This window comes from Dasypus novemcinctus, chromosome 6 (genome assembly GCF_030445035.2).
Source record: "Dasypus novemcinctus isolate mDasNov1 chromosome 6, mDasNov1.1.hap2, whole genome shotgun sequence".
Taxonomy (NCBI): domain Eukaryota; kingdom Metazoa; phylum Chordata; class Mammalia; order Cingulata; family Dasypodidae; genus Dasypus; species Dasypus novemcinctus.
In genome coordinates this window covers 70,391,541-70,679,898 of record NC_080678.1, presented here as the reverse complement: position 1 = coordinate 70,679,898, position 288,358 = coordinate 70,391,541, and the positions used below count along the sequence as shown (strand labels likewise).

The following is a 288,358-nucleotide window of genomic DNA, read 5'->3' as shown; positions in this document are numbered from 1 at the left end:
AGTTTTCAGTGCATCTCATCAATTTGCTGAGCCTACTTCTCAGATGTAATGGTTTTGCTGGGATTCAGAAAGCTGTAGTGGACCAGACTGGCAGCACACCACCAAACAGTGACCATGACCTTTTTTTGGTGCAAGTTTGACTTTGGGACGTGCTTTGAAGCTTCTTTTCGGTCGGTCCAACCACTGACCGGTTGTCATACAAAATCCGGTTTTCATCACAATCCAATTGAGAAATGGTTCATTGTTGTTGCACAGAGTAAGAGAAGATGACACTTCAAAATTTTTTTGATTTTCAGTCAGCTCATGAGGCATCCACTTATGGAGCTTTTTCACCTTTCCAATTTGCTTCAAATGCCTAATGACTGTAGAATGGTCAACGTTGAGGTCTTTGCCAACTTCTCGTGTAATTGTAAGAGGATTCGCTTCAATGATTGCTCTCAGCTGGTCGTCGTCAACTTCCAGTGGCCAGCCACTACACTCCTCATCTTCAAGGCTCTCATCTCCTTTGCAAAACTTCTTTGAACCACCACTGCACTGTATATTCATTAACAGTTCCTGTGCCAAATGTGTTGTTGATGTTGCCAGTTGTCTCCACTGCTTTATGGCACATTTTGAACCCAAATAAGAAAATCACTTGAATTTGCTTTTTGTGTAACATCATTTCCATAGTCAAAAATAAATAAAAAATAAACAGCAATAAGCATTAGCAAAAAACCATAAAGCAAGAAATGCACGTTAAAATGTCGTATAACATAACCACATTTATTTAAGATGTACGCCAATATCAAATGGCAAATTTCAACAATGCAAAACTGCAGTTACTTTTTCACAAACCTATAGATGAGCCTAATAGTCCCCCTGAGTTAATCTTCCCACACCCATTTCCCATTTGCTGGGGGGAGGGAGGGGAAGGGATTTTGAACTTACACATTACCTTAGATTTACTAAACTTATCCCCTGATAGTGAGGGGAACTCGGAAGTCATCAAGAGTATCCAACTTTACCATGTCATCCACAGACAATGGTACCTAGCCAGCTGAGTGGACTGCATATAGATTTGGTCAAAGGTGGCTTCTGTCTTCTAGGAACATATCAGCTGATGCAGTGAAGACTGACCCTTTCAGCATATTTTATTGCAGCAAAGTCCATACTAAGATAGGCTGATTGGGTAAAAGGTAACCTTACTTAAGAGACCACATTAAAAAAATGGTTAGGAGTATGGACTTCAGAATCAGACAATCCTGGGTTTATATAACAATTCAACTACTTTCTAGCTTCAGAACACTGGGTGGATTACTTAAACTCTCTGAGTTCAAGTTTCATGAGAAATACAAAGGAAATAACAGCCCCCACAATACATCATGTAGTTGTCACAGGGTTAAATTAAATGATGTATGTGAACACAATTAAAACAGTGGCCTGACAACAGTAAGCATTAAATAAAAGGCAATTTTTAAAAAAAGATTTATTTATTTATTTCTCTCCCCTTCCCTCCCGCCCCCCCTGGCCCCAGTTGTCTGTTCTCTGTGTCTATTTGCTGCATCTTCTTTGTCCACTTCGGTTGTTGTCAGCAGCACAGGAATCTGTGTTTCTTTTTGTTGCATCATCTTGTTGTGTCAGCTCTCCATGTTTGTGGTGCCATTCCTGGGCAGGCTGCACTTTCTTTCACGCTGGGCAGCTCTCCTTATGGGGAGCACTCCTTGCGTGTGCGGCTCCCCTATGCGGCGAACACCCCTGCATGGCAGGTCACTCCTTGCATGCATTAGCACTGCGCATGCGCCAGCTCCACACGGGTCAAGGAGGCCTGGGGTTTGAACTGCAGACCTCCCATGTGGTAGACGGACGCCCTAACCACTGGGCCAAGTTGGCTTCTCAAAATAAAAGGCGATTTTAAATCTCCATTTAAAGTCTAAATTATAGAATATTTGAAGTAAATACAATTTTAATTAAGAAAACTCAGTTAACAAAATCTTCATGAATAAGCTCTTATGGGACCTGTGATAACAAAGAGGAGAGAATGTTTCAGAATTGCTGTATCAGAGGTTGCTTTGAAAATATTTTTTAAAGTTCTGAACAAAACACTTTTCAGACTAACTCAAGTGTAGGTTCAATACTCCCCTTGACACCTTTTTTAAGTCCTTATTTCAGTGTAGCTGTCTCCATATTCCAAATTCTGAAATTGCAACGTCTGAATTCCTGAATCTTTACCACTATCTAGAACCTTCATTTCAGAGAGTACCTGCATGCTTTAAATCTGAAATAATGTAGCTTTACATCCAGTATAGAAGACCTAGAATATTCTGTGAGTGACATGATTCTGAGGTATAGGTCTTGGGGTTGGTCATCACTAAGATAGTGAGACAGATGATAATAACAATACCTTTGGCATTTGCCCTTTGTGGAAATTATTTCGTTTGCACTTCACAACAATCCTGTGTAGCAGAAATAAACACATATTATTACCCACTTTTAGAGTTGATGAAATTGAGTTTTGGACAGTTCAGTCACTTGCCTTATGACACTTGCCTCAGTGGTTTACAAATATTTATGTAGCTATTTATTTGAAAAACTTTGCAAGAAAATGAAATATTCTCTGAAAGAGAAAAGGTGAACCAGGTAAGAGGCTACTAGCCACACCCTCCTGCCTGTCCTGACAGTCACTGATATCCTGTCTGAGATGGGATGGTGGCTTCTTTGTTAATGGCCATGGGTAGCTATTGAAAGATCAGGAGAGAAAAAAGAAGCTCTTTGTTTTCTGAATTCTCCATGGCCTGTATATCTCAAGAGAGTGCCCATATGAGTTCTACTCTGCTAAGGCTATTGGGGCTGCCTTAGTGGCTAGAGGTGATTTGGCATGGTACCAAAGGCTGATGGACCCTGCCCTCTGCCCGCCCTCGGCTGAAATTCTGATTCTTGCCTGACAGATGTGTCTGGAGAGTGCTAAAAAGAGGAAAGAACACAGTGTTGGTGGTGGGAGCACCTTCGGAGGGGGCAAGGAAGAAAATTTGGTGTTCCTCAGTTGGGGAAATGGCAGTGGCCAATGGGGAATGGGAGCCAACTTTATAAAATTATTATTATTATTTTAATAAAATTATTTTAACAGTCTCCAAGATAGATTAGAATCCTTGGCTAATGGATGGTGATGGTGGTAGCACAATATTGTGAATGTAATTAACAGCACTCAAATTACGTATGTGAATGTGGTTAAAAGGGAAAAATTTAGGTTATGTGTATGTTACTAGAATAAAAATTAAAAACAACAACAACAACCATAAGACTATACAACACAAACAGGGAACCGTAATGTAAGCCATGGATGATAGTTAATGATACAATTATAACAATAGTCTTTCATCAATTGTAACAAATGTACCACAATAATGCAAGGTGTTAATAAGAGGAGGGTTATATGGGAACTCTGTATTTCTTGTATGATTCTCCTATAAACTGACAACATCTCTAATAAAAAATGATATTGCATATTCATACCACTCTTACTGGTTTTGAACATAGGCACAGATTAGCAGGCACCTAGCTAACTAGAGAGATAAATGAACGTAATCATCAACCATGTTGAGTGTTTTATGGCTTACAAAGCACCACCAAATATATATGCTCATTTTATTGTGGCACTGCAACCTATTTGGTGCTTTATCACCATCTGCAAAGCAGATTTCTCTATCCGTATTTTATAGATGAGGAAACTGAGTGATGAGGTGATGTGCCTGAGGTCACATAACTGGAATAAGGTTATCTGACTCTGCATCTGGTGAATTTTCATTACACCAATGCATGCTCTCATTGATACCTTTGTCAGTGCAACACGAAGCAGATTTTTAGTGCTGCAAAGAGGCATGAGCCTAGTTCATGCTTTTCATTTGTCTATAAAGAAACTTGGGTGAAGAGGAGTTTACGGCCAAATGGAGACATGCCCTCTCCCTCTAAAGAGATGTGGATTCTATCTTATTGCATATGAGATGTTCTCCTGGGATCATATAATTTGTGATGTACATAAACTTAGAGATGCACAAAAAGTACCCAGGAAAAGTGCAAAGGTATTTAAGAGAGAGAAAGGTGAGCTGGTTCTAGAAGAAAAAGGGATCTGGGGCAGTAAGTGTTGCAGTAGCTACTGTAACAAACCCTAACAGTAGTTTCATGCCTTAAATTTTTATTCTCACTCATGTAACAGTCCAGTGCAGGTGTTGCTAATTAGGCTGCTCTATGCCATCATTCAGGTATCTAGTTTGACTGAGTCTCTGCCATCCTCAGTGTGTGGCTTCTTAGGTCATTCTGGGAATCAATAGACAGAAGGTGAAAAGGGAGGACTGTGGGGGATCCCTTGTGGGAGTTTTCACTGGCCAGACCTGGAACATATAATTTCTTCTCGCATCTCATTGTTTAGAATTCAGTCGGGTGGTCATATCTGACATAAAAAAGACTGGGAAATAGAGTCTGTTTCGTCTACAAGAAGAAGAGGAACGAGGTTTGGTGACTGGCCAGCAGTCTCTGCTACAGGATCCAAAGGCAGGATGGACACAATGGGGTAGCAGACAACTTCCTCTGGGTTGGATGAAAAAAGTTCCTTTGTGCCTGGTGTTTCGTTGGAATTCTTGGAAGATCAAGATTCTAGCCTACAGCTTTGGCCAGAAAGAGTGAAGGGATAGAGGTAAGAATGTCCAGATGATGTTCTTCATCTAGCGCCCAGATCACAAAGTTTTTCCTGGTCAGCTGAGTAAGAAGTAATCATTTCTCCCTCAGGTTCCCATGTAACTCTACTTCCTCACATCCCACACACTTTTCAGCTTTCCACAGTCAGGCTCCCACCTCTTTTCTTACCTCTATAACCTTTGAAATATAGACTACTGGTTAAGAGAGAGATCTCTGGAGCTGCACAATCTGGTCTCACATCCTTCTTTACTGGCTGTGTGACCTTGGAAAGGTATCTACTTCAGTTTCTTCAGCTGTAAATTAGATTACTTTCTAGGGCTGTTAAGAGTTTAACTGAGATAATACATGTGAAGTGCTTAGAATAGTGCCTGGGGCATAGTAAGTATTTAATACATGTTAATTACTGACATTGTAATGCTGTTGACAAGTTCTTGAAATTCTTTCTTCCCTTGTGTAGCAGTTTGATTTGTTCATGAATTCCCAAAATAGATATTGGATTATGTTTATAAGCTGGTCTGTTCGTCTGGGCAAATTAGATTGTATTGGATTCAGAGGTTTCCCTTTTACTTGATTAAATACTGATTAAGGCTTTGACTGGGCCACCTCAGTAGGATGTTGAGTCTCCACCAAGGAGGTGGGGACTCACAGAGAAACCACACCAGAGAGAATGGAGGTTGGAGTTTGGAGCTGGGGCCCCAGGAAGTAAACACATAGGAGAAGAACACAGAGAAAGAGAGAAGGCTCCATCAGACAAAGGGCAATGTCTCTGGAAGAGAGGCAAGCCATTTGCCTGATAGTTTACAGCTGACCTGTGGAGCGAGCAGAGCAGCTGAGCCTGGAGGGAAATGAACCCCGGGAGACGAGACTTAACCAAGCCACAGCTGATAGTGGGAGAAGCTGGGACCACAGAGCCTTAAGAGGAAGAGGAAGGCTGAGTGTCAATAACCATTTTGCTCCAACACATGGCAACAGACTTTGATGAGGGAAGTAACTTATGCTTTATGGCCTTGTGACTGTAAGCTTCTACCCCAAATAAATACCTTTTATAAAAGCCAACGGATTTCTGGTATTTTGCGTCAGCACCCCTTTGGCTGATTAATTCACTTTGGTTTCCATAACATGATGCTTTCTTGGATCTTTTCCTTCCTTTCCTTCTCAGTCTCTTTTGTGACTCTCATTCCACTTTACCCCACTAAAATTTGTAGTTCCAAGAATCTACTTTTTGAAGTTTCATCTCTTTCCCTCCTCATGTTCCTTCTGGGTGATCTCATCCATTCATGTCTCCACCCATCATCCTTATACAGATGGCTCCAGGACTATGTCTCAGCACAGATATCTTGACTCAAATCCCAGCCAGTGCAAACAGGTGCCAAACAGATATTTCTATTCAGAGTCTCCAAACTTCTGAAGACAAACCTATGTAATTTTTGTCTTCAAAACTTGCTCCTTTTTCTATACTTCTGAACTTGGAGAATCATCATGTACGTTTTTCCCTAAGCCAGAAACATGAAAATCCCTCTAGCCTCCAGTCTTTCTCTCCTTTCCAATATTCAAATGGTAACTGTGGAGGATAATATTATTACCTTTCTTTCAAAATATTTATTACCCTTTTTACTACACCCATATGCACAAGACCTCTTCCTCTGTAGGACACCCCTCTCTGAAAAGAGAGTATATTCCAACCCCACTGGTGTCAAACTCTGCCATGTGCGTTGATTTGGCACATGGGATGTGAGCAGAAGTACCACGTGCTATGCCTGGGCAGAAGCTTTGGAGTCATTGCTTTCTTCACTCTGCCATGAGAATGGATTGTTCCAAATAGGAACTGATCCCTGAGCCTGGATGCTAGAGCAAAGAAGACCCATGGAGCAGACCTGCAGCTGCCCCACAGCTAACATATAACATGACTAAGAAATAAGCTTTTATTTTCACAAGTCATAGAGATTTTTACTGTTGTTTTTTAGCAAAGCTTTGCCAAAATATGTGTCATTTGGGTTTTGGAAATAAGCAATTAACTGTTATTGGAGGCTGGAAAGATGGCAACCCTTGTTACACAGAGGAGAAATATTTGCTAAAAATGTCACCTGGGATTACTTGGAAGTATAGGAGGTTGGGAAACAGAATATTACTATTATGCTTTGGTTTTATTGGCTGCAGTTGACAAGAAAAAGATAATCTTGGAAATTAACTGGCAGGTTTTCAAGCAAAATCAAAAGGGCATATATAAGCCTCCAAATTTCAGGGCTTATGGATAATGGAAGCATTTCTCATCTACAACTAGTAAAGCACAAAACTAAGAGGGCCTTGAGGGGCAAAGTTTGATTAAAACTTGGCCTCTTACAATAAAATATTAATACAAGTTTTCTAGAACCATTGAATGATTATTTTTGTAGTGACCCTTACTGGTAAGTTGTGTTTGACCCACCACCCACCTTTTCCTCAGTTCTTTATCAAGTTTTACTTGGAAATGGAACTCTGCCCTTAGAGATTTTTTTTTTAGGAGGTACTGGGAATTGAACCTGGGACCTTGTACATGCAAAGCAGGCACTTGACCACTGAGCTCCACCTGCTCCACCTTAGAGATTTTGATTTTTTTGTTTTAGTTATAAATGAAAGGAATCATAACATGGTTTATTAATTTATTTGTTGAATATTTATTGAGTACCTACCATGAGCCTGGCATTGTTACAGGTAATCAGGAGACAACAATGAACAAAACAGACAAAATTCCTGTGCTAATAAACCTTGCAGTTTTTTGTATGAAACAAACAATAAAGTTTAGCAAAAGGAAAGCAGATTCTGGGAAGTAATTGGTGGAGGGACCAGAGGAGAGCTGGTCAGTTTGGAGTCAGCCGAACAGGGGACAGCATTTGTAGGCACTCTTTTCAAGAAACTTTACTAAAAGGGGGAGTAAATAGGCAGGCAGTACTGTAATGAAGAAGTTGGATTACTGGGTCAAGAGAGGTTTCCTGTTTCTTTACTACTTATTTGATTTAAAGATGGGCGATAATAAAACATATTTTAATGCTCAACAAATGGAATCTATAGATAAGGAAAGGTGGGGGATGCAAGAGGGAAAGGGGTAACTGAGGAAGTTATGTCACTTAATTCACAATTTGTCCTTGGGCAAAACTTTTCAATTTTGGATTTTGGTTTCCCTGTTTCTAAACTATGAGAAAAGGACTAGATCAGGGGTTTTCAAACTGTATTTAGGGATTTTGCTACCATTTCATTTCAATTTCATTTTAATGTATCTTTTTAATTCAATTTTAAGAATTATAATAACAAAAACCACACTCTCCCAAATTCTATGCATTGAAGCCCAGCGACCTCTTCATTTGTGTGTTCAGGTTACCTTGTTTCTGTGAAGACCTTGAAACAGTGACCTTTGATATTTGGAATTTTAAAATGAAATTTCCTGATTAAATTTTTTAAAATATAAAACTATTATTTACACTGCTCATTTTTGTGAATAGCAATGCTCTTGGTAGCAATAAACTGGGTGCTGAGGAAGATATTAGAATGCTAACTATTATTTAAAATCCTGAATTTCAACATTTTAGGTTTATCAAATCAGTCTTATTCTCACTGATTAAATTTATAGAAGGTACAGGTGAAAATTAGGATAGTTTTCTTCCTTGTTTTTAAAATAAACGTGTACCAGTGATATACTGTTAAAACCTAATTTTATGTTAGAGTTCTGTATACAATTTCATTAACAAAAAATTTAGCAAGTTTGAAAGCTGTGAGACAGGATAATCTCTAAAATTCCTTTAAAGCTTCATCAAATCTACAGTTTTGTTGACCGAACAATATAACCTGGATTTACAGGATAATTGTCAACTTTCCACTTCACTTTGTTTTTGGACCAACCTTTTGAGCAAGAAGATGGAAAACATGGCTGAGTGTGGAGAGGGAGAATTCAACTGAATTTACTGAAATTGACTCAGTGCTTCCAGAAGATCCACTAAAGAACCAAGTGGCCAGCTTTAAATTACTGTTTCCCATAGTGAATCAGGAAATGGATTCTCCTTTGTGGATCATTTCTGTCTCTTGTAAATGACTCTAATTCAGTTGGTCACATGGGTAGAAATGGCATCCAGGGCCTGTTTTGAACTACACCAAACTGTTATCTAACCCAACCCCTAATTTTCAATCTGTCAGTGTGTAAGTATATGTTTTTTGCTTTTTCCAAATTTGCATAAACTCCAGCAATCTTTTTTGGGAGATGGAGGGGGGTTGATAATAGTGTTTGTGTTAAAATCACACCTTCTTTTGATTTCTTGCATGCATATAGACTTTCCTCCTGTTTGTGGACATAAGTGCTTTTATCTCACTCTGTAATCAGTCACAACCCAGGGTGGAGGCAGGGAATGTTTGGTACAATATTTCCTATATAAACAGTTTCACTGTAAAAGGAACAATATGGCTCTAATTTTGATGTATGATCAGTTTAGAAATATGCAAACACATTTGAATATACATCCTGACATGACATCGGCAATGTGAAATTGGATATACAAAAGGATTTTTTTTTCTATAGTGATTTCCCCAGTCTTCCCCCAACCAGATAATATCAGCTTTATTTCCAGGCTTTTAAGTGAAAATGTCTGCTTTGATAGCTTTCCCAAATGGATAAAAATATATGTAGTCAAATAGAATTTTTTTAATGGTCAAGTTGTCCCCTGGCATACACACTTTATCTTACTCTGAATACAAATAAAAGCAACCAAAATTGATGAAGGCTTAAAATTTTTCCAATGTAGCTGTGAAGTAAAATTGGAAGTGGCAGTAGTAGACACACAGCCCAGGGATACTTGCAATGCATTTGTTCTGTGTGGGGAGAAAAGCACTTGGATCATTAGGTCCTGTTGGAGTGTGCCAGGTGGAAGGGAAGCCTTTGTCTCTCCCTGGTTTGGTCATAAGCTGCCCAGGATGGTTCAGCAGTGATCGGACAGCCCTTGCCTGCCTATCTTTTTCCCACAGTATACCTGTGAGATTGAACAGCAGAAACTCTGTGAATGCCATTATAATTGGTCTGCTCCTTCTATTAATGAACAAATATTCATTTTTTAAAAGGATAAAGCATCACCCATATTCCTACCACCTTAATACTAGTACTATTTATTGCAAACTTACTAAATACCAGAGACAGCTAAGCCAACCAATAAAGGTTGGCGCTGTGATTAATATCCCCATTTTTCTGACAAGGAAACTGAGGCTTCGAGAAGCAATGTAATTGGCTTAGTTAAAATATTATCAATAAATAATATAATTTGTATACTGCATTGGGTAATACAGCTAGGAAATGGCAGAGGTAGGATTAAAGTCTAGCTCAGTGGCCTCAAGAGCTAATATTCTTAATGTCTACTCTAAACTGCCTTTCATTACAGATTTATTTATCTCTAGTGGTTTTATTTTTCCATGTTTTTACTTATCTTGGTCCATAAACATATGTAACCTTTCTTAATTGAAATCAGAATGAACATGCAAACTCATATGTTCACCACTAAAATATTTTTTAATTATCTTAAGGATTTTTTGATGTTGCTTTATCGTCTCCATTACTATGATTTTGTCATTTCTAAGGGCTTCATAATTCATATTAATATATATTTACCATAGGATTTCAAGTATATGTGGCATTATGCATTTATATACAGTTGTCATTTTGTCTTTCCCCTTGCCAAAAGAAAAATAATTGAAGTATATGTTATTATCTGCATTTTGCAGATGTGGAAGTTGAGAGTCATAGGACTTTTTAAGTGATTTACCCAAGAGCACACAGTTGGTGAGCGGTTGGGCAGAAATGCCAAGTTAGAGTTTTTTAGTTAAAGCCCAGTGCCCTGTTTATTACCCCACAGCTGCCTTCAGGAAATGAGCAAACCAAAATGCCCCGCATTTGGTGCACGGATAGATATCGTGTCCTTTGGGAGCAACAAATTTATGGCAGCCAAATGTAACAATGAACTTTTATTTTCTTCTCAAAGCTTATCCCACAGATTCCAAAGATAGGATGTGTGCTTTGAATGGGGGGGGCGGGGGGTGGGGTGTGCAGCGATGATGGTGGACTTGGGCAGACCTGCCCTGGCCCTGTTAGCAAGCTGTGCAAGTTTACAGAGTCTGTGCCTTAGCTCTCCTGGGGGTCTGCTCTGGGGACAGGGGGACGTCAGATGGGAATCAAGGCTTCTCGAGTACCAGACTTGGGCACTTCATTTGGTGTGTGTGAGAAAGTCCATCACCACCATTACATGCAGTTTAGAAGCTCTTTTTCTTCAAATACCAAGTCTAGCTACCATTTCCTCCTCATTTCCCCTTCCTGTTTTTTTTATATATCTTAAGGAAGGGTTTCCCAAAGTGTGGGGTGGGGATGAGCCAATTTTGAGGAGTACCCAGGTGAACATTTTCAAATTTTAATAGCTATATGCTAGATATAGCGGTATAGAGCTAGCTCATTAAGCAGGCACTTCACCAGTATTATTGCTTAGGATGAGGCTAAACTAAAGTAAAAGGGTGAGTCATCTAGAGAAAAATATTAGGTAAATAATAATACAGATGGTAGTAAGATGTGGCAAAACCCACGGAGGTGGTCTGTGAGCAAGGAAGTAAGGCAACACTGCTTATTAGACGTCTCCTTTTCCTTCCTTTTCACTCTTCCCCTATGGCTCTGTCTGTTACTCCAGCTCCGCGTCTCCATCACTCTTCTGGTGGGAATCCTTCGAGGTGGGAATCCTGCCTTGCTTGCCTTTTTTTGTTGTTGTTCTTGAGGTTCTGGAGGATTGAACCCAGGGCCCTGTATGTGGGAAGCCAGCGCGCAACCACTGAGCCACATCAGCTCCCCTGAATTGGTGCCCCTGAGTTGGTTTTATCGCTTGTTTGCTTGTTTGTTTGTTTTTAAGAGGCACAGGGAACTGAACCCGGACCTCCTATGTGGGAAGCAGGCTCTCAACCGCTTGAGCCACATCTGCTCCCCTCTTGCTTGCCCTTTGATGCAGTCCCTTCTCTACCCTGCACTTGGCCTTGGCACGGTGCCCAGCACACAGTAGGAAGTTCATCTGGGCTCTTCGGTTTCCCTGATTGTAAAATGGCAAGCATGCCAACCTTTGCCTGCTCCTCAGCTCTGCCTCTCAGCGGCAAGTATGGAGATCTGGGCTCTTGAAGTCTGATCCTCAGCAAAGCGATGGGAGATGAGGGATGGAAATAGAACAAGAAATCTTGAACACAGATAAAAGGCTTTTTGATATTTGCATGAAATATGCTTCTTAAAGAGGAACTATTTTTATAGTGTTATCTATTAGAGATTATAGGCAAAAATTAATTTTCTAAGTCTTTATACTTAAAACAGTCTGTGCACAGAAGGAATTTAAATTCCTCTTTAAATAAAAAATCGGGCATTGTCCTGCAGGCAAAGGGCTAGGTTTCTTTGTGTGATTACTTTCTGATTTCTGAAGCCAAGAGAAATTTGTAAAATGCTGTGAGAACTGCTGTGCTTACCTCACTACAATCCAGACCTTGTCTATGCTTCCTCATAAGGAATTATTTTTTGGGGGGGAAGGGCAGAAATATTACAATGTGGCAATTCAACAAAGTGTTGTAAAACCATAAAATACAGCAAGGATGGGAACTAAAGCTTTCTGGGGGAAGGGATTCAGGGGAGAAGCGAGGCAGGACTACTTGCCTGAACTAAATGGCTAAGGAGGTCAATCACTGAACTTAGAACAAACTCTAAGTTGACCCAAAGGCATCTGAAGTGTTAATTTATTAAATAACCCTTTGCTTTCATGACTTACAATAAAAAATATTTGTGGTCAGGAAAGTTAGGAGACAGGAAACTGAAGTCTTCTAAACCCTTTTTTATGCTTGGACTGAAACCAAACCTTTATCCAATCATAAACCTTATGTGTTTATCTGCAAGGGAGTGGAAAGGGAGAAAGAGAGGGGAACGGTATTTGATTTCTCTTTAAAGTACCTCTCTTCACCCTGGGTTTCGGTTCTATTGGGGTGTCCTCATACAGGGCAGGGGAGACGTCTGTCTCCCCATCCTCTCCCTCGCCTTCACCCCACAGCACCCACCCTCTGAGTGGCTGTGCCCGCATTGGCTTCCTTTCCTGCTTTGGTGAAAATTCACAGGGAAGTAGGGAATGGTTTAATGATCAAAGCTGAACTTGATCTGTATCAAAGAGATCTTTTCCATCCTGGAAATCTGAGCCACTTGAAAATAGTTTAGATTTAGGAGCGAGACCACACGACTGTCCGCGCAGGCCAGCCTCAAAGGAGTCTGGGGCGGATCACCAGCTGTGACCTGCCCAGTACAACCGCGTGAAAACCAACGGTCTGATGGAGAGCCCAAGCTGCCGGCCTGGGGCTCGTTTTCAACGGTGCGTCCTGGGCTAATCTTAGTGAAGAATTTGACAGGGAAGAACCCCAAAGGCCAGGACAAAACTATGAGTTTCTTCTATGGTTGACAGATATTCTTATTTGATGGATGAGGAAACTGAGACCCCAGGAGGACAAATGACTTGTCCAAAGTAGCAAGACAGTAATGGTGCGTACCTCCTGAGGAATGAGGCTGTGTGAACTCTGGTTCAAGTAGAGTGATCCTGAGCAAGCGACACAACCTCCCTAAACCTCAGTTTCCCCATCCTTAAAATGGGGATGGTAAGAGTTTCCACTTCTTCGGGCTTATAAATGTTTAAATTCCTGATTCCCACTCAGGGCTGCTTTATTTTACAGCACGTTCAGTCCTATACCTTTGTCTTCCTTTCAAGGTGCAACATCTCTCTTCAAAGAGAAAGAACTTTATAGGTTTCGTATAATCTGCCCCCTCTTTATTCATTGGCATGATGGGGCAAGATTGGTATGTATCAGGCACTGGACATACATGATCTCATTGAATTCCTGCCAAAACAAAAGCAACTTTAGGAGGTAGGGTTAACTATTCTCATTTTCAGTTAGGGAAATTGAGCCTCCAATAGCTGAAGTGACATAACCGAGGTAGCACAGCCTGAGGCAGACCAGATTTAAAACTGGGTCTCTCTTGTCACCAGTTTAGACTTTTCCACTTGCAATGCATTACCTTTGCTGGTAGAACAGTGGTGCTAGTGATGGAGGTAGAGAAGATGAGAAAGGGGGACTGGAGCTGATTAACCTGGACATCTGGTACTGTCCAAGTATCTTGAGATTCCCCTTGATCAGATACTGAGGATGGGACAATGTGAATCAGATTTCCTGACTTGCAAGGAACAGCCAAATTACATGTTCATCTCCTGGGGGAGACACCCTCAAGACTGCAGCCACTGACTGGGATTCACTGGCATCACCCATGTACCTGGTTTAGATGCTTTATGCACATGACTCTCAATTACCACACTAGCCCAAAGAGGTGGGCATTATACAAATCCAGGCTTAGCGACACTCAGTGGCTCACAGAGAAAGATTCCAACTGGGTCAGATGGAATCCAAAGCTGGTGTGCTTCATCATTTACTTCCATTACTTGTCAGGATAGCACGGTTCTTAGGAACCCTGGGTCACAAGTTCCATCTTTCGGGCCAATTGGGTTTCTCCGGTGGGAAACGCCTTTCAATGGTAATTGCTGGAACATAGTACTGCATTCATGGGCCACGGGACATTTGGGAGACTGGGGAGCTTTGGACTGGACTTGGTGAAAATCTCTATGGCTGTGTAGTGTAGAAGCAAAGAGCATGGGCTTTGGAATCGGTCATTCCTGGCTGGAGCCCTAGGCTGTCTCTATCATGCTATACAGAGGGAGTCACAGGCTTCCTCTGAAAGGGGGATCATAATAATACTTACCTTAAAGATTCAACGAGCATAAGTTTGTGAAGAAATAGCAACCTGGAGAAGTGTGAGTAGCCTACAAATTGTTTTTAAAATATTTTAAGTGTGTACTAACTTCAAAAAATCGTAAGATATTACTGAAATATGTATCTATTCAACTATCTATCTCTGTCAATCATCTTATGTTAATCTATCAATCTATCAATCCTCTATCTATATGATCTGTTTACCTACCTACCTATCATTTCTCATCATCTACATCATCTATCACCATCTCCTCCTTCCCCAGCATAGAACCATGATGCAAAGATTTTCTTTTGAAATTTCAGAACATCTGACAGCAAAGGGCCCTCATTCCCTTGAGGTAACAATCAAATAAAAACAGCAGCTACTGCCCTAGATAGGGCATGCTTGCTCCAGTTTTCCACAATCTCCTGCACTCCCTACTGTCTGCTTTGCTCATCTGATCCCTGTAGACCCTACAAGTGCTCAGGAGTCTGGCGTATTGTATAGTATTGTGTAGTAGCTAAGCCAGGATTTGAACACTGTCGGTCTGACTCCAGAGCCAGAGTGATTAATCACTCTATTTTCTGGCTTCACTCCTCAGGTGTGGTCCCTGGACCAGTAGCACCAGCAGCACCTGGAGCTTCTTAGACAGGCAGGATCTTGGACCCCGCGCATACCTACTGACTCAGAATCTGCATTTTAACAAGCTCCCTGGGTAATTCATAAGTATATTAAAGCTTGAGAAACACTGCTCTGTAGCTCTTATGATTAACTGAACGTTTGGATCCTCAGCTTTACGGATAAAAGCTAGATGGGACACTGGCCCAGGAAATGAGAATGGAATTCAAGTATGTTTGCTTTGTGACTTTGATCAGGTCTAACTCTGGGCCTCATCATCCTCTGTAAAATGAGAGGACTGAGCAATATTTATACTTTGCATTCCACAAAAACACTTACCAGCAGTGTGACCTCTGGGCAAGTGCCTGCAACACTGAGCCAGGTGCTGAGGGTACAAATTCCAACCAGGATCGGCAGCCCGTGCCTGGTCTCTGGGACTTCTCAGTTCATTATGCCAGAGGGACAAACAAATGAACAATTAAAGCACTTAGGACAAACATGCGCCAAGGTCCCACCGATGCTAATATTCTGCTCCCCTAACACCATCTACGATGCGCTAAATGGTCCCCAGCGTTCTGACCCAGGTAAGAGAGCCTCCCTGTGTGTCTGAGCGGCTCCCCAGCACAAAAACATGCATTCAGTGAAGAAATGGAGGTGCTTTGTCTACAGCTCTGCAGCGAGGGGCATCCTCAGGGGAGAACCTAAGTTGGACCAGTACACGGTGAAGAATATAGATCTCACCGACCTTTATTTATTAACATTTTTCCCGAAGGTAGAATGCTTTTATATCTCATTGTTGTTGATTTTTTAAAATAAAATAATGCCTCTAAGCTAGCACTGAATTATAGATAGTGCTAATTTGCTTCAATTATTTTGCTCATTATGGGCAGAAACACAAGTGACATTACAGACCCAGGACTGAGAAATCACGTCCCAGATTACTCACATGCAAATACAAGAGGGATTTAGGAATGTATCAAATAACTAGCTGTCATACCTGATTAATACCACCCGATCTAAGAGAAGCAGCCGCTCTAGCTTCTAAAATGTCATTAAAATATCAAAAAAATAAAGAGTTCACATAATTAAAGTAACAGTATTTTGTTCACACAGCCTGAAAAAATGTGATTAGGCAGCAGTTCTGAAATGGTGATATTCAATCAGGTGGGCGTTTGTATACCAGCTGGGAGCAGATACTGCTGGTTATATGAAACGTTGCCTTGTTATATGCAGCATTAGAACAGATGCCAGGGAGAGGAGAGATGGAGGTGAGGGTGCCTGGTTCGTTTGTTCTGAAGTGGCAAGAGTGGAGTTTTGTGTGTGTGTTTCAAAGCCAAGATAGCCTTGTTTTACCAAATAAGCTATCGGGGTTACATTTCCTGTCAGCAAAGAAACCGGATCCACGTTGATGCTTGGGCTCCAAATAAGATTGATTTAGTTATTCTGTTACTAAACACAAGCTAAATTTCCATTCAACAAAAAACAAGAATAATTGGCTTGGTTTTAGAAAGACAAGCAATCATTTTTCATCAGTGTATGCGGGAATGAAGCATGCTGTTGGTTGCTAATGTATGTTCACAATGATGTCAGGGATGGGCGTGCAGACTCCATCGAGCAATCTTTTTCTACGAAAAAATTTTCTTAACACAGGAACTCTGTATATAACTGAGTCTCTTAGTCAACACATCTATGTTGACACAAGTCGTTTGGCAAAAATAAATTCCTGTTTGTTGTGTCTTGCTCATGGTAGGTACTCAGTAAATGTTGGTTGAATTAATTTGCAGGAATATGAGTAGAAATTGGTTTAAGGAAACATTTTCTTATACTCTGTGGGCTGCGCAATCTAGCCCTGGAAGGAGAGGATGACAAGAATACTGATGCTTCATAATTGAAGGTCTGGTTGGAGTGTGCAGTCGGCCTTGTCCAGGTAATGTATTTCGGGAGAGAACGCACTGGAGATTTTTCTTAGCACCTGGGCTTTCCAGGACTGGTCAATGAACCAGCTATTCTTGGTGTGTAAGTGAGATACTTTGTGAGAAATATTCGCTCAAGCAGTGTGTCCATGCCAAAGCAAATAGTTTGAAAAGTGAAAACTCAATCAGTCAGACAAGTGGTTTAACCTTGGTTGCCCTGAATTCAAGAATGCTTTTTGGTGTCTGTGAATCCCAGACAAAATCAGTGATAGCTGCCAGACAGTGATTGGTGGCTCCCTGGATGGGAATAAGAAATACTCAGGTCAGCCCTAGCTCCAGAATGTAGGTTAATCCTTGCCCATACCCGAAGGGAGTTATTGTGAAAGTTAGGCAAACTCTTGGCCATTGGAAGCCTAGCCCATTAGACCAGTGGTCTCCAAAGTGGGGTATAGGAGGAAACTATTGAAATTGTATATATTGTATTTTGGTCTCATTCTTCTTACTTTCTGGTTTGCATGTGTGTTCTTCATACTATCCATTTTTGAGAATAGCACAAGCATATAATTTTAAACAAGTAGTTTTTTACACATTTATTAGGGATGTGTACTCAAAAAAGATTTTCTAATGAGGTAGAACAACTAAAGTTTAAAGATACTGTACTTAGTTAAACTCTGTGGGGACAAGGATGATGCCTGTTTTATTTATCTCTGTATAACCAGTTTCTAACATAGCACACAGAAGGCCTTTTTACACTACATGCTCCAAAAGAGAAGTTTCTTTTGTTTTTGCTTAATTTTATGTCCCCAAACCTAGGACAGTCCTTGAAATTTAATAGGTGCTCAAAAATATGTCTTTTAATGAACGCATGCTAAACTAATCAATTGTTCCAAGAGATGACTTTACTAAGGTTCTTTATATGGTTGAGGCTCTTCACCTTGTGAGATTTTTGGAAGTGTTTTAGACATATTGGATGTTCTTTTTGCCCAAACATTTGAAACAGAGGGTAGGAAGTACTGTCCTTTACAATGTCCCGTACAATGCCAGGTTTCCCTCTCTTTAGATTGTAAGCCAGACTTAACCAATGGATACCCCCATAAAATAAGAGTTAACTAATAAAAAGTAATTAGTCCCCACTTGTTTAGGAACACTTTCATGTGTTGTTGTGAGGCAGATCTTCAGAGTTGTCTGATGTAAAAGCATGTCTTTTTTTTTAAAGCTGTTTCTTTGTTTATATATTTATTTTTCTTCCCCTCCCCCTTCCCTACCCCACTGTTTTTGCTGTCTGTGTCCATTCATTGTGTGATTTTCTGTATCTATTTCTCTTTTTGTCTTCTCTTCTCATCTTTCTTCTCTAGGATTTCTGGGGATTCGATCCTGGGGACTTCTGATGTGGAGAGAGGTTCCCTGTCAATTGTACCACCTCAGTTCCTGGTCTCCACTGTGCTTCACTTTGACTCTCCCCTTCGTCTCTCTTTCGTTGCGTCATCATTTTGCTGTATGACTCACTTGTGCGGACACTGGCTCACTGCATGGGCACTTGGCTTGCTGCGCAGGCACTAGGCTTGCCAGTCAGCACTGGCTTGCGGCACAGGCACTGGTTCACCATGAGGAGACTGGTTCACCACGTGGGGACTCACGTGGACACTCAGCTCACCACACAGGCACCAGCTCACCACACAGGCACTCAGCTTGCCATGCAGGCCCTCATGTTGGCACTCAGCTCACCACGCAGGCACTGGCTCACCATGCAGGCATGCTTTCTCTTCTTCTTTTTCACCAGGAGGCCCCAGGGATTAAACCCAGGTCCTCCCATATGGTAGGCAGAAACCTTAACACTTGAGCCACATCCGCTTCTCTAGTGTGTCTTGATTGGAAAGAGGAGTAGAATAACTCACAAAGGTGACTTTAAATCTCAACATAAGGTATAAAGTTCATGTATGTTTGTGTTCGTGTGTATTGTGCAAGATTTTTAATCTCATGAATGAAAACAGCAAAGTATAGAGTTAGGAAATTCCAAATTCAAATCTTAACTGTGCTGTTTATTAGCTGTAATTTGCTAATTTATTAGCTGTAATTTGATGTTTTGGAGCCTTAATTTCCAATAATTATTTTCAGTAATACCTCCTTTATGGTGTATCTTGAGAATCCTTTTGGTTGGCAAGTTATAGCAAACCAAATTTCTACTGCCTTTAGTAAAATAAGGGAGTCACTTTGCTCATGTAAATGAAAAGTTCACATTATATGGGGTGGCTTCAAGCGCAGCTTAGTCTACAGCTTATCCTATATCATCATCATTTGAAGTCTCTTCTTTTGGCTCCTTTTCTGTGTTGGCTTTATTCTGAAGGTGGGACAAGGCTGAAAAAGCCCTGACAGTTCATTTTCTGGGGAAGAGAATATAAGTTCTTCTTAGCAGTCCCACCACAAGTCTCTTTGCCTCTCATTGGCTCATTTGGTCATGTATCTATCCATGAAGCAATGACTGTTATTGGATAAATTAATTAGTTATCCAAGTGAAGAAATTAGGCAGGAAACTGGCTTTCTGGCCAGCAGAACAATGTGGTAGAGGTGGAAGAGCTAGAAAATACACAGTGTGATTGTTGAGGGCAGGGGTGGAACTGGGGACTATTTGCTATTTCTGGTGTGTGAAGTTGTAGGCAGACAGTGGCAGGAAATGAGGCTGAAGACATACTCATAGGGGCCTAATCTCAGAGGTCCCTGTAAACCATGAACAGGAGACTGGGCATTATTCTTAAGTGATGGATAGCCACTGAATGGCTTCAAAAGCAGGGGAGTGACATGTTCCAATTGGAACTTTTGAAAAATTACTCTAGCTGGAGTTGGGGAATGGATGAGATTGTACCCAGATGAATTTCAGGGAGCTCAGAGAGAGATTGTTGCAGTGGTCCAGGAGATGGTTGTGGGAGGGGCTGGACTGGGAAACTGGTGGTAGGGATGGAGTGGAATAGACAAAGGAGAAGAAGATGAGGAGTTAAATCAGCAAGACTCAGTGACTGGTCGTATGAGGTGTGGAATTAGGTTGAAGGACGGGTTGTCAGATGGATGACAAATATTGGGGGTGCATTGGGCCCATTTCCTGTCTGATAAAAGGCAAAAAGAAAATCAGACAACTGAAATTGGACAGATCCATCTATAAGGGATTGGTTGAATACCTATTGGAGTTTCCATATGGTAGGCTAAACGCACTCTGCAGATGTCAAAAATAATATTTTCATAAAATGTTTAATGGTTTAGAATATGCTTGTGACATACAAAGTGAAAAAAACAAGCTATAAAATGGAATAGCAGTATGATCCCATTTATAAAGAGTTAGTTATAGAAACATCTGTATTTCATACTTCCAGATGACTTGTACCATAATGTTAATAGCTTTTATCCCTGAAATGAGGGAGCAGCTCTGTATTTTCCTTTTAAAAAACAATGAGGGGAGTGGATGTGGCTCAGGAAGTTCAGTGCCTGCTACTGGTGCAAAGTACCAGAAGTCTGTTGGCATTTATAAAGGGTATTTATTTGAGATGGAAGTTCACAGTCACAAGGCCCTAAAAAGTCCAACTCAAGGTACATTAAGAGGTTCTTCCTCACCCAAAGTTTGTTGCTACATGTTGAAGCAAGATGGCAGGCAATGTCTGCGAGGGTTCAACCTACATTCCTCCTCTTAAAGCTCCATGGTCCCAGCTTCTTCTGATCTCAGCTATAGGCTGCCATAAGGCTCGTCTCTCTTCTGGGTCTTGTTTCTTTCCAGGCTCAGCTGCTCTGTTCTCTTCACAAAGTCAGCTATAAACTATCAGGCTCGTTTCTCTTCCTGGGACCTCTGCCTTGTCTAATGGAGCTGTCTCCTTTCCTCTGTGTTCTTCTCTGTGTTATCTACTTCTGAGTGAAAGCCTGTTTTATCGGCCCACCAAGAGGGCAAGGATTTAACCCTGTACGCCCTAATGACACGGTCGAATCAAAGTCCTAATTTTGACTTAATAAAGTAAAAGTGAAACCCCTGAATTTATTACAATCAGAGGGGTATCATGCCCAGAGAAACAGACCAGTTTACAACATAAACTATATTTCTTTTTGGAATTCATAAGTAATATTAAACTGCCACATCCTGGGTTCAATCCCTGGCCCCTGGTACCTCAAAAACAAAACAAAACAAAACAAAACAAAACAAAAAACAGAAAACAAAACAATGAACTTGCAATATATCTTTTCTGATATGTCAATCTTCCAGGAAAGAGGCTCCAAGAGAAGATGGGCAACTGGGCTTTGGCCTTATGTCCAGAGCATGAGGAAAGTGTGTCCACTTTCAGCCCTATGCATTGGTGGTGAGAATGGTCACTTACCTCATGGGTTTTGAAGAGAGAAAGACTAATGCCCAAAGTATTTAGCCCATGGATGCCTAAAATCCATTACTTGGAATTGATTAAGCATGAGTTCCCCTGTACCAAAAGGCCCAGGGGTCAAAAGTTGTGGATGTGAAGCATACCTCTGTGGCTTATAAACCATGGGATCATGGACAAGTCACTTATCTTTTCCAAACCTCAGTTTTCTCATTTCTAAAATGGGGCTAATATTACCTGCCTTACATACTTCATGAGATGGTTGCAGGATTCAAAAGAAAAGATGTGAAAGGGCTTCATTAAAGATGAAATGTTATCTACTTGTGAGCTCTTACTACCATTTTCTTGTGATATTTTATAGTTCAGTACCAATTCCTCTCACCAAGGTTGTTCTCTGCCCCAATAATGTTGATACTTACAGGCTCAATTAGTATGTGAAAAAGTTGACAAATGAATCATTACTAGCACACTCTACAGCAAATATAGAATGCATCATATTTTCCTGCTAAGAACCATGGGAAAGTACATTTACTTTTTCTACTTTTCTCCAGTGATATCTGCTAGCTTTGCTTCACATTTGTTCTAATGAGCCAGAGATTGCAAAATTCAAAAGGTCACATGACATTGGACATAAAAAGGGAAGGGACGGGACACCTTTGGAAGAGATCTAGGTAAAAGTAGTTTTTAAATTTATGAATATATGAATAGTGGCATTTCATTTTTCAAAAGCTTATCCTCAAAGGTATGACAATGGCAGTGTTTCAGGGAGAGTAATTTGCCTCAAGAGATGTTGTTCAGGGTTTCTATGGCTACATAAAGAACTGCTGTTAGCTCCCCCTAAATGAGTTGCCTTTTGCCTTCTTCTGGATTTACCTGTAGAAGTGAGATTTCACTGGTGAAGGTAGACTACGGATTGCAGTGTATATGTCATTCCTTAGAATTTTACCTGCACATCTGTCCATGGTGGCCCTGAAAGGGAAGTCACATGAATAGGTGAAGAAGTGGCAGCTCTTGGTTTTCATCAAATATTAGTTCAAATTCTAGATCAAATTGATTTGCCATAAATGCTTTGGCTCCTTTACATAGATGTGTGAATGCAGTATTTGCAATACTTTTGACCACATGCCTTGGTTTCATGGGTTCACTTAGGCATTCTGGGGTCCTAAAAGTCACAGCTCTGAAAAATGGCATTGGTGGTATAGCTTTGGTGTTGGGCTGGAAATAGAGTATACTACAACCTTTAGAAGAGTCAACATATTTGATAGGGAAACACACACACACACGACTCATTTCTAGTGGTCTCAGCATCTCTTGTGTTTGAGATTATGAAGATCCTCTGAAATGGTTTTAAGTGTCTTTTTTGATGTAATTTCATTTCACTGCATTATTTTCCATCTTTTTTGACTTTTCCCATCAGGGTCAACAGAGAGCAATTTATGCTGGGAATGTGGCATCTGGCACGGACAAGAGAGCCCTGAACACAGGTTCTGGGGCATGACTTGGGGAAAGTAATATAGAGTCATTTCAGTGGAGCATTAAAAAGAGAAGATGGCTTCTGGGAGCTTTTAGATCATTACTCCCAGGATCCTTCCAGGATGTAGGGAATTTTGTCCACAGAGACAAAAGGAAGATAAGTCTAGCTGAAAAACAAAATCTATTCTTCTGGATTTTTCAGACAGAATTAGATGGTCTGTTCTAATTCCATTCTTCCAAATCCTATGGACAATTCCCGTTCTAAAACTTGCTCGAACTTTAGCGAGGTTTTGACTTATTTGCTCACTTGACTTCTGGAAGATCTCATTCCTCTGGTCTTCCACCTATCTCACTGGAATCTTCCTTTTAGTCTTCTTTTCCCCATTTGCCAAGGGATAATGTCCAATCTCACTTGCTTCCTGGAGTGCCTTAGAGCTCAGTTAGTCCCTTTCCCTTCCAAAGCCATACCATTCCCTGTGCATTCTCATTGTCTCATGCTGACTCCCAAGTATGTGTCTTTAAGCCTTGCTCTCACAAGCACAGAGTCCACCAGCCTACTTAGATCTGTGGTTGGATATTTAACAGACAACTCTAACTAAATAGTCCAAAACAGAATTCTTCATTTCTAAGCCAAACCTGTTCCTCCTCAAGTTCTCTCCATTTTGGTAAATGTCACCATCTTCCACTCAGTTACTCAGAACCTTGAAATCATTCTTGTTTCCTCCCTTTCCTTTACATCCCACATCTAAACCATCAGTTTTGACTTGACATCCCAATTCTGACTGCTTTTTTCTCCACCTCCACTTGTCCTACCCTAGCTAGTTTAAGCCACTATCTTCACCTTCCTAAAAACACTAGTTTTGCTTCTTTATAGTACCCTTGCTTCTATTCTTAAAAACCCCCTTGATAGACTGCTGTCTACAGACAGAAAGCCAAGTGATATTTAGAAAAAAATAGTGACATTTGTCATTCCTCTCTCAAAACTATCCATTGACTGTATTTCAAAGTAACCAAGAGTTGATGCGAGAGACTTTCTCTTTATAAAAAGTATCCCTGCAAATAAATAAAGAAACAATGATAGAATTAGCATATCACCACTTTAAAGTCTCCCTAGTGAAAAAATAATCTAGGCGACAATCATCAATGGCTTCTAAGATAATAAAAAATGAGACAAATTGACATAATGTGTAGAATTATACCCTACCACCCATGAAGTTTTCTTGCCAAAATATTGAACTTAAATCTGATCCAGGCTCTAGTCCTAGCTACCAATTTATAGAAAATGCCAGAGATAAAAGTACCTAATAAATGACACAATGGGAATGCATTTTGCAAAATGTAGACCGTGGGAAACTCCACAAGATAAATAACTTGTCTACTTCAACAACTAAATAGCAAGAGGTGGGGGAAACAGGGTGAACAACTAATGCCTGTTTGTCCAGGACTTCCTGGTTTTAGTACTGAAAGTCCAGTGTCCAGGATCCCCTTAGTCCAGGGGTTCCCCTAGATCTAGGGGGAGGAGAGGCAGAACCTAGGATTAAAAGAGGCTTAAGGGACATATGGACTTTATTTGGACCCTGACTTAAAAATAAATTTTGGGGAAAAAAAGAAAAACTCTGACTGGATATTAGATAATATTAAGGAATTAGATTTATTATTAGATATGACTAGCATTGTGCTTACTCTTTCTTTAAAAATATAATTCTTATCTTTTAGAAATATATGCTGACATATTTATATATGTAATTATATGATGTCTGGGGTTTGCTTCTAAATAATACCAGGGTTTGGGGGAAGTGGGTTTAAACAGAATTAGGGCATCTGAGTTGACAATGGTTGCAGCTGAGTGATGGGAAGATGGAGACTTGCCATAACTATTCTCTCTAGTTTTATAAATGTTTGGAATTTTCTATAATAAGAAGTAAACATGCAAACAAACCAACCCCAAATTCCTTCCAAGGGCTTCTCTTTCCACTGAGAATATAGCTCGTACTCTTGGGCATGGCCTACAAAGTCCTGGGTGGTCTTGCTCACTCACGCTGGCCTCCTGGCTGCTCTTCAAGCACCACGCTTGCTCTCACTCAGGCTTTGGCATTTGCTATTCTCTTTGTCTGAGGGTCTTCCCCAGACCTTGCCTTCTTCTGGTTTCTGCTCAATTCCTGCTGCTTCTCTGAGCCTTCTACAGAGTACTGTCCTTTCCCTAAACTCCAACCCTCACCCTCTATCTCCTTACTTGGCTCTATTTTTTCTTTAGAGCACTTACCACTACCCAAAAGCATTGCTCTGTCATTTTTTGTTTATTTGCTAATTGTCTATCTCCTTTGGTCATTGAGAACAGGGACCTGTCTGTCCTGTTAATCCCTTGACCCCCAACACCTAGAACGGTACCTGCCACCCAGTATTCACTCAACAAAATATTTGTGGAATGAATAAATGAGAGAGTAAGACCCATTTGCTGCTTGGAGAAATGGAGGTGCAGGGAGGGGGAAAGCGCATCGCAGCAAGCCCAGGGCACATCCTACTTTAACAGTCATCTTGCAAGTTTTCTTCTTTTCAGGACAGAGGAGGGGTGATCTATGATTGTTGGCATTTGGTGCAGAAATTAAGATCTTTACCTGAGCAAATTGTGATTTCAGGTTCTGAATCCTGGTTTCAGTATTTACTGACAATGTAACTTTGAGCACGTCACAAAATCCAAGATCCTCAGTTTCCTCATTGTAAAAGTGGAAAAAATAATAAAGAATAAATGAACTGGAAGCAGCTGTGGCTCAAGCAATCAAAGTCCCGGTTACCATATGGAGGACCTGGGCTCAATCCCTGGGACCTCCTGATAAAAGAGAAAAAAGGTGTCCCAGACCTGTGCCTCATGGAGAGATGCAGGTACCTACCTGGCAAAGTGATGTACCAAAAAAAAAAAAAAAAGGCTAAAAAAAGACGAGACCACCAGACAGAAAAAAAAAGAATGAATGAACTAATGTGAGGAAAGTTCTTAATATAGCACCTGGCACATGGTAGGTGCTTGAGAGATGGTAGCTCTTATTACTTCTGTGGTACCTGCTATCTTGCCTGCTCTCTCCTCGGGTTAATTTAAAAAGTAGGAAAACTGCTGAGAAGACAATCCTAGTGTACTCTTTACTGGTCAAAACACAATTGGAACATAGTAGTCCTGAATCCATTTGTTAAAATGAACACTAAGAATCAGGAGGGCATCTGGGAAAGGGCCTCCTGGGAGTCAAGCAGTCTGGAAATAATGTCATAGGAGGGATGGGTGACACACTGGGTGTGCTTAGCCTAGAAAAAAGAAGACTTGAAGTGGACATGGTAGCTGACTTCAAGGTAGATCATGTGTGGCCATGGAGTTGAAATAATAACCATATTTTATGGGCTCCAAGGATCAGACCTGTTCTCATAAGTCTATCTGAGGAAGCACCATCTCATACTTGAAGGTGGCTTGATACAGAATGGGCTGCCTCCAGCAGACTGCTAGCTCCCTGAGGCAGGGCCCAGGTCTGTACCCTCACAGCATGCCGAGGGCCCAACATTAAGTCCAGTCATGAAGCATTTGTCTCATGAAGGATAGAAATAGACTGGATCACCATTCAATGACTCTAAGATCCCTTCTAACTCAACCTTAGCTTTCTGTGGTTCTATCCCAACTCTGCATGTTCTAGAGAATATTTGGCTTTCTAGCTCTCAGGTAATTACCTCTTTTATCTCACAATATTTCTCTAGTAAAACAATTCAATAACTATGGGTTTCTCTTAGATATCCTCCTATGTATTATCCTAAAATTACAGTATCCTCCTATGTATTATCCTAAAATTACAAACACGCTGAAACCCCTGAAAATATCTACTGACATTTGAGATTCACGACATGTCTCATGTAAGTAATTCTATTATCAAGGAACACATGGAAATATAAAGCTGTCAGAATTACAAGGATTTTAATGGTCATCCGGTTTAACTGCCATACGATACTTGAATCCCCTGCGCAGTAACCCTGCCAAGTGGTTGTTAAGTCTGTGTTTGAACATCTTCAGTGATGGGAGACTCACCTCCCTGGAAAAGAGCTTGAGAACCTGGGCTTTTGAATAGGTTTCGCATCCTATTGGGATGTGAACCGAGGTGTTTGCCATTGCTGGGCTTTTCCTCTACACAGGGGAGTTATGTAACTTCTCCCAGCCTTGGTTTTCTCATCTGTGAAGTGGAGAAAATAATGTTGCCTCTGTTGTAGGGTGACTCTGAACATTAAGTGAGAAATAAAACACGTGTAACATTGCCTGGCACATTGAGTAAACCCTTCATAAATGGTAGCTCTTTTGCCTTTTGAGACAGAACTGCTTACTAGATAGACTTTTAGAAAATTTCCCCTTACATAGCTGACGTTCATCTTCACGAAGTATAGTCCTTGTTCCTGAAGATCAAATACGTTTAATCTATAATGCCATTCTCAACTGACTGACAGCGGCTTCCTGGAGATGCATGTTCAGTGGGATCGTAACGCCCTGTCCTGTGGGAAAGAAAGACAATATGGCCCAGGGATGTCTGTGGTGGTGTAGGAGTGGGGGATGGGGGAGTAAGTGCGAACATTACCGTGGCTCATGTACTAGTTCTACCTAGTTTTTCCTTTTGGAATCATACAGCATGTGCCTCTTCTCTCATGTCCCCTGATTCTTCTCATCTTGTGAGTGCTGCAGCCAATACTTAAACATTATCTTTTCTGATCTGTTGCTGACTGGCTGTTCTCACATCAATAATACACCTATTATTTGGAGAGCAGGAACAAGCTCTGAGTAGCTGTCATAAGTCCTTGCTTTTTAACCAATTTATCAAATTCAACAATGACTTATTGAAAGCACTATATGAATAAAGAGAGGCAGGTCTCACTTTGTGATGCTAACAGAGTGACAAACACTGAGTCAGAAAACATGGTGCTCCAAAACAAGACTGAAGTACTAAAAACACAGAAATCTTAGACGCTTTTGGTTTTGGGGCCAACAACCTCACTTTCTTTGATAACTCTTAAGGATTTCTTTAAATGATATCAGAGTACAATACTTGATGTACCTAAAGTTTCCTGACTCATCAGGAAAATAATACTTTGTAATCATACTATGTTTAAGAAAGCAGGGACGTTTGTATTGCTCTTCATAAAGGTTATCAACAATTAATTAAAACAAGGAAATTTTATTGTTGAAATGAAAGCTCAGAATATTACATTATGTGGGTCACTCCATTCTTTGATGATATTGCATAATTATAAATGCTTTTAACCCCAGCCACATTTAGGTGGCATGTGAATTTAAAGGCAGCAGCAATCAAGTGCTATAGAGAAATTATAAATTAAATAGAGGAGAAACAGTAAATATCCGGAAAAACGAAGAGTTCATTAGGAGAGATAGTACATATTCATTTTCTTTTATGTCTGAAAACATTTACTGAGCATCTATCATAGGTCAGACACACTGTACCAGGGCTCAGGGGTCCAAAAAGGAATAAGATGTGATTACTTGCTCAGGGAGTGCATAGTCCACCAGGAGAGTCTGACATACAGAATAAATATAGTGTGAATGAGGGAAAACAATTCTGCTGGGGGAAGGACAGAGGCAGTGGCAGGGAAAAGTAAGAGATGTAATAAATATTTGAGTAAGGTATTGAAGGATAAGTAGGGATTTGCTATTTGCCTTGTATGCAAAAGGAAGAGAAGGCATCCCAAGAAGTCATAACTTTTTCTGTTCTGGAGACCTCACTCCCAGTCATATCACCATAAAAGGAACAAGGAGCCCAAAAAAGGTTTGGTTGGATGAAAAATGGGTTTTGAGAATGCTTAGAAAGGAAGGGAATATGGGATGTGAGTCTGGAAATTTTCTTCAGCTATAAGAAGTAACATGGAGATGCACTAAGGATCAATGAACCAAAAGGATGAGGGGTGGGGGGGGGTGCAAAATGTTTAGACCAAATGAAAGAGTAGAGATGAAGTTGAATTTATATGGTGGAGTAAAATAGGTGACTGGATCAAATCAGGAGAACCACATATTCATGGGATTCTAGCCCTGACTGCTCTATGATATTGAGGAATGGCCACCTAATCGCTTCTCAGGTGTTTAATAAGGGCCTGAACCAGTTTGTAATTCAAAGTTTCCTTCTAGATCTCAAATACCCCAGTATTCTCTCAAGACCAGCAGCAAGGAACTTGGACAGTGGCACTACCTCGAACACAGTAGTTGCTCTGTAAATGTCAAAGGAATGAATTCACTGCCTTTCCTTGAAGATCTGGAGGCATCTTGTGAAGTCTTCTGAAAGAATTGGATTGGCCTCAGGCTATGACAAGTGGCAGATTTTGCCTGGTAGCTTGTAAATAGACTGGGGGCTGGAACTCAAAGAGGGGTGGCAGGTAATGAGATGATGACACTAATCAAAAGGAAATATCTGAGGAGTTATTGCCCTGGGGATGGAAAGAGAGTAGAGAGCACGGTACTGGTATGAGTGTCAACATTCAGGAATGCTGTTGTGGTATTCATGGAAGTGGCTTAACCTGCAATTTAGCATTTAGGTCCCTTTATTGAGGCTGTGACCCTGATCCATGTCCCCAAGGGTTGGGTTAGATTAACTTTATATGCAATGGTCAAGGGCTTTATAAATAGTCAAGGATGGGAAACAGATGTGGCTCAACCAATTGGGTTCCCATCTACTGTATAGGAGGTCCCGGGTTTGATGCCCAGGGCCTCCTGGCGAGGGCAAGCTGGCCCATGCAGTGAGCTGGCCCATGCAGAGTGCTGGCCCATGTGGGAATGCCGCCCTGCGCGGGAGAGCTGCCCTGCGTGGGAATGCCACCCTATGTGGGAAAGCCACCCCATGTAGGAGTGCTGACTGACATGGCGAGCTGGCACAGCAAGATGATGCAACAAGAGATACAGAGGAGAAAAAATAAGAAGACGCAGCAGAGCAGGGAGCAGAGGTGATGCAGGAGAGTAATCGCCTCGCCCACTCCGGAAGGTCCCAGGAGCAGTTCCTGGAGCCGCCTAATGAGAAAACAAGCAGACAGAGAACACACAGTGAATGGACACAGAGAGCAGACAATGAGGGGAATGGGGGGGGCGGGGAATAAAATAAAATAAATCTTTAAAAAATATATATATATATTCAAGAAGGTTGATGAACCTTACATCCTCATTGTCCTGCAGAAAATGTATAGACTTAGAGGGGAAGACAGGACAGGTTTTTATGCAGCTAATGGAGAGCATTAAACCTAATGCTGGCCACTAACCTTTCTAATGCTTCTGATTATATTTTATATTCATAACAATTTCCTGAACACCTTGATAAAGACTTCATTTGACTAGCCGTGGCAATCAATGAGTGAGTATCACGGGGAAGAATCCCAGGAAACCAGCAATGATTTGCAGTTAAGCAGTAGAGCTCAGCATCCTTCTGAAGCTTTCTGGGTTGTCAGAGGCAACTAACTTCTTGGGAATGGGTTCCCACAGAAAGGTGTCTCAGGGCAGGAAAAGGGGTAGCTCAAAGAACCTTTCATCTTACTATGATCTCAGAGGCTTTGAGGGCCTAGAAGCTAAGAAATGGTGCATATACCAAGGTTGGTATGAGGAAAGATTGTTCTCGAGCACAGTACTCTTATCTGTACCCGTGATAGATTTATGAAGGAGGAATTTGATGGAGCCATGCTGAGCTCCTTGATAAATGATAGAATTTCAACTAGTGTTGACCTTGGTTTTATTTTTTATTTTTTTACCTTACATGAAAAATCAAGAAGGAATTAAAACTGCTCAGTTTGTCGCCATTTTTAATATCAAATATATGAAATTAAACATAAAAAATTTAAAGTTATGTTCCTATTCCATACCATTTATCAAAGATTTTCACATTTGCTGTGCATCTTTCCTGAGTGATTTTTAAGTCTTTCCTCCCTCCCTTCTTTCCTTCCCTCCTCCCTTCTTTTATCTACCATCTATCATACTATCTATCAAATGTATATAATATTTATACACATGAATGGTATTATATTTGTTAGTCTAAAACTATGGCTATTTTTACATATTGGTAGATATAAAATTACATTAAAAACAAGCCACATAACATTTCATAGTGTGTACTATAATTTATTCAATCAGTGCCCTACTAATGGACATATAAATATATTTTCCTAATTTTGTTATAAACAAGGATGCAAAAAATCCATATATATATATATTTAAAATACTCCTGGTTTCATTTCTGATATAGTGATTCCTAGAAGTGGGTTCCCAGAAGTGAAATCACTATATCAAAGGATATACACAAAAAATTTTTTACTTTAAAAAAAGTTGGTTTAATTAGCATTCCAACATCAGTGTATGAGCATGCCTATTTCTGTTACCTCTGGCACCATTTGAAGCGCAACTGTCACATTTTTAAACTTTTGCCAACCTGAAGACTAAAACTAGTATCTCAGTGATTTAATTTGTAATTCCCTAACAGCTAGCAGGTTAAACATTTTTCTGGGTTAATTCTACATTTGTATTTTCTTCTCCTTTAATTGTCTATTCAAATCCTTTGTCTATGTTCCTACTGCATTTGTATTTTTAAAATTAATTTGTAGCAACTTTTTAATATATTGGATATTAAATCTTTATTAGCCCTGTCTTCCAAAAGCAAGTGACTTACAAAAAATTTTTTTAAGTAGCAAAACTTTTTATTTGATAGACTCAGTAAATACAAAGATAAAAGTACTGGTGCAGAATGTGGTCTTTAAATATCGTTGCTCACTAAAAATAAACCAGGGCTCTTTGGAAAGGTGGCTAATTTCAGATCTCAGGCAGGAAACGTACAAAAAGCACCTGAAACATCTTGACACACTAGAAAGGAAGTTATCAAAGACTACAGTGATCATATAACATGGACCCAGGAACCAATCTGAGTCACCTTCCACTGACCAAAGACGGAGAATGTGAGAATCAAAAAGGACATTAACTGCAATGAATAAAAACACATCAAGTTGTTTAAAGCCATGGGCTTACAATGATACTTAGAAAAACCTACATTAATCACATTTGGATGTTGCTAAAGAAAAAACTCATTTTGAAAACCGGTAAAGAAAGAAATTAATCATTTATTCTTCCTTTCCGATATGAACTTGTGTACCTCAGGTTAACCAGAGAGCTGAGTAAAATTAGAATATCACCCTTTGAAATAAGGGATCTAACACAATGATCCTTATGAATCCTCGTGGTTCACAAATTGTTCTGTGGATTCCTAATGATCCAGGCAAGGTCATCCCTGGCTGCTAACATCATGAAGAGATCAACATTAAGCAGATCCTCTAAGTCTCCTGATAGACTTTTGCAATATTCTTGCAAAAAAATCAAAACCAACTCTGATCAAACTTCTGGCTATTACTACCATATTATTGGAAATACAGGGGACAGAGGAGGAATATGTTAAATGATACTGTGCAGACACAACAGCAAAATCCAGACTTACAAAATAAAGGACACACTCCAGCAAATAAATTTCAAGACAACAAAATTTAAAGAGATGGACCAGAAACTTCTAGATTATAAAATGTATGAACTAATTTCAATGTTTGCACCTTATTTAGATCCTGATTTGAATACATAACTTAAAAAATAGGAGACTGTTGAGGAATGTTAACATTGATATTAAATTTGATATTAAGATATTAATTTTCTCAGTGGATAGTGCTATGTAGCTTTTTTTTAAAAAATAATATCCTCTATGCTTTAAAAATATCTGCTAGTAATATTCACAAATAAGATGATATGTTGCCTGGAATTTGCTGCAAAATAATCTGTGCGATGAGGGTGAAAGTGGGTATGAAAGAAGATTGGCCATGGGTTGATAAGTGGTGCAAGTGGGTAACAGGTATGTGGGGGTTCATTATACTACTCCACTTTTGTATATGCTTTAAAATTTCTATAGTGAAAGTGTTTTGCTATTTTGTTTTTTTAAGTGTGGCTGTCTTGTTAAGTGAGGTTGCAGGTGTTCAATTCTCTGTTGGCTCAATTCCCATCTTCTTGCCCCCTGATTCTTCTGGAAAATCTCTGGGACACCACTAGAATGACGCTCCTTTGAGGGCAGGGATTTTTGGTTAGTTTCTTCCCAGTTGTGTTTGAAACAGTGTCTGGCACATAGTAGTTCCTCAGTAAGTATTTGTGGAATGAATGAGTGGCTCTCAAACTGACTGATATTAGGCTAGTTTCATTAGGCTCCCTCAGGAAAAGCTGGACACAAGCCTGAGATCATGCATATCATGGGTCTCTTCACAGTCTAGAAACTATTGGGGCACACAAATACACTCATGGCTATTTTCAAAACTGGAACAAAAGAGATCGGTTTCCTCTCACAAGCTTAGATCTTAAATTGCCTCTTGTCTCCAAGTGGCAAGGCTGGTCCCTCCCATGGGTCAATGCAAGTCCCACTTCATTGCCTTCAAATCGGAGCTTCTCAACTTCGGCTGTGCAGTGACCTATAAGGTGCATGTTAAAGGTTTCGAGAACAAATGTGGCTCAAGCAGTGGAATGCCTGCTGTCCACATGGGAGGTCCCAGGTTCGGTTCCCGGTGCCTCCTAAAAAAATAAAAACAAGCAACATGTAAAACAACAACAAAAAACCAACTCAAGGGAGCTGATGTGGTTTGATACTTGGGCACTGGTTTTCCACATAGGTCCAGGGTTCAATCCCCGACCCCCAGTACCTCAGGGGGAAAAAAATATATATATACACACACACACACACACACACACATACATATATATACACACACACTCACATAGACACACACATATGTTCCTGGGCCCCATCTTCAGAGATTCAGATTCCAGAGAATACTGACTTCAGACAAACTAATGTAAAACAAAGCTCCACTGGTGATTCCGAGGGTCATAAGCACAGTTACCCAAATTATTTCCTCAGTCTTGGCCTGGCCTTGGACCACAAAGCTGTGGTCTAATAAAATCACTCCTATATGATCTCCCTCTTGGCTGGAGGCTGAATCACTTTCTCACAGAGCACCTGAGAACTTTTACCGCACATACATGGATGGAATTGCAGGTCCATCATGAGCCTGCTCCTCGGCTCCTCTGTTCAGCTGCCTGGATTTGTTTTCTGAAGTTGAAACATTTTGCTTTTATGGGGCACTTACTCCAAACTCTCAGTAGGCAGCCCTTCTGCCTCAGAGCTGAATTGTCCCGCTTCTTTGTTTTTAACTAGCATTTTTAACTAGTTTCTGGAGGTGGGGCTTCCTGCTGCTGCAGTTACTCTCTGGGCTAGTGCGTTCAATTGGTATTCTCCCTGCAAGTTAACTCACAGATAAGATTCCTCCCTAACTTTCAAGTCTGGCTGATTCTTCCAGGGGCCTTGACCGACTTTTGCTTTTCTATTATATAACCTTATTGATTAATCAAAACTATTGCTCACAGCTGCTGGTTAATGGATGATGGCTCTGGAGTTTGCCTGAATACAATTATTTATTGCTTTATTGATGTGCTACTTATTACTCTGTTAAGTACCATAGGGTGTTTAATTATGTGAAAGGGAAGTGCAAAGGCAGCTGCTGAAAGCTGGAGTTAAAGAGCCCCAGTACCTGAGTTCCTGACAATGTGTTATAAAACAGCTTTAAAACACATGCACACACAAAGGAAAAACCTCATTCCAGAGTTTAATGAGCTTGGAAACAGAAAGGGCTGGGGAACTGCCATGCCACTTTGGGGCCTGATATTAGCCACAGCACAAGCAATGAAATCTGAATATTTTAAATGAAAGGGGAACTTTTTTTCAGGCTTTCATGCATTTTCTATTTGTTGCTATTGATTGAAGTGGCACCCATGATAAAGGCAACAGCTAGAGGGTAGATAGGACTGAAAAGTGGCACTTGTTAGGTGGGGGGAGCCTAACCTGGCCCACGGGTTCCAAGGAATCTGGGTTGGTTTCTCATGGGTAGTCAACTCTTGCCATTCCAGAAGACCAGAGAAGCTTTTGAAAGAAACATAACCGGTAGCCTGCTGGAGTACTCACCACACTTTGAATCTCATTCTCAATGGGATGAATTCCTCATCACCACGGTGACGACTTCTTTGCCTCAAGGGGGTTGGTGAAGTGGGAATTTGTGCCTGTGTTTGAGTAACATTCATATTCCTAAGTCTAAGCAATCACCAACAAGAGAAGAAAGTTCCATTATTTTGATAATTTAGACTGGAGGTTTTCAAATTATGTTCTGGCCAGTCTTATTTCAAAACTGGGCAGGCTCATTCACCATGTGCTAAACTGAGAAAGCTGAATCTTCGGACAAAGACTAAGGGGCTGGGAGCCAGTGGGCAGTCTCCCTGGGAACCCAGCACTCCACCCCCACTTCCGGCAAGCCTGGGGCTTCACCACCTGTAGATCTCCTCTGCCCTAGGAATCTCTTGAGAAGGTACCCCCTCCACAGTTTTTGATTTTGGGAAATTGGGAGGGAATATCTTTTCTAATTTCCTATCAAATCCAGAACAAACCATAAGCAAATAATCAGAGAGACACGTATAGATATTAACATAAATAATTGGTGTGATGGATTTGTGTTGTAGTATAAAGAACTCTCGGTGTGGATTAAGAAAGACTTGAAAACCCACCTCTGCCACTTTTCAGTTGGATGGCTGGAACAGTCACTTAATTTCTCTGAACCTTGCTTCTGTATTTGTAAAATGAACAAAACAATAGCTACATCATAAGCTTATTGTGGGCATTATCTGAGATAATAGATATAAAAAGCACAGCCCTGTTCCTGACACATGGTGGATGAGAAAATATTATTGTTCAACCTTTTTCCTGATAATAAATGTAACACTCTTTTTAGATAAGAAAAAAAGAGATCACTTTTTGATTTTTAATGTATTCCTTTCTAGACTTTTATCCATGCTGAATATTATACAGATTACGTACTTGTAATCTTAAGTGAAAAATGCCAGGATATAAATTTCATATAAAATATTTTCTTTTTTTAGAAGTATATTTTTACAAATATATTTTCTAAATATTTTTGAAAATATTTATAAAATTGGGAATTATATATCCTAATTTTTAAAAAACCATTTTATCATAAACAGGCTCTTTTTGGGGGAAGGTTTGTTTGGTTTTGGAACTTAAAGTTGGTTCTTAAGAATTCCTGGGAACTAAATTTTTGCTCAAGAACATTAAAAAAAATTGTTTACAATACTTAAAAGCCTAGATTAGTCCCATCTGATAGGGAAGGTCTATATGAAAACGGGGACTTATCCATCATAAGGACTCAAGCCTTAAGGGGCCGCATATGACTGTGGGTGAACTCTTAGGTTATAGACACAGGCAGTCAGCATGTGAAGCTCTGCTCTTCAACTTATTAGCTTTAACTTGATCTTGGAGAAGTTCCTCAATGTTTCTCAGCTTCAGTTTCACCATCTACAAAAAGGGATACTAATAGCAGCTAGTGCAGAGGACTGTTGTGAGGAATAAATGAGAAAACATAGGTAATGCCCAATGCCGGACACAAAGTAAATGGACAGTGAATAAATAGAAACTTAGCGATTATTATTTGATTCTTGGAGTCTCCTAAATTAAAGCAAGCTCATTGAGATGCAATGAAGGTAGCTGATTGTATGCAGGACTAATTACTTAAATTTTCTCTTGTTGACTTGGCTGAATTCTTCTGGAAGGCTTAGATTTATCTTAGTATGAGAAAAATCATTTGGAGGGCAGTGATCATGGCATTTTCTTCTCTTGTAAAGTATATTCATATTCAAATGATCAGCCCAATGGTAGTTAATAGTTTAAGATATTATTCTATCAGGAAGCTGAAAGTGAAAAAAATTATGAGTTAATGTTTCTTTATTTGGTTTTTATTTACTATAGTTACATTTTGAGTGGCATCATGGTGTTCTGACATTGCAGGAAGTCAGTGTTTTAAAACCCTCTCTTTGGCATCAGGCAGACCTGGGCTTCAGTTTTATGTGGCATGGACAAGTAACTTAACTTCTCTAAGCCTCAAAATGATCATCTTTGAAATAGGGATAGTAAAGGGGCATTCATCTTTGTATTCTCCACTGTTCCCGGCACATAATTAGTGCTCAGTTCTGAAGGGAGGACTTTCTGGCTAAGTTTTAGGCTTCTGTCTCCTGGTTTCGTGTGCTCGAGGCCCTCCTTGCCTGCCCATTCCTATCGGCCCCACTCAGATCACTGGTCGTAGGAGTTCATGGTTCAATGGCTCCTGCTCTAAATTCTGTGCTTGGTTCAGTGTGAATTGCCATGAACACTCTGTTCTGAACCTGAACCTGCAGAATCTTTTCCTGATGGAGATAGACTTTCATGCCTGTTCTGACCAACTGGCGAAGCCTCATTGATGAGTTGAACTCCAGTCCCTCTGGGCACCTGTGTGCATCCCTATAGGTCTCTGGACAATCCTAAAGTCTGTAAACTCATCTAGTCACAAATCGGACTTGGGGCATTTGGAGCAATGGAGATGCCGTCCCCTGCATTTGCAGAATGATTGGTGCATTCAAAACCCTTTCCTGCTTAGAAATGAGGTGTTGCATAATAAAGGACTGTGTTAAGGGTTGTATAAAGTGTCTCTCATCTGTGATTTAATTCTCTCATGATATCTGCTGAGGGCCTCATTCTATGGAAAGAGCAATGGGCAATTTTGTCTCTATTTTAGACATGGGGAAATGCTGCATTCAAGAGGTTAAATGACTCGTTTTAAGATTTATGGATAGGGAAGCAGACTTGTCCCAATGGCTAGGGAGTTTGCCTACCACATGGGAGGTCCGCGGTTCAAACCCCGGGCCTCCTTGACCCGTGTGGAGCTGGCCCATGCGCAGTGCTGATGCGCGCAAGGAGTGCTGTGCCATGCAGGGGTGTCCCCCGTGTAGGGGAGCCCCACGCACAAGGAGTGTGGCCCATAAGGAGAGCTGCCCAATGTGAAAGAAAGTGCAGCCTGCCGAGGAATGGCACTGTACACACGGGGAGCTGACACAGCAAGATGATGCAATAAAAAAAAACACAGATTCCCGGTGCCACTGATAAGGATAGAAGCGGTCACAGAAGAACACACAGCAAATGGACACAGAGAGCAGACCACTGGAAGGGAGCGAGGAATAAATAAATAAATAAATAAATAAAAGCAATTAATTAAAAAAAAAAAGATTTATGGATAGTTGGTGGCAGACATGGGATTTTAAGTCAGGAAGTTGGGAAGCGGACTTGGCCCAGTGGTTAGAGTGTCCGTCTACCACATGGGAGGTCCACGGTTCAAACCCTGGGCCTCCTTGACCCATGTGCAGCTGCCCATGCGCAGTGCTGATGTGTGCTAGGAGTGCCGTGCCACACAGGGGTGACCCCGCATAGGGGAGCCCCATGCACAAGAAGTGCGCCCCGTAAGGAGAGCCGCCCAGCGGGAAAGAAAGTGCAGCCTGCCCAGGAATGGCGCCACACACACAGAGAGCTGACACAACAAGATGATGCAACAAAAGGAAACACAGATTCCCGTGCCACTGACAACAACAGAAGCGGACAAAGAAGATGCAGCAAATAGACACAGAGAACAGACAATGGCAGGGGGGGGGGGCGGGGGGAAGGGAAGAGACATAAATAAATAAATAAATTCTAAAAAAAAATTAAGTCAAGGAGCTGACTCTTGAGCCAGTACAATAGCAGTGAGCACTTTCCATGTGCCAGTTATAATACCAAGCCTTATATTGTTTACTTGTATGTCAGAGCATTTAATTTTACACAGTAGGCATTTAACCATGGAATAACTGGGACTCAGAGAAGGAAAATAACTTGCTCAGCTAGAAAGTGAGATTTAAATTTGGATCTGTCTGCCACAAACCTGAGCTCTTAACCAACGTATCATAGAGTTTCCTGAGAAAAGTTTGAGCTTTTTGACATTAAATAAACAAAGCATAAACCATATGTGTGAATCATTTAAAAAATCCACTAGCTGATGTCATAGTCTGTTCTTCTTTCATTCAACAAATATTGATTAAGTCCTTATAATGTGTCAGCTACTATTCTAGACATGATAAAGGACTGCAGTTAAATTTCTCAGAAGTTATTGCTTGTATCAAGGCACGCCACCAAAGGGGCCTGTCAGAACCTGTCCCATAGTTCCTTACCCTTACGATGTCGGTGCACGCCAGCCTGCTTTCCACCTGCCAGCACCTACATTTGCTTGAGAGCTTCCTTTGGCCATCAAAACCTGCTTTGCCTGCCTGTGTGGCCAGCCTCAGTGCCAGGGAATTAACTCCTCTTAGGAAATGCCTCATCTGTGATGGAGGCTGGTATTTAAATACCCCAGTTCCCTCCTTGCTGTTGGGATAACTGAAGAGAGTGCTGTGTGCTGGCTCCCAGGGTTTCCCCGTTGGGATTAGGCGCAACCGCAGTGGTTGCTGGTTTGATAATAAGCCTCCTGTTGATGGCTTTCCCTATTCTGTGTCACTTTCCTACTCCCCTATTGGTGTTGCCTTTTCCTCTCAAATAAACTGCTTGTAGTCAAATTCATGTTCTCAGGGTCTGCTTTTGGGGGTATCCAAACTAAGACAGGGGTCATAAGATGCTTGTTCCATCCTTAGTATATGCCTTCATTCTTAAAAATATAGGCAGCCATATTTAAGTTGTCTTAGGAGTTAAAGTTCTTGGTCTAGTAGTGGCCTAAATTTACCTCAACTTCTCCATGAGTTATGTTGGACAGAGAGCTGTCCAATACCCTATATCCAGGACCCTTAGTATATATTGAAGAAATGATGTAACAAATTTTCTCCCAAGAGAAAACTCTTCCTATTTTGCAGGGATTCACTTTGTGAGGCCTACTGGGATAAAGGATACTTAGAGAACAAGGTGTTTGAGTATGGTATTATTTTCCTTTTCCTACCAAGGTTTACCATTTCCAAGAAAGCCTTTATTGCTCCTACTGAAAAGGGAAGTACTTATCTATTCGTCATGCTGGTTTTTAAAGTTTATTGAATTTCAGGGGTCTGACACCTCCCATCCCTCCCCGCCCCCTCCCCACCTCCACCCAAGCAATTGGGAACACTATCTAACATCGAAAGTGGGTAAAGGGCACAGTCCTTGTAGGGATTCATGGAGCTGGGGACAGCAATTGGAAGATCCTGTTCAGGGTCCATTTAGTGATAATACAGTCCATCCTGGAGAATAATCAGAATAGCAAAATAACTTTGGTAAGTTTACGTGGTTTTAAAAATATAATCTCAGGGGTTGGTGGTGGGAGTTGGAAACGTCCAGTCTATGGAGACAAATGATTTTCAACCTCAAAATAGTTTGTACTTTATTTTTACTCAGCCAACAAACATTCTCTTTTGGAGTCGTAACCTAATTTCCCAGAGTTGCCTGGCCTATCTTTCTCCTTTAATTTTAATGTTCTGCCCGAGTCGTTAAGGTCTCAGTTGGTTAATGTTTAATGCTCTCCACGACCAGTGTTTGATGTTTACACTTTATTGGGCTAACCAAATTTGTAGAGCAAATTAAAAGTGTGCGGGTCTTTGGCAAGCCACGTTTAGATATGTGTTGCTCAGAAACCTCCTTGTTCAATACTGCATGCCCCAAATAGTTTCAATTAAATATTCTCCTTTCCTGGCAGGATCTGTAGCTTTTCCCATCGCTTTTGAGGAGCTATCACTTCCTGGATTTACAGCTGTCAGCCTCATGACCCTGTGTTTCTGGAGAGCATGTCACAGTAGAAAGCTCAACTTCCGTGTGAAGTGAGAGCATCAGCAACAGGTAACCTATTAAACCAGATTGACCAAAAACCGGCAAAATACCCTGGAGGAAGAATGGGGGTTTCTGGGGGAGGAGGGTTGGTGTGGAGAAAGGAGGTAGGACTGAGGGATTGGTATCATTGTTTAAAACACACAGACAACACACACACATACTCTGCAAGAAAACCTATAGGTGTAATAACATAGTTTAGGTAAAGAACCATTCTGTAATTACCTGAAGAAACATATTGTTTCTCTTACCCGTGGTTTTTTTTTTTTGAACAAACTGAAAAGGCAGTTGGGTATGGCACAGCAGAGAGTTTTAGGGGAACCAAACCTTGGGTTCCAGGCCCAGCTGGGTCAGAGCTCCCGGTGTCCTTGGCGGAGCCCTGTGGTTAACCTTGCTGGGCCTCATCCATCACAGAAGAGGGTGGGCTCTGAACAGGGTGTCTCCCAATGTGGACATTTTGCAATCTAATCCTCTCTTTAGCCTAATCATAAAATTCCTGAGGAGAGGAAAGTAGGGCATACAAAAATCTTGAAGGAAACAAGTTTCCCAAATGATCGCCCATAGACTACAAATTACCTTTAATTTTACTCGGAGATTGAGTTCCTTGTGGCTGATTGGTGGCAAACCCTTCTCCATTCTTCTGAACCAATGTTCTCTTTCATCCTTGCTGGAAGATACCCGGTTTCGACACGGTGTGAGAAAATGTTAAGGTTCTGGACTTTAATCGGCAGATGAACATGAGGAATTCCCAAACTGGAGGGTCATTGATACACTTGTGGACTCAGGTTTCCTCTGTCTCCTCAAGGCTACCAGGGAAAGCCAGGCCAGGTCCCAGCGATAGCTGCTTTCCTGGCACGTCAGCAGCGGCTGAACACTAACGTGTTTAACAGTTGGGCTTATTTTTAATCTACTGTATTAGGAGCACAAATTTAATCAAGAACAAAATGTTACCAATGTTATTTTTTGTTCCCGCATATGCATATATCTTTAACACTGTTTTGCATTCCCTTGTGCTACAAAGCTCTCCATCTGACATCTGACTTATTTCATAACATTCTTTTTTTTTTTTTTTTTAAGTGCAAATATATGTGGAGGAAAAAGAGAAACAAGGAGCTGGATTTCCACTCAATGCAGCCCCCCTGCTTAAAGAAATAACTGCAGTACAGATTTTAACAATTAACATTCCTGCAGTGAATGTCGTTAGGGATGGAGCTAATAAATGTTTTCAAACACTCCTCAGCTCAAATCCACGTTCAGCTTATTTTCTGTCATTTGATGGCACGGGTAGGTAGAGACATTCCTCTAAGCTTCCCCCCCCCCCCCCCCAGTCAAAGAAAGAGATCTTATCTCCCTGCCCACCCTAACTCCCCACTCACCCCTTTCTTCTGCCCTCCCCTCTCTGCTATTTTACTGAAACTTGACTTGCAGGCCAACAGGCTGGTCACAGATTAATTTTACTCTGTGAGGAACACCAAGCATTTTGGTCAGGACACATGAGAACCCTGTTATAATATTACCGTTTTTCTAAATTAAATATTAGGAAAAATTAAACTGAATTGTAGTGCGCAGTGCACTGGAAAATATTCCTCTGCCAAACACTCCTCTGTGATAAATGCCTGAGTAAGTGAAATCACAATAAATATGCACTACTTGAAAAACCTAGATTATTCAGGTTTTAAGACTTATAGCTAAAAGTGGTTTAATGTTTCATGCCTAATAATAGATTACTCCTATCACATTTCTAACCTTTATTTCTCCTCGCTTTGAAGTCCAGCCATATAAAGGTTGTTTGTAGAACCACACGAAAGTTAAAGCAAATATTACTTAGAGTGATTCATGCTAGCAAGAATTTGCAATGAAGGCGGAGGCTTTTTTTTTTCTTTCTGGTGTGTGTGTATGTGTGTGTGTCTGAATCAAAGGAAATGAAATGTTTGTAATATTTTTTGGTTGATAAATTTATTAAAATATTTTAGAGGCTTGTAGTAAAGGCACAGCTGACATAAACAGACTGACTGGAAACAGATTATATTCTGCTCTGTGGGGGAGGAGGAATTTAAAGGGGGGGAAATTCCCTGGATTTCAAAAATTGCCACCAGGTCACAGCAATACTTAATTAACTGAATACATTAACGGAGGGCTATACCATAGATGCTAAAAAAAAAGAGAAGGGGTAGTCAAGTACATTTAATCCCCTGTTCTTTGCTTACAGATTAGCCTTTCAGAATGAGCAACCTGATTTTTTTTTTTTAAGGATCCATTTACCTTCCAGAGCTTTTCATAGCAAAACATTTTGCATGGTTGCAAAAGAAATTAATTTGTTGCCAGTTGCTCCATACTGGCAGGAATTCTGAATAAAGAATGTAAGCAATCTATCTTTGTTTGCAAGATATAATTAATCTGGCAGTTAAAATTCTTTGGAAACATTCTGATGACTTATGTGGAAAAGTAACGCAGCATTTTCAAAGAAAACTCAGAACTGAATGCAGGGGAAGATAAAAGATATATGAAGTGTTTGTTCTAAGCGATACTATTCATTTAAAGATCATAATGTAACCCCACCCTAGCAATTATTGTGAAAAACAAGACAAATCTCCTTATATAGCTTTCTGACACAGTTTTGATTTGAGAAACAAAATAAGCACATTACTGTTATAGTCTAATAGACTGCAAGCTGTTTTATTAGAGTCAGCTGAATCCTGTTTTGCATAAAAAAGAACTCTGTTTGCTATCAAGAACACATTTACATTAATATGACTTTGACAAAGTAAAATAAAATCGCATTAAGATGATGTAAGTAGATAAGACAATGAAATCTCTGTGAGAGAGTTTTGGCACACTAATTACAGTCAAGTCCCTGCAGGAAAAGAACATATTTTTACACCAACTATCCGTGTGTTTGAATATGTAGAGAACCCAAAATGCAATCCTTGGTTTAGGTATTTCCTGAATATATTGTGTTTCTGTTTTTCTGAGGTAGTTTTTTTTTTTTGTTGTTGTTTGTTTGTTTTAAAAGGAGATTGCCTGATAAATAACACTTTCATTTACAATAATATAAGCAAGTTTCTTTCTGAATACTAGCCTGTAATCATCCTGATTATTTTAAGGGACTTTCCAATATAGGGCAGCTGAAAACAAGGTTTTAGATTACATGGTAATTTAGGAATGCATGAAAAGCTAAGCAGTTACCACAATAGGGTTCTGGATAAACTTCATGGTTTTATAGAGCAAAACATAACAACATATGTTTTGTGATTTGTTTCAATGATTTTTCTATATTTTTTTGTTCAGGTTCTATCAAAATATTTGGAGGCCTCATCTGTGTACAGCGTTTTTACAACCTTATTTTGAAAACTTTGATGTCTCTCTTTTTAGTTTAGTTATTAAAAGAGAGGCCATGATGGATGATGATAATGCTGTGGATTTTATGACTAATCAGTTCTTGGCAGTGGCCATATTTCTTCCATAGTGAAACTTTAATATTCCTTTGGCCTTGTATAGGCTTAAAAACTTTTTTTTGGAACTGTGCTACACCAGCTACTTATTAAGTATTACTAAACAGTTATTGCACAAAAGTTAGCACTCTGATTTAACATCTGACAAAATGAACTGACAAGGGAATAAAGGCTTTCTTCTCTTCCTGGGCTTCTCACAGATTTTGGGTGCCTCCTTTCTCTCGCTGTTTTCAAGGCAAGGGAATGCAGAAAAACGAATAAGATGGTGACAAATTTGCGTGGGAAGAAAGAGTTCCTAGGGGTGAGATGGGCTGCCATTTGCATTTCCTCTTCTAGAATTCTCTTTGTGAATATGCAATTTTTATGAGGAGTCTGACTTTCTGCTTGCAGCCTTTGATGTATTGTTCTTGAAGTTGCAACAACAAACACCAGGTGTCTCCACTTAGCTGAGCTAAAGGTTCTGAAAAGGAGGGCCAGTTTGCCAGGAAAAGATGAAGCAGCCTTCCCTATCCCTGGTGTCCCTGGTGGCTGTCATTGTAAGCCCAGAATGGCGGGCCTGGAGGTAGGAGAGGGGAATTCACTCTTTCATGAGCTTTCAGTTTAGAGCCTGTTGACTCATATCAAACCTGTAAGGAAACCTTATTTTCGTGTGGGAGTCATGAAGGCTAGCGCCCTTGGAAACTTTGGTGTGCTGGGAAAGGAAAGTGAACCCGGCCGCTGTGACCAAGATTACATTCCTGGTCTATTCTGATAGGGACCCACCATCTTGAAGGTGCGAGGCCAGTACCGGATGGGTGGGAACCTTCCTCTTTCGGTAAAGACAACTCCAATCGGCCTTCTGCTTAGGGACAATTCTGAAGGTACAGCAGCTTATGAGTTGGGTCAGATGACTTCTTCCCTACTAGTGGCCAATGCCTCAAATTCTAACTTGTGAATTCCATTAAAATGATTCATTTCTTCAACAAATATTTATTTAATCCCTACTGTTTGCCAGGTGCCATCTTAAGCAGTGAAAAAAAACTAGATTAACTGCTCTCCTAGAGCTTGCATTAAAATATACCATTTATTTCTACATGATACCTGGGTAACACTTGATGCCAGTGTTTCCCAAAATATATTTTGTGGCTTCCAAAGACAGTGGTAGATGTTGTGCTGAGAAAAGTTTTCGTATTTAATTATGCTCTAGAACTGCTGGGTTAAACAAAAGTTGAACAGGTTTCTAGATGCAAAAATTCTCAGTTGCCTCTATATGCTAATTTGCATTTTCTTCCTTTCCAAGAGATATCCTATTTCTCAAATGTATTTGGCCAAGGAATCATTTAATTTTGACCTAGAAATTACCTGAGGTGCAAGTGAATATTTTGAGGAACATACTCTGGGGAAAATTTCTGTATGTGGTGGATGCTCAGAATCTTTCTCCTTCCCGAGGTAAGCATGAGGTAAAATATGGACAGTGGAAGGAAGCAAAAAAGTCAGGGCTAGGAGGCCACATGTCAGAGGAGGGCAAAGTTTTGTTTTGGAGAATGTAGCAGTGGGAGCTGTACTAGTGTCATTATCAGAGAAAAGCTTAGTTTTGTTTTGGGCAGTTGTCAAAGATGAGATGAGATAAACTAAGAGAGATAGGTTCTAAACTCAGCTCTGCCCCTAACTGGTTATGCAATCTTGGGTAAATCACTTATTTTCCTTAGTTTTATTTCCTCCTTTATAATGATAAACATTGAATATATATTAAGTCATTTAATCAATACTGGCCTTCAAGTTAGGTCTCAACCCCTGTTTTACAGATAACAAGTCTAACAGAAAGATCAAGAAACTTGCCCAAAGTCACACTGCCAAAAAATGATGTAGCCAAGAATATCTAATGATAATGTTGGGTGAAATGATTTCTAAGGTCCCTTCAAGATGCAATACTCTAGGGTTTGTGAGAGTGACTTTTGCTACATCTCATATCTATTGAGATTGTGAGATTGATATTCTAGGCAGAAATCATCAGTCAGCAGATTTATTGAGCACGTACTCTGTGTCAGCTACTAGCTAATGTCCTAGGGAATTCACAGAGAGCAAGAAATGCCCCTGTCCCCTGGAGCTTATGGTCTAATGGAGAAGGGCTAAGCCCATATGTGTAACAAAATTAATTATTGCTAACATTTCTATATTGATTCATATTATTAATACATAATAGTATACTGTTAACAATAGCCAAAGAGTGGAAACAACCCAAATATACAACAACTGATAAATGGATAGGCAAAATGTGGTATATTTATACAATGGAATATTATTGGTCATAGAAAGGAATGAAGTACTGATACATGCTACAACACGGATGAGCCCTGAAACAGTATGCTACGTGAAAGAAGCCTGACACTAACGGCCACACATTATATGATTCCATTGTACGAAGTATCCAGAATAGGTAAATAGGTAAACACATGTTAGTGGGACCGGGAGAAGGAGACATGGGAATGACTGCTTCATGTGTATGGAGTCTGGAGTGATGAAAAGTTCTGGAACTAGATAGTGTTGATGGCTGCACAATAAAGTAAATGTCACTAATGGTAAATTTCATGTCATTGTGTATTTTACCACAATAAAAAATTGCAAAAAATATATAATTGTAGATAAAGCCAGGCATATTATTCCCATTGCAAGTTAATAAAACCCTGTTCATCACCTGCAATATGAGGAACGGGGTCAGTGGTGCTGAGGCTAGAAAGGTGAATCTAACACTTGTCCTTAAAGAGCTACATCTACATGGTGGAGGAGACAGAAGAAAAACTGTGAGTTACAGTAAGGCATGACTAAATCCGCATTATCACTGCAGAACAGACTTCATGCTAAGGAATATTTGGGCAAAGGAAACGATCAATTTTCAGCTGAGGTTACTGGAAAATCCTCATGGAGTAGGTGGCTACGGCACACATCTGAGAGGTCGAATAGGAATTCAGTAGACAGAGAAGAGGAAAGGGAGAGTCAGAGAGAACAGATAACTGACTGAAGGTCACACCACAATGCCAGTGCAGGAATTGAACCCTGGGCACGTTTCCTAGCTGAATAGATTCTCATGATTGTCTCCTCCCAGGTTTGGAATTCTGTCATTACTTCTCCACTCATCACTCATCAACCCCCCCGACCCAGCCAAACACACACACATGCTTGCACACACATGTAGGCATACACACGTGTGCGCGCGCACACACACTTCTCCCCAGGACTGGCTACATAACTTGCAGGGTCAAGAACGAGGTGAAAACATGGGGCTTCTAGTTCAAACTTTATTCCACGCTTTACGACGGCCCCAGTGCAGCCGCAGCCGCGTGGGGGCCCCCGGGCATCGGCTCGCGTGGGGGCCCCGGGCATCGGCTCGCGTGGGGGCCCCGGGCATCGGCTCGCGTGGGGGCCCCGGGCATCGGCTCGCGTGGGGGCCCCGGGCACGGGCGCAGGTTCGCGGCCGGGACGCGGGCGCCGCTTCTCCCTCCGCCCAGTCGGTCATGTCCTCATTTCAGTGCTTGTGTTTCTTTTTCCTCTGGGAAGAAAAACTGATAGCTATTTGAGATAAGGAGTTTGCCAAGCTGTGCGGACTTGCCAAATGTCTCCGCGGAAGAGGGCAATAAGCTCGCAGATGCGTGGTCTGTGACCCGGGGACAGAAGGGTTGGCTTGGCCTTTGACTTCCTGGAGTCAAGCAACTTGGAGGGAGTTTCATTTTCTCGCTGACAACCGGCCAGCTTCATGTGGGCTTGCATGTCAGAGCAGAACAGCGTGTCAAGCTCCTCTCTGCCTCTCCCGAGTCCCTGGGTCACCTTCCTCGTAAGGAGGCTCCGTAATGATTTGCTAGGTCCCAGGTTAGCCTCCTCGACGTTGCTGGTCAAGGCTCCGGGCTTGGCAGCCTCCCGCAGGCTGCCTTCACTCGAGGACTGTGGACGCTCCAGATAGACGAGGAGACTTCCAGGACAGAGGCAGTGGGAAGGCGCGTCATCACCTCCTCAAGTGGACCTGCTTGGCTCGGAACTGGTTCCTTCCCAGAGCTGTAACTTAACTCTTCAGGGAGGAAAAGAAGAGAGGGGAAGAGCGGTCATTCAAAAGCAAATCACCCGAAGGCAGATTTCTGGAGTAGCAGCTCATCTCCCCTCTCACTCTCTCTCTACCTCCAAAGGAAGGAGGAGTGAGATGAGATGGGGAAAGCCCTGCAGACTCCCGAGGGAGCAGGCTGGATTTCCTTTAGGAAGGCAGGGCGCAGGGAGTTTTGCTGGGTTCTCTAAATGCTCCTCTGCCGTTTGCACCTTATAGCCATATCTCACAAGGCTTTCAGAGCCATCTTCTTCCAGCCTTGACCAGGTAGGAGGTCATGGTGGGAGGGAAGAGCAGGTGGGTGCTGACGAGACAGGCCTGACCTGACTGCACGGGGTACAATATGGGAAGAAGGGGCTCTGATGCTTTACCTGGACTGTGGAGCCAGACGGGGGACTCCTTTGAAAGCCAGGAAAAGCTAATCAGACTCAGCATGGAAGGTAAGTGGGGACCACTGTAGGTTCTTGAACTGGGCTGCGATAGTGTGGGAATGACTCAAGCAGTGGCAGAGAGGATGGAATGAAAAGAATATGCCAATAGAGGCAGGGAGACTAACAGGGGCCTGCGCTACCATGGGAGTGCAACGGGAGGGCCTGAAAAGGATTTGATGGCAATTGGATTAGAGGATGAAAATAAGGGAGCAATAAGGATAGGGACTGACTTGATAGTAAAGTTGAAATTGAAACATGTGTATATGGGGAAGAGAGGGGGTGTCAGCATGCACATCCGAGATGAAAACCTCAGTTTAGCATGTACTGAGTTTGAAGCTATGCTTGGCGTCTAAGAGGACGTGTGTTCTATTCAGGGTTAGCAAACTTTTTCTGTAAAGGGCCAGATAGTAAATATTTTGGGCTTTGTGGGCCATACTGCCTCTCCTGTAAATATTTAACTCTCTGTTGCAATGCAAAAGCAGCCATGGACGATATATAATGAATGGGCATAGCTGTGCTCCAATAACACAAAAATAGTCCTGGTTTGGCCTGTAGTTTGCTGACTCCTGCTCTAGATAATTGGACATAAGATATAGCTATATGTTAAAAGGAGAGAAAACAGAAATCCTCGAAAGGTTGGTTTTGTGATGTCTTTTGGAGAGAAGAATATTCAACATTCAATGGGAATCCATAGTGCCAATTGAAATGCCATTTATTATTCATGCATGCAGCAAACTTTTTATTGAGAATCAACTAGGTGCCAAGTGTGCTTGCATGTTATCACAATCGCTCTTTACCCCCACCTTCATGAGTTGGGCAACTGTCATTTCCATTCCCATTTTTCTGAGGAAGTTCACAGTTAAGCTCCTTGAACTTTCTTCCTGACTGGGAAGTTTAGCCAATCTCTGCCTTCCGCACAGGCAGGACTTCTGGCTAGGCTCCGTAATTTGCACGAGGCAATATCAAATTTAACAACTGCTTATGTATTGTCAAATTTTTAACTCTGCACTCAGTGGTCTTCTAGGAAAACGGCCCTCTGTGCTCTTGCTAGAGAGTAATGTCTTAAAATTGTTTAATATCTGCAATGTGTCAAGTTCCTGGAAGAGAGAAAAAATTAGGGAAGACAATTTAAGGCTCATGTAATTTGCCCATTACTCTAGATCACCTACATTTTTTCTTTGATTAAGTTGCCTATACGGTCCCTCAAAGAATCTTCCTCATGGAATTTTATTTCAATATATCATCTTGGTCTCTTAGCTAAGATAGCTGCAAAAAGTTAGGTGTATTTTGCTCCTGTTTTAGGTAAGAGTTATTGAAAATATTGTTTATTATATCCCCACATCTATTGTTTCTTGTGAGAAAATTATTTCGGAGTTTGACAAGGACAATTCTTTTCTTCTGGGAAGATATGTTTCTGCTTATCAGCTAAAAAGAACCGTGCAACTAACTCTATTTCCCTTGTTGACTGGGCTTCCAGAGAGCTCAGAGCCATTTAGGTACAAATGCAGCAACTATTGTTACTTACTATTGACTTACTTTCCTATTTGTTAAAGGTATATATATCCCCATTTTTTGGTTCTATTTTAGTAGTTATCCTTTCCCCTCTACCTGCCCCCCCCCCCCATAAGATGCTTTAAATGCTTCTTGGAGAGAGATGACTATTTTAAAGAATAAATTTAAATGGAATTGATTCAGCGTCAAGGTAGAGAGTCTTTCAGTCAACTTGCGCTCCATTAGACTCAGGAAAAAATATTGAAAAAAAACCTTTATGATTAAGAGCAGAGTAGGTCTTTGTTTGGGTAACTCTTAGAAGCCATGTTGCTTGCCCTGTGATGACAAATGGTTTTATATCTGCTGAGTGATTTGCCTAAACAAACTACTGTTACATTTGCCTCGATGCTAAGTGCTGGGCGAGGCACTGAGGAGCTGGAAAAAGCACAGCGCTTTGAGGTAGAAGATCTGAGAACTTGTTCCAACTCTGCCACTCCTCATGTGAGTTCAGGCAGGCCATGGCACCTTACCTAAATGATTCTGAATGTCCCTTCAAGTGTAACCCTCTCAGAACCCATTGCATACCTGCCATTCTTTGGCATTCATCCCTTTAAATTGTTATTAAAACGTTCCTCAAGCGAGTCTTCTTTTCCTAGGAGAACCGTAGACTTCTGGGAGGTCAGGGTCTGCATCTGTCCTAGGGCATCTGTCCATCTTAGGCATATCAATTTATTTTTATATATATTCATTGATTTATACATGTTACCTTATTTCAAAATGATTCTTGGTGGCTTACAAAGATGCCCGCAATAGGATGAGCTAAAACAAAGTTAAAATAAATGAAAAAAAAAGGTTCATGTAGAAGGAAAATACAATTAAGATGGTGGTAGGTAGGTAAGTTGGTAGCCAAGTAGGTGGTGGGGAAGCAATGTTGAATAAAACACCAACATCCATCTGTCTGCAGAGAGCACAATTGGTTTCTGTACAAGCATAAATTGCCTTGGAAACTGAAGCAAAAATGGAATTAGAGTGTAAAGAAATCTCTTTGTTTTAAATTAAATTTAACCATCACATAACAGAAACGTAGCACATATTGATTGAGTGTTAAAAATCAGTTGCTGAGTCATTGATCTATAAAGGTCCTTACTGGATTTGGTAGATGGAAATTCCTTCAGTTAAAAAGGACCCCATAGAAATTCAGGAGGGATTTGCTTCAGCGGGACAATGAGAAAAGAGATTTCCTTTCTGAAGGAAAGTATTTCACTGGGAAGAAATTTTGGCTCATGGTGGCTGCCTCCAGCTGCCTCAAAATAAGAGGCTGCTTCAGGAGCAAAGCAGGTAGTAGCTGCAAAAGGGAAAAGTAAGGAATAAGCAAGTTGGGAGAATTAAGCAAACAGTGCTCCTAAGGAAGTTAGTGGGCAATAAGGTAATAGAAGGAACTGTTCCTTTTTTATGGGAAGTATTCTCTGGTGAGTTCTTCAAATGGAAAAGTCTCAAATACTGTAATGCACTGATATGAAAGATTTATGCAGCAAGAGGCCTTAAAAGGTAGCAGAAGAAATTTGAGGCTATGAAGGGTTGGCAGCCCTGGCCATTAATACTTCATTCTTTTAACAAATATTTATCGAGCCTTTACTATGTACAAGATGCTTTGCCAATCACTTGAGGAAATGGGGCCAAGGAAGCAAATGATGAGTAAGATGCCATATCTTTCCTTCAGAAGCCCACACACTAATGGGGGTGATGGCATGACATAAAAATTATTAATTCATTAAGCACTGAGATGTGCCAAGGCTAGTGCCAGATGCTAGGAGTATAGTGGGGAATTAAAATGAACACAGTCTGTTTTAAAATGTTAAATTAGAAGACTGTAAATCAGGAGACTTTGATCTTTTGTTTTGTGATTTCTGTCTCAACAGGGAATTAACACAAAGGCTTTGACTGCTGAGAACAGTGGAAATTAAACAGAATTAGAGAGGGTCCAAAAAGACATATGATAAAGCAATAGGAAGAGAAACAGGCCAGAACTTAGAGGTTTCTTTTCTTTCCTGGGCTATTTCTTGGTATGCTTATTATGAATAAATATTTTTCTATTTTTACAAGAAAATTAAGGCTTTCTTAGTCTTGAAGATTGAAGTTGTTGGTTTCTTAAAACAGGGACCTCACTCATCTAGTGACTGAACCTGGAAAAATGACCTGGGTTGTTATGAGAAGAGAATCCAGGGATAGCAGATATGGAATATATGTTCCAACACTCCATGACCCATGTCCATGGCAGACATTACTAATAGATCACAGCACATTTTCATCCTAAGGCCAGATGTGGCTGCAGAATCCTTCTCATTGTAGTGTACCAGATGGCTAGGACTGGCCTTGGCACGTAAGATAAAGTCTTTTTGCCCTTTGTGTGCTCTCTGGTCCTTTATATGCTTCAATCCTTTCTAGTATGAGAAATGGCTGAATACTTTGAGTTTCTTTTGTTTTATTTTTTTCCTTGAGTTTATCTGTCTCTTTCTCTATCCTGTTCTTTAAAGTTGGTTGATATCACTGTTTTGACAGTTGTTGAAATGTGATGACATTATGTTATGACTCAGGACTTTCGCAGCTTTAGAAAGTAATAACAATAATTAAAAATTTTTAATATATATAATAATTTATATAGTTTTATATAATACTGATTTTATTATATCAATTGCTAGCATTAATTAAGCATGCACTATACTAGGCATTTTACATATAGATTTTATTTAATATTCACTCTAACCCTACAAAATAGGTGCTATTACCATCCCCTGAAACTAATTTGCCTGAGGTCCCACCTCTATTACGTAGTAGAACCTGAATTCAAATCCACATCATCTATCTGACTGCAGAGCTGAAGCTCATCCCTAACTACAGTGTCTGAAATGGGAAACTCCAGGAAGTAAGACTGTTCTTAATGAAAAATTCACCCCTTGATTTCTAAACTTAAAGGAGCTGTTTGTGTTCTCCAAAGAAAGCACAGAAAGAATTGGGCAAGCCCTTCAAACTCTTAGTCCACCACCTTAACCCTACAGAGGAGGAAACAAGGTGTGGAGGCCCAAGTGTCTGTGCCTGAGTTCCTCAGCCAGTTAGTGGAATATGGGCATCCAGCCTCGCTTCCGCCCCCAGCCCTTGCCTCCATCCCCAAGCTCTCCCCTGCCTATGGCGATCACTGGGGGGCAACAGCTGTCATGGGGAAGGGGACTAAAGGCTTGGATCACAATTACTTTTTTCTTTATCAAGTGCTGTAAAGAAATTGCTTCAAATTTCATTTTTGCCTCCTGTCCTATATTTATTTTTTGGCAAAACAGACAACAAGTCAAGGTAGGCATTAGAAAGGAAAGACAAGAAACAGAGGTTGAGAGAATCTTAATCTCCAAATGAACAAGGGTTGACACTGGAGGGGGAAAATTTCATTTTCTGACCAATCTTCACTTGGATTGAATGAGATAGTATAGGAAAGGACAAAAACAATAATTCACTGAGTTGTTCGTGTATGTCAGGTACTTCTTTAAGTGCTTGGCATGGATTTATAAAAAAAATTGTACAGCCATATGAGGTGGATATTATTTTTTCTGTTTTATATTTGGGGGAACAGCTCAAGGTGACACTTTTAAATTGTCAACCCAGGAGTCAAATCAGAGATCCTCCACCTCTAAGATTCTTAGCCAATTTATTAAACTTCACATAAGTGAAAGCGGTCTCTTAACTATCAAGCACTAAAAAGTGAAATTGCTGTGAAGCTAGTGAAATTTAGGCTTCAAGGATCTTGTTTGTTAGAGCCCTGGGATGGCCTTAGTAATTTTGTATTCATGGTTTTGAAATCTTTGACTTTTACTTTAGAATTCCACAAAACTTGAATCTTCCCTTGAAAATACTGTATTATTTTAGGCTAGTCATCACATGGTCCTTCCACGCCTTATCTTCTACCACCCCATGGAGAATTTTGTTTGAATAGAGCCTTCTCTTCTCTTGGGTATTATTAGTCATCTACATTTCCAGTGTTTTTCTTTTCTGGAATTTCTTATTATTTAGACAGCAAGTTGTGTTGGGGGATGACAGCTTCCAGCCACTTAGCAAAGAAGTATTAATCTTTTGCCTGACATGTCACATGTGACATCACCAATGGTGATGTTTGTAATCCCTAGTAAAAATGGACAGTCTTCTAATTATGGTAAATACAGTCAAGGAAAAGGGCCCAGACTTTAAGCCAATAGCCATGAATTCTACATTTGCATGTCATGCTCTAAAATCATCTTTTTCTGCATCACTGATTATCTATTTAGGTCAAGCCACAAAGAACATTGTGTTTTGTTAATTTGGGGTCTTTGGGAAGAGAAAAAGAATTCTAGTCAAATATCCTAAGAGATTCTGTACTTTTCAGAAAAGTAAAACACCTTGGTAAATCCTTAATAGTTCTTGAGTGACTACCCATTTCAGGTAAGAATATATTCATGCTAAGTGAACTGTTTCCAGACTATGATAATGTAGAATCATCCAATTATTGGGTGATTCAGTTAGCACTTTAAAACATGGAATAATTGTAAAACTTGATTTGAAAATAAATTTGGGAAAAAATATTTATTTTTTACCATTTATTAAGAAAAAAACCAACAAATCAAGTATGTATGAGGAAGTACCAGTTTAATCAAGAGCAATGGGTGACCTTAGACAATGGTGGTGGTGGTGATGATGATGATAAATAAATGTTAGCCTTTATTGATTGTTGACTGTGGGAGGTACTGTGCTAAGCACTTTACATCCATAACCTCAATTAACCTTCACAACTCTAACCTTCTCCCCCTGATTCGGATGAGTATTGAGACCCAGAGAGGTTGATTGTCTTGCCAAGGTCACAAATAAGTTATATATGTGGGTTTGGAACAAGGTCTGTCTGATAGCAGAGACCAAGCTCTTTACTACTCTGGCATCATTTTACCTCTTTGGGCCTCAGTTTTCTCATCTGCAATAGGAGGGGCTTGGTCTTGCTGATCTCTTCTATTTTTTTCTGGCTCTAAAGCTCTAGGATGCTCTGATTTCAAGTTGTAATCCTCTGGCAGCAAAAGAGCTCTTGGGTTTTTACTAATATGTTTGTTTTTCAAATTGATCTCTACCAGCTCAGGGTAATTAAAACACCACGGTTCTTATATTCCCCAAATAAACACAGGCGTGCACGATCACCCTCCCTTTACAGCAATGCACTCAGCTTTGTTTATGCATGGCACCTAAGATAAAAACCAAAATATATGGTGGAAAGTAGCAAGCTCTGCATGAACAGAGAAGCAGAACGTGTGCCCAGCCGAATGTACTGTAAGTTTCTGCTTATTGACATTCAGCCCAAGTGTTGAATGACCCCACCCTGGGCTACCAGAAACAATCTCAAATGTTCTGTTGGTAAATAGCACTTCATATTCATGGTCAATATGTGGTGGAATTGTGGGTTTGGAGAATGTAGAATATCATTCAGCAATTTGCGATCCAGGTAGCCATTTATCATGGCCATCAAAACAGAATTAACAATGTGAAAAATAAGTTCACCCTTTCTGGATTAATATCTTACCATGGCAGCGTCCTTCGTGCACAGCCTTAGTTACCATGGAAATCATGAATAGAATGTGCAAAATTCTTAGCAGCTCTGGATTGTGAGTATTTATTTACCTTTTGTATAAGGATATTACGCCTGAATGGAGACAGAAACAGAATTGGGTTTCCAAAGTGGAGCCTGATTGAGGCATCTCACTAGGTAGCAAGGGTTCTTTAAGTACAGCCTGTCAGGACAAGGAATAGGAACTTTTGTTCATTCCAAAAATAGTTATTGATACTTCTTTCTTGGCTTTGTGTAGGGGGCTGATGGCACTCTTAAGATGAAACAGATGGGGCCTTGCCCTCAGGAAAGTATCACAGGGGAGGGAAGACGTGCCTAAAAACTATCTGTGTGCTTATCATGGTGGCATACTTTCTTACCTTGTTTAAAAAAATACTATGGGGATAGATGCAGGGAGAGGCATTATGAAGATGAAAGGTGTCATGGGTTGAATTGTGTTGCCCAAAAAGAGATGTTGAAGTTCTATGCCCCAGTACCTCAGAATGTGGCCTTATTTGGAAATAGGTTCCTTGCAGATTGAATAAGACAAGTTAAAATGAGGTCATATTGGAGTAGGGTGGGCTCTTAATCCATCTAACTTGTGTTCTTATAAGAAGGGGAAAGGCGACACAAGGAGAGAGCATGGACATGTGATGGTGGAGGCAGAGATTGAATTATGTCACAATCCAAAGAATGCCAAAGATTGTTGGCCACCCCGAGAAGCCCAGAGAGAGGCATGGAACAGACTCGTCCCCATCGACTTCAGAGAGAGCATGGCCCCCAAAACCTTGTTTTAGGACTTATAGCCTCCAGAATTGAGGGACAGTAAATTTCTGTTTTTTTTTTCCCCAGCTACTCAATTTATAATACTTTGTTAAAGCAGCCCTAGGAAACTAAGACACAAGAGATCAGCACAAGAGATCAGCTTGATGGTGTATCTTTTGGATAAATAATAGCTTCAAAGAAGAGGCAATATTTTAATTAAAATCTGAATGATGGGTAGTTTTCTGGAATAGGAGTGGAAGGGGAGGCACATTCCAATAGAAAATTTAGAGATGGGAAGAGTAAAAGCATTTATGAAGAACCTAACTGTATGCCAGATATTTTAGTATGTGTTTTATTTAAATCATCTCATTTATTCTTTTTAGATCCAATGGGGCAAGATTACAGATGAGGAAATAGCCCTGTGGAGCTGTGACTTGAATCCACGTCTATCTGTCGCTAATCTGGTAAGAATGTAAGAATGGTAATAATAACAGGAAACATTCTTCTCTATCCACTTGTGAAACCCCATTCCTCATGAACTGACCACCTTCCTGATAATTTTCCTTGTAAAACTCTGCATTAAGTGCTCTTCACATGCCCTCGTTAGAGTAGATATCTCACTATATTGTAATTATCCAAGGACACCTGTTTGGAACAGACTGGATCATGAAGTTGAGGAGAGGGTTGGTGTATCTGATGCCTTAAGCACTGGAACGGACTATAGGTGGTCCTTCTTTGTGTAGCCATCTTTCAAATTCAAAGTCTCCTGTGGGATCATTGGACCAACTGCAAGAATGGTAAAGTGAGTTTCTGGCATCAGTTTTGCAGTGAGATGAATTAATAAGGTGTGAAAACTTGCAACATAAGTGTGATGCTCAGAAGAGCAGAATGTCTAAAAAGAAATATGGAAGTCCACTAGTGAAGGCAAACTTGTTAAATCAGGCCTGAAGCACCTCTGAGTGAAAAATAGACCCTCATTTGGGTGTGGGTTATGGGTAAGGGAATACTGGGAGAAATGACAAATGATTTACCTTCATTACAAGGGTTCAGATGAACCACCCTATGTGGAGGCAGCAAATTGCAGAGTTTACCTCCTCAGGTGTGATATATGCTCCACTCATGGGACACAGGATGATTATTGTGTTATATGAACAGATTTAAATATATTTTAATAATTATGTATTTATTTCAATGTATATCACAAAAATAATATAATTAGTACATCAAACCTGTGAGTTTGCCACTATTACTTCTTAGCAAAAGGTTAACATAAATCCAGTTTAAAAAGAGTAATTCAATATTAAAAGGAATAAGGTAAAAATAATACAGCAGGGGGAAACGGATGTGGCTCAACCAGTTGGGCCCCTGTCTACCATATAGGAGGTCCAGGGTTTGATGCCCAGGGCCTCCTGGTGAGGGCAAGCTGGCCCACATGGCGAGCTGGCCCACACGGAGTGCTGGTCCATGCGGGAATGTGGCCCCACGCAGGTGTGCCGCCCTGTGTGGGAATGCCGCCTTGCATGGGAAAGCCACCCTGCAGAGGAGTGCCAGCCAACATGGAGAGCTGGCGCAGCAAGATGATGCAACAAGAGACATAGAGGAGAGAAAATAAGATAGCAGAACAGGGAGCTGAGGTGGCACAAGAGAGTAATCACCTCTCTCCCACTCTGGAAGCTCCCAGGAGCAGTCCCCAGAGCTGCCCAATGAAAATACAAGCAGACACAGAAGAACACACAGTGAATGGACACAGAGAGCAGACAATGGAGGGAATGGAGGGGGGGGGGGAGAAATAAATAAAAAATAAATCTTAAAATACTAATAATAATATAGCAGGAGGCACCTGGATATTGCATGATTTGTGAAGGTAGCACAGGGATGACTAGAGTTTGGAAAGCTCACACACGGAAGCAGGCAGCCAGAACACCATTCACCACCTGTGTCTTTCTTTTCTCACTGGGCCCCAGTTTCATACTTAAATGGGGGACCAGTACAAATCTCAGCTTCCTGAAGGCAGGGTGAGGACTAGACTTCTTGTTGTGTCAGGTTGGTTGGTTTGCCATGCTTGCAGAGACTGCTTGTCAAGTTTTGGGACTTGATCTATTCATGGTCATCCTTCGGCCATGCCTGGGAGATGTCCGATTCAAAGTTCGTCTTTAAACATGCACCCATAAATGAATGGCCTTTGGTGGAGGAGTTGATGTGGGTGGGCATGTTTCTGAATTTGATAAATGATTTAAGCTCAAGTTTTGATTTGGTTGAGATATGGTTTTGCTCCCTGGCTCAATTTGTCCTTTTCTAGCTTTCCCATCCATAAATCCTTCCTTTGAGTTCCTGGCTGCTCTCTTTCAGATTGTGAAAAAATGGAGACATAAGCATGCCCAGTTTCTAGCTCCCAGTCAAGCTTCGTCATTGGTGGATGAAGAAGCAAATTCCCAGAGAGTAGGCCTCTGTCTACTTTTTTGAGTTCAGCTCTGAGGAAATTGTATGAACTTCTTTTACTCCCTCTTTTTCCCTTTAAGACTCACTTAGTTATTTATTCCTTAGGGACGTTTATGGTTCAGCAAGACCTGCTCCTTTGGGAAGCCAAGAAAGAAAGGAAAGTTGACAGGAAGAACAACGTAGGGTGCAAACTGTAGAGTGGTTTGCATTTGGTAAGCTATTGGAGTAGTTTGGGCATGAGGAGAATGTGACTGAAAATGGCATTAGAGCAGTGAGGACCACCTGAACTCATTCCTCTATGTGCTTATGAAATGGTTAAAGAAAGCTCTCTCAAACTTGGATCTGTCTATAAGAGGGAAACATGAATAGTTGCCTTACATGTAGGTTCTATTTAAAATCTTAAACATATTGTAGCTTGGATGTTGCTGACAGGGGTTTTTGGTTTCTGCTAGTTAAGCCAGGTCAACTCCTAGACTGAAGAAAATGGGATTAAAGAGTATATCCTTAGGGAAGCGGACATGGCTCAACGATAGAGCATCTGCCTACCATATAGGAGGTCCAGGGTTCAATTCCCAGGGCCTCCTGACCTGTGTGGTGAGTTGACCCATGCTCAGTGCTGCTGCCACATGCAAGGAGTGCCATGCCACTCAGGGGTGTCCCCACGTAGAGGTCCCCTATGCACAAGGAATGTGCCCTGCAAGAAGAGCCACCCCGCATGAAAAAAGCACAGCCCGCCCAGGAGTGGTGCCGCACACACGAAGAGGGTGACACATCAAGATGATGCAACCAAAAAGAGATGCAGTTTCCCAGTGCCACTGGATAATGCAAGCGGATTCAGAAGAACACACAGCGAATGGACACAGCAGACAATGGCGGGGGAAGGGGAGAGGAATACATAAAATAAATCTTTAAAAAAAAGAAAAGTATATCCTTAGTAAGCACCTCAGATGAGTCTTTGGGTAAGTTATCTATCTCATTTTGTCCTCTAGTTAGTAAAAGCCTGGTTGATGATATTACTGCTCATCAAAGATTCCAGTTTCCTCATGAAAACTTTTCTGCAGGCAAATTATACATTCCCACTTTATTAAACTCTCGAGTGACCCCATGATTTGGTTTAGCCAATGAAATATGAGCAGAAGTGATATGTAACTGGGCAAAAGCTTTAAGAGCCAGCCTATCTCTTTTCTCTCTGCTGCAGCAGTGAGCAATATTCCAGCTTGGATTCCAGAGCAAAGATGACTTGGAGCAAAGCCACAGCTGACCCACAGCGGACATGTAGTGAGTTCAAGAAATAAACTTTGTTGTCAACAACTGAGTTTTTTTTTTTTTTTGGCCTGGTTTGTTTTGGCGGCAGAATCTAGCCCATCCTGGCTGAAAGAAATAGTAAAGATAATAATCCCAACAATAAGAATATTCCTTTTTATTAAACACATACTATATGCTATATTCTGTGCTAGCATTTTACAACCTCTCTCTCACTTAATTTGGAAACAACCTTGTGAGATAGATATAGTTTCCCTGGATCAAAAATGAGGAAGTTGAAACTCAAAGAGATTGAAAAGTTTTCTCATGGTCGTGTTGCTAGAACGTGTGAACAGGATTTGAATTGGCCTTTGCTCTTAACTGTTTCACTTTAGAGTACATTCCCATCCCAACAACCTTTGTTAGCCATCATCCTGCACCTCCAGTGCCCTTCAGATTCTCAGATGTGGATCCCTGCAGGGAACAAACCTCCAAAAGCAAGGCATAGCCTCATTTAATGTGGGGCTGTTCGTCTTGTAGAGAAGACTAAGACCATATACACATAATCTCTTATTATGACACAATGCCCTAAACCTGTAAAACTAACTTCATAATTGTATTATACTACTAACTAATATGTTGAAAATAGTATAAGGAGCACAAATATTTATCACCAACAAAATGTCATTGTTTAATCAAATATGGGGTGGAATATTTATATAAAATGTACTACATATTTGCTTATATAAAATTGGCTAACCTAAAATATATAGTAAATATTTATATATATATAAACATGTACATTTAAAAATGATGGTCTAAATAATGCTTTAAAACCAGTGGTCTGGATGATATATATTTAAACCAAAATATATATGTGCTTTAAAGTACAGATATTGAAAAATGATAGATAAAAATTTATAGGTGTAGACATGAAGTATTACACATAGCAGGGTTCACTAAGCCACCCACAACAAACTAAATTAATAATGATGTAATGAAATCACAGTAATTTGTAATTAAAAAACAAGGAGATCATCAGTTTAAAAACAGCAACCAACCAACCCAAGACTGTACTGATAATACTCTGACAACAAAGGATCCTTCCTGAAACTTGTGGGTATTCCAGCTCCATGTATGTGAGCTTGTGATGGAGCTTGCTGTGTTGCCAAGCATTGTATGGGAGCCAGAACTGTAAAAAGAGCAATGAATTAGCATTCTCAATAAATTCATAATGTACTACTTGAAAAATGAAGACTAAAATTTAGTGACCCCTAATTGTCTACTTAGTAGTAAGCAGTCCTCATGTTTCTAAATTAAATCAGGATCAGTTTTCATCCATTCAGATGATAGCCCAGCCATGGGTCACACTGATCGTAGTTTGAGAAATTCTGTTCTAGAAGGCTGGTGAAATCGGATTTCCCAACTTTTGCCACTTAGATCCCTGTTTAGACAGACCTACTGGCAAATTCCTTCCCAACATGAGGCACGAATCTGTTTTCTATACATTTTCAAGAAGCTCTTTGAGCATCTATCGATCACCTCTGAAAATGCATTTGGTTTCCCAGGTTCTTCAGTATTGAGAGAGAATTGCCTTATGTGTAGGGCTTGCCATGGTTTACCCTAACCTAGTGGTTAGTGGTTAGTATCACGTGTGCTAAGGCTGGGAGAATGCCAGCCCATTCCTGGATCAGGAGAATGTTATAACCATCCTTCTTCATAGAGGCGGTGTTGAGGAGACCAGACTTCAGAGACCAGTGGAGAAACTTCTGTTGGATCCTCAGCTGAGGCAGCCTGGCTAAAAGTCTTTATGTGGGCTTTTCACCAGGACCCCTCTCTGGACCACTATCCAAGTAACTTTTATTGTCTTCACTGTTCCCCTCTCCATTCCTGTACCCCCACTTCCCTGTTGCTCTTAGGTAGAAGTGAAGGATAACAAATGACTTTGTACCTATTCCAATGAACATCACCTTCCCCAGCTGAAGATGCTGTTTTTTTTTTAGGTTCAAGTTTGATTATTCTCAGTTTAAAATATCCTGGTCATGTACCTTACTCTTTTTTCTTAGTATGTATGTTACCACTGTACTCCCGTGAACTCTGCTGGTAGTATTAATTCATTAAAATTTAATTCAAATTAACAGGTGCCTATAAATAAATTCAGGCAGATCTGGTAATGTCTGATAATGGCTTAATGTCCTTCTCCTTTCCCAAGCTCTCCACGTCTCCCCTTCTCCACCGGGAGCTACTTTCCATTTATCCTACCATCTTTAAAATGTCTCTCAATCCCCTCCTGTCTTCAGTTTGCTCTCTACCCAGCTTAGACTCCATGGATGATCATTATAGTTAGTCATCTTCTCTTAATCAGCCAATAAACATTTGTGTTCTTTCTACTTTTTCACTATGAACATTCATATACAAGTTTTTGTGTGGGCATAGATTTTCATTTCTCTTGGGAATATATCTAGTAGTAGAATTGCTGGTTTGTATAGTAACTCCGTTTGACCTTTTGAGAAACTGCCAGACTATTTCCCACAGCAGTGGTGCCATTTTACATTCTCACTAGCAGAATATGAGGGTTCCAATTTTTCTGCATCATCACCGATACTTGTTATTACCTGAATTTTTGATTACAGCCATCCTAGAAATGTGAAGTGATAATTCATTCTGTAAAGAGATCCATTTAAAATGTAAGTTGAATTATACAGTGCCCCTCTCTAAATCCAACAATGGTCCATCACTCATGGTAAAAGCAAATGTTCTTACAATAGCTTTTTAAAAAATATATATTTTTAATTTATTTTTAAAAGATACTTAGATTACCTGAAATATTACGTAAAAAATATAGGGGCTCCTCATATGCCCCACTGCCCACCCATCGCACTTTTCCCACATTAACAACTTCTTTCATTAGCATGGTACAGTCATTGCAGTTGGTGAACACATTTTGGAGCACTGCCACACAGCATGGATTATAGTTTACATTGTAGTTTACACTCTCTCCCACTCCATTCTGTAGGTTATGGCATGGTGTGTAATATCCTGTATTTGACTTTGCAATGTCATTCAGGATAATTCCAAGTTCCGAAAAAGCCCCCATACTATACCTCTTAGCTTTTAAGGTCCTATATGATTTGTTCCCACCTCTCTATGCCTGTTCCCAACTCAGCTCTCTTACCTCATTTCCTGCCACTCGCCCTCTTGCCCAACCCGCTCGGTTTGGCTGTATAGCCTTTGTAGTTACTGTCCCTCTGCTGAGCATGTGCTCCCCGCAGATAGTCACATGGTTTGTTCCCTCACCTCCTTTGGGTCTCTTTTCAATTGCCACCTTGTCAGTGAGATCCTCCCTGGTCACCCACTAACTCCTAGCCCTTCCCAGCCACTTTTCTTGCTTTACTTTTCTCCACAACTCTTACCACCATCTGATAAGCTGTGTAGTTTGTTTGTTTATTGTCAATCTCTCTCCACAAAATTTTAAGCAACCTTAAGACCAGGAATTGCATCTTTTTTTTTTTTTAATCTCTCCCTATTACATCTCTTATGCTTAGAACAGTGCCTGGGATATGTCAGGGACTCACAAAATATTGAATGACTAAATAAACGAATTGCAGAAGATACTGTGCAATCTTTCTTTAAGCCAAAAGAATTATGATTGTTTTGGAATTTTAGATGCCACAGTTGGCAAATATTTTGGGCCAGGGAGACTTTTCAGTAGGTACCTCAAACCATATGAATTCAATAGCCTATACCTCCTTCCTATGAGGTCACACTGCCTCCAGCCTTGACTAACCTTGATGCTTAAATTAAAAAAAAAAAAGATTCCCCACTACCACCCTAGATTTTCTTTTTCTTTTTCTTTTTTTTAAGATTTATTTTTTCTCTCCCCTTCCCCTGCCTCCCTCCCCATTGTCTGCTCTCTGTGTCTGCTTGCTGTGTGTTCTTCTGTGTTTGCTTGCACCCTTGGTGGCACTGGGAAACTGCATCTCTTTTTTGTTACGTCATCTTGCTGCATCAGCTCTCTGTGTGTGCGGTGCCACTCTTGGGTGGGCTGCGCTTTTTTCACGCAGGGTGGCTCTCCTTGCAGGGCGCACTCCTTGCACATGGGGCACCCCCATGTGGACCAGGCACCCTTGTGTTGCACGGCACTCCTTGTGCGAGGCAGCTCTGCATGTGGGCCAGCTCACCACACGGGTGAGGAGGCCCTGGGTGTCGAACCCTGGACCCTCCCAGGGTCCAGTTGAGCCATGTCCACTTCCTCCTGGATTTTCTTAGTTCTTTTAGGATGAGGAAAAGTAGGGTGAAGTGGGGATGGGTACTGGGTAGGCTTTCAGCTTATCTGCCAGAGGACAGTTAAGTATTGGAAATTTGGCTTCATTTATTGCCTAGGCCCAAAGAACAATGATGCCTTGTTACTATGTGGAATAACAGAGGATGATGCACATGTGGGTATGTGGAAGACTAGGGTGAGTGCAGGAGATGTGCCCATAAGGCAAGGGTTCTAATTCCTGCTTTGTCACTAATTTGCTGTGTGACTCTGAGTCAATCACTTAACCTTCCTGAGCATATTTGTAAAACAAGTTATTGGACTATATGATCTTGGAAGTCCCCTCCAGGCCCGGCATTGTATACCTCGTCACAATTTTCATCTAATGAGATATTAACTCCAGTATGATTTTAGGCCTTGGGGTCCTGGGAACTGGTAGCTATCAACAAAAAATCTCCACATGCATTATGAACACAGTGGAGCTTAATGTATTTTTTTATCTGGGCTATGAGAGATCAAGCTTTGAGTTGGCAATATGGGTAATTCAGTTACTATTTTTGACAAGTGGTTGGACCTATTGAATGATCCATTGCATCTGGCAGCATTACTGACGAATCAGGGAACAAGAACAGAGTTAAGAATTTCAAAATAGTTTAAGGGCCTTAAAAGATTGACCCTAATGAGGACATTGGATTCTTTTAAGAACCACAGGGTTTGTCTTGCAAAACCCCTTATTATGCAGAATGAATTACTAAAAGCCAGAGGAGCAAAGAATGAGGGTTGAAGAGGGGTTGGGAGGGAGAAGAGAAATTCTGGAGGGATGGGGGCCTAATGGACCTGGCAAGAGGACTGTTCCTCTCACTCATATTAGATCAGTTGATTTCTTACTGGCGTATGCTTGTTGGGAAGGGAAGAAAGTGTACTCATGTCATTGTGAGGGTATGAAGGTTGGGGGTGGGGGGTGGGTCTTTGTGATGCTTGTGGAAATAAAAGGTTTTATTCCTATAAAACAAGAGGGCCAAGTAATAGCAGGCAAAGGTCTGAGCTAACTTGAACTGATGTGATGACATTGTCTAAGATTGACTTTCTCTGTGACAGACTCACTCTGTGTTATTGTTTGACATGCCCTTGGGCCACCTCCTGGGATTCCTTAGTGGGGCTGTTTGGGAATACAAGGGGCTGGAACATAGCTTATGGATGGGATCCATGGCCATGGCCTACCAAGAAGTTTAGAGGGTGAAGGACCTTGGAGAAAGTGGATGGAGGGGGAGTACAGCCTGGAACCTCTGCCTCAGCAACTGGGTGTCCTCACAGTCCTGCTGATGCCATGTGTCCTAAGAAATCGATACATTTGAGTCATTGGGGGCTGCCTTGGCTTGTGATTCTCCATGCATGGCTGAGCTTACAATCATAGCTTCTTGGTGCAAGAAGGGACCTTTTTAGTTAAGAAGTTGATCTGTATGTTTCATGTTGACTGTCAATGTTGATTAACAAGTAATGACAACTGATTAACAAGTAATTAAAAAGTAATGGAGCACTGTGTTGAGAAGGAGTCTAAGTTTCTTATCTAGGTTCAATTGAAAAGAGTACCTTCATGGATTAGCAACGCCTCTGATAAATAAGAAGGTTTAACAGATATGTGCAAGCCATGTATTTGTAATATGTGACCCAGCTTGTTCCATCTTACACTTAGGGAGAAACTTGAGGTCCTGCGGCACTTTGATGTTATTTATGAATTCCCAAAAGAGATACTGATTATGTTTGTAAACTGGTCTGTTCCTCTGGGCATGATGCCCTCTGATTGATTTAAATTCAAAGGCTTTACACTGATTAAATGAAGATTAGGGCTTTGATTCAACCAAGTCATTAGGGTGACTCAGAGTCGAGTCCCCACCACATTGGCGGGTTATATAAGTGGATGCTCAACCAAGCAGAGAGAAGAAGATACACAGAATAAGATACACACGTGAAGAGAGAGTTCCACAGATGTGGAAGAGGAGAGGACTTTAATACTGTGGTCCCGGGAAGAGAGATGAGCTATTCATCTCTGGCTGGTAAACTGGTAGTTTACAGCTGATCTGTGAAGAGAACAGAGCAGCTGAGCCCAGACAGAAATAAGCCATGGGAAGAGAGATGAGCCCCATGCCACGTTACAGCTGGGATTGGAAGAAGCTTGACCCATGGAGCTGTAAGGGAGAAAAGGAAGACTGAACCCTCACAGATGTCACCTGCCATGTTGCTTTAACACATGGCAAGAGGTTGGTGAGAAAAGTAACGTTGAGTAAAATTCTTGAGGGGCTTATAACTGTAAGCTTTTACCCCAAATAAATACTCTTTATAAAAGCCAACAGCTTTCTAGTACTTTGCATCAGCACCCCTTTGACTGACTAATAGAGGTCCAAAGAGGAGAAGTGACCTGGTCAAGGTCACACAGGCTAGTTAGATAGTTCAAACTAGACCCAAGTCTCCTTCCTCTGATGCCAAAATATTTTGTACATGCCATGCTGAATGCCATTTTCATATAGGCTTCTGCTCCATGAGGATATTAACAAAGTGCATAGGAAAACATGAAGCTGAGGATGAATGGGCATGTGACAACACAGAAATCCCTGGTTTGAGCCATAGCATGAACTCTGCTTTTGTTCATGGCTCAGCAGGGCCCAAAATAGCACATCTGCTTGCTTTGTCTGTGAAAGCCGCAGTACTGTGAAGGACATGGAAACACTGTTTTTTGAGCAATTAACCTTTTTAAAGAAAAGTTCATTGTTTTATAGAGGCACATCAAATATTTAAATTTCCTTCAAATATTTTATCCTGGTAATTTATATTTTAGACTTTTATCCTTTAGAATTCTCATACCTGCCTTTCTCCTAAAGGTGAAGTTGCTAGACTAGTCTTTTGAAGGTTGCATTTTATTATAAGGATTTGTCTGAATGGATTCTGTAGTGGATGCTGATCCTATTTAAGACTGGGGCACTCATGTTCCCAGCTACTGGGAGTACAGGTTGCTTTCCAGGAATTGCCTTTGGCTGAAGGGGACTGATTTGTCCACTTTGTATCCCCACCCAAGGGACAGTCTGCATCCAGGGACTTATTCATGCAGTGGTTCAAAGGCAATTCTGAAGGGCTTGCCCAGCTCCAGTTCTCCTCATCGGATCAGCTGAGACCTTGTGTCATCCTCCAGTTTTGTCCCAGTGCCTCTTCCTCAGCACACACCTATGGCCTCATGAAGGATTTCTTATGACCAGCTGTCAGAGAAAGAAAGATGGATCGCAGATGGGTTGACTCAGTGTGTGGGTGGATACTGAAAACGGATTGTTGCTGCATTATGGCCTTGCTCAGTGAAAGGCAGTAGTGAGGAGAAATACTCTCAATCCTAGAGCTTTGGGGGTCCACTTGGTCTTCCACCTTGTATGGAAGGAAAAGTGGCCCAAGGTAAGAATATTCATAGAAATAATGTACATGGATTCATAATCATTGGCAAATGCTTGGGCTAGTTGGACAGGGGCCTGGAGGGAGCAAAATTGGAAGGCAGAAGGCAAGAACTGGTGAAGAAATATGTGGATGGACTTACGGGAGTGGACATGAAATATGAAGATCTTTGTATTACACATTGATGCCTACTTGGAACATCCATCCCAAAAGAGGCACGAATAACCAAGAATATTCCTATTGAGAATCTTGGACATTGCCCAATGGATTGACTGTCTTACCAGCTGGGCTTCCTGTTATTTGCTGCCACTTCACAGAGAACTTCCTTGACCACCTTAATGAAGGGCTTTCTCTTACCACTCTACTACATTGCTTTGTATTATTTTCACCATTACACTTATGTAAAATAGTTGTATTTATTGTAAATGTCTGTATCTTCAATCAGTCTCCACCTAGTGGAGTGTGGACACTTTTGTGTTAGAGCTGGGATTTGAAACCAGGCTCCAAAGTGTAAGATTAAGCAGTAGAACTGGAATTTGAACCTGACTCTGACTGGACCTTTAGCTTTGGCGAAGCCTCTTAAGTGGCATTTTTGAGGACACTGGGAACTTGGGAGGAGAGGAACAATAATGATAAAGGGAAATGGTAGGTATTTGATGTAAAGTTACCTTTATAATTTCACTTGTCCTTGGGTATTGAATGCCTAATATACAAAAGCACAGTGGAAGGTATTATGGAAAACACCAAAATGAACATAGTATGGTCTGTCCTCAAGCAGTTCTTGCCTTCGGTTGCAATGTTTCAAATGCTTACAGCCATACCATGGAATCACAGGTCCTTGGGGGCAGTGCAGGGTCAGGAAACATCTTTTTACCAGGCTTGAGGATCGCTATGGTCCTTTTACACTGTTTACATATTTCCCTAATCCAGATGCAGAGAAACATCGGGAGAAAACCTGGAAAGTCTTCCATTGACTTTTTTTTCTACCCCATCTTCAATTAGTTCTGTAGGACAGCAGTAAATAAAAAAGAAAAGACTTCTCTCTGCAAGAAATCTCTCAGGAATTATTTTTTAACTTTTTATTGTAGTAACATGTATACAACTTAAAATTTCCCGTTTTAGCTACTTTCAAGTGTACAATTCAACAGTATTAGTTAAATTCACCATATTGTGCTACCATATATCAATATCTATTACGTCAACTTTTTCATCACCTCAGACAGAAACTCTACACCCATTAAGCAGTTACTCCCCCACTCCCACCCCTCACCCTAGAACACATAATCTGTCTGTCCATGAAGTTTGCTTTTTCTAATTATTTCATATCAGTGAGATCATACAATTTTTGTCTTTTTGTGTCTGACTTATTTCACTCAACATGATGCCTTCCAGTTTTGTGGCAAGCATCAAAACTTCACTCCTTAGATATTGACTACAAATTTATTTTGGGTCCTGTCAATGAATTTGTCCTGCAGTCTGCCAGAGAAAGAACTAAGGGTAGCTTCCTGCCCTGCAGTCTACCAGAGAAAGAACAGAGGTACTAAGGGTACCTGTCCAGCTGGGCACTTGACTTCTAGAATTCTGCATGAAGAAGACTTTAACACTGACATGAGAGAAATTTATGGGCTGAGACTGCATATGTTTATACCATTGGTTGATGGAAGCCCATGGCAACTTCTTTTTCAACTGAAACATGATTTTGGGTGAATTGTATTTAATTTTGCCTGTTGGTTTGTGTCAGCTTTGTTTGCCAAATACTCTAGAGAATGCTGAGCTTATATTTGCTGCACAATTTAACTGTGTTATGCTGTTTGGGTTGAAGCTTTCCTTTACTCCAGCATCAAGGAAAATAATAACAAGGGCCATTATGCCTTATTTTGTGGGCTCATCCATTGCAACAGCCATAATGGATTCTACAGTTCTGAGAGAGGGAGGATGATTTTACAAAGGCTGCTAGGAGAGTTGTTGTTTTGCTAATATTAGAAATATGGTCCTTTTTAATGAGGATTTGTGTGTAAATCCAGCAGCTTATTTTGTTTTTCCTTTCTCTCTTGGCAACGTAGTGTTGGCTTCTCCTTTGCTCTTGGTCTCAGGAAAGGTTGTATATTGTTTTAATAGTACGTGTATATAGTGCCCATTAATACTAATGGGATGTGTTCCTTCATCAGGACATAATTGCCAATAGCAGCAAATCAGCACATTTGTTCACCAACGTTTACTGACGGCTCCATTCTTGGGTAACATATGGTCTCTAGTCACCTCCTCACTCTCCTCTGAAAATTTTCCATTACACATCTTAATCATCATTTTTTTTTTGCCCTCTGCTAAGCAAAGAATTAAAGCAGTAGTAATTGGGATGACAACCATTTTTACCTCGAAAAGAACCTCCTTTCCTTGCTGCCAAAACTCACTGTTGCGTTTTTCTTTTTCTTTTTTTTTTTTTACGTCACCAATTAGCACCTCAAAGTGATTTTTGCGTCTGGCATGCATGGGGTGTGAAAGATAAAGATTCTAGTTTTAAGCTCGTTTTCCTAAGTTCTGTGAAAAAAATTCCCTTTATCAAGAAATTGCTCAGGCACTAGGGAGAATAGTTTAAGATATATCATGAACAATATTGGCCCAGAAAGTCAAAGTAATTTTAGAAAATGTGTGGGTCTGATAAAAGCTAATCTGGTGAATACACAGAAAGAAGGAATTAACATTGAAAGAGAACCTCCTATGTGCCAGGTATATTTGCCTTATACCATTGCATTTTGTTAATACACTAGGCAACTAAAGTAACTTTCCCAGCTTCATTTGTATATTTAGACATTTCTTCTTTCAACCAAATATTTTTTATGGGGCACTAGTTTGTTCCAGGCATTATGCTAGACACTGGGCAAGTATGATAAACACCACAGACTTGGTCCCTGCCCTCATAGGACTTGCAATATAGTTAGGAGGACAGATAAAAGATACCTAAACAAAGAAAAAAAGCAACTTGAAAAGATACGGTAGTAAGTGCTCCAAAACCAAGAAATAGGGTGTTGAGATAGAAAGTAATAGGGGGTACAGGGTGAGAAGACCCCTCCTGGTCACAGCACCACACTGCAAGTAGGGATCGCAGCCTTGGTCCAAACCCGAGGTGGTCTTGTCCCAAAACCATTCTTCCTATTACATATGTTTCAATTGGGCTGCTATGGTCTGAGTTTTGACTGTGAGTGTTATTGCTAACATTTCCTGAGTCCCTACTGTGTGCCAGGGCCCATGTAACTTCGTGTGTTTCTTCTGCTACCTTTTGTGGTAGGAATTATTTTGTCCCCTTTTCACAGATAAGGGAACTGAGACTTAAAAGAAGTTAGCAACCTGCCCAAGGTGACATGGAACCACTTTCTCTTTACATACAATGTTACATTCTGTTTTTTATTTTGTGGCACTTTCCCATATTCACAAATATTTTTCAAAATATGTTTAATGTCGTATGGCCATATTTTGTATAACCACCTCCTACTGTTGCACATTTAGCTTGTTTCCCTTTTTTGGATATTATAAAAAAATGATGCAGTGAACATCCCTGTACATACATCTTTCTTCAGCTTTTAATTATTCCCTCAGTTCAGATTCCTGAAAGAGGATGACTTGGTCATTCCTCTCAGAATTTTTGTCACCTCTGCAAACCTTTGGTGGGATTGGAAAAAAAAAGTAAAGTACCCAGATGTGTGGCAGAGATCTAAATAACGTATGTGGGGAAGTGGACTTGGCACAGTGGTTAGGGTGTCCGTCTACCACCTGGGAGGTCCGCAGTTCAAACCTCGGGCCTCCTTGACCCGTGTGGAGCTGGCCCGTGAGCAGTGCTGATGTGTACAAGGAGTGCCCTGCCACGCAGGGGTGTCCCCCCCATAGGGGAGCCCCATGCGCAAGGAGTGCGCCCCATAAGGAGAGCTGCCCAGCGCGAAAGAAAGTGCAGTCTGCCCAGGAATGGCACCACACACATGGAGAGCTGACACAACAAGATGATGCAACAAAAAGAAACAGATTCCCATGCCGCTGACAACAATAGAAGCAGACAAAGAAAGCGGACAAAGAAGACGACGCAGCACAGAGACTCAGAGAACAGACAACTGGGGTGTGGGGGAAGGGGAAAGAAATAAATAAATCTTTAAAAAAATAAATAACGTATATGTGGCACAGATCTAAATAACGTAAAAACTCAGGGAAGTTAGAGATCTGGGTGGGCTGAGGAAAGAAAATCAGGGAAGGCTTCCTTAAGGAGGTGGTAAATGAGCTGGGCCTTGGAAAATGCCAGGCTGGAGGCTGATGGTGGGGAGGAGAAAGGAGGGGAATGATGCTGTAAGGCTCTGGCCTCTTTGCTCCCATAAGCCAGTTGACTCATGCCACGGACTAGTGAGAGAAGGCTTCACAGAGCAGGATCTTCAAGGATAAAAAGGAATTTGCAAGACCGACAAGGGAAATGAGGAAAGGAGGTACATGGGCCTTACAGGCAGAAGCACAACACAGGGAGGCCCAGAGGGGTGAGAAAACGTGGAGGGTTTGGAACCAAAGATAGTTGATGTAGTGAAAATTTGAAAGGTAAGCTGGGAGGGGGTAGGCAGGTGCCAGAGCCTGAAAGGAAGATGGACTTTCTCATAGAGGCAATGGAGAGTGGCTGAAGGGTTTGGACTTACAGAAAGACATGCTCACATTTACATTTTTGATAAACTATGGTGTCAGGGTGAAGAAGGGACAGAAAGGGTGAGGCTAGAGGAAGACCGAGAGGGAGGCCGTTTTGGAGACCCTGAGGAGGGTTCCCGCCCTGACATAGTCCCGCTTCCAGGAGCTTTGCCTGCCGTAAAGCCGTGAAGCTCTCACTGTTCCTCAGGCCTCACCAAGAGAATATTTATACAATACTGACATGGAAATGAAAAAGCTGCAGAGATGAAGAGCACAAACACTTCCTGTGTGTTGTTGAGAGTTAACATCTATGAGAAATACACGTGTTTCTTGGAGGAGAAAATAACGAGGCAATATACTTCCTTAAACAGATTCAGTTCATCGCCAGGCCCCAGCGAAGCGGGTGGGGCACGGTCGGAGGATGCCCTCCTAGCTCGGCGCTGGCTGCTCTTTCCTAAGCGGACAGGTCACTTGGTGCGTTCTTCCAGGCAATTATTTTTGGGATGACTAGAGATTTCGAACAACCAATCAAGCTTTTATAGAAGCCACTTCCCTTGATTATGTCCCAGATCTTTAACTCAGGGATTTTCCTCAGTGTGGCTTGACAGCCTCAAGTTTTCAATTAATTTCTCTCTCCCCACCTCCCGTATCTAGCTTTTGTTTTTGGTTGGGGAGCTGCAGTGTGTTCATAGGTTCACACAAGCTCTGGATAGGGGTGTGTGTGTGTGTGTGTGTGTGTGTGTGTGTGCGCGCGCTAAAGGCATCTGAAGCCTCTTTCTGGCCTTCCCTCAATGGGGAATGTTCTGTGAAAAGGCAGAGAGACTCGTAAGCATGAAGCTGGGTGAACAAAGGGAATTGAGGAGACTGCACTGCAGGGTGTAGAGGACTGTGTCCCTACGGTGGCTGGATTCACAACCAGGCCCAGGGGACTGCAGAGTGAGGAGTATGGACCAGGGTTTCCAACTGCAGGAGGTGGATCCCTGCTTCAAAATATGCTGATGAATATTTTGAAGTTTAATGACTATGGATATATCTTGGTGTGATTTATTCCTGGAAATTATTGCTTTCCTCTTAAAATAAAATTATTTGCATAAGACATAAATGATTTAAATAAAATCATTACGTAAATATTAGTTCAGATGTTCTGTGGATTATGGCAAAAATCTTGACGGTGGCTCATAAATGCCTTCAGATTAGGAAGCCCTGGTATACTAGAAAGAATTTTGGAATTGGTGAGACATGGGCCATCTCCAACCTCCACCCATTACTAAACTGTGACGGTAAGAAAATTACATCTCACTCAGTCTTAGTTTTTTCACCTGCAAAATGGGAATGCTAAAATCTACTTTTAAGCTTTGTTGTAGGATTTAGAGATTCACTCATCCATTCATTTATTCATTCATCCAATCATTAAATATTTATTGTCTACTATGTGCCGTTCACCTTTCTGGGCACAGGGATACTGCAGTGAACAAAACAAAGTCCCTGCCCTTGTGGAGCTCACCTTCTTTTCATGGGAGACAGACAATAATGAATAGACAAATCCATGATACACTGTCAAGTACTTAGCAAAATACGGCAGAGTAAAGGGATAGAGAGAGTTGTGGAAGGGGGTTTCTCTGGGAGGGTCAGGCCTCCAGGAGGGGACATGAGCAGAGAGGTGAATGATGTGATAGAACAAGGCTTGTGGCTTTCTGAGGATGAGGGTTGCAGGTGGAGGGCACAGCAGAGCCTCCGAGACAGGTGTGTGTGTGACGGAAAGGAAGGTGGTCACAGCATGGTGGGACTGGACAGAGGTGGAGGGGGAGAAGCAGGAATGAGGCTGGACAGGTATTCAGCTGCCAGGGTAGACGGTGCTGGGGAGGGGAGGGCAAAGACCACAGTTATTTTAATTGTGATGGGAAGAGGCGTGATCAATGCACATTCCCTATCAGTAATGACAAATTCAGTTGATATTTGAAAAATTATTTACTGAGAACCCAACATATGCAGAGTGCTACACGGGGGCTCAAGGTTTGTTGGGGATACCAAGATAAACTGGACAGAGAACCTCAAATTCTAATTGCGGAAGCAGTAGTCTCTCTAGTCAATTAATATCAAACTTTCCTTAAGTGTTTACTGTGTGCCAGGCATAGTTCTAAGTGTTTTTTCTTTTAATGTGGCAGCTCACAGACTCCTTATAAAACAAAAGTCCATATAAATTATTACCCTATTTCAAACATGAGGAAGCTAAGGCACGAAGTCTTACCCACGATACATACTGTCTCCCAACTATAAAAGAAAACAGAATGAAAGAAATGTGCTACCCATGAGGTTCAAAGTGCAGCGAGAGTGCAGAGCGAAGATTACCCCAAAGAGGGAGAGCAGCCCGTCCCCCCGTCCCTACCAACTGTGTGATGGTGAGCACATTTCCTGTCCTTGCTGTGCTTCAGTTTCCCCTCTGTGTAATGGAATCGGTAAGAGTATCCATCCCACAGGTTGTCATGAAGATTAAATGGGACAAGGCATGTGAAGTGCTTTTACACAGAGCCTGGCATGTGATAAATGTCTCTCAAGTCTTGGCCACACCCACGTGAGGGACTGGGAAACACTTCAGAACTGGTAGCCCTGGACCTGGGCCTTCAGACATGAGGAGGACTTTGGTAGGAAGCAGGTGCGGACAAGTGAATTTTAGGTTGATGGAGAACATCCCAGGAAATTATCATAGAGCCCTGAAAGGTCATGGAATGGCTGGAGCATTGAACTTGTATTGGGCGAGGGTGTACTGGAAAATTCGGCTAAACCCTGACATTGAGGAGACCTTGACTGCCATCCTAAGGAGAGTGAACCTTTAAAAACAGGCCAGAGGGAAGCTTTGATGGTCGTATCTTAGGGGAGTCTCAGATCTGACCTGTGCTTTGGTAGACGTGTCCATCAGCAGTGCCAGGAGAGTACTGCCAAAGTCCAGGTGATAAACGCTGAAAGTCTGACCTGGCACCAAAGTGTGATGGTGGAGGAGAGGTGAGACATGAGGCATTTTATAGGTGGAATCTACAGCCTGATTTCTCTGACTTCTAGAAGCTACACAAAAAAGCAAGTGGGAGAAATCCAGATTCACCCCCCACCCCCCGCAGTCTCTTTTCCTGTCCCTCAGGGATGAGTCTACTTATAGCTCCTTAGTTTTCCCATCTGCTAAGTGGGAAAAACAAAAGCCGTGTCTCGTGGCTCCCAACGGGATATAGTCATATGCTACTTTAGCACTGTGGAAATGCAGACCGGTTTCATTCCTCCTTTTAATAAAAAAGCTGCCTTTCTACAAGAATACACCACCAACAAACTCACATTCTCTGAGTTTCAGAAAGCACTGGTTTGGGTTTGAGCTAGTCGCTCACTTATGATCTAAGATTATTCTAAAAAGACTTTGCAGCTTACTCTAATTGGGTAATTGGGATGTTTCCAGATGAAATTCGACTTGTATTTTCAAAAAATGCTTTGAAGAGCTGGTTGCCATGGCGCTGTTCTGCTGACAAGATCCTCCACTGGCTCCCACTGGGCAGCCATAATGGGCTTCTGTTTATTCTAAGTGTCAGGTTACCCCACCTGAACATCCTTCTGGGAGGAAGCTAGGTGTGAACTGAGGAATTAGTGAAGTCCCTCCTTGACGGGGGTGTGTCTTAGCAAATCAGGAGATTTGTCACTGCAGGGGCAGAAGGGCTTAGGCCTAGTACTAGGTGGAGGCCCAGCTCAGTGATGGACTCCCACGATCGTTTTGCTCCTGGGCAGCCGGGAGTCCAGGAAGAAACCACTGGAAATTTGCCACAGTATAAGCTGGACGGCTGCTTTAGGGTATGAGTACTAATCTTTTCCTGTTTGTAGGCAAAGAGGTATCAGGCAGAGAGAATTGTCTTTCATTTACAAAAAACATGGTTTAAAAATTAATATTCGTGTTTTTACAGTGTGACTGTTTTAAATTTGAGAAGACCTTTGTTCTAAGTCAACTTTTCAACCTAATGGATACTATTTTTACCCGTCTTTAAACTTTTTGTACCCGAGTGTTTATTATAACATGTGAAACATCTTCCCCAGATGCAGTATTTTTGGCTTCATTAAAAGTTTTTCTAGCTCCTCTTCAGTCATGTCAATATTTACCTTGGACAATTCTTTGTATCCTTTTGTTTATAATTCCAGAATTCTCCAAGACAAACTGATTATTCATGACTCTCTGGCCTGGGTTACAACTTAAACATACCTTATGTTGACATTTTAAGAGCACGGGTCTCCAAAACTATTTCCTTTCCTTCTTCTCATATATTCATAATTCATAATTTTCGATACTCACTTCATGCCCTTTATTTTTTTTTTCTCCTCTCTGGTATTTTCCAAGCAAGTCTTTTTTCTTGATTATATTCTTAGAACATTAAAACATGAAAATTTTCCTCCATTCCTTTTAAAATCCCAGGATCCCTCTGTCCTGCAGGGATGTTTTTACAACACTGTGTTATACCCATGTCCTTTGAACACTTCCATTGTTTTCCCAGAAGTACACTTTTCCTTGCTTGCCATCCACTCCTTTTTTTTTTTTTTGCATTTCTGGCCTCAATACAGAAAACACGTGACCTCTGTCTTCATTGTCTAGAGACTATAATTTAAAACTCCCTAAATGAGTAAAAGGATGCCTCAGTGGCCAAACAGTCATTATATAAGGCTTACACACTTTTCCCCTTCAGAATCAGTCATCTTTCCTTAAACACTTAGGATTTTACAAATCTATGCACTTCTTTCGGTTTTCTGTCTGTGCCTTTCACACGAGGACAACTTTAAATTCACAAAGCATTTCACGTACAGTATTACACTCGATCCTTACAACGACGTTACGAGGGAGACCCAGAGGATTAAAGGGACCTGTTCAGGATCACGAAACAAGTTGAATACGAAACAGCTCTTGCCCTTGAGGATATTTATATTAATAAATGTTACGGTTTTATATAAGTCTTTCTGTTCCTCTAAAACACTACATTTTTCTTGATTTGGGGACCTTGCATGTTCTGGTTCCTTCATTTGAACTACCCAACTTCTCCCTTTGACTAGCTAAATGCTGCTACTCATTTTTCAGATCTCAGCTTTGATTTCACTTCCCCTAGGAAGCATTCTCCGATCCCCCAATTCTGGGCTAGGATTTCTTCCTTTGTGCTCCCTTAGCACCCTTAAAACCACGTAAACAAGTTTATCACAGTGTCTGTCACCTAAGGAACACTTAATAACCATGAGTTGTTGTTTTCATTCCCCATCCTACCTCTCACCACACTGTATGCATCTCGCTTGCCGTTGTATCCCCAGGACCTCTCTCTGGGGAGGTGCTTAATAAATAGTTGTTGAATAAGTGAATGATGCACATTGTTGTGGTTGATGTAGTGTTGGATCCTTTAACTCATGAACAAATGCCACCGGGGTGCCGAGAGTGTCTAGAGAATTTTAGACTTTTCCAACTTCAATCTACAGAACACCATCTGAGCACTGATAGCTAAAGTGGATCTCTGTGGTTTGCTGGTCCTGCTCCCTTTACCCTGACTTGTTCATTACCTTCCCACTTCTCCTTTGGGAAACTTCCCTCTTCCTCACTCTTAATCAGTATTTTTCATGTGAGGCCTCCCATGTCGTGGGTCCAGCCAACATGAACAGCCACAGCCAAGAGATGGTGAGAGTGGAGGCATGATGAAGATCATTTCAGGCCTTGGATTTAGCAGTACCTGAAGTTCAACATCCCTTGAGTTTGAAAGTTTATTAATAAATATATTCCCTCTTTGGTTGCAACCAGTTTGAATCATGTTTCCATCAGTTGCCAACAACTGACAGAGTTCTGACTAATTCAGTGGTGAACAAAACACCATGGTATATTTATTACTGATACAAGTGCTTTCTGTTCCTCAATGGCGCTGCCTTATGCTGGCACTTCTTCACATGCCTTCATTAATTTGTCTTGGATGCTTACTCATGAGAAGAGAAAGCAAGCATGTGTTTGGCTTATTTTTCGAAGGTCCAATTCCTGATGTGAGCCTGTTGAGTGCACCATGTTTCATATTTGAGCCGAGCACGTGCTTGGAGATCTTCTCCCAGGACTGGTGATGATTTGATGCAGATTCGTTCACACTCTCACACCCTACCTCTTGGCCACCCAGGTATACTGCCGGGGGGTGAACTGGCTGGGATTGGGAGGGTGCCCTGTGATCTCAGAATAATGAAAAGCTCCTGGATTTGTGGGATCGGGGCCTCAGAACTGTATCTGACTGAGCTTCATGCCCAGATCTGGGCAGTCAAGGCTTCCTACCTTTTTAGAGACAAGTTCCTGTCTGCTTAGGGGACTGAGAACTCAGAAGCACAGGCTACTGAAATTTCATGGGTTTGAAGCATGGTGGTGACACGCAATGACCTTTTTGTCTTGGTGGACCAAACAATGGAAGACATTTGACTTTCCCTCCTGGAAGTGCCAATAGCTCCCTATGGTGATTGTTTACCATAGGCCATAAATTCATCCATTGCTCTCTGTACCCAATTCATGGAAGACACATTAGTATTTAAAGCAGGGAGGCAGGGATTGCATTAGGAGAAATTTAGTATTCACATTTTGTCAAAATATATTCCTGGACCCTGGACTGTTAAGTCCATCACAATATAATGGTAATACTTTCCATTCAACAATGATATATTTGGGAGGTGTGTTCCTGAGCCAGGCCATGGCTTTAATGATATCAGAGATGACCTTTCATTGTCCCCAAATCCAAGATACAAACTGCAAAATTTTAAAATAATGGGATGAGACTCTAATGCCTATTAAATGGCAAAAATTTTAAATGAAAAGTTTTTAACAAGAATAAACATTCCATGCCCATCGTTTGTGTAAGTGCCTCAATTCTACATGAAGTGTTCATATGTCACCTAAAAATCCATTTTATTATCACAAGGAAAACAAAAAGGAATTATGCTTAGAGAAGGAATTCTTCATAGATTGAAATAATTTTGCTTGTTGTTCTTAGAAATTTGAAGGTTTTAAGGAGGAAGTTTTGGTTGAGTTAAATCTCAAAACTGCTGTCCTGTCATCTTTGAACTAGGCCTGTCTGTTCCATTTCCCTCCCGCATGCTCAGGCATGGTAGTTTATGGCTGTGAACCACTGTGCTTGAAAATATTTGTTCATGATGATGGCAATGAGAGTGACGGAGGTGGTGTTATACTCCTTGAACCTGGTAAAGACATGGTGAGGTGCCATGCAAACTGGTGTTTGTATAGAGCAAAGCTTTAATTAACAAAAGTATCAAATGATCCATTGAGTGGAGTCCATTTTCGCTGTAAACCATATTTACAAATAAGAGGTAAAATCTGCTTCCCCCCTTCAGGAGGGCTGAAGCAGGTAAAGTTTAGGGCTCACTTTCATGTGGGACATAAGGTCGTTTTGCCCTTTCTTCTCAAGGTGCCTGTTCTTTCCTCTGCTCTTTTTTCCTCTGAAATCTTAATTTTAAGTTTTAGGTTTAGGCTGATGGGCAGGAAGAGGACCCAGAGGTCCTGATTAGAGACATGGTCTCCAGGTCACCCTGTCAGAGCACTCTCCTTCAGGGCTTAGGACACCAGCACAACTCACAATCAGCTATTGTTTGTTTTCTTTTGTCAGGATTTCCGTTGCTTATGAATTCCCAAGAGATTGCTTATGGACCAGGGTTCCTCCTTGGGTCCCCAGGACAAAAGTCATTTTCATTACATCAATATCATATATTGGTTCCTAAAAAAACCAAAAGGGAAAAGGTTTTCTCTCTGGCCCCCAGTGAATCTGAAAATTCAATTAAACACCATCCTCCAAACACCACAGTTCATCGAAGTTTAACTATGCACAGTTCTTGGAAAGGCCAAACTAGATGAAACTGACATTTTGAAAGAGGTTTATTTTGCATCAAAATAGAAATTGAAATAGGAATGTATTTTTACTTGCTTGTTTTGATAGCATTTTACTGATAGGAAGTTTGGGGAGAAGGGTGTGAGAGAGCAAATACTGAGCCTTTGGTTTATTATCAGTGAACATTTCACCCAAACTGTACCCTGTTCCTTCGTTTACCAATGGAATTTAACAAACTAATATTTTTGCTTTGGGATCCCATGGCTGCTTGCTGGCTTGCTTACCTAGAAGATTATTGCATATTTGAGGGTTGCAGCAACTGAGATTAGTGTTGACGTCTGCAATGGAGGATTTTTCTTTAACTTTATCTTGGAATTAATGAGTACAACAAACAGCTGTGCTGATAAACCCATTCTGCTTGGTGACACAGTCTTGCCAGAGCAATTGGCAGATGGTCTGTCTTGCAAAGGATTGCAGCGGAGTGGAGGGACTGGCTGTGAAGTGAATGGATCCTCCTTAATGTGAAGCCAGGTGGCTCCATTTTCCTCCTGGTATTTAGCAGCCTGCCTTCTCTTTTTGCCCCCCTTTAACTAGGTGGGCAACCTCTTTCTTCCATTTATGTGTTTACATTTTGATTGTGCTTCTCATTCAATCCCAACATTTTTCTTCTGGACATTGAAAACTCTGCCCAAACTGCTTTTGGATGAGTGTCTGACAGTGCTATTCCATAAGAAGTCTACAGCTTGATTCAATCTCCTGATAAAATTACAACTGGCTAAACAGCAAAGTGAATAGAAGGAGACAAGAGGCACTAACTGAGTGACAAAGGCAATCTTGTCACAACAGTGTTATTCAAGCTGATGCTATACTGGACGCAGGGCAAGCCCCTGTTCTGTGCTGTGTACGGTGTTGTTTTTTATTTCTTTGATTTTTATTACCATGCCTTGAATGCAATCACCTGCTGCATATCTGTGTTCTACTTGGAATGTGTTTTGTTCCCTTATGTTCTCGGCCTTGGAATGCAAGAAACCTATAAATATTTTCAAGTGTCTAGAAATCTATGTTTCTTGTTGTGTTGGAGTTTTGGTTTTTTTTTTGGTTTTAAAATCCCTGAAGGAAAGGAAAGGAAAAGAAAGAAAGGAAGCCTCCAATTCCTTTTAAGAAAAAAATAATCCCTGCCCTCCAACCGCCTGTTGGACAGCTAATGGCTCTAGAGACAGGTGTGGTCATATCTAGCTCAGAATTTTATTTTTGAGTTCTTTGTTTTATTCTATTCATAGACATTAGTTACCAGCCTTTTTTTTTTCCCTTAAGGCTGTGGAGAATTTTCCCATCCCTAAGAGGACATTTTTATGTGGGAGTCACTTTTGATGGTTTCAAGATGGAAAACAAGGACTCTGAAATCCAAAGACTCCAAGGTCCTGGAGCTATCTTTGTCATTTGCTCCCAAAGAATATTCTTGGAATTTGGGCACCAAAAGGAAAGTGCACATTTAAAGGTGGGGCAGCAAGCCCTAAGGTGGACTGTCAGGGATTCCTGAGACCTTATGGACACTTGGCCTATGTGACGTTAAGGGTCCCTTGTGCTTCCAAAATTATGCAAGCAGGTAAGAGTCCCTTCTTGCACAACTTCCCTTGCAGGTGAAGGACAACCAGCTTTTACTCACTAGTATTTGGGGGTTCTGTAATTCAAAAATTCTGCCTCACAAGTCAAACTTTTCCTCCTACTCCCTGCCCGCCCCCTCCCATAATTTCCACTGAGCCTCTCTTCTGCCCTCTGAAGCAACTAAGAGCATGTCAAATCCCTCTTTGCATGATAGCTCCTCTGTGCTGCCAAGTCTTCTTTACATCTTTCTTTCTTGTACTGAATAGCCCTAGGGGGCTTACTGCTGTCCAGACTCTTCATCATCTTGACTATCCTCATCTCTAGAGGCTCCAAGTGGGCAGCATGAAGACCTAATAGTATTCAGATAAATAGAAGAGTAATGTCCAACTGAGGGTGGTGTGGATTCTAGATATGATCTAACCAATGCAGAGAAGAGCAGACCAAGGCTAAGGAAGCCTCTTCTGAAACTTTCTTATGTTCTTGTTTTTGGAGAAACATCACCTATAAGTACTGAAGTGATCCAGGCTCATAGATAGTGCCCAAGACTTCTACTAGATATTTCCATTTGGATATCCAAAGAGCCATTTATACCAAATTTATCCAAAATCCAAACCATAATCTCTAAACTGGCACCAAATTTGGTTCGTCTTCTTGACTTTGTTATTTCTAAGGGTGAGATTTAAATTCTTCCAGTCATCTCTATCTCTTCCTTTTCTTCCATCAACTTCTTCCACATGGTTATTATTTCTCCTTCATGAGGCATATGACATCCGTTCTAGTCTTCCTGTCCCTAGTATTTTTCCCATTTCCAACTGATCCTCCAGCTGATATTGGGAATGTGCAAAACCCTAGAGTGTTCCTGTATATGCTATAAAATTAGACCTTCTGGAGAGTTCACAGTGAGGTGAAGTTTCCTGTAAAGACTGGTTCTTTGGCAATGCTATCTGCATTTTTCTAAAACATATATGCAAGAGGGAAAGTGTACATAGGGCAAGAAGAAGATGGGGAATGGAGTTATCCGTCTTCTCAAAGGGCCTTAATTTTGAAAGAGCCATGAGAGGAAAACATTCTTAAATGGAATAACCATTTACAAATAGTTAAAACAAAAGTTCACTCCTCTATGGCTGTACCCAGAGGAGTAGGACAGAGGTTCTGATTGAGAACTTTGATTTCCCACATATTGTTTGAGTCTTAAATGAAATTTGGAAAGGTTCCCTGACATCAAAGCCTGCTCCTTTTGGCTAATCAATTGAGTATGTTGGGCCTGTCCTCCCCTACCCCCCTCACGACTGGGAACATATGTCAGATTCTCTCTTTGCCAGTGATTTGGGGATTCATGACAATAAAATGTCCTCTTTTTAAGTAAAAGAAAGGGTGGTCCTGGGGAATGTTAATGCGGCAGAGAATAATAATGATTTACTCCCCTCTGAAAAAATAAAGCCGGATCAATCCATGTCTGAGTATCATCTACATAATTTGAAAATAACACATTGAAGGGAACAGGCCCAACCTCACTATCCTGTTCACATTTACATCTGGAACAGCTGCCAGGGCCTCTCAGAGTTGATTTTGTTCAGTTTTGCAGAAACGACTTGAAACCCAGGCAGAAAATGAAAGTGAGCAAATTTACCTCTGGCATTCAAAGAAATGCTTTTGGTCAAAGTGAGTATTTCTGACCATGACTCATTTTCAAAAGAAGCATTGAATTCGCTTTGTCATCTTTGCCTGGATCAAGCTCAATCGGCCCTTTTATGATTTTTAAAATATCTTATATAGCCGGATGGCATTTATTAGGCTTCAGCTATTCAATATTGCATTTCAATGTATAAAAGTCACTGTTCAATTGAATATTGAGTTTTCTAAGGAAGTAAACGTACAGAAAAGAAATTTGCAAGAATCTAAAATAAATGAGTTTGAGGAAGATCAAACTGCCCCTTTGGCTGTTTCAAAGATCAAAAGATCTCTTTTATAGAAATCAGGAGCAGTTTGAATAGCTTCTCCCTCTACCACAAAGCCCCGCTTTTTCCACAATCACTGATAGCTTGGGACTGTACCATAATGGTATAAAAAGCCCTGAGGAGGAGGGAAGATGGTTTCCTTCCCAAAAAGCACCCAGGATGCTAGCTTCTGAAGAAGCAGGTTTTCAATTTAATTTAGTCAGGAGCCCGAGAGTGTGAGTAAATGAAAACCCATCCTCAGCTCCTTCAGGAGGAGGGATGGCTTTGAGCCTTTTGGGAAGGCTGGTTCATATGCAAGAACACTATCTTTGGGTTCACCCTTGGATATGAATCTTCTGCATAGCCTTGGGAAGTTACCATTTCCCCATGTTTAAAATCGAGATAATGTGTAACTCATCAGCTTAAGCTCCTTCCAACCTCAGGACCTTTGCCCATGTTCTTCCTTCTACCTGGCTAACTCATCCCAGCCCTTGGCTCAGTGGTATGGCTTTTCTTCTGTCAAGCCTTCCATGAACTCCCAGACCTGCATTCCACATCATCCCCATTAGACAGTCTGCAATGGGTTTCCTTTGTAGCACTTGCCTCAATTATGTCTGAGAACATTTTGTGTGAGCATCAGTGTCAGGTCCTGCTTCCTCATAAAGTAGCAGGAAATCTAGTTTATTCATCTTAAAACAAAAACCAAAAAAAAAAAAAGTTTTTGAATGAATGAAACGAATGTAAATAAAGTGCTGATTCAATTCAATGCTTGTAAGTGATTACAAAATGGCAATTCCTATTGTTCACCAGGGCTGTGAGTGCCAGCAGGCCATGACGAATCTATCCCTCCACCCTGAAGGTTTCACATGGCACCTTGGGAGAGCAACTGATTGAGGAACGTCTGTGGGCATGGACATCGTCAATCATCTCTTTCCATCCAGTTGCCTTCTTTCCCTGTATGCCTGTCTTTTCTCTGAGAGCACGTTACTGACATTCAGAGAGATGCTAGAAATCTTGTTCATCCCTTAATAATACAGGTTTTCTCTTTCCTAGGAGAAAACTTTACTGAGAGTAAAATCTCTCTGAATTTGCTGAGAACTTTCTAGGAGAGGGCTTCAGTGAGAGTTGATACATTGATGGGTTTTCTAGCCCTGGTTAGAGGAACACAGCAGGCCTTACAAATGAGGTCAGCTCTCTCAAACTTTTAAATATCATCACCACCACCACCATCATCATCATCATCATCAGTGACAACCAAAAACTTCTTTATAGTTAAAAAAATACTCTGCTTTCCTATTTAGGAAAAAAAGACAATAGCCCCATCAATATTGTAGGTCATTGATGGCTACAAATTCACCATCACAATCTTGTGCTTTGGTTAAGGCAATTACCCATAAGAGGTTACTTCATTTGTCATTAACTATTTATTGTGAATTAGTTTATCAATCCATTTTATCTGAGAAGATGGGAAGAAGAAGAGTGAAGTCACTCAGGAAGTGTTTCTTCAGAATTTTGTTGTAGATAACAGAATGCAGTCTGTAGAGATGTATTATATGCAAGGAGTAAGGGGCTTACAGAAATATCTAGAAATGCTGGAGGAGTAGGCTTGATGCTGAGTTTTGAGAAATCCAACTCCAGAACATCTCAGAACTGGCCCATTCACACTTCAGGAACTGCTACATCTGCCATAATCAAGAAGGTGGATAAGGAAATCACCTTGACAATTGCTGGTTCTTGGGCTTCCTCATATCTATCCCAACATGCACCAACAGAATGCCCTGGCATTTCCTCTTAATAGCCATAGAGCTAGTGTCTGGACCCAGGGAACATCAGCCAGCAGGTCTCCACAGGACATCAGCCAGCTGGCTAGCAGAGTAGCAGAGAGCAGCCTCTATTTCACAATACCTAGCTCTACCTGCTAAGTCTTGTGAGGGAATGTCTGTTTGGCTGAAGCTAGGTCTCATATGGAACTTAAGCTATAGAGGATTCTTTAACTTTTCAACTGCTAGAGGGCCAGACCATAGCTTCAAGGTAGTCGAGGTGGAGTAGAATGAGCCAGCCTGCAGATTCTACCACAGGGCTTTGTGATAGTGTGCCAGGAAACCATTTTGGAAGGAGAAATCGAGAGGGAGCTGAAAACAACCTTGACTCACCTTATGACTTTGCCTAAGGCTGGTCCTGGATTTTAGGATGGGGCTTTTAAGGAATGTCACATCAGGAGTCGTCACTATTTTCTTTGGGCAGGTGGCTTTGAGGTCTGCGTGCGTTGAGTAAATGGCTTCCCTCTCCTATACTCCTGACATTTATGGTAAGGATGTTTTAGTTCCCTCCTAAGCAGGAAGAAAGGTATGCCTGAGTCCTGTTTCATCTTACCTGCAACTGGGGACCCTTCACTGGGACTCCAGGCTGCTGTCCATTTGGCTTAGAAAATGCTGCCGTGGCAGTGGCTGAAAACAGAAGCTTTAGATGCTGCTACCCAGGAATTTGTGGTATTTTTTTTTTTTTTTACCTGCTGGGTAAATCATTAATTCTCAGAAGAGGAGATCCAGAATGAGAACTCAAAACTCCTGTGGGTTTTGGAAGCAGGCAGTCAGTAGCTCTATCCTGCCATCTTCTTTTTAACATTCAATCCAGCAAATACCTTAAGCTTTAATAAACATCTTCTCCTTTAATAGTGTTGACTCCAAGCTAATAAGGCAACTAGCGAATCAAGTGAAGGTAAATTTCTCATTAACAATTTATTTAACTCTGTTGAAGAGAGCAATTCCAACTTGTGCTAATTGAGTTTGTAACAAAAAGATGGATCCATTTTATTACCACCCCCAGGACCTTAATCAAACTCCGGGAAAGGTAAAGTAACTCTCATTAGTACACTAGGAGGTAAAATCCAGGATGGAAAGGAAGATGCCAGAGCCCCATTAAATTCCAGAATCTTCAACAGAATTACAAAGCAGAGGCACAGACTGGCATTTCACAGTGTTTTGAATTTTATTTGCCAGAGGAAGGACCCTATTGTCTTGAAGCTAAAGCTACGTGGAAGACTTTGAAGATGCTGGCTTTAGTCTGTGGGTGATGTGTTCTGTTTCTCCCCCTTTATTTAAGATCCCTCTGTGGGAAAAGCGTGCTGGGTAGACTTGTAAGAGAACTTGCCCTTTTCAGCCTTTCCCTCTGGCTCTAGGAGGTGGCTGTAATTTAGGAGTTTCATAACGAAGGACTGAGCCAGGCTGCCTAAAGTGACAGTCCTGTGGGCAGAGAGACATGTGGTGTGTCTGCGATCAGCTAGTGATTGGATTTGAAGGGATTTAATAATTCTTCTTGAAGTTCTCTGCTTTTTCCTCAGAGTTTCCTCTGGAAGCCTGATTAAATGCATATTATTTCTTCTTAAGTGATTTTACAGGTCGTTTATTTTGGATTTATGAGCATCAACACGTTTTAAAAGGTATTAGCGAGCTGTACTGCTGGATACTGGTTCTCTAAATCATTTACTCTACTCTTTATTAACATCAGATAATAAGAACTCTTTCAAATATTATTTTGCGTTTTCTTCTTTGATATTCATTCCGGCAACAAAAATATTTTAAACACTGACTGGGTACCAGGTGCTGTGCTGGGTTCTAAGAATAATTCCCATGAGCAAGACAGGCATGGTCCTTGCTCTCACAACATTGTAGAGATTTAAGACAAAGCAGGTTCATCATTATGACATCACAGTGAATGAATTTGAATTTGGATTAATCTTTTTCTCCCATGTAACACTCCATCCACTGAATCGAGGTGTGTATGGAGAGGTGGGGAGAGGGACATGGACGCCCCTGTGCTTTTTATGCCATATCGTGTGGTGTGGTGTGGTACTGGAGATGGGAAGGGAAAGCGAGTGGGAGTGGGAGGGAACCCCTTATCCCCTTGTCACCTCCTCCCATATCCCCCAAGGTACCCATTCCATAGAATTTAAAATTGCCCAACTGTTCTAACTATGGAGTTCCAGAAGGGAAAATATTTCTGATGTTGGCAGAAATGCATCCATGGCCTGTTTTGGGAGGCATGTCTCACTCGGCCTCCCATAGCTGCCTATAGAACATTTGTGTCCCATTCACAGGCCTGGGGTGTAAGGTGCTGAGACCAGGTTGGACTGGGGAAAGGGAGCATGATTAAGCAGATCACTTGAATCATGATGGAGAAGGGAATCACTCCAGACCAGATATCTGGTGCTAAAAGCTAAGCTAAAGGGGTGAAGCAAACAAAAGCAAAACATTAGTCACAAGGTCAGGAGAGAGAGAGAAGAGAGAGAGAGACTGGCTGCCATTTTGCCTGGCCACGGAGTCCAGGACTGCCAGCAGCTAAACTTTGGTGAGACAGCATCTCTTGATGATGCCTTGATTTAGACATTTTTTCACACTCTCAGAACTGTAAGATTTTACCCAAAAAATTCCCATTATAAAAGTTCTTAGCAAACTAAAACAGCTTTGATGGAGCTTGAGATTTTACAAAGTACTTTCCTGCCCTTCTCATTTGACCTTCTCATTGGCTTTGGGATGCAGATAGGTAGCTAGAGGGAGGTTCTTCCTCCTTGACAGATGATGAAGCTGAAGCCAACGAAAACGTGTGTGAGTTTAGGATCACATTACTATGTAGGGTCAGCCTTAAGGCTTGATTCCAAATCTACTGAGTCTAGGTATAATTCTTTTTTTTATCATGGCTTACTTAGTATTCAAATGACATGCAAAGATAAGCAAATGATGAAAGGGCATTGCAAACATATTAACCCATTGAAACCCAAGTTTGAGGTTGTCTACTCCAGTCCCCTTGATTCCTTTGGAAGCTTTGGCAAACCCCCCTGGCCAGCTCCTTTCCCCTTCCTGGCCCTGATCAGGCACTGGTACGAATGTGCCTCAGAGCAGTTACCACACCGGCCCCAGCCCAGCCTGCACTCTCTCAATGACCACCACCCTCGGGCAGTTATGACAGTGGAGGACCAGGAAAATTTGATTCAGTAAGCGTCCATTCTTTTGCCTATTCAGTTGCCAAATAATCTTCCAGGAGTAAATCAGAAGATTGTATCATTCTATTTGCTTGTTTTTCTTGGGAAATCTGAGGGAAATGAGTTTAATTTACTCTTCACATTTCTCTCTTAATTAAACTTTTTACATTTCTGGCTTTTTGACAGGAAATAAAAGCCAGGAAACATGGTGTTTAAGGCAGCTTTGAGAAGACATGATCTGTGTGTAATTGCTTTAGAGTGACAAGGACTAAAAAAAGGCAGCAACAAAAAAATTGCTCATTTTTGCTCACTTAAAAAACAAAAACAAAAACAAAGTCAAACCATCTCCAAATGTAGTTTAATCCATTTTCAGATTCTATCCATAGTGCATCAAGATTTTGTACAATAGGAATTTTGAGAGGAGGATTTGCATGAAACTACTTTGGTTGGTTAAAAGTGCCGTTCAGTGTAGTAGACCCAGAAAGCACACGGGATATTTTGAGAGTGCTGCCTACTTCCTTTATGTGCATAGTTTCTACTCCTCTTAAATAAATTTTTAAGAATAAGAGGCTTCCAGCAGCTATCTTAAAAAATTAAGCAAGGGTTTGGTCTTCCTTCCATTTAGCTTAATAATGACTATGAATGTTTTGAGGACAGAAAGCGTAGTGGAGAATATTGATCTACGCAGTTTTTTTCTGTAAATCCCGACGTCCTTTCAGGCAAAACCATCTAATCCACAGTGAAAAACCTAATGGGAAAAGCCATTCCCAATAAAAGGAATTCGCAAGTGTGACTTCTTCAATCTGGAGTTGAATTACCGCAATGGTAAACACCTGGATGCATAGCGCAGTGTCAATCGCCCAGATTGTTTCAGCTAGTGGATGGCAAACATCATGGAGAACACATCTGGATGTTTGGAGGGCCAATGGCATTGTGTTTTCTGCTGTTTAATTATTGGGTGGTTAGTATCTTGGAAACAAAATTTATCTATTTACACTTACCAAACTGCAGGAACATATTTATAGCAATCAGGCAAGGGTCAGGAGTATCCAAAGAACAATCCATTTCTGGACTGTTAATGATGGGAGGTCATAAATTGACAGGAGAAGTCTGGCCTGAGGTATCATTTCTGTTAGAAACCGTGGACTGTCCAAACTATCTAAAAGCATCTGAATGTTTCTATAATAACTTTTCTTTCTCTAAGTGTTGAAAAGTCCCTAGCAGCATGGCTAGTCGCCTGGGCTACAGTGTTGTGTTGACAACTCCTGTGCTTTCCTTGGCAGCCAAAGATCTGGACAGTGACCAATGAGAGGGCAGCACTGTAGTCTCAATTTTCCATTAGGTTGGTGATTCATTTTGATACCCACATTTTATAAATGCTGTGAATTCCATGCAATGTAGCTGTTGAGGTGTCTACATTCAAATTGTGTTTCATTAACTTTGTGGTATAATTAAATGTCTGAATCATGGGGACTCAGAGTTGAATTTATGAGCCTTCTGAAAGCACTCTTGAAGACTGGCAGTTTTGATGAGTGTCATTTGATGCATGGGTTTGGAAGAATAAACCGAAAGAGGTGTCAGCTCAAATATAACAAGGATCTGAGTACCAAGATTTGAGAATTGGGGGTAGGGAGAGGTGGTCACTCTCAGATGTACAGAGCAAAGCCATAATCCAGCTTGTATAGTTTTTCTTCAGAATCTTCCATTTTGAGTAGTAAAAGGGACTTTGTGGTCTTGGCATTGTGGAAGTTTTCAAAATTCAAAGGCTCAGCATCAATTGGGCTGCTTGTCGAAAATGCCAATTACCAGGTGCAACTTCTGATTCTGAAGGGCTGGAGTGGGATGTGGGAGTTGTAGACCTGACGTTGAAAAATACTATTTCAGTTGTTTTACATTTGGAGAAGCAATTTGCCTCATCCACAGCCTGGCTCACAGCTAGTGGTAAGAGAGCCAAGATATGGAACTAGATCTCTTGATGTTTTCCTCTGGGATCTTTCCATCATCTACTTAGTTTATGTTCAGCAGGTTTGAATACTTACGACATAGAAATTGTCAGCAGTGTGTGTGTGTGTGTGTGTGTGTGTGCGCGCGCGCGCGCATGTGTACATGCTGTTAACCATTGTTTAATGCACCTGGTTAGAGGATGATTTTTTTTGAGTAAACATTTAGAATTTGGTGTAAGGTACATGTGCCGTGCTAGAAAAGTAAAGAAGAACATGGCGTGGTGGAGAGAGTAAGCAGCGTATTGCAATTTACCAAAATAAATTCTGACATCTCATTTGAAAATTGAAAGTTTTCCTTAACTCATAGTGATTAAACAGGAGATGTCCAATACTTCCCATATTTGACTCAATTTTGGGGAGTTCCTAACATAGCTGTACACAAAAAATTTTTCTCTATGAATTTCTCTGGCTTTAAATATACTGAATATATAGTATTTGGAAATTCCAGGGTTGGTGAAATTAAACTCTTTTACATGATTGCTTTCCAATCATGATTATTATTATTATTATTATTTTGTGATAACTCTTTTACATGATTGCTTTCCAATCATGATTATTATTATTATTATTATTTTGTGATACTTGTTCAGGTCCTTTACAATTTTTCTATTGAGTTGTTAGCATTTTTTGGTATTGAATTTAAAGAACAGTTTATATATGAAAGTTAATTCCATGTCTGTCATACGTCTTGCTGAAAATATTTCCTAATTTGTTGTTTTATCTTTGATAGTGGATTTTTTCCCCTAAAATGGAGAAGTTTAAATTTTTTCAGCTGTTAAAGTTGTTCTTAGGGCCATTCTTTGTGATGTGCTTCATTACTATTATATATGAAAGCCTTCCTCAGCATAAGATCAGGAAAATAATCACTCATACTTTCTTACAGGTATTTGTACTTTTAATAATTGCATTTAATGTTTTTAGTCTTTTGGTATATTGTATGAAACTTCAAATATAAATCTATAATATATAAATACATAGCATTTTTCTTCAAATAGTTAATGGTCCCTGCATCATTTCTTATGGATTTTTAAAAACTTTCCCATTGGTTTGTATAGCATATGATAACTAACATTATTGTGTACTTACACTTTGCTTAGGTGATATGCCAAATATTTTAATCTATATGCACTTAAAAATTTTAATGTATGTTGATTTGATTTGATCCTTACAAACACACTCTAATATAGTTATTTTGTCCCCATTTTACAGGTAGCTTCAATGCGGCTTAGCTAGTCTAGGCTGCTAATCATTCAGGGTACAGAGTCAAGAAGGGATCTGGGATTAAGTGACTCAAAATCCGTAATCTCAGTCACCCATGTAAATTTAACCATACACCAAATTCTTAAGTACAAAGGCCATTTCTGGAGTCTCTATTCCATTAACTTGGCTGCTATTCTTAAAATTATTTTAAATTTATTTTTAAATTTAAATTTAATTTTAAATAAATTATTTATTTAAAATTATTTTAGTTTTATAATGTTTTTACATCTGAAGGATCTTGCTCCTTATTCTTTCAGTTTTTTTTCACCACTCCTCTTACTGGTTCAATATTCACATGGACCTTAGACTAACTTTAGCAAATACATAAATTCTCACTGAGATTTTCAATGGAATTGCATTTAAAACTTGACATCTTCACAATATTAAAACTTTTCATCTAGCAAATTGCCCTTTAGGAATGTTTTATCAATATCCCCAGACAGGTCTTTCTCATTTCTTATTGTCATCCTAAGAATTTTTAAGATTGTTGCTCTTGCTTAGAGATTTTTTTCCATTATATTTTCTGACTATTACTCATTGAAAATCTATATTTAATATTTATCTTTATTTGACTTCTTATCAATTTTTAGAGTGAGTTTTCTCATGGGTTTTTAATATAGACAATCTCATAATCTATACATAATGATTTTTACCTTTTTTATTAATTACACTTCTAATTTCTGTATATTGTCTTATTGCCATGGTAGGGAAAGCCTAATAATAGTTGTGACAGCAGCATGACTAACTCCCTTTTCTCTTCCTTCCACAAAATATTTATTAAGTACCTATCTACTCTGTGTCAGGTGTATTAGGCCTTTGAAGTATAGCACTGAAGAAGACAGAAACAAGACAGCCCTCCTAGAGCTAGAGTGTGGGGTGGGAGATAGACATTAAACAGATAATTACACTATCAGTTTATTAATTGCAACCCTTATCTTATTCTTGACTGTAATGGGAATGCATCTAGTGTTTTACTCTATGCTGATTAAAGATATTCTTTAATGTATTAAGAGTCTTTCCAAGCCTAGCTTTCTATTTTTTTTTTTTTGTTTGTTTGTTTTCAGTCAGGGATGTCTTTTGAGTTTTAGGAAAATTTTCTCAATGTTGCCCCCTTTTACCCATTGTCGACCCATCCATTTTTATAAACAATAAACTGGATACTCAGTGGGATAATGTGACTCACCCAACATCATGCAGCTGATAGTGACAGAATCCTCACTGGACTCCTGCTCCAGATGTTATCTTAGTACCACAAAGATAATGTGTCTATCTGCCTGATACCAACTTGATTAGAAGCCTCTTCAGAGCAGGGACCATTTTTGGAAGCTATCTGTGCTTCCATGGTTGCAAACAACACCTGCTGCTTTCTGCTGACAGTGGCAGTAGAGACTCCCTTGCTGCCCTAGAGGAGGCTTGGGAAAATGGTCAAACTTCCCTTGGGTTGATCCTGAAACTGGCAAAAGGGCAGCAACATTGAAGGCCATGATATAGCATAAGCCTGTCAGAAGTAGTGTTTATTTATTTCTTCTATTAAGTAAAAAAAAAAAAAAGTTAGTGAAGAAAGTATGGAAAATTCAGAAAACATAAAGAAAATAGCACCTGTAATATGATCAAGAGATAACCTCCATTTTATTCTTATGCTTTTTCTTTGCCTGCCTATCAATTCCACCCCCAACTTATACCTACTAAATGACAGATTTTTGCCTTTTTTCCCCATTTTGTATTATACATGATCAATATCCCACTTCTGTAATTGCCTCATCTTTTTGTTTGTTTGGCTTCCTCAATTTAGCCCTAGTCATGAGTTTTGCTTTGCAGTTTTCTGATATTCATCTGGCTAGTCATTCTGAAACAGTTCTAACAAAGAAAGGGCGCTTGAGGACTCCTTGAATAAAGACACTAAACTAAATCTGAAATGGCCACACTTGGTTGAATGAGTGATGATCTTGTCATCAACATTTCAGCAGAAAGGATAAGGTAATAATAATTCAATATGATGCCAGTACCTTAACTGCTGAATAGGTTTGGTTTCAAAATTTTCAATTTTTTCATAGACCTGTTATATGTGGTAGCTTCCTCCATGGCAAACACTTTTAAAACCACACCCACATATAAAGATAATTATCAGCACATGTAGCATCATCTTTGAAAACAAAAAAAAAAATTGGAAATGAAGAATTCTGAGGATAGGACAGGCAAACTTAAAAAATCCCGTAGGAGAGATATCACTTTTTGGAGTGGAAATGGCAGTTGCCTGTCCAGTAGCCATTATGTCTCTTTTTTCTCTTTAACAAAATCCAAATTTCGTTCAGTTTATTGACTAACCAAGTGTTTCAGGGCCACTCACCAGCAGGGCTGCAGCTGGTGAGTCCTGACTTACCTACATCAATCATGACATTTGTACTTCCCTTACCAATCACTTGTTTAAGGTGTCCATGTGACACAATTCTGGCTAAAGAGACACTCCTGGAAGGCTCTGGGAAAGGTTTTTCTTGTTCCTAAAAAGATATATAATACTGGTATAAGAAATATCTAGAATAGGCAAATTTATAGAGATAGAAAATAGATTAGAGTTAGCCAGGGACTGGGGAGTGGGAGATAATGGGAGTTACTGTTTTGTTTTTCCTCTTCCCCTCCCCAGCCCTACTGTTTTTGCTGTCTTTTTTTATTCACTGTGTGATCTTCTGTATCTATTTCTCTTTTTGTCTTCTATTCTTGTCTTTCTCCTCTAGGATTCACTGGGATTTGATCCTGGGGACCTCTGATGTGGAGAGAAGTTAACCTGTCGATCGTGCCACCTCAGTTCTTGGTCTCTGCTGCACTTCACCTTGACTCTCCCCTTCAGCTCTCTTTTGTTGCATCATCATCTTGCTTCATGACTCACTTGTGCAGGCACTGGTTCACTTCATGGGCATTTGGCTTGCTACGTGGGCACTCGGCTCACCATGCGGGCACTCATCTCGCTCTGTGGGCACTTGGCTCGCCACACATTCAGTTTGCCACATAGGCACTGGCTTTCCATGCATGCATTGTTCGCCATGCGAACACTGGCTCGCCATGCATGCATGTTTTCTCTTCTTCTTTTTCACCAGGAAACCCTAGGGATCGAACTTGGGTCCTCCTATATGGTAGATGAAGGCCCTTTCACTTAAGCCATATCTGCTTCCTGGGAGTTATTGTTTAATGGATACAATAGTTCTGTTTGAGGTGATGAAAAAGTTTTGGAAATAGATAGTAATGATGGCTGTAAAACATTGGGAATGCAATTACTACCACTGAATTGTACACTTAAAATGTTAAAAATGATGACTCTTATGTCATGTTTCCTGCCATCTTGGGTCTGTGAGGGGACAATGCTGAAGAAAAGTCAAGATGCTGAAGATGACACCAAAGATAGAAATAATTTGGGTTCTCAATGATGTCATTGATGCTCCTTGCCTCTAGTCTTCCTTTTTTGTTAGTTTACATAGTACATTTTTGGTTATTGCTTGAACAATTTTGAGTTTGAGAATTTGCTTACTTGTGTCCAAATCAATCTAACTGATTCTGTTGGTCCCCTCTAACAAGAGTGCATCTAGAGACTATGTTTGAGGGAGGAAAAAATTAAGTCCTGTTTCTTTTCCCCACTCTATCTGTGATCAGACTGTGTCTTTTACTTTAACTGATTGAACTGTCTACTACCCAAACCAGAATAATACTTCAGAAATACACATTTATCTTTTGAATTGGATATAGTTAATATTGATAGTAGCCAATATATCAACATGCACTGCAGTAAGGGCCTTAGCTGTTCCTGGAGTAGATATTTAGTCAATAGTATTTTGTGAATTAAGGAATATTTCATTTGAAGAAAAAAACTGCTAGCAAATTAATAATTAAGGGTATTGTTTTTACCCTTCAAATTGTATTAGAGAAATCTCAAGCTAACCATAAACATTTCAAAAATTACTAGCTGCAGTTAAAGGAGAATATATTTAAGGTATCCCTTGTAGGAATACGTCACATTTGTGAGGGTCAGTCAGTTATTTCACAGAATGCCAGGGTAGGCAGGACTGTGGGTTTATATAAACTATTAAATAATTACCTTATGTAATAAAGCTGCAAACAGCCCCCAAGTTAATTAATTTTCCAGTGATCTTCCCAGTTTATAGGCATCGACCCACGTAAGACATGTTGCATATGTATAAACACAGAGAGATATATTAACTGAGTTAATTAGAGCAAGCTAAATTGCAGTAATAGATAGACCTAAAATGGAGTGGCTCTAAGAAATGGAAGTTTATTTCTCATTCATAAGACAGTCTAGGCGTGTGCTCCAGGTTGACAAGTGTCTCTTGCCATGCAGTCATTCAGGAATCCAGACTAACGGTTGCTTTGCTACTTTCAAAGGGTCACTCTTCTTACTGCCATCCAGCTGGCAGAAAGCGGGGGAAAGGAACACTTCTGCTTACTTTCCATTGGCTGGAAATTAGTCACATGGCCAAGTCTAACTGAAAGGGAAACTGAGGAATGGAATGCAGCTATATACCTTGGATTTTGATGGATAGCTTCTTACACATATGTGGAATAGTAGAAAGAGCACTGGGCTGGAAATGTCTCCTCCTTTTGGTGACCCCATCCTCTTTGGTCTTCTCCATTCTCCCCACTGCAATAAGAGTCATCTTGGCACAGCACAAATGTGTTTGTTCCTCACCAACCTTTTCTAGGTCTCTGCTTAAAGCCTTTCAATAACTTCTTATTGTACTTAGGACACAGACAAACTATTTATAAAGGCCTACAAAATTCTGCAGAGTTTGATCTCTACTTATCTATTCATCCTCAAGTTTGGAAAATTGTTCCTTCTCACTTACTAGGCTCCAGCCACACCAGATTCCTTTCACAGCTTCTACTTTCTATGTCTCTCTTTCTACAGGGTTCTTTCACACTTGCTGTTCCTTTTGCCTGAAAAACTCTTTCCTCCCCTCTTTGCCTAATTAGCACCTATTCATCCTTTAAGTGTGATTATCCCTGTGGAGATTTCCTTGATTTTGTCAACTCTTTTTATAAGCTCTCAGTGCAGGGTACATCTTTTTTTCTTAGGACCCATCAGAGTTATTCCTTTATAATTATTAGTGTGGTTGATTAAAGTCCACCTCTCCCACTGGGCTATAAATTCTATGAGGTCAGGGGTTATGTTTGTTTTTGCTTTTGTACACTTAGTGTAGCTCTGACACACAGAAAGTACACCGTAAGAATTCATTGAATATAAGTATGCTTGAATGAATGGATGAACGAATGGATGAATGAATGGATCCTGCCACAAATTAGCTGTGTGACACTGTAGACTTTTTCCTTTTCTGGGGCTCAGTTTCTTCATCATGAAAGGGTTGAACCAGAGGATGTTTAGGACTCTCACCATCACAGTTCTATAGTCCTAATATTTTAAAATTGAATCCTGTGGGTCATTGTGTTTTTTCAACCACTCATTTATGTTTCCTAAACAAATGTAAAAAGGTCCCACAAAGTGGAGTGAAAACACTTTTATTCTTTCATTTTTAATTTCTTGACTGCTAAAAATTCAGTCCAAATTTTAATTTTAGACTAATCCGTCAAGTCCAATAACAACCAAAAAAGGGGACTGTATCGTATTAATAAAAAATAATAGCATGAATTATACTATAGAAAAGATAAGGAAAGAAAACCCAGAAAATTTTGTTGGTCATTGTAAAAAATATAAATGAACTCCTGTGTGGAACTAGAAGTGAGCAAGCACAGTATTACTTTTATTCTGGTTGAATTTGGGCCTTGTTTGTATGGAGACCATGTATCAATTATATATATATATAATTATATATATATAATATATATATAAAATTTCCATGGGATAAGAACAGGGGTTTTTCTTCCATTTTATTTCTAGATTGATATTCAAGAAAAATTATTAATATTCAGGCATAATATTCTTTCTGGTGATAGAAAGGCAGGTAATAATTATATGGCCTGATTTTAAGTTCATGGGTAGCCCACGCTCATTTTTTTTTTTTTTTCCAACTATGAAGTAGGCTAGTAAGATAGGGAATCAATAGATGGATCTGGAACCTTGCAGAGTCCATGTGGACATCGGTAACCCCCAAGATGGTTGCTGGAAGATTCCCCCCATCCTCAAGATTCTGCCATCCAGAACAAAGACTTCTGGATGCAAGGAAAAGCCCCAGGTGTTCCCTAGGGACTTTATCATTGGGTCCCCACTGGGGGATTGATGGGTGGGTGAACAATCAAAACAGCAAACAGCTGGAACCCCTCCCCTGCCATTAGCAAAGGAGTGGAATAATTAATGGTTTAAAAAGCCGACTGTGAGACCTGATCTCCCGTGCTCTGATCTCTTGCCTCTGGACCCGTTCTGGCCCTCTGTGCCATTTTTCCTGTGCTACATGGCCATGCAAGTAAACCTGGGGATTTATAACCTATAATGAGGAATTGTAGTCTGTAAATCAGCCCTCTTTATCCCTTTTCACCCCCTTCCTCTCTACCTGGGACCCCTGATCTGTTATTTTTTCCCATTTCTGTTCCTTGCCTACCTGAATAAATTACTGGCCTAACTCACCCATTTCTGCAGCATTAAGTGAATCTTAGCAGGATTCAGAGGAGACTTAGCTCACTGGTAGCAAGCTTGAGGGACAGAAACAGTTCTTCAGATGGTCAATCGTTTTATTTATGGTTAGCCAACAAGATTAGATATTATGTTATAGAGAATTAGGAACTTAAAGACATCAACTTACTCTCTGCTCTATGAAGTATGCACACTTTTTATAAAGTTTCAAATTTTACCATGGAATGAGAAGGTATGGAGAGGCCCATGACTATTGAAGTTTGCACTTTCCTCCTTGAAATGGGATTTGTTCATCACTTCTTGATGACCATGTGTTTTTTTCCTGTAGTTTGCCAGATGGCTTGATCTCATTTCTCATGTGTCACTTAAAAGGGAGGTCGGTCATTCCGTGAATGATAAAATCTGGCTGTGGGCATCTTTTCTTTTAATTAATTTTGTTTTTTGACCAATATACTTTTTTTAAAAAAAATTCATACATCAATTTTAGATTTACAGAAAATTTGAGCAGATGGAGCAGGGAATTCCTATATGCACCCTTCATCAGTTTCCCCTTTTATTACTAGTTATTATTATTTTTACTACTCTTACTTCATATGGTATATTTGTTACAATGAATTAACCAGGCTTCTCCTGGTTTCTGGTTTATGCTGACTGACTATATCCAAATTTCTTCTCTTTATAAAGCCTCCAGTAATATGAGTTAAGACCCACCCTCATTCAGTTTGGCCACACTTTATTAATAACATCTTCATAAAGTTCTAGTTACAAATGGGTTCTGACCTACAGGAATAATTAAGAACCATCTTCTGTTGTGGTATGTGGCTCAGCCTACCACACTTGGGATCCTTACTGCCTGGACCACATTTCCTCCCTGCAGCCGTGGATGGCTCCTTTGCCTACTTTAGTCTTAGCTCAAAAGTCACTTTTCCAGAAAGAGTTTTCCGAACATCCCAGTGAATTAGCCTTTCCACATCTTTGAACTTTCTTTCCTATGGTTCTTGTATTATTTCATTCATATCATTTATTGTCATCTAAAGTCACCCTATTTATCTTGTTTATCATCTGCCTCTGGATTATAAACTTCATGAATTCCATGAACTCTGTGGAGTCAAGGACCTTATCCGTTTTATTCCATTCCAGTACCTAGCAAGTACCCTGAATGAATTACAGGATAGCTCAAAAAGAAAAACAAAACAAAACAAAATGACCATTGGAGACACCTGTACTGAACATTTTCTGAAGCCAAAACTTAAATAACACAAGCTCTTTGGCAGCTCATACAAATGAAAAACAATAGGCTGGTCTTCTCCACTGTTGTACTAGCAAGAAGAAAGTGATCTTATATACAAAAGGGATTTTTAACCGTCTCTCTTTGTTTTGGAATTTGAATTCCAACAAGATGGGATTATTTTGATCTAGACTCCATTTTGCCTAAGAAACTTACGTTAATAGGCATTTTAACTGGTGAATGGGTCTTGACTTCTCTAATTTCACAAATCAATGTCTAGAAAAAATTACTTTGATGTCCAGAAGAGGGACGTTTTCCTATGACTCTCTGAAATTTGAGATGTCAGAAGTATTTCTCCTCTACAATTGTTGGGAAAAGGAGCAAGTTTATTCTCTAGGGGAACTGAAGCATAATGAAATGCAATCTAAGAACATGCAAACTTATTATCTACCAGGATGGTTGAATGGTTCCAATCAAATGGAGGGTAGAAATAGAGGCTTTATATTCGTATTTTGGAAAAATGACTCCACAGTTATATTTAGGTGCAACAGTGCCTGTAAATACCTGGAGTCATGGCAGTCTTGTGGATTGTTCGTAGCCTAATACGTATATTTGCTCTTTGAAACTTATAATAGGGGTTTGGAAGAAATTTCCCCAAAGGATTCCTGCAAATGGAAGAAACATATCTTACCACAGATGATAAAAGAGAGGCTGCTGCTTGTCTATGTGATTGGTAGCTGTTATTTTTTAATTGGCTCCTCTGAGATCACCTTTGAGACAAAGATTACTTAGAGTAGGGGGAATCAATGACTTAACAATTCAAGATTTTTCTTTATTTTTTTTGGAAATTTTGGAAATTGCTAAGAAGTGGAGCAATGGCATTATTATTAGTAGGAATGTTTTTTAATTTTTAAAATTTTTTATAAGAACACTTTTTTCCCCAGGTCTCCATGGATAGAAGTCTTGGCACTAGATGGATGATTTGAAAAACTCAAATCTGAAGTCACTAGCTACTTCAGATTTTCAACAATTTCCCGTTGCTTTTAGGTTAAAGATCATAATCTATAACATGTTCTACAGGACCCTGTAAGAACTCTGGCTCTAGCCAATTGTTCGGCCTTATCTTGTGCATTTCTTTTTGCCTGAAATGTGTTTCCCTTCATCTTCCTTTGTCTAGTTAAAATCTACATGTCCTTCAGATTCCAGCCCAAATGTCAATATCTGTGGGAAGATTCCCTGACATCCTAGACTATACCAAAAACCCTTGACCTATACTCTCCCAACTCCCTGAGGTTTGTCTTTATCACAGTTGCCTAATCTCCCTCCACTAGATTAGGACAGATACTATGTCCAGTTGGCTCACCACTCAGCGCCCTGGCATATAGGTGGTACTTGGTGCCTACATATTGTATGATGAAGCAATGAATGGACTGGGTTGTACATTCCATCCTTGCATAAGGAAGTTTGTTCCTTTTTTAAAACTAATAATGAAAAAGGTCAGTTTTCACTTTATTTCATGTTGGCTAGAGATCACTAGAAGAGGATAGAGGTTAAATATGTGGTTTTGTAAACAGACAGACCTAGTTCAAAACCTGGTTCTATTACCTGGCTGTGAGATCATGGAAAAGTTACTTATAATTTCCTGTGTTCTTTTCCTCAACTGTAAAACAGCTCAGACCTGGGTTTGAAGTCCTACTCCTCTATTTATTTATTTTTATTTTATTTTATTTTATTTTATTTTTTACCATTTATTAATTGTGCAACTTTGTTCAAGTTCATAATCCAAGTTTCAGATTCCATAGGTATAAAATGAAGACTAAATGAGAATATATTTCTCAAAAATCCCATAGAAGTAAAACAAAAAAGCAAATTAAGACAATAATGTGGCATTATTTTCTGTCACAACACCAAAGACAGAAATTGGCCAGTGCACACTGTGGGTAACAATGTGGAGAGGCACTCTCATGCACTGTTGGCAGCGTGTGAATTGGTGAAACATCTTTGGTAGGCAACTTGTCAGTATCCATCAAAATTGGAGATGGATGCAATAGAATTTGGTACAGAAATTCCCCTGCTAGAGATTTATCCTAGAGGTATAATCATATATATTTACAAAGACATATACACAAAAGATGGCCCATGCAGCCTTATTTGTCATAAAGAAATATAAGAACCAATAAAAAAGTTCATCGATAGAACTAATTAAAAAGCTTTATGGAGTTGATAAAATGAAATACTATAGAGTCATTAAAAATGTACTTATAGGAAAGCATCTATATATTTTTTAAAAATAAAATTTTACTGAAGTGTATCATTCGTATATGAACACACACCTAAGTAAGTGTATAGTGAAAGTTGTGAATTTATAAACCAAATATGCAAATCATCATACAAGCCTCCCACAACTACCCCCCACACCAGCACTTGGCATTGTTGTGAAACATTTGTTACAAAATATGAAAGAGCATGGTCAAATATTACTACTAACTATAGCCAGTATCTTACATTTGGTATATTTTCCCCCCAACCCACCCAGATATTAATACTCTTATTAGTATTACATATTTGTCATCATTCATGAGAGAATGTTTTCATATTTGTCCTGTTAACCACAATCCATCTTCCACCTCTGGATTCCCTGTGTTATACAGTTCCATACTTTACACAATCCATTCAAAGTGTACATTCAGCGGCTCTCATTTTTGTTACAGAGTTGTGCTGTCATCCTCACTCAATTTTAGAATGTGCTCATTACTCCAAAAGAAAAAATTCCATATCTCCTTTTACCTCCCTATTGTTTTCTCTTAGAATTGAAATAATATCTTCTTGTCCTTGTTGTGAAATATTGCAATATTACTGTTAACTATCATTCATAAGTTATATTAGTTGTAATTTTCTCATGTATCACCATATGCTTAGCACTTTGAAAAAGAAGAGCATTCTTATATTTATACTATTAACCACAATCTTCATCCACCATGGAAATCACTTTTTTAAGGAAGTATGTATTATTTAATAAAAAATGTAAGAACAGTGCATACTGTATGGGCAAAAAGATTCCTCGGCACCCTAGGAGTCTTATTCCAAAGGCCCCATCCTTAGACATCTTTATACTGTATTATCTCTGTACTGTGTCTAGGGAGGGATCCAAGGGCTATTTTTCACTCAGTTTTAGACTCATGGTACTCTTGCTCATAATAAGCATTCCTTAGTAGAAATCCAGGTCCACACTCTGCCAGTGATTTCATGTGAAGCTGTGTTTAGTGATTCCTAGATACTCCATGTCTCCTTGTTTGTGGTTTTCCCAGTTTCACCTCTCTGTTTTCCCAGGGGAAAAGACTGCTGGACTTAATCCAGACTTGTGAGCCTTCCTAGTGGCCTTCTCTGATCGCCACCATTTTCAATTAGGAAGGATAGCTTGGGGCAGAGACATATCTCAGCAGACCTCCATGCCTTCCAGACTTGGAACCGACATGGTTCAGTCTTAAGGGCTATTCTTACTTTGTTGACCAGTGTAGTTAGAAAATTACCAAATGCTGTCAGATCTGTCTTGGCCCCAAATGAATGTTTTGTGCAATTTCTCTGTGATGAAGATGGTAAAGTTAAAGCCCAAGGTTAGAGGACAGAGAGAATATATTTAATCTAGTGCTACCAAGAAGTAAGTACTGCATAAATCAGAACATCTGGAGGAACTGCCCCCTCCCAGAAATGTTCTCCATTCTAGACTACTCTGAAGTAAAAGAAATTTGGAGACAACTGGCCTAGGTACGAATGATTTTAATTTGTAAAACCAGGGACGAGCAGTTGACAAATGGATATTTTCTTTTGAAATTATATTTTAATAAAGGTATTTAAAGGCCGGAGACATTTTTAATCATTCTGCTGCAATAAAATGGTTGATTTTAGAAGCTCTGAGGGTTTGATTTGTATTTAAGATTTTTACAATCTATATATAGGTTGGTCTTTAATAACCATTTATACATTGCTTCTTTTTATATAGGTCATGTATTCTCCTGGGAGAGTAACAAGATTAGAAATAACAAATACAGCACAGAATAAATTAAAGTGCTTCAAACTGCATTATATAATTTCAGAAAATTGGTTTCACACTGAAACATTTAAATAGGAAAACCAACTGATTTAAGGGAAAAAACCCTTATATGTGCATTTGAAGTGCTATTTTTTAAAGCAAGTTTTATCCTCAGCAGTGTGGTACTGGTAACTTTTCACAATGCTCCAGCAATTCATTTGGGTCAATATGGATAAAATAATAATTATTTTTCCTTATTTCAGGTTATTTTTAAAAAGTTGGCTTCATTCTCCTTGAAGATGAATAGTGTTTATTATTTAAGATGTCAAAGGCGTACCATAAAAGTAATTGTATTTTTATGTATAATTCTCCAACCTCTTGTATACAAAATGTTCTTATTACACTTGGTGCAATACATTTTGAGGCTATTATGGGACAAGAGATAGCAAATTGGGGCCAATACTTTTCTAATTATTTAGGACAATAAAAATGGGACTTGGTATTTCTCACATCACTAAATGAAGGAGGTACACTGCTCTGGAGAGTCTATTATTCCTGCTGGTTTTGTTTGTTTCTGTGAAGTTTAGCATCATCCCCTTGTACCGAGTCCTCAGGCCTTTTTCAATTTTTCTATTCTTGCATTAAAGGCCGCTTCCTGTATTTGCAGCTTTTCGTTTATCTCGGTCTGTGAAGACAATCATAAAAAAGTGGTTACGATGGAGCTATCTTTTGCTGCACATTGTCTTTGCGGTTTTGACATACTATAGTGCCTGAAGACAGACATTATCCCTCACACACCTTCCTGTTTTGCAGACACAGCCGTGTTTCAGCCTGTAGTGATGTGATAACACTTTATCATATTTCTCTGCACATTCCCAATGTATAGCATGTCTGCTATGAACAGGAAGTGGTATTTGGACAGCCATTTTTCACGTAGCCTTGTGTTGGAAGATAGGATAATTTATCTGTATTTTCAGACAGACTTTACCAATAAGCACCAAGTCAGAATAACTGCTCTGGGCTCAATTACTGTCAGTGTTGGGGGTGCTCCACCCGTGAGCAATGGGTGTGATTGTCTCCCATGTAATTCATTCTAAACGGGATCCCAGAAGGCTTCTGGTGGGAAATAACAACACAAATAATCTCACAAGAAGAACAGTTCTCACAATTAAGAGTATTCATCATACATTATAACTCTTGGAATTACACCACTCTGCGGTATATTTTTGGTGAAAAGGGTAAGCTATTGCTGACAGGATTTCATGATTGCTGTGGCTGTGATAGCATTTAGCCTCTGGCAGTGATATTCTGTGGACTATCACTGCTACATGTACAATTCTAGAAATGCTTTCAGATTATCTGAACATTTGTAGCTCTGGAAATGTCTTCCCTTTTTTAACAGTGGATAATAAAATTAAATACAGAGAAACCAGTGCTGGGTGACATGGCAAATGAGTGCTTTTGTTGTTGTTATTTAGGTTATTTTAAAACAGTCTACAGGTTTTTGGGGTTAGTTGTACATAAAGGTTTTAATAAGTAATTCAAAGTTTGGAATGCTAATATCTATAAATAATTTGAGTACTTCAGGGTAATTGTATTTTAAGAAGTTTTGATTAATTATGAGAGAAGACATTTTGAAAAAAAAACAAATATTTTTTTGGTCCAGATATAGTCTTTATTTGTTTCTTTGACTCTTTCTTGTTTGCTTTCTTGCTCTTCATTCATTCATTCATTCATTCATTCATTCATTCATATATTTATTTATAAGAGGAGAACTATAATAGATAGCATTGAAATGTCTATCCTGGTTGCCTTATTTGTTGAGATTTTCTTTTGCCTTCACAGTTACAGTTGATATTTCTGAAAATATCATATTAGTATCAATAATTCTGAATTTTTGCAAGAATGTCTTTTCTGGTTCAAGTTTTATTAAGCTCTTGGATCAAGCTCTGGCCCCTGGCTTCTTATCTTTTCTTTTCTTGATGGAAAGGTAGAAGAGGCATGGAGGGATGAAGAGTAGTCCTCCAGGGTTAAAAGGAACTCTGCCATATCTCAGGGATCACTAATCCCCTCATGCGGTGATTTCGGTAGACTGAAAGGAGCACTGGACTAGGAGTCTGGAGACTTAGGTGGTAGTTTAGCTATGTAGCTTGGACATGCCAATTAATTGTGCTTTGTATTAGTTCTTTTTTTGAGAATTATATAGTTGGACTAGATAAAATGTAACATACCCTCTTTCTTTAAAATTCACAACCCCAACTCCTAATTTTGTGACATGCTTCACCAGTGCCATATTTCATGATATGATGTCATGAAATCTTTAAAAAAATATATCACACATACTTCATTAAAATAAACCTATGGCATACAACATATTGGATCATACAGGGATTCCAATGATTTGAAGAAATCATTTCTGGTCACAATTGCAAAGAATTGGGAACCATTGCTCTAACTAAACAATTGGCTCTTCTAAATTAAAATTAGTTTTCTTCTGTGTTCACCAACAGTCTCATTTCTTTTTAGTTAAGGAAAAATAGGCTATCATCTATCAGCTTCTGTTTCACTACCTCACCAGCGTTTTCACATTAACCTGAAGACCTTTCTGGAATTTTATTGAAAGAGAATTCATCTAAGCAAGTGCGGGCCTCAGGGAAAAGGTCCATAAAGTTAAGGTACATGTCTAAAAGAGTGGTGTACTACGAGAGGGCTCAAATTTCAAACGTCTAAGCCATGATCAGTACTTCAGTTGGCATACAATCAGCAGAGCCTGGACCAAAAGACTGTCTGAAATAGCCAAAAGATGGAAACAACCCAAGTGTCCATCAGCAGATGAATAAACAAAACGTGGTACATACATGCAATGGAATACTATTCAGCTGTAAGAAGAAGTGAAGTTCTGAGACAACCTGCAACATGGATGAACCTTGCAAATATTATGCTGAGTGAAATAAAGCATATACAGGCAAGTACTGTATAAGTTCACTTATATGAAATATGTAGAAATAGCTAATTTGTAGAGACAGAAGGTAGATTAGAGTTTACTAGGGGAGAGGGGAAGGGGATAGAGGGAGTTGTTGTTTGGTGGGTATAGAGTATTTGAAAATTTTGGAAATGTTCAAATAAAAAAAAAAAGGCTCCTTGTTTGATCAAGAACAAGTTGTCGTTAGCTTGCCAGATGTCATTGCTATTCCTAAGAAGACTGCTGAACAGACACTATCATAAAACCACACTAGAGTTGGGTCTGGTTCTGCTTCCTTTTAGGAAAGAATGGACAACCCATGACCTCAGGTTCAATAGCCTCTCACTGACCACTACCTTGAGGTGATCTCATTCTCAGTTTTTCTAACCTGGAAAATTTAAGTTGACCTAAAAATACCTGGAGTCCCTAAGTGGCAGCTTCCCTCAAGGTTTTCATATTATTTCACCCTGTTGCTTAGAGCCAATAGCCAACATCTCCTGCAAGAATTTAATGTTAGCATTCATATTTCTCTGAAATGTAATTCTTTAAATATATTAAACTTTGCTCTATTGGGTATAATTTTTGTTCTACAGTTTAGGGCCAAAATAACTTCATTTTGAATGTGTTTAAAAATTTAAAATACTTAAACTATATAAGCTTTAAATTTTTGCTCTAGTCAGTGTAATTTTAATTAACATCTCAGGGCCAAGAAAACTTCATTCTTAATAAGTCTCTAAAACTATAGAGTGATTCAATGGGAAACTAAATGGATTTACATTAAAAAAATATTAAGGATTGACATCATAGTTTCAAAAATTTCTGAAATATGGAAAGTGAAATATGCCTGTAACCATGCTGAAGAAGGAGCTCTGAAAAAGTTATATTTAAAATTTGAATTCTCTACTGTATTTTCCTCCAAAAACTACAATAACACTATTGCTTTTTAAAAAAGGAGAAAGACATATGAAAAAGTTTAAAACATCTTATAAATACTAATTCATTCAATTTTCCTGCAAGCAGGAAAGCAGGTCAGTGTCTTTAGAAGGCTTATATAACACTGCCCACTGACTTGCAGCTACATTTGAAAAGGAATGTAGCAGTTTTTAGAGTCAGGAACACTAGAAGGCAGGGTTTATTATTATTATTATTATTATTATTATTATTATTATTTTTGAGGTACTGGGGCTGGGAACTGAACCCAGGACCTAAGATGTGGGAAGCCTGTGCTCAACCACTGAGCCACATCAACTCCCCTAGAAGGCAGGTTTTAGAAGTGGAAAATAACTTACCCGTCTAAAACGGGAACAGAAATTTAGGTAAGCAGAGAGTAATTACCCAACTTGGAATCTGACCAAGACACAAACGTAAACACTGAAAAAGTGCCACACCACAGGAGTATTAAAACCCAAAGTAGTCTGGTCGTGATATTAGAGGTTATGTGGTTTCTGTGGATAACACTGGAATTAGAACTAACTCTGTTCACAGCTTCCATACAGGACTTTCATCAGTTTCTGACCCTGGAAGCTCTGAACAAGAGTCTTAGTCTTTCTCTGTCTCATATTTCAATTTGATCATCAGGGGTCGTGCCTGCATGGGGTTTACTAGGATTATTGAAAGAAAATACATAAAGGGGTTAGCTATCTTGAGACATTGTATAAGTCCACATCACCGTGTCATTTCATTAAAAATTTGGCAATAATTTGGCATGAATCCACTTAGTATGGAACGATCCTGGCACCTAAAGGAAACACATTCCTCAACTCTGATCCAAGTTTTCCTATGCCTAATTACATTTAGATGAGGAAGCTAATGAACGTCTAGGCCCAGGAAGGACGGCGTCAGGCCAAGGGGACGATGATACACACAGCAGTTGTAGTCTTTCTTTTATAGAGCAGGGGTATAAATGCTGCAGACTCTAATATTAAAAAATACAGATATATATATTTCAATGAATAAGCACATACTGCTCACTACATGGAACATGGCCTTGTTAAAGATGTTTTCAATTTTGTGGGCCTGCAAACAATTCAATTACTGTCTAGTAGTTCCTCAGCAATAATTTCAGAGCCATGGAATTGCAAGGAGCCCAGGGCCATGATTATACATAAACTATATTTAGATGAAATGTTATCAAATCTAAAAAGGAGATACGTTCAGAATTCAGTTTAATTCAGCTGCCCTCTGCCCTTTCACACAGTACCCAATTATTACATTCATGAGGTTGTTAACAATAAAGCTTTGTGTAAAACGTGTTCTTCCACTATTTCTGGTAAATACTAAACACTCCTTATTAAGCCGAGGACTTTGGCTAATTCTGTTGGCACCAAATCATTAAGTGTTCATGTAAACAGTGCAATAACATTTGATGATTAAACAAGTAACAAGGTATGCTTATGCCAAACTAATCTTTTGCTCTTTCTAAATTAGTTGCAAGAACAGTGAGCTTTTTATATATGGTCTCATGTTCAGATAACAAATCTTCCCCTGAGATGCATTAATATTTTAAGTATGTGATAGGCTGTTCTACTGAGTCATGGTAATTTCCATAAGAAATTGTAAATTCACTCAAAATTTGCACTTCACTTATTTAATCATTTTGACTATGAAATGATGTGAATTCCAGCAAGTCTTTGGGTTGTGGCAGAAATGTTTTTTTTTGGACAGAATGAAAAAAAATGAAACATAAAGCTAAGCAGCCTGATGAATCATTGGCAGCTGCTACAGAGATGGCTGCTGCTGTCACCATTTTCATGCAGCTTCTGGTGTAAATTACTTAGCTATTAGTGATATGTGAAAAGGAACGAACTATCTGAGAGGGAGTTCAAAGACTTGAAAGGCTCTCTTTGGAAATTGGTGAGAAGACGTAGCTAAGAGTTATGATTTGCTTTTCAGTGTTTACTCTTTAGAAATGTACTCAGATTATTCTTGCATGAGTAATATTTACAGTGTGACAATGCACAAAGTCCTCACCATGTTGTATTTTGAGTTTTGATGCTGAATGATTTTATAAACTGATAACAATTGCCAGATACTAGATCCTGTTAGCTAATCTCTTTTGTGATCATAGTGAATCTCAGATGACTAAGCTGAGAGTTTTGTGATGTTAAATTGAACTCGTCCATCAGAAGCCACACTTGCTGGCAGAGGGTGGATAATGTTTACAGTCATTAAGGTTGAGGTTGGTTAATTAACCAGGAATCGAATAACTGAGCACATAATCAGTACTAAGTACCTGCATGGTGATTATGTCCTCTGTGACTTGACCCAGCACTGATTTTACATCTTCAATGGTGAAACCAGCTAAAGGATCCATGTCTGAAGTGTCGGTTTCTGCTTGGGACTCATCTGGGCCTTGTTCTTGATCCAATGCCTAGAATATCGAAAGTAAACAACACTCAAGTGCTTTCTGGAGCATTCAGTGATTTATATGTAACCTCAAACTTTTACTGAAGAGCAATGTCAATCTGGAAGGAGATTTTGATTTGACGTTACCATTTTCAGTATCTATCAGTGTGGACCATGACAGATAAAGTCATGGTTCCCAGACAGGGTCTACTTTTGGGAAAGTGAATGTGTTCGTATTAGGGATGATGGGGTGGAAGGTCTGAACCACCTTCCTCTGGCCCACCTTTGAAACAACGCTAAAAGACATATTTTTATTTGGTTGAGAAAAATCAGAGGGAAAGAAAATGGAAGAACATTGAGTTCCATTCCTTTCTCCTTTAGAGAATGTAAGGCTGAGATAGCATGAGTTAAAAGAAAAAGGAAGCATACCTTTATTTCTGTATCCAGGGTTGGAGGTGGCACTATGAATGCTGAATAAATATCAAATGCAATTCCTTCTTCTAGAGGTTCTGGGAAAGGGTCATCTGTAGGTTTTATAACCTCTATCATTTGCTGGAGGGGAAGAAAAGAGTTGTGATAATATAGCCTTTGTTGAACAACCACAATTTCAGCCAATTCCCTTAAAAATGACCCATAGATCCAAGTCTATTATCCTTCAAGTGTCTCTTCCTCTGTGGATTCTTGAAGCCATCTACCCTCTTGGTTCTCTAGTGCTTTTTTTGCTCCATGCCTTACAATTAGCGTTTTGTTCTAACCCCTACCTTATTCTTTTTCTCCACTCTTTGATTTAAGACTTCATTTCATACTGCCTTGGTCTTTAATTTTAGTTTCATATGTTATTGTCCCCTTCCTCCTACCTACAAGCTCCCTGTAGCTAGAGAGCATGTTTAGACTCTGTTATCTTCTCCAGTTCTGGCACAGGATTAGGCACTTAGTTCACCCAATAACAGCCAGGTGGTGACTGATATTACTCAGCAGAGTATAGTTGCCTTGGGGCAATAGTGAAATGACCAGTAAGAACTGGATGATAAGGACAATAAAGGCTTTAAAGCCTGTATACAGTAGATGAGAGTAGAGATTAGAAAAATAATAAACAATAGGGCCAGGATAAGCCTTCACTGTAAGCACTGAACAATTTGCAGAAAGAACATGCCACTGGTGGGGGGTGGAGGGGTGATGATTAGTCAACAGTAGAAACGAAGAAAAAGGAGAGTAGCTGACTTTGGATATGCCCATCCTTCCATGACTTCGGGGAGATGAGGGGACTGATGGCATTAAATATCTGAATCATTTAATGAGTTCTCCTTGTTCTGATTCCATGTTTAACAAGCAATGTTTTGATAATAATTTTACTTCCCATCTCAATTGATCTATAAATATATGCCCACTTGAGTGCTCTTGTTTTCATGCCTATTATATTCCTCAGTGTAGATCCATAAATTGCTGTTCTGGTTCATATAGTAAGCTCACATGGGCTTGTTAATGTGACCCTGAGATGGAGCCACCCATCGTATGCTGACAAAATCACAGTCTGAGCCTACATGTTTGAAGACCAAACTCTGAAAATGCATAAACCCTGAAATCATCTATATTCAATTTCTAACTTATCCACAATATCCCAAATATACTTATAGGTTGTATTTCATCATTTGAGAATTAATTTTTTGATTTATTTAGGATGTAGGATGTACTGGAAGCTAAGTTATTTCTTGGCCTTACCAATGGGTATGCTTTTTGCCTTGAATTCATATTATTAATTTCAACTTGATTTTATAGCAAGTTGCTGTTCGGTATGAATATATAGAAGCACTGTTGTGTCCTAATTTTATAGACAAGGAAATATGGAGACAAAAAGTTTAAATGATTGGCCCAAGGTCAAATAAATGCTTAGTGACAGGGTTGGGACTGTTAAACCCTGATGTACTTCTTGACCTATGCAGTTTCAGTAAACTGTAATGGGTTATCACATTCTCATACTTAGAAATTATAATAAGCACTTAATTTTTATTCTATTAGGTGATATCATTCCAGATTATTTATCTTAAGTTGACTAAATGTTAATCAGAATATTGAGAAAACATATCAGAGCTGTTCCTTTCTCTTGTTAGATTCATAAGCCATTTCTTCCCTCCTTGCTTACAAGTCTTTTCATCTTTACAAAATTATTTATATTTTTTCATCATTCTTGTTTTTCATCCTCCCACATCTTCTGTTACTCTTTATTTCACCAAGGTAGATAAGAGACAATACTTAAGATATTTTTGTGCCCTCTGAAACCTTAAAGGTAAAGTAAATAAGCTGTACATAGAAACCCAGAAACAAGGAAAGATAATGAAGTATTTATTTAGAGGTATACTATTTAATATGGGATGAAAAACAGGGAGTTTGAGGGAGGGAGTGAGACTTTGAAAAAAAGAGGAGAGAAAGGAATTTAATGGAGTGTTTTGAATTTGCAGGCACTGGGAAAAAAGCATGAGCTAATCTGCATGGTTTTAAGAAAGTATTTTATTTAAATGAAGCAAAATTTAATCTTGTCTGCCATTGCCATATTTGTCATGCTGCTATGGTTTTCTTTTTCCTATATAGGATAGGCCTTTCTACTACTCTGTTCTTATCCCCTGGTGGAAGTTCTTAATAGATTGCCGCTCCATCTTGGTAGTAGCAGAGCCTGCCATCTGGCCACTTACACCCTTTCTTCCATCAGATGATACACTTCAATGTAAACAGGTATTTGTGTTCAAGTCTCTCATTTTATACCTCATACCCCCTGTGATCTGGATTTCCTTGTCAGGTTCATCTGAAATGATGGACAACTCCTGGCGTTCCTGGTCTTTGGCACTGTGTGTGTGTGTTGGGGCAGTGGGGCTGGGGATTGGGCAACAGGCTGGAACCTCAGTACTCTCTAGCTCCACATCATCACTTTTCATGGAGGAATGAAGATCACATTTAGCCCAAGAAACTGAAATTCTGACCTAAACTCTCAGAGAGAGCTGGGCTTTCCTTTTCTTAGATATTTATGAGTATAGGTCATATGACTATTAATTTGATTTAATTTGTGCACAAAAACTGGGGTGAACATTTCTTTTTGAGGGTGTTTGCCGTACTGTTTATGAACCAAATTATAGCTATGTTTTTCACTTTCATGAAGAATTACATTTAGCTATGTTAGTAAAATACTTTAAGGGAAAGAAATTTCACAATTTCAGACGAGGACAAATAAGTCTTTTCATTAATAAAAAGGTACACTGTCAAATATATAGTTTGAAATAAGCACAATGCCCAGAAATATCAGTGATTATTTTTCCTGTAAGCAGCCTTTTTAAAAAACAACCTTAAGGATAATTAGAAACAATAACTGTGAGAGCACAGAGCCAGCAACTATGTTTAAATGATACCGTCTGATGCAATACTTTCTTAAAAAAAAAAAATACAATTAGGCCTTTGTATTTTTTTAACAAAACCTCATGTTTTATAACATCATTGGTTCTGTAATAAAATCTGTTTAAAACAGAGAGACATGGTCAGCTTTATTAAGTTATATTTTTCTGAAAGAAGAACGTTATAATTTCCTCAAGTCTATGAATAGTTGAAGCAAATTAAATAAAGCTAGTTTTATAACTATTTTTATACATTCCTGTAGAATTGTAATTGTCTCATTTTTTTTTTCTCAAAAGTTTAATATGTTGCCTCTTAAATCTGGAAAAATAAAAACAGAAAAAAGATCAAGTATATTTATTTAAAAAAATCAAAACACTCCTGTTTGATACCTTGATTTAGCAAGCCCTCTTACTCTGTATGAGAGTAGCACCCACAATCTTCAGATCAGGAAACAAAGGGAAAAATTTTAAGTGACTTGCCTGAGGCCTAATGCTTGAGATTAAAAATCAGGAGTTTCTGATTATACACATACATCCATTTGACCAAATGATTGGTTTTGCTTGACTTTCAAATACCCCCTAAATATTACTTTGAATGTAAAGCAATAAATGTGCTTCTCTTGCCATTTTTGAATGCTTGCACACAAATGGATATAATAAAAACAATCATGTTGTTCCATGTGAATGCCATTTATATTTTTTCTGATAATGAGCAGAACATTTGAACCAAGGTGAGTACATTAAAGGTACTAATAAAGAAGAGAATAGATTTCTAAACAGAATAATGGGCTGTTAAGTGAACATACAATAAATAACATCTATAGATGTGGTTGCTAGAAAATTAGTTTTGCATAACTTACTAGTGTACATTTTCCCCAGATGTTATCTGTTACATGAAAATTAACTTAAGTTAGTTATATTGTTCATTATGTGCACATTGCATTAGTGTTATTTAAGAAGGTTTACAATCTGAGCTTTAGTTGAATTGTGCTATGGTATTTAAAGAATATCAAGTAAATGGCTTTCTGGCATAATTTAATACACATAAGCACAAAATTTCATTGCCGAACATTATGTAGATTTAAAAAGTCCGAGGTCTTTACTTACAAGCCAAATGAAATGAATAGGACTCTTTTAAGATTTTACATATTCAATATGAAATGGACATTTGCCATAGGAAAAAATGATAGGTATTTTGAACCCTCCTGGAACTAAGTATACGGTTAGTTTGTGTCTAAGGACATGCTTATAGGATTTAGAGCCTTCTTCCAGACCTGACCGTGTCTGACAAGGAGTATAAGGATTTTATCTGAAAATTGTATTACTTCATGCTTTCTTTGTCTACTCTATGTGTTAGCATTATCGATGGTATTAACTCTGGTGTAGTTTTTCTTTAGTGATGCCTCTTCGGAGACATGGTAGGTAGTATTTGTATCACTGCATTCTGTCATTAAGGTGACGATTATTAAATTATTCGAGATTACAGTTTTGTACTATCTCGAATGCAGGAAGCAAGAGAAATCTGTTCAACCCTTTTTAAGCTACAGGCACAGAGACAGAAAACTGGCTCATTTTAAAAAGACATTTGTTTGGATTTGTCAGCTTGATGACTTTATAACTTATGAAAAAAATGTGAAAGTTTCAAAAAGACAAACTTTACTGAAAGTTTTCCTCAACATTAAGGAAAAAGGCACAAAAATTCCTGTAATGCTTTAACTTTTTTTCCCACTTGAAGAAAGGCATCCATTTGCAAGTCTAATTAAGAAGTACTTGCGTAGTTCTGGAAATTTTTAACAAAACATTGTAACCCATTGCCCACAATATACTACACTTAAAGTAACAACATATGAATGCCATCTGCAAAATGCAATAAACTCTGCTAATATCATAGGGAGGCCATAAATTTAAAATGAAAAGGCAGGAAATTCAAAAGCTAGGCGTATCAGAAAAACTTTAATTAATCCAATTTCTTAAGTATTTTTCTTTTGCAGTAGGGCCATTACAAACTTCTAAATATAGTGTGTAAATGTAGAAGATCAATCTACTGCAAGAGTCCTCCTTTCCCTTTGCATTTTTGATTTGGGAATAAATTTGCAAATGCAGCACATTAATTTTTTCTCCCTAGGCTTAATATGCAGTATTTATATTTTGAAAAGGTTTAAAATGTTGCCAGGCTTCTGCAGGGAATGAATAGACAAGTAATAGCAACTTCTATTTTTATCTACAGCATACTGGTAGTTTGAACATTTATAACTTAATAGAGCTTTGAGACTATCAGATCCACACATGTTAATCACTTAAATAGGGAACAGTAACATGGCACAAGTTAGGACAGGAAGCTGAAGTTGCAAGACGGAATTTAAGTTGGCAGGCCACGGTAAACCAATTTGCAATCTGGCTAGGACACTCCAGTTAACACCTTGTGTCCATTTTTATTTATATATCTTGATTCAATCTTGTTAAATTTGTGCTGGATTTTTAAAAGAAGTTGAAACTGATTCCGGAGTATACTAGACATCTTTAGTATTTCTAAGTGTATTTCTGAAAAGAAATCTGAGTCCTCCCATCTTAATGATTGTAGACAATAAAATCCCCTCTAATGTAGCTGAAAGAGAGAAACTCCTTGTAGTGTAAATGCAATTTAAAACGGAGAAATGTTTTGATCTGGCTGTGGTGCAAATGTTTCCTGAGGGCTAAAACCCTTCTTCAGATACCCAGATATTTTCAAAAGATGTAATAATCCAATAATCTGGCAGATAGATCACTGAATTATGGGTTTTAGACTTGGCCCTTTTCTTAATTGTATGATGCTAGGAAAATCCCTAGGCCTCAGTTTATTTATCTGTGGAAGGAGGATAAGGATAATTGCTACCTGCTTACTTCATTGAATTGTTTCAAGCACAAATCAGATAAAGTAGATAAAAATGCTGGGCGTTCTTCAAAGAGAAGGCATTATTAAAATCCAAGGTGCATTATTATTATTTATAATGATGGTCATTATTGAAGGGCTCATCTTTATAATGTCAGCCTTGGAATACAGACTAGAGTACTCCTAGTAAGGACACTGGTCTATGCTATTTCTACATGTAACGTGAATGCTGCCCAAGCAGCGCAATTAACTTGGAAGAATTTGTTAAATGAGGACATGCCATTATTCCGTTTCAATAGAGTCACAGTCTTTAAAATAACCCAATGTCATCCTATATAAAGAGTTTCTTCGACCCAAACAATCTCTGTTTTGAAACCTAGAACGGTGTGGCTCGTTAGGTAGCTATATGGCACCGTCAGGACTACTGCAAATCACCTAGACACAAAAAGCAGAGTGTTGACATCTAACTTTTTAAAATTATAAAAGCTGCCTCTCCCTTTCCCCCACCCAATTTGTCACTCTTTCAATCTTTTGGTTTTCAGCATTAAAAAAAAAAAAGTGACACCCATTGTTGCCCAGATTCAGCTCATTTGAAAAAGATTCCTTTTAACAAATTTTGTCAAAGGTGAAGAGAGCATACAGGGCAAACTTTCAACACACTTTCTTGTGAAAACTGAGATACCAGAGCTCTTGAAACTATTAAATTCAGATTGTACTTTTGATTCTTAGGTTGACTTTATCTTGCAGCTTTCTCAGGCTCCATTATAAATAGTTAAGAAATATTTACTGCTTTCCAAAAATATTTTTTAGAAGCCACTCAAATAGTATGTTTACCCTAACAGGCTATCTTCTAGAATACACACCCTTGAATACTGAGTAAAATATCTCAAACAGTTCTGATCAAAGGCAGATTTTTTTTGTTTCATCTAAGGAGTTCTATTTAAACTTGAGTATTTTAATATTTAAAATTGTGGAAGTACTCCGCATTAGGTCTTTTTTCAAAAAGGGTTTGAAATTCAAATACCAGTATCTCTTAGTCAATATAACAAAGATGGGTTATGCAGTTATCTTTGAGGAATATTTATTTGGTAAATTCTAAAACATGAACGTTAAAATTTAGTTTTACATGTATTAGGTTTTAGTTACATCTTATGATCGCATATAAGAAGATGAAGCTATCTCAAAGTCTTCATATTTGAGTATACTCTTTGAACAAGTAACCCTAATTTGCAGAAACCATGTGCGAAAATAAATCGATAATGGTTAGAACAGAAACTACAGTGGAAGAACCCTATGTCCTTGGTTCTAATCTTTTTTCATGAGCTTCCTGTTATTTTGACAGTTTAAACTATCTGGATAAGAGGACGTTGAAACTATTTGGAGAAAGCTATACACGTAATGTACTTAACTTCAAAGTATAACTGATTGAACTACAATTAGTTGTCAGTGGGAAGGAAAAAAAAAAGGCAACCCAAACTTCTTTAAAACTGTATTGAAACTAATTTCAGCTAGAAATAAAAAGTTTTTGGAGGCCAAGCTAGCATGTTTGTAAATTGCTATGAAATCTTTAAAGAAGTCAATGTAATATTGTTATTTCTGACCTCCTGGGCCCACAATGTCTATTTTAAGTCATCTGACATTAAAAATGTGCTGACAAATATAGATTTAAAAAACAACACAGGAAGTTGTAAATCAGTTGGTAACCCTTAGCATCAAGGAAATGAGACCACGAAAACGTAGTCATTTACTTTAGTCGTCCTCAACCTTAATTTTTAACTAAAGAAAATTTGCAGAAGGCTCAGTGTTTATATTTGGGATATTTTATTCATAGTTTGTGTGTCTCTTCTTTCTCCAGTTGACTTACAAATTATTAAAAGGAAACGTTAACGGGTATAAATATTTCCCTCTCTGCTAGCTGCCCTCCTTCCCCCATGCCTCCTTTTTATTAAATAGCCACTAGCTGAATCTTTAACTGCATTAGGCACTTCTTTGGTCAGCAGGACAAGATTCTCTTGCTTTGGAGGAAACTGCTGCCAATTTACTCCCGTGTGCCTGGTCATCTAGGAAAAGTGCTCTAGCCGGAGGCCCTTCCTCTCAGGTTTATTCAAGGCAGTGCCTCATTCCATATGCCAGGTGTCATTATTTCAACAATCTAAAGGGAGTCATGTCTTCCCTTGTAAGGAACAGCTCAGGTTGCTCTAGAGTTCGGAGGCTTTCTATGGAATCTGAATTCTTGGAGATTAACTACAAAACTTGACTTTGTAGACAACATTATAAACAGCAATAGATGTGCTCAAAAAAGACCTTTCATTTGTAATCTGTAAAACATATTTGTTTAGTCAAGAACAAAGAAACCAAAAATAACAACAGCAGCTCTGAGAAAGTTTGGTGGTATCTTTATTCCAAATTTGAATGTTTGAGAAATCTGGATTTCTTTCCCCCTTAAATGTGTAACCAGAGCCCTGGATAGGCTCTGCCACTCAGTAGAGAGATGTGGTTTCTTCATTTGTAAAACTAAGGGGTTGGACTAGGTCATCTCTAGTTCAGTTACAGATGTTACATTCTACATTATTGAATTTCAAGTGACCTTTTCTCTGTTTATCTAAGACTCAATGTCACCGGCCTGTGTAGATCCACAGATTTAGTATTTTCCTGCCATGATGTAGAATATTTGGATTACACAGTCCTTGATTATTGGAATGCTTGACTATTTATTTCAAAACTTAATTATCTTCCCCAAACCTGCTCCTCCTCCATTTTCTTTGTATCTCAATGGTATCACCAACTTCTTGGTAACCAGTTGTCTTCAATTGTTCACTTTCCTTCATTCCTGACACTGTCATCATCAAATGTTGGGGGGCACCTACATAATGGCTGTATGACATGCAATGACACCTGCTCCTTTCTTTTCAAGACCTTGCCTACCCTGTAGCCTTCAAACAAAATTTCTTGCCTTCCCAGCCCTTGAACTCCAGCCAACCTGGGCTACTCACTCTTTCCTAATATGCACAGGGCCTGGAACACAGTGAGTGCTCAATAGATACTTGTTAGATAAAAAACAAAACCATGGTTGACGGTGCTTTCCCTCGCCCCTGGCCTGCCTGTGCTGCTCCCTCTGGTGGGACTGTTCTCCCTCCGCCCTGCCGGTTAACATGGCCTCTGCCCTGCCCGGCAAGCTCTTCCACATCTCCAGCAAAGTATTTCTAAACTCCCTTGTGCTCTCAGTATTTGCCTTGTTTCTCTTGTATGGTTCTTGCTTGACACATTGTATCTTGAATTACTGCCATGTATGAGGGATCTCCTCCTATTTTGTGGAAGCAGTTTGAGGGCAGGCACTACCTCTTATATGCCATGAGGGTCCCTAGTTCAGGTCTCTGTACGTTGGAGGCATTCATTAGATGTTGAGAATTCCAGTAGGGAATTCATTCATTTAATAATTGTCAGGGCTGCCAGTTTGTTTGCTCAGCTACAATTATGTTCAGAACATTTGTGATGAAAAATGATAACACTCAGAGAAACAAGTCTAGTGGCTTTATTAGTACATCCATGCAATACCTGCATTTCCAGTTACAAAGGAGCCCTAGAGTGAGCATTTGTTTGATTAGCATAATGCCAACCAGCTTCTCACTGATTTGCCTGCATTGCTCAAACTGACTGATAGTTGTTTTATAGACATAAAGAACTTAAGAATTCTAAAACTTCCCTAGCATTATGACTCCCCCCACCTAGCTCCGGACAGAAATAATATCAAAAGAGCTCTAGAGTGGTGCTGAGGTGCCCAAGTTCAAGGGTTGTGGTTCATACTTTTTGTACCTGCTCCTCCCAGGAGTAAGTGTGAACAGAAGACACAGGAGCTGGATGATGGGGAAGCCCAAGGGAAGCACTGACCAGCTTCCAGGAAGATAAATGTTAATGAAGATGAGGAAGTTATAAAAAAAAGCAGCTCCTGTTTATTGAGAATTTACTGATGCTTGGCATTAGAAAACATATTGCAAGTTTTAGGTTCTTTACATTCTACATTGGGAGAGAGGTTTTATTTATTGTTTCCAATATTTAGATGAAGAACCTAAAGCTCAGAGAGGTTAAGTAACTTGACCAAAGTCACACAACTAGAAAATGGTAGATTCAGGCAGAACTTGAACCCAGATCTATTTGACACCAAAAGCCCATGCTTAGGGTAAAATAGAACACTGCTGGCTCTTCATGGTTCCCCAAAAAATGTTTATCTCCAATTTATAGGTGAGTAAATAGAGATCCTGAAAGGTAAAATGATATAGACACACTAGGGACCAGAAAAAATAAGTTCTCAAGTCATTTCTGAAAGATTTTGTTCACTGGTTCCTCCCACACTACAGTGTATTGCTCCAAATAAGTAAACAGATGTAAGGTATGGAGGATAGAGTGTTTTTAAAAAAGATTACAAGATATAAAAAGCACTGCGTTTAGAAAGAAATCTGAGAACATGCTTAATTCATTTGTGTTATTAAACTGGAAAATACAGGAGCAGAGGTTACGTTTTGGTGACTTAAACTGCATGTTCCTGCTCAAATAGCAATTTGTCCTATTTGTTGTAATTGTAATTACTGTTTTCATTGGAATCACAGTTTTCTCTAGGAATAGGCACGCAGAAAAACAACCAATAACCTAGAGAGCTGAAAAACACATTGAGAAGCCGGCATGGCTGTGTGAACAAATCTCTTGTGATTATTCTTCCACTGTGTTCAGAATGTGCTTTAAATCCATTTCCATATTTTTAATTAACACTACTTCCCCCCAAAAAAAACTTTCTGGAGGACATTTAATCACAAATTGGAGGGGGGGGGGGTCGACAAAATTTACTTTATCAGAAAATTGACTATAGACTATTTTGGTGACTTTTTATTATTTTTACATTTCAATGATTAAAATTAAATATAGTATGATTATTCATGACAGAAGACAGTAAAATAACTCTCATGGCTGATAAAATTTTGATGTCAAACCTGGGTGAATATGATATTAATTCTGTTGTGGCCCAGTTTCATTGTCTATCCTGTGACTATAATTTCTTATCAGTTCCTCCATTTAACGAAAGGAATTATACAGCTGCCCAGTGGCCTCAACAATAACTGACTATCTTAACAATTGCTCTGTAGCAGGGGTTCTTAAACAGGGTGCCAAGAGCTTGAATTGAAATTCAAAAAAAATATTCTTGTGGGGATGTGTTGGTGTGGGTGTGATATGTTTATTAAATAACACACAGTACAGTGTGGACTTAGTGAAGGGTCTGTGGTTTTTGCCTGACTGGCAAAGGGGTCCGTGGAACAAAAAAGGTTAAGAACCCCTGCCCTATAAATGCCCATGTGCTGTGTTCATCCTATGGATTTTAGGCATCTATTTGGATTTTAGGCATCTATTTGTACGGTTTGGAATCATTCATTTTTCTGAGTGGCAGAGAATTCAAACCCACTGCCCCAATCTTATTTTAAAACTCTTAGCCCCCCAGAAGCAATATTATTAGCTATATTGAAACACTGTCATTGTCATAAGCAAAACTCATGACTGCAGAGTTCTAAGGATACTTATTCATCACTGGGTCCCATGGCAAGGGTCCCTGTTTCCTCATCCAGAAAATAGAAGGAGCTCTGTTTACCCATGCTATGGGCTTTTGTGAGGATTAAGGCAGTATTAACTCAGTATCTGCAAGACATTTACAGTGTCTGACAAGAAAACTTAAAAGTGTTTTTACAAATAGATTTTTATGACACATATTAATGTCTGCAGTAATGCTTAAATGGAAGCTCTCTGATTGCAGGGACTTGATCTGTGTTGTCCTCCACTTTGCTGCCTTGGCAAGTGGCTGATAAATAGTGTGAAAGTAATAAGTGTTTATTGAATAAATAAATGTAGGAAATCATTGTGGTCTGATATGTCAATAAATCACCTTTCACTTTTTGCTGCGAAAGAGTCTCTTGACGTACAGGTGCCACATTTAGATTTCTTTCCTTATTCCTTCCCTCTCGCCCCCCCCCCCATATGTCCTATAACTCAGGCTGCTCCTCATCTGGGTGCCCACCCCTGCTCTTGGACCTCTGCTAATTGTTAGGTGCTTCCAGAGGCTGCCCAAGCTAGATGGAGCTATGTAAAATGAACAAACTGTCGCTATAAGACCGGAATATTGAGGATGAGTGGAGGCCGTTGACTGATGAGAGAATTATTCAGGCCAGGAAGGGCCGTTCTGGTTTTCACACATCTGTGAGCACAGCCTTGGTATGTCGGGATGCTAATGAAGCCAGTGAATCGGGCCCAGCATGTCAATTTACTCCATTCAAGAAACTTCCCAGTATTTAGAAATGAACTCTGTACAGTAGGTAACTGATATTTAGATGAGAAAATCAAACACAAATGCTACAATATAGTGCTTCAGCAGATTGTAATATCAATCAGCTCTAGCTAAGCTAATGTCATACAAACAAGGACAATGAGCTACTGTTTCAAAATGCTTCTGCTAATAAAAGAAACCCAGGCACAAAACATTCAAGTAATAAATGTGCATTGCAAAACGAAGGCTTAGTATTAATTGGGTTAATCTAATTATACAGCCTACAGTTAAGCCTTAACATATTTCAGATTGCTAGTATCATTGGAAATATCAGCCACCTGATTATCATCACTGCCCCAAGAGAAAATGAAGGTTATATCTTTGATGAATCTGGTATTTAAGGCATGTTTTGAAAAAACAGATTACCAAAATGTTATGAAAAGACACATTCTTTTTCTTTAGCTTCTGTTTGTATTTGAAACATTTTATTCTCATTCTTCCTGACAATGATGGTAAATACTAAGAAATGATTGGGAAGATAATATTATTACAGTAATTCTTTATTCTAAAATAAAAATACCATTTTCCTATGAGGTTTTAAAACATTATAGTTGTTTTCTTGGTAAATAATTTAATTTTGGTTTCAGACACAGAAATATAATGTTGTGTGTGATATATTCTTTTACAGATTGATTTTTCTATTGGTAGACCATAAGACATTTTATTATTTTAACAAGAATTTTCTAAGTGTTTTGCTGTTGTATCTATGAACCTCACCATCACACTAGCATCTGTCAGATTTAATCACCTACAGAACTACCTTATAAAGATTACCTTATCAGAAAAAGTGTCATCTTGTGAGTTTAGGTGTGAAAATTGCAAAATAAAGCTGAGCTACACTAACAACTGCTGTGCTAATTTATTGTAAATTATGGTTTTTTTTTTGTTTGCAGAGATAAGCCATGAGAAGTGTTTCTATTTAAATTCATTTCCTATTATTTCGACATAAATACCAAACAGCTCAACAAAAAGTGAGAACATACAAGATTCTTTAAATAGGTTCTAGTGACAGTGAAATTTATTTTCTAAGCTATCAGTACTAGTCATATCACCCTGTTCTAGGTGCAGAATCTGACAGCACAATTAAGACAAAACATGGATGCTTAGAATGCTAGATGGAAATTGCTGATTGTCATGTGAAGAGTGATGATTTATAGTATATGAACTGGAAATAATTGCATAGCAAGCTGATCTACAACAAAGCTTTAATTCACTGGGTTGACACTGTAAACTCATAATCTGTCGATCTGGCATCATCCATGATAGATTACGGCTGCTCAGAACACACAAGCATGTTCCTTTCATGAATATTCTGGGAACCTTGGTTCAGTTGACCCCAGTAAAAACCACTGCAATGGTTTCGACCAAGCTGGTCCTCTAAGAAATGTAAAAATCACAATGAGTCATGATATTATTAAAATTCAGAGGGTGGTGGCAATGAATCACATCAAATTTTCACCACTAAATCATCAAAGAGCATGTATTGGGCCCTATAAAGCACTATGTATCTGAATGCATTTTAACAAGATGAACCTTATATGTAGATAAAACTTTTATTATTATATTTATTATTATTATTAAAAACTAGAGTTAAATTTAGGTCTCATAAAAGTGAAGGGCTAATGGTGCTGACTCAAGCCAGAAAGAATACAGGCCTGTACTTCGCGGACTCCTTTATATAACTCTGCAAATGTATTTTGACCTATTCTTATTCTTATGAGTCAATGTCAAACATAGGAATTTGTATGATCCTTTAGAAATACATTAGTGGGTGGAATATTTGATTAGAGGCCCTTCAATCTATTTTGGTCTTTAACCCAAAGTAGGATTTGAACTCCAGTTTTAGAGTACCAGGTATAAATTCATGCAATTACTTCATTCTGTACCCCCTCAAAAAAAAAACTACCCTTTTTACTGTAGTAACATATATACAACTCAGCATTTCCCACTTTTTAACCACTTTCAAGTGTACAATTCATAGAATAAGGAAATTCATTAAGACAGAGAGTAGATTACAGGTTCATCTTTTTAACACTTTGGGTCTTTCAGAGAAATTGGGATTGAAATATCATTTAAGAAAAAAAGTGAAAAACCGTTTTTGCTATATTTGCTATGACTCTATGATGATAAATTTTACGCTGTACAAGCTCACATATTTAAGAGTTTTGCCTCTTGCATAAGATTTAGGTTTTGGTTCAAGTCAATGAATCTGGGTACATTCCATGTACATCATAGGCAGGATTCCTGCCCCCACAGGGCTTACTGTCTGGAGGTGGGGTTAGAAGACAGGGGATAAGACATGTGTGCAACCAACTGTAATGCTATGTGAAAATGACGACAGGTGGGCTAGATAAGGGACTATGGGGTTAGTCACCCTTACTGAGCTGACAAGTGAAGGAGGGGCCATTTAGGGGTCAGCCAGACAAAGAAAGGAGCAAGGAAGGGAAGGGTCTGGTGGGTTATCTGGCATGCATGACACCATTGTCAGCTACTCCTCAGTTAGCTACTCTCCAAAGTGCCAGAGGAAAAGCTCCCTTAGAATAGAAAAACATGTCAAAAAAATAGTCTCTCTTGAAGCTAAGTGTAATTGTTAATTTCTGATAAAATTACCTTGAGTATAAAAAACAGAAGCAATACTGTATGTAGTTGGTCAGTGGTTATTTTTACTTAAAGTGTTTATAGTTGGATGGATACAAATAGACCTCTCTGGTCATGGATTATGGAAAATACATTTGATAGCTAAATATAAAAAATCCAAATATTAATAACTCCTGACATTTACGTAGTCTTTTCCTCCCAAAGCACTTGACAAACATTACTGACTATACCAAGCACTGAAATGCTGTTACCCTTGTAAAGGATTAGACACTAATCCAAGGGAAAAAGCAGGGAATGGCTGAACTACTTAAAAATATAGTTCTGCAAAATATGGGTGCGCGTTTAGAGATGCCAACTCACACCACAGTCCTTCCCTCCAGAAGTGTTTGTCACATTTTATGTACAACTGGTCTTATTTAATTCCATTCTCTTACTAACAAACTCACAGTTTTTGTACTTTTTTTCTTAGATGGGTCTTGAGCTGGTTTTTGATTGCTGTGGAGCAGTGAGTACCAGGGCTATAGCACCTCCGTTCGGCTGATAGCAGCTTTGGCTCTTTAGCGCCTCCTAGCCCACGGAGGGCCAATGTGCCTCCACAACCCAGGAGTGCCACCTACTGAAGGACTAGTTATGTTTTTATCACCAAGCAAGATTGTCCTAGTTATCTGAGAAAAACCATCTGGTTCAAACAAGTTTCAATTATTAGTTATGAGATCAAATGAGTTGTTGCTGGGATGCTTGATGACACTGATGAAAATGATGCTATGTTTGTCATACTTCTTTGAACGAAGTGTAAATTACATGGAGATAATAATTTTTAAAGGCGGAAAGCATAAAATGCTTACTATCCACTCTTAGAACCCTGACTATGAAATAATTATTTTACTGCATTCTCAAAGTATGCTGGCATTGAAAAAATAGAAATTAAGGTCATTTATATTTTCTATAAATGATGTTATAATTTGAAAATTTCAATTTAGGGCTTATTCCAAACCACTTGCCTTAAATTTTAACATTACCCCTCTTCCCTGTAAATCCTATATATCTTCAAAAGTTCAGATGAAATTCAAGCTCTTCCTTAAATCTTTAATAATTATTTTCAGAATATGTTAAACTCTGTTTTTAAGACTCTCATCTATACATTAAATTTTCTTTTTTTCTTTAGGTACTGGGGCCAGGATTGAACCTAGCACCTCATATGTGGTATGCCAGCACTCAACCACTTGAGCTATACCGGCTCCCAATACATTAAATTCTCAATGTATTTTTACTAAGCATGTGCTATCAGCTAAGCATTGTGGCCCTGCGGATTCAGACAAACAGCACGCAGTCCCTAACTTTCAAGGAGGTCATAATTTAGTGTGCATATGAGGGTGGGGGCTTGGTAGGTGTTTTTGTTTGCTAAATGCTGCCCAAGCAATATACCCGAAATGGGTTGGCCTTTATAGTGGGGATTTATTAGGATAAAAGCTTACAGTTCTGTGGCAATTAAAGTGTCCACATCAAGGCGTCATCAGAGATGCTGTCTCCCTGAAGGTTGGCTGCAGGCGATCCTGGACTCCTTCCCCATGGCAAGACACAATGGTGGCTCCCTGGTTTGGGTCTCTGCCTTCTACTCCAGGCTCACTTTCTCCCCAAGCTTAGCCATGAGCGATCAGATATCTGCCTCATCTCTCCCCTCTCCTCTGGGTCTTGCCTCCTTCAGTCTCTTGGGAACCTCTTTCCATGCCTGCACTCTGCTGACTCCAGCCTCTGGCGTCCAGGACCTCTCTCTCAGCCTCTCGGGGATTTTCTGTCTCTACTGTCTTTTCTCTGTGTGTCCACTGCTTTCAGCTCTCAGTTTATAAAGAACTCCAGCAAGAGGACCAAGACCACCCTGGTCATGCCTCACTGAATCAATCTAATCTAAGCCCCCCACCCCCAAATGAATCCGATCCACTCAAAGGGTCCCATGCCCACAGGAATGGATTAGCTCCAAGAACATGATCATGGCGGCGGACTTGGCCCAGTGGTTAGGGCGTCCGTCTACCACATGGGAGGTCCACAGTTCAAACCCTGGGCCTCCTTGACCTGTGTGGAGCTGGCCCATGTGCGGTGCTGATGCCATGCCACGCAGGGGTGTCCCCCGCATAGGGGAGCCCCACGCGCAAGGAGTGCGCCCCATACGGAGAGCCGCCCAGTGCAAAAGAAAGTGCAGCCTGCCCAGGAATGGTGCCGCACACACGGAGAGCTGATGCAACAAAAAGAAACACAGATTCTCATGCCGCTGACAACAACAGAAGCGGACAAAGAAGACGCAGCAAATAGACACAGAGAACAGACAACCAGGGTAGGGGAGGGAAGGGGAGAGAAATAAATCTTAAAAAAAAAAAAAAAAAGATCATTTCTGGGGTCCAAAAAAAGTTTCAACTGTCTTGGTAGAAATCACATACAAGGTAATTTGCTGAGTGAAATAATTATTAAAAGTATTGCAGAGTGCTCTAGAATATAGTGGAAGGGCAACCAATTCATTTTGGTGGGAGAGGAGAGGAAGGGATTTAAGGCACGCTTACAGGGGAAATGGTGCCTGAGTGAAACTTGAAGGATAAGTAGGAGTTAATATGTAGATTGGGTTGAATAGGGATACAGAATCCTAATCAGACAGGCAAACAGACGAAGTGGCATAAACAAAAGCATAGAGGCATAAGATGACCATTCCAGGACACAAGCTGTACATTGTGGTGGCGAAGAGGTGGGGCCAGACAGGCTTGGGTTCAGGCCCAGCTCTGGTATTTAATTACACAATCTTTGGACAATTCATTTAATGTCCATAAGACTTAGTTTCACCACCTATAAAATGGGGTTAGTAACCTGACAGTCATCCAATTGGTAGAATTTTCCTGACTTCGTGGGAACATTTATCAATAATTCAAAATTCAGAACAATGGAAAAAAAACACCATGAGAAAGTCTAATGACAACCACATGAAATTTAGTTTGAGGAGTGCTAATGTTATAAATATTTAGATGTTGTAAATGTTTTAAATTTTAAATGTGTTCTACAGTCTTTTAGAATGAGTCATGTCTAGCAGTAAGTGTATCTTTGTCTTTTCTTATAGCTACACTAAAAAGATGGAGAAAAAATAAAAAAATAAATCAAGGAATTTATTTTCTTTATGCCCTAACAATAACCAGCAAATTTTAAAAACAAGTTTAGCAAAAGTTAGAACGATGTATTTCCCTCATCATTTGCTAAGAGGAAGCCTGCTTGATTAATGTAATTAAAAGGTTGCTTGTAACTCAAGACTCAATTAAAAAAATAAATTTGGCCTTATTACTTTACTTCCAACTGGTGGTTTTCCTAGTGTGATTTTTGAGCTAAAATCTGTGGCTGCTTTGTTCATGACACATGAATTGTTTTAGCACATCCTTTCCCCTGCTGTGCATATGATTAAGAAAGCAGAGGTTAAATAGTGCAGTAAAGAATTGGGTAAATTCATTCTATTTTTGCTCACAGTGCCTCGTACCCATCCCTCCCCTACCCCTTTTCAGCACTGGAAGAGTGCAGAATCTATTCTTTTCTCCAAAAATTTTGAGATGTGTTCTTATGCTGAAAATGTGCCTTTTCTCTCTGAACATTTCCTAGTACACTGATTTTGTGATGTCTGTGATATAGGTATTGACTGTATTGGCAAGAAAATTAAATGCAAGTGCATCCTACCATTTATTGAGTGCTTGTGTGTGTTGGGGACTGTGATGAGCATTTTAAATACATTCTTTCAGTTTTTTCTTTATGATAACCATATGAAGCAAGGGTAACCATTTTCATTTTTTAGATGAGAACAAGAGGCTCTGGGTGGTTTGGTATTTTCCCAATGCCCCACCATTAGCAGGCGACAGTATTAAGGCACTAAATCTGTCTCCAAATCTGGGCACTTAAACACTTGCGTTCCTCTATAGCTAGAGTTTGATTCAAAAGATTTGAATCTGGTTCTGGTAGAGTGTCTTGTATATAATGAGTGCAACTCATGTTATTAATAAATTGAATGGAAATCTTATGCTCATTAGGACAAAGACCATTCAGTCCTTACCCTCTCTGAATTTACAACCAATGTGGGTGTGACTATTTTATAAGTGTATAATATGATAACAGCATGGATTGCAGTGTAATGTAGTGGGGAAAACGTGGCAAACTCCAACATGTCTAAAGCAGAACTCTTCATTCTTTCCCCAGTCCTCTAGGTAATGGTGTTGATATCCACCCAGCCGTTGAACTAGAATCCTGGGATGCATACCTGATTCTGCTCTGAAGCATATTTGAAATTCAGTTCCCTCTACATTCCCTGTCCCCACTCTGTTCCAAGTCACCCAGACTATAGCTATCACCTTCTCACTGGTATCTCTGTTTCCCCTTCTATTCCAATAAGAATCATTGTATAAACAGCAGCTGGAATAGGCTTTGTGGCACCTGAAACCAAATTATGGTGCAAAAATAGGAACAAAACAGAAAATATAGCATTCACAAAAAATATAGAGAAATATTTAGAATGAGGAGAGAAATTACAAATAATAAAAAGTCAACAAATCAGACAATATCACACAATTAAAAATAAACCATTAAAAACTATTAAAACTTATATCTATAACACATTTTCCTCCACCTTTTGGGTTCATACTCTTAAATTACCTTTTCATGTGATATTTTATAAAATTATTTTCTGCAGGAAGAATAGAAAAATTATTCAGTCTTTCCTCTAGTTTATGGAAGTCTTTCCTCTATTTAATGGAAGCTGCTTTCATTACCAATAATTTAGGAAAATTTCAGTTTCACAACTCATTTTGGTGATGTATAAATTTTTTAGCTTGATATTAAATTTCAAAAAACCTCTAGCACATTTCCTTCATACGTGAATGGGAAGACATAAAGATTTTTCCGGTTCTCTTATGCAGTGAACAATCTTAGATTGTGCTGATAGAGGCATTCTTCTAGAGGCATTATTATAAATTTTATGTTGTCCTCATTGTTGTATTTTTGTAATAATGCAAGAAATTTAAATACTTTTTACAAAGTGTTCATGTGATTCATTCCTATTCATTAATTGAATTATCAAGCAACCCAGAAGTCAATTCACTACTTCTATTTAAAATGTGTCTCCTTCACAGAAGGGGCACAACAGCGGCATGGGGGGATCATTGGTGCAGGGTGTCAGTGAGGGGGTGATGCATGGGAGGGGGTTCACCTGGGTATACCTCTAAGTCATATGAATGTATTCAAGTGTTCATGGGGCATTGCCATAGTGGGTGGAGATCCACACAATAACTGAAAAAGTATTGACTTTCCACCTTGGGGAGCTCTACCATTTTCTCTAAATGGGACAGCAAGAATCCCCCGAGTACAGGGGCAGTGCCTAGTGATGGAGGACGATCCATTGTGATGGGTCCTTGATATTGATGATTGTTCTTAGAAACCTTTTCTTTTGAAACTGAAACTTAGCCTAGTTTTATATGTTGCCTAAGAGTTACCTCCTGAGGAACTCCTTGTTGCTCAAATGTAGCCTCTCTCTAAGCCAAACTCAGCATATAAATGCACTATCTTCTTTGCCTGGTGTGAGACATGACTCCTGGGGATGATCCTTCCTGGCACTGAGGGATTATTACCAAGTACCAACTAGCAATGTGCCTGGAAAAAGACCTTGACCAAAAGGGGGAAAGGATAAATATAAATGAGCTTATATGGCTAAGAGGTTACAAAGGGAGTCTGGAGGTCATTCCACAGGTTTTGCTTATGCATGCCTCAGCAGATCCCACTGATTGCCACAGTAAATATTGCCACAAATAGTGGGGATCCTGAGGGCTCTAGAGACATCCAGACACTATAAGCAGGGCAGACAGCTCAGGAATTTGGCACCCTGCCAATGGGCCTTACTTTGGAATTTTATGCTCTCCAGTGTGACAGAGTTGGACTCATTTGTGGTTTCCCTGTACATGGCTCTTCTGTCCCTTCTATTTTAACCTATAGTTAGTACTATACTTGATGGGTATGTCCAAGAGACTTAAATCTTTGGTCTGTCCATGTGCCATTTGGGCCCCGAATCTCAGCAGAGTTGCAAAACCCACTCTCCAGTTCATTGGACTCACTCAGGACAACTAACAAGAAGATGATGATGGATAATGCCCATCCCAAGGAATAGAGTCTGCAACTGCAAGCAAGATAGTCCGATCCATCTGCCCCATGGGATCTAAGCCTGCCTCTCAATTAGAGACATTGTGGCATCACCATTCCAAAATCCTCAAGATTGGGGAATGAACAATGGACTGAAGTAGACTTACTATTATTCTAACTATAGACTTATTGTTATTCAAGCAATGGAAGAACTTTTATCATTGATGTGGAGGCAGTGGCCAGTGAAGCTTCTGAGGGGAAGGAGAGTGAAAAATAGGTGTAATATGGGTGCATTTTCGGGAAATTGGAATTGTTCTGAATGGCATTGCAATGATGGATACAGGCCATTATATATATTGTCATAAGTTATAAAATTTTAAACTATAATGTAAACCATGATGCACAGTTAGTGGCAATGCTTCAATATGTGTTCATCAATTGTAACAAATGTACGACACCAATGAAGGATGTTGCTAATGTGGGGAAGGGTGGGAAGGGTGGGAGTGGGGTATATGGGAATCCCCTATATTTTTTATGTAACATTTATATAATCTAAAGTATCTTTAAAAAATAAAATTTAAAAAATGTATTTAAAAATGTGTCTCTTCCTTTTATTGGATTACTACTTTTGGTATGATCTGAATTTTATGGGGTTCCAATTCAGTTCTTGATGCCAGTTCTTAAATTGCTCTTGTTTCATCTTCCACTTTTTAAAAAATTTATTTTTTCTCAATTCCTTAAAAATTATTTTAAAGATAACAAAAGCAAGCATCATGCATATAAGTCCGAATGAGAAGTTGTAATTTCTCACTTGTTGAACTAAAACATCCTGAAAGTCTGCCTGAATTGCATTTTAAATGATATATTCAACATTTATTGAATACAATGTTTGCATCTCATTTGCACTGGGTTTTTATTCCAAGTCTTCAAAAACATATTTTAGAGTTCTTAAAATGTCATTGAACTCATATTGTAAGACGTAAATAGCTTTTTATACATCTGATGAATAGAAGAATTTTCTGTAGACTAGCCTCCAGCTCCATATATTTCAAACTTGATTTTTCTTCCACCACTCAAACATGTCCAATGCCTGACCCAAAGACATGCTCACACTCCAGAATGACCTTGGGCCCTGTACCCTTGTATCATGGTGTCACAGTGGCTGGCAGGAGAAGATAAACCTGTACAGAGATGGCTATATGTTCACTATTATATAAGAGTTTTATCCCAGTTTAATCAATGACCTTCTAATATACTTCCCCAGCCCCATATGTCCAAGTGTCTATTGCCCTCAATGTATTTAAGACTAAACTCATCATCATAATCCTTATTATTAGGAAAAATTGCTTTTCTAATTATGTCAGTGACACATTTAAATCCTTTTGCTTAAAGCTTTTTAAGTTTGATTAATCTTAACATCTTACTCTTCCATATTCAAATGGTCACCAATTCCTATGTTGAATTTCTTTACAATATGTTTTCTTATATATGTCCATTACTTTCTATTACATTCTAAAAACATTCTAATGCTGTTTTGTTTTTAATTTCTCAAAAGGAGATTACTAATTAGTCTCTGTCCCTAATCACTTTAATTTCAAAATGTTGTTTATTCTATTGCCAGTTTGCTTTGCTGAAATGCTGATTTTATCATACCAGTCTCATGCTTAGAAACTACAATCTGGAATTGCTGTTTGCAGCATTTAGATGAGAGTTCTTATTAAAGATGGAGTGAAAAAATGAAGTGATATTTCTGAAGAATTAAGATTATTTCTATATCTATCAAATATTATTAATTTGGATGAAATGGGTGGAAAGCCAGTCTGAATTAGAGAGGAGTCTGAATTATGGAATATTTTCTAAATAGAACTTCACTTTGAAGTGGCAGCCCTTCTCAATCTCTCAGCCAGGATTTCCAGAGAATTAAGATGTCTTGAGGCATCTGCTGTTTGTAATGAATTAACTTCTCTCTTAAGCATCTAGAATGCCACTAGCTGGGTACCACCCTTGAAAGAATTAAGAAAATAGTCATTGAAATCATTTTCTTAGGACTTAGAATCCCTGTTAAGATTAAGACTGGTATAGTGACTCAAATAAAGTGGTAATAAAATGTTATAAGTGGAGATTTTTGGATCTACCTTAATGACTTAAAAAAAAACACCTCACTTTATTTATAATTATCAGTGTCCATTTGCGTATAAACAGTGAATGCCGCCAAATTCAAACCCTGTCCTACTCAAGAGAGCAAGAGGTTGTTTATAAACGGGCTCCATGTAATATTGTCCACCTTCTCAGTGTTGCTTTTTATAGAGCAAAGTTTACTATTAGTGCAGGCCAGGTTGATACATCTGAAATTCAAAGTTATTTGAGTTTGAATTAATGAAACTTTTATTGTACATACTTTATAAAATGATTTAAACTGCTACAACATAAATTGTCCAATATAATGACTAACAACTAACAGAACTCGAACTACAATAATTTTTAGGCTAGAATTATATGAAAAATGAATTATTTTGAGAGGAGAAAATATAAGTTTGATTCTTGAGCTATCTTGAAAATGTTTTCTAAAAACATTTTAAAATTAAAAGTGGGTAATATCTGTTTACTAACAATATAAAGTAGGTACATTGGTGTATTTGGATAGCATTTAGCTATTAAAGTGACAGAATATCCATAATTATAGCAACTTTAGTTAGATAATATTTTATCTTATTTTCACATAAAAGTCCAGAAGTAAGCAGTACAAAGCTGTTATTGTGCTCAGATTTTCACAGTCTCATGGGACTTAAATGCTCCTTCTTTCTTGTTGCTTCCCTATGCTGGCCTCCATTCCCAAGATTACCTCATGGTCCAAAATGGTTGCTCTAGCTGAAGCCATCACTTTTGTAGTCTAGGGAGCAAAAAGGAGAAAGACAGAAAAAGGATATGCTCCCTCCTTTTAAGTACACTTCCATTAAGTTCCACACTTTATTTTTGCTCATGTCCCATTGGCCAAAATTAGTAAAATGGCTACACTTTAGTGGAGTCTGAGAAGTGAAATCTTTATTCCAGTCAGCTATTTGCACAGCTAAAAATCTACTATTAAGGGAGAGAGGAGAGAATGGATGTTAGGAGGCAGCCAGGAGACACTATCACATATTGTATTGTCATAATCTTTTTTTTTTTAATTCTTTTTTTTAATATTTATTTTTTTATTTATTTCTCTCCCCTCCCCTCCTGTCCCCCGCCCCCGCCAAGTTGTCTGCTTTCTGTGTCCATTCACTGTGTGTTCTTCTGTGACCGCTTCTATCCTTATCAGCGGCACCAGGAATCTGTGTTTCTTTTGGTTGCGTCATCTTGTTGTGTCAGCTCTCCATGCGTGCGGCACCATTCTTGGGCAGGCTGCACTTTCTTTTGCGCTGGGCAGCTCTCCTTACGGGGCGCACTCCTTGCGCGTGGGGCTCCCCTACGCGGGGGACACCCCTGTGTGGCAGGGCACTCCTTGCGCGCATCAGCGCTGCGCATGGGCCAGCTCCACATGGGTCAAGGAGGCCCGGGGTTTGAACCGCAGACCTCCCATGTGGTAGGTGGACGCCCTATCCATTGGGCCAAGTCTGCTTCCCATCATAGTCTTGATGTATCATAATAAACCACATAATCTCAATTCCTGTCTCTTTGAGGGAGAGATGGTAAGTGGATTTATGCTGGCAAATTACATCTAGTTATGGAATGGAAAGTTTAGTCAGCCATGGATATGCATAAAAATCACCACAGAGCTTTTAAATCTAAAGATGCCAAATCCTATCTCAGACCTATTGAACTAGAATTATTGCAGGAAAGATAAATAGTTTATTTTACAAAGTACTACAGATGATTCAGGTACATGGTCAGGTAGTAGAAGCATAGGTGAATGACATTACTTCAGAACTGGTAAGAGTAGAGAGTAGAGGAAAAACGTAGTCTGTGCTGTTGACACCACTTCAAACCTCGTTTTCTCCTTATTTATGTGACTTGGTTACCCATTCTTCCCCTTCCTCAATTCTCATCAAGTCTTCAGAGTAGTTTTGCCACAGTTCACATGACAGAGGAATTAGAGAGGAAAAAGAGTAATTAAGGATTGGAAAAAAAAAGACCTGTGGTGAAAGATAATGGTCCCATTCACAGCCATAAAGCGAGTTCCAGGGCCCTCATCTTTTTCCAGAGGCGTTCCAGCACACACGATGACCTGGCACAAGCTAGAGAAATGTTGGCATAACTAAGTTGTACTGGTACCGGATGGGACTGTTTAAATCTGGCTGCTCCAGGGGTTCCTGGTGTGAACCTAGGACTCAAGGTTGATGGATTACCGTTACCAAGTCTTGAGACTTTCATCTAGCTGACCATCTGATTTTATTCACAGAAAACTCCTCTGAGACCTGCCTGGCATCTCAGAGGAAAGCTGATCATGTACTACTCATACCAAGTTAGCTTCTGAGGAGTCCCATCGGTTCCTTTTTGACTATGGGCCATCTGATCCCAGTTTGTAGGAGGTTTTTGGAGTTTCACCTGGATCCTTTTTAGGGAAAAAATAATTTTCTAGCTGGGTCTCCATTTATTCCATTGACTTCATACAGTTCTACAAAGACACTTTATTTTCACCTTTGCTCTTCAGTGACAGTTCCTATATTCCTGACTTGGAAAATCCCATTCTTCTCCTGGATTCTCACAGGGATTCTTATACAGGGGCCCATGGACCCCCAAGGGGTTGGTGGAAAGATTTCCGGGATCTGCAAGCTTGAACTGAAAACTCAAAGAAACATTCTTGTGCGGATGCGTTGGTGTGGGTGTGATATATTTATTAAATAATACACAGTATAGTGTGGACTTAGTAAGGGGTCTGTGGTTTTCGCCTGACTGGCAAAGGGGTCCATGGAACAAAAAAGTTAAGAATCCCTGCTTAGAGGGGAGTGAATTTGGCTCAACTGATAGAGTGTCCGCCTACCACATAGGAGGGCCAGGGTTCAAACCAGGGCCTCCGGGCCTGTGTAGTGAGCTGGCCCACGTGCAGTGCTGATGCATGCAAGGAGCGCCCTGCCACGCGGGGTGTCCTCCGCATAGGGGAGCCCCACATGCAAGGAGTGCACCCCTCAAGGAGAGCTGCCCCATGTGAAAAAAGTGCAGCCTACCTAGGAGTGCTGTCGCACACACGGAGAGTTGATGCAGCAGCATGATGCAACAAAAAAAGAAACACAAATTCCCGGTGCTGCTGACAAGAATGCAAGGGGACACAAGAACACACAGCGAATGGACACAGAGAGCAGACAATGGTGGGGGGAGGGGGGAAGGTTGAGAAATAAATAAAAATAAATCTTTAAAAAAAAAAAGAAATCCCTGCTTAGAACTTAAAAGAACAAGTGTGCTTTGTATTAAGCATACTTCATCTAAAATTTTAAGGTTATTTTTGGGTCAGTTTGAGTTTGTCAGTTATAATTCTAATCTAACCTGTTCTCACTAGTTAAACATTTTAAGGGGTTGGCTAACATTGTTACTAAAATAAACTAACACCAGCCTCCACTTTGTTCCACATTATTTTTGTGTTTCCTTTAAGATTTTGTCCAATACTTGTAATTTGGATGAGCTTACTCATAATTTCTTTGATCATGACCATTGCTTCAGCAAGGGCTCTACTTACTTCCTATCACAGAATGTTGCCAAAGTACCTAATAGACTATAATTATAGACATTTAAACTTCGAAAAACCAGTGTTTTCCCTAACCATTTGCAGGAGACAGATTTAAAGGGATTTATGTGAAGGGACAAAAATCCACTGTAATTGTTGTTGACATAAAATGCTGCAGATAGCTTTCTGGTTTTTCTTTCAACTCTTCCATTTTTTAGAATCCTCCACTACCCCCAACCCCTTACTTTAGGAAGAAAGTCTTAATTAGATTCTGGTGGTTTTTAACACCTGTTTAACTTCCTGTTTAAGGAGGAGGGTGGACTTTAGGTTTTGAGTAGTTAACAGGCATCCTTAACATTAGCAAATTAGAAGAGGATCAGTATTGAGTCATGGGCTAATGGAGGAAAGACTAAATACAAAAGGAAAAACGCGACCTTTAATCCACCAATCTGGAATTTTGTATACATTGGAACTTAATTATAAATGTGTACCAAGACTAAGAAGTTCTTGGAATGAATAAACTTGTGTGTGAAAGTGTGTGCCACATATGGTAATTAAGTTTATATTTCCATACCTCTGAAACTAAGTGTAAAAGAAGATCTAAGGCTGAGAGGAAAAACAAACCAATCAAATTGTTTTGAAATAAATACCTAATAAATAATATTTTATCTTAAGGAAAAAAAGTTAAATCTTAAACTGGGGGAGAAAAAATGCTTAACAGTTTGAAAAACATCTTTTGCATATTTTGACAAATATAATCGATGAAAATATTCTAAATTAAACTTTTATTGTAATTTTTTTCTTTCGTAATTTTAAAAGTCTTTATAAGTAGTCTTTGTGCTTTTAACAATAAAAGTAGGGTTTCATTACACAATTCTGAAAATGTCTTGGCTGAGGAATCTATCTTTCTTGATAAGAATTTGATTATGCTATTTTCTCTTTAATTATATAAAGCAAACATCAAGGGAAATCCATCCTCAATAAAATAATTAAGAAATACAGATAAAAAGCCAACGTGCTTCAATTTTTATTTTGCTCTGTGAATCTTCTGAACTTTGCGTGCTTTTATATTTTAAAAGTAATTTAATGTCTACTTATAAATGAAATAATGAATCAAACTATATTGAACTTCAATAATTCTGGATATGATCAGTGTGTCAGTATGGAAGTTATTCTCATGGACACAAAAAAAGTTTTAAGCAAACCTCCACAGGAGGGCACTATAGTGTGACTCTGGTATAATTTGCAACTAGAACAGCCCATTCTGTCATCTGTCTCTTGATTAAACATGTAATATACTGAGTCCTTCTCCTGAATTAGAAAATCCAAGTTTTCAAAACTCAAAATAGCTAGTTTCCATATGTGGTATTTCCCTTGGTAAAAATGATTGTAGGTAATTTAATCCTTCTCTTGAAGTATATATTCAACATGAAAATTTATCTCAAAATATAGCAAAATGGGTAGGATGCAAATGAAGCAAAATCTCAATAGGTTAAAATTATATAAGATTTAAAAATTTAACAGGACTATTTTATAACTATCAGACTAAAAATCAAAACTGAAAAATATTACAACAGATGAGTGCATTTATTACTTATAAATAACATGTATTTTTATGTAATATATAAATATGTTATATATAACCGGTAATACTTATAAATGGTATAAATTACTTATAATGGTATGTCTACTTAAGTAGACAAGAGATTGGTACATCAATCTTAGTGGATGTAGAAATAGAATAAAAATATAAATATCAAAGCATTTCTAAGCTGGTTCACTTCATTCCAATAAAAGCTCTAAAAGCATTCACTCTCATGATAAAGATGGAGATTTAGCCCAAATCAAAATTCTAAAAATGCCCCATTGCCCTAACTTTCAATTTCACAAGTATATTTCCAGGTGATAAAATATTTTAATATTTTACTACAGTTAACATAAAAGTAATTTTAATACTGGCAAATTGCCATGTTTCTTGGTGAACCTTGCCTTATTATTTTGAGGACTATCACAATGCCATATAATTTTAAGAAAGCTATATGAAATAGAGTCACTTAATTTGAAAAGTAACAGGAGCTGTGATTATAGGTATAGATTATATAATTCTAATAGCTGTTTATTTAACAAATCTATTTCCCATAAGCAAACTGTTCACTTCATTAGAGTTTTGCCAAAAAAAGTTCATTTAAGTAAATCCCAATAATGAAGGGAAGGACTGGTGTGGAAAGTTAAACTGGTGAAAATCCCCCATATCAACAGGGCTTGACTTTTGGGTGGTAGCAGATTTTTACAATCAAATATGGATAGCTTTAATATTCTCCGAATTTATAGCTGAAACGAAATAATTTAGCTTCAGCATAAATCTGTTTTCTGACTCTGCATTCTATATTAGAAATTGATGGCATAAATTTTCATACCAATGAAAAAGCACTTGCTTAAAACAGAGGATTCTCTAAACTTTTGATGGTTCACACCTGGTTTGAATAATTAAATTTGTTGATAATTAAAATGCTAGTTCATCACTCTCCTGGGGAATCAAGGCAGACTGTTTCAATTTAAATATCTTTTTTTTTTTTTGCTCATAATAACAGATCTTTATGCCAATAAAGAACTCAAAAAGAATATTTAAAGATCAGTAAAAAAAAATCCATGAAAGTAAGACTTGATTTAGATAATCTTTTTGCATTGAAAAAAAAAATCTGTTCAACATTATAGCTATATAAAATCAGCAAATAACATGCAGTGATATATTTAAATATTAGAATTACACATAATATTTTTTTCTTTTTAAACTGGAATCTAGCTGATTAGAGCACTTAAATAAAGGGGTTCTTTGTTGATTAGAACTATTAGAAGAGATAAGTTATAATCAAATAACTTGATGTCAGAAATTCAAAATAATGCAACTTCTGGGATCTGTATCAGGGTTGAGACAAGATTCCATTGAACTTTATATCTCCCTAAGATGCTAAAATATTTCCCTCAAAAAAAAAAGAAAAAGATTTCATTCAGGAAACGAACTATCTCTCTCTTTCTCTCTCTCCTTTATTTCTTCCATTAAAAATTTTTTTGTATCAATAGATTTTTTCACAAAATCTAGCCTGTCAAAATAAAAGTAACCAAAATTCTCCATTCCTTAAGCACTAATGAAAATTTTACTGAAAAATTAATTTAATATCCACCTTTGACTTTACAAAATAACCAGTATTTTGATGGACAACTGTTGTTTCTATCTTAAAACAAGAATAATTAGAAGATGAAATATGAGATTAGGTGAGTACTAGAAACATCCACAACACAACAGGGGTAAAGAGAAAGGTAATGGGGAGTTTACAACCCTGTATTTTATATGAAATCTCATCTTCAGTTGAAAAATATCATACAACCATGCCTCCTCAAGCAGTATTATTTATATAAAAAACCTCAACAGAAAAAGGAGCTAGTATGTGTGGAAACAATTTCTTCTGATCACTCACATGAACATTCTCAGTGTTCCCATTGATTCACATCTTTAGATTTTAAGAAAACTACATAGAACTTTGGTCAAAATATTTTTTGCTTATTTTACTTTTGTTCTTTTGAAATAACTTCAAGTTTGCATTCAAGTTGTAGGAATCTGTATAATCATTTGGAATAAATTGCAGACTGATGCTGCATATCTTATAATACTTCAGTATGCCTTTCTGAGGTACAATATCACTCTCTGATATAACTGTAGAACAGCTATTATAATGATATTTAATCCAATATTACCATATAATCTCTATGATCCAATAAAATTTACCATTTATCCCAATAATGTCCTTTATATGTCTAGGATCCAATTTAGGATGATGTATTGCATTTAACCGTCTCTTTTTTCTTTACTTTCCTTCAATTTAGAATAGTTTCTCAGTCTTTCCTCCTTTTTCTTGACTTTGGCACTTTTAAACATATCGAGGTTACTTATTAGACTATTTCCCTGTTTGGGTTTGCCTGACATTTCCTCATAATTATGCATTTTGACAGGAATATCACAGAAGTGATATTGTGTTCTTCTCAGTGCATCATATCAGGAGGCAACTGTTAATTTGCATAGTGACTTGTAATAACAATGTTTGGTTAAGATGTACTACCACCTTCTCTGCATATTCAGTACGAAGTACTTTTTAATTAACAAGAAATTAACAAGAATTTATGGGAAGATACATTGAGACTATGTAAATATTCTGTACCTTATCAAGCTTACACCTAACAGTTTTGTCATTTGATCATTTGCACCTAAAGCAATTATTATTGTGATGGTCACCAAAGGTAATATTCTAATTCTATTATTTTCTGGTATTAGTTTTCACTCTACTGGTGCATTCTTCTCTCCCCCATATATCTATTTTTACATTCATTTAATTTTTCAGTAGGGTTTCATAAATTTGTATTAGTCACAAAGAGTTATAATCCATTATTATCATACTCTATTCTAGTGCTCAAATTGGCCAGTTGAAAACCTGTCAATTTGGGTCCTGTGTCCTTGGACAAGACCCCATCATTTTCTGAGTGCTTCCTTACTTTTTGGCAGATCAACATATTCTGTATCATGTAGTTTTACCATTCTCCAGACCCAAAGTTACCCATTTCTCTAAGGAGTCATAGTTTTTTAAATTGGAGAATGGTACTTAGAAATCAAGACCCAGTTGCTAAGTGTGCTCATTGCTACTGAGTAATCATTGTTCTGGGTTCTCTCAGCAGGCAAAGCTATAATTTATCTATCTATCTATCTATCTATCTATCTATCTATCTATCTATCTATCTATCTATCTATCTATCTATCTATCTATCTACCTACCTACCTATCTATCTTTCTCTCTATCCATCCACCCAACAGTTTACACTGATATCTCCAATTCCAATCCAGTAACACATAGTTTATTTCAGAACATCCCCTTTCTACATGTATAATTCCCTTTTCCTCTAGTGACAAATCTGGATCCCATTATTCTTGATAGATTTACTAATTTGTTCAGTTTCACCCATTATATAATAAAGTTTCAGAGCTGTGCTGATCGAAAGCTTGACCCTAGACATATGATGCCCTCTGCCCTGTCTCCCACCACTCCTGGCTGGGCCGCAAGAAGTTAGAAAGGGGGAAAAGTTTAGGAAGCTTGAGTCTGGCAACATTAGCCCCCTATTCAGTGCCCAGCTGTATTGCCTGAAAGTTTGACCCTGTATGCACTGTATTCTCTCAGTCCCCTGCTGGATGTGTTGGCAGAAGCTAAACCTGGTCAAAGTTTTTAAAAACGCAAATTCTAAAACAATGTTAATCAGTATTAACTGAACAGTCATAATTACCTATGTAAGCATATAAAAGAAACTAATTCTGTTTTATACCCTTTCCCTTTTAATGTTTTTTTTTAATTTTAAAAATTTTCTTTATTCCCCCCACCCTTGCTGCCTGTGCTCACTGTCTGCTCTCTGTGCCATTTGCTGCATGTTCTTCTGTGCCTGCTTGTCTTCTCTTTAGGAAGCACTGGGAACCAACCCTGGGACCTCTGACGTGGTTGAGAGGCACTCAATCGCTTGAGCCACTTCAGCTCCCTGGTTTTGTTGTGACTCTCATTGTCTTTCCTCTGTGTCTCTTTTTTGTTGTTGTATCATCTTTCTGTGCTAGCTCTCCATGGCTCAAGCCAGCTGTCCACAGCGCGGGCCAGCTCTCTGCTGTGCGTGCCAGTTCACCTTCACCAGGGGGCCCCAGGAACTGAACCCGGGCCCCACTATATGGTAGATGGGAGCCCAATCGCTTGGGCCACATCTGCTTCCTCCCTTGTAATCTTTAAGGTTCAACATATTTTTCACCTTTGAAGGAAGATATAAATACATGCAGCTATTCTGTATTTTTCTATATTTTTAATTGACATGGGGTATTGAATTTACCTATGAGAACAGTTTCCTACTGATATTATTTTGCCCAGAAGTCCACAATTCCCTAGTGACTTTTGATGCTGCTTGGTAAAGGCCAATTGCAATAGTGGCAAATCTGTCTCTTACTTCCCTTTTCCAAGAGTGATATTTTTTATTCCCTCAAATCTAAGACTTAATATACCAAGTATTAAAGATCTTATACAGAAATGTAGATAAGAGTTAACTTTGTATATTTAAAAGAAAAACAAAAAAAGAAAGAAAAAGCAACACATGAGAATTAAAGAGATAAAAGGAGCTTGAAGAAATCAGAAAGAAAGAAAGAAAAATCAGAAAGAAAGATACAATACCCTGATGTTTAGATGCATTCCAAAACATGTTACCCAAGGAAAGATTCACAAAGGGTTTTAGTCCTATGACAGTGTAGTCTAAAAACATTACTGTCTATGACCCATAGATTTTAAGGTTCTATCAACAAAATGTAAAACCAATTCTGTAACAGATGCTAATATAAATGATGCTTACAGGCATTGATAAAACACTTAGCCTTCCTTCTACTAACATATTCCATAATTATACTGTGACTTAAATAGTTTATATATAGAGAGATGACTGTGGAACAGGATAAAAGTATTCATACATTAGCATTCAGAGTAAGTAATTCAAACATCTAATTGTTCCAGCTCAAGGAATATTTAAAAACATTACCAGTTAGGTGTTCAAAATTACTTTGGTTTACTTCTTAGTGAGTCATGGTGATGATTTGCAAAATTAGGAATGTTCTTGATCAACATACATGCACATTACAGAAAATATAGGAAAGGAATAGAGTGACAGACAATTATTAGAAAAATACTCTGCTTTTCTTTTATCCTTGGTACGTTCAAAAATCTTTTTTTTTTTTTTTTAAACTGAGCTTCTGCTCTTTGAAGAGAGCAAAGAGGATGAAAACAGACATTTCTAGTTATTATTTTACTGGAGAGAAATGCTGCATGTAAGGAGTTTTTACATTCTTTGAGCTGTAGAGCTCTTTTAGATGCATTTTAATTAACTTGAAATAATTTAAATCTCTTTCTTCAATATTCTGAGAACACCAGTGAAAATCTAACTATTGTACAAATTATTCTTGAGATTTATGCAACAGGCAATTTATAAAAAATCTTTCTCTTTGCAACTAGAATGATTTGAAAACGTAAGATTTTTGAAAATTCCTGTGTTATTAGGGTAGATATAAAGAATATTATATTTTTTGTTTATTGCAGAAGTACAGTTGGCTCAATTCAGTAAATGTTTATTGACCTCCCTATGTTAAGATCTGTAGGAGAGTAAAATAAATAAGAAATAGTTCTATCTTCAAGAAATTTATAATCTAATAGGAAGTGATAACTCAAAAATCACATTATGTTTTATTATTATAATTTATACAAGTGCCATAAATGAAGTGCTGTGGGAGTGAAAAATAAGTTATCTAGTTCTGGGCAAACATATAAGATTTCATAAATAATAGTATCTTCTAACTATAGTGAACGGGAAAAATATCCTTTAATCATAATATTTTTCTCATAAGTGAAAAAGGCTTCATTTCTTGACCATAAAAGTAAACAGAATTTTTGGAAAATATTTCAAGCAATACAAAATAGTAAAATTACAAAAGAAACTTAAAATCACCAAAAATCCCACCTACCATTGTTAACATTTATATGAGCCCTTTCCAAGATATTTTGCTATGTAATCAAATATACTCATAAAAATAAATCCTTATCTTTTCTATTGCTGCATTTATTTATTTATTTATTTTAAAGATTTATTTATTTATTTATTCTGCCCCCCCCACCCCGGTTGTCTGTTCTCTGTGTCTATTTGCTGCATCTTCTTTGTCTGCTTCTGTTGTTGTCAGCGGCATGGGAATCTGTGTTACTGTTTGTTGCATCATCTTGTTGTGTCAGCTCTCCGTGTGTGCAGTGCCATTCCTGGGCAGGCTGCACTTTCTTTCATGCTGGGCGGCTCTCCTTACGGGGTGCACTCCTTGCACGTGGGGCTCCCCTACGCAGGGGACACCCCTGTATGGCAGGGCACTCCTTGTGTGCATCAGCACTGCACATAGGCCAGCTCCACACGGGTCAAGGAGGCCTGGGGTTTGAACCGTGGACCTCCCATGTGATAGACGGACGCCCTAACCACTGGGCCAAGTCCACCACCCTATTGCTGCATTTAATATTATAAATGCCTCTGTACTTATTTTAAGATGTTGGAGCATATGATACATATATTTTATAATCTTTCCATGTCAGTCTCAGGTGGAAATGCATGAGCTCATCCTTTTTAATGTATGTAATGTATGTAGTCCTAAATTAGAAGGATGTATTTTACCAATTTCTTATTGAGAAGCACTATTTTGCAAGTTTTCATGATTGTAGAAAGCAACACAGGGACACAAATCCTCATAGATATACCTCTGCACATGTTGAATTAGCTTCTTTGAATAAAGCCTTAAATTAGAATTGCTAGGTCAAAGAGTATGCTCTTCCAAATTTTTGCCACATTTTCTAAAAATGCACTCATGTAGTGTACCAATTTAAAGTTCCACAAACAATGGAGAATTTCTTACACATAGGCTAACACTATAAGGACTGCTAATTTGATAAAGAGTGATATCACATTATCTTTTTGATTACTAATCTGAATATCTCTTTCATATATTTAATGACCATTGTATTTCTTCTTTTATGAAATGCCTGTTTACATTGTTTGTCTATTTTTTTTGTTGAGGGGTATTTCTTTTTTTCCTTTAGTTTTTAAACTGACAAAGTTTATTTTCTGTAGCAGACATGCTAGTTGTTATTTTGAATATTAATAACATTTCATTTTCATAATCTCATAAAAAACCATGAAGTTATAGCATTTTACAAACAAGGAAATTGAAATGCAGGGAACTGAACAAGCATGCCCAAGGGAAGAAAAAAGCCCAAGTAAGTAAGTGGCAGAAATCAGGATTATTGGACCCTGAAGTTCGCTATTATGAAATTTAATTTCAAGAATTCCATCTTTATTAGCCACTTTAGATATTTCATGAGGTATATTTCTTTATCTTAGTGATTTATGAGATGCAGGGGATATTAATCCTTTGTTTAATATGCATTGAAAATAACTTTTCTCATTTTAAAATAATTCAAGGCTGTTTTTGGTGTCTTTCTATCCAAAATATAATTTTGTTGTTTCATGGTTATCAATTTTTTCTTTTGTGGGTTACATGCTCAGAGAGGCCTTCTCCACTCAAAATTATAAAAAATCATATATAAATTTACTCATATTTCATCTAGTTCTAGTAAGGTTTAAGTTTTAAAAATTTACACATTTTATTTACCTGGAATTTTCTACAAAGTACAGCATAAGCTGGTAATGAGCATTTTCCCATTTTCCATATTTTAATCATTGATTTGCATGCCATTGTTATCATATATTAAAATTCCATATATGCTTGCAGCTATTTCTAAACTCTTTATCATGCTACATTGATCTGTTGTTCTATTTCAGGTCTTATACCATTGTATCTAGTAGGATAAATTTATTTTCATTACATCATATGTTTATTCTTCCTGATTGAAGAACAATTTTGTTACAGTTTTTCTTTTTAGCTCACAATGGGGGAACACCAGTCACAAGTTTTATTATTTTATTAGAGTTACGATTGGCTTTTCTTTGGGTTTATAGGTTAATTAACAAAGAGATTAAGTGTTTACAATATTGAGTATTTCTACCAAAGAAGAAAGTATGCCGCTTCTTTGGTTCAAATTTCCTTTATGTTCTTCAGTGATGTTTACAGTTTTATTCATTTGGGTCTAACATAGTCTTTTGGCTTATTCACAGTTATCTAGAACTTTTCTTTCTTTTGTGAATGGAGTTTTTATCCCACTATATTTTCTAATTATATTATTTAAGCATAAATATGCTATTGACTTTTGTATTTTAATTTTCAATAGCCACCATACTGAATGCTACCCTGTTTCATGCCTCCAACCTAGGAATATATTGAGATTATTTTTGTGGACGAACATATCAAGTTTAAAAAATTTTGGAGACTACTTTAAAAAAGTGTCATCTCTATAAGCAAAAGATTAGATATAGATATGTGAGTGTGTGTATTTTAGACTAACTTATTAACTATAATGTTTAGAGTTTTAACATGCTTATTTATTTTCTATTTGGTCTGACAAAGAGGGGGGAATGAATGCCTCCTATTATTTTTATGTTTTGGTCCATTTTGTCTTATATTACTTGCAAAGATTTTGCTTTTTATGTTTTGTTATTTGTCACATAAAGGTTCAGGTAAGCTGTAGTTAATTATATGATATATTATTAAGCATTCAAAAATTATCCCTTTAACACTAAATGCTTTATGCTTGAATTAAAAATTGATGTGAATATAGTGATTCATTATGTTTGCCCATTTTTGTAGTTTCAATTTACCTGAGTCATTTGTTTCTAGAATAGAAGTCTTTTTGGTATGTGTGTCTCAATCTGAGAATCCTTTTCTTATACTGGGTATATCATTCATTGTTATGCTAGTGACTCTTATATCAGCTTATATTATGTTTTCTGCTTTTACTACCTTCTTGTTGTTTTCTGTCTTTTGCTATATTGTGTGGTTAAACCGATCCCCTACCTTCTTTGGTGATTTAAAAGTTTATTTTAGGAATATGTGGTTATCTTTATAACTTTAAATATCATACTGCATTGATCATAAGATGCATACTTTTCGCATTTTAACATTGAACGATTGTGAAATACTTGCCATTGTTCGTGAATAGGGGAGTATTCCTCCTTCCAAGGAAATCTTAGGTACAAGAACTGAGAGCACTTTTAACCCCTGAAAACCAAAGGATTGTGAGGAGGGGGTGGAGGAAGTGATGAATCACACGTGTTTTGAAACATTCTTGCACTAGTATCTCTAATTGCAAAGGTGGCTCAAAAGTGCACTAGTATCTCTAATTGCAAAGATGGCTTAAGAGTGCAGGCCAATGGATTTTTATTCTCTTAGGGATTCTTTTTAGAAATGTTGCATCCATATTCTTTATGACACAGAAGATGATAGTGGGTGAGAAAACATGGATACTGAAAAGTGATTCACAAAAATCAGATTCTAAACATGGAGAAATTTTAGGAATACCTTAACTTGCTTATTTTTTATGCTCACAATGACATGATAAAAACCCGTCACTAATAAAGTCTAGCAGAGCTCTTTTAATAACTCAACAATAAATATTCTTAGTAATAAGACAGTACATGTTTCAGTTTGTCAGTGTTTTTCTTTTTCCCTTCTTAGTCAGACAAAATAATGGTGTGTCTTGTAATCAACACAATCTTAGGTTGGATGAAATATTCAATTTGTCAACTTCAGTGTGGAAGTAATATTTTTGAGTCCCTCATATGAAAGATAAGTATATTAACTTATTATGCCTCCTCCCACATCTGCCATCCTTCTCCTATCACTGCCAGGCTCTCATGGCTATTGGTTATTCTCTGTGTGCCCCTATAAATCCATTCTCTGCCTTTCTCTGCCCTGATCTATACCTCAAGGGCTGACAGTGGTAGACACAGTAATGCACCACTCAGATCCCCTTACAAGGAAGGACTTGCTGCCCTGCTGTAGATAGAGTGATTAGCAGACTGACATCAGTCCTTTGGAGTCTCCTTGGAGTCTGCTTCAGTTACCGAGAGATGTCTCACCCAAGGATTTACCCTTCCTGGGGCCGCCCATATCCGGTGACTGAGAAGGGGATAGCATAAAGGCCTGGCCATTTGGCAAAACATGGGAGATTCTGACAGGCAATTCTCACTCCAAAGCTCCCATCCAGGTTGGCATGAGCTTTGTTGGACTGAACTTCTGCTTATACCCATTCCTGCTTCTTCCTTCTAAACTTCACAAGTGTTGATCCTTGAAAAAGATCTTGCAACCCAAAATCCATTCTTAGTATCTGTTTCTGGAGAACCCAACAGCTGGTATTAGGAGTGGTCTGAGAAAGTAGGGTATAAGACGAAGTTTTGGGGTTGAACTATTCGTCAACTGTCTGATCATAAGGCTTCTTCCCTTGAGTAAAATGGAGCACAGAAAATCCCAAGAAAAGGATAGTGTCCCCCATCATATTTCTATTTAATTCACTGACCTGACCTCTGCAGAAACTGGATAGATCTTGGATGATGACTGTAGACTACTCCAAGTTCAGCCAAGTAATAAACCCAATTGCAACTGTTGTGCCAGATGTGCAGGCTTTGCTAGAGTGGATTAACAAGGTCTCAAATCCATGGTACACAGCCACTGATTGCATGCATTCCAAGAGTTCTCATTCACATGTTATATTCAAACATACACATTTCCAGTTTTGCCCTAGACTTCTGCTAACTTCTCTTTCCTCTCTCACATTATATTACAAAGAGATCTGAAACATCTGGACATTCTTTAGAACATCACATTAATCCATTCCATTAATGACCCTATACTGATTAGGTTGGATGAGTGAGAGGTGGTCAAGATTCTGCAGGGTTTGCTGAAACACATATATTCCAGACGATGGGAGATAAACTCTGTGAAGAAGAGGCCTATTGTAGAGTAAAATTTTTAGGGAGCTAGTGGTCAAAACAAACCTGGACCTCCAAAGTAAATGACTAATTTATTGCAGTTTGACCTTTCTACCATGAAGAAGGAAGCTCAATACTAGATGGACCTCTAGAACAGTCATCAGCAAACATTTTCTGTGAAGAGTTCAATAGGAAGTATTTTATACTTGTGGACCATATGGGGTCTCAATTGAAACTACTCATCTTTGCCACTGTAGCATGAAAGAAGCCTTCGAAAAATAAGCTAAATTAATATTTATGTGTTCCAACACAACTTTATTTACCAACAATTGGTGACAGGCAGCATTTGGCCCATGGACCCTGATTTGCTTAGAAGTTGTAAAAACAAAATATTCCTTATCTAGAGATTCTGCCTTGGCCTATAACCAGGTAACATGAAAGTTTGCCAGCTTTCAGTGGGGCCTATATCAGAAAAGGTGTCTCTGTAGTGGGTCCATGGTGGGATACAATCCACCCTGACACTTGGAGATCAGCAGATCCTTTAGTGATGGAGGTATCAAACGCTTAGAAAAGGTGTATGCGGTGTTCGTGGCAAGTACCAGTGGTAGAATCACAGTGCAGTACCTAAGGTTCTGAACAAATCCATACCACCTGAAAGGGAGATAAATTACCTTTTAAAATCAATTCCTGATGTTCAGTTGGAACCTGGAGGACAGGATGCCTAACCATGCATCACCAATGACCCATGTGCATGGAACTGCCTTGGGAGCTGGGTCCTGACAAACTCATCTAGTCATAAGTTTGGGTGGCCCCAGCAACAACCCACTATAAGATGCAAGTATTATACACATAATTGAGCATAAACAAGAACAGAAAATACAAATATGCTTCATGAGCAGGTAGCTCATGGTACCCAGCTCATGAGCTACCTTTTTCAGCTCAAATCTAGGGACGTTGGGAGGAACACTGTAGGACAAACTAATATGAGGAAGAAAATCTTTGCATTTGTTCAATGGGTGGACCAGTTTGGTTAATGGGTGGGCCAACTGGGCATGTCACAAATGGATGGCAACTATACTGCAGACTCATTCAGGAGAGTCTGTGAAAGAAGTAGTGAAGGAAAATCTTCTACCCCACCCATGGGCTTTGCTTCAGATGATGCACCTGGTCATCCTCTTTGCATTGCAAGAGAAGTGGTCCAAGGTTAAAATATAAATGGAATCACTGGCTGTGGCAAATGGCTTGGCTAGCTGGTTTGAGGTACAAAAAATATGGAGGACTGGGGACAAGGTGGTCTGGGGCAGCAACATATGAATGAACATAAAGGAGTGGGCATGGAGTGTGAAGATATTTGAATCACACATTAATGCCCACCATTAATTTATTGGAAGAAATGTTACACAGCTAAGTAGACAAAATGAGCCTGCCAGTTGACATAAACTAACTTTTACCATCAGCCTTCCCAGTATGACATGATGGGCACATGGCTGTCTGGCCATTTCAGCTCACTGTGGGTTACTCTAATGGATAATTCTAGTTCCAGAGCTCCAGGCTAGATTGGCTGAGGTTTTGTAGTTCTTTGGCTGTATTGTAGTTCAGCTTCTTTTTCTAACCAATACTGCTTATTCCCCCTTCCCTTTACAAGCATCATCCATAATGATGACTTCGGAGCCCTAATTACATCTCATCATCTGATTATGGGAAACTCAACTTGTGACACTGAATTCTATGAAATGCAGCATTAGTCCTCTGCATCCAGGTGGATTTAGCCAAAAGGAGCCACCAGCAGGATGTTAAGAGTGAGGGCAGGAGGAAAGAAGAAGGGTTACTTGTTCCCCCATTCTCTACTGCTTCTTTTTGGTTCAGGCAGGCAGGGTGCTCCTCTGTGACTTCAGCTCTTGTTTTGTTGCTCTTCTTCCCTGGTTTCTTCTCTTATACCCTGGTAAAACCTTGGCTTCCCTTTCCCTTTTCAGGCTTACAGTTAGTTTACTAGTGAGAATAGGTTAGGTTTGCTACTGTAAAAACAAATCCCAGTGACTTACAACCACAAAGGTTATTTATTGTTCATTCTACAGCCAATTGTGGACTGGCTGTGACTCTGCTTCACTTTGGGATTGGACTGATGACTAATGAAGAAGCACAACTGGCTTTTAAAGTTTCTCACCTATTTTATGACACTTCAGCTAACATTTTAATGGCCCAAACAAGTACATTGTCAAGTCTAACTTCAATGGGACAGGGAAGTATAAGCCTCCCCCAGTAAGAAGCAGCAATGGGTGAAAAGTAATAGAATGTACCAGAAATATTGATGTCTTCCCACTGTTGCTCTACATGGGTTTCTCTGGAGCCAATAGATGTTCCTGCCTCTATGTAAACAGACTCTTCTTTAATTTTTAAGGGTGCTTTTTCATATGCAGAAACCTGATAGATATTGTAGTATTCTCTGAGTCTTTTATTATAATTTTGCCCCCATGTGCAATAGTCTTTCTTACAGGAATTATAATAATTTTATTGATTTATACTTTGCTAATTAGTTATTTCACCTTGGTATTATGTTCTACTGAATTCAGTAATGACCAATCATCTCCCATCCTGTGTTTTTTATTTGGACTTATCTCTATACTGGCTGGATTGTGTTGCCAAGTCTAATTTTTAAAAAAGTTATCTGGACACTTGGGTAATATGCTTCCTGAAACTTAATGTATTTAAGATCATTTCCTGTTGCCTGGACATTTGAATATCAATTTGACAGAATACACAATTCTAGAGTCAAATCTCTTTTCCCACAAAACTCTATTGACACTGTTTCATAATTTCTTGCATCTAAAGCTGTTAAGGAGAAGTATTAAGACAATGTTTTTATTTTCTTTTTTACTTTTTCCTTTGTTGGTGATTCATTATTATTGCTTATATGCCTGATGGATTCATATTTAACCCTACATTTCAATAACTTTACGAACCTCAGTCTCAGAGTTGTTCATTCCCATTTGTGATGGTTAGGCTAATGTGTCAACTCGGCCAGGTAATTGTGCCCATTTGTTTGGTCAAGCAAGCACTGGGCTAATTGTAATACAAGTCATTTATGGACTTTAGTCATCAGTGAGTTTACTGCATAAAAGGCTGATTACATCTACATTGACCAAGAGACTGCCATCAGCAACGAGTGATGCTTTATCCAATCAGTTGAATGCCTTAAAAGGAGAAGTGATTTCAGCATTCAGAGAGAATTTCCCAGCTCATCTTTGGACAGCCAGCATCTTCTGGAAACTCATCAAGGACCTTCATTGGATTTTCAACAGAATCCCTGGTTTGCAGCCTACCTGCGGAACCTGGACTTGTGCACCCCCTGGGGTCACATGAGAGACTGTTATAAAATCTCATATTATTTACAGATACCTCCTGTTGATTCGGTTTCCCTAGAGAACCCCAACAAATATACCATCCCTTCTTCTTCTAGAAAAGCAAGTCCTTTTGTTCTTCAGATCCTGTCTTCCTTCATTTCAGAAATTTTACTTTATGTTTGAATGATCTTTTCATTTCATTTATTCTGTTCTTTCCTTCAGATATAGCTATGCATGTTAGTGCTCCATTGGATCTCTAGTAATGTTTGTTTTTATGCCCTTCCTATTACATTTCTTGTGTGGTTTTCTAAAGTGTGTTTATTTTCCATGCCACGGTTGGTTTTACTGCAGTGTCATTTGTACTCTTGACTATTTCCAAAAATAGTTAAGTTCTTCAATGTTATTTTTTTCTCTCTTTAAAACTTTAGTTCCCTTTTCATTTTATTCTGACATATCTTTATATGTCATAGTTATTTCCCTTAATATCATTGAGGATACAAAGCATTTATAGTTAAAATCTTCTTTTCTCTAGAATAAGTTTTCATCTATCTTTGTTGGACCTCTTTGCTTTCCCTTTCTTCCCTTTCCCCCTCCCTCCCTCCCTTCCTTCTTCTTTCTCTTTCTTTCCTTTCTTCTTTTCTTTTCTTCTTCCTCCCCCCTCCTCCTTACCTCCTCCTTTTCCCTTTTTGTTTTTGCTGAGTAAGCCCAAATGCTTTTTTCTTTTTTTAAAGTTGATTACTCATTTTTGATTGAGAGAATCTCTTTCTGGTGCCATTAATATGCATCTAAATTCAGTAGGTGGGAACTACAGAGCTCACACCATATCAAGACAAACTACGAACATAAAGAAGCAGCCTCCAATTGTGTAGTTACAAAAATTTAGAGAAAAACTCTAAGAAGGAAGACTCCTATGAGAGGTATGGCCTGAATAGTACTGCACCTAACAGATGTTTTCTGGAGTTTATGGTATAGGCCTAACCTTTCTTAGTTTAAGTTGGAAATCAATGAAAGGCGTTTCGTAAACATGCCTTTATGTCACTACCTTTCCAAGAAGTCCATTATAACCTTCATGATTTGTTTTATTAAGACTCAGGAAAGCAATGCTCAGACTTAATATTTGGCTTAAGATACAGGAAGTCAGGGCCTTATTAATACTTCCTGAAACCCTGAGGCTTTTAGAAGTAAATTATATATTGGACTTATTTTACTCCATTAGTAACTGTACCCAAAAGGTGATTTACTTAAACTAATGACTTTCTGTAAAAGTAACAAAGAATTTTGCAAGCATGTTTATGAAATGAAAAGTAATTGATGAAAGATTTTCATCTGGCAATTCTGCTGGACTTTTTTATGAATTGGAAATCAATTTCTAAGCATATAAAAGATCATAGGGCATTGGGTAGAAATTAACTTTTTTTTTCTTTTTAATTCTTTAGAAATTAACTTTTATTGTGAAGGAGATGTTCCATCAAATTAATCAAATTTATTTCTATGGTAAGTGACAAGCTATTAGATGGGGTGAAACAATACATGTATTAATTACCCCTTTCCTTAGATAAACTTTCAGTGGCTTTTTACAGTGAATTGGTAAATGTTTTATTTTAAATTAATTGATTGAGCTTTTCCCAGGGAATTGACTGTTTTGTGGATTGACATGACCAACTTGATTAGTTGGTTTGACACGATGTAGTCCTACCTAATCTGCCTCCTGACGCCAACTTTGGAAATTAAAACATACATATACACATACACACCCAAATTCTGACCTTTGCTTCAATAATAATAATATCATTATGGAAAAGCATGCTTGTTTTTATACCTTTCTTTAAACAAACCAGGTTACTTTTCACAAATAATTCATGACTATTTTAATTTAAGCATAGTTGATTAAGCTCTTTCCAGTGAATTGACGACTTCTTGGACTGAAATGAACAGTTTGATTGGTTGCCATGATGTTACATAGCCTTAACCTGTCTCCTGACCTCAACTTTGGAAATTAAAACACCTACACATATCAGTGTGTTCATGGACACAAATACACACCCAAATTCTGACCTTTGCTTCATGTCAAAAATAATAATCTCTTTGTGGAAAATCATGCTGATTTTATGGCAAACGAACAGGAATATTTCTTTCCAATTGCGCTTCAGAAAGAACTTTCCTATGTTAAAACTCAGTGAAGTTCCTTTTAGCTCATTAAATATTCTCACAGTAAAGCATTAAAACTTCTTCAGGTTATTTATTGCACCAAGCCTGAACCACAATGACTAGCATCCATTTAAGACTTGTCGTAATCTAGCCTACCTTAACCATTGAATTATATTTTCATAACCTAACTCAAGACCACTAGTCTCTTTTCTGTTATCCAGTTAAGATGTAACAATCATTTATGCCTCCATGCCATTGAGCACGCTGTTACTAATTTTCATCTCAAATCTGGAATGTTCTTTTCTATCCCTTCTAAAGTCCCCCTTTTTGAAGGCCTACCTCAATTTTAACTCCTCCATCAAAGTTTTATTTTGCTATTGTATTCCACAGTGATTCCTTCATTTCCTGACCTCTTATCTTGTTTGTGAACTAAAGCTTTCTTGTTACTTCTCTTAAGTGATTTATAACACTTAGTCTTACCTTTGCAAATTGTATATTTTCTGATGGCGGATACCATATTACATTGAAGTCATAAAGCATAGTACTTAGCACATAATACTTATTCGTTGTTGAATAAAAATACCAGAAAATTATGTAATTCTCTTGAATTATAATAAGGGGACTCTTACCTCTAGGTGGAGCATACTTTTTCAAATCTAATTTATTGTTAGGCTTTACTTTCCCCAGATGGGTGGTTAGAGGATATAACATTATATTAAAAACTTAAAACTAAAATAAAATAAAAAACTAAAACTACTAAGATAATTTGAAGCCCTCTAATTTACAAAGGAAAGAGGAAGAAAACTGGTATTTTTGGTATTTTTTGTTTTTGAAGAAAACAAGACAGTGTTACAAATTAATATTGGGAATGTAGATTCTACTTCAGAGGAAAGAAGCCCTTTTTCCCTCAAAGTCATTTCCTGAGTATGTTCTTAGATTCTAACTTCCCTCACCATGTTCATGTAGCCAAGAGAACTTCAGAAGTCTTGGAGCTATTCAGCATCTTATAGTATGTATTTTTCTGGCTCTTTTGTTTCCTTTGTCCTTCATTTCTTGGTTATTTTTCTCCAAAACTTTGTATGGCTGTTAAGAAGATGAAGTGTTCAGAGCTATGCCTGGCACATAGTTAGGAGCACAATAAGCATTAGTCATTATTTTCTTTTTCTTTCTTTTATTGTGAACTTCTCCCCATAGAGCCTCGTAAAATATACACAAACATTATTTAGTATAACTTTGCCAGTCTGTATCTAAAAAATATGATTGAGGATGTACTAGACAGTTTTTCCAGAAAAACAGAACATGAACACATAAACACACACACACACACACACACATATATACACAAACGTATGTATATATTAAGAGATTTACTCTAGGGATTGACTCACGTGACCATGGAGACTGGCAAATCCAAAATCTGGCTGGCTGAAGTAGAGATAGAAATTCTTCATTATAACTGTTAAAATCATCAGTTCTCCTTTTAAAGCTTTCAACTAATTGAATGAGGAGATGTAATCAGCCATATATAAACAACTGACTAATGATTTAAATCTGTCTATGAAATACTCTCAGAAATAATCAGAGCATTGCTTGCTTGACCAAACAACTGGATGTTATAACCTAGCCAAGTGGACACATGGAATTAACCATCAAAGAGTATAAGGAAGAAAGTAGCATGTCAACCATCCACTAAAAGTACCTGGAATTGGCCTGCTAGGAAGTTGGAGATTTTTCTGATTTCTCCCTCAATAAATGTTTATCAAACACCTCATACGTTTAAGCAGGGTGGGGAGGTACATATTCAGAAATAGATCTTCTTAATTTTCTATAATACAGATTTATTATTTCAATAACCAGAAATAAATGCTTCTTAAACTGTATCAATAATTCAAATTTGAAAGTTAAAAGTGCCCCAAGGAAGATACAGATAAAACGAGAGTTCACAGGGGGAAATGGAAGAGCTATTTTCAGCTAGGTGGTTAATAATTCATAAAAAAAGAGAAGATTTGATGCTAACTTTGATGCTAGAGCTTTGGTTTTGGACAAGCATAAATTTGAGGGAGGTGGGAAGATGTGATGGATTATGGATAGTAGCAAATTTAGCCACCACATCATTGAGGGGTGGAGTTTATATCCCTGTCTTGAATACTGGATGGCTTTATGGCTGCTCATAGAATTGTGAGAGATAGTAAATGGTTGTTGTGTTGAAAGTCACTAAGTTTTAGGGTGGTCGTTTTATGTAGCAAAAGATAACTGAAACAAAGGGCAGAAGAAATTAAAGATGAAAAAAATATCAGGAGTGGAGACAAAGAGTCAGACAATTGTGGGACTTGCATGAAGAATAACGTCTAATTAACTGACATATACTAGGACACAATAAATATCTATAGACTAGATGAGTAGGAGTACAGGGTGCCTGAAGAGGAGTGGTCAGTTGGAAATGTGGGCAGTGAACATCGTTCTTTAAATTGCAGCTCAGGTCATCTCCTTTATGAAACTAACTGGATTAAGACCTTGATTTTCTATAAGAATACTTGAACACATTGACCTGAACTTATCTTTTGACTATCAGACTTCCTCAAGGGTAAGAACAATGACTAGCACAATGCCTCGTATGCAGAAAATACCTAAGAAATATTTGTTGTGCTGACTAAATTTTGAATAATGGGGATTTAATGACAAATAAATCCAGAATGTTTTTTAAAACTATTTTTGAAGTAAAACATAGAAAAGTGCATAAATAATAATAGGTAAATAAATTTTTACAAAATAAGCACACCTGTGTTACCACTGCGAAGATCAGAAAACAGAACATTCCCAGCAACCAGAGGCTCCTCCCTTGATTCCTCCCAGACACAATCCCCCAGTCCCCAAAATAATCACTATCCGACTTCCAACACCAAGTAGTTTATTTAATAGAATTATAAAGTATCTACTCTCTTTTCTTGGTCTGGTTTCTTTCACTTTACACTGTTTGTGAGCTATATATTGCGTGTACTAGTAGTTCATTCATTATTATCGTTACACTGTGTAGATTTCCACTCTGAACATACAGCAGTATATTCATCTCTTTGGTGTTGATGGATACTTCTGTTTTTTGTTGCCATTATGAATAATGCTGCTATGAGCTTTCTTCTACATGTGTTTAACACATATAGTAGGCATTTTTTCTTTTTGTATACACCTAGGAGTGGAGTTGCTGGGTCATTTGGTAAGTAAATGCACGGTCAGTTTTGGTTAGATACTGTCAAAGAATTTTCCAAGGTGCCGGTATGAATTTATTATACATTTCCATCTGCAGTGTATCAGTAGTTGCTCTGCATCTGCACCAGTATTGTCAGTGTTTTCAATTGAGCTATTCCGATTTTTTGGTACCTTTTTGATGACTAATAAAGTTGGACACACCCTTTCATTCGAAAATCTTTTGTGAGGTGTCTGTTCAATTTTTTGCCCATTCTTTTCTTTTGGGTTGTCTTTTGTTGATAGGTAGGAAATCTTTATACATAGTGGATGTGCCTTTATCACAAACATTTTATGGCACATATCTTCTCCCAATCTCCTTGAAGTTTTGATCTCTTAATGGTGTTGTTTTAGTTTCCCATTTGCTAAAACAAACACCATACAATGAGGTGATTTAACAAGGATTTGTGGGCTCACAGCTACAGAAGCTAGAAGGTTTGTTTCCTCCTGTGGTCACTACTTTCTGACTGGCTGGCAATATTTGGGGCTCCTTGGCTTTTCCGTCACATGGCAATTCCCAGGGCAATATCCTCTCCTTTTTCCTTGGGATGTTCCCATGGCTTCTCTTTCCGTGTCCAGTTTCCTTTGCTTATGAGGACTTCAGCCCTGTTGGGTTAGTGCCCACCCTCATTCAGTATGAGCACACTTTAATAACATCTCCAAAGATCTTATTTACAAATGGATTCACGCCCACAGGACTAGGGGTTGCGACCTGAACATGTTTTTTTTTTTTTTTAATGGGGGACAGGATTCAATCCCCGACAGGTGTCTTTTGTTGAAAAGCAATCCTTAATATTAATGTAGTACAGGCTTTTATGGTCAGTGCTTTTTTTAAGCTGTTTAAGGTCATGGTGATCTTTTTCAATGTTATCTTCTCTAAGTTTGATTGCTTTACCTTCACATTTAGATCTAAATTTTATCTGGAATTGATAATTTTTAAATGGTGTGATGCATTGGTCCAGATTCATTGTTTTCCTTATGAAATAGACACTTGAACCAGCATCATTTATTGAAAAGATAATTTTCCCCTTCTCACTACCATGTCACCTTTGTCATGAATTAATTGTAGAAGTATGGGTCTATTTATGGATACTTACTCTCTTCTAGTGGTCTATTTGTCTATCTTTAAGCCAACACATGTTGTTTTATTTCCTGTAGATTTATAAGTCTTGAGATATGGTAGTGTAAATATCGTTCCAATTTGGTGACTTCAAGACGTTTTAGCTATTCTTGGCCTATTGTAATTCTTTATAAATTTTAGAATCAGGTTGTTAATTCCATGCATAAAACCTGACCAGCATTTGATTGAGATTTAATGAATATATCAATTTGGAGAGAATTGACATGTTTATTATACTGACCCTTCCAATCCATGACCATTGTATAGTCCCCCCCTTGTTTAGATGTTTTTCAATTTCTCTCAGTAATGTTTTGTAGTTTCTTGTGTATATTTTCAGTTGGACATATGATGCTTTTTGGTGCTATTGAAAATATTACCTTTCTATTGTTTCATTTCTTAATCACTTCTTGCTAGTATATAGTAAAACATTTATTTTTGTATATTGGGCTTTGGTTCAGAAAATCATGCAAAATTCTCTTAACAGTTCCAAGAAATTTCCTGTAGATTCTCTAGTATTGTGTATATACAATTATATCACATGTGAAAAAATGAGAGATTTAAATCTTACTTTCTCAATTTTTTTTTAAGATTCATTATTTATTTCTCTCCCTTTCTCCCCCCCACCCCAGTTGTCTGCTCTCTGTGTCCATTCGCTGTGTGTTCTTCTATGACTGCTTCTATCCTTATCAGTGGTACCGGGAATCTGTGTTTCTTTTTGTTGCGTCATCTTGTTGCATCAGCTCTCCGTGTGTGCGGTGTCATTCTTGGGCCGGCTGTGCTTTCTTTCGTGCTGGGCAGCTCTCCTTACTGGGCACACTCCTTGCGTGTGGGGCTCCCCTACACAGAGGACACCCCTGTGTGGCACGGCACTCCTTGTGTGCATCAGCACTGCGCATGGGCGAGCTCCACACGAGTCAAGGAGGCCTGGGATTGAACTGCGGACCTCCCATGTGGTAACCGGATGCTCTATCCATTGGGCCAAGTCTGCTTCTTTTACTTTCCCAATTTTATACTCCCAATTTTTTTCCCGCCTTAGTGCACTGGCTAGGATTGCCAATATGTTGAATAGCAGTGGTGAGAGCAGATTTTCTTGTCTTATTTCCACCCTCAGGAGGAAAGTAGATGACCATTAATGATGCTTGCTATGGGTTTTATAGATACTTTCCCCTGAGATGGCTCCATTGTCTGTTTGCTCATTGTTTTTTGGCTCATTGTTTGTGTTCATTGTCTGTTCATTATTTGTGCTCATCGTCTGTTTCGTTTTTTCTTTAGGAGGCACTGGGAACCAAACCCAGGACTTCCCATGTGGGAGGCAGGCACTCACCTGCTTGAGCCACATCACTCCTGATACTTTTAATTTTTAATCAGATTAAGTAAATTTCCCTTCTATTCCAAATTTGCTAACTGACTTTTATAATGACTGGGTATTGGATCTACGAAGTTATTGTTTCTGCTTCTAGTGAGAAGTTCATTTGATTGTAGCATCAATTTGGTAAACTAGATTGATTGGTGTGGCAAATTGCAGTGACTGATTTTCAAATATGAAATAAACCTCAGTTTCCTAAAATAAACTTAACTTGCTCATGGTATACTATCTTTTTATGTACACTATTGGATTTGATTTATTAACACTTTGTTTATGATTTCTGCATGTATGCTCATGAGGGAGATATGTCAGCAATTTTATTTATAATGTCCTGGTCAGGTTTTGGTATCAAGGTTATACTGATCTTTTTCCTAAACTCTGGAAAAGTACACATAAGTCTACCTTTATTTCTTTATTAAATATGAAACTGTATGGGCTTGGAAATTTCCCTGTGGAAATATTATAAATTATTTAATTTAATTCAATTTATTTATAGATCTAAGCTATTAGAATTTTCCCAAATATGAACATTTTTATCTAGTATGAAAATTTAGATATAATGCTGTTTACATTATCCTCTTACTATCATTTTGATGTCAGTATGATCTTTAGAGATGGACCCTTTTCTATTTCTTGTAGGCATCTGTCTGATTTTGAAACAGGGAGATGCTGGCCTCAGAGAATGAGTTGGGAAATATTGCCTCATCTTAAATTTACTGAATAGTTTGTATAAAATTGATACAATTTCTTTTTAAACGTCCAGTAAAATTTGCCAGGGACCTACCTATGCCTGAAGTCTTTTGTTGTTCTAGAAGGTCTTAAAAAATTACTTTTGTACTTCTATTTTGAAAGAATTATAGATTCACAGAAAGTTGCAACTGTGTTACAGAGAGGTGTGGGAAGGTTTTCATTGGCAAATTAAATTTTCTTTTTTTCTCATAGATTTAACCTTTATTTTTTTGAGAGTCCTCTTATTTTATTTACTTATTTTTTTTTGCATTTAACTTTTTTAATTGTATTTTTTTTTAAAGATACATGGATCACACAAAATGTTACATTAAAAAATATAAGAGGTTCCCATATACCCCATACCCCACCCCACCCCATTCCTCCCACATCAACAACCTCTCCATCATTGTGGCACATTCATTGCATTTGGTGATACATTTTGGAGCACTGCTGTACCGCATGGATAATAGTTTACATTGTAGTTTACTTTCTCTCCCAGTACATTCAGTAGGTTATGGCAGGATGTATAATGTCCAGCATCTGTCCCTGCAATATCATTTAGGACAACTCCAAATCCCGAAAATGCCCCCACATCACATCTCTTCTTTCCTCTCCCTGCCCTTAACAACTACCGTGGCCACTTTCTCCACATCAGTGCTAGGTGTAGATCTCTTTAAGTTACTAATTTCTTCTTGAGTAAACGTTAATGGTTTGTGTCTCTCAGGAATTTGTTGAATTTATTGGCATAAACTTGGTCATAATCTTTGGGAGAATATTCTGCATGATTTGCTCATGTAAACAGAGGTGCTGACTGACTTTTGTCCAGAATTTCCTTTGTAGGACAGCAAGCAATCTTGCAAGACAGAGATGGAGTCTCTCTCTGGAGCAAAGAGTGGGCATTCTTTTTGTCCATTACAGAACACTTGGGTTTTCTAAACTCAGGTTCCTCCCCTGTAACACAACTCACTGAGCATGCAGGTGTCTATCTGCATTCACCTACCTTGGTCCAGAACATGGATTGTCTTGGTACATATTCTTTGTGTTTTCTCTTCTAGTTCTATAAAGATCAATTATGTCAGTTTGCTTGATATTGTTGGCCAGATCTCCTATATTCTTATTAGTTATGTCTTTTATCAATAATTGCAAGAGAGTTGTTGAATATTGCAGCTGAAGGTGTGGATTTGTCTATTTCTCTTTGCAGTTCTATCAGATTTTGTTTCATGAATTTTGAAGCTCTGCTATTAGATACATAAACATTTAGGATTGTTAGTTCTCTTGATGAATTGATCCTTTTATTAGTTGAAAATGAATGTCTTTCTTGCTGGTCATATTCTTTGCTCTGATATATTCTTTGTCTGATATTTATACCGCCGCTCCTGTTTTCTTTTGATTAATGTTAGCACAGTATATATTTTTACATTTTAAAATTTTTCATCTATTTCTATCTTTATATTCAACATTTGTTTCTTGTAGGCATCATGTAGTTGGGAATCTGATCATCTTTGCCTTTTAATTGGGTTGTTACATTAACTGGTTATTGATATGGTTAGGTTTACATTTACATTTAATGTGATAATAGATATAGTAGGCTTTAAAGCTACAATCTTACTATGTGTTTCTATTTGTCACATATATCTTTTGATCTCTTTTCATTTTTTCTGCCTTTTTTTTTTTGGATTATGCCCTAATTTCTTCTCCTCTGCTTGCATATTACAACTCTTTATTTAAGGGTTTACAGTATACATCCTTAACTTAATACAGTCTCTTCTTTAGTGATATTGTACCACTTCATGCATAGAAAGTTAAAACAATCTATTTCCATTTTCTCTCCCCACTCCTGATTTTTGTGTTACTATTGTTAGATATTTTAGTTCTCTATATATTATAAACCCAACAATACTTTGTTTAAGTGGACAGGTTATTCCTTTTTATTACTAGTGCTCCACTATCTTTTGGCTTGCATTGTTTGCAGTGTGGACTCGGCTCTCATTCTTACCTTTGTTTCTCTGTGTGGAATGAAGATGTTATGGTTTGTTTTTTATTTTTAAAGATTTATTTTATGTATTAATTTCTCCCCATCCCCTCGTTGTTTGCCTTTGCTGTGTCTGTTCATCTTCCTTGTTTCTTTAGAAGGCACCAGGAACTGAACCCAGTACCTCCAATGTAGGAGGAGGTAACTAAATGCTTGAACCTCCTCCCTTCCCCGCTTTGTTGTGACTCTCATTATGTTTTTCTTTTTGTGTTTCTTGTTGTGTCATCTTGTTGCATCAGTTTGCTGCACCTACCCATTGTGCTAGCTTGATGTCTTCTTTAGGAGGCACTGGGAACTGAACCAGGGCCCTCCCATGTGGTAGGCAGAAGCCCAATCACTTGAGCCACATCCACTTCCTGGTATGTTTTTATTCTCTGGTTGCTTTTAAGCCTTTTTCTTTATCACTTATTTTTAGCAATTTGATTATGATGTGTCTTGGTTTACTTTTATTTATTTGTCTCATGGATGGGGTTTACTGAGCTTTTTGAATCTTTGAGTTGCTGGTTTTCATGAAATTTGATAAAAATTGACCATTATTTCTTCAAATATTTTTCTTTTCTCTCCTCTTTCTTTCAGGGAGTCCAATTAGATTTAAATTAGACCCTTGAAGTTGTCTCATAGCTCACTAAGTTTCTGTTCATTTTAAACAATTTCTAACTATTGCCATGTATTCACATTCACTATTTTTTCCTTCTGCAGCTTCTAATGTATTATTAATCTCACCAGTGTATTTTCATCTAAGACAGTTCAGTTTTCACCTCTAGAAGTGATTTGGGTCTTTTTAATATCTTTCAAGTCTCTATTTAATATACTCAATCTTTCCTCTATTTTCTTGAACATATTGGAATATAGTTAAAATCATTGCTTTAATTCCCTTATCTACTAATTTCATAATCTGCATTTCTGGTCTTTTCTATTAATTTATTTACCTCTTAATTATGAATCATAGCTTCTGCTTTATTTGCATGCCTGGTAATTTTTTACTGAATGCCAGATATTGTGAATTTTACATTAAGTGCTGTCTTTTTTTGTCTTCTTTGATCTGGAGACAGTTAGATGACTTGTACATGATTTTATCCTCCTGATGTCTGCTTTCAAACTTTGTTGGGTGGGAGAAGAGCAGTCTTTAGACATAACATCATTTCACTACTGGCAGCAATATCTTTCTCAGTACCCTCCCTAGTGTCCCTTGAACTATGAGATTTGCCACTTTAGCTGGTAGGGCCATGAACTATTTCCAGTTCTGTGTTAGCTCTGGTAATGGTCTACTCTATTCCTTTTGAGAGGTTCTTAGCCAGCCTTGAGTAGTTCCCTCACATGCGTGCACATATCATACTCAGCTAAGACTCCGCTGATCATTTTTTCTGTGCAGCTCTCTCCTCTTTGGTACCCAGCCTAGTGAACACTTGCCTCCTTGGTTGTCCCAGATTCCCAGCCCATGTTTCTTCAAGTCATGAAGAGTCTACTTGTGTTTCCCCTTCCTACTCTGTGACCTGAAGACTCTCACCAGGAAGCATGCTAAGGTAAACTCAGGGCTCACCATGTTTGTTTCTCCATTTTGTGTGATTTATTCTATGCTGTCTGATGTCCAGTATCTGAAAACTATTGTTTAATATATTTTGTCCAGTTTTTTGGTTGTTTCAGCCATAAAGGTAAATTTGTTCCCTGTTACTCCACTATATCTTGAAGTGGATTTTTAATCCTTGCATTATTTAGACATGAACTGCTTAATTGCTAAACATTTGAAGATTTTCTACTTAAATATTTGTTACTGATTTCTAGCTTAATTCTTCTGTGGTCATAAAACATATGGTGACTAACTTAAATCCCTTGACATTTGTTGTACTTATTTATGACCCAACATATTGTAAATGTTCTATATGCAGGGGAAAAGAATCTGTAAATTGTTCATGCAGTGTTTGAGATATATATGTCAATTGGGTCATATTTGTTAGTTGTTTGTTCTGATCTTTATTCTTACAAATTTCATTTCCTGCTTGCTCTATCATGTTACTGAGGCAGGAATAATTAAGGCTCTCATTATTATTGTGAACTTGCCATCTTCTGTTTTTTATTATTGTCAAATTTTACTTTATATGTTTTAACTTACCATTGATAGTTTACTTTTTTCACCACTCTGACAATATTTGTCATTTAATGGGAGTTAAGTTCATTTACACTTAATGAAAGTACCTGGTATATTTTTGCTTAAATTACTATTTTTTTTGTCTTCTAGTTGTACCACCACTCTATACCCTCTTTCCTGATTTTGTACTTATCACATATTATTTTACTATTCTGTGACAATTGGAAGCTTTTTGTGAATCCCAGAAAAGATCATGTTCTTAGAGTGAATCCATTCCTGTAGGGGTGGGACCATTTGATTGGATTGAATTCAGTTGGGGGCCTTTGATTGGAGTACTTCAGTGAGGCATGACCCAGGGTGGGTCTTGGCCCTCTTGCTGGAATCCTATATAAACAGGAAAAACATACAGACATGGAGAGAAAGAAAGTCACCATTTTACCCTGTCATGTGAAAGAGTACTCCAGGATTGCCTGTAGCCCAGACATTGAGAGAGAGAGAGAGAGAGAGAGAGAGAGAGAGAGAGAGAGAGAGAGAGAGAGAGTCCTGGAAGCTGAGAGATAAGCCATATGCCTCATCACCCACAGGTGATTTTCTCAGGGAGAAAATGAGCCTGGAGGAGAAGGCAGAGACAGGCTGCCATTTTGCCTTGTCACATGGCAGGAGTCCAGAACCACAAACAGCTAACTTCTGGTGAGACAGTATCTCTTCAGTATGCCTTGATTTGGACATTTACACAACCTCAAAACTGTAAGATTTTACCCTAATAAATTCCCATTATAAAAGCCAACCCATTTCTGGTATTTTGCATTGGCAGCCCTTAGCAAACTAAAACATATTCCAACTTTTCCATTTTATTACCTTGTTAGTTACACATATCTCAGTATTTTTTTAGAGTCCCCTAGAGATTATAACATGCATTCTTGATTAAGAATTAAAATATAAATTAGCAATTTTACTAATTCCTGGTCAATGCCAGAACCTTAGAGCACTTTAACCCCTCTTTTTATAGTGTTGTCATACATTTTAATCTATTATTATTACACATGACACATTAATATTGCTTTGGACAGTTAATATTTATTTTTCTTTAGTCACATATTTTTCCACTTTTTCTTGGTCTTTATTCCTTCTTGCATTTCCATGTTTCCATCTGGGATAATTTTTCTTTTGCCTGAAGAAATCCTTTAGTGTTTCTTTTAAGATGGGTATGCTAGTGATGAACTTTCCTAATTTTGTTTGCTTTGGAATTGTCCTTATTTTGCCTGCATTTTTGAATGGTTTTTGCTAGGTATAGAATTCTAGGTACACAGTTAATTCCTTTTTCCTATTTGGAAGATATAATTCCATTGGTTTCCAGCTGCCTATGATAATTCAATCCTCAGTCTTGTTATTGGTATTCTGAAGCTAATGCTCCCTTAGCTGGCCTATGCCTGTCTGCTTTTAAGATTTTCTTTGACTTGTTTCTAAGCTAAGTAGTTTTACTATTGATGCTCCCACAATGTGGTTTTCTTTTGCATTTATTCCGCTGGGAGTTTGTTGAGCAACCAATATCTCTTATTTGATATTTTTAATCAGTATTGGAAAATTGTTGATATATATCTCTTCAACTGTTGTTTTTTGTATTATTTTTGATCTCCTTCCTCTCTGGGATTCAAATTCCATATATGGTAGACATTTCACTATGTTCCATGTGACTCATACATTGCTTTGTATATTTTATCTATTTTTCTCTGTATACTTCAGTTTGGATATTTACTACTGCTTTGTCTTTCAGTTCACTAATTCTTTTTTTAATCTGTATTTAATACATTTTAAAATCCACATTTAAGTCTTGATTTTACTTATGGCATTTTTCAGTTCTGGCATTTCCATTTTATCCTTTTTAATATATTTCTTTTAAAATTATTCATCCAGCCATCAATTTTCTTAATGTATTAAACAGTTATTTCAGATTCCAAGTTCCAATATTTGGGATATCTTGTTATGTATTTCTATAGCCTGTTTATATATTTTGTTCTTATTTTTAGAAATTGAATATTAGATATTTTGTATGAAAAACTGGAGAATTTCTGTCTTCTTCCAGACAGGCACTTGGAGTAGGAGTAGATCGCCTCAATCCAACCATGGGTTGAACTGATTCAGGAATGATTTTCAAACTTTTTAAGGCTAAGTCTACTTTTAAGTCACCCCCATGCTTAAGTTACAGCACTCCAAGTGTCCCAAATGACCAGCACTCTCTTCCTTGATGATTTCTATGCTTCAATTTTTATGTCCCTAGCATCATAAGACTGCTAAAATTTCTGTTCCACTATAAAGATGCTTTCTGCACAGCCTTTTGATTTTTTGCCAGTCACAGCCCAAGGATCAGCAAATACTTGGAGTGGAAAGCTGGCACACAAGTTCAGGTTCACTTCTGCACAACTACCTTCTTTTCTATGATCTTGGCCTCTTAATTCCTGGCTGCTTTGGCATACCCATATTCTAAATTTTGTTTTCCCAGCCTTATGGAATTGCTAAAAGTTCTGTTGGCTTCTCTGCGTCTTTGGGGCTATCCTCTGCCTGCTTCTTTTTTGTATTTTTTTTAAAGAAGGTTTAGATTACATAAATGCTACATCAAAAATATAGGTGATTCCCATATATCCCCTCCCTTCCCCTCCCCCACTTTCCCCCATTAACAATGCCTTTCATTAGTGTGGTACATTTGTTATAATTGATGAACACATATTGAAGCATTGCTACTAACAATGACCTATAGTTTATATTATAGTTTACACATTGCACCGCACAATTTTACAGGTTTTGACAAAATGTTTAATGGCCTGTATCCCATCATTGCAATGTCATGCACGACAATTTCAAAATTGCCCATGTTACCCTATTCTTCCCTTTCCCTGCCTCAGAATGTCTCATGGTCACTGCCTTTATATCAGTGATACAAGTTCTTCCATTGCTAGAAAATAGTAAGTCTACTTTTGTTCACAGTTGCATTCCCTCCTTATGTTTTTTCATCCTCAGTCTTGAGGATTTTGGGATGGTGATGCCCACTCTGTTTCTGATTGAGCAGGGGCTTCAATCCCAGGGGTAGATGGATGGAACTGTCTTGTCTGCAGTTATGGATACTCTGTTTTCTGGGATAGGCTGGTACATGGACAGTGCCTAGTGAAGGAGGACAGACCATTATATCATGCCATTGATATTGATGGTTTACATATGAACCTTGTTTTTGTGAAATTGAAACTTAGCTGATTACTATATATTGCCTAAGAGTTACCTCCTGAAAGCCTCCTTGTTGCTCAAATGTGGCCTCTTTCTAAGGCAAACTCAGCATATAAACACATTACCTTCCCCAAATGTGGGATATGGCTCCTAGGGATTAGCCTCCCTGGCACCAAGGGATTATTACCAAGAACAGATCAGCGATGCATTTGGAAAAAGACCTTGACCAAAAGGCGGAAATAGTAAATACAAATGAGTTTTTTGGCTAAGAGATGTCAAAGTAAGTCAGGAGGTCATTCCAGCGATTATGTTTCTGCATGCTTCTTAACTTCTCACCTTGTGCTTAAGAAACACACATTCCCCTAGTGGAAAAGCAGTACACAGATATTGGGCTTACCTCAAAAATCTTCATTTCTCTCTGGGATCATAGCCTTTTTAATCCTAATTGCCTTGGAAGCTCTCCAAAACCTTCAAATAGATTTTAAAATGTTATTCTTTTCTATTTGTTTTTTTTTTATTAGAGCATGGTCTTTTATATGCTTTTCCATCAAGCTGGAAGCAGATGTACCAGAATGATTATTTTCTTGAAGGAAGTATTTTTCCAATTGGAAAGATATGACATTATTTGTCAATTTTATGCTTGATAACTTAATACCAAAAAAAAGGAATATATTGCCACAGTTTTGACAAGTAAAAATATTATTGTATTTATTGTATATTCAGGGAATATCAATGCATTGTAAGTGCGTTTAGGATCCAAAAGTGTGCTCATCAGAAACCTAGGATTTTTCAGTGAACTAAAGTTTCCTTAAAGAAGTTATTTCAGTGAAATATTTATCTTTATCTTCATCTCTGTGTCTATGTCTCTACAAATAAATGTAGTTGGTATTGATTTAGCATCTCAAGCTTCCCATTACAATGTTATATTAAGAATGGCAATATGTGGCATAAACCAAAAATTTTCCATTGGTTATATACACAAAAAAGCTCACTGATATTTAAGTAGCAGTTAGGTAATTTTTTTCTTGTTTTTGGCAAATAAATTAGTATGGAAATATTCTCAACATACATCATAAAGCATTATGTTCTTAAATCATTCTGTCTTCATTTTGAAGTAAGAAAAATTTAAATTTACAAATTATGTAAAATGTTTATTTTATGAAGTCACCCAAGTCTTAATTCATGTCTTTCCCCCAATTCATTTTATAATTTTGAATTGGCAAATGGAGCTTATGTTACCACACATTTCCTCTAATCTGAAAAATGTGTTTTTTTTTTAAAAGCCACTTAACTCAAAAAAGGCTAAAAATAGAGTTCCTTTTCTAAAGCAGTTTAAGTTAGTTACATTTTAGATATTGATGCAGTGCTGATGTCCTGAGATAAAAAGAGAGAAATGAGGGGAAACACTGCTAAGAATATTGGGAAGCCATGCCAATAGTGATTTAAAGGACTTTTAAAAAAATTATTGTTGCTTCTTTCTTCCTTTTGTTTTTAGCGGTTTCTTCCTTTTGTTTTGATGCCCTTTAGTATGCAAAATGAATTTGTGTACAGCCACTTGTTACTATGGCTAACCATTTCCTATGAAATTTTAACTGAGTTTTTATGGTTATGTCATAAAGCTAATCTAACAAATACTGTAGTTATGTTTTAATCATAGGTGACTATCTTAAGCTGAATTAATGCCAAATGTCTGGCCTTACTTTAACGTAATGGCTCTGTATCTAAGAAATAGTCTAATTTTAAGCTTTTTGTTTATTCCAAGTAAAGTCAAACAATATGTGCATTTGTTAAGAATAATCTTTGGGCAACACTTCAGTTGATGTATCCCACTGGAAAAGACTCTGGGAGCCTCTTTTGAATAACGTATTCCAATTGCTTCTTACAAATTTGTAGAAATTTAAGGGATAAAAACTAACTATATATCCGATTTAAAATTAACTGTTGAATTTCCCACATTTATCCATCTGGGTTTATTGAAATAAGTTTCAGAAGTGGGGCCTCATCCAAATTCTTAGAGCATTTTAACCATAAAAGGCATAAAAATATTTTGCAAACCCATGGGCAGTAATCTGATATTTAGGAGTTTATTTTAAAGGAATGAATGGAATATAAATTTTAAAAATTAGGCCTTCATGCATGGTCCATAATAGACAACATTTATTTCAGTGTCTATAATGTGCCAGGTGCTTGAGACACCAAGAGACAAGGGAAAAGGGAAATAAAATTTATGGAATATTCTTCATTTTCCATATATTTTAATCTATCTAATTTATTTAACACTTTTATGAAAATAAGATGTGTTAAATGAGTTTTAAAGATGAGGAACCTATAGGTCAGTGAGGTTAAGGAACTTGTCCATGATTTTAAAAAGCTGTAGGTGAAGAGGCAAAATTTAAACACAGGTGGAGAAAAGGAAGGTATATTGTAAAATGACCACTCCATTGCATCCTTACAATTACACATTTGCTCATTCATTCAGTCATGCATCTGGTTAGCATTTGGTTAAGCAGACATGAGCTCTGACCTAAAAGGAATGGAACACTGTGGGATACAGGTTGCAAGAGCTATGAGAGAAGAATGCCCAAGGTGCTGGAGCCCAGAAGAAGGCACACTTTAATTTAATTTGCCTTGTTAGTTGAGTAGCGGTCCTCTGTCAAGCCCTGTGTTACCTGCTTTTATCTTGTTTATATTCACAACAACTCTGGGAGAAAGGTAATAGCTCCCTCCCAGGTGTAGATGTAGAAATTGAGGTGAATTCATACAGATTAAGAGAACTGTAAAAACTATGTGGGGGCAGCTTATAGTTGAACTAGGCTCATCTATCAGGTTCTGTTTTCACCTTGTGCCAAACTAGAAATAGGACTCAACACTATTTTCCATCTAATTGCTACAGAACCATTCACTATAGCATTAGTGAGTAATGTAGATTTTACTGGCATTTTCTTTAAAAAGGGGATCCCATTGCAGCACCCTTTTGCTCACTGTTGTTAAGAGTTCATTAAGTGGTTGAGAAAGCATAAACATATTATAGGAATGGTGAATGTGAACTTTTCCCTTCAGCCCCGGCTCCATCCCAAACATGGCTCACAGCTTCTCACTCCCCTCCTCAAAGGCCAGTCTACCACTAGGACAGCCACTATGGAGGTGACCAGTGATGTTGGCTTGCTGAAGGGAGTGTCCTCTGGACACTCCCAAGTATAGTGATTAGGAAATTGTCCAACTTGTACAACATTTCATTTCCCTGAGCTTCCAGACTCCTTCCCTTACAATATATTGAGAAGGTTCTAGTGTGTCAACCTCATTCACTGTAGGCCACTATTAAGTTCAGTCTTCAGTTTGTCAGCCTAGCAGACTAATAATGCCATGGATGGGTGCTCAAACCAACATCTCGAGTAATAAGTCTTCAGGGCGAACATCCTTATCAATACGTTCAGCCTGCTTGACCTTATATTTCATCCTCTTTTGTCTAATACCCTTAGGGTCAACTACCAGCCTGCTCCTCAGTATTGCATCCCGTTCTCTCCCCTACCCTTGCCCCTAAGTTTACCTGGATATCACAAACATATGTGACCAACTCAAGTTAGAATCCCATTTTGAGGGTCAGTGACTTGAGGCCACTCCTGGTATCAATTACTAAACAATTTAGGGTCCCAAGAGAAAATAGTACACACAAACTGGGTAATTGAGGATAGTAATAAAGGGCCTACTTACAAAGGTGCAGGCAGGTTTTGAGGGATAGTGATAAGAGATGGTGCAGCACCCTGTCTGTTCTCATCTCTGGATCTAACAGGGCAAGGGCATGGAGCAGCTTCCAGAATAGAGAGAGGAGCTGTGAAGACAGGACAGGAACTCTGGCCTTCTGTAGAATACACAATCTGCAGCATCTCAGTTTGGGGTGAGCTGGGGAGAAAGATACCGCAACCTCATTCTTTTCCCACTTATTCTACCCACTGACCCAGATGGAAGTCACAGGGTATATGTGCCTAATGATTTCTATAAACATTGCCTTGTGAAGCAGAGTAGGGAGGTAAAGGACAAACAGTGGATCTGGAAGGACAAACAGATGATATCCAATAGGCCAAATGGCTGATGTAAGATTATTTGTTATTGAAAATGTATTTAGGAAAATATTAGCTATCTTCAATTATAATTGTTTTTACCTAGTAACTAATTATTTTTAATAGGTGACAGCATTCATTTTGTAAAAATGGAACGATTAAAGATTCAGATCTTTAGCTAAGGAGCTTATCTTAAGGAATAGCTCAAGTTTTGAAAAATTTGCATTTACATCAGTTATTCTTATTTGCATTTAATGATCATATTATTTCAAAATGCTCATTATTTAACAAAGAATAATAAACTACTTTTCCTTCTCTCTTCTCATTTTTGGTTGTAATTTACAGTACAGTGTCCATTTTCATAAACTGTATGTATTTTGGTTGCCAGTATTTATTATATAAAAAATAATATCATGGAGTTCTTGGATAGAAAGCATAAATAAATTGAAAAGGCTGTAAAAGTGATGAATAAATTAAAAATAATTTTTAAACATATCTTTTTTATTTTCAGGGTGCATATTTGGAAGATAATTAAGCTACCTCTGTCCTATTTCATTCTTGTTTTAATTGTTGAAATTTCTGTGAATAATCAATATTGTTACTTGCTGCTTAACTTAAAAGTAGTCTAAAATGGTCTTTTTTTCTCTTTTTGTCTTTATTTCATTTCATTTATTTTATTTTATTCTAACATTACTTTTTAAAAAATTTTTATTTTTTAAAAGATACTTAGATTACATAAATGTTACATTAAAAATATAGGGGATTCCCACATGCCTCGCTCCCCACATCTCCCACACGTTCCCACATTAACAACCTCCCTCATTAGTGTGGCACATTCATTGCAACCAATGAAAACATTTTGGAGCATTGCCACTAAACATAGATTACTGTTTACATTGTAGTTTACACTCTCTTCCACACAATTTTGTAAGTTATGACAAGACATATAATGGCCTGTATCTGTCATTGCAGTGTCATTCAGGACAATTCCCAAGTTCCAAAAATGTCTCCGTATTACACCTGTTTTTCCCTTTCCCTGCCCTCAGAACCTCCAGTGGCCACTGCCTCCATATCAATGATATTATTTCTTCCATTGCTAGAATCATAATGAGTCTATAGTAAATACCAGTAAATCTACTTTAGTCCATAGTTCATTTCCCAAACCTGAGGGTTCTGGGATGGTGATGTCCACTCTACCTCTAATTGAGAGGGGGCTTTGAACCCATAGAGCTGATGGATGGGACTCCTTGCTTGCAGTTGTAGACTTTCTCAGATCCTTAGTATGGTAGTTGGCTATCATTTCCTCCTTGTTAGTTGTCCTGGGTGAGTCCAATGAATTGGAGAGTAGGTGTTGTAACTCTGCTGAGATTCAGGGCCCAGCTGGCACATGTACAGCCCAAAGATTTAAGTCTCTTGGATATACACCTACCAACTCTAGTACTAATTATAGTTTCAAATAGAAGGACAAAATAGCCATGTGTAGGGAAACCACAACTGAGTCCAACTCTGTCACAATGGGGAGCATAAATTCCAAAGTAGGGCCCACTGGTAAGGCACCTAGCTCCTGAGCTATCTGCCTTGAATATAGTGTTAGATATCTCCAGAACTCTAAGGAGCCCTGCTATTTGGGCGTAGTATCTACTTTGGCAGTCAATGAGATCCTACTGAGACATGTATAAGCATAACCTCTCGGATGACCTGACTCACTTTGAAGTCTCTGAGCCATATAAATTCATTTGTCTTTACCTTTTCCCCCTTTTGGTCAAGGTCTTTTCCCAGTTGCATTACTATTTGGTGCTTAGTAGTAATCGGTGCCAGGAAGGCTCATCTCCGGGAGTCATGTGCCATGCTGTAGGGAAGGTAATGTATTCATATGCTGAGTGGCTTAGAGAGAGGCCACCTTTGAGCAACAAGGAGGCTCTCAGAAGGTAACTCTTAGGTGCTCTGTAATACTAGGCTAAGTTTCAATTTCAAGAGAAAGGTTCATAAGCACAGTCATCAATATCAAGGGCCCATCAATGGACCATCCTCCTTCACTAGTCATTGCCCCAGTACTCAGGGGATGCTTGCTGTTCCATTAGAGAATGTGGCAGTGGTCCCCAGGATGGGAATTTGATATTCTTTCACATATTGTGTGAATCTCCATTCACCGTGACAATGCTCTGTGAACATGTGAACACATTTATATGCCTTATATGCATGCCCAGTTGAGCTTCCTCCCATTTATAGTCTCTTTTATCCAAGGCTTCTTTGGTGTTCCTTAGGATTAAATCTGCAGAAGGAATTTTGTACAGTGATTAAGCATGTGGGCATAGGCACAGGGAACCAAATGTGCCTCAGGTAGGCACAATATGCATAAAAGTATACTGCCTGAGATTCCTTGAAATATTGCAGAACATTTTATTTTTAAAAGATTTATTTATTTATTTATTTATCCTGCTTCCCTCCCCCAGATGGTTCTCTCATCCGTTTGGTTATTATTTGCTCATTTCCTCCAGGAGGCACTGGGAACCAAACCTGGGGCCTCCCATGACTTGAGCCACATCCACTCCCCTGGAGAACCTAACTTAAAATTTACATAAATATTAAAAAAAAATACGGTTCAAATGTTGCCTACTTCCTAGCCTTGTTGTGAAGATTACAGGAGTTCACACTTAAGAGTGCTTAAATGGTGATTAGATTATAGTAAATATTCAACCAATCTAACTTCTCTTCCTCCTACACTTTTGCACACTACACTCAAATCCCCAGATTAGAAAAGGCATTTAATACATTTCCGTACAAACCTGTATTTTTCCTTCACTTGGTTTATAATTATATGTCAATTCCTTCTGCTAGGCTATTTGCTTTACGAGTTTTGTTTGTATTGCTCATCAGTGTCACATATAATGGTGGTATATGTCATCTGTGAATGAACTTATTAAGTGATTTATAATACCAGAGTACTTAGAATACTGTTAGTTATGCTGCAATTCTTTAATAAATATCTTAATTATCAGATGGCAAAAGATACTTAACTGGAGATTACAGGGAACCCCTAGAACTGGACTTCAAACACATAGCAGCTTGCCCATGTGGAGTGGAAATGCATACCTTTTCCTGCTCCAGAAGCCAACAAGTTCCAACGTCCTTTGAACCAAGTATCTGCCTGGCTTAGGCACCAGGCAGAGTGTTATAGTTACCACTTACAAGCCTTAGCTTATAAAAGGCTTATCTTCAAACACTTAAGCACTTCTCTCTGTAACCCTGGTCTGGGTTGGTAAGAAAATATTTTCTATTTTTTTTTTCAAATGAAGTATCATGAATAATTTTTGTTTACACAAGCCAAAAGAAATTGAAATGTGGTTATATTATGAACAGATATTTATTTAGCATTTTTGCAATCTAGTGTATGAGATGAGCCATAAGAGGTGAAGGATTTTTCTTTTATTTTCACCAGAATTCCAGGGCCTTTCTGTGAGAGAGGAGAGTAGTGGGAGCAAGACAGTGTGGAATTAATAGGGATGCAGACAATCGAGTGGGTTGTTCAAGAGTAGTCAGGGAAGCGACTGTGGCTCAAGCAATTGAGTTCCCGTTTGGAGCTGTATGGAGGACCCAGTTTGATCCCTGGGACCTCCTGGCAGAAAAAAAGAAAAGACATCCCAGACCTGCATGGTGAGGTGCAGGCCCTGTGAGGTGAAGCAACCACCAAAAAGACCATGATGCAACCAGATAGAAAAAAAGTTTGCAGCCAGACAGAGGGAAAAGAAATGAATGAGTGAACATTTGTGTGGGGAAGGGAGGTGGGCAATTGAAATATGGGGCAAAAGAGAAACTTTCAGCTACTGTTGTGAATGGGAAATGTATTAGTTATCTGTTGCTATGGAACAATTTACACCACACTCGGTGACTTGCAACATCAGAGATTTAGAGTCTGGGTGAGGAACATGGGAGCAGCTTAGCTGGTGTTCTGGTATGGGGTCTCAAGTGGGCCTCACTAGAGACTCCTCACGACATAGCACCTGGCTTCCCCCAGAGCAAATGATCCGAGGAAGAGAGAGGGGGAGAGCACACACAAGAGAGAAGGCACAGAGTTTTCAGAGCCTGACCTTGGAAATCACTTCCTACCACTTCTGCCACATTCTATTCGCTAGAAGAGATTGACTAAGTCCAGCCATTGTTCAAGGAGGGCATGTAAGCTCCACCTCTTGAGGGGAGAAGCATTGAAGAATTTCTGCACCTATTTTTAAAACCAACATAGGAAACCTGGAGGGAAAGGAGGATATTCAGATTTGTGTGAGGGCCTATGTGTAATCTCTATACTGACCTTTCAATGAATGCTAAAAATATGTAGTAAACATCCACCCTTTTCCTCAATGCTCTTAGAGTCAGTTGTGTGTGTGTGTGATTATATTAAAAAAGGTAGGCCTCAAGGAAACCTAGCCATAGTTAAATTACATACAAACGAACACAAACCCTATGGGGCACATCAGAATGCAGCATGGCCCATAAAGTCAGTAAGGCCTTCACAGAAGAAAACATGAGTTGTTCCAGATCATGAATATAAATATGTGATATTTAATATATTTTCCTTTTTATTTAGGGAAGATAATTCAAATTAGGTTTTCACTTTTTAAATGGAGCAAAATATTTGCATTCGTTTGTTGCCTGCATGTGCCCTTTTAATACTTGATCTATTTAAAAGTTCCTAATTCTTAAAGTGCCTGTGAAACATTCTTTGAATAAAAGATAATCTACTCTGTTGGTTCATGTTTGTGTGTGTACGTGTGTGTGTGTGTGTGTCTTCCCACAAGCACTGGCACATTTATATGATCCTGTGTGTACCAGGCATGCAAATCCTGAAATAAGGGAGAGTAGTTTGCTGCTCCCATCTAAATTCATTCTTATCAGCCAAGAACCATACTCTGGGAGCTATGAAACTCCATATTCATCAGTTAAACTTACCACTTATGCTATGATCATTAGTGCTATAGGCAAAGAGAAGATATAAGCAACTAAAAAACCAACACTCAACTTCATCTACCCTTAAATTACTTCCTTGATCAAGCACAGACCTAGTTTGTCACAGAGTACTTCGTTGTTTTTTTCTCTTCATCCCCATAGTGTCAATGGTGCTTATGCAGTGCATAATTTGCATAGAAAGTTGCACGATTTTTGTAGTTAGAATACCAATAAGGTAGCCTCTTTCTAAGCATGTTTATTCTCTCTTGATTGACTCTTCACATGCATGCTTTTCTGCACAATGCATACTTACTTGCATATTCTCAGCCATCTGTCAAACACTCACCAAGCTTTAAGGCTGGCCCAGTAAACAAACTTGAGTACTACAGCAACATCAGTTTGTGGCCCAATATTATAGAACTGTGACCAAAATATCTAGAAAAATTTTTCAATAAAAATATATCTCTTTAGAGTTACATTTGATTAAATTTATTAACATGTAAGTTTGGATTTGTCAAGATAGAACAAGCTATATATTTATGACAAATGACTTAGTTATAAAAAAGAAAACCTTTAGATCTCTATCCATACCAATTGTAGCAGTCCAACATGATTTCCAGCCTGTAGAAAGGAATTCACATTGGCATTCTATACTACCAGAGTTAGACTTGCTCATCATAAATTTGAGACTTTACTAGTGAGAATTATATTTGAGAGTATACTTATGGGAATAATAGGATTGAATAGCTCAAATTGTAATTGTCTGAGAAAAATATCTTGGCTGGATGGTCACATATGTACGATCATCTAGCCCAATATCTTATCCAATACTTTAAACAACTTTACAAAATATCATTGAACAAAAACCATATAGTTGAATTTGGAATACATTCAATGAAGATATGATTTGTTCCCTCCCAAGTCATTCAATAAAACTTATTAAATGTCTTCTGTTTGCTAGGACATGCTAAGAGTTGGTAGTATAAAAAATGGGAAGGCATGAATCCCTACTTCCATTAATTAGAAAGTAATAGCACACATTTAATCAGATGCCTATATCAGATGATTAGGCAAATTTCTTTTTTATCTTTGTAGTCCTTGAGCTGTTGAAGACAGTTTTTACATCTTCCCTGGATCTTTTCTTCTTCAGAGCTCACTGGCCCTGAAAATCCAGATTGCTCTCCTTTGAACACATTTTGATTTGAAAATATACTTCTGCAAGTATGGGTTGCTAAACCTGATGCAGTTTACTTTTTACATGTCTGGACATACTGGAGAATAAAAAGATCACTTCCTTTACTTTCTTTAAACCAGCTTCTTGGATTATTAAAGAACTTTGCTGGACAGGTAATCAAAGAATGAGTATATGTAAATTTTTATCGATTACACTCATCACTCTGCTTCTTGCCATTGTTGGCCAGGTAGTAACTTAAATATTAGAATAAACCTCTGTAGATAGAATCCTTGTTTTCTGAGTCTTTCTGGGATCATGCTGGACATTTTTGTGATTTATGTAACTCATGAATAAGATTCTCATCCTTTAGTAACAATTAAAGCTTCATTTTCATTAAACTCTTTTGCTTTAGGGGCAAAGAAGACTTCCTAATCACATAAACATGAAATGTATTGCTTCAAAAGAAAACAGTTTCATAATGCTATGCAAACTTTTAAAGTTAAATAAGCAAGAAAAAAGAATACTGAATAAGGAAAATAAAAAGGAATGGAATAAAACTTTGATAGTTTAAGTATTTACTCTAAAAAAGAGATGCATGCTGTCATATGGTACTGACTGCAAAAAATAATTTCAGAACATATAGCCAAAAGTAAAGGGAAAGCAAAGATCATCCAGTATTCTATTAATGTCAAATAACTCTAACAATGTGGTATATGTCCCTCAGGATCAATTCTTTATTTAGATCAATCAATCAATAGATAGATATAATTATAAAACCACATCATGATATACATATATAATAGCCTTTTCCCACTTAATTGATATATTTTGAATAAATTTCCAACCTAAGTATAACACTGTATTAAGTACTTTTAATGATGACTGAATTACATTATACAGAGGCATAACAATTTTTAAAACTTCTTTCTAGTGATGTTTAGGTAGCTCACAGTTACTTCTCTGTTATAAACATATATATATATACATATATAAACCATACATGGCTATTGTCTGCTTATCTCCTTGGAATAGACTAACAGAATGATAATTTTGGCCCAATATTTTTTATATATCTTTTTTTTCAACATGCTCTCTAGTAAATTTTCAAATTTGCACTCTTATCAGTTATACATAAGAGGACCTGGTTCATCACTTGTTCACAAACAATGACTTATTATTTTAATCTTTGAAAGTCTGATGATTTTAGTTTAATTTGAATTTCCTTTAGTACCAGCAAGGATGAAAATTTTTTCATAAGTATATTGGCTGTTCATATAGCTTCTCCTGTAAATGTATTTGTCAATTTTTCTATCAGACTAGTTACCTGATTTATAATGATTTATAATTTATATAGAATCCTGATTTATAAAGGACTAAAATTAGATATTCCCGAGATGGTCCATATAAACCAGGTTGTCCATGTTTAAAAATGACTAATGTAAGAATTTCTTCTAATACCAGTTTTTAAATTTTTCTAATAATAGACTTGATTCACATTAAATAGCTGATGTAGGTTTTTCAGTGTACATGCTGAGAAAACACTCCATAAACATATTTTAGAACTTGTCAATGAAACAAAATTTCTTTATTGTACATTAACTGATTTAGTAAGCATGCAATTATTGAACACTGGGTGAATGTATACAGTTCCTATATTAAGAAAAAACAATAGAAACAATAATGTCAGTTGTTCTAATCTCAAGGAACTATATAATTAGTTCCATGAGATGTAGTTATATAATTCAAAGTCAATTTATAAAAGAGTGCATATAATAGTGGTCTCTGAACAGGGTATTTAATGCTGAGGGAATAAAAGTAAACAGTGATAATACAGAAGGTAGCTCTTTTTTCTTTTCTATTTCCGTCTTTCTTCTTTTTTCTGTTTTTGTTTTCCCCCCTTTAAGAGTAGTGTCTCTCAAACTGAGCTGTGAGGAAATAATAGGTTTGGTTTAGCAGAAAAAAGGTTAGAGAACATTTCAAGAAGTAGAAAGGGCCTCATACTTCAAGGCAGAAGTAAGCAAGAAGACTGTAATTGCAAAAATACCAACCTAGCTCAATCAGAGTACCGGTCACAGAGGAGCGGAGATTGATGCCAGTGGGCCAAGTGGTGGAAAGACGGAGTGACAGGCTCAGGAGCTGAGGTGTCACATGATCTGAGATAGAAACGATCTTTAAATTGTGCTTCTGCCATTTATCAATTATATTACTGGAGACAGATTCACTGAATTTTTCTTAAAAGATTTATATTTAGGGAGGGATGATTATTTTTCTGTGCTTTGGAGAAAGAGGACTCGAGTTTGATAAATTGTATACCAAAGCATCAACTATTTTCTTTAAGTGATATATTCTAAAGTCAGTTAGTCACACATGCCAGGTAGTGTAGATAGAGTTATTTTAACACAACAATTTCTGATTGATTTTCTTTAGCAACACCCAACGTGAGTAGGTGAAACTACAAATTATGTCCTGTATGACTTCCCTTCCAACAGTTTCCTAATAGGATCATCCAAGAAGAAAAAAAGAGCCCTTTTCAAGATTAAAAACATCTTTTGGATAAGTTTAGATTATTTTGATAGGTACATCTCAAGGGTAAACTGACTGAAGAGAAAAAAGATATCTTTACAGCTACGCTTCAGTTGCCTTCTTCCTTTCCAAAATATGATCAGACATGCAATGTTGTTTTGCTGCTGTTTGTTCTGTAAAACAATGAGTGTTGACATAAGTCTCAAATTTTGTTTATTTAGGACACCATAACTTCAGAGTTTAAAGAAAGAAAATGAAATTTATGTTTCTATCTGGTTATTCTTCCCCTACCCCCAAAAGCTAACAAATTTTTAAAAGTACAGTGCCATTAACACTCATAATCTGTGTGGGTTTTGAAATAAGGAAGAAAAAAATGTGCTTTTTTAAATTTTGCTTTGACTTTAGGAGTAAGTGCTCAGAACATGAAATTATATACAGTTGAAACTCATTGATTTTAAAGAGCTCTGAATTTTCAGTATTTGCTGACCTTACGTGGTATTATTTTGAGTTATGAAAGGCTGCCAAAATATGACTCTAGGCAAGGTAACCACTTCAGTATATTTATCATTCTCTTTAAATATCTTTCTAAGTACATCATATTTATAATAATCAGTTCCTGCTCCAGTACCACTTGTGAAAACAGGGACTCCACAAAAGGCTGCACAGGCTGTGCAGGGCACAACTCCAATGATCAGATCGACTATGATGTCAATGGTGCCCCCTGGAGTTGTGCAATGGGAGCCTCTTTGAAAAGGTCCATATTATGAAGTAAGATTTTGAAATATATTAAGTGTTTTGGCTTAAACGGAAATAAAACTATACCTATGTACCATGTTCTTTTTTATTTGTTTCTTTTTTTAAAAAATTTATGTTGTTTTAGGAGGTACAGGGGATTGAACTCCAGACCTCATATATGCTAGGCAGGCACTCAGTCACTGAGCTATACCTGCTCCCCTTGTCATGTTCTTTTCATTAACGAAAGTATTGAAGAAGACAATCACAAGGTTTTTTTAAACATCCAGGTGCAAACATGTATGGGTGTTTAAATATGTATATTTAATATGATCTATACAATTTCAAATGATCCAAGATTAGATGTGTATCATTTTGGTGAAATTAAACTGAGTAAATAGTGTGTGTATATATATGTGTGTTTGTATATATATATATGTATATATATATACACACTATTAAACTGAGTTAATAATATATATATTCATGATACCCATTTTATTTTCTTGGGGAAAATATGGGATGTTATAGGACAACACCAGATGTTTACCCTATAAATGAATTTTCAGTTAAACCTAGTTTATAAAGCATTTAATTTTATGGATCGAGAGTTCACCTATTTTTTCCTGTTCCTCCTTTCATCTCATAAAAACTCAAATAACGTGTGGTGGACATGTTTTTGGTGTTGGTTCTCAAGCTGTAAAGTGTGGACCATTGTAAATAAGAACTCTTCAGGATGTTAACTGTAGGTAGGGCGTGGCTCAGCTAAATCAGGTTAGGCTTCAGGAGGGATTATTTTGGAGTCCTTTATAAACAGAGTGAAAATAAGACAGAGAGAGGCCACCGGGAGCCGCCAGAAATTGTAAGTTTACAGAGCTCAGAAGAGAAAGCTAACACTGCCACGTGCACTGCCCGGGATGGAAGAGCTGAGAATCACCAACAGCCAGCCCCAGAATGCCACAGGCTTCTGGGGGAGAGCATTGCCTTGCTGATGCCTTGATTCTGGACTTTCCTGAACTCAAAACCGTGAGCCAAAAAATTCCTGTTGTCTAAGCCAACCCATTGTATGATATTTGTGTTAGCAGTTGGGAAACTAAAACATGATGCTTCCCTGTTTGTCAATATGTTAGCCCATAAGTATGTTTACTTGCACTTAATTTGCAAAGTGTGCCTCAACAATTTTTCAGAATAAATTAGGAACAACTGTATTATTGTGCAAATAATGCATGAAAACATTCACAGTGTAAATGATTCAAAAAAAATCTACAAATATTCCTCAACACCTACTTTTACTCTACTCACTAAAGGTGAATCATAATTAATGCTGAGTAAAAATATTTCTAGTTGTTTTACCATTTACTAACATATACATGCCTATATATTTTCAAATTTATCCACATTCAAAAATAAACAAATTAGAACACATGTCCTTCATATTGTTCAATGTTTTTCTTTTTCCATTAATATTGTTTTAGATATTTTACCATACATAGGGATCTGCTGTATTCCTTATAAAGGATGGAGTCCTTATAAAGGATAATGTGACTGTGCTTCATTTTATTTAACCATTTCCCTTCTGGTTGAGCTGTAATTTTCAGCTGTTATAAATCATGCTGTGATGAGCATTCATGTGCAAGTAGATTTACATAATATGTGTGGGAGGAAGAGCACCCGGCTTGCCACAGTAGCAAACGGTGCGGCAAGAAGTGATACCGCCTCTGCCCACTGGGCCTAGATAAGGTGACTACGCCTGACTAGGCCTTTGCTGCTAACGGCTGGCTGGCGCTGCCCTCCCCCTTTTAATCTCCCGCCTAGCCCAACATCCGGCCAGCTCTCACTCCCCCTTTCCCCTCCCCTATTCCAAACCTCTCCGCCAGCCCTCTGCCTAGCAACCGCTTACAATCACCTATCAAGAAGCAGTACCTGCCCGCACCTATCAAATCCCTCCACGCAGTCCCTAACCCTATAAAGCTGTGTCCCCTTCCGCAATAAACCGGACTTGCGTACCAGACCTAGTCTCCGCGGCATTCTTTCTCCCCTCGCCGCGCGTCCTCCACGCCTGAGAGCCCCTCTGAGGCTGTCTGCCGCAGCCTCAGACGCCTTTGCAGCCAGCTGACCCCTCCAAACCCCCCCCGTCAGCGTCGGGGTGCAAGCCGCCCCAGCCGCAATATGAGTAAGTATTTCCACAGGAAAGATTATTAGAATTACAATTCTGGGGACAAAGGATATTAACATTTGAAAACTTTATAAATTTTGCTTTTCCAAAGTGGCTTTACAAATTTAACCTCTCACCAACTGTACATAAAATTGTGTTGTCTTGCATTCTCATTAACATCAGGTAATAATCTTTTACTATTAGCCAATCTTAGTCTTAGAGTTGAAACATGTATTTCCTATTTTTTTGCAGTTCCTTGATAAGTACTAAGATTGTGTACCTTTATATATGTTTATCAGTATTGTATTTTGACTATTCATATATATATATATATAATATGCACTTTTTTTTTTTTCTTAAACAACAGGAATTTATTGTCTCACAGTTTTGGAGGCTGGGCGTCCAAAATCAGGATGTCAGTAGGCGAAGCTTTCTCTGAAGTCTATAGGATTCTGGTGGTAGCTTACTGGCAACCTCTAAGTCACTCTCTGCCACCATCACATGGCCATGGCTGCCTCTCTCCCTGTCTCCTTCTGTCTCCTACTACTCCTCTGTCCAATTTCTCTTGCTTAGAAGGATGTTGCTCCTATTGGTTTAAAGTCCCACCTTGATTTGGATTGCCCTCCACTTTAACTAATAACACCTTCAAAGATCCTATTAACAATTTGGTTCAGTCCATAGAGCCAGGGGTTAAGAATGAACATTTGAATATTCATATTCTTGTTCATGGTTCTGTTGTCTTGCTTGCCTTTTTCTCATTTTATTTCTAGTATATATAAGAAATATTTGACTTTTACTTGCTATCTTGCATATGTTTATCCAACTTACTTTTTTCAGAAAACTTTGTTCATGATAGTTTTCATCAAACCTGTTTTAAGTAGCCAATTTCACAATTAAGTTTAATCCCACAATTAAAAATATTTACCTCTGTATTTCTCATTTTTAGTTTTTATTTTAGATTTAGCACTTTAAACTATCAGATTTTATTATTCCCTTTCCCAAACTCTATTTGTTGAGCAGTTGTTATTTATTCAATGTTTACCTTAGAGATTATATGTACTCAATTGATTAATTAATATTTATTATTAATAATTATTGTTCATAAATTAGTACTTTTACTTTTTTCAGGCAATGCCAGGACCTTAGAACACTTTAACTCATTTATGTCAGTCTCAATTCTTAATGCTACTGTCATTGTGTATTCTAATTCTCTATGCATTTTAAATCTCTCAAAACATTATTGGATTATACAGTCAATATTTATTTGGATTTTTTTAATCATCTATCTGTATGTATCTATGTATCTATGTAGCTATGTATCTATGTATCTAATCTATTATCTAATACATATTACTCTTCCTTCCTTCTTTATTTCACTTTCCATTTGGAACACCCTTTACTGTTTATTTTAATGTGTTTCTTTTTGTAACGAATTATCTTACTTTTTGTTTGTCTGAAAACACTTCTATTAAAATTTTCATTTTTGAAAGATTGTTTGCTTCTTAGAACAATTCAAAGTTATTTCATGGTCTTCTAGCTCTCATTTTTCTGTTGAGCAGTCAGCTGTCAGTCTTATTGTTGCTTCTTTGAAGGAAATAGATCTTTTTATGGATAATTTTAAGATTGTCTTCATCTTTGGGTTTCAGAAAATTTTACCATGATATGTCTAAATTTGAGCTTCTCTGGATTTGGGGTTCACAAAAATGTAAAATCTTTGGTCTAATGTTGATTATTTATGGAAAATTAAGTCTTCAAATATTGCTTCTAATATCTTATTCTGAAATTGACTTCAATTATCTTCATATAAGACTTTTTCACTGCACTCCTATTTTCTTACACCTTTTTCTGTATTTACCATGCTTCATTCTGGATGTTTTCTTCTGACTTATATTCTCTTCAACTGTGACTAACCTATTGCTGAACATATCTATTTGGTTCTTAACTTCAGTTATATTTTTCAATCCTAAAATATCCCCTTGGTACTTTTAAAACATACTTTCTAGTTCCCTGCTGAAATTCTACATCTAGTATTTCATGTTCAAGAACATTTCTTACTTCTTAAACATAAGTATTCAGAGGCACATGACCAATTACTCTGTCATCTGTAATACTTTTAAGTATTTCTATTTTCTGTGCACCTGGTGCTTTTTATTGAGTGACGGATATTGGATATGCAAAGCTGTTACTATAATCTAAAAGTTTAGAGTGGTTTTGCTTTTCTTCAGAGAGGAGGCTATAGCACTAAACATACATAACCTTAAATCCTTCAGAGACTGAGATAATTTTCCAGCTCTGGTGATGTCAAATATTTAAGGTTGTTTTTTTTTTTTTTTTCTTTTTAAATACCCTGCCCAAATTTTCTAGTTGCTCCTAGTGGAAGTTTGGGGCCAAAATATATTCCCATAATGGGAAATGGATGTCTTAGTAAATTGGACACATTTTCAAGTTTGTTGGAAGGTAGAAATCTGTCTTTTATTCACAAAACTGGGAGCTGATTAATCCCAACTGATTTTAAATGCCACTTTACTAAATTGTCATATAGGTCAGATACTGAATACCCAAATTTGCATGCATTTAATTCTAAATTTCATATTGAAGGAAAAAAATGTAGAAAACCCAATCAAATATTGAAAAAGCAGAGTAATAAAGGAGACATTACCATAACAGATGCCAAGATGTTCTATATAACTATAGTAATTAAAACAGTAAGGTATTCAGACAGGTATTGGCAAATAGACCAGTGGGATCACTGGCCAAAGATAAGATAATTTAAGCATAAATAGGAACAATAATTTTGACAGTTTGAAGCTGGGTAGATCCCAGAAAATTGTGTCCTTAGGACCAATCCATTCCCATGGGAGTGGAAGAATTTGATTGGATTACTTCATTTCAGGGTCTTGGACTGTGGCACCTACCACAAGTCTTGGCCCTCTTGCTAGAGTTCTTTATAAAGAGAGGACTAAAAGGAGCAACACATGGAGAAATAGAGGCAGAGACAGAGAAACCCTGAGAGACTGAGAAAAAGGTTCCAGAGGCCAGAGGCTTGAATCATCAGAGCACAGAGGCCAAGGAAAGAGGTCCCCAAAAGGCTGAAAGAAATGAGCTCAGCGGAGAGGGAAGAGACAAGTAATATGCCTGATCACCCACAGCTGAGCTCGGGGAGAGAGTAAGCCTGGAGTAGAGACCCAGACCGGAGAGTTGCCATTGTGTCTTGGAATGTGGAAGGAGTCCAGGGTCTCCTGCAGCCAACATGTGACTTCAGAGACAGCATCTCTGATGATGCCTTGATTTGGGCATTTTCACAGCCTCAGAGCTGTAAGCTTTTAACCTCATAAATTCCCCTTATAAAAGCTAACCCATTCCTGGTATATTGCTTGAGCAGCACTTAGCAAACTAAGACATAATTAAAATGAATTAAAACACAACAAATGTGTGTCAGTCAAAATCTCTATTAGTTTTTATTGTTGATATAACAAATTACCATGAACTAAGAGGTTTCAAATAACACAAATTTATTAACTTACAGTTCTGGAGGTTCAAAGTCCTCAAAATCAAGAAGTCAACAGGACTTTGTTCCTTCTGGAGGCTCCAGGGGACAGTCTGTTTCCTTGCCTTTTCCATTTTCTAGAGGCCACTGCTTTCTGGGTTTCTGGCCCATTCCTCCATTTTCAAGGCCAGCAGTGTAGCATCTTCAAATTTCTAAGTTTGACTCCCTCTTTCTCTTATAAGGATCCTTGTGATCATATTGGGCCCATCCAGATAATCCAGGATAATCTCCCCATCTCAAATTTCTTAACATAATCACATCTTCAAAATTCTCTTTTGCCATGTAAGGTAACATATTTGCTGATTTGGGGTATTAGTACTCAGACATCTTTGGAGGAGGCATTATTCTGTCTACCATAGTCACTTGTGGCAAATACTAAGGAACCAACTCATTCTTTTGAAAATTGCTCAATAAAGGAGAATCAGGCACTTATTCTGTCTTTTCTATATGAAATGAACCTCAGTTTAATCAAATTACAGAAGAGTATAAGCTTCTCTTCAGAGAAGTATCCAGCTCATAAGTTAATAAGATTTGAAATATTAGACTATTACCCATTTTAACCTTTAATGAAACAATAAGTCTAGACAACCATGATTAAGGGCTGCTAATGTCACAAAAAGAGAGACAATCATACATTCTGTGCATCTGATAAAATTATACAAAACTGCCTGTTGTATAATTGTTCTTGCTAAACATTTAAACTAAAATCTGGTTGGTTTGCCAATACTAACTAACCATTTACTGGCACTACAAAAGACAGAAGAATATGTTACTGGATACCTCAAAGATACAGTTACCAAAACAGACTGTGGGAAATTCCATGGGACAGGAGATCGGTTTCTTCAATGAATAAATACCAAGGGGAAACACACATACACACACCCACACACACATACACACACACACACACACAAAGAGAGAACCTATACATTAAAAAGATTTAAGGGGGGAAGCAGATGTGGCATAAGCGACTGAGCTCACACCTACCACATGGGAGGTCCCAGATTCAGTTCTCTCTGCCTTCTAGAATTGACTTGTTTTCCATTTGCATCCAAAAGAATTATTAATAGTACACTGAAGTACTTAGATCTCCTGGCATAATTCATCATCCTTTTTCTCCACTAGGACATCCCTTCTTTTATATTCCTTTGCCTGGCTAGCTCATTTACAACTTTTAGGTATCCTCTAAGATTCTACCTGTTCCTGGAAGTCTCCTATGAACCCTAAGAACTACAAAACATGTTGCTTATAAGCCATAACTGTTAGAAGATTCCTAGATTTTGAAAATTCTCAGGCCAGGAATAATGATTTACTGGAAAAAATGTGGCTCTATGATCTAAACATAACATGAAATTTCTTGAAAAACCTGAGTAGAAATAACTAGAAACAACTGTTAAATTCAAAAATAGAAAATCAACTTTTCTAAAACTGAAATGCATGAAGCATTTATTCTTGGAGGGGATTTATGTGTATGCTTTAATATTCTATCTACAATTAAGAAAGAAACAAAAATTCTTCCAACTTGAATGTTTGCCTGATAGTTACATTTGAAACATACATGCTACTGCCCTGTGGGCCCCCTGTGGTTCCAGAGCACTAGGTCAGTGCGATAAATATAGTAGTGGGGGTGTCCCTGGCCGCCTCCATGGAAGGCTGAAAATTTAAAAACAGATTTTGCATCCCAAGTTACCAGACATTTCTGAAACACCATAAAATACTATAGTATGACACCTACTTTGGTTAATCCTCTAAGATTCCACAATGATCTAATTCTTGAAAACATTTTTTTTTTTTAAGGATTAATTTTAATTGCTCTTATCAGCTTGTGGAACATACAAAGACAATGGAAAACTTACGAGCCAATCCCTGTCTGCTTCCTTCATTTTATCTTTCCAAAAGCACAAATGTCACCTAAATATATCCTATGACATAGAAGAAAGGCATGGTTGTGCAATTAACAATGGGAAAGGTAGTTCTTTCTGAAACTTTTCTTGATGGCTCTAAATATCTATTTTCGTCACTGTTGAAGCCACTGTCATTTTCCCAATGTCTTTCTGAACAGATGTGATAGGGTTATATTCCAAACCGTTAATTACTGCAACAGGGTCATCCCATAGGATGTAATTCCGAAATGGAAATGTTTTCAGTGAAGCTTTGACAAGTGTCAACTAGTTTAAGTACAGTATGTACAAGGTTAAAGGGATTACAAAGAAGACATTTTAAGGAAAGTCAAAAAGGCTTCCTTGTTTTGCTGCAGCTCACTTTTAAATGGCTGGCCTTAGAACAACTGCCCAAATGGAGAGTGACTAATGGTGACCGAGGTCTTTATGAAGCAAGCAATTTCTAAACTTCAGAAGAACAACACCCTGGAAGATAGAATAGTTGGTGTATTTTAGCTGGTCCTTCATATCAAGGAAGTTATAAAGATGATGTGAATTATTCCCGGTATGGAATGAACCGTGTCCTCCAAAAAGACATTCACGTCCTAATGGTTTGTCCTGTGAATGTGAAGTTATTTGTAAATAGGATCTTTGAAGAATTTATCAAGATGAGACAACACTGAACTGGGGCAGACCGTAATCCAGTATGACTGGGTGTCCTTATAAGCAGAGGGAATTTGGACACATAGAAAGAGATGGAAACAGAGAGAGAAAGAGAGCCATGTGACAGAGACAGAGGTTGAGGTATGCTGCCACTAGCCAAGGAATGCCATGGATTGCTGGCCACCCACCAGAATACAGGAAAGAGGCATGGAATGGATTCTTGGTTTTGAGAGGAAGCACAGCCCTGCTGACACCTTGATTTCAGACTTCTAGCTTGTAGAACTATGAAATAAATTTCTGTTGTTTAGGAGAGCTACTCTGTGGTACTTTGTTGTAAGAACCCTGGCAAACTAAGACAATCCCCTTATTCACATGTTTATTTCTAATCATGGCCACTCGTGGCCCTGATTCTTCTAGGCAACATAGCCTCCTAAAGTAGTAGGGAACCTACAGGAGCACTTCAGATTAATTAGTTCCAACTAAAGGAAGCAATTAATATGGAAGTAGATTATAAAGTCAGTGCCTTTCATACCAGAAGAAACAGACTCCAGTTGAGAGCAAAACATGACAAATAATGTGAAGTCTCCTGTCTCTGATTCTTCTAGGCAATGTAGTCTCCTATAGTAGAGAACCTACAGGAGCACTTTTTAAAGGCACGTTTGACCCTTAAAATGTTTTCCTACCAAGAGTTTATTTCTAGTAGTTACTGTACATCTGCTGCTTTAGGCACTGTCGCTGAGTCCCTTGTGTCACATTAATTGAGTGGCTATAGTGTCTCACATTATACTACAGGCTGCGGTGGAAGAACAGAAGGCAACCCTTGCCTTCAAGGAAACGACAGTTATGTCAGCCATATCAACATACCGAGAATCATATGGAACAGTACATATTTACATGCTCATTGGTGTTGTAGAAGTAGCCAAAATGCAACAGGAAGAGAAAAACTGAAATAAAATCACAGGATGCGACTACAGCGTTTGTCCAAGTCATTTGTTGGAGCCAGGATGTAATCAAAGAAGGTGTGCTTCACTGAGGAAATGGGATTTGAATTAGGCTTTAAACAATGTACACAAAATCAATGTAAAATTAGAAGAGGTCTAGCTGGATTTATCTCACTTTTCCTGATTTTATTTGTATGAAGACATATATACCCTATTCAATTGAGTTTTGCCAAATAATCCATAAACACATAATGTACGTGTGATTAACAATGCTTTTAATGCCAAAAGACAGCTTATTTTCTTAATCCAAAGCTCATTTTATGCAATTATTCTTTTGCAAACTACTAGTTGGTTGTATTAACACTTGCATAATCTTGACAAGAAGTTGCTTTAAGCTGTTAAAGATCCAGATGCTGATCAGCATGCATTAAGTGATTCAGCTTAATTAGTTCCAACTAGATAAATTACTTACCTCAGTTCCTATCACAATTTCTTCCCTGGCAGAGTAGAAAAGAAACTCATATAGCTTGTAGTGTTGAAATAAGCTGAAATGCAAAATAAATATGCAATTCTGCAAAATGTATTTTAGGAAAGAATCAAATAAGTAAGGATATTTATTAAAGGGAAATTGTTACCACTGACTAAGCTAAAAACATTAAACACTAATATAGAGTTAACCATCTCCTTTATTCCATAAGAAAGTGTCCAGAAATGCTAAGAAATTAAAGGTTTAATTTTGGAGATTGTGGTCACTTGGAGCTATGTGTCCAAGAAAAAACATGTTCTTAAACTTAATTCATTCCTGTGGCTGTGGACCCTTGTAAATAGTAACTTTTGATGAAGTTATTTCACTTAAGGTTGGCCCATATGAATCGGGGTCTTAATTCTATTACTAAAGACCTTCGAGGGAAGGTTACAGAGAGAGAAAGCCAGAAGGAGCAGCCAGAAGGTGGAAGTCAATGGAACCAAGAGCCAAGAGAGGCCACCATGTGCATTGGCCATGTGACAGAAAAGCCAAGGAGCAAAGATTGTTGGCAGCCAGCCCCAGAACATGATATAGTCTTCTGGGAGAAAGCATCATCTTGATGATACCTTGACTTTGCTCTTACTTTTCTTTTATTTTTTTGTTTGTCCTTTATTATTTTGATATCTTGACTTTGGACTTCTCCTAACATTGAAACAGTGAGCCAATAAATTCCCATTGTTTAAGCCAAACTCTTGCATGATATTTGCTTTAGCAGCCAGGAAACCAAAACAGAGATATTGACATTATAAAACATAATACCTAGATAAAATAAAAAACATACATCTGTGATGAGGTGATAGATTTGGGATAAGGGAACAATTGGATTGTATCTTGAGTTTTCCTAGCTTAAAAGCAAATAATGCACTGATTCTCAGTAACAGCTGACTTTGCATTATTTGTCGTGTTTTGCTCCAAATGAGTCATTTTCATCTGGTATGAAAGGTGATGACTTTATAATCTACTTCTGTATTAATTACTTCCTCTCATGTTCCCAAACTTTTTTAAGATTAAATGAATCTCCCAAAAGACCTGAAAAGTAATGAGATGAATTTAGAAAATGTCTGATTTTCCTGCAGAATATTGTATCATATATCAGAAATAGAGGAATTAATTTAAGAAAGATCAGTTCTTCAGTTCCTACCCTAAACACTACAAAGAGCCAAAGGATAGTAAGTCCTTAACAACAATATTTTTTAGTAATTTTAAAGATTTCAGCAATATATTATTTGGAGTTAGAAATTTACTGAAGGGTTGATTTCTAATATCCTGTATATGATAATATTTGAAATTTTCTAATTCTCTTCCTGCTGGTTGGGAAAATTAATAGACTTGTAATATAGCAAAATGTCCAAGAATAAAAAAAGTCTTAGTGGTTTTTCTTTCACTCTGGTGCCTTTTGCTATTTAAAAAAATTGATTTTAATATAACTGAGAAATTAGCATTTACAAAATGTAGCAACTGAGCATGTATAATAATGGCTTTTCCTGAATGTTGTAATGGATCAAAGTTTCAATTCATCTGAAATCAATGAAGAAATCCTCAGGCAGCTGGGTCTCTCTGAGTTATATTAGCTGTTGATCTCAGCACTAACACAATCCATTAAAAAGTGAAGGGTGTGCAGACTCGGTCATTTTTTTTTTAGCGGAAAAAACCTTGTATATTCAAATTATTCATCAACATTCAGAAAACTAAATTAGCTTTTGACATCACATTGATTTGTTGGCTAGAAAATAGGTCAAGATTAGTGAAATTTTATAATTTAGTGAAGCAAAATAAATTCGAATACTCCTTCCCTTACACTGGCTACCTAGAGAACATTTTAAGGCCTGAAGTATTATACTGGCAATAATTGATTTTGAGTAGAAAAAATGAAGACTGTAGTGTATTTTGGACATGGCTTGGCTTCCTCTCAGTGAAGTATTGTAAAATGTTCCTTTACCTTTTGTCACACAGAAAACTTAATTCATACATCTTCCTTTCTGCAATTTCTTAATCTTCCAGCCTTATTCTCCTCATTGCATACAAGAATGAGATTTTCCCATTCTGGAAGGGAAATACATTTTCTACAATGAAAATAAAATGTATGACTTGGATGCAATGGTCAAAGATGCAGAGTGGTGGGGGAGGCAAAATCAGGACTAGGCTGAGATGAGCGAGGTGACTAAGGAGGTGCTCACTCTTGGGGGCCAGCCACATCATCTTCCTTGCGTTACACTCCTCCCAGCCCTGGGTGGGGATTCTGGCCCACAAGGGAGCTATTAGATAGCCTTACATGTGGGAGTACATTGCCTCCCTCTTCCTTTAGACTCTGAGCTGACTCAAGTGCCTAGACTATTTTGTCAAACATCTAGTGTTAGTCTGAAAAGGAAAAAAGAACACTCAGAATGAGATTGGGTCAGCATGCCTGGCTCCATGCCAGGAAATGCAATGCCCTGTGTTGTGAATGAAGGGGCAGCATTTTTTTTCTTTTCTTGGGCATATGCCTGTACACATTACCTTCACCTAACTCCCAGGGGATATGTAGAATTTACAATGACAGATGTGTACTTGGACCAGATATATATCTATATGATGCCTTTATTAAAAAGTTGCACTTGTTTTTATATTTATTTATGTTATACATACTTATATACAGATGTACATATTTGATATACACAAGTATAAACTTCACAGTATTGGGGTGGAGGGTGAGAAATTTTGATATTAGTTTTTCAAATCATAGAAACAGGACAGAATATACAATTTAGTCTCTATTAAGAGTAACAAGTGAAATTTCAATTTCATTGTCAGTTAAATTTCATGTGTTATAAGTCATATTCTATAAATTGCTCTCCCTAAATTAAAAAGGGCCTCCATTGGTTGGAAAAACTTAATATCAGGTTAAATTGAAGCATGCTTATACTTTAGATAATTGAGTTAGCTTCATATTTATAAAATTGCTTTGTAGTCATCAAAATGAAAAGTATTATATAAATTAATTGCTCTTAAATTTACATTTGTGGATCTGTGAGGGACTCTGAACAGATATGCTTCTAGAAAAGCATATTTTCTTTTATAGAACTTTAGTATCAATATCATATATTCCAATACCTGATATATATATATTTTTCTGTAACATGGTTATTTTAACAGCATTGAAAAGGGCTCTAATTTACTTTAATTGCTTTATATTGCTTTTTTGGAGAAGTAGCACTGGTGATGTTTGGTATGGGAAATTACCCTGGCTAGGATCTAAAGTTGACTGACACTGATATCCCCTCCTAACATACCATTTTCTAAAAGAAAGTGTCAAGAAATACGATGAACATTTGCCCAGAAACATGAGATGAAAGGAAAAAGAGCTGCCATCCTTCACATCTAGAAGGTATCATTACTGTACCTGCATAGTTTTTGTTTCTATGGTTAACTATCAGTCCTAGTGCCCACTATAAACCTCTTAGGCTTAGAGCTTAGCTGTTTTACTCTGTGCTCTGCAAGAGAAACCTGGCAGTCAAAAGAAAGAGAATAGAAAGAAGGGTGCTATAGAAGGTTGAAAAATACAATTCCAGTGTTCCTCAAACCCTAAAGGGCAGAGAAATGTTGGGAACCAGGTTTTCCTCCAATTCTAGATTTCCAAGGAACTTTCCTTGCTTTACTCTACTTGATATGAAAAGTAATGTGTTTTTTAGTGAGAAGTACACATTAAGAGGCAAGCTTTTATATTAAGAAATCATATTATATCAAAAGCTATTATCTAAAGAACATGTATCACAAGCCATTATTAATTCATACCAGAAACAAGTATATAAATTTTACCATATTAAACACATTAAAATTTTAAAAGCTTCCAGACTACAACCAGGATCTTTTCCAAGCATATCATGAGCGTGTCTAGGATATCATTCAGCACCTTTTATTTTGGAATTTTAAAATTTTAAGTTGGAAAACACTGGAATATATAGTATAAGAAAAACAAAGATATCCTACAGAAGCTTTCAATTAAGCAAAAGGAAGATTTTTATCTGCTCTTGTTTAAATATTTGCAAACTCTAAAAATCTGCCGTTAGTGAAATACATGACCCCAATGCAGACCTGATATAAAAAAGACAGATTTTTTAGTTCAACAATGAAAAATCACGGCACTATTTCCCCTCTATCCACTATCATTTTATAAGCTGAAAGAAAGACTTAATGAGTTTACTTGGTTAATACAACAAAATATTTCAGGGTACATAATAAATATGAGGAAGTGTATATATAAATGTCTTCAATTTCTAATACAAAATGTTTTAGTTTCTCAGCTGCTGAAACAAAAACCATACAATGCGTTGGCTTAACAACGGGAATTTACTGGCTTATCATTTCAGAAGCTGGAAGAATTTTGCTCCCCAGAGGGTGGTATCTTCTGGCTGGCTGCAATCTTTGTGGTTCTTTGGCTTTTCCATCTCATGGCAATGAACATGGTGACATCTCCTTTTTCTTCCCAGCTGTATTGACTTCCAGCTTCTGGCTACTCCCCTGCTCCCTGGGACTTGTCTCTTTGTCTAACTCTCACTCTGCTTAGAAAGGACTCCAGTATTCCACCCTGAAGCCCAACTGACCTCATCTGGGCCACACTTTAACTGAAGTAACAACTTGAAGAGATCTTATTTACATAGGTCCACACCCACCAGAATGCAGACAAAGTCCAAAACTCTGTCCCAACTAGGGTAAACAATTCTATCTACCTCAGTTGGCTTCTGGATCCCCAAACATGCAAAATACATTCATCCCATCACAACATCCCCAAAGCCTTAAGCCATGTTAGAACAATGTGAAGTCCAAAGTCTCATCAAAATTAGTCATGGGGCTATGGTCTATCCTGGGGCAAAATTACTGTCTGATGAGCCTGTGAAACCTAGAAAATAAATTATCTGCTCCCAATACACAATGGCGGGCCAGGTATAGGATAAACATTCCCATTCCAGAAGGGGTAAATTGGAAGGAAAACATGGGTCACAGGTTGCAAACAAGTCCAAAACCCAGCAGGGCAAATCCTATTAGATTTCAAGGTCTGAGAGTCAGCTATGGATTGTTTTGTCCTCCAGGCTTGCTGAAGTGGCAGCTTCACCCTTTCTAAGTGCTGGTGATGAGGTCATACTCTTCCTGAACACTACAGTGTATGCCCTGCCCTCTCTGACCACCGGATAGCAGCGCTCTCTTTTAACAATTGGCCACAAGGCTTGCCCCCATCCAAGTGCTGTGGTGGCTGGCCTGCCCCTTCCAAGTGCTGGGGTGGACCCACCATTTCTACACACATGGCTGGATCTGCTCTCTTGACCTGAGGAGATTTTCTCTTTCTGTTCAGACTTCTGCTTCCAGGGTTCTGCCCTTGAAGTTATTCTTTCTTCAATTAGTCCCTTCTTTGTCTCTTTCAGTCCAGACTGAACATGGTTCTGCTCATACAAATTTTGCAAAAACCTTGTTGGCTCTGCATACAGTTCCAAGGAATCCAACCTATCAGACAAAAGAAACTTCCACAAATTATTTCTGGATAGCTTTTTTTCCAGGAAGTCTGCACGTCCAATCCTGATTTCCCCTGAAGTGGCTGACTGAATCCATGAGCAACCACGCTCTCTTTAGCAAAGGGTCATTCAGTTAAATCCTCACCTGCAGCCCTGTTCTCTGGGGACTGACTCATCTCCCCAAATCTCAGGGAGGTCTCTGTTAGTGCCGCTTCTGGCCTGAGTCTCAGAACACATTATCTGGATTGGTCAAGAATTTTCCAAATTATGAATTGTTGGTTTCCCTGTGCTAGCAGTTTAATTCTCAGTTTATCTCTTTCCTCTCTCATTTCACCATAAGCTACAAAGAGAAAGTTCTGCCTTCCATCCACTGTAAGAACTCAATTTTGCCAAGTCCTCTGCCACTTTATATCAAGATTTAACCTTTCTTCCAATTTCCAATGACACAGTTATTTCCTTCTAAGAACTCTCCATACATTTAATATCCATGTTTCTACCAACATCTGTTCCGGATGAATTATGCATTCTCTAAGATGATACAAACTTTCTCTACAGCTTTCATTCATTTTTGAGCCCTTATAATTTTTCCAGCCTCTACCCATTACCCAACTCCAAAGATGTTTCCACATTTTTAGTTATTTGCAGTAAGAAAAACTTGCCCTTTGGTACCAAAAACTGTTTGTTTCCTAGTTGCTAAAACAGATACCATACAATGGGTTGGCTTAACAACAGGAATTTATTAGTTTATAGCTTTAGAGGCTAGAAGGCTTGCTTCCACCCACTGTGGTATCTTCTGGCTGGCTGGCAATCTTTGGCATCCCTTGGCTTTTTCACTGTGTGGCAATGCACATGGCAGCATCTTTTCCTTTTTCTTCTGTGTTCTGTTGACTTCCAGCTTCTGGCTGTTCTCTGTGGCTTCTCTCTCACTGACTTTCACTAATTATAAAGGACTCCCGTAATCTGGATTAAAGTCCAACCTGAATCAGTTAGGCCACACTTTAACTGAAGTGACATGGTGAAGACATCTTATTTGCAGTGGATCCATATCTATAAGAAAGTGGCCCAAGACCAAGATCATACCCAAATTGGAGCACAGAGTTCAATTCAATATGCAAAGCCATTAAAATAAACTTTTAAATAGAAATAAAAGTGCTCTTTAAAATATAAAATTTGATGACAAGGTCAGCTATATTCCTGTATTCGTATTATATAGTCTACTGTAATCTAATGATAGAACCTGTTGACATTTTCTTGCCTTGTTTTAATAATGCAAGGTTAGCTAACATTTGGTTCAATGTTACGACTTTTACTTATTTGGTGGAAGATTCGAATATTATCCAGTTAATAGTTGAGTTAATTACTGCATAAACTCTGTAAGCTTCTGAATTGGTTAAAAATGCATGAGCTTTTATTTAATAGAAAGTTCTAGAAGATATGAAATGAAAAATAAATGCTACTGAAAAAATCCATACCTGATTTTTAAGTAATCAATGATAGCATTGGCTTGTTTTACATCAAAGATATGCCATTCCTCATTTTTTTCTGAGTGGGATGGTCCTATTTCAGCCATAACTTCTCCGAGCCATTTTATGCTGTCTTCTAAGGACATATGCAGTGCTAAAATAAAACCCAAGGGAATACTAATTAAGCTTTATTTTGATAGATGATTTCAGAACAAAATAATCCAAGACATTCTTAATGTGTAAAAATTTGCTTTATTCAGGATTTGTGAGGACATACGGTAAAACTATTGGTTCTTATTGACCATGAGGTGCAGCAGTGCTCAGAGATGTATTCACCAAATGTAATGAATGTCTCATAATGATGGAGGAGATTGTTGTTATGGGGGGAGGAGTGGTGTGAGGGGGATGGGGGGTATATGGAGACCTCATAATTTTTTAATGTAATATTAAAAAAAAAAGACAAAAAAACTATTGGTTCTTCATGAAATAATCAATAATTACATTTTATGTAAAAGAATAAGAACTGACTAACCCAATAATTGTATACTACTATAATACCACACAAATAACTGAAGAGATTTTGTTTTCATTTCAAGATGCAAAAAAAAAAAAAAAAAAAAAATTCAAAATCTATCTAAAGATTACTTTAAAATGGAAAGGAATTTTTTACTATCTTAAAATAAAAGCATATGTGAAAAATCACTAAAAAGAACCTGGTTGGTTTAGTTGGTGAGCAGGGCCTGGATGGTAGATTCAGTCAGTGTAGGGAGAGCCGAGCTGAATTCAGTGCTGAAAATATAAATGAATGGAGATGACCAATAATTGGCTTTAGCCAGTTGTTACTATGTGCAAAGTTGGGCCTAAAGAATTTCAAAAGGAGCCAGAAGTTTTTCAGGAGGTACCTATGATTGAGCCCGGGACTTTGCACATGGAAGGCAGGTGCTCAATCACTGAGCTGCATCTGTTCCCTGCCAGAAATATTTTTTATATAAAATGTCAAGATATTGTTTCTTTCCCACTGTTACAGACTTATACATCATGGAAGGGGTTTCTTAAATGCGTGTTCAGTGGTGAATGGTGAGAGCCATATCTAAGTGCGAAAGGAGTACTATAACTTCACTACCATTTCCAAAAATACAAAATGTTCTCTTACAGCTAAAACAATAACAAAACCCCAAAACCCAAAACTTACTATTTTTCCCGTTTTTCCCATTGAGAAAGAACATAAATGTCAAAAACTAGAAACATTTGATTTTTATACTGTCTATAATAAGATTATTAAGTTCAATAATCTCCTGTTGGTTCAAATTATAGTCTCTCGTACTTGCAGCAGGCAAAATAATTATTTACAATCCATGCACCTCACCCCAAGAGGATGAATCCAGGTAACTGGAGTGCCCAGAGTGTCTGTTGACAAGCAATGGGTCTGCAGACATAAAACTGAGGCACAAACTGCTCCGCATGAGATCTGCTGGAGGAGGGGAAGGCTGGGGATGGGAGCTGAGAGCAAGAGATGGGGAATTGAAAATACTCTAGAGACGCTGAAGCTAAAGTGGCTGTTTGAAGGAAAGGCAAGATTGTAAGGGGGATATCAACTAGGGACCTGGATTAGGGATTTGGGGGGAATTTTATGTTGGATGTGAAACCTAACCACCCAGTTCCAACCAAACTCTCTCTCTCTTATGAAACCATCAGCAAACTTCCTATTTACTAATGCAGTTTATTTTCTTTGGGGAAATGAAGAGAAGTTATGAGAATATACGCTTAATACCAGGGCCCAGCCACTTTCTGGGTTACATAGCTACTCTTTCTGGTATGTAAGGACTATACCACAAACACCAAAAGTGCTAATAAATGATAAAAAACTAATTTAAGTTTCAGAAAGATATTCCATAGACTACCTTGTAATTTGTTTAGTCTGTATTATTTTCTACTGGTAGGAATATGAAAGAAGCATAAAACTATATAACAACTAAAAGCCAGTTTAATGAATTACAATTGGTTCAATTCTCATAGCTGCCTTCTAGATAGTCTTTGTAGGACAGATACACTGAATTATTGCTGGATAACTAGGCTTTCGTATCTCATGCTAAGGGGTGCTTGGTTATTGCTGCATATTTTCATTCTGTGATAAATTTCTTTTGAAAATCATGAGAATAACTTCAGAAATGAAAAATCTATTACATAAAAGCAATTCATAAGTGAATGGATTAAAAATCTGAAAGAATCCTCTTACTAATAAAGTGGTATTAATTAGAGATGCAGAGAAAAAGAAATTCTTAGATAATTGATTATAATTCTAGATGAGATTGTACTTATCAAACAAAAATACCTTTAAATGAATATTTCCTTAGGTTGAAATATGACTGACTCTTTAAAAATGTTTTTCTATGTCTGTCTTTCTATAGTTAATAACTAGGAAAGTTATCATTTCACTTATCTAACTGAAATATTTGCTCTTTAAAAAATCACATTTAGTAATATGATTAAAATATGAAAGACTGAACCACTTATATAGTAAAGGCTGTTAGAAATACAATTTATCCTTGAAAGTTTAGGGTAATGTAAGAACACACTAGACTTATAATTAGTTGGAAGATTTAGGATAGTACTTCAGAACTGAGGTAGGGAAAGGGAGGAAGAGGGAATTAATGCGGCAATGGAGGAGGACCAATGGAAAAATTCCTACCGGAAGATACCTAGCCTCACCGGAACATCATCAGCCCAAAGCCTGGTGCATCTGCCCAAGGCCCAGTGCTGGAAGGTACCAGATAACAAAAGGCCCTCCCTCCACCTGACCACCACAGGATTCACCAACCCTCTGCCCCCTGCCCTGGACAGTTCCCACACACGGCTCTGCAGGAATATGGAGCCAGTAAGAAGTTGTGGTTTTCAATCCCTCTTTTGTATAAGGCAGTCCAATGAGAACATTGGATCTTACAAGCCCTTATTTACATGGAGGGGGAAGAAGGGGGGGAGCCCAGCCTTAATAAAGCAGCACCCCTGGCCCCAGCAGGGGCTACTCATGCCTGGTCTCCTGCCGTGAGTGTGTATTTTCGCCTTACATTAAATTCTCTTGCTACTGTATGACTACTCCTTGAATTTTTTCTCACGACTGTGTTAAGAACCCTCCTACCCTAGGTTGAGGTCTTTCTCCAGGACCTCCCAGGGCCTCACCAACATCAGAACTGCCATCTACTAGCTAGGTGACTTGAGTTTCATTTTCTTTATCTGTAAAATGAAAAGAATATCCATTTTCAAGTTTACAGTGCTTGGAAGCATCAAAAAAGAAATACATGTGAAAGTCTTACTAAACTGAAAAAAATATATATGCGTAGTATAAAATGTGTGTGTTGTCCTTTCTCGAATTCAGCCCAACACCAGGCCTATTTGGAATAGTTAGGGGGATGGGCTCTGAAGCCAGACGCCCTGGGGCTTAGCCAGTGTGACTCTAAGGAATTCCTTATATTCTCTGAATTTCACTTCTTTCTCATTTGTAAAACTGGAGAATAATAAAACTATCTCCTAAGGTTGTGTGTGAATTGACTATGACAATACCTGTAAAGCAACTGGCATTATGGCTGCCAGAAAGTATTTCTGGATAAATTTTTCTTCTTCTCCTTCTCCTTTTCCCCACTCCCCCTCCCCACTTCCTTCTAATTCTTATTCCTATTCCTATTAGGGGTAGGAGAAACCCAACTAGAAGTATTTTAGGGCTACTTACTAGTATTCAAATTATATAGAAGGAAGTCATTCTAGGCCCATGGACCTGGATTGAGGCCAATAGTGAGTATATCTAATAGCCGACAGCTTGTCCACAGTCGAGCCCTAGAAAAACTAGATGCCACAATGTATATTGCTAGTATAACTCCACAGATTTTATGCTCCACAATCCTTTAGTTTGTTCCAATTTAACTCCAGATGGGTCGTCTGCAGAATGCCTTAGAGATATGTAGCACACGTTTGGGGCAAGGATCAGAAACCCAGTTAATATAAAATGCAGTTCCCATACTAGAATTTTATGAATAACAGTCAACTACACTACAGTTAACAACCCAGACTGTGTTTTTCATGATTTTTTGTATTGAGATGTTCCCGGATGGGAATCCTAAGTACTCAGGACTCTACCACCACTTAATTTAAGTGTAAACATACTTTACCTTCTTCCTTGGCACACTTGGCTAAGATTACATTCTTTCCTGATGACTATAATATTAAATTTGAAAGGTTTGAGGGGATGTTTTTCTGCCAGAAAGGAAAAGTTAGATCTCTCTATTTTTTTCTGGTTAGCGTCTACATATGTACTTTCACGCTTTCTATTAAATTTATGAGTAGCTGGGTGGATCCTGCTCAAGTTTTAAAAATTTATATTTGAAGTGACACCAGTAAAATAAAGTTTAACCCTAGAAGAAATAAATTTTGGAAAAAGTCTAAAATGGAAATATCTTCTCAAATTTATTATGTGGGATTCATGACAAATTTTACTTTCCTTTATTCTTTGTCTAGTTTGTGCATAGTCAGTTCAGAGATTGTAAAGTTTAGGGCTGTCCATACCATATATTCTCTTTTAAAATTTAATTTTTGCATAGGTGATATATTCACATGGCTTAAAACTACATGTAAAGGTATATTTTAAAAAGACTTCATCAAACTCTTCTTTCCTTATGTCAGTTCCCACCACCCATCTTCACAGGTAATTTTGATTATTAGTTTTTTTCTATAGTCTTCCAGTTTCTGTGATTATATAGCAAACAAAAAATTTGCAAAGTCTTATTTTTATCTCTTTTATAAACAAAGGCACACAATTTTGCACCTTGCTTTAGTCATATAACAATATATCTCCTACATTTTCCCATTAAATACATAGAAATCTTCCTCATTCTTTCATGTTTAAAGCTGCGTAATGTTCCATGTTAGGTACAAATCAATCTCTACTGATACACTTTATATTTTAGAATAGTTTTCAATTTATAGAAAAGTGGCAAGAATATTAAAGAGGTCCCATATCCTTCTCCCCCAGTTTCTCCTCTTGTTAACATTATTGTGGTGCATTTGTGATAACTACTGAACCAATATTCAGACATTATTATTTTCTAAAGTCCCTATGTTATTCGAATTTCTTTAGTTTTATCTATTATCCTACTTCTGTTCTGGGATCCCTTCCAGGATACTACTCCACATTTAGTCATTACTTCTCCTGGGGCTCCTTTAGACAGTTTTTCAGACTTCCTTGTTTTTCATGACCTTAACAATTTTGAGGAGTATTGGTCAGACATTTTGTTCCTCAATTTAGGTTTGTCTGATATTTTTCCCATGGTTAGCTGAGTTTATGACTTTCAGGGAGGAAGACCCCAGTGTCATTCTCATCAGCATTATATCAAGAGTATATGCTAATAACATGGCTCATCAGTAATGATGTTGACCTTGATCACCATTCTGCGGTAGTCTTTGTCAGGTTTCTCCACTGTAAATTTGCTGTTTTCCCCCTTCTCATGCTGTTCTGTTTGGAAGGAAGTCACTATTCACACTGAAACCAAGGGAGTTATAAGTCACCTCCTTGAGGGTGCAGTATTGACATAAATTATTTAGAATTCTGTATGGAAGATGTGTCTTCATTCCTATTTAATTACTTATTCAATAATTAATTCATAGTGGTATGGACTTATGGATCTTTATTCTATATTTTGAGTTACAATCCAATACTAGGTTATTTTATTGTTTGCATTGTTCCAACTTTAGACATTGAGAGCCTTTTTAGTTGACTGTGTATACCTTAGACATACTCCCATCATTTTGTTTTTTGAATGCTTATTTTCTGATACTACAAGATGCTCTAGACTCATCTTTTTTATTCCCTGCTCCAGCCCTAAAACTGAGATATTTCTCTAAGGAGCCCTAATTCCTTTTATTGCAGAATCAAATTATAAACCAAGATAGGGTGCTGGATATACTTATTCCTATTAGGGTGCCATTGCTTCTAGGTCCTCTCAGCACAGAGAGTTAAGAAATACGTTTGTATACTAACCTATCTATATATACATAATAATTATTTCTATATATATCTATCTGTATGTATATTAGTCTAAACATTATTTTATACTGATGTCTCTAACTGATGTTTCTAATCTTTTTTGTTTACAAACATTTCTGTAACTAATAAATTTGCACATGTCAAGTTTCATGTATGCAAGATAAATTCACACAAGTGGAATTACTGTGTCAAAGAGACAATACATTTGTAAATTTGATAGGTATCTGCTAATCTATACTACACAGGGGGCTTTTAATTTACACTTCCAAATGCAATATATGAGTACCTGCTTTGTTACAACTTTGACAACGGAAGATGCTTGTCAATTGTCAAATTGACATGCACGTCAATCTGCTATGTGACAAATAACATTTCAGTGTAGTCTTATTAGCATTTCTCTTATTGTTAAGGGTTAGCTTTTTATTTGTTTAAGAGCTCTTTTGTTATATTTTAAAAAAGAGCCTTTTGTATTTCTTTGATCATATCCTTAGTGTACCTTCCTATTTCATTATTGGTCATCTTCTTGATTTCTGCATGCTCTTTTTATATTAGAGAGCTTGTCTGAGATGCAATAACTTCTCCCAGTTTTATCTTAGTCTTTTGATTTTTCTTTTGGCATTTTTTCTTTGAAGAAATTATACACACACACACACATACACAAACACACACACACAGATACAATTTATCAACCTTTTTCTTTATGACTTTAGAATTTTGAGACGTAATTATAAAGACCTTCTCCATCCAAGTTTGCAAAGAAATTAATCCATGTTTTCCTCTAGTATTTTCATACCTTCACTTATTTCACATTTAAATGTTTTAACTGTTTGGAATGTATTCTTGTTTAGGCACAGTGAAAGGTTTAGATACACTTTTATTTTTCAGATGGATATCCACTTGTCCCAACATTATTTATTGCATAGTACATCTTTTCATCACAGATTTGAGGTGTCATCTTTATCATAGACTGAATTCCAATGATTATTTCTAGACTTTTTGTTCTGTTCCTTTGGTCTGTCTAGACACCATTGTGTTCAATATTCACTACTGTGTTAAATATTTGAGATTAAATATTATGAGTACTACTGCTAAAATATAGTATAGCTTATTATACTTTTCACAAAACATTTTCTGGCTATTTGTATTGTTTACTTTTCCATATTTTAGAATCAGCTTATTAGTAATCCACACCTAGGCATTTCATATATGTACAGTTAGTATTTTATTGGTATATTATATTACACACTAACTTAGGGAGATTTAGCTTCTTTATGAAATTGAGTCTTTCTAAGAATTTTGTGTGTTTTTCACAATTGTTGAAAACTTCCTTTGTGTCCTTTAGTAGTGCTTTGAAGTTTTCTTCAGAGAAAACTTGCACATTTCATTTTGAAGTTTATTTCTTTTTCATTGTCAGTACATATATAGCTTTTCTTTCATTAAACTTTCTTTGTTTTAATGCATAATTTTTTCCAAAATGTATCATGCAGCAAAATGAACTTTTCCTTTCAATGTACAGTTCCATTAATTCTAACACACATATAGATTCATATAATCACCAGAACACTCAGGAAACAAAACAGTTCCATCAACCCAGAAAACTTCCCCATTTTTACAGTTATGTCCCCTCCCCACCCCACCTCTGGGCAACCACTGATTTGTTTTCCATCACAATAGTTGTTGCATCTTTTGAGAATGTCATATAAATGTATTCGCATAGTATGGAACCTTTTTGAGACTGGCTTCTTTAGCTCAACATAATGCTACTCAGATTCATTCAAATCGTTGAGTGTATCCATGGTTTAATTCATTGTTATTACAGGACACATCATAGTTTGTTTATCCATTCACCTGATGAGGAACATTTGGATTGTTTTCAGTTTGGAGCAATTTTGAGTAGAGCTGTTATAAAACTTCATATAAAGGTTTTTGTGTGAACATATGTTTCTCTTTCTCTAGGGTAAATATCCAGTTATATGACTGCTGGGTCATATAACTTTATAAGAAACTGATAAATTATTTTCCAGAGTAGCTATACTATTTTGCATTAGTACAAGCAATGTATGTATTTGAATTCTGGTTGCTCTTTTTCTGTTTCAGCATTTGGTATTATCAGTTTTGGTTTTTTTTTAGACATTCAAATAAGTGTGTGGTGTTGTAGTCATTTTGATTTGCATTTACCTAATGGCTAATGTGGTTGAACAGCTTTTTATGTACTATTTGTTATTCTTATGTCCTTTTGGTAAATGTCTGTTCAAATTCTTTGCACATTTTTAAAAAATAAGCTTTTATTTTAGAAAAGTTTTAGATTTACAGAAAAGTTGCAAAAACAGTACAGAGTCCTTATATCCCAAACATAGTTTACCCTATTGTTATCATCTTACATTGTTATAGAAAATTTATCACCAGTAATAAATCAATATTGATATATCATAATGAAATAAAGTCTGCAATTCAACTTTCCTTACTTTTTACCTAATAGCCTTCTTCTGATCCAGGATCCCATCCAGTATATCACATTACATCTACTCTTCACATCTCCTCAGGCTTTCTTAGACTTTCACTGTTTCTTGGACATCCTTGTTTTTTATGACATGGAAGCTATTTTGTGGAATGACCCTCAACTTGGGTGTGTCTGATGTTTTTCTCATGGTTAGTCAGAGGTTATGGGTTTGGGGACCTTTGTCCATTTTTAACTGGATTGATTCTATTTTTACTGTTCAGTTTTGAAGTTCTTTAATTATTATGGATAGAAGTCCTTTATCATATATGTGATTTGCAAATATTTTCTCCCTTTCTGTAGCTTGTCTTTTCATTCTTGACACAGAGCAAAAGTTTTAAAAATTTTATTTAGTTCCAATTTATCAACTTTTTCTTTTATGGATCATGATTTTGCTATCGTGTCTAAGAACTTCTTGTGTAATTTCAGGTCACAGAGATTTCCTCCTGAAAGTTTTAAACTTTTGCATTTATATCTATAATAGAATTTGAGTTCGTTTTTGCTTAAGATGTGACCTTTAGGTTGAATTGGAGCTATTTTTTTTCCCAATATGGATGACCAATTTTTACAACAAAATTTGCTGAAAATTTTACCCTGTTCCACTGAATTGCTTTTGTATATTTGTCAAAATCTAATGGCCATGTTTACGTGAGCTTATTTCTGGACTATACATTCTGTTCCCTTGATCAATGCACCTATTCACTTCACCAATACCATACTGTCTTTACTACTATAGAGTTATAGTAAGTCTCAAAATTGGAGATTTGATTTCTCCCACTTTATTCAGATTTTCAAAATTATTTTAGCTATTCTAAGCCCTTTCCATATAATCTTAAAATTGACTTGTCTATACCTATAAAAATACAGAGTTGGGATTTTGATTGGTATTGCCATAAATCCATAGATCAATTTGAGAAAACTTGATGTCTTTACCATGTTGAGACTTCCAATCCATGAATATAGTATGTCTCTCCATTTATTTAGATCTTCTTTCACTTTTTTAACCAGCATATTGTAGTTTTCAGCATAGATGCTGTATATATTTTGTTAGATTGATATTTAGGTACATTTTTAAGAGTCATGATTAATGGTATTCTTTGAAATTTTGGTTTCCAATGTATATTGTTAGTATATTGAAATGTAATTGACTTTTGTGTGTTGGCCTTATTCCTGAAATCTTGCTAAATTCACCTATTAGTCCTAGGATTTTATTTTTTTATTCTGTAAAATTTTCTATGTAGACAATCATGTTGCCTGAAAATAAGGGATACATGTCCAATCAGCATGCCTTTTATTTCTTGATCTTACCTTATTGCACTGGCTAAGACTTCCAATACCATGTTGAATAGGAATGATGAGAGTAGATATTCTTTCCTTGACTCCAATCTTAGGGGAAAAGTATTTGACCTTCCACCAATATATATGGTGGTAGTTGTAGGCTTTTTGAAGGCCTTTATTAGAGTAAGGAAGATTCTTTCTTTTCCTAGGTTTCTGAGAGTTTTTTTTTTTAATGAGTATATTTTGTCACTTGCTTTCTCTGCATCTGTTAATATGATGATGTGGTTTTTCTTTTTTAGATGGTTATTACGGTAGATTACATTAATGGATTTTCAAGTATTGAACCAGCCTTGCATTTCTGGGATAAACTCCAGTTAGTCATGTACATTATTCAATTTATATATTGCTTAATTCAATTAAATAATATTTTGGTGAGAATTTTTGTGTCTATGGGATATTTGTCTGTAGTTTCTTTTTTATTTTTCTTTCTTTTTTTTACTTTTCTTGTTAGGTTTTGGTATCAATATAATTATAGCCTTATAAAATGACCTAGGAAGTATATGTAGTGTTCTCTTCTCTACTATTTCTGGAAGAGAGTATGTGGTATTGGTGTTATTTCCTCACTAAACCCTTGGTAGACTTTTCAAAAAGGATCTGGGCCTGGAGGTTTTTGTTTTGTTTTGTTTTGTTTTTTCCCCAAAAGTTTTAAGCTACAATTTCAATGTCTTTAATAGTTGTAGGGTTTTCAGTTTACCTATTTCATCTTGGAGGTGTTTTGATAGTTTGTGGTTTTTAAGGAATTGGTCCATTTCCTCTAAATTTTATCACTTATGTGCATAAGTAATATTTCTTAATATCATTAATGTCTGCAGTTTCTGTAGTGATAACCTATTTTTAATTCCTGACAATAATTTCTGTCTTCTTGCTTTGTTTCTTCATCAATTTTGCTTCATGTTTATCAATTTTATTGTCCTTTTGAAGATCCAGTTTTGGTTTTGTTGATTTTCTCTCTTGATATCCTGTTTTGGATTTCATTGATTTCTGCTCTTACTTTATTTTTCCTTTCCATCTGATAGTTTGCTGGCAATTCTTGGTGTTCCTTGGCTTGTAGATGCATCACTCCAATCTCTGCCTCTGTCTTCACATGGCCCTCTTTCCTTCTGTGTCTGTCATATTCTCCATGTATTTTTCTGTCTTCACCTGATATTCTCCTCTTAGTGTCTGTGTGTCTCTGACACTCCTCCTCTTCTTATAAGGCCACTAGTCATATTGGATTAAGAGCCCACCCTAATGACTTCATCTTAATTTAACTCACTACATCTGCAATCACTCTATTTCCAAATAAAGCTACATTTTGAGATACAGAGGTTTAAAACTTCAACATATCTTTTTTTTGGGGGACACAATTGAACACATAATAAAAGGTATAGACTTAGATGATTGACTTGGGACTATTTTCTTTTCTAATATGAGAATTTAATGCTATGTTTCTAATTCCTAGCACTAATTTGGCTGCATCTCACAAATTTTCATTTGATAGATTTTCACTTTAATTTCAATAAAAATATTTTCTAGTTTCCCTTGAAGCCTCCAATTTGACCTATGATTATATAGAAGTATGTTGTGCAATTTCCAAGTGTTTGGAGATTTTCCCAACATATATCTGTTATCAATTTCCAGTTTAATTTCATTATGGTCAAATAACATACTTTGTATGATTTCAATTCTTGTATATTTTCTAGGTTAGTTTTCTCATCCACAATACAATCTATCTTGTTGAAATGTTCCATATGCACTGAAAAGAGTAAATCTTGTGCTGTTTTGGGGTGGACTGTTCTATACAGTTTAATTAGATCCAGTTGGTTGATGGTGTTTTCCTTTGGGTTTAATCCGTCTGTGGTTCTGTCAGCTTCCTGAACTGGAAGGTTGACATCCCACCAAACTTGGGATGTTTTAAACCATTATTTCTTCCAGTGTTTTTTTCAGCACTGCACTCTTTCTCCTGTCCTCCTGGGACTCTGATTACATGTATGCTAGAACTTATTTATCCCATAGATCACCAAGGCTTTGTTCATTTTCCCACCATCTTTTTTCTCTATTGGTCAGACTGTATAATTTCCACAATCTATTTTAAAGTTCACTGTGTTTTCTTCCATCCTCTCCATTCTGCTGTTGAGTCAATCCATTGAGTTTTATTTAACATTACTTTGTACACTTAATAATTGAAAATATAAACAATTAAAAACTAAAAAGAAAACACAATAGAATAAAAACATACTTTTCTCAATTAAATGTACTGGATACCTATAACTTTTTTTTTTAAATCATATAATATGCTCCACAATATATTTGGTTCATAGTAGTGAAATCATACAGTATTTGGTATTTCTGTCTGGCTTGCTTTGCTCAACATAATGTCCTCCAGGTTCATCCATGTTGTCATATGCTTTACGACTTCATTTCTTCTTACAGCTACATAATATTCCATTGTGTGAATAGATCACAGTTTGTTTATCCATCCTTCAGTTGATGGACACCTGGGTTGTTTCCAACTTTTGGAAATCGTTAATTATGTCTCTATGAACATCAGTGTGCAGATATCTTTTCGTGTCACTGCTTTCAGTTCTTCTGGGTATATACCCAGTAGTGGTACTGCAGGATCACATGGCAAATCTATATTCAACTTCTTTAGGTACTGCCAAACAGTCCTCCACAGTGGCTGTACCATTCTGGATTCCCACCAATAGTGAATAAGTGCTCCTATCCCTCCACATCTTCTCCAACACTTACAGTTCTCTGTCTTTTTAATAGTGGCCACTGTGATAGGTGTGAAATGATATCTCATTGTAGTTTTGATTTGCATTTCCCTAATCATTAGTGATGATGAGCATTTCTTCATGTGGTTTTTTTTTTTTTTTGCCATTTATATTTCTTCTTTGGACAAATGTCTATTCAAGTCTTTTGCCCATTTTTAAATTGGTTGTTTATCTTTTTATTGCTGAGTTGTAACATCTCTTTATATATGCTGGATATTAAGCCCTTATCAGATATGCGATTTCCAAACATTTTCTCCCATTGAGTTGGCTGCCTTTTCACCCTTTTGACAAAGTCCTGTGAGGTGCAAAAGTGTTTAATTTTGAGGAGGTCCTATTTATCTATTTTTTCTTTTTTTTCTCTTTTTTTAAAGATTTTTAAATTTATTTCTCCCCTCCCCCCGCCCCAGTTGTCTGTTCTCTGTGTTTATTTGCTACATCATTTTCTTTGTCTGCTTCTGTTGTTGTCAGCAGCACGGAATCTGTGTTCCTTTTTGTTGCGTCATCTTGTTGTGTCAGCTCTCTATGTGTGTGGCGCCATTCCTGGGCAGGCTGCACTTTCTTTCATGCTGGGTGACTCTCCTTACGGGGCGCACTCCTTGCACATGGGGCTCCCCTACGCAGGGGACTCCCCTGCGTGGCATGGCACTCCTTGCACGCATCAGCACTGCACATGGGCCAGCTGCACACGGGTCAAGGAGGCCTGGAGTTTGAACCGCGGACCTCCCATGTAGTAGACGGATGCCCTAACCCCTGGGCTGTGTCTGCTTCCCTATTTTTTCTTTTGTTGCACATGCTTTGGGTATAAGGGCCAAGAAACCACCACTTATTACAAAGTCTTGAAGATGTTTCCCTACATTTTCTTCCAGTAGTTTTACGATCCTGGCATTTATATTTAAGTCTTTAATCCATTTTGAGTTAATTCTTGTATAGGGAGTGAGATAGACATCCTCTTTCATTTTTTGGTTATAGATATCCAGTTATCCCAGCACCATTTGTTGAAGAGACTGTTTTGTCTTGCTAACATTAACTTGGTAGGTTTGTCAAAAAACAGGTGACTATATAGGTGAGGGTTTATTTCTGGGTTCTCAGTCCTGTTCCATGGATTGATGTGTCTATCTTTATGCCAGTACCATGCTGTTTGTTTTTTTAATCCCCCCACCCTGTGGCTTTTTTGTGTGCTGTCTGTTCTGTGTCCATTCACTGTGTGTTCTTCTGTGTCTGTATTTATTTTTATTTCTCCTCCCTCCTTATGACTTGCTTGCTGTCTGCTCTCTGTGTCCATTCGCTGCACTCTCTTTTGTGTTTTTCCTCGTCTCCCTTTTTTTGTTGTTGCATCACCTTGCTGAGTCAGCTCTCCGTGGCGTCTGTGGGCCAGGTGGCTCTCTGTAGCATGCGGGTGAGCCTGCACACTATCAAAAGGCCAGGGATGTGAACCCAGGGCCTCCCATATACTGTAGACGGTAGCCCAACTGATTGAGCCACAGCTGCTTCCCAGTACTATGCTGTTTTGACCACTGTAGCTTTGTAATATTTTTCAAGGTCAGGCAGTGAAATTCCTCCCAAGTAGCTCTTCTGTTTTAGAATGCTTTTGGCTATTCAGGTGCACTTTCCCTTCCAAATGAATTTGGTAATTGCCTTTTCTAATTCTGTAAAGTAAGTTGTTGGGATTTTGATTGGTATTGGATTGAATCTATAAATCAGTTTGGGTAAGATTGACACCTTCATGATATTTATTCTTCCAATCTATGAACACTGAATGTCTATTTGTTTAGGTCTTTTAAAATTTCTTTTAGCATTTTGTAGTTTTCTGCATTAGGTCCTGTATTTCTTTAGTTAAATTAATTCCTAGGCATTTGAGTCTTTTTTTTTTTTGCTATTGAAAATGGAATTTCTGCCTGATTTCTTGCTCATATTGTTCAGTACTAGTGTACAAAAACATTACTGATTTTTTCATGTTGATCTTGTATCCTGCCACTTTGTTGAACTCATTTATTAGCTCAAGTAGCTTTGTTTTGGATACTTCAGGATTTTCTAAGTACTGTATCATGGCAACTGCAAACAGTGAAAGTTTTACTTCCTCATTTCCTATTTGGATGCCTTTAATTTTTTTTCTTGTCTAATTACCCTAGCTAGAAATTCTAGTAAAATATTGAACAACAATGGTGACAATGGGCATCCTTGTCTTGTTCCCAATCTTAGAGGGAAAGTTTTCAATCTTTCCCCATTGAATATGATGTTGGCTGTGGGTTTTTCATATATGTATTTTATCATATTGAGGAATTTTCCTTCTATTCCTATCTTTTGAAGTGTTTTTTAATTTAAAAAAATGGATGTTGGATTTTGTTGAATGCCTTTCTGCATTGATTGAGATTATCATGTGATTTTTTTTCCCCTTCAATTTGTTAATGTGGTATATTAAGTTGATTTTCTTTTGTTGAACCAGCCTTGCATACCAGGAATAAATCCCACTTGGTTGTGATGTGTAACTCTTTTGATGTGCTGTTGGATTCGATTTGTAAGTATTTTTTTGAGAATTTTTGCATCTATGTTCATTAGAGAGATTGGTCTATAATTTTCTTTTCTTGTAGTATCTTTATCTGGCTTTGGTATTAGAGTGATGTTGGCTTCATAAAACGTGTTGGATAATTTTCCCTCCTTTTCAAAGTTTTGGAAGAGTTTAAACAGGATTGGTGTTAATTCTTTTCAAAATGCTTGGTAGACTTCATCTGTGAAGCCATCTGGTCCTGTACTTTTCTTTGCTGGAAGATTTGATGACAGATTCAGTCCTCTTAAATGTGATTGGTTTGTTAAGTTCTTGTATTTCTTTTCTTTTTTAAAGATTTATTTATCTATTTATTTTCCCCCTTTCCCCTCCTTCCCCCCTACTGTTTTTGCTGTCTGTGTTGTCTTCTGGTCTCATTTTCTCTCCTCTAGGATTCAGCAGAATTCAATACTGGAGACCTCTGATAGGGAGAGAGGTTCCCTGTCAATTGCGCCACCTCAGTTCCTGGTTTCTGCTGCATTTCATCTTGACTCTCCCCTTGTCTCTCTTCCGACGCATCATCATCTTGCTGTGTGACTCATTTGCGCGGGGCACTGGGTCACCACGCAGGTACTCGCGTGGGCACTGGCTCACCATGCAGGCACTTGCGTGGGCACTGGCTTGCTGCATGGGCATGCTTTCTCTTCTTTTTTTTCACCAGGAGACCCCGGGGATTGAACCCAGGTCCTCCCATATGGTAGGCAGGAGCTCTAACACTTGAGCCACATCTGCTTCCCTCTTATATTTCTTGTAGTGTCATTGTAGGCTGGTTGTACATTTCTAGGAATTTGTCCATTTCATCTAAGTTGTCTAGTTTGTTGGCATACAGTTTCTCATAATATCCTCTTAGGATTTTTTAAAAATTTCTATGGGGTCAGTTGTAATGTACCAGCTTTCATTTCTGATTGTGTTTATTTACATCTTCTCTCCTTTTTTTTTTTGTTAGCTTAGCTAGGGATTTGTCAGTTTTATTGATCTTCTCAAAGAAACAGCTTTTGGTTTTGTTGATTTTCTCTACTGTTTTTTTGTTCTCAATTTCATTTATTTCTGCTCTCATCTTTATTATTAATTTCCTTTTGCTTGCTTTGGCATTGGTTTTGCTGTTCTTTTTATAGTTTCCCTAGTTGTTCAGCTAAATCTTTGTGTTTAGCTCTTTCTTCTTTTTATATAGGCATTTAGGGCTATAAATTTCCCTCTTAAGGCTACCTTGGCTGTATTCCATAAGTCTTGATATGGTGTGCTCTCATTTTCATTTGTCTTAATATATTTACTGATTTCACTTGCAATTTCTTCTTTGACCCATTGATTATTTAGGAGTGTTGTTCAGGCTCCACACATTTGCAAATTTACTTTTTTCCTATCTATTACTGATTTCCAGTTTTATTCCATTATGATCTGAGAAGGTGCTTTGTATAATTTCAGTATTTTTATATTTGTTGAGAGCTGCATTGTGCCCTAACATGTGGTCTATCCTGGAGGAAGATCCATGGGCACTTGAGAAGAATATATAATCTGCTGAGTTTGGATGCAGTATTCTGTTTATGTCTCTTAGGTCTAACTCGTTTATCATATTGTTCAAGTTCTCTGTTTCCTTTTTGATCTTCTGTCTAGTTGTTCTATATAATGATGTGAGTAGCGTGTTGAAGTCTCCAACAATTATTGTAGAGATATCTGTTTCTCCCTTCAGTTCTCCCAGAGTTTGTCTCATGTATTTTGGGGCACCCTGTTTAGGTGCATAGATATTTATGACTGTTATATCTTCCTGGTAGATTGTCCCTTTTATTAGTATATAATGGCCTTCCATATCTCTTATAACCTTTTTGCACTGAAAGTCTGTTTTGTCTGATATTAGTATAGCTACCCCTGCTCTTTTCCAGTTACTATTTGCATGGAGTATCTTTTTCCAGCCTTTCACTTTCAGCCGGTTTGTATCCCTGGGTCTAAGGTGAGTTTCCTGTAAGTGCATATGGATGGCTCATGTTTTTTTATCCATTCTGTCAGCCTGTATCTTTTGATTGGGGAGTTTAATCCATTCACATTCAATGACATTATTGTAAATGCACTATTTACTTCCTCCATTTTATTCTTTGATTTCATATGTCATATCTTATTTTCGTCTGTCTTTCTACTCTTTTGGTTAGTCTTTCTTCTATTCTTCTGTACACTCCTCCAAGCTTTTCACGCCTGTCTTTTTCTTTCAGGTTCTGAGGCTTCCTTTAATATTTCCTGCAAAGGTGGATTCTTTTTTGCAAACGCTCTTAGTCTCTGTTTGCTTGTGAATATTTATACTCACCTTCATATTTGAAGGACAATTTTGCTGGATAAAAAATTCTCAGCTGGCAGTTTTTCTCTTTCAGTATCCTAATTGTATCATACCACTGTCTTCTTGCCTCCATGATTTCTGAAGAGAAATCTGTACTAAGACTTACTGGACATCCCTTGCACATGATGGTTTGGTTCTTCCTTGTTGTTCTGAGAATTTTCTCTTTATCTTTGACATTTGACATTCTTGTAGTATGTGTCTTCAAGTAGGTCTATTCGGATTTATTCTGATTAGGGTACAGTGTGCTTCATGGACATGTAATTTCATTTCTTTTGTGTGAGTTGGGTAATTTTCAGCTATGATTTCCTCAAATACTCTTTCTACCCTTTTCCCTTCTCTTCTCCTTCTGGAACTCCCATGACATGTATGTTGCTGCATTTTGTGTTCTCATTCAATTCTCTGAGCCCCTGCTCAATTTTTTCCATTCTATTCTCTCTGTTATTTCCTCTCTTCAATTTTAGCTGTTCTATCTTTGGTATTCCTTATTCTTTCTTCTGTCATTTTGAGTCTGCTGTTGTATGCCTCAAATGCGTTTTTGATCTCACCTATTATATCATTCGTTCCCATAAGCTCTGTTACTTTTCTGCTCAGGATTTCAAATTCTTCTTTGCACTCATTCAGTGCCTTCTTGATGTCTTTTATCTCTTTGACCATATTGTCTTTCAACTCATTAATTTGATTTTGGAAATTTGTATGCATCTCGCTGATCAGTACTCTCAAATTCTGCATCTCCTCTGGGGTTTTGATATATTCCTTTTCTTGGGCCATGTCTTCTATTTTCTTAGTATGGCTTGTAATTTTTTTTCTGACATCTAGGCATCTGATTACGATGTAGTTTAGTCAGAAGCTCAATTTCTTCCTCTTTTGGAGGGATTTAGTGGCAGGAGGCTGTGTGTTACCACTGCTCTTTTGATTCTTGGCTTGACCTGGATTGTTAGAATTGTCCTGCTAGTTGTTCAAAACTGGGCACTGGACCCAGTAATTGGTTGTGGAGTTACTACCTAGGGCCTTAAGAAGGGAGTTTATAGAGGCTGTAAGAAGCCTCTCCTATTTTTAATTTTCTTGCATGCACTTCCTTGGTCTGCCAGAAGATGGTACTCTTTGGCAGCTCTCAGTTCAATGCTTGGTGGGAGTGTTATTTGCTCCAACACAGATGGGATCACTGTGATAGAGCTTCTTGTCTGGAGGCTATGAGCCTTGTAATTAAAACTTTCTCTGAGACAGTTCTCCAAACTTTTCTGGCAGTCCCCTCCCTTTCTCTGGGTTGGGAATATTTCCACTCCACTCTGAGTCCTTAATGGTCAGTTCAGGTTAGTAGAGGAGGAGATTGGGAGGGTTGTGTATCTTAAAACGATGCCGCAGCCCCACCTGGACTGGAAGTGTTCCTGGGACACAGCAGACTGAATTTGTGAGTCAAAAGCTGAGTCAGCCTTAGGCTGTGTCCCTCTCTCTCCCCTTTCCTGGGGATGTCCTCAACAATTAGTCCCAGCTAGAAGACAGGGAAGTTGCAAGGGTCAGATTTCACCAGGGCTTTGCTGGCTCCCAGGACAAATCATGGTGTGGTCCTGCCTGGCCTGGAAGGGCTTGTGGGAAACAGCCAACCAAATTTGTGGGTCAGAAGTTGAGTCAGACTTGGGCTGTGTCCCTCTCTTCCCCCTTTCCTGGGGTAGTACATCCCTGGAGCCCCCTTTATTCACAGGCCCAGAGGCAACGTGTCTTTAGTGTTGGGATGGTGCCAGCAGCAATAGCCCCTGGTTTCAACTCACAGTTCTGTTGTCGAGATTTCCCTCATTTGTCCCTCTCTCCTCTGGGGGGTGTCCAGGCTTCACCTGCTGTCCTAAACCCTAGAAAATATTTTTCTAGGCTGTTTCAGTCTGTCCTCTAGCTATTGTTCTGGAGAAGAGAGTTCCATGTCTTTCTAGTCCACCATCTTTCTGGAAGTTCCATTGAGTTTTAATTTTGGTTCTTGGGTATTTCAGTTCTAAAATTTCTCTTTGATTCTTGTTCATGCCTTACTTTCCTTTGGTGAATCTCTATGTCTTAACATTTGTTTCAAGAATATTTGTGCCACCACACCATGGAGCCTAGAGTGATTACAACTGAAAATGGGAGGATTGCATCCAGCATCCATGTGGAATCTGAGCCTCCTCTTGACATAGAGGTGCAATGGACACAACCAATCCAATGTCCACATAGAAGAGGTGGCATTGGATTGGGAAAAGTGGACATGGTGGACGATGGGTATGGGGAAAGGCAGGAAGAGATGAGAGGTGGAGGCATCTTTGGGACATGGAGCTGCCCTGGATGGTCCTTCAGAGGTAATCACCGGACATTGTAAATCCTCACAGGGCCCACTGGATGGAATGGAGGAGAGTATGGGCCATGATGTGGACCATTGTCTATGAGGTGCAGAGGTGCCCAAAGATGTACTTACCAAATCCAATGGATGTGTCATGATGATGGGAATGAGTGTTGTTGGGGGGGGGGGGGGAGAGGGGGGGTGGGGGGGTGGGGTTGAATGGGACCTCACATATATATTTTTAATGTAATATTATTACAAAGTCAATAAAAAAAAAAAAGAATATTTGTGATTGCTCATTTGAACATTTTTATAATAGCTGTTTGAAGGTTTTGTCAGATAAACTCAACATCAGTGTCATCTTATTGCCGGCATCTTATTGTTGGCATCTTTCCATGGAAGTTGAGATTTGGGTGATTCTTTATTTGCCAGTAATTTTGGTGATCTTAGCTGGGGAAAATGTTTAAGGGTTGGAAGATTCTGAAAATATTTATGCCAAGAGAAAAAAAAACTTTTTGATGATTTGCTAAGAATACTTTGTCAGAAGATCATAGTTATGAAAACGGAAATAATGTTATATTACTTATTAGGTTTTATAATAAAATATTCATTCTTAATAAGAGTTTTAGAAAAGACTGATTTCTCAAGTCTAGCTACTAGAAACTTCTAGCTTTGTTTAAGCTTTATAACATGTTTCCCATGTGCAATCAGTTAGATAATATCATATAAATCATTCATTACAAAGTATAATTTTGCATATCATTTTCTTCTATTGGTACAGTTATTTTTTTAATATGACATTCCCATATCCCAGCAAAAGCAAAAAAGGAATTTTCTCTCTTGCTTAGAAGGAAAAAAAATGGTGTCTTCTCTTTCTTATATAAGAAAACTATTAATAAATTTAAAAAATACTACGAGTCCTGCCCTTGTAAGTGGTAGTCAGGAGAAGGAAAGAAAGAAATTGATAACAGAACAGAACAGGGTTTGTGTGACCACCAGGCATCCACATATTTTGCTGTGATTATGACAATTCTTTAGGGTGAACAAAGCCTTCTACCTGTCCAATTGAAGAAAGAAAAAAGAATAGAAAAGAAGAGATACTAAAAACAAATAAACCATAGAACAATGAAAACCACAGAGAAAAAGAACAAGGATGTCTTCCAACTAACACAAAAATGTCTTCAATTATATGCAAACATCTCTATATTTATTGTGTTCATGGTCTTTGGGTTGTACAGTCTGAGATTCAAGTTCTAGTTCTGTCAGTTTCCAGCAATGTGGCAATGTGGCCTTGTTCTCTGGACTGCTTCCTTAACTCTGAGATGGTGGTGACAATATAACCTTGCAGGAGTTGCTCTGTAGGTTAATAATGCATGGTAGAGATTAGAGCCAAGCATAGTGCCTGACACACAGGGTTGTCAATAACTAATAGTAAATTTCTTTCTTTCATTCCTTTTAAGGAAAAGTTCTATCTATTATCAAACAAAAGTTATCAGTTTTAAATTGCTCCTGGAAAGAACTTCCAGACTGTGGTAGTATTTCATTCCAATGCCAGATAAGAGAAAAAGTCATAAAATCTAAGCATATGTTGTGGGAAGCTGCCTCTGGCACAGGTGCTGTATTGGCCATCTTGTTGCTAAGCGCTATTTTTAGATACTAACCTGGTTAAGTTTGTTTCCCTACCCTCGCTGAAGCAATTAAGTTTCTATTCTTACGCCACTCCCCCGGGCTCCAATTGGGCATTCCGTAAAGAGCATGAAAGTCTTTCCGTGGACATTGCCAAATAACCACCTGCATGTGTGTGTGGCACAAGAATCAAAATCTAGTTAAGCAATCATTTACTGACACATGTGTTGTCAGTATGTACCACTTCATTCATCCCTGGCTATAAGAACACCTGACTGACCCTCAATAAATGAGGCTTGATCAGAATCCTGTCTTGCCTCCATTCTTTGTGTCTCTTGTCCCTTTTTCATTCCTACTCCCTCCCTCAGGTCTCGGTTGGACTGATCCGCGGGTCGGGTCAAGTGGCGCCCGAACAGGGCCATGAGTATGAGGGATCAAGTGAGTAACGCCGATGGAGGAACTGGCCAGTTCGCAAGAAAAGAGAACGCAAGAAGAGAGAATCAGGAGGACGCCGCGAGGGAACCTGCCTCACGGTCGAGGCCTCGGTAAGTGATCGGCGATCATGGGGCAAGAAATGAGCCAGCATGAGACATTTGTAGAAGGTCTCCAAGAGGCATTAAAGACACAAGGAGTAAAGGTGGAAACTGATGATGAATCTTCTAATATAGAATCCGGTGAATCTGAGGAGGAGACGGTAAAGTCTCGACCTCTGCCATACGTTCCCTGTCCCTCAGCCCCACCTATAGTTATGCGGGTAGTTGACCCAAGGAAGGAGTTATTAGAAAAAATAGAGAAACTAAAAGAACAAATCCAGTTAGAGGAAGAGCACCAAGAACTTATATATCAATTAGAAAAGCTGAAAACAGGAAAAGCAAAAAGTGAAACTAAAAATATAGAGCCCTGCGCCAAGTCACCCACTCAAGGAGCGGCGTTAAGGAACCCCCAGACTTCTAATCCTTTAACTACCTTAAGTGAACCCGAGGTTTTTCCTGTAACTGAAACCACAGATGACCAGAATCAGGCCTGGAGACACCATAGCGGCTTTGACTTTAAACTCGTTAAGGAAATTAAAACCGCGGTCTCCCAATACAGAGCTACCACTCCCTACACCCTAGCTTTGTAGAATCCATTGCTGAAAATTGGCTCACCCCCATCGATTGGCACACTATTGCCCGTACTACTTTGTCTGGAGGGGATTATTTGTTATGGAAATCAGAGTATGTTGAGCTTTGCAAAGATACTGCCAGGCGCAATGCGCAAGCGGGCAACGGGTGTATCCTAGATATGCTAATAGAAGAAGGAAATTATGCTTCCAACGAAACCCAAATGCAATATGATGCAGGCTTATTTGTGCAAATTCAAGCTGCAGGCACTAGAGCCTGGAGAAAATTACCTACCAAAGGAGATTTTAGTTTCTCCCTCACTAGCATAAAACAAGGACCGGATGAGCCTTTTGCAGACTTCGTACATCGGCTCAAAACCGCGGGGGGAGGATATTTGGAAATGCAGAGGCAGGCACTGAATTTGTAAAACAATTAGCTTATGAAAATGCAAATGCTGCTTGCCAGGCCGCAATCTGCCCGTATAGAAAAAAGACAGATTTGTCTGGCTATATTAGATTGTGCTCAGACATAGGAGGTGCATATCAACAGGGTCTAGCAATGGCAGCAGCCCTACAAGGGTTTACTAAGTTAAACAGTATTTGGCCCAGCAAAATAAAGGGAAATGCTTCACCTGTGGTGAAGAGGGCCACTTTGCTAAAAACTGCAAGGGTCATAAGCTTAGACCAAAAGGGACACTCTGCAGCCGAGCGCTTCTGGCACTCTAACCCCGGCACTAACCATGCCACAGTTCTGTGGAAAGACCCAATGGATAATACTTGGCATGGAGCTGATCCCGTCCTAATATGGGGCAGAGGATCAGTTTGCGTCTATTCAAAAGAATTAGATGCAGCCAGGTGGCTGCCGGAACGATTGGTTAAACAAATGGATAATAACAATCTATCCAGGGTAGAGGACTCTCCCTGAGATGAATACTGTTTTCTTGCAGGAAAGTAACCAACGCTAAAACCAGTGCAGCTGTGCGGCCCCCCTGGAATCCTTCTATGCAGCTTGGTCACCATCGTTGGAGCCCTTCTGTTATACGCCGGCCAGACCTGCATGGCCCCCGACTACGTGCTGTCCAGCCGCGAGATACAGGAGCGGCTGCTGCCCGTCCTGCAGAGCCCATCACGCGCTTCTACGGCAACAGCCCCTTGTGGAATGGGTTGAATGGACTGTTACCCTACATACTCCCCCTCTTGGGACCTCTGCTTGGCTTACTAATACTTCTATCGCTAGGACCTATTCTCTTTAACAAGATTATGGCCTTTTTAAAGCAACAACTGAATGCCATAAAAATGCAGCCCATCCAGGTCCATTATCATAGACTGGACATGGTCAACTACGACGAGGGGTCTAACCACTACTTGCAAATGGATCCAGCCGGTAGGCCTGATCCCAGACCATGAATATCTCGTCAGTATCTTCTGAGGCGCTAGACTGGTTAGTCAATGACGGGCAACTGGGCAAGGCATTCTCACGATAGCAACCGCCTAAGACAGGGACGTGGCCTTTCGTTGCCACGATTCTCAATGACGGGTAAGGTCTAATGTGATCGTCTGTTTGCCAGCCCTGACCTAAGACAGGCACAGTCCCCCCAGAACGGGCGGTCTTGTCAGTCTTCCTTTTCTGCTAAAAATATTAAAGGGGGACCTGTGGGAAGCTGCCTCTGGCACAGGTGCTGTATTGGCCATCTTGTTGCTAAGCGCTATTTTTAGATACTAACCCCGTTAAGTTTCCTTTCCCCACCCTTGCTGAAGCAATTAAGTTTCTATTCTTACACCACTCCCCTGGGCTCCAATTGGGCACTCCCTAAAGAGCAGGAAAGTCTTTCCGGGGACATTGCCAAATAACCACCTGCATGTGGGTGTGGCACGATAATCAAAATCTAGTTAACCAATCATTTACTGACACATGTGTTGACAGTATTTACCACCTCATTCATCCCTGGCTATAAGAACCCCTGACTGACCCTCAATAAATGAGGCTTGATCAGAATCCTGTCTTGCCTCCATTCTTTGTGTCTCTTGTCCCTTTGTCATTCCCACTCCCTCCCTCAGGTCTCGGTTTGACTGATCCGCGGGTCGGGTCAATATGTGAAAAATTTTCTTAATGGGGATTTAATATTGGCCAAAACTCCACCTCTCATCGGTTATTCTGAGATATCCCAGTAATACTTACAAGTAGGATGAGATGGAAACAGCTCAAATAATGAAAAATACCTTAATAAATCTGAAGTATTTGACAGTTTGGGGGAGGTGACAGAGGTCACTAAGATTTTACATAAAATTAACATATATTTGACAAATTACTTAAGAGAACCTATAGCTTTGTTAAGTATTATGTGAGGATTTACAACTCCATAAAGATGTGAACTGTAGCTTTGCTACACTCAGGAAAAAGCATAATTTTTTTGAAGGAAGTACAATAGAATTAGGAATCACTGCTTAAGAACGTTAATTTAGATGGTAGAATAAATTTCATCTTCTTTAAAAAGAAGAAAAATAAGATACTTACTTCTCAGATTATGGAGCAACATATATAGCAAAGTCATAAATTTTGAATGCTGAATAAGAGAAAATTCCTTTTCTCTAGCCCACAAAAATCCAGATACATAATAATCAAGTAGAATGGCTTCCTTTAAACAAGTCTGAAGATTTTTGAAATTCAAAAACTCCTCCAGTTTTCTGTAGCAAAAAGAAAAATCCAGATATTAAAATCAAACTTAATATTGATTTTCTAAGAATTTTGAAAACTTAGATTTTAATGGAAATCCTATAATAACCATAGTCTAAAGTTATTCATCATTATATCAAATTCCATAAGTTCAAAATGAGAGCGCAAGCAAACTCATAGGGAATCACCGGAAGTGACTGTTTCACCAATTCTTTACTTTGGAGTTTAATAATTAATGATGGAAAGCTCTCATTTAGGAAGATTGGCAACAAATAAATTTAGAAGGAATGAGAGAATTGGAAAATCACTATTTGCAAGAACTAATAAAATAACAGTTCCAGTAGGATTCAATGGATGTGAAAATCATTAAGCTAAAGATTGACAATGGAGTGGTTATTTGCACTGAGCCAAAGTATGACGAGTACTTCTATCAGAAAAATTGTCAGAGATTTGGAAATGGACAAAAGAGATTAATGGGTCGCCTATCATTGGAGGTCTGGGTTGACTAATGGATCCTCTAGAGATTATCTGATTTGATAGGGTATACAGTTTTGATTTTGTTTTTAATTGACTAGGGTATTTTACAACTCTTTAGAGATAGAAATTAAGTTAAATAAAAACTCCTAATGCAAGTGATTATGGCAATGTAAGTAAATTTTATACATTTGAGAAATATCTGGAAGTCAAATTCTCATTTGAAGTGGTTTTAGCTGTACATTGGTTTCCTCGTTAATATGTTGAATAAAAACTTGGATACAAGTTTCTGCTTTATCTATCCTGCTTCTGGCAGTCGACCTCCTATTTCACAGTTTGTGCTTCCAGTATTCTCCTAGTTTTGAAAAAGATGGAACTGGTATTTCCTGGTAGATTATATATGATTTCTGAGGAGTGAGGGATGGTTAGCAACTTCATAGTGTCATTTAAAAAAAAAGAAATCCTTGTTATTCATATTAAGCTAAATTACGTGATCAGCACACAGTAGGCTTAAATAAAGTTGATAGAGTGTTTGACTCTCCAACATCATTTCATCCACAGTGATATCAGGGTGGACTTAAACTCCAAAAGTGAGTTCTGATTATTCTAAATCAATCATGATAATCTCACGTTCTTCCCATAATGTCATAAAATGTGACTCAGTAAATGCTATTTCTCTTAAATAATTATTGGTACATTGAGGGCACTCCCTTAAATTATTCTTGTTATTTCATATATGAGAGTGAGGTTCACTTTTTTTGTGCTGAACAAAAATAAGAAAGAGTAAATAAGTAACTCTGATTTCACTGGTAGTCATCTTCTAACCATAAAAAAAAATTAGTCCCAAGATTAAGGCTCATTTCTTGATACACCTGAGGTCCTGAATCAACCAACTCTGTTAGATTTTTATATCAGATTAACTCTGCTAGATCCATATTAACTCGGCTAGTTTTTTACATCAGATTTTTAGATCCAACTAGTTAGATTTTGAGTGTTATTGTCTATTTGTTGCTTTTCTTCCAGAATTGAGTTCTAAGAGCCTTTTGTATATTTAGGGATATTAATCGTTTAAACTTGTACAATTTTAAGACTAATTTTGTTTAACAGAGAGTCCATTTTATTTATAGTAAGGGGAAGAAATCAGGTTACATTTTTTTCTCATTTGCACCCTTACTTTTGTTGACATGTTCTGTAATAATTGTCCCTGTCTATTATTATCATATTAGACTTTATTTTAATTTTAAGTGAACCCAAGGCTTATTACCAGACCTTTTATATTGCAGTTTCTCATTGGCGATTTTGTTTTGTTTTAAATTTACCAATGACTTGATTCATGTTACAGCTGGGTTATGAAATAGATTATTCAATGAGACCATATAGCTACTATATTTTCTGAGTTGTCTCATATATTGCACTGTCTTGTTGTCATCATAACTGATAAATAACCTGAATTGGTAATGTATTTGGGGGTCACATTGTTTTGATTTCCCAAATTTTATTTACTTGTTAATTCACTGACTTCTGCATTCAGTGTTGCAAAGGAAAAATCTGAGACCTGGTGGAGTATTTTTTTCTCTAGGTGGCTTGCTTTATCCAAGATTTAAGATCATTCATGCAGTTTTATTCTATTAAAATAAAATATTAAGGGAAGCGGACTTGGCTCAGTGGATAAGGCATCCTCCTACCACATGGGAGGTTCGCAGTTCAAACCCCGGCCTCCTTGACCCTTGTGGAGCTGGCCCACGCACAGCGTTGATGCATGCAAGGAGTGCCATGCCACGCAGGGGTGTCCCCCACGTAGGGGAGCCCCATGCACAAGGAGTGCACCCCGTAAGGAGAGCTGCCCAGTGCGAAAGAAAGTGCAGCCTGCCCAGGCCTCACACACGGAGAGCTGACACACAAGATGATGCAACAAAAAGGAACACAGATTCCCAGTGCTGCTGATTAGGATGGAAGTGGTCACAGAAGAACATACAGTGAATGGACACAGAGAGTAGACAACTGGGGGGGAGAGAAATAAATAAAAAATAGACAACTGGGGAAGGGGAGAGAAATAAATAAAAAATAAATCTTTTCAAAAAATTTTAAAAAAATAAAAGCTTTGATTTTATGAAATTTAAATTATCTTTTTTTCTGATATGCTGTGTTGGATGTATATTCTGACAATTTCTAACCACATTAACCTGCATTTTGTATAAATGTTCTTAAATATTTCTTCCACATTACTGATGTAATTTCTAGCAAGGTACATTCTGCATTGGTTTATTCTTTTATGCTTAGTTTCTTGCCTTAGTTCTAAAAGTTTATTTACATTTTTTATCATCTTTTAAAAAAAGATTTATTTACTTTATTTTTCTTGATTTATCTTCCCCTCCCCCAGATGGTTCTCTCTTCTGCCTGCTCATTGTTTACTTGCTTCTCCAGGAGGCACCAGGAACCAACCTGGGACCTCCCACATGAGAGGAGAGTGCCCATCTACCTGAGCTACATCTGCTCCCCGTGGGCTTGCTTGTTGAAGTGGGGCTGGCATCTGGCTCATTGTGGCGGGAGATGGCATCTGCTCATCGTTTTTTCTTTTTTTTAGGATGCACTGGGACCTCCCATGTGGTAGGCAGGCACCCAACTGGTTGAGCCACATTCGCGTCCCTATAATCTCTTCTTTATCTCTTTTTTGCCGAAATGCTGACTCTTTAATAATCAGCTATTGTATATCATTTTCTTATGTTTCCAGCAGTTAGTCTTACTTTTAGGTGTGCTCTTCATCTACCTTCTTCACACCATGTTTTCCTAACTATATATTTGATGTGGATATTTGCAAATGTTGTTGCTTTTTAATTTTTTCAGTGTTTAATAGTATTTGAAGGAAGGCAACTACTTATATACACATATTTTGGTGAAATGTCTTTGAAATCTTTCTCCACCTTTGCTCTCCTCTGCAATCCTCCCCCCCCCCTCCCCCAAAGTTATTGCAGTTTGAATGCAATGTATCCACACATTTTACTAGCAAATTTGTAGAAATCTTATTTCTGGGAGTAAGGGAGATGGCACAGGGGAGAGAGGACCACGCCCTAAGGGGGAAGGACTATGCTTAGTAGTGATTTAGGAAGTTTTGCTATAGTGATAGGTGCTATAACTACTTTGTCTCACCAAAATTTTCTGTAAAAATATTACTATATTCTTGCATACTTTTGAAATTGGAGTGCATTTTATTTCTTGAATATGATGACATGCAGAAATAAGCCTTGAGGCAGGAGCTGAAAAGCTCATGGAGGCCCAGTTATAGAAAGGTTATAAAAAGATCTCTCAGTGTTACTTCTGTGTTTATATAGTGATTTTTAATTTAGCCCCTATCTCTTTTTTAAAAAGGTATTTGAAGTAGATCTGTAAATAAAGTCAGAGTTACATTAAAACATGAATGATTGATAGCACCTAGGAGACCATGAGAAATGTACCCAGACATTCAGCTTTGCTAAAAGTGTACTCATGTTTTACTGATACTTTAAAGTTTCATTCACTTGGCTGCTTTCATGGAGAGTAATTTAAAATTTTAAATGGTAGGGAAATGTGCTGGTTTCTTATAATTTATTTAAATCCATCTCTAGCTTTGCAAACAGCATGATTTTGTCATACTTCTGTCACTTGATGACAGGATACCTAAATTATAGTTTCATCATTTTAAATGTATATAATCTCCATTTACAATAATGTTATTTTAAAATGAGAGTGAATGAGTGCTTGCAAATATTTCAGGATTACTGTTACAAAAACCACATGAAGAACCTCGAGAAAATTCCTTTGCAAAGAAATGGCTCCTGGCATCACACTTGTGTTCTTTACCCCAAGATGATGCCCTAAAATTTGAGATTACTTCAGGTGATTTCCATTTTAATGAGACAGTCTAATAGGTCAATCTGCAGTATGCCCAGGCTGCTTCTACACTGCTGACTTCTGTGTCATCCTGCGTATCATTTGCTTTGTCCCAGACCTCATCTCTTAATGATTAAAGATATTTCTAGAATTTAGATACTTAACAACAAATGAGAGCCCATAATTGAAGGAAAAAAGTCACACAAGCTACGTTACATGGTATGACTTAAGATGTGGTAAGAAATAAACAAGTTTGAAAAGCATTTGTTTATAACACCTTTTATTTAATATAAGCATATCATACAAATAAATCAGAACCTATATTAAATACTTATCATTTTGCATTGTATTATTTTGCCTAATATTTAAAACCTATCATTTTGTATTGCAATGATCAACAACACTGAGGGTTGCTTGAAAATGGCAAGAAATTTACACAAAGGCATAAGTAATTGGCAGTGTTAATACAGTGCATGCATTCTACTAATCAATTCTCACACTAAAAATCAGAATTCTTAATGCAGATTCACTTCTATAAAAATGGTAAAATTATCATAAGATACTTGTTTAAAATATGAGAATTTTTTTCTATGGAATGATCCCTGTAGAGCTGCAGATATTAGGCAGTATGACCAAATCACAGATCATCAGCATTTCTCGCAGGTTTTGCAGGCACTGGAGGAGAAGAGCATCTTTGGAAAGGGCCTGGTAGTGTCATTTGCTTGCTCTTGATATGCCTTCTCTTCTCAGATTTCCCTGCCAGCCAGTACACCTGACATATTTCCTTCTCAGTAGTAAATCGCCTCTATTCCATAATATTTGTAAGATTTGCAAATGATAACCCCTGACAGAATCATTTTCTATTTGTCCATTATGGGCCACAAAATCCTGCTTGCATCTTATGGACTGGTCTGCAGAGACCTTACAACAAGACATCACAATCCAGCACATCCCATCATCTCCACTCTCCTGACATTATAGCCATCATGCTTCTGTCACTAGAGTAAGACAATTTTTAAAAGAGGTGATCACTAAAAACACCTTTTAGGAAATTGTTTTGCTGGCTGTATCTGACAAAAGTTCTAAAATAATGACCTACTGTAATAATAAATGTCCTTAAGATATATATATATGTATATATATATACATTAATTAAATTCACATTTTAAGCAACATGTATGAAATCAGAGTACTTATTATAGCTTCATTTCCAATAAAAATCATAAGTAGATGACTAATCTTCAGGGATTTCCAAAATAAGAAAACATATTGGATACTAATATTATAGAAAACACAATTTATTCTTCCCATAATGAGGCAGAAGGCTGATTTTCAGATTGTTCAGCTGACAAGTTTTATGAATGAGAGAGAAAAGAAGTAGAAGATAGCAAATGCAAGGGGCTGCTTTTTAAACAATAAACCATTATTTTCAGTTAATATTAACAAGATGGCTTGAAATGTATTTCTCCTATGAAAAAGTCTGCAGAATAATGCAAAAAAGCAACTGGATATATATGAGTGCACAATATAGTAAATATTTTAAAAAGCTTAAAGTATGCAATAACATAACATGGTCATTTATAGATGCAGAAAAAAATATTTCTATATTTGATTGTAATATTGAAGTACTTACTGTTGAACTCCATCTACATTCTCTTCTAGCAATTCAGAGATTTGGGAAAATGAAAGAAAATCTAGGGACAGAATCTTCTCATGCTCCTGGGGTTCATCATCTGCCTACAATTAAAAAAAAAGGGGGGGGGGATGAATAATTCAGTGGCAAGTTTTACATATTAATCCTATTGATACCAAAATTTGTTTTTACTGTGTTCTATCTACTTGTTGCCAGGATGGAAATTTAAATACAGCATTCCCCCTAGATAAACATTTTTCTTTTCCATTTTGATATAATGGTACCTCTCCTCTGAAAAGTCAAATGGCTAGGTATCTACCTTTTGAGCATATTCAAAACTGGGGCCCTGTTTCAACTCAACAAATATTTATTGATTATCTACATATTCCTTATTGAGCTGGGGGCTCACAAGGAGGTGAAAACAAGTAAGAAAGAGCTACTATCCTCAAGAAACTTAAAATCTAGTAAGAAGAACAAACTAAGGGTGACTTTAAAGCAAGAAAAGTAAAGAAGTGTGATAAGGGAGCCATAACAAATGTGTCACTGAGTCTCAAAGACTGCCTCAGGGACAGATCAAGGAAAGTAGAGAGGAGGTCCAGGAATGGGCCTTGTGGGACTGGGGTGTATAATGCCCCAGGTGGACAAATCAGTAAGCCTAAGATTTTGAAGACAGGAAGGTTGTAAATAGCAAGTGGTTCACCATGGCATCCAGACCACAAAGGCAAACAGTGGGGTTTAGGTGGGAAGTGGAGGTGGGAACACATTGTAAAAGATCTTCAATTTAATAATCCAACCTATATTTACTGAGTGCTTACAACATGCAAGATATTGTGCAAGGAACCATAAATATTTCAGACCCTGGCTCATTGAAGAATGACAGGCTGGGGAGTTTGTTCTTAATAGCACAGGCGATAGGGAATCTGTGAAAGTTTTAAGTGGTGAAATGACAAGCTAACAAGTGTGCTTTACAGAAGGTAAGTCTTGCAGCAGGGTGAAGGAAAGACGGAAGCACCGAAAGGACATAGACAAAGGGTTAAATTAAGAGGTTATCAAAATCAGTTCAGGAAAGAGGCTTTGGGCTGCACTGGGTTCATCACAGTGTGGATGAAAAGAAAGGAGTGAATGGGACATATTCTATATGGGGGACTAAGAGAGGGAAGAATGAATGGAGATACTGAGTTTGTGATATAGGTGATGGGGAGAAAACGGTGGTGATACTCAGGACTTCCCACAGCACATAGGCCATCTTTATGTGACCGAGACAAGGCGCCAGGTGGTGGAATTACTAAAAGGTCCCTTCTCCCAGGGCTGACACAGCTCTTTGCCCATGTGCCCTGCTTGTGAATAGAGTACTTTGAGCTTTCTACTCACCCGTTAGCTGAATGTTTTTATTCAGAGTCCATTCTGCGCAATCTTACATGGCAACCTAGTTACACAAATAGACGTAGGAGCGGTGGAAGATGACGGGAATTTTAAGATGGCAAGATGATGGGTTTACTTTTCTTTGGTTGCATTTAAGGTGGAGGACACATACCATGGGTGACAGGTTTAGAGGTTAATTAAAAATTTGGAGTCACAGAAGTCTAAAGATGTTGGTTTAGGAGTCGCCTGCAAGTGCGACAGTGGGTGACAGGGACCAGGGCCAGAGGATTAGGAGAGAAGCTGTGGATGGAAGGGTGGAAGGAGACTGAGAAACGGGGCGAGAGGCCACAGGGAGCAGCAGCTTCATGAATATCAAGAGCTGCGAGTTCTGGGGGGGATGGGACTGGGGACTAGTAATTTTCAGTACAACAAATAGTAACTGATTCTACTATGCAAATGGGGCCCAAGAAATAAGAAGAGCAAGGAAATGCTTTGCTACATTAACCAGGTCACATCCCAAATTCTCCTTATTCTTTTTCCAAAGTGGAAAAATCTGTAAAATGGAATGCTTATTGGTAATTGGCTTACCATTTGTAATTTAATATTAGGTTTTTACTTATTTTTTTAAGGATCTAGTTTTGAAATAAAATAAGATACTTTATTAACCATCTTCTTGTAATCTATAGTTAGTAAATTAAAACCTAGGTCAGACTAGTAGATACACCTTGCATCCAGTAGGTACTCAGACACTAGTAAATTGAATTAAATACACTTGGTTTTTAAATAGGGTAGTTTTTTGGTCCATAATATATGGCTATATACTTGTTTAAGTGCTTTGCTGGTTTTATATATATGTTTATATATTAGTATATACACTAAAGTGTAATTATTTCTGCACTCTCAATCTCATTAGATTGTAAATTCCTCAAGGAAAGTCATTCAATCTTTTACTTCTTTTTAGAATTCCACACAGGATATTACCTGATTGTCTGAACTCATCGTCATCATATGAGGGCATTGTTAGATGATGGAGTGTGATAAAAAGCAGGACTCAGAGAACACTGGATCTAGTGAAGGTATGGCTACTGATTAACTTGGTGACTTAAGGCAAGTAATTTGAACCTAAATTTGAATTTGTGTTTAAAAATCATTTCAATATGTTTTGATACAAGATCACGATCATTATTAATAAGGAATAAAGCTATACATAAAAGTGAATTATACAGATATACAGATCAATTTTATTTGATTTGAAAAATTTCTAGATAGGAAGAAATTAGGTCACGCAAGAACTATATTGAAAGAGAATAATATAACTTTAACCTTTTGGACAATAATAATTCTAGCTAAGGTGCCAAATATTAGAGCCTCAATTTTCACTAAAACTTGCAGGCTTAACATAATCATCTTTAGAAGAATTTGCCTCTGGGCTTTTGATTTCTTTTGCTTTAAATTGCATTCCTAGAACTATTTAAACTAGAGCTCTTTTTTGCTTGTTTTTACACTGCCTCACACTAAAGAGGATATACAGTGGTTAAAAATCTTTATTTTTCAGTACATTCTGATTTGTAAAATTAAATATACAATAGAAAATTCATAAACAGGCTAATAAAAATGTGGATATGTAATTGTGGCTTTCTCAGTAAAATTACATCCCCAAGTAGGAAAATATGTAAGCTAAGCTGTACTGTAACTCATTTTATTCCACCACCTTGTGGATTTTAGAAGTCATTCCTAGAGCAATAAAACTGTAAGCCTGATATTATTTGTCAGATAATCTTCTGTCTGATTTTTTTCTCTAAGGTCATTTAAATTTTCCACATTGTATTATGTGGCTTTTCTATATGTGGTTTCCTTTTATAATGTTAGCTTTTGGGGGCATCTTTCTATCCGTAACTGGTAGTGTCTTACATAAAAGATTCTTAATAAATATTCATTAAAAGAAATGTAATACATTTAACCGAAGATTTCTAAAGAGAGTTCTCTTAGTCACAGAGAACATAGACTGGTCTACAAATTCCAGCTTTTGAAAGGCTTTCTTCAAGACTGAAAATACACGAACCAAGTAGTAGTGCTGTGTTGAGCCATATTGGAGCCTGGGGCCAAAGGAAAAATCAGTAATATTGAATTTTTTATTAAACATTTTGATCCATCACGAATATTTTTGTCTTAATTTTGAATTTTAAAAATATTGTATTAAAATATTTTTCTTGATTACTGAGTTTTGGGTGCTCTCTTAAATTTTGTGCCCAAGGAGAGTTCCTCACTTGCCTTACTCTAGTCCTGGCCCTGCTAAGGAGTCAATTTAGAAAAAAGAAAAACTAACAGTAAGCCAAATAGATGAAAGAAGGATAAGTAAAAGCAAGAACTAGTTCTTTAAAATAATGAATAAAATAAGCAAATCTTTGGCAAAAGTGATTAGAGAACAGAGAAAGAAAATGAATATGTGCCATGTTCATGTATTATATTTGAAAATTTAGAGAAAATGGGTGATTTCCTAGGAACATATAAGTTATCAAAATTGATGAAGGGTAAGGCAGAAAATTGAACAGACCAACTGAGAACTAAACTGGAAGTCTGTTTTTCAAAAAGTCACCAGGCCCAGATGGTTTTACACTTGTAGTTCTAGCTAACCTTCAAAGAAGATTCAATTCTATGTTTGTCTAATAATTATAGACTGTTAGAGGATCCCTTTTGAAGGTGCCAGCATAGTCTGCCTACAAAAAAAACGGAACTAGGCAAAACAGCAGAGTAGATAGTTTTACAAATCGCTCCACTAGAAAATGAAACTACCGGGAAAGAAGACTGGAATTAAATTTGTGGTAACCCTGCAACCGGAATGGATTTCAGAACAACTATAGGAATGTAAGAGGAAGCAAGAGGCAGCCAGGAGTTTAGCTTTAATAACTGAAAGTACACAGTACTGACAAGCCCCCGTCACTCAGTCCCGGAGCAGCAGCAGATGAAATGGCTGCTGCTATAGCCACAACTGACCTGATTACAGATTTGAGGAACGGCCCGGTGGGGCAAGGGCTGGCAGAGGAATCCTCCTTTAAAACCTGGGGTTGAGGGCTGAGGTTGGTCTGGGGGAATCCCTCAGGGGTTAGTAGGGAAGCTGGCCTCAGTTTCAGTCCTGTGGGCAGCAGCACTTCCAGCCTCCCAACAGCAACCACCTGGACAAACATAAAGAGCTAGGCCACCTTCTTTGGCTGTTTTTGTTTGTTTCCTTCTTTTTCTTTTTCTTGTTCTTCTTCCTTCTATATGTGGGTGTTTCCTGGTCTGGGAGATCCCTGAGCCAGACCCTGGCCTTGGTTTCAGTCTTCTCTGCTGCAGCAGCTTTTGGCCTCATGCCAACATTTACCAGGACTTAAAGACCCAGAGACTTTCCTGCTAGTTGAGTTTCTTTCTCTTTCTTGAGTTTTTTAGTCTGGTGGATCCTTGAGGACCCAGCATAGATGCTAGCCTAGGTTTCTCTCAGAAGTATCATCTTCTGACCTTACTTCAGCATCTGCTGGGACATAAAGAGCCAATGTACTTATTTTGTTTTCTTTTCTTTTCTCTCCTCTCTTTTTTCTTTTCTTTCTTTTCTTTTTTTTTTGGTTGGTTGGTTTTTTTCTTTTACTGTTTTATATGTTTGCATCTGGTGGATAAGCAGGAACCCTGGCCTAGGTTTCAGTCTCAATGGCAGCAGCTTCTGGCTTTCCACTAGCATGTAACAAGAAACTTGGAGAGGTGGGAAATGTCAGTATTTTTTCTTGTGGCTTTTTTTTTTTTTTTTCATGTATGGGTTTCTGTTAGAAATATTTTTCTCTCTCTCTTTTATTCTTTTTCCCTTTTTCTTTCTTCCTTCTTGTTCTGAGTCTGGCAGACTATAGAGAGGAAGAATTAGATTTCCAGAATGATCACAATATAATACTCAGAATGTCCACTTCTCAACAAAAAATAAACATACAAGCAGACATACAATGAGACTGGACCAGGAGAGTATGTTCCAGTTGTAGGAAAATAATAATAATTTGATGGTAAATATACTCCAGAAGAAGCAAAGTCTCTGGAATCATTAATCAAAGGTCATAGAATAAATTTCATAAATAATGTCAATGAACATGGACAAAGAGCTAAAGGAAATCAGGAAAAAATTTTATATGAACAAAATGAGAATTTCAATAATGAGAGAAATTATAATGAAGAACCAAGTGAAAATTCTAGAACTCAAAAGCACAATAAGTGAAGTGAAAAATTCAGTAGACTCCTTCAAGAGGAGATTGGGAGGAGGCAGAAGAAAAGATCAGTGAACTTGAAGACAAGAAAACTGAAAATTTTCAGCTTGAGGTATAGAAAGAAAAAAGAAAGGAAAAAAAGAGGAGCCATCATCAAGCATGCCAATATATGCATCATAGGAATCCCAGAAGAAGAGAGAGATAAGGGTCAGAAAAAAACATTTGATGAAATCATGGCAGAAAACTTCCCAAATCTGTTGAAAGGTATGAATATACAAATCCAAGATGCTCAATGAAAGCCAAGCAGAATGAACCCAAGTAGATCTACAAATTGAAATACATTGTGATCAAACTGTCCATTCCAAGGCCAAAAACCAGAACAAGAACAAAAAAGGAAATTATAACCAAAATCACTAACAAATTCAGAAACAAAAATTCTAATTAATGAGAAAATGATAAAACAATCAAAAGTTTAAAAAAACAAGATGAATAAAAGGCATTTGTTGGGGCATTTGAATCAAAAATTTGAATCCTTCCTACGTTTTAAATAAAATGTAATGACAATGTCAAATTCCAGTCAGATTGTTCTGGAACTTTGCAAACTAATTTTAAATACATATATTTTGGAAAAACAATAGTGAGAGGAAACTTTCTGAAGCAGATATTAAATCTGAATATAAAAAAGCATGATATTGTCACAAGAACAGAAAAATTGGTTAGTGGAATAGAGAATCCATATAGAGAGAGAAAAGTCACAGTCAGTTCAATTTCAGCAGGAAGAGGATTGTTTATCTAGTACATGATGTGCTGGCTTAATTGGTGATTCACCTCTAGAAGAAAACAAAAGTAGATCCTCATCTCAAATTAATCAAAAACTAAATTTAGCCATGATAAAAACTATACTTCAGAAAAATTAAAAATTGAAAAAAGATGGAAGACTATTAGCACAACCTGAGAGGTAGGGAGAGGGGAGCTTCTTAAACAAGACAGGATCCCCAGAGATCAATAAGAAAGACAAGCCTAAATATTTGTCAATATCTCTATGGCTATAGCCAGCATGACCTGAGAGTCTAAGTGTCTGATAAAGAACACTACCATATATTAGCATTTTGATGTTCATTAGTACTGTCTTCTCAACAATATTTTAAATGATTTCTTCTGCATCCTCTCCATAGTTCTGCACAGGTTGGTCTACGCTGTGATGTGAACGGTTTCAATCAATATGTCTTGTAATATTGAAATTGCAAGAATCTCATTGATATTGTATAAGTGCCCTCCTGTCCTGAATAAAGCTCAAAATGTGCTGAATAAATGGCAACTAATAGGAGATGTGGTGACACTTTGAAACATTATTCAGAAGAAGCTATTGGGAAATAGTAATTTGTATTTTCTTTTGGTCCCTAATGTCAATACTTAAAAGAATTACACTTCTCAAATAGTATTTCTGAAGATATTACCAAAGTCAGTTTGTAAACAAATTTTTGTTGGAAAACTGATCACTGAATTCCAAATACACATTTACAAACTCCTTCCACATGCAGATCTACACATAGCAAAGAATTATTTTCAGATTTTTGGCATTTTGCTCTGTTCTTATGCATTTATAGAGATATCTGCCAAAAGTTTAGTTTTACCTTTTAAAGGAATGCATTTATCCCAATATTACTAAAGAATCTGGAATGCTGAATTCAGAAAATTGGCAAGTAGAGTCTGCAATGTCACAGAAAAAAAATTTCCCTGAATCTGGACTTATTTCTGCTTGTTCACAGTGTCTCATGGAACAAATACCTTTCCTGGCATACTTCAGACCCACATGATTTTAATTAGTTAATTTAACATTTTATTGAGCGCCTACTATGTGATTTGAATAATTGGTTCTTTTCATTCTATAAGTATTTGGCTACAAACTACAAATGGGAAACCTCAGATTACTGGAAGTTTGTGCTTTATTTCCAAAAAACTTGGCTAGAAAAAAATATTTCACTAATCGTTGGCTCAGCTGACTAGATGGTATATTGGCTAAGTCACTTTTGATACAGAAATTATTAATAATGACACCATCAAGGACTAGGTCTCTAGGGATCAACTCTGGAAAGAATCTGATCTGAAAAGAACCTTTTGGCATGTAACTGAAAAGCCATGGCCTTGGGAACAGAGACACCAAGGAAGAAAAGGACTTTGCTATTTTCCGTCCAACCGCTGAAATCCCCCAGTCAGCACAAATGGGCAGCAGGCAGCACTTGCGGCTCTAATGAATTACAGGGCTTTATGGATCAGACGTTTTCTCAGCGAAATATCGGGACCCTGATTTCATTAGAAGGAAAAATTGAGTTTCCACCATGTAGCGTTTTAACGTCTTCATCTTAGTAAATGAGCACAGCTAAGTGAGTCCAGGTTACAACTTGATTTCTTAGGTTTATCACTAACTAAAAGATTGAGTATATCCCGAAGGACACGTCACAGGGAATACTCTGCTCCTCAAAGAAGTTAGCAAATGTGCAAGCTGTAAGCGCCAAGATGGTAGATAACCATCTACCGTCTAGCTCATTCATCTGACTCATTCATTATAAAAAAAAAAGTGATTTTTCCCCCCCTGGCGCATGGCACTTCTTTACGTCCTTTGTTTAAAAATTACAGGATATTTCTCTTTTCTTTTTTTTTAAGTGAGGATTCATAAAAGATCCCAAACTATCTGAGTCTTTTTAAAAAGGACATTATCTACATGAATAAGTATGCAGATGTATGTGGGGACGATTATGCATTACCGTAACTTTTTGTATATATTTAAATAACACAATTTAATTGGGAAATTTCCTATGCCACTTTTGAAATTGTATTACTTACATTAGAGATCACAAGGGAGTAACTGGCTTAGTAACCAGTTTATCACATTAAAATGTGTTTTTAATGTATGCTAATTTCAAAAGGCTCATTGGAGAGCCAGTTGCCTCCGTGGTCTGTGCGGTGTTCGGAAGAATCTGGGCTGAGAGTGACCTGTCTGTCTCCAAGCAATGTACCAAATGATTGGCTCTGTTTCCTCATTTAAAAAATTTCAGTTACTACTTATTTTCTTCACAATGAATGCTGTTTAATGATTATAAAGGGAGTTGAGCATAAGAATGCAAATAACATTAGTATTCACCTTTAGGGCCTTAAAAAAACTGAAGGAAAAAACTTCATAGAAACAAAATGATAGACTCGATGTGTGAAGATTCAAACATTCTTTTGGTAATATGAGGCAAAAATGTTGTATTCTTAATTTAGGTCTCGGGATATTAAATATATGAGTAATCAAACCCATCTTAAATTCATTTATTATTGAGCGCTGGTGTTGGGAGGTGCATACAGATACAAACCTTTTTTCACAGGAGGCCACTGGGGCCCAAGGAGGTTAAATGACTTTCCTAAAGATAAGTTGATGATAAGCAGCTAAGCCATAACCAGAATTCCTGTATTGCCGCCACCCATCCTTTGTTCTGGTTTATCACATATTTACAGATTTAGATAAATGTCAAGTAAGGGAAACCTTAATATTAGCCAGTCCGCTACCATTGAAGGGTTATTATTCCATGTTACCTATTGAGCAATTGGATTGTGATCGTTACAAGCAATTTCAAAAAGGAACTAGCCCATTTAAAATTGAGGTTAATTTTGGATTTTCTTTTTAAGTTCAGAGAACCCCCGGCGAAACTTGTTAGATGTAAGATCGTTTAGGAACGGAACCGTGTAATGGATGAATTTATACTTGCTGGCGCCACGGGCGGCGGGGCCCGGGAGTGGCTGCGCCTGCGAGACCCGGCGTCGCCCTCCGCCAGCCCCGGCCCAGCCCACCCCGCTGCGCACCCGCCGCGGTCGGGTCTGGGGCGCCGCCCTGCGACCGGCCGCGCCCGGGCCGCGGGCCTGCGAGCGGGTGCGGGTGCCGGCGCCGCCGGGACACGCCGACAGGGAAAGGGCGGCGTACCTCGCACTCGGCCGAGGTCCCCGCCGGGGTCACCCCTGCGGGAGTCGTCCCTCCGGGAGTCAGCCCCACAGGCGTCGCCATGATCTCGTCGCCGGCAAGCCGCTCGTCGCCTTGGCAACAGGAGTGGGTGGGGCGCAGGACCTGGAGCCCCGGAACGGATCCCAACCGAAAGCGGCTCCCGGGCCCCAGCGCCTCCCTGCCCGGGAGAAAGGCTGGGCACTGGCGGTGGGAGCGGCAGACCGAGGCCCGCGCGCTGCTTCCAGTCGGCTGCGAGAGACAGTCTTGCCTTTTGCGTATGAGCGAAAGTAAATAAGTGGATGAATAAAATAAAACTTAAAAAATGAAATGGAATGAACTGTTACATGTCCAAGTGTCTAATGCTGGCACAAAGCAAGTTCTCAATTAAAAAAATGATATGTATTACTGGAATTTTGAACAGTGAAATTTGATATTAAAAGAATAATTGCCGTTTTTAAAGGTATTATGATGATTATTGTCATGTCTAGAAGGAAGAAGTGTCTTTTTAGAAAACGTATTGAAAAATTTGGTGATGAAATGATCTTTCTGGGACTTACTCTGAGATAATGTCGGGAGGAGGTCATGGGCAGAGTGGATGAATCGAGATTGGCCTTCAGCTGTGTGACGGGATACTGGCGGGGACGTGGGGGTTATTATATTTTTCTTTCTAGTCTTGCATATGCTTGAAATTTTCCATTAAAAACATTTTAAAACAAAGAGATCTGTGTAATGGCAGTATGGGTATTCTTGACTTCTCTTATTTATCAGCACCTGCTCTCTCTGCCCTTTCATTATCCAACTAATTCTTTGACAATCTTTACATTTTCTGCCACTCTTGGTTTCGACCCCGGAACTAGGTAGAGTACTCCATTCAAAATGGGATCAGTTCTAACAGTAATGGGAGGGTTGCCTCTGGGAGAGGTGCTTTGCTCTGTAAGTATTCCATTTTACTGTATTTAATATTGTCTTTTATTAGAGAAGTCAGTTTTGAGAGGGTAATTTGATTTTATGGGGCACAAAGTTTTTGCCCAGTAAGGAGTTGTGGTGAAAACCCATTAGCCTGAAGGTTATTTTAATTTGCACAAACTGAAGTCAATTTTAGCCTCCTATTTATTTTGTAGGAAGGTGCCAACTAGGAAGACAAATCTCAGTAGGTGATGTACTTTCTTACATTGAAAGGTCAGGTAAAATCTTCCTTCTTCCATCTCTTTTGAAGATAAAGGCTTCTAACCAAAGCCTGCAAAATTCCATTTGTTATCTTAGTTTATTGTCTTAGGATTGAAAGAGAAAAGGAAGCATATGGGTCTTAGAGTTTACAGTTATTTTTTTTAAAGTCCTGTGACTTTTGCCACATCACAGTGAAATGTGAGGTAGCTTCATGCTATTAGTTGATCAATTGGATTGGTCCCTGTTCTAATCAAAGTACTCCAATCTACACACCTATAAATCTATATGTAGCACAACATTTTTCAGATGTAATCAGATTTTCTTGAAGAGGAACATTTTCATACTTTTACCAATTCAAGTATTGTGTGTATAAAGCTTACTTTTTAAAAAATCGCCCCCCCCCCCCGCCCGTTGCTTTTTGTGTGCTATCTGCTCTCTGTGTCCATTCACTGTGCATTCTTCTGTGTCTGCATTTATTTTTATTTATTTCCCCTTCCTCCCTTGCGGCTTGCTTGCTGTCTGCTCTCTGTGTCCATCGCTGTGCTCTTCTGCATTTTTTGCCTATCTCCCCTCTTTGTTGCATCACCTTGCTGAGTTGACTCTCCTCAGTACCTGTGGGCCGGGCGGCTCTCTGTGGTGTGTGGGTGAGCCTGCCTTTACAAGGAGGCCCTGGGATGCAAACCCATATGGTAGATGAGAACCCAACTGATCGAGCCACAGATACTTCCCTAAAGCTTACTTTTAAATGCCAGAGAATTGTTTCCAGAAAGGTCTGGATAATTTTATGATGCATATTGATGGCCTAGTGTGGCAAGGAGAGAGCACTGTGATTTCAGCCATCTTCTTAGTGTGGGTAAACATTTCTAATCCATTCTTCACAATTCTTATGCCGTTGGCTCATCTTAAGTATAAATGAGATTCTTTAACAATAAATGAGATAATGCCACTAATGAGATAAATGACATTAGTAGTTCAAACACTCTGACTCCTCTGACCTACAATCTATTATGTGACACCCACTTAATAAGCAGTCTGGAAAAATACCCATTTGTCCTTTAAGTGGTGGTGATGGAATTTAGATAACATATTGTTCTCAGTCTTTAAATACATTAAAAATGTTAGCTACAGAAAGAATAATTATTTTAAAAATCAGCTTGTAACTAATTGCCCTCATTCTTTTTCACATACTAATTTTTAGCAAAGTATTCAAATAGCTAATAATTCTGATATTTATGTAAAGTGTTCTTAACCTTTACCTAATCTTCAAATATAGATTTGTCTTTTCAATCAAGTGTCATAATCTGTTTAAGCCAAATCTCAGAACATTTTAACACCTTACCCTAATAAAACACATTTAGTAAATGACATAGAAAACAGTTAATCTACTGTGGTAGAATACACTCTGAAAGTAACTAATTACTATTGAGGGATAATAATTTTCAATAAACAGTTGGTACTATTTTGACATTCTTCATGTAATACTGCAACTTGTCTTTAAAACTTTCTCTCCAATTATTTGTCCACCATCTATTATTCTCTCTCTAATCACTTCACTTATAGTAAAGTGGATCCTTCTGTTCTTCAGATGAAAACTCTTAAGTAATTCTAAGTCTTATTTTTTATTAATGCAGAGACCTCTTTAAGATGATATTGTAGCTTGTTTCCTTCCTAATCAACTTTTTGAAAAAATGCTGTCTTACTCATCATCTCTTTTTAACCATTCCCTGTCCTGCAGTCAGTCTTTTACCTCCTTTGCTCTCCTGACATTGTCCACAGGAAAGTTACCACTGGTTCCTGTTTTACCTGGTGTGTGGACCTTCTCTGTTTACCCTTTTATCTACTCTCTACCCCTCTCCACTCAACCTTGTGCCTGTAAGGTTGACCTTATAGACCCCATCAGCTGGAGTTGCCACATTCCTCGCCCTCTGATTTGTAGTTGGGTTAGGTCACAGGAGCATCATCAGGAGGTTAGAGGGTGGCAGAGTTAGCCCACGGTATTTATTCTCTCTGCAAACGCCCTTCAGAATTGTAGGTTGGGAATAATGGGGTTCCTACACCAAAGACTTTGAAGGCCCCTGCAAAGCTACAGCGCTCTCTGGGTCTTGGTAACCACCTCTGCCCTTGCCCCTTCAGGCCTAGGGGTGATAATGGCTTCCTGTTGTTGCTAGCCTTGGGATGTGCCACTATCTGTGTTAGTCAGCTAAAGGGTGCTGATGCAAAATACCAGAAATTGGTTGGTTTTTATAAAGGGTATTTATTTGGGGTAGGAGCTTACAGATACCAGGCCATAAAGCATAGGTTACTTTCCTCACCAAAGACTATTTTCACGTGTTGGAGCAAGATGACTGTCAACATCTGCCAGGATTCAGACGTCCTGGGTTCCTCCCTTCCAGGGTCTTGCTTCTCTCTGGGTTCAGGGTTCCTCCTGTCTTCCCAGGGCTTGCTTCTTCCTGGGCTAAGTGTTCTTCTCTTTCCTCTGTGAGCTTACTTCCTGGGGCTTCAGCTTAAGGTTTCAGCATCAAGCTCCAACATCAAAAACCCTCAACTCTGTCCTTTGCCATGCCTGTTATCTGTGTGCCATGCCTGTTACCAAGAGGTGGGGACTCAACGCCCTCATGTGGCCCAATCAAAACCCTAATCATAACTTAATCACACCCAGGTACAGACCAGATTACAAACATAATCCAGTATCTACTTTTGGAACTCAACCATATCAAATTGCTACACCATCCCTGTTGGTTTCCATTACGGCTGTCCACATCTTTGTAAACAGCCCATTTATCAAAGGCTCCTCAGTTGCCACATTTGCGCCATCTGTTCCTGCTGGTACCTTGACTGATACCAGCAAATCTTAACTTCAAAACATTTAACAAGGAAGACTAGGTCTGACTCATTTCCACCAATTAGTAGTTGTGCAGTGAGCAGTATTGTCTATAAGTGACCCTGGGTTCTTACTATGGATTTCCTGAACAATAGTCTATGTAGGGCTGTACCCACCCCACCTTCATCCCATGCTCCCAGCTGGTGGGGCTGCACCCAAGTTCAGCTTCCCTCAGGATTGATGGCAGGTGGCTGTGGGGATGTTGGAGAATGTAACTACCCATGGGACCTAAGGTATACTAGTGCTGGGAAGCTAGTTCCCCCAGACAACTCATGTATGCTACTGGCCCCCTGCATTATGTGTACTCCTCCTGTTAACAAGATAGCTTGAAAATGTGCCGTATAAAAAGGTAAGTTAACAGCTCACCTGGACCTGGCATGGCTTTCCATGGATGAAGGGGGAGGAGAAGCACAAGGGGAGGAACAATGGTTTCCTCTTGCTTACTGGGACCTTGAAGGCTGACCTTTCCCAATAAAACTTTATCCCATGCCATGTGATGTCATGGAATTTGTTCCAAACCCAAAAGGGACACATCTGACAGGGGAGGCTGCTCATGTGAACTTCTCTTGTTCACAGATTCCCTGTCCCAGCATATTTAGATGCATAATCCATATTTGCACACGACTCCTATTATTGCCATTTACAAATTGTTTTTGGTTGTAATATTTATGTTAGTATTTTCATCACTCCTCTCGTGCTTCAGTGAACAACTTTTGAGTCATCAGTCCATATTTGTGAACAGGTAAAGTGAAGCAAAAGCAAGTTAACAAACCTAAGCAATGACATACATATTATGTGAAAATTTGTCAACTAAGTTAAAACTGAACCCTGTTTCCAGAGTATTAGTCAAGGTAGATTCACCCAAATTCCCAAAGCACATGCAGAAACTCTAAAGAACATACAATTTGAGCTAATCATAAAGAATTTTTTTAAAAAATAAAAATTCTTCTTAAACTTTAAGTTTGTGAACTATATATGATTTTAAAAATGTGCCACTATGTTGGGGTTTTTTTGTTTTTGTTTTTGTTTTTTTTTCCCTTCTAAAACTGCCTAAAAAGGCCTACATGCCACTTAATTAACATCAGGGTACTCCATTGCTCTTTGAACACACTTTGAGAAAACTGATCCTGAGTGATTCTGGGACTTGCTTGACTAAGCAAGCATCGCCTCCTTCTCTGCATTATTTCCCCCCATCCCACTTTTAAATATAGCAATTCTAATTCTATCTGCTTTACATAATAACTTTCTTGTAAATTTTGTTAGAAGGGAGGATTTTGGACTTTAAAAAGTTTGAAAGCCATAGATAGTCTCTAAGGAACTCCATCTTTTAAAATTCTATTATAATTTCCCAAAGCATTCGTTGTCTGAAAAGCTCACAGTATTACTGTTATTAAACATTTCTGAGGTATACACATTTTATGATTCTAGGAAAGGGAAATAGTATATATTATTTCATTTAATCATCATAACCATAACGAGAAATAGATGGTAGGATTTTTGTTTACTGATGACGAATCGAAGGCTAATAGGGCCTAGGTAACTGACACACCATCCTACGGCTAAATAGGGCCCAGCACCCCGGTGTGAAGTGGTCCCTCTGACTGCACAGCCCAATCCTTCCACCTCGGGGCATCACATTACCTCAGCTGTGCCCTGCACTCTGGAACCCGGGTGAATAAATGAAGTTGATCTCTGAATCATTTCCATCTTCCCACAATGCCTCTCTTCTTCTCCCCTCCCCTCCCCCATGCCTTCACAATAATTGCTAATTTATTTTACGTTTTACTCTTGGCAGGTAATCACGGAAGGCATATAGTAATAATCAATGTGTGAGATGATCTGGCTTAGCACCTACTGGGGCCATTTTTATTTTACTTGGAGACTCTTGAAAAACTCTTTTGCAGCTCAAATGAATGAGGCTTTCCGAGAGGTTTGACAGGTTGTCGGGTTTATACTTTGGAAACAGGAGGCCTTTCCTGGTGCCTTATTAAACCTCACCTTATAGACAGATTTATGCCAGATGCTAGTGTTATCAACTGTTATTATGATTCCTTCTAACCTCCACAGTATCTAATAGGTAGAGCTTGATAATGAAAGTGTTAATCAATAGAAAGTATTCTTGTAGTTATAATTTTCCTGATTGTAGTGCAATAGATGACATGGTTTTAAGCATGATTTTTCTATATAATCAAAAGGCCCACGTGTGTCCTTTTCAACCAAAACGCATATTTTGCGTGTGTGTGTCTCAAAGCTGGGTTAAGCATCTCTTACAGGAATTCATGATGTCACTGGAGACAACAAAGTCCTCCTGCAGCTTTGAGAACAGTATAGCAAACTATCAGAATTCACCATGCCATTTTCTATTTTATTTTAAGATATCAGAAGTTACCTTTTTTTTGGCAGAGTTGTTTGTCCATCTGTGCTGGAAGCATGAGAATACTGTATGTGGAATTCCTTAAACTAGATATAGAGCTTATTGGTGGTTAATGGTTGGTTTCCAGCTTGTTATTATGATGGTCATTCCACCATGCTCGTTGTGATGCTCTCTCTTGGCCACCACTATCTTAGTAGACATAGCCTGGGTACAGGATGGTACAGTCACTGTCAAGCAAGACTTTTGACCAGCTAAGTAAACTTGGGGAAAGCAACTTTATTTTCAGATAACATTGATGATTCTTTTTAGAAAATCCTTGAACAGTTCCTTATGCTAATTCATCTTAGAATGGTTGCATATAGAAAGAAAAATGTAAGTTTGGAAAGGAAGAAGAGAAGGGAAGGTGGATGGTAGAACAGAAATTATGTTCAATCTCTGGAGAGAGAAATCGGTATCAAAGTTAAAAGACTGAGTAGAACCCATGATGACATTAGACATATGCCTGTCATTAAGAGTGAGCTGATATATGAGGTCAGACCAGAATATTCTAGTAGGTTCTGCTTTATTCTAGAAATACTTGGTAATTCGTAGGAGAGTTCCTAGGACAACCTCCTTTTTGAGATCTAGATCCTCCAAATTAATGATATTCTGCAATTAGAAATTTTGTTGTTGTTGCTTTGGTCTTAAAATAGTTGACACCATGGCTGTTGGAACAAAGCTGACTGATACAACTTGATTAAAATTCAGCCACTGATTTAAGGTATCAGTTCTATGTTTGAAAAACAAATGAGTACAAATGATATCATTTGGTGAGATCATCACTGTCTACTTAATGTTTCTGATCTCAATCTTACGTCTCAGTAATTTATTTTTGTTAATGGAGTGTTTTCTTCTCCAACACCTAAGTTTAACTTCTTATTGAGGTGAGGAGAGGGCATTCTTAGTATTATTTTCATTATTTTTACTTTGTCCACTAGAGTGAGTTGTTCACAGAGGTTGATTAATATATTTAGTATGGTTTCATTTATGTGGAAACCATCTTAATGTAGAAAAATGAAGACAAAGACAGTTAACCAATATTTTGTATTGAATTAGTGAAATTATTGAAATGGATATGAGGTAATAAGAAAAGACAAATACTCTCTCCCCACAGAAAAATTGGCAAGGAGTAAGCAGACACTTCTGAAAAGAAGAAATATTAATGAAAAGGAGCACATGAAACATGCCTGACCTTATTAATGATGAAAGAAATGCAAATTGAAATAACCATAGCATCTCTTGTCTATCATACTGAAATAAAAATTACTAAATTTATAATAACCTTTATTGGCAAGTGTGTAGGGAAGTGGGCACTCTCATGAACTTCTTGTGACCATGTGATTTAAAAGCTTTTCTGGAAATTAGTATGACAATATGCATATCAAATTTTTAATTTGCATACTCCATGTCTTGGAAATTACATTTCTAGAAATGTATCTTAAGGTCGTAATCATAAATGCCCGCAAACTTCACCTACAAGTTTGTTTAGTGTAACATTGTTTATAATTGTGTGGGAAAAAGGGGGAATAAATTAGATGTCCAGTAATGGGGAATTGATTAAAAAAATCAAATTAGATTCATAAAATTAAATTTTATACAGTTAGGAAAAACCCTGCTTGAGAACTTGCTCATGATAAAGCAAAAGAGAATACAGTACAAACATGAGCCTCATTTATGTATATATGTATATCTATATTATCTATCATCTATCTATCATCTATCTAGTTATACAGTAAATGGACTAGAGGGATGTTCACTAAAATATTAAATGTCTGAGTAATTTCTTCTTTTTGATTATTTATTTTTACTTTGCAAACTTTCTGTAATAAGTATGCAATACTATTTTTAGGTTTTAATAGAAAATTTTAAACATACACAAAAGTTGAGAAAATAGTATAATGAATCCCTATGTATCTCTCACTCAATTTCAACATCACCTACATTCTTCAAAAAATATCATCGAACATTTTTTTCACTCACATGCTATTGTGCTCAAATGTCCTGGAACTACTTATTAATTACTCATCTTCATAAAGAATGTTATATCCTCCCTTGAAAAGCATTTTGTTTCCCCTCCCCAAATCCTGTTTTCAAAACACTGCTTGGCATTTTTCTTAAGAGAAAGCTAAAAGAATATCAGTGTTGTTAAAGAAAATAGTAAATCAATGATATGATTTAGCTTTTTAAATTAAAGTTAAAAACATCTCTGTTTTCGGGCAGTTTATCATTGTTACTCAGAGCACGTAAACAGGAAGCTTTATGAACAGTGAGGTCAAGAAAGTGATCTGGTCAGTTGTGTGTGGCCCTTGCCACCTCTTTCCTCGTCTGGCGTGGGTTGGTGCAGAACTTGGTAAAACCCATTTAAGCAAAGGATTCTGTATGTTCCGCAATCAGTTCAGGGAGCACTTTCATTCTTGAATTCAGAATTTGAAATACAGTACCTGCTGTGCAAGCAGATGTTTATAAGGAGCTTCTAGGAGAAGTTAGGAGCTTCTAGGAGAATTTAAGGGGTTTGGAGCAAACAAATCCTTTTGTTTACTCCAAAAGGATTATGTGCTTACATGCAAAAAACAGACTCCCATGAGTTGAAATATTTTCTCCACTGAAGAATAAAAGAAACAAAGAGGTTCAACAACCAACATCTAGTATGTTTGTGACTGAAAAACTCTCTTCCAGACTCGTTTTCCTACCAAGCTTTAAAGGTACATTTTTCACACTGCATGTTAGTGGTAGTGTGTGCATTCTGATGGACTAACCCCTCTGGAGAATTTTAATGTATGCTATTTTTTTAAAAATCCTGGATATAACTTACTTTTGGAAAATGGAAAATTGTTTATTACTTTTATTTCCATAAGGCCCACTACTGTGGTTCCAATGCATTCAGTATAACTGGACCATAAAAATAATAAATGCATGACAACATGAGTATAAACATAATAAATGTCATGCTTTCACATGGCAAATTGTCAATATCTATTGACATTTGTTCTTATGGCATCTATTAAGGCCACACCATATATATTAACTCTGGTTTGATTATACTGCTCCATTAACTTGGTAATTTCATTATAGTGTAAGAGGGATTTTAGCTGCTGGATTTAGTTTAAATTTTATGCACAGGCTGAGAAATTCTCGGGCAGTGAACACATTTCATATAAATCAAATAAATAATTAACAAATTATCTAATTTTTTTTTGGAAAAGCAGAAAACAGTATCAGGATCAGACACCTTTTAATAACAAACTGAGAAATTGCTCTTAGAAATTATTCTCATAAGCTGTATCCAGTGTATTCATGTACTTGGTAGTAGAATACTTTTCCTTAGAAATACCCATGTTGGATGGAAACACCACTCAGATCAGAAAATAGATGTTCAGCCCACACAGACAATGTAGAAACATGCTTGCATTGGGGCAGGAAGCTCTGTCCATTTGCACGTTTCTGAACTAATTTTAAACACAATACTGCAGAAAGTTGATGAGAAAAATGTTCCTTTGCTGAAAAAAGTCTACAAAGGCCACAAAAAGGACCCTTTAAGAAAGTATACTTCTTTATCCTGTGGTCATTCTTCTCACCTGCAAAAATAGGATGCAGAATATAATTCTGTTATGTCAGCTACTGTCTATTAGCAAGTCATAGATTATACCTAGGTTTCACCCTTCTGTTCTCAATGCATTAATTTGTTTAATTTACTGTCTTCTTTGAAGCTTTCTTGGAACATCAGAAAAGACTGTTTTAAAAGCTTTGAAAACAAATGAGTAAAGGCAAATTCTACTTATCATTTTGTCAGGCTGAAAAAAGCTATTTGGACGTGCTCAACTGCTCTTACAGGAAGACAAACACGATCAGCTAAATTAATGAACTAGTTCACTGGGATCAAAAAGTTTCAGCAGAACTTATTAATTTTTACGAGCATTAACACTGATAGTAACCTATGCATTTGACATAACCTATGTATCTGTAAAACACTCCCTCTGCGTTAGCATCAAGAACAGAGAATTACAATTCAGATAAAAACGTTAGCACGTTACAGAGATTTTACAGTGGTTGAAAGATAGGCCAAAAATTATCTTTTTAAATTTCTGAAGTGATTTCCTGAAACACATTGCAAGCTAAGTTCTTTACACAGTATGTATTGTTAGCAGGTGCTGCGAGTACTTCATTTCTTACATACAATGCTGACGTTTTACTCCTTTACACTCTTTAAGGAACACGCAGCATAATTGGAATTCCTTTGAGAATGATTTGTTAGTTATTTTGGACCTTTCCAGGAAGTAAATGGTAAATAAGAGCTGAGTTTTTGGACATTAGTATCTTTTGGTTGAGCAGATTATACTGTAAATTTTAAAAAGGAAGGGCAATTTAGGCAATAATACCTAACAGCTGCACTGTTATTGTGGACTAGTGGCCCACCTGGGCTGAATTGTGACTTGCAAAACAAAGCTGAATGCCTTCAATTCCATGATGTATTATACTACAAGGGGAGCTCTCAGCTAAGCTAAATGTAGAACTACTGTCAGACCATCCCTCTGCCAAATTACTACTGCATTGAAAAATGAGTACAGTGATATCACTTGGTGAGATCATCACAGTCTACTTCTCTTAATGTTTCCATCATTTCTGATTCCAATCTTACATCACAGTAATTTATTTTTGGTAATGAAGTGCTTTCTCCTCCATCACTTTGGTAGTACTTATATTAATTTTTTTTTATTCATTCAAATCTCTCTTTGAGAATGAGAACAAAGTCTCCTCCCACTGTCATCACGAGCATAGATGAACAATGCCTAGGCAATGATTTACTTGCTCTGATTTTTATGTTATGTGTAATTATTATTTTTTAAAGATTTATTTATTTATTTATCCCCCCGCCCCCACCCCTTGTGTGTTCTCTGTCTATTTGCTGCAAATTGTTTCGTTGTCCGCTTCTGTTGTTGTCAGCCGCACGGGAATCTGTGTCTCTTTTTGCCACATCATCTTGTTGCGTCAGCTCTCTGTGTGTGCAGCACCATTCTTAGGCAGGCTGCACTTTCTTTCGTGCTGGGCAGCTCTCCTTACCCGTGCACTCCTTGCGCGTGGGGCTCCCCTACGCGGGGGACACCCCTGCATGGCAGGGCACTCCTTGCGCCATCAGCACTGCGCATGGGCCAGCTCCACACGGGTCAGGAGGCCTGGGGTTTGAACCGCGGACCTCCCATGTGGTAGACAGACGCCCTAACCACTGGGCCAAGTCCGTTTCCCTGTAATTATTTTAAGTATAGAAGAATGTCTCAGAGGTGGTCTAAACTCAGCAAAAGTAAGCACTTTACCCTTAATAATTGAGTACCAAATAATATGATTGCCTTTCTATGACATCACTTAGAAAGAAAAAGATGAAAGAAAAAAGTGTTTCTCCATCTCCATTACGACCCCAACTCTGTATTTTTCTGATTTTTCTACTGTACTCCATAGTGTTGAGAATAACTGAGGCACCTAGAAACATGAGTTCTTAGAAAAGGAAGGAGTTGGAAGCCATGTGGTCTTGCTGTGAATCATCACAAATATGAGCCAAAGAAAAGTTGGGCATGATAACAAGCATTGTTTTCTTTCCAGGTTTTGCTAAATCTGGCTCAGTTTTACAAACACTTCAGGGAAGTTCAGAGTTCTACACTTTATTCCTAACTCCTTCATATGACCCTGAGAAGTCATTTAAATGCCTGCATGTGTTTGAGATGGATTTTAAACCACTTTTTAAAATGCATCAGTAATAAAAGGTGTTCATTTGAATGCTTTCTCTTCACACTCTCAGACTAAAGCACGGAAACAGTATGACTCTATTTTGATGTAAAGAATAATTCATATTTTTAATAAAGCCAAATGGCTGCCTGGATGAATCTGTTAATCAGTTTTCTCTTTGCTTGTTTTCTCTCAGTAATGTGGTTTCCATTATACATTTCAATTCTGTTTCATTGCTGGTAAGCATCTGTTTTAAAATACAGTTAAAAATTGGTACTCTTGGTCCAATTCCAAGGGCAAAATCAGCAGGAGTAAGTAATCCCATAGCCTTAAGAAGAACCTTCTAAACCATGAAAAAAAGTAATAAGTACTAAACTTTGAATAAAAGAGCCATAAATGAGTCTGGAAGCCTCATTTACATTGTAATGTGCATACCAGCATGATGTCATTATCAATTAGTGTGAGTATTTTCTAACAGCCATCTATTCCAAGTATGTAGTCATTTAGTTTATGGTTATGATTACGGTGTGTGTGTGTTGGTATCAGGGAGAGAACACTAAAGTAGAAATGTCCATGGAAAGTAGTAATACAGAAAAAATTTATGTCGGCCATGAGTCAGTCCTACTTCATTTATTGTTATTTATTGATACGAGGTAGATATAGTACCTCAATAATTTATGCATGTTGAACAGAATAATAAAATCTGGCTATAATATAATCTTTCTACAATATGAGTTAAAGCATAATAAATACATGTATATATTCTTTTTTTGGTCAGTCTTGTAGCAATGCAATTTTTTTGTCTTTCGGATTTCGGAATGCTATAAGTATTGTCGAGACTAATATTTCATTCTCTGTATTTTGATGTCTTGCTCTGTTTCTGTTTGGATTATGTTTTAAGAATCTCAGTGCATTGATTAGGGTAGTGGTGTCTGAGGTATGAGGTGAGACTATCTTCTTGAGTTTAGGGTTTGTTCTTTATAACTCTGTGCTCTCTGGGAGAATATAGGGCAGTTTGCAGTTTGTACTGCTGTAAATGAATTAAGCAGTCTTGATGAGGCACGGTGGTTCTTAGGCCAGGTTTCTTGGCTTTAGGCTGTCTTTTTTAATTTAATGTGTTTCTATTTCCTTCTATAGGTTCTGAAATATTCCAGAGCCTTTTTTTCCCCCTAAACCTCTGTGCTTTGCTGCATTTCCACATATTAACGCATCATAATATATAGGATTTTAAAAATTTATTTAGAAGTTTGGAGCATAATTATTTAAGTTGACTGACACTCCTCAGTGAATGATATACAGTAGTTCATCTTTTTTTGTGGGGAGTATTTCTACCAATAATATGTTGAAAAATATAGGACTACCTGAGAAATGTACATCTTATAATAACAACAACAAAAAAGAATTAAAGAGGATGGTTGGTTTACCTGTGCAATAAAGGAAAAAATAGTAAATAAACAAACAAAAACCCCAGCAACAACAAAGCCCTGTTTCTGGCTGTGCGCTGAGCCTCTTCGCTAGCAGACTGTCACTCTTTTAGACATGTGGTGTCCATTCAGTCTTCTCTGCTCTCAAACTAAGGGTGAGGTACTTGGTTCTGAGTACGCTGCAGTTTGGTGACTTGTGTAATGTTCTGTGTCTTTGTTAATCATACAATGGAAAGATTCAACTTGCTGAATCATTTGCTTTATTACAACTCCAGAAGAGCACTGTAACTGCCTATTGGGAACTTTCTCTTAGGGGGTTATTCTGGAGGCAGTCACTATGTAAAAAATCCCTTCAATTCCAGCAAATGGCATCAGTACATTCTGCTACAACTATGTTAAAGAATGAAATAACCCTTTTGGTAAGCTTTCCTGGTGGAGATTTTTAATGCTGCATTTAATAACCACATGATATTTAATAACTTCATGCTAAATTGCTAGCATGGTAATTGCATGAAATAACGTATGAAAGAGCCCTTTGGTATCATGCCTTGTCAGTGGCGAACACTCAACACATGTTAACCATCCAGCAGTGATGCTGGCTATTGACCATGTTGATGTCACATAATGTTTCAAATATGAGCATCCACCTAAACCGCTTTGTTTGAAAACTTGAATTTGCCCATTTTTTGCCCATAAAGGTTTATTAAACATTCTATATGTCACTGAATTGTTCACTTTAAAATGGTTTATTTTATGTTATATCAAGTTCACCTCAATTAAAAAAAGATCTTTAAAACATATATGAATTTCTTCTGCTTGATTCCATCTTCTATCTTTTTTCACTGTGTCCTAGATTTCACTCCATCAGAATCCCAACTCATGCCATTTCAGTCTCCATCATCCTCTTTTCTGCAACCTTATGCCTCCTGTCCGCATCCCTTCTCTCAAAGCAATTGGCATAAATGTATTCTTTCTTTTTTTTTTTTAAAGATTTATTTATTTATCTCTCCCCCTCTCCCCCCAGTTGTCTGTTCTCTGTGTCTATTGGCTGCATGTTCTTTGTCCACTTCTGTTGTTGTCAGCGGCACCAGAATCTGTGTTTCTTTTTGTTGTGTCATCTTGTTGTATCAGCTCTCCATGTGTGCGGTGCCATTCCTGGGCAGGTTGCGCTTTTTTCACACTGGGCAGCTTTCCTTATGGGGTGCGCTCCCCTACCGACGGACACCCCTGTGTGGCACAGCACTCCTTGCACGCATCAGCACTGTGCATGGGCCAGCTCCACAAGGGTCAGGAGGCCCGGGGTTTGAACTGCGGACCTCCCATTTGGTAGACGGACACCCTAAGCACTGGGCCAAGTCCGCTTCCCAATATATTCTTTCTTTCATAGTCAAACTTCTTAAAAGAGCCATCTACTTGATGTTATCTCCCAACTTCCCATATAATGTGAAAAGCAACAAGTGGCAGAAAGAATTTAAACATATTGTGTCATGCACAGTATACTGGAATCAACTGCAAGTTGGGTACTCATCAGAGAAAAAGAAGAGGCTGTCTCTTAAATCAGCCTTCAAGTATGTAAATTGTGAGCCTTGAGTGTAAGAAATTGTCCTATGTACTGTGGGGGATGCCAAGAGAGGCAAGGCATAGTTTCCATCTCCCAGCTGCTTATGAACTAGTTATGGAGAGAACCACATACATAGAAAGATAACTGAGAATGAAGTGGAAGGCCAGATAAATGGTACAGGCCATGTGCATTGTGGAGTTCAATAAAACAACTGGATAGTACATGTTCAGGTACCATTGAAACCATCTGAGACTGGCTAGGATCAGGGAGATGATTCCTGAGGTTAAAAGGCAAAAAAAATCCCCTTTGTTTGGGAGAGGGTGGTGGCAAGATTGGAGGTGGATCTAAAGTTGGGTAGATAAAATGGGGTGAGAATGAGGAGATTGAGTTCGAGGTGAAGGAATGGTGAACCTCCCTGGCACCAAGGGATTATTACCAAGTGCCAACTAAGACCTTGACCCAAAGGGGGAAATGTTAAACACAAATGAGTTCTTAAAGCTAAGAGATTTCAAAGTGAGTCAGGAGGTCATTACAGAGGTTATGCAGGATCTCATTGACTACCATTGTAAACAGTGCCTCGAAGAGCTGGGCTCCTGGGGGCTCTAGAAACACCTAGACACTACAGGCAGGGCAGACAATCTCAGGAACTCAGCACCCTGTCTGTGGGCCTTACTTTGGAATATATTCTCTCCAATGTAACAGAGTTAGACTTATTTATAATTTCCCCATGCATGGCTCTTCTGCCCCTTTTATTTGAACCTATAATTAGTACTATGCTCATTAAATATATGTCCCAGAGACAAATCTTTGGTCTGTTCATATGCTGTTTGAGTCCTGAATCTCAGCAGAGTTGCAACACCTGCTCTCTAGTTCATCAGACTCGCCTAGGACGACTAACAAAAGATGGTGATGGACAATGAACATACCCCAAAAAAACAGAGAGTATCCACAACTGCAAGCAAGATGGTTCTATTCTTCTGCCCCATGGGATCTAAGCCTCTCTCAATCTGAAATAGAGTAGAAATCACCATCCCCAAAATCCTAAAGACTGAAGAACAAACAAACATAAGGGGGGAACGCAATTATGGACTAAAATAGCCTTATTATTATTTTAGCAATGGAAGAATTTGTGTCATTGATATAAAGGCAGTGGCCTCCAGAGGTTCTGAGGGGAGGGAGAGGGAAGAATAGGTGTAGCATAGGGCATTATGGGGACATTGGAATTGTCGTGCATGACATTGCAATGATGGATACAGGTCCTTGTACATTTTGTCAAAACCTATAAAATTGTGCAGTGCAAAGCATAAAATATAGTGTAAACTATAGACCATGGTTAGTAGCAATGCTTCAATATGTGCTCATCAATTGTAACAAATGTACCATACTAAAGATCGATGTCGTTAATGGGGGAAAGTGTGGGAGAGGGAGTGGGTGGGGTATATGGGAATCCCCTATATTTTTGATGTAACATTTATATAATACAAACCTTCTTTAAAAATAAAATGTTTGTGTGTGTGTATGTGTGTGGTAGGCAGAGAGAAATAATCTGGCTAGGAAAGAAAATTCTAATGGAAGAACTGATGCTGTCAATGCAAAAATATTACTTGATGTACACTTTTTTCAATAAATACATACCTGGAAAGTAAGAGGAAATAAGGACAAATGTATCAAGTTATTTTAGAAATAATGACAACCAGACTTCTCATCAATGAATCAATGGTAAAGAGCCAGGTTTCCTGTCTTAATGTAAATTAGTCAATTGCGTTAACTCTTTTAGGCCTTTAGGCTATCTACTGTTGGTTGAATACATAACTGGCACCTGCCATTTTATACACTAATAGTAGACATGTCATTATATATGATGAAGAATGCCTTGGGCCTCTTGGATATTAATTCAATAAATACTTGAATGTTATTCATGTCAGTCCCATTTTTATTATTTACTATTTCAAGATAACCGTGTTATGTGGTACCCTATGGGGAAAATTTAGGGTAGAATTATAACAAATTTATAAATTACTAGAGATTTCATAGGCCAAGAGATCTCATCATTTTCAAGTTCTGCAAAGTTCATAAAAACTTATTAAGAATCCATGAAAAAGGGGCTCAATTAGCCCAACTTTCCTAGATTGTAACTTACTCGTTGGATCCACATACCAGGTTTTACATGGCTGAAGATCCGCTTAATAAATTACTTCTTCTGTTCACTAGATAGGACCGAAGAGACTGGAAATTGTTAATGTGGCTTCTAGTCATTCATGGACTTAGTGTGTTTATTTATTGCTCTATGGCAATATTTTATTGATATACATCAGTTTGTCAGATTGGGTCATCCTGTAGCATGTTGTAAAATATGCCTGATTTTTCCCCTTCTGAAAGAACTGTGTTCTTCTAAAAAGCATCTGTGGAATTACTGTCCATTAGTAATTTTGATGAGGGTGGGGGCTAGAGCTCTGGGGGGTGGAAGGTGTAGACAGAATGCATTTCCTGGTTTATATTCAAACCTGTGGATGTCTAAGGAAAATGGAGTATTATTATTATTGAAAACATTAAATCAGGTCTTAATGCAGTGACTGAGTCATACGTTGAAATTAGCCTTTCATCTAAAAATATCATAGTTAGAGGAGCACTATGACAAATGGCCAACTCTGTTCCTTTGAAAGCAATCAATCAGGGAAGAGTTTCCCTTTAATATCCAAATTTGACCTAGAGCTGGTGAGTCAGTTTGGAAAACAGTGTGTTAAAAATAAAATAATAAGACTCAACAACAAATATTTATCCTTTCCCTGATTTTAATTTTGGAATTTAAAAATCATGAAGTTATTGGTAGGGAAACTCCTAGTGTTAGGAGAAACATATTTTAAAAAATATACCTAATGTAATATAACAGAACCAGCTAGCAATTGGTCAGAAAAAAAAAATTCATATCTAGACCAAACAGAGATATACACATGGAAGAAAATCAGCCAGATTTCTTAGAGCAGGCTTTTATTTTTCCTGGTTGTCTTATTCCATGGACTAATTTATCTGGAAATTGAAATTGTGCAACCATGGCTCAGAATCCTTTTGATGAAATTATAGAAAGGAATATCTATTTAATTATCACTCAAATTAGATGATTTTAGTTTAAAGGCTCAAAATGTAACTCCCCATGGGATTGCTGGTAGAGCTTCCTCTCTAACAATATTTAAGTCTCTAAGAGCCTGGAAGGGACTTTAAGAATTACTCAGCTCACCTGGTCATTTGCCAGGTAAGGAACCTGAGGCCCAGTGCGTAGGTGAATTGCTCCATATCCTGCAGTTAGAACATTTCCTTCTTGAATGTGAAGGCATGAGATTTGGAAAGTTCTGAGATCCGTGATTTTATCATTTTTTTGGTGTTTTTTAAAAATATCTTTTTGTTTTTGATTATTTTTCTTGTTAGTGAGGCATGTGCTTCCATGGGGATGCAAAGCACTTTCGAGCAATCATTTTTAGTCTGCTGTAGCTTGGAGCTGGTGGCTTCAAAGGAGGAGCTTCACTGTCTGACAGATATGGGTTCAAGACCTGGCTCTGCTAATTACTCAGTGTTGTTTGACACTGAGTCTTAACACGCAGTTACTTAGCCTAAACCTCAGTTTCCTCGTGGAAATTAGTGCTTGTTTATTATTCTGAGCACAGTGAGTAGTTAATACCTATTACTCTCATTATTTTCATTCAGTAAATAGTTATTGTATAAGTTGAATCTAAAGAACATTTCTGGGGCTTTATTATCAACTTTAAAAATAGTTCTTGGGAAACGGACTTTGGCCCAGTGGTTAGGGCGTCCGTCTACCATATGGGAGGTCCGCGGTTCAAACCCGGGGCCTCCTTGACCCGTGTGGAGCTGGCCATGCGCAGTGCTGATGCGCGCAAGGAGTGCCGTGCCACGCAAGGGTGTCTCCCGCGTGCGGGAGCCCCACGCGCAAGGAGTGCGCCCGTGAGGAAAGCCGCCCAGCGTGAAAAGAAAGAGCAGCCTGCCCAGGAATGGCGCCGCCCACACTTCCCGTGCCGCTGACGACAACAGAAGCGGACAAAGAAACAAGACGCAGCAAATAGACACCAAGAACAGACAACCAGGGAGGGGGGAAATTAAATAAATAAATAAATCTTTTAAAAAAATAAAATAAAATAAAAATAAAAATAGTTCTCATTCCATATTTTTAAGAAGTGATAATGGTAGGGACAAACTTTAAGAATGTGTTCAATTATGTTTCTTAACAGTAGTATTTCTGCATTTATAAATTTCATGAACTACTGTAGTGACCTTGTCTGTATGATTTGGAGAAAAAACAACTCTAAAGAATAGTTTATTGACTTACTGGTGAGTCAGAGGTAGGTCAGAATTCAAGCAAGTTTTGATCCACAAATTAAACCGTGTTAGCAAAGATCTCATTTTCTTCAATCTCTTCTCTGCCTGCCCGAGTGTCTGCTTCATCCAAAAATGGTTCAGTTTTAGGGAACTGAATAATTGCTAAGTCATATTAAGAAGTAAAAGGAAGAATCTCTTCTTCTCAAACAAGAGGGTGGAAACTTATTTCCTCAGAAATTCTCAGCAAACATCTTCTTGAGTTTTTTAATCCCTGTTAGGCCCTAGCCACTATGCCAGAGATTGGACTTGCTGATTGGTTTTAACTTTCAGAAACTGTCTCTGGAGATGGGGATGGAGTGAGCTTCTCCAAAGATAAAATGTGCTGTTTAGGAAGGGAAAAGGTAAAGGAAATCAGGGTAATCTTACTAAGAAGAAAAGACAGTGTTTAATGGACAGGGCAAATGCCCACTATATCTCCCCAAAATTATTGGTATGTGCCAAGGTTGAGATCAAATGTTAGGTGTGACCACAGGCCTTTTTTTTAATGACCTCAAATTCTTTGCTTTTGCATAGATTAATGAACATTTATGAGCATGTCTATTAGCATGGAAATATTTAAAGAATTATATCTATTTCTTTCAAATTTTTCAATCTTTTCCCAAAGTAGTGACCGTAAAAGAGTTTGCTATTGTTGGATAGGAGATCTAGATTAATTATATTAAATTTAGCATATTTCAAAATCTCTGGAGAATGGTGCTTGAAATTTTGATCTCAAAGTTAAATTATCTGCATTATTTTGTATTATCATGTAACTATTTTTCTTTAGAAAAAAATCTTATTAAGCAGGATAGAAATAAGAATGGAATAAATACATTTGAACCGTTTGGGCCAAAAATATGATTTCTACTTTTAACAAATTATAGTGTTATCAACATTTAATGAAATATTAGTCAAGTTGGAAATATTTTTCTCTTGCTTTCCAGGAAATTTATGTTCTCATTCCTAACATCCTCTAAACACTTAGGGATCATGCTGAGGGAATATTCATCCAAGGATACCCCATGGGTCCAAGCTGCAGTAGACGAAAAATAATTATTGCTCACAAGTAGTTTGCATTTCCATGGAGAATATACACCTCACATAAAGGAAAAATAATCACTGAACCAAATGATACCAAAGCCCAACAAAATGATGGAAGCATTGAGTCTCAGAGAATGTTCAGAATAAGGAATTTGACTTATTTTGGACTTCATAGTTTGTTTTTTTCTTCTTTATTTTCTTTTAAATGTTACATAAAAAAAATATGAGGTCCCCATATACCCCCCACTCCCCTCACCCTACTCCTCCCACATCAGCAACCTCTTCCATCATCGTGGCACATTCACTGCACCTGGTGAATACATTTCGGAGCACTGCTGCACCACATGGACAGTGGTCTACATTGTAGTCTACACTCTCCCCCAGTCCACCCAGTGGGCCATGGCAGGACACACAATGTCCAGCATCTGTCCCTGCAGCACCACCCAGGACAACTCCAAGTCCTGAAAATGCCCTCACATCATATCTCTTCTTCCCTCTCCCTACCCTCAGCAGCTACCGTGGCCACTTTCTCCACATCAATGCTACAATTTCTTCCATTACTAATCACAATAGTTCCACAGCAGAACACAGTAAGTCCACTCTAATCCATACTCTATTCCTCCATCTTGTGGACCCTGAGATGGTTATGTCCAGTCCCCCTCTCCATCAAGAGGGGGCTTAGATTCCACATGGATGATGGATGCAATTCTCCTGCTTGCAGTTGTAGGCACTCTTGGTTTTCTGGTGTGGTGGTTGACCTTCTTCACCTCCCTGTTAGCTGGCCAGGGTAAATCCAATAAACAGAGTGTAGGAGTTGCAAGTCTGCTGAGGCTCAGCGTCTGGCTATCACATGGACAGGCCAGAGATTCAGGTCTCGTGAGTATACACCAACCCCAACGTCAACCACAGGCCTGGTAAAAGTAACAAAAGAGGCATGTGTAGAAAGGTCATATCTAAGGGACTTCCTAATTTTTGAGTGCACCAAAGAGAATCTTAATAATAGTGTTTTAGAAGACTAGAGGAAAGCAGTATTTTGGGTAGTTTGCTAGTACTGGAGTCATGGATTCTTGAGAATTAGGTGAAAGCTACTAATGCTCACACCAGGAAAATGCTCCTCCATGTAAAATTTCTCGTACAATTTTGGGGATTCATAGACTCCCTAAAAGCTCATTTTTGAACCCTATTTTAAAACTTCTTGGTCTATATGACACTAAGCATATATAAACCATTTTTGCCAAAACGCAAAAGTAAACTTTCCTTCCTTGAATTTTAAAATTTAATATCTGGCTTCTTACAGGCATTACTTTAGGGATTTGAGAGAAATGAGTTCATTGTTTCCTGAAATATATTTCTAGTCGCTCAGTCTAATAAAAGCAAGACCATGTGAAGGAATAAAAAATGTGGAGCACAATGGATTCCTCTAATGCTTTGCACGTAGTAGGCCAATGAATCTTCAATAGAGTAATGAAAAGTCAGTCTTGGAAACACACTGAGGTAGCAGCTCAATTCTAATGTTATGAAAGTAGTATTAGACAAATATTTATTAAAATAATTCTTTATTTTGTCATAAACAAACTATTTCAAGCTATCTAATTTTGGTATTTTAAAAGAGAATTTTCTTGATATGTGAAGTCATTAGAATATGCAGATAAAGTGTCTGGATAGTTTTCTTTAATATGTTGCCTTAAACTGCAGTGTAATGTTTTTATTAAATAAATAATGTATTCTGTTTCTGGTGGTATTCAATTAGTTCCATGAAGAACCTTCCTTATATTTTCCTTTCTAAGGGCTATTTTAATTCCATCTTTAGATTTTCATAATTTCTAATAAGCTGAGTGCTTTTTATAGTTAGGGTTCTCACTGGAGGTGATCCAACATGTGAACTCAAATGATTGAAAAAACACAATTGGTCCTAACACTGAGTGAAACTATGTGGGAAATGTGTAATGATTTGTAAACATTTTCACACTTTTTATGATTCAGATATGGACTGTGGCCCAGAAAAGATTTGGATTTATTTTGATGGTCTCTGTAATTAGTTCAGCAATGTTTTTCTAAATTATGATTTCATGCCGATGATTAGAACTTGCGCATTGTTGAAATGCCACATGCAAAGAAGGTATGGGATTATATGACAATACTGAAAAACATTAGAATATAAATTAAACAGGATTTCAAACCAAGAAAACCTAAAATAAATATGTCATAAATATAATCAAGAAGGAGAATGATATCTCTTCTAAATTTTGACAAAATTCTAAGCACAGGGCCTAAATGATTTTGAATAGATCAAAATCAGAGTACAGATGACAGGACAGAGAATGTGGACTTTATTCCTTTATTATTGGCATCAGCATGCATATCAAGAAGAAAAGCCCTGGCCCAGATTCTATACTATTAATGTGTTTTCTCCTGGGATGGATGGCAGGCAGGACTAGCTATATAATCTGGGAAACCCTGTGCCCTTGTTCAAAATGTTCTAAGAATTTCAAGATGGCAAGAGCTGCACATGAAATCAAGCATGGGGCTCTGCTAAGGTGGGTCCCATGGGCTGCTTGCTTTGGTGACAAGGGAAGAAGAGAGTTTAGCAATGTTTCTGAATTCTGTCTCTCTCTGTCTCCCATTCCTTCAGAGCTCTAAGGAGATGCTGCAGTGACCAAGTCCAGCAGGAGGACCACAATTCTGGTACAAAGTTTTGAAGGCAGTTGCGATGACAAGGGTAGTTTTTTCCTGAAATCTATCCACCAGATAGCGTATGAGGATTAATGAGTTAATATCAGAAATTGCTACAGGGCAAATCTTCACTTGCCTAAAAGAGCATAAAATTTTTATTTTGTCTTTTATGCTTTCTGACAATCCCTTCAGTCTGCCAGTAGGCTTTTAGTGAAGCGTGTGGAGAATTTAGGACAAGATGATGAATCTCACTCAAGTGCAGTCTTGATAGCTTTGCAAACTTAATGCAATAACGTAGGTCTTGGGCACTGTGTCACAGAGTAAGGCAGACAGCCGAAAGTTCAGATAAAAGGGGCTTCAGCCCATCTATTGCTATTACTTACAAGACAAATTATAGCAATGAAAGGTTTTTCCTTAAAATCCCTTTTATCATTATGTATCTACTTTATTTTGCACAACTAGCCAGCTACAGAGATACTTGATTAACTGTTTAAGGCTGTTTTATTTTAAGCAGTGAATAAAGTTTAGTCCCATTAAAAAAAAAAAAAAAAGCTTGGTTGTGTAACTCTAAACTGGGTAAAATCCCAGAATGAAGGTTGTTGGAATCCCTGGGGCAGACATAAAGTTGCAACACTCTTTCACTTTTGCACATACTTGGGAGCTGCCAGAGAGAAGTGAAAGCAGATTCTTGACCCATTGAAACAGTCTGAGATGTGCCCATGGTCTGAAGAGCCATTTGAGGGCATCTACTGTTCTGAGTTCCTAGGAAAAGAAAAAAGGCTCTAATGAGGCATTTAATACCTGTATTCCAACAACTGAGTTAAAGTAGACTGATTACAGAGCAAAATAGCCTGAAATACAGGAAAAAATAGCCTGAGGTAGACAAGGGATTAAAGGAGGGGAGAAATGGGGGAAGTCAGGGTTCTAAACTTTTAAGATAGTAACCAACCTTGTACAGCATTCATACTAGAAGCTTCTTTCTTTCATCATGTGCCCTTGGTTGTGTACTTTACAGTAGGTGAGTAAAAGTGTTCTGTGTAAGGAAAGTAGCTCACTTCAAGTCAAGGAACACTTGAGGGACAACACTTTGCTTAGGGGATAGAGTAATTCAGTTCCTGCCTTCAAGGAGCTTTCAAACTTGCAGGAGCTATAAATATATCAGTAAGTGCAGAAAATTACTAAGAAAGTGTAAGGAAGCTGAAGAGGGCGGGGGTAAGAGGAATTAGAAAAGCTTACTGAGAGAAAAGCTTGGGGAGCAAGATGCTGAGAACTGTGATGGCCAAATGGACAGAAATGAGGAGGGGACGCAGGCTGCACTAAGAAGAACTATTATGGAATACCTACTATGCACCTGGATAAAGCCGAGCACTTTTTATAAATCAACCTCCTGGAATCTTCATAATCGCTCTGTGAGCCTGGTGTTATTAAGACAAACAAGTGAACCCATTTGGGTAAAACTAAGGTCCTCAGAATAGCTCAACTTCAAAGAGATTATGGTGCCCCCCCACAATATTTATATTTTCAAAATATGCTAGAATTGAAATATTAGCCTATTTTCGGATTTTCTCATTGCTAAACCCTGGATAAGTTGATTGAAGGTGGACATGTATCAAGTTTTAGGAGCCCTTGTTCTACCATGCCTTAATTATGCGCCCTTGCCTTGCTTATTGGATAAAACAGCACTGCACTCAAGGTGACGGAGTCCGTAAAGGATAAAGGAAAGATTCAAACTTAGGCCTGTCTGTCTCCACAGCCCAGACTTTTGATAGCGTGGCTTTCCCAGTGAGCCATGCTTGAGGTAAATCCAGCTCCTGTGTGGGCGTTCTTCTCAGCTGGATCTGCTCAGCACTGAGGAGTGACCACATAGGGCAAGACAGAACATCCACAAAGCTTCAAAAGGCTGCCCAGGGCTCTCTGTGAAATTTTCTCTCAAAAGTTTTTAAGTGACTTGAATATCCACTATATCTATGATGTAGCTAAGTGAGAAAAATGATTTACAGAGAAATGTATATAGCCTGATCTGATTTTTCCTAACAAAATGCTCCTATATCTACATTTACAAATGATGTTTGTACAGCCACCACGGGTGATGGGGGAGATAAGGGGGAAAAAAGGGCATGGTTTCATGTAAAAGGAAAATATGTAATAACACAGGGCTATAACAATGGATAAGCAATCATTGAATGTGACCATGAACGAGGCCTCACAGCAACATCATTAGAAGAAAACACTCATTTAGTGATGGGACTATGGACAGTCTTAGTCTTGGATTTCTTTTGTTATTTTAATTTAGCTTTGTTCTAAGGTAAAATAATTTAACAAATGAAAAGAAATCCCTAAATCTTTTTGCCCTTAGTTGAACCTAGTTGTACAACCAACAATGGCACACCTGCTAGCCATTGCCCTCCACCCCCCATCCCCAGACCTCTCACCTGCCGTCTGTTCCTCAAAGCTCTACTCATGGAGAGGATGCTGGTGGTGACTGCAAGTCTTAACCACACATTCTGCTCCACAATAAACAGTAAAATCATGGAGGGGAAGCAGACAGTAGGTCCCTGAGATACCAGGGGAATCCCTTCATTGCCTTTTCCATCCTATCTTCTAGTGCTACTGAGATTTCCTGTAGACAGAATTGGAAGCGGGGTGATCTATGTAGTGTGAGCAACTCTTGTCTGCTAACTTTAATGCAAATGTGCCCATTTCTTACCTCTTTGGTTCTAAGGCTCTTGTTTAAGTAGGAACACTTTCTAGAAATGAGTATGTATTACAAACAGTGCATATGGCTGGTTCAGGAATAGCAAGGTCTGCAGCTAGTAAGAGGAGAAGGGTCAGGGAGGTTGCAGGGAGCAGATCATAGGACCTTGTAGACCGTGCTAAGGACTTTGGCCTTAATTCTTAGAAAAATGGGAAGCCATGGGAGGGTTTTGAGGAGTGACATGATTTTCATATGTTTTAAAAGTACCTCTCAGAATGCTTATGGAGATTAGTCTGGGGGAATGTAAGGGGTTTGGGAATTGCAAGGGCAGAAGCAGAACACTCAGAAAAGAAGACCACTATGAGAAACACAGAATAAGGGATGTAGATCAGAGTTTATGCCTCTGTGGGAGCTGGCTAAGTGGTCTAGGTGAGGCCTTTCTCCTGTATGTGGTGCTGGACCTGAAGGTGCAGGAGAGGCAGTCTGGAAAGGAGGATGGATGCCAAGTGGGGGAGTTCAAGGCCAAACTGGAACCATGTGTCTCCCTCACTGCCTTCTGTCTTGATGGTGAAGATGGAGTGGGTGTCCTTCCCATGGAGCTGGACTTCACTTAGCAGAGGACTCAGAGATTATAGGAAGAGCTTAGCCTCAGGTGTGAGATCTAATGAGGGCATGCTAGCCCTTGCCAATGAATGGGAGCCAGAAGGTCAGTGACAACCTGCCTGCCCTTCACCCATGTTTCAGTATTTCAGCTACTAAAGCAAATAGCAAACAATGGGTTGGCTTAACAACAGTTTATTGGCTCATAATTTCAGAGGCTAGAAGGTTTGTGTCTTTCTGGGATTGGTATCTTCTGGCCGATGAGCAATTTTAGGGTTTCTTGACTTTTCTGTCACATGGCAATACACACGGTAGCATCTTCTTTCTCTTTTGGGTTCCTTTCACTTCCAGTTTCTCACTGCTCCCCATGGCTGCTTCTGTGTGTCGGATTTTCTTTGCTTGTAAGGACTTTAGCCTCATTGAGTCAAGACCCATCCTCATTCAGTTTGGGTACACCTTAACTGATAACATCTTCAAAGGCTCTATTTACAAATGGGTTCACCACCCCCAGGGCCTGAGGTTGGGATCTGAACATGCCTTTCTGTGGGGAGACATGATTCAGTCCCCAACAAACCACCTTTAGAGTGTAGACATATCTAAACTTCACTCTGCCTGTCAAATCTTTCTCAAATTTTTTTGTGTGGAAACCTCTTACCTGCAAACATGTAGGGAAGGGAGTCCTGGGAAAGGAAACCCCAATTTAGCTAAATTGAAGCTGTCCAAAGGCACCCCATGTAAATACCTGTGGGACCTGTCCAGGGAGAGGACTGCAGCAGCCCTCTGGGAACTTGGTAAATTGCAAAGTACATGCCCTTTCTAAAGGAGGCAACTGCCGCTCCAGTGCTGAAGATCGTTGCCTTGCAGGAAGGTGAGCCCAGTGTTTTCAGATCTGCCAGTTCTTTTATAAAAGTCCCATATCCAGATTTGTATGTGAATACTCTTCATTTTTAAAGTTGACACTAAATCATATTTTAAAAAATTGATGCTATGCAAGCCAAACGAGACATGTTTGCTTGAATGGGAAAGTAACTGGTGATAATATTTTGCAAAAGCTAAGGGAAATTCTACCATTATTCTTGGGAGTGTGGGATACCACATTATGGGGTAGGGTGGTTAGAATTGGGGAAATTGAGCAAATAAAGAGTAGCACAAGGTCACTAGTTGGGTAAGAAGGGTAATATTCTGTAAAAAGGAATTTATGCTAATTTTTACTGATTTCTCAGTTTTGCTGAGTGTTTTAGTTTCTCAGCTGCTAAAAGAAATACCATGTAATGGGGTGACTTAAACAACAGGAATTTATTGACTCATGGTTTTAAGGCAAGAAGTCCCAAGACAAGGTGTTTTGTTGACTTCCATCTTCTGGGGCTCCCTGTTTGGCTTTCTTTCCATCTGTGGCCTTCCCTGTAAGGACTTCCGTAGTAGGATTAAGACCCGTCCTGATTCAGATGGGCCACACCTTAACTAAAACAATCTCATCGAAAGGTCCTATTGACAAGACTTCACTCCCAGAGGCATGGATTTAAGAACCTGTTTTTTTTTTTTTTCTTTCTGGGGTACATTTCTCCAGGCCATCCTATGTCTATCATAATTTTCCCATCATATACTCTTTTCGTTCAGTTGTTAAAATGGAACTTTGGAACTCAAACATTGAGAGCTTCACATCAATCCTGGGTGAAGACATTCTCTCTCTAACTCTAATTACATACACATACACACTCCACAGGCATGTAGAAACATGGAGTATTGCTTTGTACTTTTTATTACTTGAGAGTTAGGTGTAGAAATGGACTGAAGTAAAATACTATAGTGTGTCATTGCATGTAATGAATTCCAGAATAATTCAAACACCTCCTGTTAAGATTCGTCATTCTGCCTTTAGGCAGGACTGTTCTTAAATTGTCCTAGACATATGAGCACTTGTGGTGTTCATTAAGATCTCCTGGGAGTAAGATTCTCTTAGAAAGACTCAGAAGGCATTTCTTCTTAAAGAACAAAATTCCATCTCTCCATCAGTAAGATTCTCTTAAATTTTTTTTTCCCCTTTACTCTGCTATACTGTAGAGGACAAGAAAAGTAGGCTAACATGTAGGGAGTAGAATTAAGTCTGTGCCAGCAAATATTCAAGAGTTATGCCTTATATAGCTCATGACTTAATATCAGCAAAATCCATCCTTCCCATTCCCTGTCTTCAGAAAAGTTGCACAAGAATTCTGGGACATCAAACTCTATTAATTTTAAAACGCTGCGGGACACTACTGCTTTAAAATATTGAAATATTAAGTATTGTTCTGTACCAAAACCACATATTATTATTTTAGAAAATGCTTCTTCACCAACTATCACAACCTTCTTTTGCAAAGAGTTAGTTAAAAGCAAGTAAATGTTTTTTCTGCATTGCAGGAAGTTCTATCATCTTATTCTGGTTCAAGTTAAGAGGTCATTTTATGCAACCACAAACCAAGCATTTTGAAATTTCTGAGTCGTCATTGGAATAGCATACTTTCCATGATTCTGGATACACATTTATTGATAAGCTATTGATGATTATAGCCCTAAATGGATATTTCTGATACTTTGTCTGTCTAGAAGCCCCATAATCCCACCCCGGGTAATTTTCAACTCCAGAAGAACATTTGGGTCCGATTTACAACTTCTACCATTTTCAGTGTTTAACTTCATTTCATCAAATTTCTTAAGAGTTCTTTCCATTTCCCTTCTGTTTCTTTATTCTCTTCAGTTTTTTAGAATGTACTAAGTAGTATTTGGTTTTTGTAGATCTCCAGGTTAAAAGTTTGTGCAAAAGGCAAGCTCAGGGTTAAGAAAATTGTAAATAAGTAGGCTGAAATTTTATTCCTTGCTCTGTTGATTTTTAGCTTTAAAATTTCTTGCTGGTCATTAACACATCCATGCTTTAGAGTTCCTATTTGCCAGACCCAGTGATGGCAGCTTCCTCCTACTATCTCAGCAGGAATATAGTGGTAATTTTTGATATGATGTACTTTGAGGTTCTTTGAAAGAACCTGATTTCTTGACTTCACTCTACCAACAGCTCTTTTTTCAGCCTGTGCAGATAACTCTGACTGTTCTTTGCTTTGGTTTCTCTATCCGAACAATCTAAGTAACAATTTCTTTCTCTCCCTACTTTGCAGAAATATCTTAGTCTTGATAGGCAATTGTGATTCTTTGGAAAGACAAAACACCACTGAGAATGGAAGGCAGTATGGCATAGCTTCTAGAACAGAAATAGTAATGTGCTCTATGGTTTCCAATGCCCTACAGTGTCCTGGCACCCATGCTTTATATTAATTACATGGTCTCTCATAATCTTTTTTATCTCTGTGGTGTGGGAATAATTTCTATTTTTTCAGTACATGAGACTTGGAATTGTTGTGTGAAAATGAGTCCAATATCAAAAAACTGTGGTAGATTGAATTATGTTCCCCACTGGAAACATGTTCTTAATCTTAACTTGCATTCCTCTGGGTGTAAACCCATTATAAGTAGGACCTTCTTAAGAGGTTATTTTTTTTTTTTTTTTTTTTTTTTTTTTTTTAAAGATTTATTTATTTATTTAATTTTCCCCCCTCCCCTGGTTGTCTGTTCTTGGTGTCTATTTGTTGCGTCTTGTTTCTTTGTCTGCTTTTGTTTCTTTGTCCGCTTCTGTTGTTGTCAGCGGCACAGGAAGTGTGGGCGGCGCCATCCTGGGCAGGCTGCACTTTCTTTTCACGCTGGGCGGCTTTCCTCATGGGCGCACTCCTTGCGCGTGGGGGCTCCCCCACGCGGGGGACACCCTTGCGTGGCACGGCACTCCTTGCGCGCATCAGCACTGCGCATGGCCAGCTCCACACGGGTCGAGGAGGCCCGGGGTTTGAACCGCGGACCTCCCATATGGTAGACGGACGCCCTAACCACTGGGCAAAAGTCCGTTCCCTTAAGAGGTTATTTTTAATGAAGGTGTGACCCAACTGAGCGAGGGTAAAACTTAATCCTCATTACCAGAGTTCTTCATAAACAGGAGATATCTGGAAGCAGTGAGTCAGAGAAGGCTGTACAGGAGCCTGAAGCTGGAAATCAGTGGAGACAGAGATTTCCACATGACAGGAAGCAGAGATGCAAGCCAGAGAGTCCAGAAGATCACAGCAAGCCAACAACAGATGCCACAGACTCTCGAGAGAAAATATAGCCTCACTGATGCCTTGATTTTGGAGTTCTAGCTTCCAGAGCTGTGAGACAATAAATACTTGGTATTTAAGTCAACTTATTGGGTAGTATTTGTAATAGCAGTATGGTGAACTAAGACATAATAAGAGACAAACCAAAATTTGAGCTCAATCTTCAAGACATACTTTCATTTTTAAGACTTTTAAAATATCAATAAACAATAGCTGACATATGATTTATTTATTTATATACACAGTTGCACAACTTGGCTTTATCATATATACATATTTAAGAATTTGATCTAAACTTCTGAAGTTTACCTGTTCATGTCCCAAAGAAGATGCTAACTTCAGAAACTGCTTTAGGGTCAAAGTAGCTGCGTGTGACTTCTAATGTAGGTTTATGTACAGAAGCTACAAAGGAATAAATAGTATATCTAATATATAGTCTTAGAAAGCAGATTAGTGATTTCCATGTAGTGCAGAGTTAACTTGACCAAGGCACAAGGGAACATTTTAGGGTGGCAGAAATATATATATATCTTTATTATGGTGTGGTATTAGAGTTGCATACATTTGTCAAAATCTGTTAATCTCCACATTTAAAGTGGGAAAATTTTATTGTAGATAAATTATTACTCATAGACCTGATTTTAAAAATACAGTTGCTGTCATTTACTTGCTCTCTGATTGCGCATGTCACTTAACCTCTCTGATTCACATATTCCTTCTGTATAAATGGGAATACTAATTTACCTACCTCAAAACTTTTGGCAAGTATTAAATAAGATAATCCACATAAAATGCTTAACATGATATCTGTCCATGGTAAAGACACAAGAAAAGTTTATTTAACAAAAATATATGGAGACTCATTATGTGTTGGACAGTGTTCTAGGAACTGAAAAAGTCCCGGGTAAATAAGATAGTTTCTGCCTTCATGGAGCTTATATTCTAGATTCAGGGGAGGAGACAATGAAGAAGTAAACAAGAAATGACACAGATACTGACAAAGATCAGTAAGGGTTATGAAATCAATAAAACATTGTGATGTGATAGAGAGTGCATGTGAGGATGGCAGTCATTTTTGTCATTGATCAGGGAACAAGGTTCAGCTCGAAGCCAGTATGGCTGGATTCAGGAAGTCTGGCAGAGAGGAGCAAGATATGAGGTGGGGAAGTTCAATTTTTCAGTTTCCTGGCTGCTAAAACAAATACCAAGCAACAGTTTTACTTAAACAAAGAGAATTCATTGGCTCATGGTTTTGAGGTTAGGAGAATTCCGGAATTGAGGTGTAAGTAAGGTAATACCTTTTCTCAGAAGACTGTGGTATTCTGGGGCTGACTCCTGGCTTTGTGCTCCAGAGCTTTTCTGTCACATGGCAATGGGTATTGTGGTGTCTTCTTTCTCTTTCAGTTAGCTGCCCCTGGTAGCTTCTCCCTTCATCTTATTTTACTCTGCTTATAAAGGAGTCCAATTATCTAGATTAAATCCCAATTTGACTCAGTTTTGCTATACCTTAACTGAAGTAGCATCTTGAAAAGATCCAACTTAAATAGGTGCACAACTGCCAGAATGCAGACCAAGATCAAGAACTTGTCTAAACCAGGGTACACAATTCAATCCACATCTTTCAGTGACTGTACAACTCATCTACAAAATGGGAAGACACTAGAGGATTTTAAGCAGGTGATAATGTAATCTGATTTATATATTTTTAAAATTGCTTTGGCTACTGGGTATATAATGGAATAAACAAACAGTGCTGGAAAACTGGATTTCCAAATGCAAAAGACTTAAGGTGGCCTCCTACCTCTCACCATATGCAAACACCAAATGTAAACTAATCAAAAAAACTAAATATCCAGAATTATCAAACTCAAAAATAAACAAACAAGAAATAAACAAAAAAACATATGGAAGCATCTTCAGAAACTTGTGTTAGGCAGGGTCTTAGATTTTACTTGCAAAGCACAAGCAACAAGAGAAAAAAACATATTTTTTTCAAAATTAACTCTTTCATGCATCAAAGGATTTCATCATGAAAGTAAAATGACAACTTACACAATGGGAAAAAGTATTTCGAAACTACATATCCAATAAGTGTTTAATATCCAGATTATATAAAGATATCCTATAACTCAACAACAACAAAAACAACCCAATTAAAAATAAAACAAAACAAAAAGCCCAATTAAAAATGGGCAAAAGCCTTGAATAGACAGTTTTCCAAAGAAGATATATAGACAGCCAAAAAGCATGTGAGTAGATGTTCAACATCGTTAGCCATTAGAGAAATGCAAGTCAAAACCACAATACCATTTCACACCCACTAGAATGGCTACTATTTTAAAATGGAAAATTACAAGTGTTGGAGTAGATGGGGAGAAATAGGGACACTCATTCATTGCTGGTGAGAATGTAAAATGGTGCAGTCACTGTGGAAGACAGTTTGGCAATTCCTCAGAAAGTTAAGTATAGAGTTACCATATGACCTGGCAATCCCACTTCTAAGTAGATACCCAAAAGAACTGAAAGCTGGGACTTGAACAGATATTTGCACACTGATGTTCTTAGAGGCATTGTTCCCATTTGCCAAGAGATGGAAGCAAACCAAATGTTCCTCACCTGATGAATGGATAAACAAAATGTGGTTATACACATAATGGAATATTATTCAGCAGTAAAAAGGAATGACGTTTTGATACAGGTGACAACATGGATGAAACTTGAAGACATCATGCTGAGTGAAATAAGCCAGACTCAAAAGGATAATTATTGTGTGGTCTCACTGAGTTAAAATAATTAGAATAAACAAGTTCATGGAGTCAGAAATTATAATAGAGATTATCAGGGGATAGGGTGTGGGTAGGGAATGGGGAGTTAATGGTTAAATTATACAGAGTTTCTATTTGAGATGATGGAAAAGTTTTGGTAATGGATGGTGGTGAAGATAGCACAACATTGTGAATGTAAATAAGAGCACTGAGTATATATTTGAATGCAGTTAAAAGGGGGTATTTTAGGTTATATATATGTCACTGGAAGAAAAATATTTTAAAAATCTGTAGGCCTGAACAGCACAAAAGTGAGCCCTAAAGTAAACCATGGACTATAGTTGATAGTATAATTAAAAAACTGTTTTTTCATCAATTGTAACAAATATACCACTGTAATACAAATATACCACTGTAATAAGAGGTTGGCTTATGGGAACTCTATTTTATGCACCATTTTTTATTTCCTGTAAAGCTATACCTTCTTTAATAAAAAAAAAGTCAATGAAAGTGCATCTTTGACCCTTGGTATTAATTCACTAAAACCTTTCCATATGTTATTAACCCTGAAATTTCACATGCCCAAAAATCTCAGTCAGATTGTACACTTAAAATATTCCCTATACTTATATGAGGGTATTCATTCATGTGATGCTCATAAGTCAGTCAAATGGAGGCAATGCTGCTTGACAAAAGTATGAAATACTATTTTTCAAAATAACTTGTTTTTGAAGGGACGCACGCAGATACTCACAAGAGAGGGAGACAGAACACATTCACGTAGTATTTTTGGGCTGGCCTCAGTGAAAGCAGGAAGTACTGGAAATACTGTTTGCAAGTATGATCTCATGAGATTTCCACCCCATTTTAGCAGAATCAAATGTTTGGTTTATATAGATAAACAAACGTGGGAAGCTGGCACTAGAACCAGTCCAAACAAAATTTGCAGCTCTTCCATTGCTACATGAAAACTTTATTTGTTGGAATTGGGGGCCCAAAACTATTTACCCTCCCATGACAATTTACTACTATTCAGAGGCTATGCCTTTATGTGACTCAGATGTGTTTCATTCTAGTATGAAAAAATGAAAGTCTGAATCACATATTGCTAACAAAGAGATGGAGATGAATCTATTAAACAGCTCCTTGCTGTTTTGTTTTTGACTTCCAAGTGGCACTTTTTTTACCTCTCGGCTTTGAAACTTGAGAATAAAATGCCTGTGGAAACAAAGCGTAAGCTAGCTGGAGTGTGTAAGCTATACAGAATACCAAGAGAAATCTTTGTGCTGTGCACAGCTACAGCTGTCACCTATTTTTCATTTACAGTAAGGTCAGTCAGATAAAAGCACCCAAGACAGCCCATTCAATAGCATCTTTGTTCTCATCTCAGTCTAAAAGAGGCAACTTCTTATAGTGACTTCCAATTATGGTCATAGTGATTTTTCAGCACATCATTGGTTTGAAAATTAATTGTTGGTCACATAGGTGTCCTTTATAGCTCCTAAAGAAAATAAATGTAGCTTTCATTAAAGATATGAACCTGAAAGCTCCAGAAGTAAATTACTTAACTTTCCACATTGGAACCTAATTGGTTTACCTCCAAATTGTTTTGTGGGTTGAAGGACTAGTTATTAATTCAAAATTATTTTCCATCAAAAATAGCCTACTCTGTTATTCAGGGTTTGATGATGTAATTGAGCCTCTTTGCTCCACCTTGCTCTGGCTTCCTTGTAAAACTTCCTCTACCATTTTCCACATCAAATGGCTGGATCAGATCAATCTTCTATTTATTTGGTACCTAAGAAGGGAGGCTAAATAATTAATAAGCTGAAATTTGAGGATTGTTTGATGATTGATGCAATCCATCTTTTAATTATTTGTGGCTATTAAAATGTAAAAGTTTTGCAATTTTCCTCTTTCCATCGATATTAACCACAACACAAGCTAAATAAAAAATTACGGATTTTTCAGTCCTGGTCTTCAAATTTTGTGATTTCAAAGACACAGATTTTGGGAGAAAAATCTTCTTTCTTAAAGCATGTCACAAGTTCAGGATGCTTACTTTTGTGATTAAACAAAATGGAGAGTCCAACTGAATTTTTTTCAGTAGATGACTTTTCAATGTTGAACTTCAGTTTGAATGAAGCTTACTGTCCTCTCCATTTTTTACCTAAAAGATTGTTTCATATTTTGTCAGCTTCCAGAGTATTTTACTTTATAAAAGTTTCTTAGGGAAGGAATTACACACTGCACCAGGGGCAAATGCAAAACAATATTTTCCTTGTGTTAAAATTTACCTTTCTCTCTCTTACTCATGTAGTTTTGTACTGAATGGGAAGAGGTAAGGCAAGCCTTCACAGACTTCAATATCTATGATTAAGGACTGCATTGGACAAGATTTTTTTCCCTACTGACAAATAAACACCAGTTTTTAAAGGAATATTACAGGAAGAGTGATTAAAAATAGGCAAAAGGGCAAAACTTGTCCCTTGTCTTTGTGACAGAATACAGATATACACACACACAGACCCACACACATATACTTACAATGACTACATGGTGACTTGGCTTGCAGATCAAAAGACTGACAGATTTAATTCATGTTTCTGTTCTATACAAACAATGACATGTATGAGCCAATTTGCACCGCTTTCAGTAAGTAATTGAAGGTAGTGCAAACATAGACTTTAAAAGATCAGTGGTGTACAACTGAACTGTTCAATAAAAAGAGATCCGACAGTGCATGTTCTCTTTACTGTTTCTTTGAGATTCCTCTTCTCCTGCCCTCTGCCCTGCCCTTGTTCTCTTAGAATTAATAGCGACTGATAGCATTGTGTCAACAGAAATGGACACACACACCATGTATTAACTCACTCATCAGCTGCTGGGTTAACAGATAAGCTCTGAGACTACACAAGAATAATCTGAAGACGTGGAAGTTAACCATAAGAAATCAATGTTTGCATAAGGTTCCATTACACAGGCATCTTTTGCTCCATGATGCCAGGATAGTCTGAGTAATAAGGTAATAAATTCATCTGCAAATGGATAAAGGATGACCCTGAAGGATTCTACATGACATTTTCTGTGGATCTAACTCTGTGGAAACTATAGGCAGTATTTTTCTCCAGTAATTTGTGTACTTGATTTTTTTTCCCCCAAATTGCATGGTGCCAGCAATTTGGTTTTAAATACAATAGCCTTTTGAAAAGTACTGAAGAAAATGAATAGAAAATCACCAGCATCATAGCAAATTATCCTAGGTCAGCCCATAATGCCTGCATTTACCAGATGTCTCAATTCAAGCAACTACTTTGGGCATTTTTGTCTAAGGATGCTTATAAGTATTCCAAGTTAATAATATAGTTTTTGTTGTGTGCTTTTGTAGGCTAACATCATTGTATGTGTATTTTCCACATTAAGATTCCAAAAGAAATGGATTAAAAACAATGTACCCAGAGGCAGTCCTTTTGCTTGAATATTTCAAATGAATTCTTTGTTCAAAATCCTTGCCTTTACTTTGGGGTCATAGATAATTTCTCATGATTGTGTTTCAATTATAAAACTATAATTGTTTTATACTGTAAGGTTTTAAAGTATAATTTCCAAGTTTTTTAATGTCTAGTGTTTAAACATTTGGAAATAGCCTATGCCATAATAATTAATTGACAAATTGGTTTAAGAATATTTGGTCTTTCTTATGACTCTCTTTTTAAAAAATTATATAAGTAATGTTAGTTCAATGTAGAAAAAATAGGACATTCAAATAAACAGAAATAACAAAAAACTGTAATACTTCTAGCCCCCAAAATGATTATTATTGACATTTAAATATCTATCCTTTCAAACTTTAAAAATTAATGTTATGTATATTCTATTAGGAAGTAAATAGAAAACTTGAGTCATCCTGGGAAATACATACATACATACATATATATATACACACATATATACACATATATATTATTTTCCCATTGAGTTGTGCAGAGTGCTTTGACTGGTGAGCCTGTTTCTTTACAATGGGTTGCTTTTATAGTTTTCTTAGAGTCAACAACTTTTAAGTGGGGAGGCTCATCCTGTATATCTCTGTCTTAAGATGTGAGGAAATGGTTAATAATATTCCCAGGACCATACGGGCTGGTTAGTGGCAGGTAGAAAAACTGACAAGGATAAGCAATTCTAAAAATTTGAACAGAAAAGTGAAAAATGTGAAAATTTGGCTGTAAGGGACAGCCAAAGATATTGGGCATATTTAATTTGGAGAAAAGGCTTAAGAGTGATTGGACTATGATTTAAATGGCTGCATGTGGATTCATGAATGCTCTAGAAAAAAACCAAAAAACTAGGATACACAATGATGGTTAGGTTACCACAAAGGAGGCTTGGGATCCTATGGAAAAGGAAGAAGGTATCAGCAACTTAAAATATTCAACAGAACTATCAGTTGCAGCGAAAGTATTGAACACCTCTTCCTTGAAGGTGACCAAGGGGACACTGAATGGCCACTGGTCAGGGCTGCTGGTTAAAGTTTTGCTGCTAGGCTATGTGAAATAACCCTCCTCCAGCAGCATAATTCCTTCATGTAAGGCAATCCAAAGGTCCAGCTCCGTAAGAGTAAGGTTGTATGGATACATTATGTTGAAACCTGATGTGAGTAAAATCAAGAACAGAAGCAAATTCAGTTCTGGTTTGTAAAAAGTCTTTGGATAAAGTTTCCAATTATCAAAATATGAGCAGGTCTTTTGCTACCCTGTTATAAGTGGTACGTTTCATTCCAGCAATAAGGATTGCTAAGCTTCAGAGTCATTATTGGAAATTGTCCTACCCAGAGAAGGGGGCCATCAGAAAGCCTATGGAAACAGGGAAGTATCTATGATACACTTGATTAAGTGAGCTGTGTTCATTTTTTTCTATGTAGGGTCTAATCAGTTAGCCTGCATATGAAAGCATTGCACTAATATCGTCTAGAAGCAAACAAAAGATAAATCACCACTTTGGCAACAAACCAAACCAATAGGGAAACAGCATAGAGGTAGTAGAATAATAGCATAGCTCAAGATAACTTTATTTTGTTCCAGCGACAGAACGGGATTGAGCATTACCTCTTAAATACTGTGCAATATCTGCAAAGGTAAGATGATCATTATAAATCAGAATGTTACAAGGAGAAGAAAAGAGCTGTAGCTAGACAGATGCTCCAATTAGCAAGATATCCATTCCCAAATTATTATGTTTTCAAATAAATTTTGACATGCAATTCTGAACATTGGAAAATAATATTAAACCAACCCAAGTAGAAACAGGAAGTAAATCTTGGCAGAGCTGCATGCCTTCAGCATATTACTAATAATTCATTCCATTGCTGTGAAGGGGGGTGAAAAGAATGATTTTTCAAAACCAGACTTCAGCTTGAGATGGTTTTATCAAACTTAGAGTTACAAATCGAAACTGACAAAGTAAGAAAAAAAAACCCCTGCAATTGCTAAAGCAGATAGTTCAATCAGATAGTTCAAATTGATCTAAAAGGACCCTCATGTTCCAAAGTATCAAATACCGCTGAGAAGTCTTATGAGCTTAATTTTACCCTCTGGTATATAGTACGCATCATTATGCATCTCAGAAAATCTATACTATTCTCTCATGCAAACATAAAATTCTGTTTTCTTTTTACTAAGTACATTCATGCTATACAGTTGAAACCCTTGCAGACCCATAAAAATATTAATCCTCCTTTCATCCTCCCCAACCCCCAGTCCATATAAGCCAGTTTTTCATAGAAAGAGAGAACAGGATGATGCAGGTATTGACTTTAGAAAGCTACTCTTTTGATAAAGTAGAGGAAAGAGGAGGGGTCAGGCCATGATTTTCCGTGTATGATGCACACATGACCTTTCTCAGAATCAGCTGTATAGCTTCTTACCAAAGCTGTTATCTAGGCTCCTTCCATACCTACCAAGTCAGATTCTGTCGGGGTTGGACCTGCCTTTTATATAAGCTCACTAGACAGTGTGAGGACATTAAAGTTTGAATAGCGTTGGTTTAAGTGGATGTGTGAGGGCTCTCTTCTCCAGCACCCTTTCATAACTTCTAGAATTTGTGGGTACTGTACCATTATCATGAAGGAATGAGTGCTCTGAGTAAAAAAAAAAAAATTTTTTTTTTAAAGCTGAGGGAGATGAGATGAGGAAGAAAAACACGCAGAATGACAAGTTTGAGATCAAATAATTTGAAGTCTGCATGTCTGAGTACAGACTAATGTATGACATATGTAGACATAAGTTACTGAAATTAAAGGCAACGGGTTGGGGATAGAGTGAGGGAAGGAAAAAATGGCTGTGTGCTTAAGCTGTCATTTATGTCAGCCTATTGCTTGTCACTGGAAATAAGTTGAGAATCCCCTTTGTAGAACACAGCAATGAACCTTGGAAATTCTTACAAGCATGTTTAAGTGCCATTTGAAACCCTGCTGAAGCTTTTCTGTTTGAATTCAGTTTATACAGCTGTTGCCAATGTGATGTATAATGATGTTTTATGCCAGTCAATGTTCTAAACCCTTTAGATCTATTATCTCATTTAATCTTCACAACACTTCTCTGAGATAGATTCTATTATTTTTTTCTGTCTTACAGATGAGTATACTGACACTCAGAGAAGCTGAATACTTGGCTCAAGGTTTCAGTTACTCAGTAGCATAACCAGCCTTTAAACACAGAAGAATGAGGTTAGGGGTTGAATTGTGTCCCTCCAAACCAGGGGTTCTTAACCAGGAGTCCATGGAAAGATTTCAGGGGGTCTGCGAGCTTGAATTGAAAAAAATCAACTTATTATCTTTCTTTTCTCTGACCTCTAGCTGAAATCTAGCATTTCCTTCACTCATGAATGTAAACAATAAATAAATTGCAATAGTATTCATTTCCATTGCCGTGAAACAAAACATGTTAAGAACTCCTGCAGTCTAAACAATATGCTGACGTCCTAGCCCCCAGTGCCTATAAAAGTTATCTGATTTGGAAAAAGGGTCTTTGCAGATGGAAAGACTTAAGGTGAGTCACCCTGAATTAAGGTTGGCCCTAATCCAATATGCCTAGTGTCCTTATAAGACGAAAAGAGACAAAGACACAGACTCGAAGGGAAGATGGCCCTGTGCGGACAGAGGCAGTGTGGAGAGTCACGCCGTCACAAACCCAGGGATGCTGGGCAAGCAGGTGCTGGGAGAAGCAAAGAAGGAGGCTCTCCTAGGCTTCAGAGGGAACAGAGCCCGGCCAACACCTTGATTTTGGACTTCTGGCCTCCAGAACTGTGAGAGAATAAATTCCTCTTGTTTTAAGCCACCCTATTGGTGGTAATTTTTTACAGCAGCCCTAAGAAACGAAGACTGATGCCAGAATCTGTGCTCTAAACTAGGATGTTATTCTGCTTCACATTTGGGGACTGCATTATAAAGCAGGGCCCAGCAAACCTTTTCTTAAAGAGGCAGATAGAGAGCGCAAAGTACAGTGTAAACTATAGTCGTAGCTTAGTGGCAATGCTCCGAGGTGTGTTCATCAATTGTGGCAGATGTGCCACACTAGTGAAGGATGTTGTTGATGTGGGAGGGTGTGGGAGGACTGGGGAGTGGGACATAAGGGAATCCCCTATATTTTTTGTGTAACATTTATGTAATCTAAATTTCTTTAAACAAATAAAAATAAAAAAATAAAAAAAGAGCAGATAGTGACCATTTAAGGCTTTATGGGACATACAATCACTGCCATTACTGAGCAAAAATGATAGACAGGACATAAATGAGTGGGGGTGCTTGTTCCAATAAAACTTTTTTTTACCAAAAAAAGTGACAGGCCTTGGTTTCCTGGGACCCCTGTTCTATAGCTTTTTTTTTTTTTTCTTTAATGTATGACCTTCACAGTGATGTAAAAGAACTACAATACTTCCTAGGGAAGACTTTGGTAAACAATGATTTTATAGTCTCTTCTGGTATATTTGAAAGTTCTGCCCTTTCTTACTGTCAAGAGGCAAAAAGGCATGTGCTTAGAGGTAATTTCCAGAAGTGGTAATGAGTTTTTTTGAGGCATTCATATTGTCTCACACAGTTGTATCTGTGATCAGAAACGTGGATTTATGAAACAGCTAGCTGAGCTCAAGTGCAGAGTTTTCTAAAAGGGAATCAGTGTTTGCACTTGGAGAATGTAACTTGTCTGGGAGAGAATCAGACCTGTGCTCTTGGCTTCTTAATCCTTATGCTTTAATCCAATGAGGTGCCCTAAGGAGACAAGAATCAATTCCAAGGATTATACTGGTATATATACTGTAAGCTTTCTTGTTTGGCAAATGGATATTTCAGATGAACACTACCTACAAACACGTGCTTCCTATTTGATTAATATGAAGGGACCTTTCCAGTCTAAACTCCTTCAGATAGCCTGTTAATGAGTGACTTGCAAATAATTAATATTATTGATAATTTGGAAATTCTCTAAAACTCTCTAGAATTTGTTTTCTCCATCTGTGAATGGAGACTATCGTAGCTGCCACATTCCACATAACTGGGCAGATTGAATGAAGGAATAGAAACCAAAAGGCCTGATAAATTCAGAGGACTAAATAACTCTTGTTAGTAATGGTATATTAAAAATTGTTTGGGGTGAGGTAGTTACACTCCTTATGTGTGTGCATAGGTTTGGTAAATTGACAGCAGCAAAGAGTATTCTCACTATAAAATAACACTGGGAAGTGCTTTTAACAGTTTATATAAAAGTCCATTGGTTATAGTAACTGTAGAACACTTTGGGGCTGTTTGAGGGTGAATCTATATGTACTATAACAGGTAAGTAAAGGTCTTTAGGCACAATGTGATAAAAAATAGCAAGATCGGATGTTTACTGTGAATTCAAATGTCTCACAATGATAACTGCCTTTTTTTTATTTTTAAAGAATATAGTTCCATGTGTGTTTTTAGGAGACTAGTGAAAGTAGCAAGTTAGTCTTCATTCTAACAAAACTGGAAGAAGTTGAACTGTCAACTCTTGAAGGGAATTGGCATAGAAAATGATCCCTTCCCCTTGCTTTCTTCAGGCTTCCCTTTTAGAAACATTAGCATTCACTTGGACCACAGGATGGACTGTTTCAGTGACCAGAAATGACTTGGTGATACTGGGGAAATTGATGTACATATAAAGGAAACAAGTCAGATGGATTTTATACAGTTCTTCAAAGTATCCACAAATTAAGTTTAGAGCTCATTAACTTGAGGATTATTTACATTTATGCATTGAGAATGTTTGTTTGTTTTTTTTTTTTTTGGAAGGAGTTTGGATTGATGAAGTTAAAATAAACTTGGTAAGGACGTGACAGTAATTCAATAATAAACTCACTAAAGTTCTGAATAAATTCAAGTTCTTCCTCTTATTATAAATACTATATTAATGGTAAACATATTCTGTGTCAGGAACTTTGAAAAGTGTGATACACAAATTAATTCATTATCCCCATGACAACTCAACAAAGTAGGCAATTTTGTTTCCCCTATTTTTACAGAAGAAGAAAGTGGGTAGAGGCACACAGCTGGATTTTAATCCAGATCTGCCTGATGCCAAAACTCAATGCACTTAATCACCAGCTTAAAAAATACAGGGTATCTGGGAACTGAGCTTGGTTTATACAGAATTGTAATGAAGAGAGTAGAGATTATGAGTAACTTTGAAGATATAATTAAAGAAAAAGGGAAAACAGCATTTTTCTTTTCTTCAGAGAGGAATCAAGAGGTTGTGGTAGAAGATGTATTCAGCAGAGGGTCCCCAAGCCAGTGTTAATGTCCCCTGCTTGGACCATTTATAGCCATTCTACCAAAAGTAGCACTGCACATTATTTTTACTCTTAGCATTCTGTTTGTTTCTATTATTTATCTTGTCACACTACCAAATTATTTCATTTACTTGTTTTATGTTTATTTCACTTTTTACATTGTGAGAACTGGTTCCCAGTCTTTCTTCTTCACCATTGTATCCCCAGCACCTACCACAGCCCCAGGCATGTTTTAAGCACCTTATAACCCAAGAGGAATAACTTTTACTGAACATTTTCTATGTGCTAGGTGCTTTTCCAAGCACTTTACATGAATTATCTCATTTAATCTTCACCATGACTCTCTGGGGTATTGATATTAGACCCAGAGAGTGGAAGTGATTGTGCTTTGAGTGGTTTTTCTTACCTGTCATCCATCCTTTACATTGCCTGCCTTGCATTCCCACTGGTCACCACTTAAAATGTATTTTCTTTGCCAAGTCCACAACAAAAATGCTATTTATTTGTTTACTTTTGTTTGTTTATTACATGTGTATATTTTTTTAATCTTCCTCTGGGACTCCTTGTCCCCAATGATGGTATGAATGAAAATGGTTTGAGTTGCAGAAGTAACTTATGTTCCCTTTATAGCTTTAGGATAGAATAAATAAAGGCTGAGGCAGAGGGACACATGAAAATGTTAGATTTCTCTGTTATCTGGAAGGAACCACTGTTTCCTAGTTGACCATTATAGGTTGGTCTTTTGGGGATTTGTACTTTCTCTTTTGAAACTGAGCTCTTCTTGTTGGACAAATTTAGAGAATGCCCAGCCATAAAGCTGAATTAGACTGACTTCTGGGGAGGTGGTGGAGTGGGGAGCTGCAAGACTCAGTCTTTCCACCAAAACAATTATTAAACAGACAGGAACTGTCTGAAACAACTATTTCAAAATGCCAGAGGCCAGAAGAACACTGTACAGCATCCAGGGAACAGCAGGAAGAAGAGGCTGATAAATTACAGTAAAGAACTGAAAATTGTTGTCTCCTCACAGTGGCTACAAGCACCCATTTCCCACTCTCATGTGGATCACCATGGGATCCAGTTCCTGGCTAGCTGCTGTTGACAGAAAGGGACATAAAAATCCTTTTCCACAAGACAGGGGTATGCATGGCTAAGCACTGATCATGGTTTTTGATTAGCAAATTCAGATCACTGAGTCCTGGCTCTGAGGGAAGCTATTGTTTAAGCCATCCCTTAACAAAGTGGTGGCAGCCCTAGATTGAACCCTGCCCCAAAAAAGGCCGTGGCAGCCATTGTTTCAATCCTCCCTGGACAGGAGTGAAGACAGTGGAGATTTAATGATGCAGGGCTTCCTCAGAGATGTGGAGGAAAGTTAGCCGAAGGACTGCATTTGCTGGACTGGCCAGGAAAGCTTAGCTTTGGGAAGCTATAAGAGATGTTTTTGGCACCCTTTCTGACATCTACACAGGGCAATCTGGAGTTGGTATGCAACCCCTTTGTGGGTCCCTGGCCTTGTTTTGACTTGGAAAGACCAAATTGGGAAAGCCCTCCCGGGGGTAACCCTACTCCCAGAATTTGCCCGCTAGGCAAAAGCAGCATTAACAACTGAAGGAGTGTAAAAAAAAACCATAGAGGGGGAGAGTCTTGGGCAAAGGCTTGCTAGTTTTAGATACCCAGGAGAGGAGGTTTATTCCTGAGTAACATAGGTGACAATCAAACTCCTCCAAACAAAGGAACTCCAAAACAACCAGCAAGCAAAAGTTCAGGTCAAGACAGAAGCCCAGAAAGTCAGGGAAAACCCTGCACGGTGCATTCACCTTAGGCAGACCTTCCTGATAGGAAGGCTGAAGTTAAAAAAATAATCTGTCTTACCACCAGCTGCTTAAAAAACTAAGAAACAGACATCCCAAGGAGTAAATCCCAGAGTTAACATTTTAAAATATTAAAATGTACAATATGCAACAAAAGAGTATAAGACAAAGAAACAGAAAGTGATGGCCCATCCAAAGAAATAGGACAGACATACAGAAAACAAAAGTGAAGAAGAAGAGAATGTGGACATACTGAACAAAGTCTTTAAAAAAGATCTTAAAAATGCCTAAGGATATGAAGGAAAATACAGAGAAAGAACTACAATGAATGAAAACAATGAATGAACAGTTATGAGAGCCTGAGTAAACAGATAGAAATTTTTAGAAGGAACCAAACAGAACTACTGGAGTTGAAGACCACAGTAACTGAAATGAAAAGTACCCAGGAAGGTGTCAAGAGCAAAATGGAGCTTGTGTAAGAAAGAATCAGTGTACTTGAAGACAAAACACTTGACATGATTCAGACTGAGGAGCAGAAAGAAAAAATAAATATTAAAAGAGAAAATAGCCTAAGATAGCCATGCGACACCATCAGGCATACCAATACATGTATTAGGAGAGTCCCAGAAGGAGAAGAAAGAGAGAAAGGGTCAGAAAATAGTCAAAGAAATTATGACAGAGAACTTCCAAAACTTAGCAAATGACCTGAATATGCACATCCATATAAGGCCAGAGAATACCAAACAGAATAAGCATGAAGAAAAATACACCATCATATACTGATTATACTAGCAAATGCAAATTTCATGAGAAAGTTCTGAAAGCTGCAAGAGAAAAGTAATGTGTTACATACAAGTAAATCACAGTAAGATTGAGTGTCAATTTCTCATCAGAAACCATGAAAGCAAGAAGGGAGTAGGTTAAAATACTTAAAGTGCTGAAGAAAAACAACTACCAGTCAAGAATTTTATATCCAGAAAGACTGGATATAAATGAGGGGGAGATTAGGACAGTCTCAGATAAACAAAAGCTGAGGGAGCTCATCACAGCTAGACCTGCCCTACAAGCAATGCTAAAGGGAATTCTTCAGACAGAAATTAAAGGACATTAGACAATGGTTCAAAGTACAATTGAGAAATAAAAACCTTCAGTAAAGGTAATCATTTGGGTAATTATAAATTCCAATATTATTGTAATGTATTGTTTGGCATATAACTCTACTTCTTGCTTCCTACATGTGCTAAAATACAAACATATTAAAAGTAATGATAAATCTAGGTTTTTGGAGATACAATGAACAAAAGGTACAAAGGCATAAGTGGTGACAAGTACAAAAAATGGTGGTGGAGGCACAGGGATATAGTTAGAGCATGTGTGCATACTATTGAAGTTAAGTTGGTATCAAACCAGATTGTTTTAGATTTAGGATGTTATATTTTAGCCTCATGGTAACCACAGAGAAAATATATGAAAAATATATCCAGATAGGTTTGAGAAGATACTTAACATGGTACAACACACCTAAAAATCTAATAAATATAAAAGTAGGCTTTAATAGAAGGGAGGAACAAAAAAATATAAGATTTACAAAAGCTAAAAAGCAAAATGGTAGAAGAAAGACCTGTATTATCAATAGTGACTTTAAATGTAAATGGTTTAAACTTTCCAATCAAAAGGCAGAGATTGGCAGAATGGGTTACAAAGGATCACCCAACTACATGCTTTCTGCAAGAGCCTCAGTTAAAGTCAGACACAAGTAGGTTGACAAAGGATGGAAAAAATATACTATGCAAGTAGTAACCAAATGAGGGCTGGGGTGGCTATACTACTTACAAATAAAATAGACTTTAAGTCAAACAGTTACAAGTGACAAAGATGGTCATGACACACTGATGAAGGGGACAATTCAACAAGAAGATGTAACAATTATGAATATATATACATCTAACAGCAAAGGCCCAAAATATATGAAGCAAATACTGACAGATTTGAAGAGTGAAACTCATGGTTTTACATTAGTAGTAGGAGGCTTTAACACACCATGTGCAATAATTCACAGAACATCTAGTTTGAAGGTCAATAAGGAAGTATAGGACTTGAACGATACACTAAACCAACTAGACCTACAGACACATATATAACACTGTATCCCAACATAAAGAGAACACACATTCTTCTAGAGTGCATATGGATCACTCTCCAGGTTAGACCATATGTTGGGATATGTTGGGTCACAAAACAAGTCTCAATAAATACAAAAATATTGAAATCATACAATATATATTCTCTAACCACAACAGAATGAAGCTAGAGATCCCTAACAAAGAGAGAAAGGGAAAATTCACAAACGTGGAAATTAAACAATATACTTTTAAACAACCAATGGGTTTAAGAAGGAAATCAGAAGCAAAATTAGGACACATATTGAGCTGAATAAAAATGAAAACACAATATACCAGAACTTAGGGTATGTGCTGAGAGGAAAATTGATAACTTTAAATGCTTCTATTTTAAAAGCAGAAAGACTTCGAGTCAGAAAGATAACCTCAAAACTGGAAGAACTAGAAAAACAGAGCAAACTAAACTCAAAGCAAGCAGAAGGTAGGACATAACGAAGATTAGAGCAGAGATAAATTAAGTAGAAAACAAATAAGCAAACCAAAACAATAGAGAATCAATAAAATGAAACGTTGGTTCTTTGAAAAGATCAACAAAATTGACAAATTGACAAATCTTTAGCAAGGCTAACATAAAAAGAGAGAGGATAGAAATAATAAAACTCAGAAATGAAAAGGGAGATATTACTGCTAAACCTGCTGAAATAAAATGGACTATAAATGGATACTATGAACAACTGTATGCCAAAAAATTAGATGACGTAGGTGAAATGGACATATTCTAGAAACAAAATAAAATACTTACACTGCCTCAAGAAGAAATAGAAGATATCAACAAATCAATTACTAGTAAAGAGATTGAATCATTAATCAAAAACCTTCCAATAAAGAAAAACTCAAAACCAGACAGTCTCACAGAAGAATTCTACCAAACATTCCAAGAGACCTAACTCCAATTTTGCTCAAAGTCTTCCAAAAAATTGATAGTGAACACTCCCCACCTCATTCTACAAGGCCAACATCACTGTAGCAGTTAGGCATTGTTTATGAATTCCAGAAATAGATATCGGATTATGTTTGAAAACTGGTCTGTTCCTCTGAGCATATTAGATTGTATTAGATTCAGAGGTTTCACTTTTACTTAGTTAAATAATGTTTAAGGCCTTGATTGGGCCATGTCAGAAGGATGTTGAGTTCTCCCCCACCCCAGTGGGCAGGGACTCATAGAGAAAACAACACGACAGAGGAGTAAGATGGAGTTTGAGCTGGAGTCCCAGGAAGTAAACACACAGGAGAAGAACACAGAAGAATAGAGGCAGCACTATAGACACAGCAGAGGCCCTGGGAAGAGACAGAGCATGACAGCTGACCTTGTGGGGAAAACAGAGCAGTTGAGCCCAGAGAGGTACGAG

General features: G+C 38.1%; 1 protein-coding gene, 1 long non-coding RNA gene and 1 pseudogene across 3 annotated transcripts; all 3 read right to left on the bottom strand.

The window, feature by feature from the left end:
- The window catches only part of LOC139439111 (histone-lysine N-methyltransferase SETMAR-like), a 1,017-nt pseudogene extending 350 nt beyond the window's left edge, over positions 1-667 (bottom strand).
- Positions 668-31,208: 30,541 nt separating this feature from the next.
- On the bottom strand, positions 31,209-41,409 carry LOC139439110 (uncharacterized). 2 transcript variants are annotated; one of them, XR_011648944.1, is made up of 3 exons: positions 41,147-41,409; positions 34,853-34,978; positions 31,209-33,405 (listed from the first exon to the last, which is right to left on the bottom strand). It is a non-coding gene; the product is annotated as an uncharacterized lncRNA (long non-coding RNA). The 2 variants fall into 2 exon arrangements; XR_011648945.1 differs by lacking the exon at positions 41,147-41,409 and adding an exon at positions 35,446-35,515.
- Positions 41,410-102,061: 60,652 nt separating this feature from the next.
- Positions 102,062-239,941, bottom strand: CABCOCO1 (ciliary associated calcium binding coiled-coil 1). Its single transcript, XM_004462497.4, has 8 exons — positions 239,725-239,941; positions 230,182-230,285; positions 224,049-224,218; positions 199,029-199,173; positions 192,020-192,092; positions 110,633-110,755; positions 110,091-110,228; positions 102,062-104,581 (listed from the first exon to the last, which is right to left on the bottom strand). The coding sequence occupies exons 1-8, from the start codon at positions 239,803-239,805 to the stop codon at positions 104,507-104,509; spliced, it is 909 nt and encodes a 302-aa protein (XP_004462554.2). The 5' UTR covers positions 239,806-239,941; the 3' UTR covers positions 102,062-104,506.
- Positions 239,942-288,358: the final 48,417 nt, after the last annotated feature.

What these genes read in the sequence shown, in the direction of transcription:
- CABCOCO1 (XM_004462497.4), bottom strand. Translation starts at nt 239,805, where the DNA reads ATGGCGACGCCTGTGGGGCTGACTCCCGGAGGGACGACTCCCGCAGGG. An exon ending in GTTGCTCCATAATCTGAGAA is followed by an intron (nt 199,174 to 224,048) that starts GTAAGTATCTTA and finishes GTTTTATTTTAG; the next exon opens with CACTGCATATGTCCTTAGAA. An exon ending in CCCTGGATACAGAAATAAAG is followed by an intron (nt 110,229 to 110,632) that starts GTATGCTTCCTT and finishes TCGATATTCTAG; the next exon opens with GCATTGGATCAAGAACAAGG.